The sequence below is a fragment of the Centroberyx affinis genome, unplaced genomic scaffold, assembly GCF_046629955.1.
Source record: "Centroberyx affinis isolate AG114_WGS23_722 - 3 ecotype Tasmania unplaced genomic scaffold, CSIRO-AGI_Caff_v1 ptg001546l_1, whole genome shotgun sequence".
NCBI classification, from domain to species: Eukaryota; Metazoa; Chordata; class Actinopteri; order Beryciformes; family Berycidae; genus Centroberyx; species Centroberyx affinis.
In genome coordinates, this window is record NW_027280001.1 from 254,731 (window position 1) to 543,088 (window position 288,358).

Here is a 288,358-nt window from a genome sequence, read left to right on the forward strand (position 1 = left end):
TTGCTACAATTTTTGGAGGGCTATTTTTATCTATCTATGCACATGGGTGCTTACATGTGTGTGTGAGTGGAGGAAAGCATAGGGTGTTGATGTGGACAGTTTCCAACAACAGCCATATATCCACTTGTCCAGCTCCTCCCGTCTTAGCCTCTCTCCACTCCTTGATGATTAATTAGGAAAGTGAGTGGAATCAGTCTATCAGCAGGCCGAGGGAGAGGATGAAAATATTTACAGAGCTCCCAGGAAGGGATTTCATTAGGAGTTGCCTTGTGATGAGTCGCCTCCTCTCTCGCCGTGCCGACACAGTGTGGGAGTATTCTGAAACTTGACCCTGAATGTTAAGTCATGTGGTAACCATGCTAAATACTCAACATAATAACAAGGACAATGCCGAGAGCAACTTCAAATAAAGTGGCAAAAACAAAAAATATTCACTTGCAGAGTTAATTCCCAAACAGGAGGGGGTCAAACATAGCACACACAGTAATGGGACTCAAACTGCATCAGGATATGAAAGGGAAACTATATGGCATCTACAGTATATATAATATCTTACAATACAAGGAGCAATAGCATAACCCCACTGTGACAATATGATAAAACCCAGAATGAGCACATTAACCATTCTCTCTTCCCCAGAGTAAAAGCAACACCCACACAGTCTTGGGAAATCGGTAAGCATCAGTCTTTTGGTTAATATTTCTCACTTTGCTGCTTGTTGATTGGCACGGGATTCCCTGCTGCTGTGTTATTTCCTCTAGCTCTCCTCCTCCTCCCATCCACTCCGGCTCTCTCTGCAGGGGTTAACTGACCTCAGAAACTCACAGTATGAGCACCCATGGGGCAGCTGAATGTCTCTCTGATCATCAGGGGAAAATAACCAAGTAGAAGTATTTCCACTTTTGGAGATTTTGACTTCACTGCATTTCAAAGCAAATATCCTTTTGTTACTCTATTATGTTAACATAACACCTACAGTTATTAGTTTCCTCTAAGGAAAATAATTTGCACAGATAATGTAACTGTTTCCTGACATGATGTTGACTTCGAGCCAACCAACAGCCAGTCAAAGTATGCATAACTGGACTACTCACTCCTTTAGTTCAAGGTTAATGCCAAATTGAATGCCACAACACTGAAATGCAAGGACTTTTTAAGTTCTTTCACTTTTGATACTTATTTTTATTTGTTAGTTAATTTATTATAAAATACTTAAATTATTCAAATAATTGAATTAAATGAAATGGAGAACATTTACTATAGTACTATTCCATCAATGTCTTCCTACTTCTGGTTCTCATTAATAAATCACTGTGAAATTTGTTGTCATGACATATTCTTCTCTTTCCAAAAGAAGAAAAATGTGCCTGTTGCCATTGCAAACATATTGGGCCACTTCAGCTCCAGTTCAGGAATTCCCTGGCTTCATTCCCACGGCTTCCACCAAGATGTTTCACCAAAAGGAGGGAAATAATTCAATATGCTCAGCAACTAAGGGGACTTTCTTTATGCCACCAACATGTGCATGTGTGAAGTATTTTCCACAATTTTACTCCACTATCTTGTGTTTAAGGTTTATAAAACATTGACTGGTGGGTGTGATACATTTTATTTATTGCAGTTAATACACCAGAAGCCAAACAAGAGAAAATAAATTAGAAAGCAGTAGGAGCTCTTGCTTCTCAGGGACTATATGCTGATTACAAGACCTTGGTGCCATTCGCTAGCTGGCACTCCCTGAAAATAGGGCCGAACTCCCTGAGCGAGGTCACCTCAGCAGAAAATGATGGGAATGGGCGGGGAATGTTTCGTGGAATGTTCCCAGCAAACCATATCCGAGACATATCGACATCGGGACACAGGGAAGTTTGGAGAATCAGGCCAAAAGCGTGAGTAACTGACTCAGCTACAAAAGGTAGGTACACACAGCAGGGAGTTAGGCCACATCAGAGAAACTAACACTGATCATATCATTCAGGACTAGATACATTACTGCAGTTAATGGAGGAAAGGGCAGAGGACTGTGAGTTGTTTGGAACATAGCTCTTGACCTATTGCTCATGTTAGTTCAAGTGAACCCAGAGAGGAAGGCATGAGGGAATCTGATGACGAAGAGGGAGACATCAGGAACAAAGATAGAAGTTAAAGTCACGGAGAGTCTCTGGTTTTCAGGGATAAAGATAAATAAGTTTGATAAATTGTTGTTTGTACTTAATGTTTGAGTAGTGCAGGGCTAAGAAAGAGCATTATGTTCTTGTCTCCATTTACTGAGTCATGGCCCTAGTAACACACAGGGGATAAAGATCGGAGGCAGAATTAAAGGAAAACCGTAACTGTAGCAATTCTACTGAGTCTATCACACATGCAGGAATACGGACAGCAGGGAGAATGCAGTCAAATTGTAGTCTTTATTTTTCCCTTTTTAGGTCACGGTCAGCTTATACCAATCAATGTAATGGCTTCTTGTGTGCAGCGCTTCTCTGGTTTGTCAGCACATCAGTCACTCAGCTTCCCGTCCTCTATTCTCCCAGGTTCCTCTACTCTCCCAGGTTCCTCTACTCACTGACACAAACCCAGGGCTGATTATCGATATGCGCTGTGCATTCTTGTGTCCTCCATAACATGTTTTACGTAATATCTAACTGCTGAAGCACGATTCCTAAACAAAACAATGACAGAACGGAGGACGGATAGAAAACCTGGATGCAAATATGGATGCATCAGATGGTGACTTGACCGACGAGAACAAATTGAAAGCCCCAAGATTCATTGCGACCACGGCACGTCTGAGCAGCGCTGTAGTCTACAATACAGAGCCGGTTAACAGTTGAATTTCCTGATCCAGTCTGATCCATTAACCATTTCAGTTAGCTTAGTTTGGGAATTTGGCAGGGTGGTTAAAGGTGCTATGGGTAGCATTTTTAAACATCAATATAAACATCCATATATCATTGTCAAATCCCCATTTCCCATAAACGCTGTTGCTTTCTGACACTGTTGCCTTTTGCTCATTCCACCATCTGCCATTGCCAGAAACTCTGAATGCTTTAGCTCCATTTGCGCTAGAAGAACAGCGCCCTCTTCCTGTTTTGTGCCATAAAGCAATAAGCCTTTGTGCCGTAAAGCAATCCCGGTGGCACACAAATGTAGTGTAGAGGCTGGCAGAGGCTGCAGTCTTCTCAGCGACGATATTGTTTGTTTATGTTAATAATACTAACTTCTTAAAATTAATGATTGATTTGTTGATGTTAAAATGCAACACGTAGCACCTAAAGAGACTGTCCTTCAACAGGAAGACCTGGGTTCAAGCCCTGTAGCTGCAAACATCCACCCCTCTTAAATGTCCCTGTGTAAATAGGTCCATACCAACTCCAGGAGGGGGGCAAGTGAAAAGAAAATTTCAATAAAGTTTTACATTCTTTCAAGCATAATTCCATGGGGAAGTTCTGCACAGAATTCACCATATTGCATCAAAAGGATTAATCCTTTGAATATCATTAGTATTTTAATAGTAATATTAAAACTTGTGTGATTATTATGTGTCTTAGCATCTGAGTTTGGATTCAATTATCCAAATAGGGCAAGTTAATGTTTAATTGTCACAATCTCCTCTATCTAGAGGAAGTAATAAAGTTTATTATGTTCTGTTGTTTTTTTTGTTAAATGCATAATAAATGGTTCCAATTACAAATCTTGCTCTGACAAAAGAAAGACTGTTTATTTGTTATCCGACGGGGGCCTCGAAGAGTGAAACATCTCCTCCAAACACATCTGTCAGTGACTGATCTGTTTGTTACTAGAGAGATGAGGACATGACAAAACATTGCCAGCATGGCGCGAGTCACCCTCTTCCCAAAGGACGGGTGTGTTTATAAGGTCTGGAAGACCCCAGAGCTGTTGACTCAGCTGAGCCCAAAACCCCAACAGAACCAGAGAGTAAAGGCTTGACCAGAGGGGGTAAAGAGGAAATGGGTACAAGTTGAGATAGATATCCTCTTGGATGGATTCACAAACAGATGCATCTTGAAAGAGAAATGGAGTGGCCAGAAGCTATTGCATAATTGTTTATATTTTTACATTTAATTGGGATTGTTTTTACTCAACAACTCCACATTAATATTTCCCTGCCTGACCACAGCTCTTTGAGAGTTTGGTTGAGCTTTGAGAGTGAGAGGGTCACGGGTGAGAAAGAAAACTCAATGCTCTTTGCATGCTGTTTACATAAGGAAAGTCTGGCTGGGGATAAGAACAGGTTCCAGACCCTTCATACGGCAGTGTGTGCGTGCAAACTCTCTGTCTTACGCACACACACAGTCACACGTGGGCACATGCATACACACATGCACACATGTACACACACACACACACACACACACACACACACTCATATATGTATATACCACACCGATGCACACACAAGCTGAACTCTAATGCGTATGTACCAACAGTGATAGCAGAGAGCCTACTATATGCCCATACCCCCCCCCGCCCCCAAACACACACATATACAAACATCCTTTTACATTGAATTTGTATCCAATTACAACCATTTGATTGCACTGTCCGAATAAGACTATAAGAATGGGAATGAGAGTGAGAATGGGACTAAACACACCCGTACTGACAGAGCTCACTCTCTCTTGTCTGTCAAATGAACTGCTTAGAAAATGAAACGCCATTGGAATGAAAGACACATATTTGTCAACAGAGGCAAATTTATTTGTTTACTCCCTTAAACTTTGTGTCTGAGATGTCGGAATGAAATGACAAATCGGTTTAATAATACAAATCAAACCTCAAGAGCAAACTACTCACATCCTTGCTTGAAGGCAACATTACCTCTTCCTCCATTATCTTAGTCCTTAATGTTCTTTCTGCCGAACAGAGAGCACCTTGAGGAAACCAGCAAAATATGTCTGCGTGACAGCTCACTGTTTTATTGAATTCAGATGTAATCCTGCAGATAAACCTCTCAGGGATGTGTTCAGAGGAAGTTCAGATGTCTTCAATCTTTTTTCCTCCATAGATCAAATAATGCCTAAAATATGCATGGGAGAGGTTACCCTAAAGGAGAAACAGCAAACCTCCCTCAGCAACCCCCTCACTATTTTCCCATCCCTCCCTGTGTGGTTGTAAAAGGCAACCTTGGGGAGCCCAGGCCTAAACAATGTGACTCTTAGTGGCCGGTTACAGGCCTTCCCACCACTTTTCCTCAATCTCTTGGACGCTTCCTGTTTGTGTAATAGATTTGTTGTCTTTGACATATCTGTTCCTTTGGTCCGATTAAGAAGAGTGTGTTGGCTACATGATTTTACATCTTCAGGGTCAACAATTTCCATGACGTTAAGCAGGAATTCAAACCCAGAGGGAAAAGGTCAATCCAAAACCAGTATGCTTACAGGTTTGTACTCATGTCCCTGATTCCCAAAAGATGTTTTTTTTTCTCAGTCACAGTAATCCACTGTAACAACACAATTGTGACAAAACTCACTCTCTCTATGTCTATCTGTGTCCTTCTCTGTCTCTCTCTCTCCCGCACACACACAATTTTTGAGTCCGGCTCAAGCAACAAAGCTAACAAGGCAGGTCCATTCAGTATGAGAGATGCAGTAAATATTTTCAGAGCCTTGACTGCACCAGAGGGATGGTGCTGGAGCTGTCCTTGACACCTACGCAGCACACAGAGAAAATAAAAGCCTTGTTAAAGTCACACTGGACGGGTCCCTTGTGGGCCATCAAAGGGTGATGTATGGACTGCTGGATGTTTAAGACTGTCAAGAGCCAGGAAATTAGTTCTGTACAGATGGATGTTTGTTAAAGGTACTGTATGTCTATACAAAGCATGAGAACACTGGCTGTCCGTTGGATAAAATGAAACATGTGGGAAGGCCTTGGTTTGCATGATGTTAGTCCAACTCACTCTCCTCTCACCTTCCAAACAATCTGTTTTTAAGATTATTTTTATCGCATGTATTTTTTACTGGACAATGTAGAAAGATCGAAAATATATAGATGACATGCAACCAGAGTCCCAGGCCAAATTTGAATGTATGTATGTTTTAAACAAGAGGTACCTAAGCTGCCTAATGTCCTGCCGTATTCACCATGATGTATTAAACATAACCATTATATTATTAATTAAGCTGTTTAATGCAGTAACAAATATTTCCATGTCAACATAGTTGTCTTCACATAGCACATGAGCGGTAGTAACATGAACTCCTTATCTTAAATCATTATGGAGTTATAGATTAGTTTCAAGAAAATCAGGCTTTCTTCATGAATATGCAAATGTATGCAGGAAGCATAAATGTATACTATGGTGTAAATTTAAGTTTCAATCATGTATTGTTCTCGAGTTATTGTGTTCACAACAATGTATCGATACACATACAAAAGACATAATGTCCCACATACCATGTACCTTGATGGCAGGACATACAAATGGTAGATATGGCCAGTAATTTGGAACAGTATACTATAACATTAAATATGTCTGCTCACACTACAGTGTGTGATCTACAGTGTGGTCCATATTACTTGCTCACGTTTTGATGAATGAATCAATCAGTGGAGCAAAAAGCTGTCTAAATTTGAAATTACATTACTGCCATATGAAATACATTCAGACAGGTATAAGAGGCTGAGCTGCCTTTCTTCTTGTCTGACAGTTCTGCTTGGCAGTTTACAGTAAGTGCCCAGTCATCCAACCTAACAGAGTATTGTCTTTCTTCAGCAGGTGGCTGTGCGACAGTTTGGCATTTTAGTGCCCACGTTGTTCCGGTCTAAAATGTCCATCTTTCCCTGCAGTGCTCTGTGCCACCAGTAATTACCTTAGTCACCAATTCATTCTACCACAGCTTAAGTGCTAACACGGCTAATCTTGTTAGAGTGATCTGATTAACAAGAGCTTCGCCCGCTATTGCACCTCCAGGGAATGAGCACTGTGAGATTGAGCCTTGTCCTCTTCTGGCCTTATTCATCCAGCGATGATGTATTACCATGAAGTTGTGAAATGACCTTATTCCTTGGTGCTTTTTATGATGGTTGCATTAGATTCCAAAATATTGCAAAACATGAATTTAGGATTAATCTTGGCACGTTCATTTCTTTCCACTTTTTACAAGCCTCCAAAGAGTACTTTTTAGAGTTCACTTCGAGGACATGGAACTTTATTTTTTGACCGTACCAACCACAACCCGAAATAAACACCACCCATTAATTTGGTTATGATATCTAAAAAGGTAGTCCCACAGGAAATCTAATTTCTCTCCCTAAATCTTCATTTAAATCATCACCATCTGTTTCTGCTTGTTCTTGAAGAGTGTAAATCAATGTCATAGTACGGGGTGTTGCAACAACATCCTGTCCCTACTGTGAAATATTTGTTTTGTGGAAAATACAGTTGGAGATTCAGAGCTCGATACATATTACTCTCTCTTTACTTCCTGAGAGGTCTCCTGGGTTAGATATAGGTTGTTGATTGAATTCCTGTTGCAGAGAGACCAAGACCAATGCTGACTATTTGATACCATACAGATGCTCATTGCAGTGACAGGATACACAACTCTCCAAAAAGATAACACTCTCCTAATGGATGATCCTTATCATTCACAGTAATTGAAGACATAATGGAGGCTGATCACAATCCCCTAGAGGTGTAAATGACTCTGTTGCTGTGTTTCAGAGGTAACGGCAGATACTCTCCTCCTCTCTGCAACCTGCCCTTGCTGAAAGATGAGAGGTATTGAATGGGGTTCTGGTGCATGTCATATACTTTCAAGGACTAGAGCAAGTATTGGAACTCTAAAGCTTTGTACCTGTTGGCCGACAACCCTGCGTGACCCTTCCTCTCTGTCAGCCAGAGAGGAAGGCTTGCTAAATGTGATCATCCTAAACGACCGGGTCACACCTGACTGAGCAAAAGCCACCAAACAGGACCTCCGCTTACCTTAAAGTGTTTGTTTTTCCTTTCTTTCCTCGTTTGTCTTTGGGTGTCAGAGCCCAGGCGATGGGGTTTTTTTTCACTGTGAACACTGCAGACACTGAAACTGAGGGGATTTAGGGGATGACAGCCACGCTGCCCCATCCATCATTATCCATCTCCGAGACAGCTGCGATAGTGGCATTGGACTGCAGCGGGGAGGTGAGGATGTGACCCACTCATCGTCACCTGTCAAGACCTTGACAAAGAAAAGAGTAGTGAGAGACAAATGTGTTTAGAACCAAGCTGTGTTGGAAGGATGTTTGCACTTGCTAATAATAGAAGTGCCCTCTTATTACAGCTGGATTACACAACCTGAAGTTTGCAACGTTCAAATTCTTTAATTTTAGGCCACTATTTTGCCCAAATACTACACATGAAATCGTTCAGTTTCGCCAAACACATTAAGCAAATGTCTCAATCACACTTGAATAGGCACGACAGGTCCGGCTTGACCATGGGGAGTTGTCAGCACAGTCACCATGACACACATACACACACACACACACACTCGAACAACAATACACCCTCCTCTTAAAAAGGATTGACAAATGAGTGACAGCTGAATCACAATGGAAAAGTGAAATGTTCATAGGAAGCCCAGCAGGGCCGGAGGAACAGCAGTAACCCAACTCCCTGGCTCCACCCCACCAACGTCCCCTCTCCTGGCCCCTTATACACCCTGATCCAAGCCAAGGCCAAGCCTGTGGCAGCTATTAATACAGTGTGTGGACAGGTCCAATCACAATCAGAGCCCAGCCATTCCTTTCATGCTGTGGAGAGGAGAACAAGGGACAGGGAATTGTCATGGGATGAGAGATGAGATCGCTAGTGAAGGGAGAGAGACAGAAAAGAGAGAGGGGTGGACAGGGCGAGTGGTTTGAGATATGTGAAGTAAGGGTACCAGGGTTTTGTCTGTGTTAATGTGCAAGTGTGAGCGTAGGTGTGTGCGTGTGTGTGCATGCATGCTTATCTAGTTAATTAAACTGTGATGCTGAATTGAATACACACAAAGGATTGTGTAACAAGCCTAGTTTTGCTGCACTCAGCAGCTCTACTTGTCAAAATATGGTGGAAAAAGGACTTCATGAACTTTATATAACTGAGAAATTAAGCAAATAAAAGTAGAGATAGAGAGAGAGAGAGAGGGAAGAGAGAGGGGGTCAGGGGGTGTAGGGGAGAAGAAGAGAGGAGGAAAAGAAGAGGAGGAGAGGGAGGAGGCGGAGGAGAGGTATTATTGTGTAAGACTGTGTGTGTGTTTGTTTGTGTGTGTGTGTGTGCATGTGTGTGCAAGCTTGTGTGTGTGTGTGTGTGTGTGTTTGTGTGTGCTGTGTAGTGTTGGGCTAACGCTGGAGAGAGATGGGCCAGGACAATACGTAGCTGACTGGCTCCAATATTATTCATTCATCATTGCAGTGTGTGTGTGTGTGTATGTGTGTGTGTGTGTGTGTGAGTGAGTGAGTGAGTGCGTGAGCGAGTGTGTTTGTGTGTCAGGCGGTATTCCTGCTCGTCTCGCTCTTCCAGTTAAGTTAAATCAGAGGCAGTCACTGGCACACTGAGGTGGTCTCTCTCTCTCTCTCTATCTCTCTCTCTCTCCCTCTCCCTCTCTCTCTGTCTCTCCCTGCCTCTCTCTCTCCTGCTCCGAAAGCATCAACAGCCTCCTGGTTCAGCACCACAGGTAAGAGCTCACATTACCTCATTCTCAGGTAGATGTCTTACATATTTTTAATGATCCTTTACCAAGTGTTTCAATTAGATTTTCTGTGATAACTTCTCTTGTTGTATAAGATAATGTTAATTCATTACGATTGACAAAAAAATTGTCTTATTCTTGAGGATTTTATGTGTTCTTTAAATATTGATCTCATAAGTCAGTTGGTTGAAACTCCCTGACTTAACCTTGGAAACCCCTCATGTCTAGATAATGACTGTAAAGAAGAAAACAGCATGTTGGAAGTTTTGTTTCAGTTACTGGTTCTGTGCCACCTGTTGGTACTGTTTGTTTAAGTTGTTCATGTGAAAGTCCTGTGTGTGTGGGCAGTGTGGCTTTTAAAAAAAAATACATCCAGCTGTGCGAGTAAGGATGGGAAAATCCAGCAGTCCAGTATGTGAACCATATACCAAGAGGGATGTAGTCTATGCTAAAGTCGGCAGGTCTCATATCTCCATAGAGAATAGGGTCCACTTCCTGATAAACATTAGCTCTGTGTTCTCTGATAATCCTCACTTATGAAGGATTCAATCCCCAAGACAGAGAGGGAAAAGGGCAGATGGTAAAAAAAAACAAAAAACAAACTGGCTATAGAATACCAGAAAAGGGAAGGATAATTGGAGAGAAGAAGGGGAGAGAGTGATGAAGGGTAAGATAAAGATAACAAGGATGGGAGGATAGGATGAGGGGAAAAAAAGTGAGGGGAGTTATAGCTAGGAAGGTTAAAATTATTTCAAAAATTGTGAATGAGAGAGACAGGTATGAAATGGAGCAATGGAGGGATTTTGAAGAATGCACACAAAGAGGAAGAGAGGAAAGAAACTGTTGAACACAGGGAGACACTGCTGAAGTCATGGCTTCCCTCCTAGGTGGCCGCTGTTTAGAGACTGCTTAATATCAAGCTACCAGAACAAGGCTTCACTTTCATAGCTCCTTATTTGTCCACCTAATCTTTTTACATTGGTGACAAAGGTCTTTGAATGCAATATTTAACATAGTCCCACGTTTTAAAGTGTAACAATAAAAAAAAACATGATAGAAAACAAGTAGGAAACAAAAGGATTTATGGTCTCAATGTTATTGCAGTGAAAGTGCCTGTGGCATATTTCACAATATACAATACAGGAAATGATGGGAGCAACATACGGCCAGAGGTTTGTCCTGTTTAATTGTGACAAGTCACATGAAAGCGCAGTTTTGTAAACAGAAATATGCAGACATGGTTTCTCAAGCCAATATTTCCATTAGCTCCTGCAACCAGAAGTTGAGTCCTCATTTAGCTCAGGGACAGTCTCTCTGTCTCCCTCTCCCACACACACACACACACTCAGTCACGTCCTTCACGTTCTATATATAATTGTGTGTATTTTGGGACAAAAGATATGGTGAATGTACAGTCTTGATTGATTCCATGTATGCTTTTAAAAAATGACACTCAACTTCATTGCATGGCACCACCATTCCTCATGCTTTACAGGGTTTCTTCAGCAGTGAGGTTGCTCTTGGCTAATTTTTCCTGAGGAATTCCATGAGGAAACTAATTTGGAGGAACTCCTCTGCTGAAGTCACCCCCTGTAAGTTGAGACGCTGGAGGAAGTGAGTTGTAGGAGGGCAAGTTTGTGCTTGATGCACCAGCTAAAAGCCAAAACATTTAGTCATCAGTTTATTCCATTTTATTACTCCACAATATAGAAAAGAATGGTAGTGTAGAATTAAGCTGATGCCCACAGAAATGCACTAATTATCAGTTTTGGGACTGGTAGATTTTCTTCAAGAGTCTAGGGGGTTGAGGTGTTGTTGGTGGTGGTTGAGGGGATAAAATGTTATTCCTGTAACATGTTTGAAGAAAAAAAGTTGAGTTTACAACTATGGGAAGCAATTCTGTTGTCGCAATACTTTCTGTTGACTGTATGGAGGGGGAAAAAAACCTAAATGAGGATGATCATTGTTTAATAGTGTGCACAAGGATTCTGCTGAGGTAGTGTGTTCCCAGTAAGATGAAACTGACTTCATAATGGGCTGATATAAATCATTAACTCCATCAACCAGACATTTTAGTGGCTCTCTCTATGAGCAGCCAGATGGTGGTGCTCATGTCAGAGCAGCCTGGTGCTCAGGCCAAGGGCAGCCTCAGATAGCTCTGTTGATGGGAACCATGTTTTTGACCCACGCTCGCTCCAGCCCCCCTCACCTAGACTGTGACTTTTGTGTGACTCTCTTGGTTTTAGGTTGTTAAGAAATTCCCATGATCCCAGGAAGAGGCTGCATTTAAATATCCTGGAATAGGATATTTATTGGAATGTGTCGGTCAGGAGTCAGTCGTCGCTCTATGAAGCTAAAATGTACCTAAAATGTCTCCTAATCCTGATTTTATCATCCAGCATTCTCTGTAAGCAGCACGATATCTGTCAACAGTGCATGGCCTCCTGGTGCTTTATCTTGTCCAAGAGGATGCGGCTTGTTCATGGACCTTGTGAAGTAGTTGTTTACCTTCCTGTCTGTGGTCACCCAGGCTTTATGGCTATCATTCAGTAATGTGCCATCCCATTCTTAGCCACAGCTACACTAAATCACCTGCCTCCGAGTTACCTTCTGCCTGCGCTACCTGACCTTTATTATGGAGCTCACTTACATAGGATAGCTACTATATAGGCAGCAATAACTTTAAGCCACATGATCAGCCCTGTTTAAATTCACTCCCCTGCTCACATTCCCCCTCGCTTTGTGCATCTCCCTCATGGAAAAATACTGAGTTGAAATGCCACCCCTTTCAATAATGGAAGAAGGCATGTGGTGTAGATTTTCTCCAATATTTCCATTTATGGCCATCAGAAATAAGTATTAAGAATTTTTCTTAAACTGTTTTAAATCCTTAAATTGGAAAACTGATATGTGTTTTGCCGCTCTCCACCTTAGAGCTTAAACTTACAGCCACCCACTGTTATAATCATTAACAAAAGAAAACACATGTAAATCTAAGCAATGACATCTGTGTTGGTGCTTTAGCCCACTGCAGCAGGTCTGTGGAGGAAGCTCTCAGAAATATTTCATTATTCTGTTGCCCTTGGCATCCAGACATCTTCCATTCTCGACAATCCCACATCTGCAACCGATATGGTTGTTGCTTTAGAGAAGAAGGCATTTTTGAAGAATGTATCTACCGAAACCTGGTGGAAAATTGGGAGATCTTTGACTGAGAGATAAAATAGTTCTACCGGAGGAGCTCAGACAGTCTTAATGCCAACCAGAGGGTGGTCAGAGTGTGGAGAGTGAACATTTTTTAACAGTGCATTCAGTGAGTAGTTAGCAGTTGCACACAGGACGGAGCAGCTGCAACAGCAGCAGCAACTGGATTTATTGTATAAGCAGTTGTTCAAATGTTTGACAAATATCAGGACTGGTTGACATACGACAAAATGTATCTAATCAAGGTTTCTGTAATGATATCACTGTATTGTATCCGCTGTAATATGGAAACAGGGTAAAATGTTTGAAGCTAGAATGCCATCTTGTGGCAAGAAGCCTGCCTAGTTTAGTGATCTGAAGAAATGGCATTTCTATTTTAGTTGCAAGTAATGGGTTATATATAATAGTCTATATTTCATATTGTAAAAACTGTCCATAAAATTGTGATTTTACTATCCATGTTTATTCAATTTCAAACCACAAATTCAAGCCCCAGCATCTTTTCCATTGTTTGGTTTTACTGTAACCACTGTCATGTTGTCATTTAATGTAATTAGTAACAGAAACAATCTTTGCAGCTATAGTAATAGTATATATCAGGCTTGTGCTAATATTACTACATCAGCAACACTAATGACACCATTAAGCTGTTCTATTAAACATAAAGATCCTCAAGTAAAAGGAGAATAGTTTTTTATTCCCATTTCACATGGTCTGGTCTTACAAATGAAGCAAAAACTAGCCTGAGGCAAATTTTCCGCAGCACACAGGTTTGATTTTCTCACAGAGCAAAGTTTCCACAGTGCTGAATCCCTGCTGTCCTGTTTGTTTAGGTGTGTGCTGATTAGAAGTTCCCATGCTGGGTATCTCAGCACACCAAGGGCTGGAAACGTGACATGTCTTTTACAGTGACTGGAGCCTAAGCTCTCTCTCTGCTCCCGCTCCCTAGTACCTCAGTGTTTAATAGCGTTGTTATCCAAGCACGCACTTTGCCATGCAGTCTTCATTAACACAGGTCGTAACACACAGCATAAATGTTCTCCTTCCGGGTGCTGACAGTCCACCCAGATGGACGGACCATTTGATAAACACTGTACAGTTTTACTGTTGCCATTCATTAGCAAAGAGACGTTTTAAAGGAGAAGGCAGAATGCAGACTGTCTGTATAATGATGTTTCAAAGGGCATTTTTGGAATATTGAATAACATACAACATCTGTTTTTGATGGCCTCTTATTTTACAGAAATAACATAAAGCGTCAGGATGGTTTTAATGTGCAGGTCTTTAATGAGCTGGTGTAGGGTGAGCACTTTCATGGGCGCTCGTGTGGATTAGCGTTTATGGGCCGTGCCAATGGTAATGATGACTCTTACCCTAGACTGTCTGTGACATTTTTGTTGTGTTTCTTTTATAGGACTCGCTGAGGCCCTCGCCCAAGGCCTGTATCAGACACCACAGACGCACCCTGCCGACAGGGCCCCCTGTTTTAAAGTCCCAGGATCTGGCACTAAAAAGGGAAAATGCAGAATATAACGGCAGGAGCGACAGAAGGGATAGATCTGAAGTGCGGCATGTCTGGAAGCCATGAATTCATCTTCACCATGGTACCCGTTGTCTACGGCTGTAACTTTGTCATTGGCATCGTGGGCAACAGCATGGTGGTGGCTGTCATCTATCGCTACATGAAGCTCAAGACAGTTGCCAACATTTTTGTGCTCAATCTCGCTGTTTCTGACCTCACCTTCCTCATCACCCTGCCCATGTGGGCCACCTTCACTGCCACAGGCTACCACTGGCCCTTTGGAGGATTCCTGTGCAAGGCCAGTGCAGGATTGGTCATTTTTAACCTCTACACTAGCATCTTCTTCCTTACAGCGCTAAGCATCGACCGTTACCTGGCCATTGTCCACCCGGTGCGATCTCGCAGGTTCCGCACTGTGGTGTACGCGCGTATCACCTGCGTTCTGATCTGGCTGTTTGCTTTCCTGCTCAGTGTGCCCACAGCATTGACCAGGGATGTCCACAACATAACAAACTCTAACACCACAGTGTGCGGCATTCTGCACACAAAGGATGGAAACACCATGAGGCTGAAACACCTCCTGCTGGCTATCAGCCTGATGAAGAGCCTGCTGGGCTTCCTGGTGCCCTTCCTCATCATCATCACCTGTTACTGCCTTATCGGACGGGCGCTGCTGGGCGCGAGGCACATCCAGAAGAGCTCCCGTTCCCGGGATGACGAGGTGCTGCGCATGCTAGCGGCAGCTGTCCTGGCCTTCTTCCTGTGCTGGGTGCCCCATCAGGTGTTCCACTTCATGCAGGTGCTGACCCAGCTGGCAGTGCTGGAGAACTGTGCCATCCTGGACATCATTGACACTGCCATGCCCTTCACCATCTGCATCGCCTACTTCAACAGCTGTGTTAACCCCATTCTCTACGGCTTTGTGGGGCACAACTTTCGCAAAAACCTCCTACGCCTGTTGCGCTGCTCACCAGGAGGCGCTACTGGTGCTCACCCTAGCATCAGCTCCAAGATGAGCGCCCTCTCCTACCGCGCCTCCGAGGCACTGAGCCTCACAGCCAAAAGCAAGGCCTCCTCTGACGTTAAGTGAGGAAGGATGCAGAGTACAAATTCACTTTCCCTGCTCTTTTTGTTCTGTGGTAAAAGGGCTTGGGATGGAGACATTCCATACTTTTAGAACCCCAACTGTATTACCAAGCACTGAACCATGCAGACATGGCTGTAATGTTGGATGTTGTATTCATATCCTACTATGAGTTAGTCCAAGAGACATTCACTACCTTGCACAATGCTGATTAGCAGAATAATTATTTGTAAAACATCACACGCCACATAATGTCTGTCACACTCACACTGGCAGATGTTTCTCTCTAGGCCTGTGAAATGAACAGTGAACACATCCTTCACTAAATAAAAAAAACAACAAAAATGTTTTTCCAGGACTTTTCCAGGACTATCTGTTAAAAAATAGAGTAGTGCCCTGCAAGAAAAGGCTATACATCATTACTGAGGGCTAATCACATTATATACATAAGATATGCAAATGCTGCAGGATTTTGCCATCTCATTGTACCTTAAGAATACAATGCAGTAATATTCATGTCCAGTGGTAACTATTCTGTGTGTTTAGCAGGTCATTCACCAGTTGGGAGCTCAACAAATTACCAAAGCTAAAACTCAAGAAAATCACAATCTAGCTACAGTATATACCCTCTTATGCTCTGCCAACAACTGTAAACATGGAACAATTCAAAGTGTCTAGCAAATGTGTGATGTAAATTATATCAGCAAATAACCCATATGACTATGATAAGAGGTGCCTGTATGCTATATATGGTATTCAAATTCTGTGCTCCTTGTGATAATGTATAATAAGTGTTTGCATAATAAGATTGAAATGCAGTAGTCAGCGATGTTGCAAAGTCTGGGAGTGACACTGTATAGATAAAAGAGTGCAACACAAACACTCCAGGTAGGGTGATTATTGTCAATATGTGTGGTGGTTGTCTTTGTGGTATTTAAACATGTTGATAGATATTTTTTTCTATTCTGTAAGTGTACAGTTTGTGAATATATGAAAATATGAATAAAATGGAAAAAAAATCCCAAGTTGTATATTTGTAAATTACCTCATTGTTGCAAATCATACTGGTTAGTCATGAAAATGTGCTATCAGTCCTGAATCACTGAAACAAAACAGTGTCAGGAATAACAGTTCATTGCAGTTCTCAATAATCATACTATGAGGAATCAAAATCAAGTGACCTTGGCTCCAGGTTTCACCCATCATGCTCAACCTCTAGTGTCTGTTAATCATTGATTATGCATCTTTTCGGCCCTGTATCTCCACGTAACACCTAAAAATAACAGGTGCACAGTATAGGCCCTTATAGGGAGGAAACATGACATGTTGCTGCATCTCAGATGGGGATTGGTGGACAGGTGGAGGGTCGGGGATATAAGTGCGGTCCAGAGGTGAGCTCAGCCTCACTGGCAACATGAAGGTCCTTCTGCTTTTTGGATTGGTGGCATTTGCCCTGGCTGACGTCACTCGCTTCGAGGGGTAACTTTCTAATATTTGTTGGAGCAAAAAAACAATTTTTCTTTCAGATGATGTCATTACCTTCCCAGCAATTCAAAGTATCAAAGTATCAAATTTGCATTTGTTAGAAACATTTTAATGGGCAGAAAGACAGAATGATAGAATTACATTAAACTAAGAGGTTGTCATATGGACCAGGTGTATTTTCAACATTTGTTTTTAGAAGAGGATGATGTAGGCTACATTAAATAAGGGATTGACCCAGCAACCCTGCGACTGCTGGGAGGCCTCACTAAGAAAAACCTAGATCTATTAGATCTATTAGATCAATTAGATCTATACCAATTATAGTTAAGAGTTTTTGATACGAGTAAAAACAAAATAAAACTTCCATAGGGCTATATATTCTATATATATATTATAGATTATTGTTAGACTACACATATAAAAGGTAACTTGAAAATCACATCTGCAGCTACAGAGACTGAAAGTACAGATTCATAAATCTCTCCAAATGTTTTTTATATGCCACAACTCTGGAGGCATATATAGCTGATATTGATGGACACAGTCATAGAATAACTGACTGGCCATTGCTACATGTTCCATTATGCAATCATGTCGATTCCCTTTTGTGTCCCTGAGTAACAGAATGAACCATTCATGCTCCTACATCATCACAACCTCTGTGGTGAAATGCATAGTACTTGTGCAACTTCCACTTACTGCATGTGTGTGTCTCTCTCTAAATAAATTATTATACTGTGTACTATAATGAATGAGTGCTCAAAAATGTGGACAACAAAACGGTGGCTATTGTTTTTTAATCTCTTTCGTTTGAACAGAGAGAAAGTCTTCCGTCTGAAGCCTGTGGTTGACGAGCATGTGACCCTCATTAAGGACCTGGCTAACAGCATGGAGGTACCGGTCCGCCTTCACACACACCCCCACTCAAGTGTGCTATTCTCACTCACTGCAGGGGTTAAATTGGTTTGCTAAAGGTGATATAGGCTAAATTGGACCTACTTTCTCAGGTCACTCTGATCATCCATTCAATGCTTGTTCAGATGGTCAAATCATTTCTAAATATACTTTTTTTTTCTTTCCTGAATGTTCAAATTAAAAACCTGTAGCATTTGGACATATCATATTCACTTCACAATAAGAATGCAACTCCCTACAATTTGCCAAATGAGTGGTTGAAAAACTCAGTGCTGTCTGACTTCCATCTCTGAACGTCTCGTGTTCAAGTGTTTGTCTGTGGCGCCATCTGCAGGTCGACTTCTGGAGCCCCGAGAGCGCTGAGCTGGTGACCATCGACATTGATGTGGACATCCGTGTGCCTGCTGCCTACATTGATATGGTGTTCACCATGCTGCAGCAGAACGACATGGAGCATGAGTAGGTCCCAGTACACATTTACACTTCCTCACTGAACATGACATGGATGCATGTCCAACCCTAATTTGTATTCTTGATGTTTGGATGCTTGTTTAATTAACCCCTTTTCCAAATTTGAGAATATCATAGTTTTATTATCATTGCTGAAGAACTCAGTTGCTCAATTATCAATTGCTGAGAGATAACAAAAGTGCTTGTGTGAAAGAGAATATTGTGCCAGGGTTTTCTCAGATTCAAAGACAGAGCAAATAAATAGATTCTCATCTCCAGGGTCCTGATTGAGGATGTGCAGGCCTCTGTTGATGCCGAGGCTGACAATAGGCCTTCCCCCAGGGCTCACAGCTACTCCAAATACAACTCTTGGGACAAAGTAAGAGGCAAAAAATATCATCCCATTCATAATTTCTATCCCCATTAGTCTTTTACTCCCTCTCCCCTGATCTCACTCGGTGATCTCATTCGTTCTGTTCTTTTGATTTCAGGTCCAGGCCTGGATCTCCTCCATTTCCTCCTCCAATCCTCAACTGATCAGCAAGCAGGTGATTGGAAACACCTACGAGGGACGCCCCATGACCGTCCTCAAGGTATGCCATTATTTATTTGTAATCAAAATAATATGAATATTGATCCATCATGTTATACAATGTATAATGATATATAAGAATAACTTATTGTACCATTCCATCTAACAAGCATATTATGATTACAATCCTTCTTATGTTTTCCTCTAATCATAGCTCGGTAAGAAGTCTAGCTCCACCAAGCCTGCCATCTTCCTGGACTGTGGCATCCACGCCAGAGAGTGGATCTCTCCTGCCTTCTGCCAGTGGTTTGTCAAGGAGGTAAGGAAGACATCCTGATGGGCACGGCTAGTATTTGGAAAGAGGTTTCTGTGAATTATAGTACCTAAACCTCTTCTGATCTCCCGCAGGCTCTGTCCACCTATGGCAGCGATTCTCAGATGACCAGCCTGCTCGACCAGATGGATGTCTTCGTTCTGCCCGTCTTCAACATTGATGGCTATGACTACACCCACAAGAGTGTATGTTACATATTCACTTCTAAATCTATAGCACAACCTAATGGAGACCATGCTGTACTGGTAATCTTACAGAATTTGTTGATACATTAACTGTGTACTTGAGTGTGCATTTTGTGCATTTTGGGGACTTTAGAACAGGATGTGGAGGAAAACTCGCTCCAGGAAGTCTGGATCCAGCTGCATCGGAGCTGACCCCAACAGGAACTTCAACGCTGGCTGGTGCAGTAAGTGGAACATGGACAAAGATTGCTCATGTCTTAAGCGTAGCCATGACTCATTTCGAAAGTAAGAAATTCAACTCATGTATCTAGAAAAGGTTTTATTATTGTAGCCATTTGAGGACTAACCTGCTGTCACCATTATTTACTTCTGTCTGTTTCCCTAAAAGCTTTACAACTCTCCTCAATGTGATTTTACTATAGCCATCGGAGCCTCCAGCAACCCCTGCAGCGACACCTTCTGTGGGCACAAACCCGAGTCTGAGATTGAGGTCAAGAATGTTGCCGACTTCATCCGCAGGAACAAGTCCGTCATCAAGGCCTACCTCACCATCCACTCCTACTCCCAGCTGCTGCTCTTCCCCTACTCCTACACCTATGAGCTGGCTGCTGACCACAGCGAGCTGGTCAGTCACCATCACCTGCCACAAATAACTTATTGTACATTATTCAGATGAATCAGTGCAATGACTGGGTTAACAGATGCATCTTAGAGCATAGAGATAGAGATTTTAAACACAGTGACAATATATTAATTGCATCTGAGATATGTTATATTGGGCAGCACATTTAAGGATTTTTGTCAGACTGATAGTAGTGTCACCATGTTTATTGTATTGACAGATTAGAAAATCACTTACGCCAAATATGTCTAATTTACTATAGGAGAAAATTCTTCAATCATATTATGTAGGCATCTTATTCATTTCAACACGTTTGAAATCAAATTCAAATACTATCTTTGACTTAAAAATAGCATGAAAAATTTATTTTTAGTGGTTGAGCATCTCCATTCAGAGAATATCAACATATCACAATTGTCAAAAAAGAAAAGATCTTGGAACACATAGTTACTCATGTCCCTTTCTCTAAAATTATTTCCAAAACTTAACCCTTGCACAGTGACTCCACCCAGTCCCATTATCACTCTTAAGTCTATACTCAGCTGCTGCAAATCATTTACTCCCTGACTCCGGCTCATGTGGCTAATTCTCATAGGAAGCAAGCAGCTCTTTTACCTCTCACTGGGGTGTCCTAGTGCTGTGGTTAACACTCACACCCCTGGATCACACATCTCTGCCTCTCTATTCTCTCTATTCACTCACTTGCAATTTTCCTGCTCTTCCAGCACTTTATAGAACAAAAGAACTCCGGGAATCCGTCATACCTGATCTTTTTGTCCAGAAATATAGTTTCCTGCTTGTGCATTATTCTGGGGGTTTCATTTCCTGGAGACACACACACTGGTGCTTTTCACTATTATAATATCAGTAAAAAATGTTTTTGTTTTGACCAGTGTAACGGATGCTGGATGCTGCAGGGCTAATCACATATATTCAGCATTCTTACTACTTACTGTTTGTAATTACAGTTGTTTGGCACAACATGCACTTCAGTGTGCTTGCACTGTTATGTTTGCTCCTGTACAGTGTTTTTGCTTCAACTAAGCTGACTGTTTCTCCTCCGTGTTGCAGATGAAGGTGGCTGAGGGAGCTTCTGCTGCTCTGCGTAGTCTGTATGGCACCCGCTACACCAGTGGACCTGGTGCTGCGACCATCTGTAAGTGCAATTGATGTTGCAGCCAAATTGGTCTCCATAGTGGAGATAGGGCATAGAGAGGAAGCTTGAGAGTCTATTTTCCACTCCTAATAGTATGTATTATAATGTGTTCACAATGCACAAAGCTCTATACATATGGCCACTAGAGGCTACAAAAGGTCATGACTTATCATGAACCACATTAGATAACAAAGACAAGACCCAACCCAGTATTTGTTTCAAAGCCCAATTATTACTATATCTATTCTTAATTACGCTCTTCTCCTCCTCTCCCCTCAGACCCTGCTGCCGGAGGCTCCGACGACTGGGCCTACGACCTGGGAGTGAAGTATTCCTTCACCTTCGAGTTGCGTGACACCGGTCGTTATGGCTTCCTGCTGCCCGAGTCTCAGATCAAGCCCACATGCGAGGAGACCATGCTGGCCGTCAAGTACATCGCCGCCTACGTGCAGAAGAACCTCTATTAAGAGAGCGGAACTGCCAGGACCCCTGCCAACTCAACTCCTCTCTACCAACCCCCAACCCCCTTCACCCCGCAACCTCTCAGCCATCTCTAGCCCGTATCCATGGATACGGGCACCACCCGCCATGTTTTCTCACTGTTCTTGACAGAATGTCAAGATGAGTGCAAACAATAAAATCAATGATCCATCCCCACACGCTGAATCAATTTTTTATGTGTGTATATGATAATATAGCATTTAACGGACTAAGAATTTGTCATTTGTATGTAAAAATATAGATGAAAACAATGATGTATGGTGAAAAAAATAATGTTGAAACTTTACTGCCCATATCACTAATAGGCCAGACAGACCTGTCAACTGCATTTATTGCAACAAAATAGAACTCATTTGAATAGTTATTTTGTATCAATTTTATGGCTTAGAAAATTCCCCTTAGCACAACAAAAGACAGTGAGCCATTACATTTTATTCCTGCCAACATTTCAGAATATTAGCTTGGACATTTTGGTGGCTCGGCTCTTGCCAAGACAATGCTTTTGAATCATAAAAGAACAGGAGGAACAAAAAGAGCCATGGATTCACTGTATCGGCCCCTTTGAGACTTGGTGATCCCTCTTGTGCACTGGCACTGGTCCAGTAGTGGTGGTGGGGTGTGTGTGTGGGGGGGGGGGGGTCCGGCAGCACAGTACGTGACAACTATACAGTACTGGCTCCTTGGCAGCGCCTCCACTCTGCCAAGCATGTGCCCGACTGCAGAAAATAAAGGGGCCAAAGATCAGCGTTGAATCTCACTGCACTGGCATAAATTTCAAAAGCAGAAAGTAGAGGCAAATTTGGATGACTGAGTAACATTATGATAAATGCACTTTTGTAATATGTAATACTTTTAGAAATATTTAGTATTGTGGAGACAAGTGCCATTTTTCTTGATATTTTGTCATAGCTTTTCAACCAGTCTTCACATTTTATTGCGAATCAGTAGTGTAGTCTAGGGTATGGAATATATGCTGTATGCCATATGCAATATACCCACTTCTTTTTCCGTGCATTTAAAGTACACTCACCTATTACCCTTAATGCCATTTAAATATACATAGGGTACAGTGTAGTAGGCTATAGGCTACTCATCTCCTGAAGTACCACATCACCACTTATGCTGAGATATAATTGATGGAGACTCCTGAGACCACTAATGTGTAATCTGAGGACCAGTGACCTCCACTGCTGACTTGTCAGCCCTGTAACTGTCTTGTTGTACGGTCTCTCTTCCACTAGATGGCGACAAAACAGCAAATGTTCAACAAGGAACATCATGTTCTTGGTCTCAGCACCTCATTACAGCATCATCTCTCCACCTTGTATTGAGCAAAGCTGACACCAGCCAGGGGAGCTGCACGACAGTTGTTTGAAAGGTCAAGACTGCAGAATGAGGTCTTGGACATGTAAAATAATGTCTGACTCAAGATGTGTGTGTATTACAATGGCATCAAACAATATTTCCTTGTTGTGACTCAGTAACCTTGCAGAGTGGCAGGGAGCTTCACAAAACGAGAACAAGCAAAACAGATACGGCGTCTGTTTTTTCACAAATAACAAATAGATGACAAATAGATACCTCGCCTCTGTACATTTATATTGTATACAAATTCCTTGTATAACTGTGAGTTGAACCCCCTGAACTGCAGGGGGGCGGTGTCCCATGTTAGTAGTAGCCTAGGTGGGTGTGTAGACAGCGTCACATGACGCTGGGTCTAGCTACTGTCATGCTGGTATAAATCAACCTCCATATATTTCGTCAGTCCTTTCTCCACGCAAAGCTGCTGTGTCTTTAAGTCCAGGCTACAAAGTAGCTTCGACTTACTCTTCAGTCATGGCTGGTATGTAAAATTACGATGTTATGCTTCGATACTTTGTAGACGTTTTGACGAGAGAGTAGCGGTCAGATATTCAGTGTAGTTATCTGCATGCGCAAAACTGTTGATTCATTCTGTGTACTATGCAAGCATCAGCTTTGATAGTTTCCAAGTGACTGTAGCAGAAGTCTGAGTAAGCGAGTTCAAATATAACGTTACAAACATTAAGCCTACGGCTGTTTTAAAGAGCAGGACGTAAGAATGAAAAAATAACAATGTGTCATTATTTATTTATCGGTAGCCAGCTGTATTATGGAATGATACAACCTGCAGTGCATATCTGTGAGTCGGTGTCCTGTTCTGAATCTCTGTCAGTTTCTGGGTTTAGTAATATCGGTACTGCAGCAGCCTCCTTGACTGAGAAAGCAGGGGTTTCTGGACAGGACTGGCAGTAATCTGTAACCATTCCTCTGTCTTGTGTTTAGCTGTCTTTGACACTTCCCCTAATGCCTTTTTGTACACGAAGCAAACAGTCCACAAGTTTACACCGTTGCAAGTGCTGAGGCTAATGGCGACAACATGGAGTAGCCAGCCATGTCAGCAACATGATCACTATATCTGACAGCCAGACAAGAGAGATGAGAGATTGTGTAACTTGCTTGTCATTTGACTGCCGAGTTTCCAATCTTTTTCATATTAAGGAAAAGCAAATGGATAAGTATTAGTCCAAAGACCCCCCAGGTGATATGATATTGTCCTATGAACCCCCATCTAAGAAGATTTTGGTTGGTCTATGCTGTAGCTGGGCAGATCAGAAGTCAGTCTTACATTCTCTCCTGGTGTTAACCTATAATGAATGAAATAACACTATCCCTCATTTTGTTGGGGACCCTTTGAAACCCCTGGGGTTCCTGGACCCTGTTCCTGTGAGCTGGTCTATGTCATGATTCCCCACTACTTCATTTCCACTTTTACTTGTGGTGTAAGTTGTTGGGACCAGTGAGAAATCCTCATAGCTGAGGTGGAAGGGGGCGTGTACAGCCTGGTTATGCAATTAGAGCGAACTGTGAATTCACTGAGCCTGGGCTGTGGCTGAAATAATAACCCTCTGTTTCCAACTTTATTTACCATGCATCTGATGCACGAATATTACAGCGTTGTTTCTAGCAGCCAATTGAAATGGGGGCGTGAGAGCGAAAAGAGGGTGGGGTGTTGTGTGTACAGTTGGAGAGTGTAAAGACGGAGAGACACAGGACAACTTTTCCTGGCAGCAACAGTGCCCTCGGAGTTGACCCAGCATTATTGCTCGAAACACGTAGGAACTTGATGCCCGTAAACATTTTAATAGAAATTTCACCCAGTGTCTTGCTTTCTTTGCAGTAGCTGGGAGCATTGCCTATTTACACTGCACCAAGAAACTGTCAAGTATATTATCACCCTGTAAAGCTTCAGTCCTTGCTTACTTACTAATGGTTTGGTTTGTAGGGATAATTATCTAGCTGCTTGGAAATGTGCTGTGTACTGCTGATATTGATAGTACAGTACTAAGGGGAGTATTATACAACCCAAATGGGATTAATATTGGCCCATAGGCTGTGGTCACACAACCTCCCCAGCTGCCATGCTGACTTCATCATCTCGATTTATATGTCTTCTCACAAGCAAGTCATTGTTCTGAGACAAGACTTGGCAGGTACCTGACAGATTTTCCTCTCTGGCATGAGAGGTGGTGGTACAGAGTAGGCACCACACTGCAAATAAAAAAAAAAACATCTCAACAAGACATTTCAGACTTTTACTGGGTACTAGAAGACTCTTAAAACAAGTGAAAAGTCTTCCAGTCGGGTCGGATTATATCACTGAAGAAATGTGTCTTCTTAAAAAAATTTGAAATGACAATATCTTGGTGTGATCTGCCTTGAGATGTTGCCACTTATGGAAAAATTCTCACCCCATTGTCAGATGTTTTCACTTGTTTCTGACAGCTTATTAAAGGAAAGACTCACCCTAAACACATAAACACTGTTTAAAAAAAAATAATAAAAAACTGCTATTGGTGTTGTTTTTTGGTACTTTTTGTACTTTTATTATTCCTGCAGATAACTGGCCAAATGTAGACTCAAGATATTTCCAGCAGCTACAATGGAGTTTAATAGCAGAAAATTATTCAACTATATAAAAACTATACTAACTATACTAAGTATTGCTATTGTTCTCTCCATCTACACATACTTAATGCAACAAGTTGAGGCACGTTCTATGGGAATTGTTGAAAGGCTTTTTGTGAAATGCCTGAAATCATGAAATAAAGTGGAAGTAGGCGAGGCAGGTTGAGGGAGATTTGTACACCAAAAAGTAAATTGCAACACTTTATCACAAAATAATTATGGAACGCACTGAATCATCGCAAATTGATGAGCTATATAACAGTGAAAGAGTATCCAAGGGTGTAATATGTTTCTAAACTAAATCATCAATGTGTTTCTTTCCTCCACAGACCAGGCTTTTGTGACATTGGCTACCAACGACAACTATGCTAGGGGAGCCATGGTTTTGGGCAAGTCCCTGCGCAACCACAATACATCCAGGAAGCTGGTGGCACTCATTGGTCCCCATGTGTCCGATCCCTGCCAGTAAGAAACCTTACCTCCCAACAGCAGCACAACACTTCTGAATCACACCCAATGGCATTCCTGTCTTGCCTTGTTTCCAAATAAGACTATTCATGGCTATTCATGCCTGAGTGTTGTGAACCATCAGGTCTGTGCTGAAGAGGATCTATGACGAGGTGAGGGTGGTGGATGTGCTGGACAGCGGTGACACGGCTCACCTGGCTATGATGAAGAGGCCTGACTTGGGCGTCACCTTCACCAAACTCCACTGCTGGACCCTCACACATTACTCCAAATGTGTCTTCATGGATGCAGACACACTGGTGAGAAGATGGGATGGTTTTACAGTTATTTCTCTTCATTTGACTGAGCATGCTACCAGAAAATACTCAAGAGGCTGTACCTTTTGTTGCACTGTGCCTTCACCAGTTACATAATGCATATTGATCACCGTGGGTGTGTGTGTGTGTGTGTCTGTGTGTTTGTCTGTTTTGTATTTGTTGGTGTCTGCATCCTAGGTGGTTTCAAATATAGATGAGCTGTTTGACAGAGAAGAATTGTCAGCTGCTCCGGACCCTGGCTGGCCTGACTGCTTCAACTCCGGTGTGTTTGTATTTCGTCCTTCTTTGGAGACTTATGGCAAACTTCTTCAGTTTTGCACAGAACACGGCAGCTTTGATGGTAAGCCAAGAGAGATATATTTCACAGATTTTTCTCATATTCTGTCAGTGCCTGTTATTGATGCTTCACTCAACTCTATGTACCCATTACAAACTGTACCTTACCATTGCTATCGTATGAAAATCCTATGTCAACTGCAAGTTTAGGTTGTATCAAAATACAATTTTCACAGCTCACTGCTACAAGAATGAGGATTTAATATGTCTAGCTTTGCAAATACTTGTGGTGTTTACCATTTGGTTGAGTTTGGATGCTAGCAGTCCTTTTCAGTCATATTCAAACATGTAGAGTTTGACCATGACCTTTGAGTTCTTGGTAAAATGATTTAAAACCATGCTTGTTTATCCTCCCTCCTAAGTAAGGCCTTTATCGACCTCAGTGCCCGGACACAAGGCTCTCCTGTCAGACCATCCAGCCCTACTGAGTTATTCTCAGGGGCTGGATGGGGTGGGGTGGAGGTTAAATTTGAGAGGCCTCGTTTTGCACAGGCTACTGGTTGACATTCAACAACTCTTCCCCCTGAGACACAAGTGAATTGTGGTCTTCATTTTGGCTCCTTGTACAGAACAACTCTACTCAAAGTGGCTGCTGGGAGAATCGGTAGTGTGTACTTGGGTGGGGTGCTGTGGTTTTGAATGTACGTGCTCCACCTGACAGCTGCTTTGTTTTTGTTTTTTTTTAGCATTGCGTAAAACAGCTGGAATCCTAACACTCCAATCAACCACTACCATTTTTTTCAAATGTTCCTAAGGTGTCTGGTAAACATTTTACCATGACAAAAAGCTCATTCATGGAAAGCTTTCTCCATATCCTTTTAAACACTTGGACACCCTAAAGTATACAGTTACATCACTCGAGTTGAGCTTCACATAACTTTTGGAATAACTATGTACACTGTTGTACAATGTTACATTTGACTAGCATTCAGCTAGCAGCTTTCAGCTAATAGCAAAGGTAAAACAAGCCAGAATTTGAAATTGAGATTTGCTCTCTTGTGAATGATTGGCATGTATTTTGACAGTACATTCTACGTTACATTTATTGATAGGATTCACAGTCTTATCTCTATTATCTGTCTGTCATTGTCCTGCTTACTCCAAACTGTACATTAACAGCAGGGCCACTCTCTGAAAGAGAGTAAGTGGCATATGTAACCAATAGTGGGCTCCAGATTGAGGTGCTGGAGAAAACCAGTTCATGTAAAATTTGTGATTCTTTATATCCGATCTCTGTAAACTTCCCATTTCATTTTAAGCTGCACTGAAGCTCCTAACAATTGCCTTCTTGTATCCCCTCAACTATTTTCACCTCTACTTCTAAATCATAGTCTTTGTCAGGGTGCTGCAACCTCAAGCAATGTTGCAGTAAACAAAGAAAACAACTGTTGGGTTAAAAAAAAATCTTACTTAGGGCCCCCAAAAGCTGGGGCTTCTCCTTGTTAGTGGCAGTGAACCCTTTAACAGGAAATTACAATAGAGCTGTCCTCCTTTCTGATATGGTAAAAGAGATTCCACCATGGAAAGTTCAGTGGAAAAACCAATTAGTCCGCTTAATAGTGGCTCATGCTTTGAAGTGCAGACTCATTCTGGCTGCCACAAGTGCCTGTTGGCAACAATTTGGTGTGTCTGCCATCACAATAGCTGGAGCACAGACAAAAGACAGTACTGTCTTTTCGTTTTTTCAGTAAAGAATACTCTTTGTCAATGAAAATGCATCTAATTAGTGATTTTGAGATATATTTTTACATCCAGTATTTTAATGTGATGCCAGCTTCTGTATCCCCCCAGAATTACTGTATGTTTGAATGACACATTGATTGCCTGGTGGTATGCTAATGGGTAAAGCCGTCTTATTTATAGCCATGGATGGTCTTTTCATGTGCACTAGGGTATGAGTTGAAGTCCCTTTGACCTTTTAGCAGTTCTGTTCTGCTCTACCATGAGGAATACATGATGTACGCGTGCTAACTAATGTACACCTAGCTTTCTCTCTGCAGACCACGGACAATATCAATAAAATTGTTGAAAGAAAGAGAATTATTTGTGTGTGTGGACCCAGAGGCTGTATCTCCGGTTCTGAGGCTCCAGTGTTGTCTGCTGCCAAAACAAACTGGCACGGTTAGATGCACATTCTTGCTGAGCTATGCTCATCCCCTCAAAATGAAGATGCTCGGTCCCATATTAAGTTTGAAAGCCTCAGGGGAGTTTCTGGGTTCAGACAAACAGCAGTTATGGGCGTTATTTTAAACTGCAGCAGGCTGTGGATTCACAGACTGTACAGTCCTGTGCTTTGTAAGAAGTACATGTGAAAGTTAAAGGCCAAGATCTAATCATCTATTGTGCCAGTGTCATATGACTTTCCATATGGCTACTAGATGAAGTAATTCAGCATGGTCAGTAAATTAACTTGTCATGTTTTGCCTGTCTTCAAAAATCTGTGTTCTGGTTTAAAACGGATTGGATTAAGTTGATTAATTCCTGATTTACAAGAAGTTACAATGAAGATGTCCACTGAAAGAAGACATTCATTTTTGACAAGGCTAGATTCAGATCTGATTAACTGAGTAATTAAGTGTGCGTGTGTGTGTGTGTTTTGTATGAGAGTGACCTGAAGGAGGCAGCAGTTAGTTCTTAGATGGTTCATTATTATATTTGTTGTGAAGTACTGACAGATAAGATCAAAGTCAAAGTCTTGCTTTTGATGTGTAACTATCAACCTGCCACACCCAGACCATGTGCAAGTGAGGAATTGCAATGTAGCTCTATTGACTGATGGGGTGAGACCAAAGTGTGGAAGATGAGAGTAGGCTACACAATAGAGGAATCAAATGTACATTGTCATTTACTAACAGGCTATGATACTGCATCCTCCTAAAAAGTTCATAGTGTTGCTGAGCAGATTTTGGATTTGGGCTGTGCATGTTAGAGTCCAGTGTGCAAACGGCAGGCAATCAGTCTTTGTCAAATATCATCTGAGTGAATCCTCACCGCTGTGGCGGATTAGCCACGATAGCCCAGACTTGCTATTTATACTCCTGGGGCTCGCTACAACACACACGATCTTTGACGTGCCACCAGTGGAACGCAAGGGTCTCCGCACAAATGCAAACAGGCTAGATGTGTTCTGTACATCGTGTCTCCTGCTACAAATGTCTCCGGTGATCCCTTGCCTACCGTGTGCACTTTGCAGAGAGGGGAACTTGCTGTTTAGAGCAGCCAGTGACTTGTAGTGAGATACTTGCATTTCAAATGAGCATAGCCTTTTGTAAAGTAAGCAGATCCGGTTCTCTGTTCAGAATGTGTGAGAACATTGTTGTAATGGCTTGTCTGGGCTGATCTCATCAGATTGCTGACTAATGTAGACCAGTGTCAGCGGAAAGACTAATTAATCTGGCAGTCACAGGTGTAGAGATCAGTTGACTGCCACTCTCACTCAGCTTTTCCTCTTTCAGTAAAGCTATCCACCCAGAAACTAAACCTGTCAAAACATTTTGTGAGTTTAGTGTGTTTTCATGCATACATCTGGTTTCTCACTACTGCTAGATGTGATCTCATAAAACTACAAGCTTCATTTCAGCCCATATGTCTGATTTAACTGATCTAGACTTTGAACACATTAAGTCAGGTGTGCTATCTCTTATGTGGATCATGATTGTAGATCTTCCTGCATAAACGCTGATTGTGGTTTGGGGGGGGGGGGATCAGACTACAGGAAGATGGTTATGCCACTGTACATTTTGTACAGTGGCGTACATTTACCACATAAAATCTGACTTTTGAAGTTTTGAACTAACTTAGTAATGCATACTGATTTTTTTTTTTTTCTTTTCTTTTCTTTTGCAGGGGGAGACCAAGGGGTTTTGAATGGCTTCTTCAGTAACTGGGCAACAGCTGACATATCGAAACACCTCCCCTTCATCTACAACCTCAGCAGCATAGCCATCTATACTTACCTTCCAGCATTCAAGCAGTAAGTACATCTATAAAATATGCATAAAAGAAGCTTCTCTCAACGCCATTTAATTTGGTCTGTTTTTCACTATCTATTATGCTTTATTGTACACCTCAAAGAGACTTTTTACTATAGCACTTGTGATTCTGTCAGTATAGCTGAAATCTTAGGTATGGGATGCAAAGCCAAGGTGTAAGCGGATCCGCGGTCACATGAAAGTCTAGTCATGCCGTGACATGACATCAGGTTACCGGTGAGGTGAGCAGCGAGATCCCAGTAGCTGGAGCGGTGCTCTGCTGGAGCGTCCCCCACCAGGCCTCAGCTTTGGGTTGGATATCCACCCTGGGCTCCCAACAGCTGATACCAAACCCCAAAATAGAACAGTTTATTTAAAGACCTTTATGCTTTCCACCAGGGCCACCGGGACTGGTTATTGTGCACTCAGCCTTAGCCCCCCCCCTCCCCTTCTCTCTCCCCTTCTCTCTCTCTACCTCCACACCCCACCCTTTACAGACCTATCATAAGCTCTTGTGTTTGAGGGTTAAAATCGATTAATGGCATTTCCTTGTCACCATATCAAACTACATACCAGAGATGACATGCATGTATTTACTTGTTTCTATTTGCCAGCTCACAGTTCTGGAATACACAACACACCCCAGAGTGCTAGACACAGACATTTGGTTGATTTGTGTACACATGCAAAATGCCCATACTAAGAAATGCATATCTGTAGGGCTTGGCTGGCTAATTCTCAGCATGATGGCAGTGTAATTGGCGATGGCCTGATGACAATGTAAATCCTTAATTGTATTCAAAGCTGTTTTGATGTCATTAGCCCATTGTAGAATGAAAGCCATCTTGAGCAGAGGGCCTATTCACACTTCTTCCTATACAGATTTAGTCTCAGATTTGGTTCTCAGTTATGTTTTTTTGAAGGCTGATTACCAATATTGTGTGCCAATATTCAGTTTCTTTAAATTTGACCATTCTTATTTCTGTTTCCCACATAATTTGATAGTTGTCAGGGTGGAAACGCCCCTGACACTGAAGCAGGATGACCCACCTTACCTATTACCCTGATATATCAGTCTAGCACTAGGCTCAGTACGTGTTGCCTCCAATAAATCACATGAATAACAATATAGAATTTGTTGGAGCAGTACATACCAAATAGGAGACTAATATCAATTCAAAAAGTGATCCTGATAAAGCATCCAAAACCAGTTTACTTGTTTAAATTCTAACCTGCATTCACTTTGTTACTCTTTTCAGATATGGTAGCAATGCCAAGGTGGTCCATTTCCTGGGGAAGACCAAGCCATGGAGCTACACATTTGACCCCAAAGCCAAACAGATCAGAGGAGATGTGCAGGAGGCAGCCACACATCCCACCTTCCTCCTGGACTGGTGGACCCTGTACTCCAGCACTGTGGTGCCCATGCTGCAGGAGCACTACGGAGACCAGCCTTTCCACTCTGGATGTGTGGAGGTGAATAAACAACACATTTGTTTTCTCGGACCTGTAACCCTGCGTTCACTGTGCGAGCAACCTTATTGATTGGTCGCCCTATTCTGACGGATTGTGGGCAGTGCGAGAGGCTCCTATTGCATCCATGTAGTCTGGTGCAGCTACAAAATTTTGAACAGTCAAATTGTGTATTTTTTGCTCCCATTTAATTCCAAATGGCATAGAACTGTGGAGACGTATTCAGTCGGTAAAGCTAATCCATCACAGTGAATGAGAAGCCAGCAATCGCATTTTGAAAAGTTGCATCACAACGCTAATATCAGGCAGTAGGCCTAAACTTTGTCATTTTGAAAGAAGTTCCATTCAACATAAAACATTGAACTAGTAGCTAACCCTTTAACCCAGGACGTCTCGTTTACATGGTACGTGCCTTAGGCCACTGAGCCACCAGGACGCCCCTGAAAGCTAACTATTGTTGAAATCATATGAAACTAAATCTCACTGGTAGGGAAACAAGGAAACGCAGAAATCTGATTGGGTGTTGACAGTCGATGCTGTCAACAAGCTTGTTGACAGTCCACAGAGTTTCTCTGGTGCCTCAGCTCCATAGGAAATGAATTTCTGTGACTTGTTGATCGTGTTGCTCGCAGTGTGAACGTGGGTAAGATGCGAGGAATTGTGCTGTTTCCTTGTAGGCACATCTACTCTCTTGTCACTTAAGTGTTTTTTGTGTTTTGAGTCTTGATGATGTACCTTGTCTAATTGTCTTCCTATTCGTCTTATAATGTTCCAGTTCAGTGACATGGTCTTTTTTGAGACTGGACAGGTATGGATTAGAGGATTTCGTTGTAATAGGCTTAATAACAGTTTGTCAGCGCCTTGTTTACCACTGTTGCTGCTCTTAGTTGAATTCCATCAGAGCTTTTTGCCATGGCTCTGTGTTGGCTGGTGGTAAATAGTTTGGAGTAGCATCAGTGTGTTAATGCTGCCTTAGGATCATTGCTTCAAATGGCAATGATCGTTTTCTAAACAGTCCATGTCTCCTGTCACATTTCCTTCATTGGCTTTTTTTCCTGCTCTTTGTTTTACTATTGTGCATCTTTTTTCTTTTCTGTTCAGGAGGGAATCTACTCTTCACATGCACAAGCGGCCATGCCCCACTTGTCTTCAGAAGAACGGAAGCAGAAATGGGAGCAAGGACAGGCAGACTACATGGGAATGGACTCATTTGAAAATATCCAGAGAAAGCTTGATTCTTTTCTCAAATAAATATGGAATGAAGCGGAACATCAAAAGACCAATTGCAGTTTAACAAACTAGCTGCACAGGTCTTTCAAAAACATACTGTAATACAAGTTTAGTCTTTCCTTCCCACCTATTTCTCAACTACAAACTGGTTGAGCCTCTCCCTTCACCACCACTACCCACTCCTAACTCCAAAGACAAGGCTGTTTAAATGGGAAATGTAGCCACAATACTGTAAACAGCTTCAATCATCTATGCAAGTCTGTCACCATCCAGTTAAGCCTGTCACTAGCACCTGTTGTGCTACAGTGAAGAAGGCCAGGCCAAACATGATTATAACATGAAAATAATATTATTTTTGTACTCTCATTAAACACTGTGCCAAATTCATTTATTTTTTGCACGTCAATGCCCTTTTTGTAAATGGAATGGAAACATATCCAAGAGTTCTTTGAACCGGGCCTCCTACGTCTGAGTGAGTGTTGCATAGCACTTACATGTGTATTGTCTTTTTCCTTTTTTTTACTTTTCAGTCAGTAGAGAATAAAGTAGCATTTTAACAATATTTTGAATTTAAACATTTTCATTCAGTTCTCAGAACTTGATTTCTTTTTCTTTTGAAATGAAACTAAAAGCCTCTGTTTACAACACCTTTGTTTAGATTGAAGGCCACTTAATATGGTTCCTGTTTCTTTTAACCAGGATGGGTCTTCAGTCGGCCTTATACACTAGCCACCTCAGTGCCTGTTAGACTCTTTAAAGTCTCCTGCTCTCTGTCATCCTGTCCTATCTATTCTTGACTAGCACTTCTTTCTACTGTCCTTGCAATAAGGTGATTAGCTGTTTAGCTCACCGCTGTTGTACTTGACCCAGATGTTGCCTGTACCACAGAACCTTTCACCTGGAAAAAATAAAACATTAAAATTATTGGATTGACTGATGTGTTTTTCTTGAACATTTACAAGTCCTTAGTAGTGCTGATAATACTGGAGTAAGCTATATCTCCATTTGTTGTTTGTGTGTAAGATTGGGGTGTAATGACTTTAGGGTGTAAATTTGCTTGTAACAGCATAAATCATCTAGGCTGCTTGACTAGAGGCATTATGAAGTGCATTGATACATTTGGCACAGGCCTATCTCAGCATAGCCAGGAATTAATTTCACAACAGTTTGTAATTCTTTGCTAAGATGGTTGGCAACAGATGCTGTCATTGGAGGAGATAGATCTGCTCTCTTATATCTTGACAAAATAATGTGTCCAAACACCCAGTGGGGGTTATCCGTAACCTAATACAGACTTGCATGATGCTGTTGCATGCAGTATTGCTTTATATTAGTTTTCCCTCATCATAATGCATTCAACCCAGTAGGAATTTCTAGAGCAGTATTTTCTTGGGAAAGCTGTGGAAGTGGTGTGCCACTGCCATCCTGTGGTCACAGCCTGTGGAGCTGAATCATTGTTACTGGTTGTAACTGCACCCTAAATAAACGACTCCAAACGACGTACCACGCTGTTTTCCTCTTCGCACTCGGGCCATTGCAGTAGAATTATTGTGTATTGCTGTACTATAAGACACTGTTTATTTACCTTACCTGTCTTCCTCGCAAAATAAGGTATTCATGTTTAAAGATGAAGTTAATCAGCTTCAAGCCGACATGCCGAAAGTAACCCAGATGATCCCCAAAATACAGTGCATACAGAAAGTGTACAGGCGAAGCAGGAGGTGTCACACAATGAGGCTTTATATTAACCCCCACTCCCTGTGCGCTTGCTTACACAGCTGCATCAAGTTTGCTAGGGTTAGCTACAGCAGGACAGGAAGTAAATCGATTTTGCCTTCAGAAAGTGTAAACTTTGTTACATATTTATGAGACACTATCCCATAATTATGACTTAGCATCTCATAATTATGAAATAGTATCTCAAAAATATGACTTAGCATCTCATAATTATGACTTAGCATCTCATAATTATGAGATAGTAAGTCATACTATTGAGAAACAATTCTCACTTGATGAACAGGTGGCGGAAATGGGCTTCCATAGCATCACGGTGGGAACCCTGCAAAATATTCAGTAGAAACATGAAACTCTAGCCATTACATGTTTTTTGCAAAATCCTTTTAAGCGCATACTGCATACAGTAATAGCCATATAGCCATGCAAGATGCTAGATACCCAAGGCTGATAAAAATATAGAAATTCTCGAAAACCCTACTTGGAAGGGTGTGTACTGTCTGCAGTCTAGTTATCTGGTTAGAGTTTGACAATTGCTTTTTAGATTTGTGATAGGTATTCTATGAAAAGGGCAATTGCCAACAACAGCATTTTTATTTTAATTTATGAAAGATTCCTTCTTAAATGCATTCTTTATTTTCGCTTCTGTATGTTCAAAACAATGATGAAACACGTTCAATTATTAAAAAAAAAAAAAAAAAAAAAAAAAAAAGGTTTTATTTTGAAGTTGTGACCGGAAGCCAATAAAACTAATTCTAGAGTGCTTGACACTGGTGGTTTAAACCGTTGAAACGGTCCTATGGGTTTACATTGAAGGCAGGGAGAGGGCAAACTACCACTTCAAAAAATAAAATGAAAAAACAAAGAGAATAACAGAATATTCCATTCTCCTGTCCTCCTATTACAGATTTATCAGCATCAAAAAACATTGTCTTCCATTAACTCCATTAACATATTCCTCAAAATCAGGGAGTAGAAAGCTGGCCTTATTATATATTAATTTAATTATTTTTTTATTATATTTTTTTATCATGTTCTATATACATATCTGCCAGAGAAGGGGGTTCTCTGTGCATTATGTGGGTGAAGAGAGCGGTAGCGTAGTAAGAGCAAGAGAGCCGGTTTTGTCTAGTCTAGTCAAGAAAGGGTTGAGAGTTGCACAACATGTCTTGTGGCTGCATTGCATTCTGGTCCATTGAGGCTACCGTCAGTGGAGAAATTGACAGTCTTTCTCACATGCGGTAGGTAGCCTATTGCAAAGTTAATATACCCATCTGTATCAAACTTTGACAATATGTTAAGACTTCTTTAGAGCTGCATTACATTAGTAAATTGTTTTTGACCAAAATGTGTGGAACCATGTGGAGATGAAACAACGAAATAGACACCTGCATAAGAGAGATTGTCTCTGAGGGACGTACTGCTGGCTGAGACACTGAATGCTCAATAAACAACAGGTGAGCCTATAACAGTACCTACAGCCGCCACGGGAAGGTGCTTATACCAAGAAACAAAACCACACAAAACACACCTCTCCACACAAAGTCTGTGCTCTGTCTCCGTCAACTTGCCGCACCGTAAACGCATATTAGCTCACTGCTAACCTAACTTTAGCAGCCTAATCCAGCGGTCATGGCTATATACACGCCACAATATCATGATCGATATACCATTCCCACCTAGAAGTCAAGCGCACTTTCTGCATCACGAAGCAGGCAGACTGGGCAAAATAAATAAACGATATGACTCACCATCAGAAGACTTGCCGCGGTTGATCGCGACATTTCTCCCGGTGGGAATGTCGCGATTCGGGTTAGATAATGCCGGCTGAAAGCAGCTTGGTTTTGTGTTTTGTTTTTGTCTTGGGTTTGTGTCCGTGCACCTCGTTTGAAGAGCCTGAAGAATTTGTTGGAGCCCTTGGTGGAAGTGGACTCCTTCTCCTCCTCCTTCTCTTTCTTTTCCTTCTTCTTCTTTCCCTTGCGGGCCAGTCTCTTCAGCCAGCTGCGCTTCTTTTTCTCACTGACCTTCTCCTCCAGTTCAGCTATCCTGTTCAGCATGCTGCTCTCTCTCTCTCTGCCCACTCTTTTGCTTGTCTTCCAAGGCAAACTGGAGCTTAGTCTGGGCCATCATTACATCAAACTTCTCCTTCAACCACTGTATAGTTTCCCCACCAGCCGATCAGTACGCTTCCGTTCGGTTGCGATCCCGTTGTGTTCATCGCTTTGCTCCTTTTGCTTCCCACAGTCTTTCTGAGAAAGTTCAAGTTGAAGTTCAAGGTACAGAATCTTCTCCTCGTTTTTGTCAGCAGGTAGGGTGTTCAGACTCTTCTGTCTTTGGAGCATTTCATTTAACTCCTCAATTTCAGGAGGAAGACTGCTTAACTTCAAAGGCCTTGATCTTGTTGCCCTGCTGCTCTGAATCAGTTCTGGCTGTCTGCAGCTGCAACTGGAGCTCAGCAATGGTTTTCTCTGCAACCAGGTTCTGTTTGCAGAGGGCTTCCTGCTCCATCTCTAAGGCCTTGAACTTGGAGGCCTGCTCTGCCACATTTTGGGCCGTCTGCAGCTGGAGCTCCAACTGCAGAATCCTGTCCTATCTGGATCTGGGCCTGGACCTGATCTTGGGTCTGGATCTGGGTCTGATCCTGGGTCTGGATCTGGGTCTGATCCTGGGTCTGGATCTGGACCTGATCCTGGGTCTGGATCTGGGTCTGGATCTGGGTCTGGGTCTGGGTCTGGACCTGATACTGGGGCTGGACCCCAGTCTTCCCCAGGTTCTCCAGGTAGCCTCTATGCCCTACTCCTCTGTGGGCGAAGCTTCCCATGGCATCATATTGCCATATCTTCTCCTTAACCCCCCTGCCTTCTCTCCACTCATCTCTTGGTCTTGTATGTAGAGCTGCAACGATTCATCGATTAATCGATTAGTTGTCAACTATTAAATTAATCGCCAACTATTTTGATAATCAATTAATCAGTTTGAGTAATTTTTTAAGAAAAATAAGTCAAAATTCTCTGATTCCAGCTTCTTAAGTGTGAATATTTTCTGGTTTCTTTGCTCCTCTATGACAGTAAACTGAATATCTTTGGGTTGTGGACAAAATTTGAGAACGTCATCTTGGGCTTTGGGAAACACTGATTGCCATTTTTCACCATTTTCTGACATTTTATAGACCAAACAACTAATCGATTATTCAAGAAAATAATCGACAATGAAAATAATCGTTAGTTGCAGCCCTACTTGTATGTGTCGCCTCCATGGTGCCAAGTGCTCACATGCTTCTGTGGGCTGGAGCAAGCATTGGATCCACTTGTAATTCCACCCGGCATACGCCGAAACAGGCCCGGGTAGGCGGAGTCGGCACTATTGGCTGAGATACTGAACGGAGTAAAGGCTCAATTATGCTCAATGTTAAATACGGATACGGATACGGACGGAGCCTTCTTTCCATACTCTGCGTTCATTTCGTCTGTATTTGTGCACGTTTTCTGAAAGCTTACGGATACGGACGAAACGGAGCAGTACCACCACAGTACCACCGGAAATCGTGGGAGCAGTGATGTAGCCAATAGTTCAAGCGAGACCAGCGAGACACGACGAAGACATGTTGTTTGTTGTTCACAACAAACATGGCGACGGTGGACAGAAACTTTTGACTCTCTACTGCCCTCTAGTGGATGTATTGCTTAACATCCATGCCAACGTAAAGGACGCATGGAAGTATGTGGGCAGTGACGGTTACATTGTTTAAAACGGACGTATTTGTTTTCATACGTAAAGGGAGCATAAATGAGCCTTTAGAAGGAGAACCAGACAAAACACAAGCAGACTGAGGATTCACGTTTTCTCCTGCAAGTTGTGATTTAGCTTTTAACGCGTTCCTATCCTTATGCCAACTGTGCAGCTAGCTACTGAAATAATGCTGCATTCCATTGTACTCAGAACTCGAAGAAAAACGACTTCAAACAAGGAAAAGTACAAAGGAACGGTCGTTCAAGTCGGAATTCCCAGTCGGAAACACAGACAAAATTATTTCCGCCCGAGTTGTCCGACACAGCTGACGTCACAGCATCAATCTGTAGTCTGATTTTACTTCATATGTAGTTTTTGTGTTATGAAAACCTGTTGTAACAACTTTTTAGTTTCCATTTGTAACGTAATTCAGTTGACTTGTGCTTCATTAGTAGATAGAAGTCTTTGCTGTATGAACTCGCCTGCTAACATAACTAGAGCTGTCAGATAGCTGCCTTTAACGTTAATGGTTAAAGGCTGTTGCGTCCATGTTTTCCCGAGAAGACGCACTGGAACGCATTTAGATCGGAGGTTGGTAGTTCTGACTTGGAACTACCGACCTCCAAGTCAGAACTACCAACCTCCGACTTCCAGTGGAATGGAACGTGACGCACCGCCGCCGGGTGCGTTTTGCACTTGATTTTACCGGCTAACTCCACCTACGCCGCCTACGTCAGGCCCACATAACAAGTGCAGTCATTTTATTTCATTGAGTTCTGATGTCACAGTGCTTCTTGCACAATGCCGGCTAGGACGATTCCAGAACTACTACACAGTTTAAAAAAAAAACAGATTATTGCTGGGTTATTTTATCTACCCAAACGCTGGTTTCAGCCTGTTGGGTCATTTTTCTGGGTTATTTCCATGGAGTTGGGTAGTTTTGTGGCTGCCTCAGTGACACTTGAAACATTGCAGACAAGACCGCCCCTCCCCCTGTCTTCACGTCTCTACCCAGCTGCAGGTCATTACAACCCAGCTGCTGACTTATCTGCAAAAAAATTGTCAACAAGCGGTCTGTTGGACTCCTCTTCTGCAAGGAAGCAGTCCTCGTCTTCCTTGTGCACATCAGGGGCAAAAGTTAAAGGTTTGTATCCACTTTTTACCCAAGTCACCTACAGCCAAAAGGGGATCATTATAGGGTAATTTTTTCATGACATCGGCATATGTGTGCTAGTATGTTCAATGACACTCACATTTTAAGTGTTATATGAAACTGGGAAAGCAGACTGCTAACTTGCTTTTTAACTTTATCTTTACATTAGGAGAGATGAAGACGTCAGGATGGACAGAGTGCTTAATTGGTCCAGACAATTAGGACCTACTCCCAAAGGCAAGCCAAGCCGCCTGCTGAGAAAGGGATGTCTGACCTCTAGTGGAGGATTTTGTGTGGGATGACAGCTGCAAACAGATAGGCTACAGTATCTGACACAAAGGGATCCTGGCATTGGGGTGGGTCAGTGGGATGAGGACTAGACTGCTTCTTTGGAAAAGTCTGAGTCTGTGAGTGTCTCAATGAATGGGTAGGGAACGATGGCTTCATTTCAACTAAAACAACCAAGATGAATGATTTTCATCATGTAACCACAGCTATGCTGCTGTCTGGATTTTCCGTTTGTGATTGACACGGAAATGTTTGTTTTGCTGTAAAACATTAAACTCAGATGTATCACTTATCGAGTGCATGGAAGACTGATAAATTATCATGAGCAGCCAAAGTTTTCTACAGAAAACTACACCCAGTTCTGTTTTAACATGCACAAGCTTTGTCTTTGTCTTTAAGAATTTCACCATGAAATAGCCATCTGAATAAAGGCTTTTAAACTTTTTGCCAGAAGAGTGCCTTGGACCTTTCTTCTATTTTGAACTTTTCTACAGAAAACCCGAATCATGGCGTTTCAAACGAGTGTGAAAATAAATTTAAAAAAAATCTTTTTTTTTTTTATCAACGAGTTTGTTAATATAATACTTCCATGGTTTGAACGCGTCCAATTTGTTATTTTTATATGACTTGAACGGTATTTTCAAATAGAAGTTCGTATTTACCAATTTCCCAAGTTGCCTGAATGCATCATATCTTTGGTATTGATACAGGGGGCGTGACCCCACGATGATGTAGAGAGCAGCGCCAGGAAAGTAAACACACCATTTCGTCAAGATGGCCCCGCTCTCCTTGTTCCGAGTGGCACTCCTGGTGTCATTTTCAGTATTTCTGACTGTAGTGTTGGGGTTTGGACTACCTGCGTTACTAAACGTCGTGGCGAGGCTTTGTGGGTTTCCGGAGACGAGTGTAACCGAGTGCATAGTTGTGCTGTATTTAGTTTTTGTGGTGTATGTTGCGACGCCTCGGATCCCCAGAGGACTGGTCGAGGTAACGTTACAGTATCGACTAACTGTTATCTGCGTTACGAAAAGAAACTGTTATAATCCTCTTACAAATTTTAGAAGGACACAGCAACATTTTCACAGATACTATGGGTGAAACATTATAGCAGAGAAAATCCTACAATGATGCTATGAGATACAAAGTCCACTAAGGCGACTACTCACTATTGAGTAATATAGGAATATTACAGTGACTCTTCCTTTGGGCTGTCTGTACAGAGGAGTGAGCATGCGCTGTTGTGCAAATTCCTATCTTAATCAATGTAGCCTATGTGTTTACAGTAGGCTACATTGATTAAGATAGGTAGCCTACAACTGTAAACATGATGTGTATACTCTATATAAATAACGGATATAGCCTACTTTATTTAAGGTTTCTGTAATTTATCCTGTGCAATATTTCTTAAGATGCACTTTATTGATCCCCTAGGGGAAAATTCGGCAATAAATTATTATTTCAATGTATGTAGTATTAAATAATACTAGTATTAAATTAAATAATACACTGCATTGCTTGGTGTTAACCTTTTCCATAATCCTCTTGTATTCTCAATATATTTCTGTTAGCAAAATTATATTTGGGAAAAAATAGGCTATACCTACTGTCTTCTCTCCCCCTCTCTAGGTGAAGGGAAAATCTGTATTCATTACAGGTTGTGATAGTGGATTTGGTCATGCACTTGCCAAACATCTGCACAAGCTGGGCTTCACAGTCTTTGCTGGATGTCTTCTGAAGGTACAGATGAAACGTGTCTGCTCATTTAGCTTAACCATGATCAGCAGCTTAGTGGTAGTTGAAGCTTATATGCTAGTTTCTTAAATTCCTAGAAAGAGAGGCTGCTGTACTTTGAAAACATGCAACTACCAATCCAAAATGACACACCTCCAGTCAAATCAAGTCATAACGAGATTTTGACATTCCCAGTAAGCTACATCTAAATAGTGATGCTTTGAGCAATGTATATTTTTGCTATGCATTTTGAAAGTCTTTTTTTTTTTTTTTCATATTGCTTTTGAGCAAAGTTGGGGCATTTCATGTTAATGTGATGACAGTTAATGTGAGTATCACTGATGAGAAGTGTCATCCTCGCAGGATAAAGGCGGAGAGGGTGCAAAGGAGCTGGAGGAATTTCATTCAGATCGCATGAAGGTAGTCCAGCTGGATGTGTGCAGTGAGGAGCAGGTGAACCAGGCTGTGGAATATGTCAAAGACAACATGGAGGATGCAGAGAGAGGTAAATCAGCACCTACCTCCACTAACTTGGCTAAAAACAAATTTTGGGAAATTTGAAATTTTGGAAACTTAAAAACTTCAGTCTAAGGTGAGAGTTTCTGTAAAATGTCTTTGGTTCTTTGAATTCTAACTCCTTTCAGCCGGTGGTGCTTTGAATCACACACTTTATCCGCTGTGACACTCTCCCACTGTTGTCCCAGGTCTTTGGGCTGTGGTGAACAATGCCGGCGTGTCGACGTTTGGAGAAGTGGAGTTCACTTCCATGGACACCTACAAGCAGGTGTCAGAGGTCAATCTGTGGGGCACCATCAGGGTCACCAAAGCCGTCCTGCCCTTAATCCGCAAGGCCAAAGGTCAGCAGCTGGAAAATCACAAACTGCACATTATCACTGTGACATTTAAACATGATTTACTAAATTAAAGCAGAACAGCAGTGCCAAATTGCAAGAAGCTTAAAGGGATACATTTTGGATTTTACTTGGATATTTTTCTTCACCAGACCTGCATCACATTTGTTCCCCAGGTTCTCTAAAACGGCTTATAAGCCTTGTTAGCATTCCTTACTGAAAACAAGGGGTGCAGCTAACCCATTAGTCATGTCCCTTGGTTTCAGTGAGGAAAGTAAACAAGCCATTTCTAGGAAACTGAAGGAAAAATGTAAGGCCTTGTATCCGTGATGTGATAACCGTTTGGTGAAGAAAAATAACTAGGTCAAATTTGAAAAGTCACTTTAACTAAAGGCTCATAATACAGAGCATTAGAAATGAGTTCAGGTCATGATGATAGAATATGTTTTAATGTAGTGCAAAAAATTGGCTTTCTTTGGGGTGCACTACTTTTAGCAAGTTTCTAATGAGTGACTTATCAAGCGACAACAGTGCAGTTAAATCATTCACTTGGCTTAGTGAAGCTCCAGGGAATGTCTCTGTGAACAATGTCTCTAAAGACTGCTTGGACCTACATATGGACCTGCATGCCTAGCAGGCTTGGATTTAGAGGCTTAACCAAAAGCCCTTGCTTGGGCTTGACGTTATTTTTGCATGGTGATGCTGTGTTAAACTGCAAATCATCGTATAGACATCATACAACATGTCTATTTTAGAGAGGGGGATCCTTGCATTATCTGTGGCACCAGAGTATAAAACCCGAGTACATTTCTGATACCTCATGTCTCTATTTGCAGGCCGTGTGGTGAACCTGGCCAGTATGTACGGGAGGATGGGCAACGCCTTGCGCTCACCTTACTGCGTATCCAAATACGGCGTGGAAGCCTTCTCCGACTGCCTGCGCTATGAGATGAAGGCCTGGGGAGTAAAAGTCTCCATCGTCGAGCCGGGGAACTTCATCGTGGCCACGGGCATCCTGACCCGCGACATCGTGGCCAACACGGCCAACAAGCTGTGGAACGAGGCCCCCGCCACCGTGAAGGAGGACTACGGGAAAACCCACTTTGAGCAGCACATGGCTCTAATGCGCTCCTACTGCAACAGCGGACAGAGGGACATGATGCCTGTTTTAGATGACATCACAGACGCCATCGTGTCCAAGCGGCCCTACACGCGATACAACCCCACCGAGCCTCACTGGTGGATCAGAGTGCAGCTGATGACCCACCTGCCCGCCGCCATATCTGACCGCCTCTACTTCTGAAACAGAGCCTGCTCCTGTACTAGCTCCACCCCTCCAATCAAAGACCCCCACTCCCCACAGTTAGCAGCATGTTTTCCAACTATCCTCCACTACACAGATCTACAGACTGCTACATATTCCTCAACACTTGAAATCGCTCACTGATCAAGCCTTAAAACTTAATGTTTTTTTGTAAACTGTTAAGTAAATTATTGCACTTTGCTTGTTGTATGTCTGATGAGAACCGAGAAACTTTTTATCTATTCACAAATATCACATGATAAGTAGTAGATAAGTAGTATAACTACTTTGTGTTGGATATCAGCAGGGCTATGATATGCCTGTAACCACAAACAATGCATAGTTGCAATGGTATAATGTTGAAAAAAAGATCTTCGTCCCCTTTCAGCATCTTGGTGAGATTTTCCCCTCTGATAGAGATATTTAACTGTTGGCCTTATGGGAAACTCGGGGGTCCCACTGGCACCAGGACCAAAGCTGGTAAAGCTCAAGAGAAGGCTCCTGCTGTTCTGTTGTAGCTTATGCCGGAACAAGCCAAGGTCAGCTACTGTAAGACCATGGTGAGATTTGGCTAGACTCGCCCCAAGGTTATGTAATGAAAACACAAGCCCGCTTTGTCTCACATGCTCCATGAGATCCTACGTGCTACTTTTGTAGTGAGGTTGTTTGGTGTGATTCATGGGCATGCTTTTCTTTTCTCCTCTTTGGTGTAAATAAGTCTTTTGTGTGTGTGGAAAGATGTGAATGAATAGACCATTGCTATATTTTGAAAATATTACAATCACAATGGCCTTTTTAAAGGGTGATTTGAAATAAAGTGACGTGATTGTTGTTTTAAAGGCCTCATTTGAGATATCTCAGCTTGGGCGGTGCCATTAAATGTACTGATACAACCGGCCACCAGGTGGTGTACAAGCATCACACAACACTGTTGAAAGAAACCGGTTAACATCCATCACTGCTCTGTTCCTAAGCATTCATTCTCTGCTGTCTACCAGATAAGCTTAATGTCCCAATTTAAGCATTATAATCACATTCAAGTTCAATCAAACCTGCATGCCTAAACTTACACAAAATCACCCAATTTTCAGATATTTAGGACTTGCACACAATCACAAATACATAACCAAAGCATAACTGCAGATACAAATTAAGATCGTTATGTGATTGTATATATGTCACTATGTTGGTATACAATAGAAAATCTAGGCCTAATCTTTATCAAAGATATTTTTTTGCTAATTTATGCATTTTATAATGGCAGTAATATACTGAATTCAAGACAAATAAAATAGTACTGGCATCACAAATGTTCAGTTTGCACTGATTATTCAAGAATAAATGGGATTCTTTTATCTCTTTGACACTAGATAAAAACACAGTACAGGCAGTATCGTTTTTATGTGGTTTATTACTTCCTTTGAACAGTCTAATAAACTCTTCTAAATTATTACACATGAAGATGATTTCCCCTCCATAAAACAGTATTAAGAGCATTACATTAATTTTCACAGCACGGCCTTTATCATTCCACTGTCTGTATCCGCTTTCTTCTCTCTCCCTCGTACAGAAAAAGCTTTGTGAGACAAAGAACACCATAGAAAACATGGAAGCAGCACAAAAGCACCAAGTTAACATGGATCAGTTGTTTTGAATATTATCAAGAAATTAATCTATACTGAAGATGAATTCATGCTCCTTAAGCAGTCAAAGATACTTCTGACTGCATTATAATTTCTGCATGAAAAAGAGTTTGCTCAACAATTTCCTGATAATATTTTCTACAACTGATCTCAATGTCTTTTTTAAGCAGATTTAAAACCATTTCTGTACAGCTGTAAGGCTCTGCTCATGCAGCCTCCATTGGTGTAAAATGAAAAAAGATCCCAGTTTATAACAATATCTATGCAGGGAGATAGTTCTGTATTTGAATATCAATTAAAACATTTAAGTATTGAGGAACTTTTTACATATTTAAGTGGCTAAACTGCAAAAGTGAATGTCTTACACTAGCCTTATATGAAATACATATAGACATAAACAATCTATTTCCTTGGAAACCATGAGCATTTCTTCACAACCAACAATGTGTGATACCGTTACTGAGGTGCTCATACATGAGATTCAGGTCATGATTACATCACACCTGGGGTTATGATCTGAATGAACACCAGCACATATTTTATACATTTAGGCATTCACTGTTCACTTAAGAAGTCATACTTGATGAAATCGACTATAGTAAGGTCACTTGATACTACACACAATGGCATCTAATGGGCATTTTGTGAGAGAGAAAAAGAAAAATTACAGACACTGACATTTTCAGCCAAAGGACTCTACATGGAACCAAACCGAACACTCCATAAGGAAATACTAATCTGAATAAGGATGTTTTCGGAAGCCGGGGTGTGAGGACATCACCCCAACACATCGTTCACTAATCAGACTCAGCTGATGCACATGCAAAGCTTTAACCAAATAGCACACTGCAGTGACAAGAGAAGGGGGAAGCACTACTAACAAGATGAAATAAGGGACACTAAACCTTTGGTTGACAGTAAGCTGTGAAGGCACATTAAAATGTCCTGGTAAATCCAATCCAAACTGGGGCATAATGCGTTGGCGTCTCTCACTCTAATGCTGGAGAATATTGCAGATGCTATAGAATTGGAAGCCAAGGGTGAGCATTTCATAATAGTTGATTTCTACCTGAGTAGTTACTGTAAACTACTGTAGATCCACCCTCTGTCTCACTTATTTGCAAAGTGGCAGCAGCATGACACCCATACTGCAACCAGGGTTGGGGTGTAAAAAACAACAATGTAACAGAATTCCTGTGACCCAATTACAAACAGTAATTAATCTAGTGACTTAAAAAATATAATCAGATGGAAAGAAAATTGGCTATTAGTGGATTACTCAGAATGAGGAAAAAACATTTTCATAGTGAGATTATAGAGAAGCATCTTACACCTCTTGAAATAATGGTTGCGTTCAAATTGGTCTGTAAATTTAAATAAAGCCTCTTAAACTTCCTCTTCTCCTAATTAACTGAAATAATTCAAACCATGATAATGAGTAATCCACTGAATTACATTTGATCACTTTTGAGCAGGTAATCAGAAATCTGTTACATATTAAGTTTTTAAGGTCAGCATTCCCAATCCTGGTTGCAACCTGACGAAAATCTCTTACTGGTGGCTCCGACTAAAAGTCCTCAACTTGGAATGTTGTTTTTCATCAACTATTAGGTATCACATACTTAATTTATGAGTTTGATTTATAGATGTAAAGTTAGGAGTTTGCAGTTTTTAATCGTAAATCAGTTTTTCTGTTTTCATCAAATGCTCCAAAACACAAAAACATATACAGCTGTCACAGTCCTTTCATCTCTGTCAATCAGATGGGGAATGGAGAAAAAAAAACATGTTTTGTGTTCTTTGTGGCAGGTCTAACTTGCTTGGATTACAAACCGGACCTCAAAGTCCCTCCCAAAATACTCCATTTACAAACTATTATTTTCTTCCACCATGATGTATCAGCATTGGCCTCCGTTCCTTTCCCCACCCGTATGATTGGGATTGGTATTCCAGATACTGTAGCCAGTGGAATAGATTCTCCAAGTCTCCTCCCTGGATCTCAACTCGCTGCTTTTGTTTTTTAGGGTCATTTTTCCATTCCTCCTCTCTGCAATCCCTCCTCCTCACTGTGCTCGGGTCCAACTCGCCACAGCTGGAGAACTCATCATTGCGGCGTCATGATCGTCCCCCTGAGCCCACTGGAGCAGCTCTCTGCCACTGCTGCTGCTGCAGCTTGACTGTAGCTGCTGGATGCTAGCTGCCCCTCACATTCAGACTCTAGTTCAAACACTACTTGGTCCATTTTCACTCAACAAATTACCTTCCTTTAGACACATTTTCCGTAACTGAAAATAGAAACTGCTTTCTATTGAAAATATTTTAACGATATGATATTCTAACCGGACGTTGACCATGAACTAAACCTTTACCTACCTCTTGACAAACTAACTGGAACACTTTCTGCACTAAAAATCAAAAGCTTGCATATGGAGATGTTACAGTATTAGTAATACTACATGAGGCACAAATAACATAAACTTGACACATGATGGGCAAGAAAGAAATATCAAAGGCAAATACCAAACCATGAGAGGCATTCCACCAAGTTGCATTTCTTTCACCGGTACTGATCAAAAACACTCTTAGTTGTATGCCAAAAAACACACAAGGAATTGTTTTCTGAAAATCCTTTGTGCCTGCGGGAGGAAGAGGGCGTTTCCTAGCTTGATGTATGCAATCGGACAAACACGACCCCGGGGTGACCCCTTCCTCCTCCATTCCCTCCCATGATCACTAATTCAGCAGCAGTGACATAATCTGTGGACTGCCTGGACAGGCCCCTCCGTCTCCCTGCCCGCTCCTGACACTCGGGTGTCGTGGAGCTGCGCTGCTCTCAGCCCCCCCCCCCTTCCTTATCTCCAGAGAGACGTCCCCTCAGGCAATACTGGGAGGATGCATCAGCTGTCAGTCACACTCCAGCAGGAGACCGAGGAAGGGAAGAGGAGGCGGAGGAGGAGGAGGAGGGGGGGTCGGCACTGAGAAAGTCTCCAGACTCGGAGAACAAAAAAAAAAAAAAAAGGGTTCAGCTCTCTTCGCATAACCTCCAGAGACCTGGGTAAATTCCTATCCACCATTTGGACTGCCAATCTCTCGCTCTGCCATTTCTTGGGAGATACAGTGAGAGTGTGATGATATTGAGCTCTCTGTTCTGTTATCGTACAGACACACACACACACACACACACACATATACGCACGCACAGTCATGGGATTTTTATGAGAGGGGGTGAGCACCGCATTCTGTGCTGCCTCAGCTTTGTAACATTCAAATGATATGGACACAGCGATGTGCGAGACGAGCAGATGTGTTGTACAAAAAGGAGAAATAGTTAAATGTCTGGTTTTAACCATGCACAGGCAGAGGAATCCTCCAAATCTCTCCTGCAGACACTGAATCTTCGAAAAGCAGACACACAGTGTGATATTCCAATCTCCATAACCGTGATAGAAGCCTAACAGAATTGTATCAATAAATATACTTTGGTCACTTAATTATTTTTATTCATGATTAGCAGTTAGCAAAAGCTGTGGATTAGTGTGTCCACAACGTAGCATTCCATGAAGAACGAGTTAAGACAGACAACACAAAAATGAGTTGAAATGTAGAACTCTAGGCTAGATTCTGGATTTGCAAACCATCATCCGAAAATGCCTCATATTGGTGGCTGTTGTGTACTGGATAGAGTTAAAAATCACATTTTAAAAAGAAACTGTTAAAAAGATTATATATTATCAACAAAAAAAAAAAAAAGAAAACTAAATGTAGATCTAATAGATGTCAAGGTGGAAATACATGGCATTGCCTATGACCTAAACACATCTGGATATTTTATAATAGTCGACCAAGAGGTCTACAGTCTACTCTCAGGGGTCAATAGTCTTTTTATCTCCCTCCTCCATTCCTCTGTGTCTCTCCCATACGTTTCCCCTCTCTCCTCTTGGAATGCTCACAAATTGGGCATTTAAGTCCTGATGATGTGTTAAGTCTTCAGGCTTTGAGTTTGAATGTTAGTGTGTGTTCTGGTGTAGCATCATCAGTGAATGTTTGTATGGATGCAGTTAAGAATGTGTGTTTGTCTGCGTGTATGTGTGTGTGTTGTCTGTGTGTGTGTGTGTGTGTGTGTGTGTGTGTGCGTGTGAGTGAGTGAGTGAGATCAGGAGGCGGCCAGGGCCTTGATCAGGTACAGTTTGTCTCCCTGCTCACTGGTGAAGATGGGGGCCTTTTTGTAGTGTTCAACAAGCTCCTCCATAGAGTTGAACTTGCGCTGTCCAATGCAGTAAAGGTTTTCCTTCAGCTGCACTTTGAAATGCTTGTTCTTGCTCTGCGCTTTCAGGGAGATGGAGAAGTCATTTGGCTATGAAAAGAAAGGGAGAGACAGGGTTACCATTAGTATTCAAATAGAGCTTCAAAGTGTTATGTCTGCTGAGCAATCTTTAGAGCGACCGTATGAAATAGACAGCATATCAAATCAATAACTAAGTGGGAGATATATTGATCAGGTGTTGGCTACTGACCGATGACTCGCTGTCTCGGATGAGGAAGTCTCCCTCTGCGCCTCTCTGGTTAAGGGCCACCTCTGCCTGGTGGCGCGTCACCTTCCCATAGTACCACTCCTTCCCTGCGAAACGCCCGCTGCCTGAAGGCGAGATGTAGTCACAGTCAGGTGTGGGTGGCCCGGCGGGCCCGGCCGAGGGATTATGGGAGGTGGAGTCCAGCACAGTGACGTAGTTCTTAGGCACCAAGCCCAGCTGTCCGTCCGCTTTGCGGCACTTCCACCATTCGGGGTCGTTCTCAGGCTTCTCCACCACCTCCATCACCTCGCCCTTCTCAAAGTTCAGCTCCTCGTCGTTGCCCGAGCTGAAAGGATAGAGCGCCTGCACTGTGTGCAGCACCCGGTTTCCATTTGTGGCGCTGCTCACCACGGCCGCCAGCTTTTCTGTTAGAGATCCGGCCGGGTCACCGAGCCCACCCATACCCCCTCCCCCCGCCGTCCCATCCACGTCCTCCGTAACGTAATTGGACGGGAACCAGCCAGACCGTCCGTTGTAGCTCCCACGCCACCAGCCGTCACTGCACTTCTCCATCACCACGACACGCGTGCCCTTCACCAGCGACAGCTCGTCCTCACGCTCTGCTGAGTAGCTGAACTTGACCAGGGCGGGCAGGTTGAGGTCGTACAGCCGCTCGCCATTATCTGCATACATGTCTGTGTCGGCGTTGGAGGCTGTGTCTCTCATCCCTGCCTTTCTGCTCTTCACCTTTCCAATTCCTGGACAGAACAATCAGGGCAAAGTGTAAGGGTTTACAGAGAGAATATCACCATCTACACTGAAATAAAGTCCAGTGAATTAGGTCAGGAGCTTTAGTATGAAACATCTGGCCAACTGAAAAAAACAAAACAAATCCAATCTATATAATCTATTTGATGTAAAGTATCCACTACTAGGTCTATCTACAACAATCTAATGGGTGTCCTTCTAAATAGCTAACTAACATTGTAGTCCTTTAGGCCTTTACATTACATACTTTTTTGTTTACACTAAAACTTAGTCACCCTGTTCCTAAAGCACAAGTCCCAGCATCCTAGTTCTCAAACCATTCCACTGACATGAAACAAGTCTCCACAGAAAAACAAACACCACACAGTATATAAAAAAAAAAAAAAAAAAAAGACGCCTTTGAAAAGTTAAGGGGAAAAAAAAATCCCAGACAAATACCAGGCAGCGATAATAAGCATTAGTGGTTGTGTTGAAATACAGGGAGGGTGGGTGAGTAGGCCTAAATATCAATCCTTTTCCATATTACAGTACCTAGGCCTTAACCCCCACTCCTCCAAATCCAAATGCATTCTTAGGGATTAGGCCTAGGATCTGAAAAAACAAAAAGGCAATGCTGGTCTGACGCAGTCTGAAAAAATGTCTGAATGAGATGCAAACCTTTCCTGGCATGGGCCTATAGGCAATTACAGCAGTTTATCAAAGTAGTAACTATCTCACACTGAAATAAATTACTAGCTTAGCCCGCCTTTAAAAACAAATTCAGTTTGTAAAAAATCTGAGGAATATCTGAGGAATATAATTATCTACACTACATCGCAGCATGCTTAACAAATGCAGACAGATAGACAAAGGTTTGAAAAAGAATGGAGAAACAACAGGAGTTGAGAAGAAAGATGACTGAAGCAAAATAGGACTGATTAGGTCTACTTCTACTAATTTGATTCAATAGGACTACTGCAAAGCATAGACTAATATCTTACCACATTCTCCACCCTACACAGCAAGCGCATGTAATCAACTGTGCCCTCTCAGCTCCTCTGCACTCACTGTTGGCGGTGACTATGCTAGCTGCTCATCTCTGACTCTGCAGGCAAAAAGGCTCAGTCACATTTCATTGCTGCTAATCGCATTGCACTAATCACCTCGGCCGCCCTGACATCTGTGGCCTGACCGAGCCTGGCTCGCACTGCAGCTGGATACCGAACTCTATCCCCCTTTCTGCCAACACTCTCCCCCGCCGCTCCCTTCCCTCTGTCCCTCATCCCTCACACATTCTCCACTCCTCCATCTCTCCCTGCGCCAGTCACTCTGTACTCTGTCAGGCACCGCACTGAGCTGAGCTGATTAGTTGACTTAAGTGTAGTGCAGGGACGGTTAAGAGCATATTTATCAACACTTCCATCAACAGTGGTTTAGCAAAGAACTAGTTTTTCTTTCTGTTTGCAGGCTAAATGTCAGCCAGGGAAAGAGAGGAATAAATAAACAAATAAATTGGCTGGTTCTCCTGTCTTGAGCAGGGCAAAGTGTATGATACTTCATCTTCTGTTGGCCTACTTGGCTTACAACAAGACATATGTTCATTTGGCACCATACAATCACCACAGAGAGGATCATGGATATGGGCTACAACCCCAAGTCCACCCACCAATCCACACTGACTAACACACACTGGCAAACACTTACACACACACACACACACACACACACACACACACCAGTGGCAGTGGGGAAGGGGGTGTGGTTTAGCATGTGTCCTGTCACCCTCTTGGCATACTGTAGGACTGCACTCAGTTACACCATCTCTGAGCAGCCCACAGGGGAACAGGAGGGGGATTACCAGGCCCTTTGGCCTTTCCCTGCGTTATGGAGCCCTGGAGCCGAGCTTTGGCAGGCCTGTGGTCATCGTCTTACTGGACAGGAATTTCCACTTGGCAGCCCGGCACGTTAACGGTTGTATGAAACACATACGTAGCTCGCAGGACGCATAATGGTGAGAACACCCCTGCTGCCCACTTTCCAACAGACCAGCAGACGGCTCAAATATTCACAGCCACAGCCTATCCATACGTTAGTCGGGACGGGACACTTTCTCTTGTAAAAACGGGAACAGCAACATGCCGCCATTTTGCTTGTCATTGCAATGCTAATACGCCATTAGTGCATTGTTATCATTATAGGCCTATGGCTATCATCAAAGATCTATCTGATGATGTAGGCAGACTAGACGAGAGGCAAGACTAAGCAGACTTTGATAGCAGACACAGTGAGCAGACTAAGGCAGTGATTCTATTTTTGATTACGTTCGCAAGGCTGTTGCTTGCATAATCAAAAGTCAGCTGGGTGAAATTATACAGGGAAGCAGGGTGTAGTCCCCGGGACAGTGCTGGGAGGATGGTGTGTGTGTGTCTGTGTGTGTGTGTGTGTGTGTGTGTGTGTGTGTGTGTGTGTGTTTGTTGTCTGAACAGAGAGAACATGACTAATGTGTCACGACGCCACAGTAAATCTGTTTTACCACAGATAAATTGTCGCTGAAAGGTGTCCGTGACTCAACGAGAGCGCAGACAAATTTCATGGTAGCGTTGTGAGTCCAGAGTTAAATTGCTTCCAGGTAGACCCTATCATTAGTCACACAACTGTACATAACTACAGACTCCAGACAGGGTGTTAGAGCTGATGTCTATTGGTTAGGTCTGGTTGTGCCACCTTACCAACTCTAATACCACAAAATAGCAACATCAGACACAAAAAGAAGAACAAAGAATAGCTGAAACAGCAAAAAAAAAATAGTAATATAAAATCAGTTCCACATGAAACAGCCTGGTTAAAGTACGCTTTGGTAACTGAATCTTCCTTCTCTCTCTGATAAATACAAGCGTGTAACAACACAAACAGCTTATTCCTCTCCAACTCCAACCCGAAATGAGGACAAAACTTTGAAATAATACAAAGATTTGACAGAGAATATAGTCAACGAAGAGCTAAACTATCACATGTTGGGGGGGAAAAAAAACAATAAACAACAAGCCAAGATGGTGCAGGTGCAAGCCCCAGGATATGTGCCTTGTGCACAGTTGGAAATGACCTAGTTAGCTGAAAGGTTGGAGGTCAACTCTGCATAAATACAATACCTTTAAGCTCCAGCTGAGAGCCTGTATTTTTGGCTTCCTGGCCAGGTAACAGAGGGTGTCCTTATCACACACACACAATCAGAGGAATTTATTTTCTGCTTCCTGCTTAAGTCACACAAATGCTTTGCATTAAATAAGCAAGGAACCCAAAACTGTAGCATTTGGCTGGCTGCTCAATCTAAGCCAAAGTGATTAAAGGGAACTGGGATTTGCCTATACACAGATAGGTAGATGATACTGGGAGAAGATAAGGAGTTGTTATTGAGGACATCTGTTTCTTCAAGGGCCCGACTGACTTATTTTTATAGGTTCAACAATGAAAATGTATTTCTGTGGTAGTATAAAATATGTGTGTGTGTAAAATATATTATATATTTTAAATATCTGTACTTTCCTTTATAATTACAATTTAGGCATTTAGCTGAGGCTCTTATTCAAATAACTTACAGGGATTGAGCAAGTAGGGGTTCAGTGCCTTGCTCAAGGGCACTTAGACAGGACACATAGCTGCTGTGATGGACATATCATTGGTTGTTATGGGGATTGAAGCTGGGAACCTTTAGTTATGCGACAATCTCTCTTACCAGTAGGCCACCCTGCTGCCCACGACTGGCACCTACACCAAAGCAAGACCACTTGAATTGTAGTCAATGACTGATACAATGTGCCAATTGTGTCCAAACACGTCATCAAAAGTGAAAGGAGCCCGCACACCAGCCAGTCAGGGCATCAACCTTCAAAAAAGCCTAAGCCTTTTCACATTGCACAAAAAACAAGTGAAGACAAATAAAAAAGAAAAGCCATATCTCTTTTTTTTTTTAGCATGGATCACCTCCCGTACATTTTTAGTGCATTTTGTGATGAAAAAGACATTGTGACGAAGTAATCGTGATATTTGGGCCTCAAAAGAATATAGCCCAACCTTGATAAAGCCCTCCTGAAAGGTGGTTCAACACAGATTTGTTGTTTAAGTTCTGACTGAAATCTCTAGAGCCACAAATAATCTGATAACACCCCAATATGTCCAGGGTTTTATCATATTTTTATCCACAACTATAAAGCAAATTCAAATATCTTGAAAATTGTCATCAAATTTGCAGAGATCACAATTTCACGGTGTTAATTATTAGTGGGATATATTCTATTACTATATTACTATTAATAATACTGATAGTATTAATCAATGATAGACTATTAGCTTTTGTTACATTCTTAAACTGCATTACCCATGGGATCTGATCCTGGCATGGGCCCAGGAGTGAACCTGAGTCTCCAAACCAAAATTACCCCAACATCCATACTCCAGAAAAAAAATATTTTACAGGAAATACTGGTATTGGTGCTGTGATCATCTGTCCAGCCACAATGTGTGTGTGCTTGTGCGTTTAAATATGGAATGCTTTTGTGTTTGCGAGGGCAGTGGCATTTTAGTTCCACCTCTAAATGGGGAGTCAAGTCCTGGCCTGGCAGGCTGAGACAGCACATATAAAAAAAAAGTTCAAATTGCTCTAATTTGATGAATTGCACCAAAGTCATTGCAGCAAGAAGCCAAATCGCCAGTGAACTGAGGAAAGCACTCCAGCGACTCTACAGACCACAGTTCTGATGCAGTATTTTGTTGATAGAGGTCCCAACTACAGTAGATTCACAGAAACTACAATGTAACATATCTGACAAGCTATATTTCAGCAACTCGTAGTCATGCTCACAATAGACCGACCAAAGTCACCGAGTCAAATAACAAATTCCATTAAGACTCGCATAAACATATGTGACAGACAACAGATGAATATTCCTGGGTTTAGATACTCATGAGAGTAGTAGGTTAAAAGTGAAACTAAAAATACACACCATTTTGCTTGAAACCCCACTGAAGGTGGTATACTTCCTGTGGCACACTTCCTGTGGCTTACCACTATGTCCACTACCACAAAATCCAAATCGTGTAGATATTGCCTGATAGTGTAGATTTAAACCGTCAATCAAAACATTCAAAAGTTTTCAACTTAATTTATATTAAGTGTCAATGCACAGGAAGTGTAATAGCTGGCCAATACAAAGATGTTAACATTGTGCATTAAGTTATTATGTAGACAGGAGGAACACCTTTGGTCCTACTCCTCCTGCAAAGTCTTCTAACTGCGTGAGAGACAAATCAGCCATCTGGCTCACCTAAGCACAATCCTGTCTCTCATTGCCCATACTTGATCCCTCCACCTGAAGTTAGGCCTAAATACTACCTACTGTATCTATTGTGGGTGCACACACACACACACACACACACACACACACACACACACACACACACACACACACGTACATGGTAGCCTAGTGCTTCCACCAAAATCCACAAACCATCTTGCTACTATGCTGCTACTTGGGAAAGCCATTCAAAATGGAGGAAAACGAAAAGCATTGTGTGCTGGAAATTCTTTCGACGTCAGACGCTGTTTCCTGTGCGTTTCCTGAGAGGAGGATGCTGAGGAAGGAAACCATGTTGCGTCAAACGGCGGTAAATCAGTGAAAACAACGACAATGGCCTAAACACTTATATATTTACCCCTCCAAAAACTTCACTTTTTTGTTACAGATGAGGTGAAGCAGCAGGAGGTGAAGAAAGTGCCGGGCAGTTTATTCAGCCAGCAGTGACAGACAGGAACTAGTTTTGTTTTTAACACTGGCCTCCCTACGCTGGCTGGTTGTCCATTGTCTGCCATGGCCCTCTCGACCCCGCCGCTTCCCTCCATTCCAGGGCTCTTCCTCTGCGGACGACAACACCCCGCGTCAGGCTGTCTGACAGTGCCTGAACATCCCCTGCTTCAACAGAACATGATCATTTGACCAAGTTCAGCAGCAGAGAAATGGCTTGTCAACAAAAAGAAACACTCAATATTTTAGAGCCAAATGTGTGTCATAAATCTGCTGCTGGTAGTCAGCTTGAGGCCAAAGTACAAGTCTAGCTTGCCTAATCAACGCTTGGCCCGAGCAATGTCCTGCACTTGTCACTTTGTCATAACCTAATTGCAATTTTAGCGGAGTTGCCTTAATTATTATGTAGCAACAGTCATGCAGTCACTGGGGAGACAGTAAGTATACCTACTGGACTCTCAAAAAGTTCTAATACGTCAATGGAAATCTGAACTCTGACATGTGTCACACACATAGGACTATAACCAGTTCAGAGCCAACATGGCAACCCTCAGCCATATGGATAAGAATGTGACTTACACACTGAACGCTACCAACAGCCTCTGCTGTGGGAAAGAGAGAGTGGAGAAAAAGAGAAAGGAATCATGAACACAAGAGTGAGTTGGCGCATTCTATAGTTGGGTTGGTGGAGGCTGCCTTTTTAAGACTGCAGCTTCAATCAAGGCAGTGCTGCTAACATGTCTGACTGATGGTTGAGTGCTTTTGATGTCTCAGACGGCTGAAGTTGAAAGAGCGCCGTGCGTTTCCTGCGCAGCTATCAGTCTCTGCGATGGAGACGAGAGGCAGGGGGAGAGGAGCGGGGAGCAAGAAGCAGAGCTCTCCATTTGGTTTTTACTGCCCTGGACGGTACACCATTACCCTCAGAGTCTACGCCAAGTACAACCCTTCCTGAGAGCAAAACAAACACGTGGTCTCATTAATTCCAGCCAATATTAACTTCAGCTCTGAAATCTTACTGCTTTTGAATCAAGCAAGGCTATTAATAGATTCTAAGGGAAAGTCTTTTACAATGAGCTGGACCAACACTCATAAGACAAGCAGAGAAATCACAGGGAATTGTGAGTCTGACATTTTGAGCACATGATCACAGTTACACAGTTGCAGCCACACTGGAATGATATACAGTCACACATCAGCTGTAGCATATCTGCCCAATATGAACTTAAATTTCAGATGATACAGAAAGATACTGGCACACCAGATGCAAATAGGCAAGTACATTAAAGGATTGTTACCTTTATTTAGGCTACATCTTCACAGACCCAACACAAACTAATTCAATAGAGCCTTCAACAGTAAGTAGTAGTAGTAGTATTTTTTTTAATTTCGGTCCTTTTTAACAATTTTCCAAAATGTATGTACATAGAAATAAATAAATAACAATAAGGCAATAAATGAAATGGAAAACAAAAAAAAACTGACCGAAAAGGTGTCGGCTGAAGCTTTAGCTTATTATGCCTACCCTTTTTTTTGTAAGCTATTGCTAACTCTTAGAGAGCTAACCAGAACGTTAATTCTGAAACTCAGACCAAGTTCAACAGACAAAGGGAGCTGTCCTGTTTCCACTCTTCTGTTCTACAAACATGTTTATGGCACTGGCTACTCTTCAACGAGGCCAGCCATCACTCACTTCCTCTTATGCAATTCCTAATGGCAGAAGACACAGGAAAACAAAGACGGGTGGATAGCTTTAGAGGGGAAAAAACAAAACTAACTAAAGTTGAGTGAACTCTCCCGCCAGTCTTCTAATTACAACAGTATTTTGCTTATTTGCTCTGGGAACAGGTTTGGAGCAAGAAAACAAGTTTGAGAAGAGGGAGAGCATGACAAGAAACTCCCAGAAAGACCAACAGACAGACGCTCAACGATGATTCAACTTCCTTCTAACTTCTCACTTCCTCTCTGCTCCACACTCCTCCAAAGCTCTGGGAGAAATGTGGCTCAAATTAGAGTTTCCGCTCACTGGGGAGGCCAAGAGACAGGAAAACAGAGGGAGGGGAGAGAGAGAGAGAGAGCGAGAGAGAGAGCGAAAAGTAGAGAAGGAAGACCAACGGCTCTGAAGTTTACACAAACAAAAGGTTTGTTAGCTCATCACTATTTAAAGAGCCCAGTTTCTCATCCTATACCACTCTCTAGATCCTTTGACTACATACAGTCTTTATGCCAGTCAGCGGGGACACACACACACACACACACACACACAGACAGGTAGGTAGGGGAGATCGACAGAGGCAGAGGACACCACTCAACAGTTACAAGGTGAGATTGCAGCGTGGGTGTGCGCCGGGGCCCTTTGAAAAAGTGTGTCAGTGTGGCTGTAAAGTATCCGCGGACCACGGAACTGCCCGGGTAATGACATTCCTGTGATAACTGAGCGAGGTGCAGGAGATGGGAGCCTAGTCGCCCCATCAATCAGCACAGACCCCTTCCTCCTCTCAACACAATGACTACAGTGTTCTACATGAGCACCCCGCATCCCTTCCACTGTAGCTCATTACTGGGAGTGGGGGGGACCCTCCCAGAACTAGCTAGCCCGCCCTGAGGGTAGCATAAAAGAAAACAGGCTTTGGCTATGTCTTGAGATATTCCTAAACAGGGCGGAGAGGGGGGGTTCTTCAAGCATGATAATGTAATCCAGTGAGTTACGGCCCACTCACTAAGAAGGAGAAAAAAATGGAGTAGGATTACCGTATGTGTGTGTGTGTGTGTGTGTATGTGTGTTTAAAAGAAAGAGACAGAGAGAGAGAATGAGTGCTGAGGCAATTACAGGCTTCGGCTCAGCAGAAGGCTTTTCAAAAGCATATCCACCCAGTCTTTGCAGCCGCTCAGACAGACAGATACTCAAAAGCTGTGAAGACACCCTCTCGCTCTCTGCCAACACAACATGTTAGCACGAAAATTGGCTTTCACACAAACTAAATATGACTCATTTGCATACCCTCAAGCAGAAACCATCTCACAACCAAAGTGAAAAATCAGAAAGGAAGAGAAAAAAAACCTGACAACCAGTCCTTCAAAGCGAGAGGGAGAGAAAAAAAAACAGCACAAACTTAACACAAAAGAACTCTACACCCATTTTTACAACAGCCAAGTTAGAAAAAGTTTCAAAACGAAGAGCTAGAGAAGACTAGGAAAGTTGAAAACTCACGAAAGAAATGTTTGAATAGGTTAGCCATGTCCATTTTGGGCTCGCTCTCTCTCCCTCTCTCTCTGTCTTCCCCGGCCCCTGCTCTCTTCCCACTGCAGCTGTAGAGTTATTCCATGTGAACACCCAGAGAGCTGGGCGGATAGCGGAGCAGGGCAGCCCACCCTAGGACCATGTGGCCTGGCCTAACCAATGGGAGAACAGGAGAGAGAGGCCTCGAGTCCAACTCTGGAAGGCAGAGTACAGAGGCCTCATGGAGAAGGAAAGGGGGGGGCAGGCAGAGAGAGAGAGAGAGAGAGAGAGAGAGAGAGAGAGAGAGACAGAGAGACAGAAACAGAGAAATAGACAAGAGAGTAGAGAGAAACAGAAATGGGAAGGGAAGGAGCCATTTCATCACCACTTAGAGCAGATGGAGAAGTGAAAGAAGGGGCTTTTTCCAAACATTCTAGCATTCTATGGAATCTGTGTGTACAGCCCATGGGTGAGTCAGGGAGTATTTAGTGTCACATGATTGCAGTTGCTTGCAGAGACACACTCACAACTTTACAACAAACCCAGGAAACATGAATCCTCAAAACGCACACACACACACACACACACGCACACACCACCATCTGCAGATAGCTCATACCCTCACACATTCTTTTAAATGATGACACTATTCCACACCCAGCAACCAAGCCAATGTTTAAAAAAAAAAAATAGGCTTCTTCCTCCCACATAAAATATGAACATGTGGTCATCAAGCTGCTTCTCTCATTGTTCTCCCACAAACATTTAGACAATCCCCCCTTCCCTATTTACCAATTAAAATCTAGCCAAAATAACTATGATCAAACAAACACAAAGGTCAATTATTAACAAGCGTTCAATGTTTTGGTATATTAGCACTTTTTAAGAGCTGGATCTCCAACAACCCTGAGCCTGTGTGTGTGTGTGTGTGTGTGTGTGTGTGTGTGTGTGTGTGTGTGTGTGTGTGTGTGCGCGTGTGTGTGTGTGTGTGTGTCATCTGGGCAGCTGCTCACCTGAGGTTATGTGATCTATGGATACAGTGACAGGTGAAGAGGTGGTGGGAGCCTCACAGCCTCACAACACACACACACACACATAACACATTATAGACTGATAGACAAACCTAAACACATCACAACAGACCAGACACAACAGACTGTATAGGCTGAAAGTGCACAGCAGTTATGTTTTAACTTTAACAATGCATGTGCTTAGGCCAAGAAATGACAAATGAGAAAAAATGTGATGAAAAATCCAAGAAAACAAATTAGAGATGAATGATTTGCAAGTTACCACACTTAAACTCCCAGGGACCTTCGTTTGCAGTGCACAGCACAGCCTCAAGAGACCTCTTCCTGTTGTTATAGTGTTCTTAATCATCAGAGCATTTCGGCACAAAGCCCTGCCCTTACTCCACCAGTCACCCCTCACCCCTCACCACAACACACATACACACACAAACTGTGCAGCTAACAGGAAGACTTTACTCATTGTGTCCAGTAGATACTGTTACTGCAAATACCGCAGTGTGTGATACAGTAATATAATTATGACACATTTCAGGTTAGCGGCACCGAAACAAACCCCCTTCCTCCCAGACAGCCTGTGAGTCCTCTATGCTGAACTGTGCAGGGTAGAGCCAATTTGGGGCCAAGGGCTTCCCCCCCTTACAGGTCACCCTATGCAGGAGTAGGTCATCCCCACATCAAAGCCAAGCAGAGAAGAGAAGGCTACCTCTCTCTTCCTCAGCCTGACAAGTGTTGTACAGTGCGGTATGTTCAGTGGGGCCACAAACAGCAAGCACTGGCTTGTGCTCTATAGGAGGAAATCACAATAATTCACAAAAAATACTGAAATCGCAATATTGACTATCATAACTTTAAAACTGTAGGCTGCAATACTTAATTTTCTTTAGCAAAGATGTTTTAGGAAGTTTATCAAACCACTGAAAATGTTTCATTTAATCAAAATGAGCAAATCCTATGCATTACGATGACAAGTATATAAGTCTCCAACACACAATTTTTAACAACATTTTTTAACAACTTAAAAAGAGAATTACTGTATTGGATTAATACCACAACATATGCAAATATATCATTGGTCAACGTTATTATTATTATTATCGTAAATATCATGCAGCCCTATTCTACAGTGTCTTAAAGCTCCCTTTAATACAGTGGCTTACGTTGTTGTCCTTATTCCGTTGTAACATTATTGATCTAATAGGAACTGGGCTAAACAAACATGGCAGAAGTATACCAACAAACAGGACCATGCCATCATGCTCTTAGATGATACCCTGGAGAGCAGAAAAGGTTGGACTAGTATGAAAAGCATTAGAATCTAAAGACACCAACACTGACAGACATCTTATGAAAACACATACGAGACATAGAAAGGTCAAATCACAGGCCAAAAAGGTGCCAGGCTATTTGGCTGGATTCTAGACTGGATGCCAGTGGTCAGTGTGTGCAAACTAAATTATCATGAATGTCTGTCATCAAGAAGAATTAAGCTAAGACAAATGGTAACCTGGGTTCACATATACAGCCACATTTGGCTCGGAGTGTTCCTAGCAGTACAGGCCCCTTGGCAAACGACAGTGCCCAGAAATATTACTGTTGTGTTGACAGTGCAGACAACACCTGTGCCATTTCGATTCTGGTCTTGGTACAAGGACTGGATGAAATCCTCAGTTGTGATCCTTCATGCAAAATGCAGAAACACAAAGTACAAATCTTTGTTTGTTAACACAAAACAGTTATTAACGTCTTGTTAACGTCTTTGTACTGACTAGCCATTACACTTCCTGTGCATTGACACTTAATATAAATTGGGTTGAGTTAAACACCTATTTTTCATTTTGGCACACAGCCTAATTTGCCAAACACAAATTCAAACGTTGTTTATATTTGTACTTAACCTTCAAATGGATATCTGAAATCACAAAGTATATGACTGCCTTACCTGAGCAAGTGTTTCAAGGTAAAACGCACACAGCAGCCTAACCCTTGCACCAGATACTGCACAACAGACACTTTTAAAGCTCTACTGTAAAGACACTGTGAGAATAAATCGCGCTCAGTGGCTTCAACCAATGATACATAACAAGACTGGGGGCCATCTTCCTGTGGTGTATCTCACAGCAATATTGTGGTGAAAAACAAAAGGAGGCATAAAACAATGAGCTGGCCTAGATAAAGGAAGTCCTTTGACGCTGCTCTCTTGAGCTTGAATGTCATCACCCAACTGTTTGAAATACAAAGCAAGTTGGCCTACAGTTATGTTATGAGTGACAGAGGAAATATAAATGTTTATAGTGCAGATATCTACACAGGTTAACTGGAACCTTGCAAGCTCCTACGATAAAAATAAACAAAGAGCTGGAGAGTGTAAACTTAAACATGGTTTCTGCCCATTGCTTATTAAACTATCAAATGTTGAATTAAACATTGATTGGTAAAATGAAAAAACCGTAGCTGTTTTTTACCAAGTGTGTCTTTGAGGTTCTTGACAATAGAGGCTTTCCTAGCGCTGTTTTTCCTTTCCACGTAGTTGGAGGGCACAAAGCCTGTTTTGTTGGTGGCATTTCGAACCCTCCACCAGGACTTGGAGTCGTCAAGGAGCCAGAGGCGCTCATTTTTCTTGATGTCCAGCTCCTGGTCCTGCTGGGCCATGTAGTCAAACTTGGCGATGACAATCACCTCTTCCGTCATCTTGCACTAGTTGCACTGAGGGAGAGAGAGATGGAGAAGATGTAGAACAGATGTCAAGGAATATTGGCTGACCTGTCAGTAGGGCTGAAACAATTATTCAACATTATCAACAATTTCAACAATAATAGATGACCGAATAATATTTCCGTTGTACAGTGCCATCTGCAGCTAATGTTGGCTACAGTGCAGTAGTAGTAGCAATAAAGTTAGTTTCAGTTTCTATCACCTGTCAAGAGCCTGAATGCACATCTTTAGTACTTTAGTGTTAGTATGCAAGGCCGTGTTTGTTGAAGCAATAGTCAAGGAGGCTTATGTTTTTTTTTCCAATATCAAATACTGTTGCCTGTCAAAATATAGAGTCTAGTGTGGCTGGAGTGAGTATAGTTCATTTAGACATGATGCATTTCTTTTTCATTATTTCAGAAGACATGCAATATTTGAATCTGTACTGTAGTCAAACAATAGCATAATAGTGTAGTGTTTAGTGGTGTAGTGTACTGTAGTAAAAGTATAGTGTATAGTAGCTTCTTTCAAAGAAAATAATTGTAATGGGAAAATAAGTGGAAATGTCAGTTCACTTAACCCTCAAACATTATCTGTGATTTTTTTTAAGCATTTGTTTTTAAAAAAGGGAAGAAAGCAAAAACAAGACAAATATTTTTCAAATGTAGTTTCTGAACTAATAATCGTAATAATCATCCAATTAATTGTTTATGACATTAATCGTTTGTTGCCCTACATATCATTAAGCTAAACCTTTCAAAATGGAAAAATACAATTTGTTGGCCATTTCTGGGCAGTAGCTTGTTAGCTTATCACATCAGGATACTGTATAGGCTACAATGAACATATCATTTTGTAGCCTATTTATGATGGCAAACAGTATTCATAGTACAAGTTCTCTTACTGATGAACTAATGTCTTCTAACACCATTCCTCCTCAAACAAACTCAAACTCTCAACTGAGTTTCTAGATTTGTAGTCCAGAGAAACAAATCTGAGGTAAAATGCTGCTGACCAACTTCGATGTGGATAGATGATCAATGACAATTTTGTTTTTTATTTTGCTTTTACAATTGCAGATGAGTCATAAGGCCTTTATGAACACAACTAGGGAATAAGGGGTATATGGACAAAATTCAGGACTCCCTCAGTGCCATCTGTCCATCAGTGCCTTCTGGATTGACATATCTGCCAACCTTCATACACATTTTCATTCTCCAACTGTGTTATTTACTCCAGACAGAATAAATGGCAAGGTAAGAGACAAACCAAAAATACATTTTGAAACTGTGTTTGAAAATAGATGATCACTGTACCTGTACTGCATCAAAGCTGAGAACTTAAGACTCTGATACTCCTCTGATGACCTAGAAAAAGAACAAAAATATGCATGAGCATTACAAAAAAGTAGCTGTTCCCTGAATTTCCCCAGAAATTTGCTGATTCGTTGTCATTCTAAGTAGATCCTGTTTCTGAATCTTGGTTGTTCAACACAACCAAGCTACTGCCAATATAACACCACAAACCATCCAAGTTACACTACAGCTTGACCTGAACCCTGACGACATGCCAACTGCCACTTCCATAGTTTAGTTTCTTCAGACATAATTTTCCCCCCATCAATTGTATTCTTGAAATAACAGATAAAAGTGACTATTCTTTTCAGTCTTCAACACTGACAAATGCCAGAAAGTTTACAGTTAATCTTTCAGTATCCACATTCTTCAGAAATTTACAGAGGGGACGATTTCCTCTCTGGAGCCGTCCAACGATTGTCTATTGTGTTACGCATCAAACACAAACCCAGGAGCCAGGAAGATGGCAAAAGGACAGATTACAGTAACAGGGAAGTAAGGAAGAGAGGCACTCTATGTCAGCAGTGCTGTTATGTCAGTGAGTGGAAGTACTCATTGCAGGCAAATGAGTAGGATATTGTTTTAAATCCAGCATGGGTCTAAAACAAACTGTCCCGTGTAGTCTATGCAAATCAACCGCTGAGAATATGTGGACCACATGACAAGCTTAGCTTCATTGTTTGCAATGCTATTAATCACAAGCACTTTGAGGGGCCCCGGGCATTCTCAAATTATGATATGGGAGTAGGCCTATATCACATATGATCCGGTCTGAAAACTTCTTCATCTTTAACAATGAGTACATTCACATACTCGGTCTTATGATCCAGCTAGCTATCAGCACAACTAAGCTATGTTTAGGTTAACAGATACATGGGTCAACATTGGTGAAAGAGTTAAGCACTATAGAAGGGGCTGCTTAGCTACTCTGATGTCATGGCAGTGGACGGAGTTTCACCTTTCTCCCTCTGACTGACATAGGGGACCTAGACACTGACCTCACAGATTGAGAGCTCTTGGTTTTTATTTGAAGCGGTAGTGTCTGGGTTTCAGCTGCAGCTGGCGTTGAGATGGCCCAGAACCTGATCTTAGGCAAACACAAGGAGCATAGGGAGCTGAGCTATGTTTCAGCATGATTAGCCAACAGGAATACAGGCCAAATAAGCATGACAGGCTAGTGCTGCGAAGATCCTTAGTCAAGCTTTTCTGGAGAAAAATTCACAACATTGAGATGTTGCATCCACATGGAAAAGCCAGTGGGCATGATTGTGCCACATCTCATTTAAGCCTCCTCTTTATCTAATAATTTATGGGAGGGTGGATAAGACCATGAGCAGTCAATGTAGAGTCCAAGGCTGAGGATCCCAAATTGGCCCTCTATTACATATAACTGAGCTCACATTAAAGTTTTAAAGGGGTACACCTGGGGTCTGGCCTGTATTTATCCATGTGTGGCATTGTTGGTTTGTTTTGCAAAAGCACATTAGGGTGTATACTGTGGTTTTATCTCATGGCATGTTATTGCCTGCCTCGATTCCATCTCTAATTAAATTAATGAACACTGGGAGGCAACATAGGGAGCGGCATGCAAAAACAAAGAGCTGATTTACTCTCCTCGAGTGCTGTCTCTCTCTCGCCAAGACAAAGGCAACAATCTCTCCACTCCCTGGGCTGGGCTGGACAACTGTCTGCCAAAGAGGCTGAGGAGTGTGTATGTGTGCTCCTTCTCCATTTACAATATCCCTCCATTTCCATTTCGTTCCTTAATATCTCCACTCTCTCCATTCTTCTTAGTAGTGTACCACAGAATCATCAATGGGCTATCCCTTTCCCAGATAACTCCTATTTTAGGACAGCAGATTGCATCCCAATCCCACCGCCCTTAGCTGCCACCACCCCCCACCCACATCTAGAGTGGCTGAACACTAAGTGCACATTAACACCACAGTGACTTAAGACGGTGCAGATGTGAAGGGGGATCAAAAAGTTGGGCAACAGATGCTCCTGGCTAATCGTGCAGCTGCAGACTGAGCCAAGGGCACTGGCCACTCAGATGCACTAAAAACGAGGTCAGACAGGTCAAACTGCTCAAATGGTGTCACATTCATCCCAGAGATCTTTATTTACCCTGCTGCCTGGCAGAACTAACAGGTACCCCAATCCACCCCCCAGCCTCACAGCACACATTAAATGAGAGCATACTTGGACAAGTCTGGCACATTTCTAAGGATGGTATTCTCTTATCTCATCAGCCACTGCCATAGAAACAGCTTCATGCAACATCTATGAACTGGCAAAATATTTGTTGTGTTTATGTTTGAGTTTCTTCACTTTTTTTCTTATTAGTAACCATAAAACAGGCTTCTCTTCTCTACTGTGATAACACAGTAAGTGTTACAGCCCAACTGTAATTTATTGGAAAGAAAGGAGGGAGGGGGCTAAGATGTCATTTCTACCCATCAATGCTGCAAATAGGGAGCTAGCTTGCAAATAAACAGTTCTGAGCCACTTTGTGAAACCCCCTCCTCTTGTCTGAGCAGGGGTCACACAGCCATTTTAGGCTTGGACAAGTGGTTGTACAATACAGAGACATGTTTAATATCTTATCTACAAAGTGGCCCCATGCTGAAAAGCTTTCAATTCATTGGCAACAACACCAAATTAAATCTATGCGCTTATAATACTGCAGGAAAGAATGGCAAGTCTATTCATGTCAGGCAAAGGTAGACTTACTCATTTCCAAGTTGACAGAGAGTGGGTCAACCTTATCTCCTGCCAAGGCAGTGGTTGTGGGCCAATGACAGGTCATCCAGTGTCATTATCAGTAATCCACTCATGCTCTCAAGAGTGCCAACACTGTCACAACAGTGCCCCTTCAGCACAAGAGCAGTCACCCAATTCTGGCACTGTTATCTTAGCAATATTAAAAGGACAGGGTAGTGCTTTTCCAGTTAGATTTTTTTGAAAATAGCCTACCTTTCTGCTAGACAATAAAACTTTAAGTTAAAAATGGCACTGCAAACTTAAACCACACCAACTGCACGTCGGTGGTAAAAGAAATGCAGTGTGCAACTTTGCGAGTTATCGTATGTTACTATGAGACAATAGAGTGACATGAGTTCACCACATCCTGTAAGTCTTCAGCTGCTGCCACAAGACCTTGTGTCTCCACAGAAAAAAAAAGGAAAAAAAAGTTGAGATCTAGTCAAAGAGCACACCCAGTGGCCTATGAGGCAATGCATTTCAAAAGGAGGGATAGGCTTATATTGAAGAGTGTAATGAAAAGAGAGACGTATCCTTTTCAAAGAACTGTAAGTGTATTAGTCTTCAGCATGGATTTCAGTGCATGGCACCTCCTTTATTTACCAAAGGCTAACATCAGAGATTCTAGGTAAAAATGAAGTCACAAGAAGTGGAGACTACATTACAGTACATTGTGTGGGCTAAAGTGGCCTGAGAGAACATCTATGGATCAATGTCTTTCTTTTTCACTGTGGGAGCTGATAGCAAAACTGTACCACTACTCGGCAGGAGTGTTGAGGCACCGAGACAGCAACAGCATGAGCTCACAGAGGCAGACAGAGTAACCTAATCCCTGTGACAGCCTGCTAAAATCACAGGGCTCTGGTGCCTTCTGGAATGTGCTCTGTATGCTCACTGCTCACTCAGCCCCTCCGGCACTGCTGTACTTCCTCTAACTTACACCAAAACTTAGCCTACATTTTAGCCGCAGGGCAGGTCAGCAGCCTGAACAGTCTGCCCCATGAATGGACAGAGCAGGACAGTATAGGACCGATGGATAGATGCTTGCGCTCTTTTCATATCGGACCACAGCAACTAAAACCCAGGAGACTGCATCTCATCCCAGCTGTCCTAAATCCTCTCAAAACAAAACTGCAGCAGAGCAGCAAAGGGTCATGGGAGACTTGACAGGCCAGCTGTGAGACAGGAAGTGGGGACACAGGAGTGAACGGAGGGTGGGAAAGTGATGCAATCTGACAGAGTGCAGGCTTGACCTATGAGTTCAGACAAGTTCAGATATCTCATCTTTGCTTTGCATTGATGCATGTAATACACAGTATTTGCCTCAATGTATGAGATAAGAGAGATCAAGTTCAGAGCAAACTTACACTTGCAAATGCCACACCAGTGTTGCAGGAGGAAGACCTGATCTTTCCGCATTTGAAAACAGCATTGTTCCATCATCCAACATTTTTCACATTAAAATTTCGATTAAGGACAGAGAGGCCTCTAGTATTAAGAGCCGAGTTGGTTATCCACCCCTTGGGATCATGCTCTGCAGTTGGGAATGGCCTTAAATAGACCATGGCTCATGTCCTTTGAGAATAGCCAGAGATTTACTCTCACAGCAAAATGATGTGAAGTTTTTTTTACTTCACATCAAAAGGCTCATCTTATGCTCATAACAAATCTCTAAGTGTACTGGACACCAACTGCCAGCGTTTGAATTTAAGTCTCATACCAACTATTTGGGAGCTAGCTTGCAAAGGTATGGTATATCCAAGTTTGGATATACCAAAGATTTTGCATGAGATTTTGCATTTTAAATTGAAATCATGCAAACTGATTTTGCATCTTAAAATTTGTGTCTATACAGTAAGTGAGACTGTTTACAGTCTCACTTACTGTATAGACACAAATTTTAGAAGGAGATAAGAGCAATATTTATGAATCTTTGGGCATATCACATCCAAATAGCCATGTATATGGATTTTACAAGAATATATTTGTAGCGGTACTTTTGTAATTCTCACAGCCTATTCCTTATTCTAATCTGCTGTATCATACATACACCACTGCAAATTACATAATCAAAGTGCTTGCTAATGTGACAGGAAAGCCTACAGTTGGAGAACAGTCTAAATGTGGAAGTAAGACCACTATATTACTGTGTATGCAAAAGAAAAAGACATGAAATTTAGGCCACACCCAAACGTTTGCTAACCAGCACCTTTCAGTATTTTAACTGAAAGTCTACAACTGGTCTTAGCAGTATACCTGGGCTTATTCCTCTGAGATATGCACCAGTACTACCTATGTATGAAGGAATCCATTTCCCCAGACCCCACCTGCATCAGTGGAGCCTGCACATCCGCATCCACGCCCTGCTATTTGCCTCAGTTGCCGGTTCTTGGTCTGGGTGGCCTAACTGCTATCACTCTCAAGTCCAACAATGGCCACATCCAAACCATATGGGATCATTAAATTAAACCTCCATGTAATCTCACTGACACTGAATGCTACAGGGGATTTCCCAATCACTAATGTAAGTTTACAAAGCAAAAGGATTCATGATATCAAGTGTTACAGTACAATAAACCTGTTTGCGGTTTCAGCTTGTGTGGTACCAGGCTACTTCAGGCTACTAGTGGCATTCACAGGAGTCAGTGGAAGATATGATCCACACAAAACAATCAAACCATGTGCATGCAATGTACTGTAGCTCTTGTATACCTCTTCGCAATAGCACTCTTCTAGAAAAAGCCTTTGTTGCAGTCAAAATAACAGATCATTTGTAAACCACAAGAGATAATAATCCCAGACAGCTTGTGTGAGAGAGCTGAAATGGATACATTGGCTTCCTCTTAGTCTTCGTGCATCCTGACAGGTATAAGCCGTAGGGTGCTGTCACAATAGGACTAGAACAAGCCACTTGGGACAAAACTCTGGGTGAGGCACGTGTTGGAACTTGTGTATGAGCGTCTTGAGCAGGAGGCATTCCAGATTGCATGGTGATGCCACAAAAATCTGGTGCCTGAGCAAAGAAGATCAACGAGACGTTTGATAGGAGAGAAACCAGGAAGTAAACATTTCACACAGTACCTGCACCTGCCCTGGTTGAGGTGCACACTCGCACACTTTAAAACACTCCCTGGGGAGACTGTGCTTGATTGACTATGCTTCAAATTGTAAGTTCATTTAGAATATCACTTAATAAGAGAGTGTAATATAGGCTACTTCCTGTTTTTAAAAAAAAATGCATGAATGTTTGTTTTGAAAATCAATTTGCAAGTGATTTTGAAGCCTAAAGCTAGTTCTGTAGTGACGGCTAGTTCTGTGGTGACAAACAGCCAGGTAACATCTTATAATAGAGTTCAAGATCATAGCAGAAAATTAGCCTAGTGTGTCATGTGGAAAACTTTATATTTAGCATTTTTGTTATAATATGCAAATTCAAAACTACCCAACTAAATACAATTATGGTTATTCAGAAGTTTGAATTAGAATATTGCTTTATAAAACACCTCTACTTGAAGGGCCACTTGAACCATCAAATCGTTCTTCACTAATAAGAATAATTGTTGTATACAACCTAGCACCTAGTGGTTCCATGCAGAATCCCATGCAAAAAAAAACAGGAGATCGGAGGGTGGCGAAGGGGGCGGGAGGGTCACTTGAAAAGTGCTCCAGTGTGATGAGACAAGCTTATTTCCATCAATACCAAATGCATGCCTACTCACTGGGGTCCAATTAAGATTAACCTCGCTTTAGGCAGTGACGCCTACTGTATTACTGCACTTACAAGCAAGAAATTCATGAGGAGGGAGGCAAATTTAAATAGTGTGGGGGCCAAACGCAGCCCATAGCCCACCAGTTGCACATCACAGATCCTTGATACCATTTCAGCTAGCTTGGCAATGAAAAATAAATCTTCCTGCTGTAACTTTGTGGTAGAAGCAAGTAGACTAGATGCTGTAGGCCACACGTAGTGTTGATTCAACAACTTCACACAAGATACCTAGAGGTGGGCTGATTTGACCAAGCTTCGCTCTACACAGTGAAAATATATGTTGTTTTTTTAAAAAGTCTATTCATCAGGAAGGAAATTTCAATCTCTAGAGAACACATTTTGGCAATAATAATTTCTTCTATAATAATAGGCCAGATACACAACAATTCTTCTGTCTTGTTGTGACTGTCTTCACGATGATAGTCACAACATCAAATACATACATCCTCATTTTTACTCTGCCAAAACCATGGCAAGAAAACCTCAAACCATGATGAACTAATAAAGAAAAACACCCGATTTTTATTGCAGACCACTTCTCTAAAATGACGAAGCTAGTTCACTCACTCCAAATGAGAAATCTTACCAAATATCTTCCCCACACATAGCCTAGAGTGTAAGAGACTTACTAATTATAGGACTGGGGAGAAATCAGTCATCACACCAAACATCATTAACTGTGCAGTACCTGATGACTTGGCCTATCCATGCATCAGTAGTTGAACAAAGATGATAGGGCATATGAATGTTTTCAAGTGTACTGGCCTCTGATTAAGGTATATGTCATTCTTCCACGTTAGAACCAAGGGCTTGTTTATCCTGCTCTTTGTGCCTTGGCTAAGGCATAAGTTCCTTCTGAGGCAGGTGACCTTGGTTGGGGTCTAGAAAGTATCTTTGCCATTGACTGTTCAAACATGCCTACATGCATGGGCAGTCACACAAAAAATTTTCAGGCAGGAAAAAAAAAGAATTATGAAAGAAAAAGGGGAAATGGAAGAGAGCTTATGCAACAACTGAGATTAGAGAGACAACAAGAGAGAAGAGAGATATGATTAGAAGAGAGAAAGATTTTCTCCTATTTCTCAACTTCAATATAAGCATAAAGCCACTTAATAGGCTAGACTGCCGAGCTTGTTATTTGACCAGGGAGATTTTCAGCCACATTAGTTTTCTGGCTATCGTGAAAACTGCACAGTTGGTATTTTCCCTTAGACTGCGGGGCCAGATTTGGCTGCTGGAGGCCACTGGTAAAACACAGCCAGGCATCGAGAATGAGGCAAGGGTAAGTTCCTTTACAAAAAGAGCTCACCCCATTTATTTAGCCCTGAAGCATATCACTCCATGTCTCTAGGATTATACTACCATAACATTCAAACAAGTATTCTAAGGCTAGGCTGGTTGCTTTTGGAGGGTATCTGAGTCGACAGGAGCTTATGAATAGGAGACAGATGAAGTAAATAAGGCCACGTCACTGCAATGTCAACATATGTACCCAGCCGGATGGTGAGGACTAAAGTGGAGCAGGAGGCCCCGGTCCTGAATGGCAGTTCTGTACTTATCTGAGAGCGAGTTCAGGACCTGGCAGATGATGGGAGAGGACCATAAAGAGGCACATATTCTCTTTTTCATAGAGCTCCTAATGGCCATTTTCGCAAGTCTTGTAAATTGGCCTCAATGGACTGGAGAAATTTAATGTTAGCCTTCAAGGAAATGGTACTTCTGAATGGGCCTCAACCCTCTGTCTCCTTGCAAACTATGGCTATCCTCCTCCCTGTGACTCCCTCACAGCCGAGTTACAGCAGACCAAATGTCTCTATCCCCCTCTCCCCTCCCTTAAACCTTAATGAGAGACTGTGAAGAGGTCTGTCAGTGTGACAATAATTACAGAAACTATAGTATTCACCAGCTGCAAAAGCCCACCCCCCCCTTCCTAGGCATTTAGAAAAAGCACACAGGCCATCTCCTACCCCCTCAATCTTACACACTCAAACAACAACCCAACCACACATCTGAAAATGAATCAATTGTGAGATAAATTACTCAGGCCATATAAATTTGTTTATTATCTCACAGTATGGTTGCAGCACTGTTGTTTTTGTAATGGGCTTCACAAACATATGCCCAAAGTACCTCCCAATAGCCATACAACCATATCACATATTGTGTTACTGAATCATGACATTTAGTCTGGCTTTGGCTGTGTAAGGTAGAACCACTACCAAGATAAGCAGAAGGAGCATTTACCTGAAATCTAACCACTGAAATAAGAGTCAGTTACACTAAATGTGCAAAATGTGACATGATAAGACAGAATGTATATTTCCTATTGGCCTCACTAGGTAGGAAGGTTTACAAACAATACGATTTCCTAGTGGTACAAGGTTATTAGGAGGCCTATTAGTAGGCAAACAACAGGTGACTGACAACAATAACCCATCATTTGATTACAATCAATAGTCTCAGCCAGTGAGCTGTTTTAAACAAGATGAATACATTTTCATAGCAGAGCACCATAACGTAGGGAATGCATCCATCGTGACCATGAACAGTCCCTGGCTGTGTGACTGGATCCTAAAAGCCTGAGTCCAATCAGTGCACAAAACATCACAACTTCATGTTTAACTTGGCACAAAAAGCACAAGTAAATACAACTCCCACATAAAAAAAAATACAATAAGCTAATGCTAAGATCTGAGAATGCAATATAAACTAGAAGATACAATTCACGCCATATATTGCTTACTGTAGCTACAATAGTTTAGGCGTTCTCCTCATTTTCTATCTCAGAAATCAAGTAACGTTAACGTGGTGCACTGCAAGAAAATCGAGTGTACCCCACAAATCTGGGGTCGTACAATAGCTTTATCTTAGCGTTTATTTTATAGCCTAGGCTTGACAACATGTCTTGTTACCTAACTTAATGTTAAGTTGGGTAAGAAAAATACCAATTATGCTTTTAGCCCTTTCAAAGCAATATTCATGGCCCCCACAGCCTGAATTGTATGTAACGGTTAACCCAGTTAGCCAGCTGGGTAACAGAATGTTGGCCATGTTGGCAAGGCAAGAGACTGGTTTAGCTGTCTAGGTTAGCTGTTAGCCGACGTCGGCTATCGGTGAATGCGAGTATAGCAGGAGCTAGCCTGAAGCTAGCGAGAGCTAGGGTCTGATAGCAATAACGTTAGTAGCAGCACAGAGATCCCTACCCTGCTCCTACTGTATCTTACCTGGTTGCTGTTGTTTGTTGGTGGCCACCTTTTCTTATCTTGTGTTGGAAATAGTTACCATGTAGCGTTACGCAAATTGAAATTGATACACACAAATGACCAAATCCTAGCAAGCCGCCAATAATTGTACAACTTCAAGAAGCTGGCCTAGCTAATGATACACTGTGCCCTGTTGGAATAGCATTCCTATATCAAAGCATGTCATTGCTAGGGTCGGGAGCTAGCCAGGCTAGCTAGCTACACAAGCGTCTCAGACTCCAGCTCCTCCCAATCCCACTCGATTGGTTGCAGAAGAAACGTCTCTCTTTTGATTGGACAGTGGCGGTGTCAGTCAATCACACTGCAGCTGCTGATGTTTTGCATTTTCCAAAGCATCTTTCCATGTCCCTTGGCTTGTAAAACTACCACCCTCATCAACACAAAAAAAACGTGTGTGTGTGTGTGTGTGTGTGTGTGAGAGAGAGAGAGAGAGAGAGAGAGAGAGAGATTATTACTTACATGCCTGTTATAGCTCAGAACCAGTTTGTCAAAGCAAAGTCATACAGCTGATTAGTTTTTCCAGGTCTCTAATGCATTGAGTAGGGCTATAGTTCATGCCTGGTATAATCAAGATGCTATTGCAGTCTAGTTAAATTAATTCATTCTTAATGGACAAACAGATAAACAAAAGCGTAAAGTAGAAAATGTGGAAATTCAGCCTACATGAGTATGTGAAATGAGAAAAATAGGAGTTGCAGAAATGCACTTTCTTTTCATCAGTTTTGATAATTTTTTGTCTTGCAACCGACAATATGTTATGCCATGTTTTCAATTCCATAGCAATTAATTCCTTATATGAAAAATAATAATATTAATTTATCAGCACTGCTATTGTTTAGTTTTGTGCGAGTATGATAGAAAAAAATATGCAATATGCATTATGCTCTCTGTGAACACCAATACTCAAATTATGAGTAATCAGCTTGAAGCAAATTTTTGGTTAAAATGTTTACAGTTTGAAGTAAGGCTATTTCTGTAATGGGAAATGATGCTACTTCTAATAAACATGTCTGTGGTGAAGACTTGCAGGGTAATTTGGAGGGTTGTACAGCACACTGCAGGATGCAATCTGTTTCCTGCACAAACAGATGGGCCTACTCTACATGCATTCTACTTTATGCACCCATAACCCAATCTCAAACCAAGAGCCCTCACATTTTTACACACTTTTAAATGGCTTTATCATAGCTATAATAAGGTATCGAGCTGACAGGGATGTATAGTGGCAGGTAAACCGGCCTGAACTCAGTTTATTCGCCTTTTTGTTTGAGAAATTAAGCTTACCCATCTTTTCAAGCTTATAAAAATCTTGAAATTAATATCATTAGAGCAGGAAGTAGAGACTGATATATGTCACGTGACAGAAGGTGTTTTTAGGAAAATAAAAGCTAATTTTAGATAGATAGTTTGTACTGGTGGTTGTTTATCTTTTGGTGATAACCGACCAGAGTTCACAGATTACTCACCTCTTTTATTTGCTGTGACATCACTGATAGCAGATTGTCATTACACAGACTAATTTGACATTAGCTACAACTCTCCACTGAGTGTGGTTGTAACCACAAGGCTTACACTCATTATTTTGAATCTCATCTGAAGTAAGAGAAACATTCAGTGGCATATCAGAAATATATAACAATCTATCTAATAACATATGTATAGAAGAATAGCTTACACATTTTTACAATAACTTTACTGATTCTGCAGACTGAATTAAAATGAATTTTGAACCATGCATGAAAACTGTGTTGACACAATAAATCCTATCAGCAAACTGACTATTGATAAGCACTGGATTTATCAGTACCTTAACATGGTATAATCTTACTTCTACTAGCCCTGCCCTCGGTCTGAGTGACAAAGTGGATTGTGAATGCCACCTGGTGGGCTCCTAGTGAAACATCCTCGCTGTGTCAGCTTCTGACCACAGCATACAAGTCTTCTTTCATCCACTCTGTATTGCCATTATGTCCTTATTTCATTCCATCACTGTTGGTTTGCCTGAGGGAGAATGCAGAGACTGATTGCCTCAGCTGGGTTTTCTACACAGAGAAAGGAAACCTTGCTGGCGAGCCACTGAATTTTCTTCTACAGAAAAGGGAAAGCACATGGATTCATGTTGTCAAAGGGGAGTTAAATTCAGTACTGTGCACCCGCCTCTGGCCATTAGGATGATAGGCGTCTGAAAGTAAACAGGAGCCGCGCACAGAGATGTAATCACTAGTGTTAAATATCAACCAGCTGCTGGGGCCAGAGCAAGAGGCGAAAACATGGAAAGGTATGTACATAATGTATTGCTGAAAGAAAGTACACAGTACTGTGTTTCCTATTCACAAAATAATAGACAGTTTTCTTCAGAGTCCAAATAAACAATAAATCTAACTATTCTCATCCAAATAAAAGCAACCATGTCCTCCTCCATTCACGTTGCTGTCTTCTCTATTGATTCCATGGCATTTTGTTAAAATGAATTACACTGATTGTCTTGGCAAGCAACAGATTAAGGCTAAGAAAATCAATACCAGTTAATTTATGAATGGTGGGTGGTATTTTTTTTATTCTTTCACTCTGTATGAATATGAATGATTCCTGGGCTGACAATTAATGAAACAAGTGTGGCAGTGTGACAACACAGGGATACACCACACCTTGTCAATGTTATAACCATAGGTTGCAAATCATTAAAATGATCTTCTTACACTGCTACTCACAAAACCAGATTCAACATGTTTTCATATGTTGCAGTAAAATATATCACAAAAATGAAATAGATTCTTGTTTTTTGCTGACACTTTGGTCTTAGACACCATTTGACATTAAAGCAATACTATCAGGGGAAAAAAATCACCATAGTACATTTCTCTTTTATTTCACAGACAAATATAAGACATTACATAACTGGCACTCTTCCAACAACACAACAATACAAAATCATTAAATGATGATCCAGACATTCTTGAAATTGCACATGAACCAAGCAACATTGTAAACAAATAGACTGACACGTCTAAACTCATTTGATGGGTGAGTCTAGGATCTCTTGATAATCCTGCCGAATGGCCCTGCTCACCCGGTAAAGCTTGACTCCTGTCAGGGTGAATACACTGACCATGATGACCAGGCCTCCGATGACGTCGTAGATGGACGGGATCATCCTCAGCACAATGAGCTGGAGGAACATGGCCACCACGATCTCCAGGTGCTGCACGGTGCTAACTAAGGCCGGATGAAACTTGTTTAGAGCATAGTAGACTCCGAGGAATGCCACGGTGGAGCAGATACAGATCCCAATTAGATAGCCCCAGGTCTCGCCATCCAGGGGAATGATGGGCTCCTGCATGATAAACATGGTGGAGGCACCCCACACCGTGCCCGTCCAGCCGAAGGTAAAGAGTGCCGTCCACATGCTGACTCGCTCCTTAATGGCTCTGTAGACGATCATGGAGAGGGCAGCGGTCAAGCCGGCCATCACTGTCATGGTGTAGCCGAAGGCCTCCTTCCAGAAGCTCAGCCTGGACTTCTCCTCATCTGCCACGTTCGGTACCATGACCAGACACAGGCCGAAGACGCTGCCCACCACTGTGACCACATCTGTGTAGCCCAGCCTCTCATCCAGCAGCAGGAAGGCCAGCACAGCACTAAAGACCGTGGTGGAGGCGCGCCACATGATGGTGCCGTTACTGGGTGGCACGATGGCAAACGAGGTGTAGGCGCAGGTGATTGAGATTACATTGCACACCCCATAGAAGAAGAGACGCAGCCGGTAGCCCTTAGGACCAAAGGGGGCCTCGTGGTAGTAGAAGACCACCAGGATAGACAGCACTTGGATCACGGAGCGGATGAAGAGCAGCTCGAGCGAGGGAACTTTAGAGCGGTCAGCCGCCAGACGGGTGATCAGTGCAACACACCCATGGGCCACCGCTGCCCCAAACAAGGCCATCCAGGTCACCCTAGAGGCTAACACGTTCGCCTCGCCAAAGCTGGCCAGCTGGCCCCCGACCCCCTTGTCCTTCGGCACACCTGGCTGCTTAGGCTGGGTGTCCATGGTTCCGAAGAAAGTCCTGCCACCTTTGCTGTCCGACACCAGTCTCTTTCCCACATTTGCTTCTGCGAAGGCGCCAAAGTCCTCAAAAGAAGGTGCATCATCATAGCCTTCATCACCAGGCTGGGGAAAGTGAGTGGCGTATTTCACTGTCACTGTGTTTGGGTGGATCTTAACCCTCTTTTTGGATCCATACTGCAGCTTGGATGGAGATGTATCCATGTTTCTTTAGGAGTCAAAGGGGAAATCTGAAAAATAAAATAAAAAGTCATTACTGTGTAATATTACTAAAATGGCATCCAAATATTGTCACCATGGTCTGATTTTTTTTTTTGCATACTCAGTCAAGAAAGAGGTTTTCTGAAACAGAAAGAAAAATGTTTGCATAATTCATCACTCATTGTCTCAGCATCCCTCCCTCGCCCCTTCACACACATACACACGTGCTTTCACACACACACACACACACACACACACACACACACACCCCACATACACACACACACACACACACAACACACAACACACACACACTTCTCAGCACCCTCTCACTTACCTTTTTACCCTGTCTATCCTTACACTCATGTGTTGTGCTATTTCTATATATATATCCAGCACGAGCTCATATAAGCCAAGCAGCAAAGCTTGTGAGGCTGATGCAGGCTGATGGGGATGAAATTACATAACAGGAAACCACAGAGTGAGGATAGATGAATGTGCTCCACTTATAAGACTATAGGAGAGACACACTATAAATTCGCAAATTCTGTAAAAGGGACTGTGTGAAAGGGTTAATACCTTGGGGTCCTTCAAAAAGAGTGCTTCCTGATGCTTGCTTTTAACACTACACTGTAACACTGTGCGACTGGGTTGACTGATGCACGCACTGCAATTATTGTTGCAAGAGGGATTCATTACATTGCAATAATTGCATTGTAAAGAAATTGCATGTGGATTATTTAAAGAATGAAAAATGCAGCCACAAATATGGGTCACAAAGAAAGAAATTAAATCTTACATGTCTGATATCATTGTGATTAAAGAGACTACAGGCAATAATTCCTGTATTTCAAGATGATCATTAGCATCACATTCAGTCTGTCAATTCCACACAACATTAATATCTCAAAACCACAAGGGGGCAGAAACATATCCATATTTGCCCTCCCCCTCATCGTGCTCTCTCGCTCGCTCTCGCTCTCGCTCTCTCTCTCTCTCTCTCTCTCTCTCTCTCTCTCTCTCTCTCTCTCTCTTCATATTCCTGAAATATTCAGAAATATGAATTTATATCTAATACAACGTCTAACAATGTCAACAATAATAATGAGTTGGGAAAAATGCTGAGTTGGGGGAAAAAAACGACAAAGAAACAATTCTCTCCATTTGAAACATTTCTCTCCATTTGATAATGAAAAGACAGCCTGAAGCAAAGCTGTGAGCGTTTACATCCAATAGAACGACGTCTTGTTATTTTCAGATCGCAAAATCGGACAAAAAGCTCATTTTTGGGAGAATGGGCAAACATTTTCAAGTCAGAAAATGGACCGACTAAAACCCGACTAATGCATTCCTTTGAGTAATAATTCTTTCTGTATAAATGCAAGGATTCTGTCATGTGAATTAATAAAAATCAGTTTTAACTTAGGTTGAGAGAATGCATGTGCATTTACGTAAGTCTGCATTGCTAGATATTGTATATCTGCTATTTTCTTCACAGCCCATATCACTAAATTCATGCCGGCCTATATGTTTATAGCTATATCAGTAGTCATGAATTTTTAAAAGGACGGTCTAATGAGGCTTTTGCCTAATAACATTAATTAACAGAAACATATAAGCAACGTTAAATATCTTACCTTTTGTTATTTAATGAGTTCCTACCGATGAATAAGCCAGGTTTGTGTCATAAATGGAAATATTGTTTGATTTCTCGACCCTTACATTTGGTGAACTGCAACTGCCATTTCCCCATCTTCCCCTCCGAGTGGAGCGCCTCTTGAAGATGCGAGGTGCTTGTTTGTTCTCCACACTGTCGATGGTCGGTGCTGCTGCTGCTGCTGCTGCTGGAGCGGGGAAAAGGCAGAGGAGGGAAGGATGGGAACTGAACTTAGTCACAGCCAGCGCTCTCTCCTCCTCCCCAAGATTATTTTTTTCCCCCACACCTAGACCCTCTCAAAATGTTATTTCTTTTTCGTCATCTCTCAAAAGGGAAAAAGATGTGCGTCGGTCCATCATCATCATCATCATCATCATCATCACCATCACCATCATCATCATCATCATCATCATCATCATCATCATCATCACCATCACCATCATCATCATCATCAGCACATGAAAATGAGTCAAACCCATTCACTTTAATGAGAGCATTTGATTTGCCGCTCTGCAATAATCCTGCTGTAGGCAGTGATGAAGGAAAAAGGCTGGATCACCATCAGGCAAACAACCACCAATACAAACAAAAATCAAAGCTTTATGTTTTGATTTTTTGCCTTAAAAGACTCTATCATATCTTATAGTATGCTATGTCATTAAGATTTATGTATGTACGATTTATGTATATACAGTACATTCCTGGTTTTAGACATATTGCCACATCCTCGTTTAGCCTGTACCAAATGATATTGGATGAGCTTGCCAAGGTATTTCTTACTGTTTCTTTTATCTGGTATCACAGCCTGCAACCACTGGGATTTCCACAATCCTCTCTGGGATCTTCCCATTTGACACAAGGAGAATCTCATGGGATCAGTCGGTTCTCTCTTGTGTGCAAGGCAGTCACTTCCTAGCCAGGCTCTTTCCAAAGAACAATGGATTTCTATCTTGCTTCAGGCAAATCACTTTGACCACCGTTTTCATAGGCACAAATACACTGATTCATCTTGCAAAAATACCACTGGGTCTTTTGCTGGGAGGCCAGTTTATGGATGAGCCTGTGGATGTTAAATGATGACATCCTTGGGACAAAAATCAAGGAGAGCCAGATGTTGGGTGCAGGCAGAAATTTATAGTCATTTCAAGATGGGGAAGTTGAAAGCACTGAAATTAGATTCACTGTGTAGTTTAGCCCCCAGGCAATGCAACAGGAGCCTCAGCTGGTAGATCATACTGTTACTAGCTGTTACTACCCTCTGCCTCGGTTACATGCCTCTGATTTTAACCATGATAGAGCACCAGGTGACATTTATTCCTGATGCTATGGCCATTAACTGTGTCTCAACATTTACATTTAGCTATTTACAATTGCCATAAATGGCTGTCATTCTGGTTCATCAGCTAATGAAAGGTTATAATCAGTCATGGCAGAAAAAAGAAAACATATCAAATTGGTATCATTGCAGGAGCTGTATGAAGTGTTCTTTATACAAGTGTTCTTTAAACAAAGTTATCTTAATGTCACATTTTATTGAACATTTAAAATGGCTGTGTGAACTGTAATTTTAGGTTGCATTTTAAAGCCAGCTTAGTTGGGAGTACAACATATTTAAGTCAAGGAGGATTGTAGGAAATATGGACTTAAAGGGGTGATATTATAATAATATTTAGACCTATTAGTGACACACACATCTGTGGGTCTGATGAATGTTAAGCAAGTCAACCTTTCAGATGATGAACTGATGATGGACCTAAAGCATAAATAATACAATAATAATAATATAATACAATGGTTTTTGGAGACACTCTGGTTGTCTGACATCACAACACTCATACAAACTTAGGTCTGATGATAATATCATTGGTAACATACAATAAACTTAACCCAAATTATGACCAGAGTATATCAGGAAATATCATGTCATATACTCAGAGAAAATACTTAAGTATACTCAATTTACAGTACTTGTTTTGAATTTCATTCTCATTTCTTTGAACATGAGGAAGGATGTTTTCTTTTAGGATTTTTAATAGATACTTATCTGGGCTTACAATATTGATGTGTTATCATGAAAAAAAGAAATTACTACTGCTTGAATATTCTTGCTTGTAAGCAACACATAATCTATGTTTACCAACCTCATAAAATGTGTTACACTGTTTGAGATGCAGTAGAATCATTGCAGATCTTCTGTATTAAATCTCAATTTAATAATTATGAGTTTCTACAATCATTCCCTTGATCTTAGTTGGGTGTAAATAGTGTTCAAATGCAAATAGCTCTTCATAGCAAAATGTTTTGTAACACTTTGATACATGACATCGAAGTTTCCCTTGAGCAGACATTTATTTCTGAAAAGAATGGAGGAACACCTCAATTTTTCAAAACAAGTGACTTTAAGAGGGAGCGTAGGAGTGTGTGTGATGCTGTAATTGCTTAAGCATTCAGTGCTTCTGCTACACGAATAAGTGAAGGAATAAAAAGCCCTGGTAAATGTTGAACTGCCTCACAGCTCATTGAACCACGATGAAGCTGTGAAGCAGCGGTGCAGTTTTTCCTTGTACCATTCAGGTTGAACGTACAGGATGGGAATTCAATTAAGGAGGCTTGTCATGATTTACTTGAGAGGTGAAAAGTTCAAGATGCTGCAGTGCTGAAAATGGAGATTTTACATTATTTCACTAAACAGAGGAACAGATTTTCTTCCTGTATCTGGTCTGGAAGATAACTCAGGGGAGATGTAACATGTTAAGCTGCCTGAATGCTAAAGATGCTTTTCTTACTTAGAAATAAACACTTGTTGATTTCACTGTATATCAGTTATTTTGACTCTTTAACTCTGTCCTGTTCCATTTTGGCTTTGGTTTTTAACATTTAATCCTCATCTAAATGGCTTCCATCATTCATAATGTCTGAACGCGGTCCATTAAAATCAATAGGTGTCAAGAAACAATTGACATGCGCAGACAAGGAGATTTTTAAATAGGTATGAGCCCACATAATGAAGACTAATTACTCAATATATTATGTCAATAAATTTCTATCATTCCCTGCAATACACACAGCTGTAGCACAGCTTCTTTGCGTCACACCATTGACCTGACTCACTTTACCCTGGAGCTTCATTACATGGCTGTGTTCAGGTTATCAACTGATTATTGACATGGGCAAAACAAATCAACACAGAATTTCAAGCCAATGAACTGCATTCATAATTGATAATGTAAGTGTTTATCCTCACTTATGCACAGGAGGATGCACAGGAACAACACTTGTTTTGCTTATGATTAAACAGCGATTATGCGTAAAGTTTCTTTTTTTTTTCTGTGAGGAATCTACACTAATGTATTTTGTGCACTGTTCAGCAAACAGCAAGAGCTATTTTGTATCTGGGAGTGAAAAGACAGGAGCTGCTCGGATCGCTGATTAAATCTGTGTCACAGCATGCCATGTTTGATAACAGAAGGTATATTGGGCATCACATTGATCTCCTGATTTGCAGGGATTTCACATAGAAACTCAAACATTATGTGCAGTTTCATGTCATGAAATTTTACTAGACTGATATGAAATTCAATATTTTGCTCTGTACCTAGAAGCTTTTTTGCTTTCACACATTTCAGTGGTGGTGGAAGTTTAACAGCCTGTTTGCTCAAAGGAATAAAAGTTATGAGTCATCTCACATTTCTCTCACTGTGTCTCTGGATGGCTTATTTTCTACTGAAAAGCTGGAATTCGGTGTTATCTTTCTTTTGGCCATTTGGTGAGCATATTGGAGGGGAAAAAATGAGAGGTTTGAAATCTCTGTTTTGTATTCAACACCTGTGGTTTAGATTTTTAGACTTGTCTGGCCCCTCTAATGGGCTTTCACAATAGACATGAGGCTCATTCATCTTCTGTCTGGAGGCCAGGCCATCTGTCATTGATTAAGTAGATATATCTCCATTTTATTGGGGTGGAGAGTAGAAAACGACAACCCACTATCCATTCTATTGGTAGAATGACTGACAGGCTTATACAGCAATATAAGGAATTGGGGAGTGGAGAATGTGAGAAGCGGCTTGTCACTGACATGGAACAAATCATGTGGAATGAATGGAAGGTGGTGACTTTGATGGACAATATATGTGGATGGGTGGTGGGGTTATAGTGAGTGAATGGATGTGTGTGTGTGTGTGTGTGTGTGTTTATCTTACCAATCAGTAAGAATAATGCTAAATATCTACATGCATAATTGAATACAGGGTATTTATTGAATCATAAACATATTCCCAAGAGCCCAAATAATTTTAGTTTGGGTATCTATTACAAGAAAGAAAGCAGCGAAGGCGTCCTGGACAGATAATTTACCCAAACTTTGTGTACAAAATTGAATTCCTGTGGATTGCCATTGAATGAACTAAGGAGAATTCAGATAAAATTAGGCTTTTAGAGATTTTCATTCTGTCTGGTGGGACACAAACACTGTCATGTTCAGCCAACTATTAAGGACCATGCCTAACTTTCTTCAGTATGGCGATACCTGCAATGGTGAGATGGCCCTTTCCCTTTCAATTAGTGCCTCATATTTCCATGAATCATAAAAGGGCTGACTCAGCAGTTTGTCCTAAACAGAGTCTTTTTAATTATGTATGAACGAAGGTAAAGGCATTCCTAGAGAGGACCTTCTTGCGTGGTATTGTTTTGTTGTTGTTTTTTTTCCACTAAAAAAACAAGCACAGATCCTTTACAGACCCACAGCGCTTGTGTTCAATTCTATGCATTGAAGCAATGCGGTAGGTTAAATTACCTAATTCCACTAACGTTATTTAAATATCACAAGATGACATCACCTACTGTTAAAGTTTGTAGGGCAGCGAAGACAAGTTACTGTCTGCAAATCCCTGTTACTGACTGTGGAATGTTATGTTTCACTGTTGTTTTCACACCGGGAGACTGTGTGGATTGAGTTCAATGCTGCTGGTCTGCTGTCTGTACATCTCCAAATTACAGACATGTAATGTCCATCCAATCTGCTCAAGACGCAAAAAAAACAAGTGTAAATGTGATGTGCATATCAGGCACATTAGAGATCGATTTAGATCCATTTCTCACTGACTGACTGACTGACTGACTGACCTGAATTTGCCGCATGATTCCCTTGGATGTGCCGTGGGAAAAAGCTAAACAAAGATGGGACTGAAGTGTTTACTTCATTTCTTTTTTATCAACTCAAAAGGTCTCAAAAAGTATCTGGTCAGAGAGATTAAATATGAAAATGTATCATCATAGATCATACAACTTCATACATATCATTACTTTTCTTTTCCTGACTCTTTTGCCCAAACAGGGAAACCTGATTTACAACATATTATAAGAAGGTGAAACAAAGTCATGCATTATGTCACTAGTAGACATTCAGAAACAACTTCAAAATCAACACATTCACATGTCTATTTCAGTCAGGAAGCACAACAGTCAGTGTGGGTCAAATTGCCATTAACAAAGCATGCTTTATTATTTTATTAAGTTATTTAATTAAAACCTGTAAAGGAAGGAAGTGAAAGCAGATAGACAGTGGCACCTCAGCAAGGGAACAAACCAGCAAACAGTAACCAATGCAATGGGGATTCTCTCGGAAATCGGAACAGAAATCAAAATAACCCACCAAGCCCCAATACAGACACCCACTCTGCTTAACAAAACACAAGTATTTAACCCATGTGAACCCATTTGAATTTGACAAGACAATCATCAGGGTGAACAACACCTCTGAAGCTGAGGGTTAATGCTCTGCGTCCTACCATACCTATACACACAGAAAACATTTGTTCCAATCAAAGCACATTAAAACCAATCAGTGGATCAAAGATCATTTGAGCGTTGCTCACTGAGAGATAAATCAATAACCCTAACACGACCATATTCTCATAAAGTCTTATACAATACAGTCCATGTGAAAACACAAATAAGTTGATAACTTAAACAGGAACGTTTATCTTGTGGTATGTGAAATTTTATAGGTGCTATACTGTTACACAACAAGTATTTAGTGATCCATGGGCCCATAAATGTCTTCCAGTTAATTAATGGAGCTCATCCCACCTCAGCCCATCCTGCCTCTGATTTCAACCCCATCTGCTGAGTGATGAAAGGAGAAACTGTGGGACCTAAAATCATATACATCCAACTAGATGCAGATTACGGAAAGGGGAGCAGTTTCCCTGAGGATGGACAGTTTTGAAGTCCCCTCCCTCCTCTCCATCAAACTTGCACTTTCACTGTAGCAGATAACAAGCTTCAACACATTGTCACTCTCTCTCTCTCTCTCTCTCCCTCTCTCTCTCACTCTGATAATATCAGCGCAGCCAAGCATAATTGGAAGCTCCAGCAGTTGCGAAATTATTTTTTTTAGTTTTTGCTGATTTGCCGTGACATCTTGTGTGTGCCTGTGAAAACTCCATACAAGTCTGAGCAGAATACTATTCCTTTCTGTGAGTATATGTTTGAATTACGGCCCCACTTGGGTGTGGACTGTAAGGAAGCAGTGTTCATTTCAGATGCCTCACAGGCTTGTGGCAGTACCTTGAGACTTGAAGCTTCATTAGCATGATTTACCATGGGCAGCCAATGGCTCACTGTAATATGATGCCATGATTTGCCTCATTTACTTTCCTTGGGTAATTGGCATGAGGAAATGCATGGAGCTGAAGGTGTATATGTTTGTTCATACATGCACAAAACACACACACACCTGTATGCATATATGTGAGTCCGTGCATGTATGAATGGATTCATATGTGCATTTATATGTCTGTATGTGTATACGTCTCCGTCTAAGAGAGGCAATTCACCAGTGATCCACAGTAAGCCACACACACATTCTCAGAGCTTTTAATGGCATCATGTCCATGTTTTTCCAGCAGAAAAGTGATATTGCTTTGACCCTGGCTGTATGGCCACCATTCATCAAACTGGCACTGGGTTTCATCATCAGTTGACAGAGGTGGTGCGATATCAGTCCACTTGCCATTGGACAGTGAAAAAAATGGTAGAACTAAGAAAAAGTATTGTGGAGATTTTTTTCCACCTGTTGGTAAGTCTATACATTGAGATACATATATTGCTATATATTGAGATAAACACAAGACAAGAAAGACTTAGTTATTTGGATCAATAAAGAAAATTCTTTTTTTTTCTCTTGCCTTTCAGGGCTTACTCAATGCACAATAAGTGAGAGAAATATGTTTTCCCACCACAAAGGATCATGTGAAGGACAGTCGACTACAACCAGTTTGGCACTGAAGTGGTAAAAACAACAGTGAGGGGACTGTGGTCAGGGTGGTGGATGGTTATTAATACATTTTCCTTCAGCTTTGACAACTCAGGTTCAATTCTCAACTCATGCCAAGATGTTTTCTACTGTGGGTGAAGCTTTCATTTTCAGTGAAAGTCTTTGTTTTAGTTGCCTAACCAACCCTAACCTTAACCTGAAGTTGTTTTACTTGCCTAAAATTAATTGTTATTAGCTAACATTTTCACATGACGAACAGGTGGCAATAGTTGGTCTAATTTGTGGTATTGTCACATAATGTTGACATTAATTTGTGTCCATAACATGTAATGAGTTCATGCTCATTTCAAACATTTTTAGGAGACTGGAATTTGGCCTGTTTTCTTGGCTAATGTGTTAGAGAGGCTAGTTCGCTTATATGTATGTATGGAAATGGCTTGCAGTCCCACAGTGTGTGAGTAGTGTGGTGTTGTATGGGAAAGGGATTCTGGCTCTATTCTTTTTTTTAGCGTAACAGAGGAGTTCAATGTGCAAAAGTAAAATTGGAGATGGATTGTTCAAAGTCGTAACAGGAGTGCAGCTCCTACTGTATCTGTGGGCCGAAAATGGACCCCTAGAGAAACAGTTCAGAAGGCACAGTCAGCATTTAGACATGAGGATATGAAAGAAAGGTAGTCAAGCTAGTTTCCCCCTGCTGTGGGGAGACGGATCTGACAGGGGGCATTTTGTATGAGCTGCCGCGGCACACTGCCTTTACCTCCCTGCTGTGGGACTCAGCTGAAAGGGGCCTGCCCAGTCTTCAGCTCAGTGACATTGTGAGCTGAGGTAGGGAGGCCAGGGTTGACAGTAAGCTGTGTGGTTTGCTGTTGTGAGAGTGCTTGACAAACCAATCTCTACAGCTTGAAAAGAGGACCGTGTAAGAGTGTACAAGTGGATGACACGTCTGCAGTGCCTTCACAATAGACAGACACGTAGGCCGAGTCCCCTGAGTGAGTCAGCATGGGAACTTATGTGCCTGTTCAACAGAGCGGATATTTCTTTTTTGTTAAGTTGGAGACCTCTCCTCACTACAGGCTGTATCAAAAGAAATCTATTCTACTACTGGGTACCATTCAACATCACGGTATAACCATTACATCTGAAAGATTATGCATAATTTTGCCTTCCATATACCTGACAAAACAAACTGCTCTTCTTCTTCTGTTTCTTAAAAGTAACATCAGAAAGACCATCTGGCACAGAAACATCCAGTTTTGCCCCAGGTGGTTTAACCTTGCGTCAGAGTCTGTGATTAAGACATGGCCATATCTGGTTTTGATTAGCCTATGCCTCAACCCCTTCAGACTACTGCCACTGACTGGCCTGGGAGGCCCAGGGAGAATTAATACAGCAGCCTGTGTGTGTGTGTGTGTGTGTATGTTTGTGTGTGTGTGTTGTGTGTGTGTGTGTACAAGTGTGCTGATCCATAATGCATGTGATCCTTTTGACTAGACGCCTTCTCTCCTCTCATGAGAATGACCTTTTCTTGCATCCATCCGCCCGTTTAACCATCACATCTCCTCTTATCACAATTCACCAACAAATCTTCTGCTTAGTTTATTAGATTTACAATTATGCAAATGTCTTAATGGATCATCATGCTGTTGTGGATGTTATTTTGTTGAAGGTCTTGTCTGGTCTATTTATTCTAGATTTATTTGATGTAGAGTTAAAGCTAGACAGCCAGAGAGAGAGAGAGAGAGGGGGGACGATAGACTGTAGAGATGTGCAAACATAAGAGAAAGCTGTGTTATGTTTATTGTTATCACAGCGCAGCAGCTACATTATGTTTTATAAGTGGGGATGGATGGTGGCATTGCCTTGTCTCAGCAGCCTCACTCATCCATCATGCGTTTATGGAGAGCATGAGGGATGCTTCAGTCAATTATGAGGTGCAGAATGTACAAAACTGTGGACAGCATAAATTACACTCTCTGTGCGAGCACTGCAGGCTGTAGTTGCTGTAGAAACACAGAACAATAATAACACTGATTTAAGTCTTTTACGCCAGCTGGTGCTGCAAAGGCTGGAGTGTGATGTGGTGTATCAGCAGCCCACACCAGCAGTTCAAAGTAGAGATGCATCTACATCAATACTGCTATTGATTATCAGTGTCAGGCCAACACATGGCTAAAGCAGGGTATTCGTTTCAGAGTATATTTCCAGTACTAAAGTCTGATGTGATAGAAACTAACTGTCCAAAATCAAACATGATTTTTGAGATCTAATTCTAAACATTGCATTTCATGAGATCAAATTGTCCACACTGAAAATGAATATGTGTGGACATGAAAATGGTTATACACCGTCTGTGGCTGTATTTGTTTGAATCTGTGTCTGCACAACTTTTTCTGCTCTCCCTCTCTCTCTCTCTCTCCCTCTCCATCTCTGGACTGCATCCAGATTAGGCCAAATGCTGATCCTCATGCAAACCTGACCAGTTCCATATTTGGTTTTGAAGATCCAATCACACTTGTCACTTAAGGTGTCCTGGCTGGATCAGATGATGAAAGCAGCAGTGCAACTGTAGCCAAAGCAAGCAAGCAACTTGTTACTTGTCCTCCTACGCATACAAGGATATTAGATCTCTCTAATTAAAAAAAAGTGTTATATCTCAATTAATTTTGTCCAAACTCATTGTCTAGACCTACGTTCAGACAGGAAGCTTTCCTCGCATGAGTTTGAACGCTTGACTTGAAGAATAAGCAGCGAAATTGACGTGATGATATGCAAGCATGTTTAATGACACCACAGTCACAGCTATTATGATTAGTGGCTTTGGTTGACATATTTCTGCTTGATGGCTTTTTTTTAACGGTGAGGAATGATGAGACAATGTAGATTGCTTGAAATTATGCTTCAGCATGATATTTTTTGACTCTATCATGCTTGCATTTTCCTTTTGCACCAGGCTTGGCAGCCAGAATGACCAATGTCTTCTGCAAGGAATCTAACTTTTATAAACTTTTTGTGCAGATTTTCACTGGTGAGTGTTATTGGTCACAAATACCCAATGAACATTTGTACTGCTGTAAATATTAGGTGGTGGGAAAAAATGTACAGGCACCTGGATAAAGCCCTGCTGGAAGCTGATTGGCTTATGTCAGGCAAATTTCTCACTCATGTTGAAAAAGGTAAACTCGAGTGAACACCTCTTTGCCTAAATCTGCAGTTGCCTAGAGTCAAAATTCATCCAGTTCACCTCCTTCCACTGACTTTGGATGCATTCATGCTGCCTCTAATTTGAGTTTTGTGTTCTGTCTGAATTATAGAGTTAGTCTATTCAGTTCAGTGGAAGCAATCAGATCAGTAATCTGATCAGATAATTAAAATCTCCTACTTTGAATAACTTTGATTTTAGCAATGAAACATTAGTATCACTGTATCCTTTGATGAGACAAGACATGACAGAAAAAGGGATCAATAGGATATTCTGTTTTACACCTCGGCTGACTGAAAGTAGGTCTACTGAGGTGAACACCACCACCGAGGGCCTGAATAAAATCAATCTCAAACAACAGCAAATGGAAATCAGATTGACTGCAGCACAGGAGAATAAATGCGTCCTTCAAAGTCCGTTGTGGAGTCGCCATGTGCAACAAAACAAGCAGTCAAGGTATTGGACTCATTTATCACATTTTATACCTGATGTGTTTGCTACTCTGACAGCATCTGTAGCAGGAAAAGATGGAGGATGTTATGACGTGTGATTACTCCCTTCCCTAACCAGCCTATCACACAGTAGAAGCTGTGATAAACACCAGTAATTACAGTTTAATGTGAGACCAGATTATTAGAGGAGGATGATCCATTATGTGATAGAAAATTAATCATCAGTGTCATTTAAAGATCGAGTAGCGGGAGTTAAGAAGGTCAGAGAGTAAGTTGATTTATTGGAGGGAGATTATAGATTCACTGAAGCCCCCATGTGAAACAGAGACCTAAATCAAAACCCTCCTATTCATAATTGCTTTGTACTCCTACTGATATTGCCATTCCATAAAATGAGAATATATATTGATGTATTACAGACTTTAAAGACAAGCTGTTTTTATGGGCTCAGTTTGAGGGAAGGGCCAGGCCAGTATAACCAACTAGACATCTTCTATCATCCAATGAAAGTTGTCAGTTTAGTGAGAACAATTTGATTCCCACATGTGCAAAATCAAAATCTAACCTGCAATTTCTTAATTCAAACCTGGGGCTGCTGCAACCAGAGCAAGTCCATCTCCTTCAGTAGTTACTCCAAAGTGTTCGCTACATCAAAGAGATTTCCCAGACTATTCTTCTTTCAGGAAATAGTCTAGAGCAGGCCACAGCGTGCCATTTCATCATTGTCCCTGAGAACACTTTGATGTTTTTAAATGTAGTAAGACAACCTTCATTTGCCATTTCGCCCTCAACACAGCCCGCTGCGCCCCTTGAAATACACATCACCATGTTCTCTCAGTGAATTAGATCAAGGTGGTTTGTTTTGATTTGGCTGAAGGGAACATTTTCTTCTAAGACTCATTGTCGTCAGATACCACAGGATATTGATTTGAATGGACAGGTCACCCTATTACACTTATCTCCGCAAACACAACCCACCAGCACACGAAATCTGTTGCTCCACTAATTTTTGCGTTTGTGTTAGAAAGGTTGGCAAGCATCAGATAATGAGAGTGAGAAGGGAAAGGGATGTGACAAGACTGATAACAGGGCCAGAGTAAACAACAATTTTTCAGCCAGGCATGGCATGGACATGTGACAACTGATGCTTATAACAGTATATACTGAAATATGGCCCACTGCCATCAGTATGTCAGACTCAAACTGGCTCTAATAGATTTGTGCACTGATGCATCTTAATCCATGTATAATGTTATGAGAGGATGGATATAAATCATACTGTGTGAATGTTAGTAGGCTAATGAAGAGCTAGATAATAGAGATTTTTCATGCACATAGCACTAGGACATTTGGTTTCGCCATCCAGGAGAATGTTTCAGCACGTTATGTAAAGCTCAGGGGAGAGCATATTTGCCAATACATTTTAATAGGACTAAAAATAGTGGAGTTTTGGATAGTCTCCGTTTTCCCATGCCTAAGTGATTCACCCCAGGTTGTCTTGGGAATCATTTGAATTTCAAGCTGCAGTTTGAAATAAATAAGGCACAGAAAAAAAAACTTCAAACAATATCCGTACCCTACACTGAGTCTGAATAATGGTTAGGTCTATAGCATACTTCAGTCGTGACACATTTATAAGGAACTTGCTATAAGCACAAAGTAAGTCTATATGTTACTGCTGGTGTGGCTGGTTGCAGTCTTGAGGCCTTATACACCTTGAAAGTAATATTTGAGCAATCTGTATGGTAGCACCTATTTGCAGTGACTCACACAGTATGAATTCAGACGCACAGAACAGAACAAGTAAAGATGGATGAATTCTTATGGGAGTTGAGTACCTTTAATGGCTTTAGTTGGAGCTCTCCAAGAATGCCTTTTATTTATTTATTTTTCCTATAGATTCTTCGCTTTATTACCTCTGCTCCAATCACCAAGGAGCCACCACAGCCAGTTTGTCATTGTTCCCATGGTCTCTTCCTTAGAGCTGGCTGGAACTCTGATCGACCCGGGGAACATGCTAAAGTCCTTATTGATTGGCTGGCTCTCTCGGTGGCCATTATCTTTACTGCCTTTTTACCAGATGGAGGGAGTCAGCAGTGGCAAAAAACAACCCCATGCACCTCCTTTGTGTGAACAGATGGACCATGAAGAGATGGGTGATGTCACATAGAGCGAGGATGCACAAATTACAGACAGGCTCACTGACCATGTACAACAAGGCAGTACAATGATGGCAGCAGAGAACAGACACAGGGCAATTATCTATTCAGAATAGGACCAATATGACAAGGCTACATCCTGCAGCAGGTACTCATCCAAAATAACACAGAAACACTGACCCGTCATCATCCCTCTTTCAGTGCCAGTGACCAATACGCTCCCCCTCTGTGCCATTGTTTGTGTTTTCTGCCTCTCTTCAATTCATTTTCCAATCGTTCACAGGCTGATGCTTCGGCCCTGATCACCATGGGATGCTCTTTGATTCTGGATGAGTTAGTTCCTCCCCCCTCAGCCACCTCAAAATCTTTATCTGACACCGATTGAAAAGATTACTCAAAGGGTGTCATGGCTGGAGGAGTACTTGCCTCAACATTGTTATCACTAGGAATGTGATACTTAAATATGCAAGGATGTGAGATTGCTCTTTTTTTAGTAAGTCCCTCATTCTGAAAAAAAAAAATCCTACCAGGGACACTATTACTAAAGTTGTTAGAGCCAGAATGTCAGAGTCTGCTGTTTGTGGAAGAATGTGCTGATTTATCTGCCGCTGCATCCCGTCATGGGCTCATTAGGGAGGATACTTCCTTGGCAGAGTCTTTTGTCCTCATACCGACTCACAGCACAATGAAGTGTTATGCTTTACTGAAGATGTTTTTGAAGTGCTGCCTTCATTTCTGGCACACGGTCTTCTGATATCATGACGCTACTTATACGCACGTTAAGTTGTGACAGATCTCCACCCCTCCAACTGTTCTACCCCTGTCTCTCTGCCTCTGTCTCTCACTCTTTTCTCTGTGTGGGTTTGACCTGAGGGATCCTATTTATACGGCCAGGCAGCTGTCAACGGGGCACCCTGGCAGACTGCAGAGTAGCTTGAAATGTGAAATGCTATTTCTAGAACTCAACAGAATACAAAAATGAGGCTCGGTATACAGAATAGGCCACGCCACATACTGAACAGCATAGATGCACAGTGAATGTGCAATCAGGTCACGCTGCTTTATTCTGCTCTCCCAAACAGGCCACCTTGTCCCTCTGAAATTATTGTTGTCACATGTTTACTTCAGCACATTTTGCATTTGATCTTTTCCCGTTCAGTTCATTCATAATGAAAGAGCAGGCAGTGGGAGAAGGAGTGTGTCTGTGGTGCGCGTTAATGTGTTTGTGTGTCCGTGAGAAAGACAGGGACACGGCGAGGAGAGAAAAGGGAGAGAGAGAGTGTGAAAGGGAGAGAGAGAGATAGTGAGCGTGTGACAGAGAGAATTGATGGACAGTCACGACAAAGGGAGGTATGAGTCATGTTGAGCGGTTTCCGTGCTGACGTAGCCAGGGCTTGATGCCAGGTTAGGTGAGCGGCACCTTTGTCGTAGGATCATCGACCGCCTCACCTTATAGATCCTCCCGACAGCTTTTGAGCCATTAGGAAATGTTCCACGTTATCAGACCAATAAAAAGAGCCAAGAATCATGGATCGATAACTCTTTCATAACACTGTCATGGCATTTTTTATAGTACAGTTAGATGGGTGTATGATGTGACATTATTTCACTTAACAGGAATTTTATTTGAACTCCCAAGGTATTTATATTTACTGTCTGCAAGAGAGTTCAAATAAAATTCCTGTTAAGTGAAATGTCACATCATACACCTATCTAACTAAGTAAATGTAAAATTTTGTGTTTGTAGATATGACGGGTGGAAGAAACACAGATTAAATTATGGTAGAAGGCTAATAAGTAAGCCCAAAAACAAATAGGTTGATCCTCTAAATGCCATTCCTCTTCTCAAATGTGTAGACTAGTGTTGGTTGTGCCTTGTGTGACACTGCAGCATTTTTTATTCAAGTCAATGCACCAAAATAGCATCTCAAACTTTTTTACAGCCCTCATTTAAAACACCAGGTTGTTAAGAACACAATCTCATTTGTAGAAATGATCCCGGAAAGGATTTTTTTCATACACACTCAGCTTTCTGTAAACCGCTGTATTACCAGTATCACCACCACTCAGTTGCCATCTTTTTTGTGTATTTCAATACACTTTTGTTTATCCGTGGCTGATATCTTTAAGGATTAAGGGAGCAAAAAAGAAGTGGAGAGGTAGAATGAGGGGAAAAAGAGACCAGATAAGGGATTTTGAGTGCAGCTGACTCATCCATTGGGTTTAATGTCTTGAATTGTGGGGTACGAGCTAAGAAGCTTATAATTGCATATTCCTCGGTGGATTCATTTCTGTTGTGTTCAAATTGTCCACAGGATGTTGGCTTTTATAGATCAAACATTGATGGATCAGCTTTGCCTTTAAATGTGCAAGGATGCAAACACTTGCTTCAACAGTTTTGTCGTTGCTTTTTAGGCAATGATCCAGGTGTAAAACATCTGAGATAACACAGCAAAAGACACAACATAACACATTTATAAACTAATATGTTCCTTATCCTTTGTATACAGCCCAAATGTCAGCATTTTGTAATCATTTCAGTGTTGATATGTTATAGATGATACAGTCGATATGACATACATGACAACTATGATTGGAAAATGTGGGAATGGATTAATGGATTTGTCACACCGACAAAATACAAGCTTCATGATGTGGTTTGAGTGTGATTTCAAATGGCAGCAAATGGCAGGGTGTGTGGAAAACGCATCACCTTTGACACCATCTCTAGAATGAGCATGTTCACATGGTTTATCTTTTGATGCTGGAGATAGACCAAGCCGTTCCCATCAGAGAGGATGAGGGATGGGGAATAAACTGGGGCAATAAAAATGAACTCAAAGAAGACTGTGCCATCCCTTTCTTTTGGGTTATCTACCGTATATTATTTTTATATTATTTTTTTATTATTAGCAAAACGCAAGTAATTATTTGGGCTACATATATACTGTGTTTACTCTGTGTGTGTGTGTGTGTGTGCATCTAGGTGTGGGGAGGGGGGAAGGGGGAAGGGGGGAAGGGGGAAGAAGGGAAGGGGGAGTGGGGGGGTAGCTGACATTAATGGTCGTCAGTCTTTTTATTATTAAATCAACAGGCAAGATAAAAGGCCCCTTTGTACACATTGAATAGAGGAGATAAAAGCTCCTGACAGCAGTCTGAGAGCAACATTATCAGTGAAAGCCTGAGACAAGTCCAACCATACAGCCGATCAGCATAAGGGAGCTATTTTATAGATCATAACCACCAGACTGCCATGGACATTAGAATTTAATATTGCTGTTTGGTTGCTGTGTGTAGACATGAGACATCAAAGGCACTGTTATCCAGAGTAAATTACGAATGCCTGCAACATTTATCCTGTTCCTGTTTGGTATATATTAAATTTCTTGTATAAACAGGCACAATATCATATTCGAATGAAAACAAACTTTAGTTTTGATTGTCTCTTGGAAAAGTCTATTTGCATCCTCCAAAGGAAACAGAATGAGCAGGGATAAGCATCATCTGCCCACATGCTTTCCACCCTATTGTGTGTGTGTGTGTGTGTGTGTGTGTGGGTGTGTGAGTGTGTGTGTGTGCGTGTGTGTGGGTGGGTGTGTGAGTGTGAGTGTGTGCGTGTGCGTGTGTGTGTGTGTGATTATGATTGTGAAGGGGTGGAGTACTTCAATGAACTGATTTGTTATGGGTTATGATTGCCTGTTGTATAAATGTATGATGCTAATAATTATGTTCTCTTCTTGATGCCTATTTGCCAGTATTTGGTTTAAGAAGGATTGAACATTAATTAAATATGATACTTGCACAATTGCTACATTTGTGTATTATTATTATTATTATCATTATTATTATTAATAATAATAATAATAATAATAATAATAATAATAATAATAATAATGATAATAATAATAATAATAATAATAATAATAAAAACATCATAAATCATCCACCCCAGAGGTATCACTTCAAAAAATTTTCCCCACTGTGAATCAGTACGTATTCAGAAAACACAAAAAGGGTTTCAAGCACATCATTTTGAAAGCTTTAGAGACCTCTGCGCCTGGATCCAGCTGCTCATGCTTCATTTAAAACCACATTTTCAACCACAAGGTTGGATGCAGATTCATGGTCACTTATGTTTGTCCAAAAGCATCTTACCAGAAAGGAACATGTAAGACCCTGGACCCTGCCTGAAGCCATTACTCAGATGCAAATGGATTCTACTACTTAGCCTTTTTCGATCAATTGATTGTTTTTGACTAAAGCACAGTAAGTTCTCAGAGAGGTTATCAGTGGGTCAGCGCAGAGCGGGTGGAGAGAGGTGACCACAGTGCTATGGGAATGTAGAAAAGGATTACATTAGACATGTACTACAGGCTACTTTTAATAGGGCAGCATATACTGTACTGAAGGTTACACTTATACACTATTCCTTCATTTTGAATGGGTAGGGTTTAAAAACAGTACATTTTGAAGATACACTGTGTTAACTTTGGGTTAGGGTCAGAAACAGAGGTGTTATTTTTTAGCGCCGAAGAAAAGGATTGTCCGTAGTTCTGCCAACTCCCATGCCAGATAACGGAAAGCTGATTTTTGTTAATCCACTCTTTTATTAGGCATCTCACTGGGGAGCAGGATTTGCATCACAGCTGTGTGTAAGCATACTACACAATGGTGTGTGAATGCATATGTGCTACATCAGATAAATTAAAAATTCTGAAATTGTGTCTGACAGCCGCGAACATCTCATGGTATGTAATTGCTACAGAAGGTTGTAATAACCAAACTGTCTGAGTGACTGAACATGTTATTTCTCCTTGGTCTTTACATGACTTACTGGAATTGCATGTAGCCTGGCATGTCATGGTGGTGAATCCAGGGCTGTAGTGACTGGGTGGGGAATAGAAATGGAAAGAAAGGGAAGGCACAGCAGCTGCCAGCTGGCTAACTCCAGGGCAGACTGCTGTGGAAACACCTAAATATTAACCTACAGCTCTTGCTATAATGGTCCTGCTGCAAAGGAGGCTCATCGTACCTCACTGCACATCATGAAAACCTATAGGTTAAATCATTCCCCTTTCCCAGTGAAGGCATTTGACAAAGCCAGGCAAAATAAATAAAAAAGAACCATATGTAGATAGGGAAGATGGCAAGATTTTATAACTATAACATATAGTATGACTGGCCCTTGGTAAATCAGTTTGAACATGAAATGAGTAGAAAATAAAGGGAGGAAACACGAAAAACGAGAAGTTAAAAAAAGACAGCTTCTTAGACATCTTGCAGCACCCTATAATTATGTCCCTCATGGTAATCTTAAATTGCCATAGGGACAGAATAATTGCAATCAATTTAGGCAGCCATGATGGCCTGCTGGGGAAAGACATGTTTACGCAAAAGTTTAACTATTGAATTCTGAAAGAGCAACCCATTGGCTCATTTATTTTTCCACTCAGATCACATAATTGATGGTGTCAAAAAAATGATTCACTCATGAGAGAGCTGTTAGTGTTTTCACTGAATATGATTTATATAACCTAAGCAGTCTGCGTATATGGAGAGATGAAAGCATGACCAACAGACATACACTGATTCATTTAACTGAAGAAGAGTGCTTCAGTTAAAGGAAAGGGTTTAATTAACCTCTTCACCTTTATTGCAGCGGTGCAGCCCTCCGTGTGTGATGGAGAATTGTCCTCTGATGTGAGGTGAAGGCAGAGAACACACCGTGCTGCAGGAAATGAACAGCTCCAATCTCAAGATCAGTGATCTGCTCCTTCCCACGCATTGTCTCTTCATGTTTTCATGGCAGATGTGTCTCCAGGCTTTGCTGGAAGACTGGAGAGACCACGGGCGGCACAGTCACTGTGTGTGTGTGTGGCAGCAGACACTAGAGGACCCCACTGCAACTTTGCCATCAGCGCTTGAAAGCCTCCCACTCACACACACATGTACACACACACACACACATCCAGATGCATGCACATACAAACACACACACATAATACTCCATCGTCCATCTTGTGTCTGAAGGGCTAGGGTTGACAATAGGCGTCACAGATGACTCACCAGCAGATAAGTGATCAGCCAGGTCTCTCTGAGTCACCTCAGCATTTTGTTCTCCATTTATCACACTGATCACTCTCACAGGTGGAGGCAGCAGGCAGGACCCACCTGCCAGTCTCTGTTTACCCCTCGCTAGGCAAATAAAGTCTTCAATTCATGTCACGGCAATGTTGGCTTTGCAATAAAACACTGACATCTCCACACTCTCTTTTCCCCCTGGACTCAGGCCAGCTCTGTGTGAATGCAGATTCTGGCCATTCATCCAATCACCGTAATTATGATGGATCATTAATGGCATCAACTGATTGCTGTTCACGTAAACTCTAATAGCGATTTAATGACTTGCATAACAAATAGCCTCTGATTCGAAGCCTCATTCAAGGGCACATTAGTAATATGGATGAAGGCGGAATAAGAAAGCCCTTGACAGAGGCCAGGCCATTTGGAGCAGGAGAACGGTAAAGTGCAGTCCCATCTCTTTCCCCTCTGGAAGGTAATTACAAAAAAGGGATTCGTCTGGGGAGGCCGAACGCTTGTGCAGCTCAGCCGTTGTTGGAGAATGTGGCTCTGGCCTAACCTGATAACAGTGGTGCAGCACATTTCCACTTTAGCACATACACATACACACAAACATACACACAGAATATTCCACTGTATTACTCTTATTCTGGCCATTGTTTTCATTGCCACTCTATTTGTCCCCCTCTCTTTTCATTCCCTCCTCCCTGCCTGAATATTTTTCCCTCTCCATGTCTAGGGGCTAAGGCTTTGTCATAACAATGTTTACACTGAGCCACAGCAACAAGGTGAAACAGCACAGGGACTCAGCAGCAGAAACTTTCTCTGTCAGCCCGCAGGTGTGTACACAGACATCACAGTCTGATAGTTACTCCGTTATTGCTCATGTATGAATCACAATTAGGTTTTGGATTATTTTGTTTTTGGATGTTTTGAACTTGATCTGTTGACTGGGCAGAGCATAAAATTTACACTGCCCGGGGTTAGAGGTTTGACTCCAACTAGGAATTATATATGGTTTATATGTTGTGCTCTGTTGTGTCTATCATGTTTTGCATTGGAAGTTCAACCTCATACCACAATTAAAGCTGTGGCTTCATTTCAGTTGCTCAAAACAGCCACTGGATCATCTAAGATTGAATACAAGTGTCCACCAAACAACAAGTCTTTTTCCTATACATCATTACATTAATTGAAATATTTTATGAGTACATGAAAATAATATTCTGAATTTGTTGTAAGATCCCTGCCATTTTTATGTCTTAAAATAATAAAGATTAGCAAAAGATGAGGCAATAAAAGCCATTTTCACATCCTCCCTCCCTCTGCTGCTCTTGTGCCTCTGAGAGCTGTATTCTGGATAATTCTTCTACATTTTATCTGTCTGCACCACTGTTCCCTCTAATCCCTCTCTCCCTGTCGCCATGAGGCGGTGCCTCCACTTTGCTGTGAAAACCTGACACTGTTCATTCCCCCACCGCTATATTGGCAGCGCCACCCTGTAAAAATTCACCTCTCCGGTTATCAGGTAAATCGGTGCCTTCTTGCTTGATGCAAAAGCGAGCCGACACACAGGCTGCGTTGTCGCATTGAGGCCATCGTCTGTTCATCCACACTCACACACACACACACACACACACAGCAGCACCAAAGCTGATTGAAGGAGCTACAATTGGAAATAAGTACTGTAGCTATCTCTGTAAAGGCAGATGATTAATGATGTGATTCAGGATTTTATTGAACAACAGGGGAAAATTGGTGCACTCCTGTTCAGGCTTTTCTCTAAACAGGTATGGCTTAAAATTACCATGTGATCCTCATTTGCTCACCCTGGACAAGCAAAAATAGATTTTGTTCCCTTCTGTTTAGATGTGTTGTGGAACACTGGTAGCACAACTATGATTTATGCAAACTACCAAATATCTCTGGCCACGTTTTGGGAATTTTAGACCACCAACAATGACACCTTGTCTTGTTACAGTTTTGCAGCTTTACCTAACAATAGTGATGATGACATTTTCTCGATGACAAAAATATTAGACCAGTGGTTGTGACATTTAGGCTAATCCTACAGCATTCAGTCTAGCTTTTCATGCTTTGTGCATCCTTTAGTGCATAGCATGCCACTATCATGTGCATGTGCATGTTCATATATGTTGAGAGAGGAGGGCATGGCCACGCATGCATTGCCCTGTGGGCCGCTGGTTAACTGAAAATGAGGTTAGCTCTAAGAGACGGCTCCCTATCGAGTCGAAGCTAAGCCTGGGTAGTGACGGAGATGTCACAGCAAATATGTCACAGACACAGGCAAACAGCAGGAGCCATGCTGAGTTGTGTTTCTCCATCCACTCATATTCATTCTGAGAGGCTGAGCCAAACCTTTATCCTTCTGTCTCATCTGCTGTTTCTCACTAGAACAAGAGACCTTCACGATCAGAGTCAGGCAAAAAATAAAGTGAGTAAAATGAGAGCAAAAAATGCTGCTCACTTTGTTGAGTTGTGGTAGCTTGATATTTTTTGATCATTCTGTAAATGCACAATATATAGAAAAATGCTGGCAAAATCTAGTCATTTTAAAGATGAAAGCAGGCACTGTGGCAATGATTCAGAGCCTAGCAACAATGATGTAGTAACACAGTTTCCTTTCATCATGACTATAGAGTCTCAAAGGGATGTCTCAGGACACAATGGACAACAAATTCTTGCTCCCAAATCATATTGCAAAGAAACTGTAATGAGGAACCATCAGAAAACAGCCCATGGCCACCTATCAGTTCCATGAAACTATTGCTACATGAACAAATTATTGAAAGAACCAGAGGGACTGAAATATATTGGATAACAATTAAAGAAGCAATCTGATTTTGCCAAATTACATGCCTCAGTTTGATGTTTGGGAAGGAGTGAAAAAGGGTGGCATTTTAATGGATGTGATGTTCAAGTAAAATCACATCCTTTTCGCTTTTCAGGTTAGTGCGAGTGGGAGCCACAATAACAGATGGGTGGAGGCTGGACATCAGCAGGGACATCCTGACAGTAGAACAATGTGTGCTGCCTTGTGTGTCTAGCTCCTCGCCCCTGCAGAATGGCAATTAGTATTGAGAATAGAGCAGGGCAGCCTCACTTAACCTCCTTATTGGCCACTGTGACCTATTTGCATGCTTTCTCATTAAGAAATCAACACAAAATCGCACAATGTCTGTAGTTTTTGGCATTTTAGCTTTTTTTGACAGCAGAGAAAGAAAGGAGCAAAGGTCCCAGGTTGGGTTTGTAACAAGGACATCACAGGTACAGGTTATGCACCGCAGGCTAACTGAGGAAGTAGGATAGACTACTTATTCATATGGACTACAGCATGTGCTGAGCTGCAATTTGAGAGCTGAGAGCAAAACAGCAGCAAAAAAATGTTATATATCCTGACTGTCTCCCATACAAATGGAAGAAAGCATATAGTTAGCTGGAAATGAAAGCAGGAGATGAAAACAGCTTCCCAATGAATTCAGGCCCCTTAGTGCTATAGTGCTGTTGTTTGAATGAATGTAACTATGATCTGTACAGTGGTGGTCTAATACAGGCAGGCACTTACTGAGATTATTTCCTGGCTCTGGCATGCACACTGTGAAGAACACTGCGTGACGCTTGTATGCAAATGCAGCTCTGACACCTCCAACTATACATGGTGCCAAGGTATCTGCGATTGGGGTGGAAAGGTGACAAAAAGGCAGAAAATAGACTAGGACTGTGTAGGTATGTGTACTTATGGATTTACGACCACACATATGCACAGAAAATTGGCTGTTTTCATGTTTTGCATTGGAAGTTCAAGCTTATACCATAATTAAAGCTGTAGCTTTTTTTTTTTTTTTTTTAGCTATCTCACTCATAACGGTGCATGGATATACCAGTGTGAGTCAATTGCTCAGAACAGCTCTCTTTAAGTCACTGGAGCATCTACAAATGACAATGTAACCCTGTGCCAGCAGTGACATACAGTAGAGCCCTGCACATACACACCAGCCAGAGGATAAAGAGAGAAAAGAAAGACAACTTCAGCAGTTCTGCTTGGAGAGTTAACACATGTGACCGTTACGGCTGGAGCAATTACTAATTCATTTTTCAATGTCCTCTTCATCCTTATTTCTATTTCATCCTCTCCCCATGTCTCTGCCCCTCTCTCTTTCTCTGTAGTTAGTCTATTTCACAATTTGACATGCTGCAAAGCCAGGCTAAGGCAGCGGGCACTATGCTGATGCCTGTGAGCCTGGCCTCTCACTGGTTGAGGAAAAGCTAAGCTGACAAGTGGGTTCAGCTGCGTCACAGTGTCCTTTGAGACTGTAAGAAGGAAGAAAATGAAAGCAATTAAGGCATGTTCTTCCAGAGGTGGCCTCCTTTACACTTCACCTCTTGGCTCCTCCTGGCACCCAGCTGCTGGCTTTTGCCTCAGGCCGCATCTTCAAACAATGTCGTCCTCACATTCCAAATGCATGACTTCATGGAGGAGCAAAGGAAATGGCTCACGCACCCTGAGGTCATCCAAGTCTCTACTGTATAGATGTCGATTTAACTGGTGTGAGGAAAATATTATACACACATATGAATGATTGTCACTACCATCATGGTCATGTATAGATGTATACTCAGCTACTACTTACAGCTTAGAATCATATAATCCCTTAAATACAGATGTGCCAGAGGAAAGCTGTCAAAATCTGTGCATCCCTAAGAAAACCACACGCTCATTTCCAACATTTCCATCTCCCTCCCGTCTTTCTTCCCCCACAGTGGCTTTTCTCTCCCTCACTGCCCATCCCCCCCTTCAACAGAGGAGTGCCCTGGTAAATAATTGAGGCATATTGCTCCTCTGCTTCATCTCCATACTGTAGCTGCCCTGCTTATGACGCTTTCTACTAGCTGAGCCTCAATATTTGGTCATTTATTGGTACAATCCGATTAAAGTGTGTCATCATCAACCGCTGACGCTGCATGCTGCTCATATCTTAGCCCACAAGGCTCCTCAATGACTGTATGTGAGACGTAGGATCAAATAGCATAAGGAGAGATGCAAGCATTGGTCCTAACCTCAAGAGAGCTGCCATCTGACAGATCAATTTACCTCTATGATTTAATGTTTTCACTTCCCCTCTTCATGGTTTCAAATTCAGCTCCTTATTTCATTTTGAGGGGGGCTTTTCCAGCCACAAATATGCTGGGTTAGATGATATGAATGGTGCAAATGATGTATCATCTAACTGGGACTTGGAGGCTTTAGTACTGTTAAGTTGCCCCTTTACCCACACCTCTCCAAAGCAGGCTGCCCCTATTCTGCTGGTGTGAACCAAGGAGGTCACTAAGAAAGCAATCAATCCCGTTTTGTATTTTGACAATTCTTAGAAGAAATGTGACTTTGTTTAAACACATTCTGTGTCATTACACTTTAAAATGTTTGCATTCAGCAATGAAAATATGACGCTGGAGACTGAGAACATTTTGGACGGACGCTGCAATGGCAGAAAAACTGTGAAGCGTTTGGAGTATGTGGCTCTATGGTGAGGTGTTTGCTGACACCTGCTGTCTCAAAGCATGAACTTACCCTACTATGAGTCACTGATTTTGACATAAACAGAAAACATTTATTGTGTTTGGTATTTTAATTCAAAACTGGTATATATGCGCTCTCAACACAGTATTATCACTCTGTGTCTCCTTCATCGGATAAAATACAGAAAACATTACAATTTTGCATTGTAACTATGTAAACAATCAAAATAAAAGAATCAAGTAGAATATGCTGTGGATTTGTTTATCCTCAGTAGCCTCTTTTATATAAATGATAAATTATTAATCTTCATTTAATTTCATAAGGAATCGGGTATATAATTTAAATAAAATCTAAGTGAAGCTAAGAAGCAGAAAATTAAAACAGTTAGAGAGCTGCATCAAACAAGGTGTAGACAAATGAATTTATCCAGTGTTCACAACCTGCTGCCTATTTTTTACCAATCAAAAAGTCCAAACTTGTTATAAGAAAGTAGGATAATCAAAATGAGTGTTATTTCAATGAGATATAAGGCAAAAGACATCTAGCTGAAAATTAAAGGCTTGAATGGTGATTTAGATCAAACATTCTCCGTACATAGTTCAGTGTCTCAAACTCAACCCATTGGCAAATCACTGAGAATTATTAAAGGGACAATCCACACTCAAGCAAAATTCATGTAATTCCTGTGATCTTGTGCAGTTAAATTCCAGTTTTTTATCCTTTTTTTCATCCAGGGAAAGTCATCTGAGAAGGCATGTTCTATTTCACCCATGCTGACACTCACATTTTCCCAGCTAGTCCAGGTATTCAAACTGGTGGCCTTCTGGTGACAAGCCCACTTCTTTAGGATCTAGGCTTCCACCATGTAAACAGAGACAGCTCTCTCCCTAAACTACTGCAGAAACAAGAGAGCTGTGACACTTATCTGTGATGACATCCAGAAGCACTTTCTGGAGCCTCCTCATCAATAAATTGGAGACCGACTTTATGGACTTGAGCAATGTTTGAGCTTTTACACCCAAATTATTGCACTGCCCACAGTTTGGAACCAGAACATGCACTTATATCCCTGGAAAATGTCCCTGGGTACTATGACAGTTTCTACAAAGTCAGTCTAACTCATCATAAATGAAGTGGTCTCTCTATGGCGTCACAAATTATAGCATTAACAGTCGTACTTTTAGCTTAGAGAGAGCAACAACAAAAGTGAATTCTGTTTTAGGGTGGATTTTCCCTTTATCGTGCAATAAACATAGTAGGCTAAGGCTTTTACAAGCAAGTAAGATAACAGGGCCTGCATGAATAAATCTTCCAACAATAGCAGTATTAATCTAGTATCACTGGTGAGGTCAAATCTACTCATGAATATAGAGGGTAAGTTGGTCTCATCAGCAATTCTATTCTAGGATGATTTACACATATAGGCCCTGGGTAACGTCACAATAAATATGGCTACTGTATTATGTAGTGCTAGGTCTTCCAAAAAGAGAAAAACAGACTTTATCCAACATTATGTCAACTGATCAGAAAGGAACATCCTATAAAAACATAAACCCTCCATAACAAAACATAAAAAATCAAATTACATGTTGAACTGTATAGTTCAAACAATACAGTTAGTATTAAAATGGTGGTGATGATGGTAAGAGCAACAAATGCTTATTTAGCTTTGGCTTTTTTGGTGCAAACTCAGATGAAATGTTAATTTTAACAGCAACTAAGGCTCAGAATATGGAGACAATAGGCTTCCCTCCTGTTTGATGTGGAAACGTACTGTATGCCTCAAGTTAATTATAGAGTACATTCGTATTTGTACTAATCATCTGACTAGCACTCATTAGTCAAAATAATATTTTACTGAGATGTGCAAATTAGCATGCAGCAATGGCAACCCTTTATAAATAAAACTCTTGGAAATCCAAAAGAATCCCAGTGATGTAACTTACAATAATAAGTGAAGCTTTCTGCAGTATACTGTAGCTCTATATCTCCTCTAATGCAGGTCAGCTTTAACAAGTAATGTTTCTGAGTTAAGAGAATTACTCCTACTCTTATACAGCCGTCATCTTATTTGTCTAACGCAGTTGTCTCCTGCATCTCTTCTTCCATGTGGCCAGGGCTTGAGGGTTTAAGATCCATACCTTGCACCGTTGGGGTACTACTGTCACCCAGGTTTTCTTTGGTGACATCAGGGCCAACAATGTCAACCGTGCCCTCACTGCTGGGAATAGTATCGGTGATCAGGTCTATTAGATGCCCCTTCTCCGCTTCCTGGACACCTGATTCTTCCTCCTCCTCTGGTGGTGAAGGCACTCTTTGGCCAACAGATGAGTTATCTGGAAGAAATATGTGCAGTTAAAGGAAGATTCCACTCTAGGAAACCACAATATGTGATGTTCAATGCATTCCAGGAGTTATTTTCTGATGAAAAGTTGTAATTTACTTTTTTGGTATACAAACTTTCCCTCAATCTGCCTCATCTACTTGTACTTCAGTTAATGATTTCCAACATTTCCCAAAATGCCTTTCAACAACCCCCAGAGAACAGGCCTGAACTTCTTATATGCAGTATGTGTAAGTGGAGAGATTAATAGTGATATTGATAGTGATGACATAGTAATAGCAAGAGAGCGAGTTTTTCTAGGTGAGAAAAAGCAACAGTCGCGCCCCTTACTCAAAATGCAATATGTCTTGTGGCTGCATTGCATTCTGGTCTATTGAAGCTACTGTTGGTGGAGAAATTGGTATCTCTTCCTCTTCCATGATGATTTTTTCCAGTATGATTGTTGAACGTCGGTGCAAAATGGTGAGTCTAGAAAGAAGCTCTTGCTTTTTTATTCTGAGGGACTGACACCAAAACCTGACATTAACCATTGATGTTTTAGGTTGTTGAATATTTTTCTGCTATTAAACTCAATAGTAGCTGCGCTGCAAATATTCCGACATGACCAGTTATCAATTCGAAAAATATGTCGAACAACAAAATGGGCCCATACATGCAAGGTACATCACCAATAACTGTTATTTAACAGTGTTCAAGTGTTTTAGGGTAGATTTTTCCTTTAAAGTGGGGTTGCATTAAAAACATGGAATTGTTCACATCATCTGTAGAATTAAATCAATTCTACTTACCCAAGCTAAACTGATCACAAGAGTCATCTCCATAGTTAACAAACATGGAGCTGTTGCCCATGTCATTGGTAGAGACCATATCTGACAGGTCTGGGGTCATTGCCTCAGATATGTTGGAGATATCTGACATTCACAAAGAACAAATGTCCATAAGTTATTTGTCTTCTGAAACATATTTAAACTAAATCAGACACTTAAAAATATTCTTGCACCTCAAAATTAGTTCTGGTTACCTTGGTCTGTAACAGTCTGTGTGGATGAGGTTAGACACATGTCCTGCACAGCTTGTTCCATTTGATTCAGACCCAGTTCACTTGCACCACAAGGGCTTGATGCATCTACTGAAGGAACCTAAGGAGAGAGAACTTGTGTTTCAGACTAATCACACCCACAATCATAACAGAAATATCTGACAAAAAATATTAAAAAGGTGTACATCTCTGGTTGAACAAATAGTCATCTTAATGTGAAGAATGATCTGACAACCTGTACCTCAGGAAGCTCTTGATTAGTGTCAACTTGAGTCACAGTGGATTGAAGATTGCTTTCACTCTGGGTGTTTGGCTGAAGTGGACGAGTTGGGATCCTGTGCAAGTAGCCATAGCCAATACCGCAGCCTAAGCTAAAATAAAACACAAACAGGACAAGCTGATCCCATACGTATGTTTGTTGTGTCTGTACACATATATAGGGCTTGCACTGAGAATTTAATATGTTTAGGTTTCAGCAATATAAAACAGGTCTTTTTCAATTAATAGACAAATCAATCTGTATTAACAATATATGGTCTGTTGGAGAATAGGGCTGGGCAATATATCGATATTATATCGATATCGTGATATGAGACTAGATATCGGCTTAGATTTTGGATATCGTAATATCGTGATATGGCATAAGTGTTGTCTTTTCCTGGTTTTAAAGGCTGCATTACAGTAAAGTGATGTAATTTTCTGAACTTACCAGACTGTTATAGCTGTTCTATTATCTGCCTTTACCCACTTAGTCATTATATCCACATTACTGATGATTATTTATCAAAAATCTCATTGTGTAAATATTTTGTGAAAGCACCAATAGTCATCCCTACAATATTGTCGCAATATCGATATCGAGGTATTTGGTCAAAAATATTGTGATATTTGATTTTGTCCATATCGCCCAGCCCTATTGGAGAATCCCTACCTTCCCTCCCCTCCCCATGCTCCATTTGGAGTCACCACCACCTCTCTGCATTGGTCACTCTGTGTGTTGTACACCAGGAGCTTCAGAGGTTTCCCCTCATTGGCTTCAATCAAAGAAAAGAAATCCTCTGACTGCATGGGTTACACAGAAAGAAAGAATAAAAAAAAATACAGTATGTTGCACTTACGTATGCTTATATTTGATCCATTTATAATGGAAGAAAAAAAACAAATGGAAACTTACATCTTGCATCACCTGGTCAGCTCCCACAATGAAGTCATGGTGTGCCTGCAGGCCGGCCAATGCTGCAGGAGAATGTGCTTCTACATCCTAACAGGGAAAGGAGGGTTATTGAAACATTTTATACTGAAAACCACTGCCTAAACCGAATTATCATATAACAGCCCTATACACTGCAGCCACATGACATATAGTAAGTGGTAGCTTGACTTAGCCTTGACACATTCTGTTCTTTCTTGTATGGGAATGTATGTATGAGAATAACACACCAAACTCCTTACAAAAATGGCAGTGTATGTTGCAATGCATATTGGCACACATACATACCTAGTAGTATATGACTCAACTCGGTAGGATCTACTAGTCAATTCGGCACAAAAGTGATCCACCAAACAGCTCCAACTTTTGGAACTGGTTCACCTTGTATTCCTTCATTTCATTGAATTTTCCATCTTACAACACAATAAAATAAACTGTGCTCACTACAACCTCCCAGAATCAACAATAAAATCCTTATTTGAAGGCTAGATCAACAAGATGTTACCAGGTGAGATTGTCTTTCAAGGCTTCCAACCTTATGAAATAGGAATAACAGGTGAACCAGTTAAAAAGTTGAGTATTTACCAATACACAGGATTTGATGTTGCAATCCTTTGTGCCATAAACCAAGGTGAGCATAAATCTGCAGGATGGTTACTAGGGAATTACCAGTGGATCTTAATGATTTGGAAAAGGTCTTGAGTCATATTATATGAGATATGTATGTTTGCTGATAAGCAAGGCAACATTCAACTGAGTATTTTGTATGGAGTTTGGTGCAAGGTTCTCTCCCATACAAGCGGGAATGACACATATCGGGGTGAGGCTTGACTTACCAAGACATGCCAGATGTTCTCATTGGCTCCTTCGAAGCTGCAGAAGCGGACACTAGCACCCAGCAGGCCCTGACCACCCCACATGTTACTGGGTGTGACCTCCAATTCCCTCACCCGCTGGGTTTTGGTGTTGTACACCTCGAGTTTGACTGGTTTCTCCACATTGGCTTTTAGAAGGTCTTTCAGCAGGTCACTCTCTTTATTCTGGAGAAAGAGAGAAATATGAACTATCCCAATTGCGACAGCTCTAGTGTGGATAACCAGTTTTCATTTAAAAGAATATTACATTTTACATTAAAAACACTACAACAGCCTTCCTGTATATACACTGTTGCTTCTAACCCCTAAACTAAGGGGAGCCTTAAGATTCTCCATTAGTGTCACACAAAAAACCTCTTGAGGGGCCTGAAGATGATGGTACTACAGGAGACTGACTAAAAATAGTATGGCATCCTCCACACATCTCCCTGTCCTACCTGCAAAAGGATAGAGATCTAGAGACAGCTCTTTAGAACTTCCTTTGTGATTATATTTTCAAATGTTTTCAGCACAAGTGTGTAACGCCGGTATGAAGCCCAGAGGCTTCATACCTTCTGCAGGTGAAGTAATTGCATAAAAATAGAATTGCATAAAAATAGAGTGGAAAATGATGCATGATGCATACATTATTCAAAGCCTTATTCCTTTTACATACAAGTCTTTCCAATGCTTTGGAAAGCCAAGGTTTGTTATTTGGGAATATCTTTACTTTCTGAAGTGGGGATATGTCAAAGTCATTCTTGACTAACCCCATGAGAGTTTACTCACAAGTCTGGTATTTCCTATTGAGAGAATGAAGTCAAAGAAGGGTTCCAAACAAGCCTTCTGAGCAGGTGAGTTTTCTTGAACCTGAAATGTGGAAAACACACACACAAACACCTCTGAGTTTTGCTGATCTGACAGACAGGCTACAGTGCCACAGTCGCCGCCGTGTGTCAACTCAAAGCATTGCAGTGGGCAAAGTTTGGGTATCCTCATCGCCTCTGTGCATTGCATAACTAACGTTATAGAGGATGTCACTCACATGGTAATAAGTTAACGCGTTACGTAAAGTACGAGTAACTTACTAGCTCAGTAGGTGCTAAACGTGCTAAACGTGTGTAGGCATTCATGGACTGTAGCTAAGCTAGTTAGTTTGGATACGTGCCAAATGCCACCTCATCATAGGACACCAGTGATTATGAAGTTGACCACAGTTAAGAGTTGCATTTACAAGGATAACCTGAGTAACCAGTTATTGTGTTTCTTCACAACTTTATGTTAGCGACAACAATGTCTTTTCTTTCTGTTCAGGACTACCATAGCTAGGTAGTGAGCTACAGTGGGTAACTTAGCTTCCTACAGTTAGCAGCAGTAAGCAACCGTGGGTTCCATGCAACCTTGCCCTTCCCAACGTACCCCATGGACATGGTATCCACTATTGGCTCCCCCGTCTGACAAAAACGAACTCTGCGGTAACCCCATTGCCTTCGACTGTTACTATTGACTAACACTGACTAAATGTCACTGAGGTAGAATAAAAGTCATTACTAAGCAGCTGATTTTAGCTAGCTAGTGCTAACAGCTGAGGTAGGTTGACAGGCGCTAGTGCTAAATCCAGTCAAAGCTAATAAATAAAGATGGCAGAAACATCGATTCTCTCTCTCTCTCTCTCTCTCTCTCTCTCACACACACACACACACACACACACACCACACACCGGCTTTTAGCAAACCTACACAGTTCAAGAATAAAAGAAACGACATGAGAATATCAATCAAACTCATTTCGATTAGCCGTCCTTGATGGGCGTCTCAGCGGTTGCTTAGCAACTAGCAACGCTTGTTTTAGGGTTAACGTTAAATCAATCTGGCGGTTCACTCACCGACGCTGTCGTTGGATGTTCTCATAAATGTTAATGTTTAAAAACACTACAACAGCCAAATTGATGTGATACTTGGTAAAAGGAACATGTCTGAGGCAGATCCAACATGTCTGGTAAGATTTTCATATTTACTTTCCTCACTAGCGTTAGGTAACAAAAGAGGTATCAATTATCTAGCCTGCTAAGAAACATGTTCCAAAGGATACTGAGAGAATAATGGACCCATAAAGTTAGTTTATATAATTTTACATATTTTAAAATAATTGTTGTTAATGTTTTTAACACAATTGGGTCAAATTATTATTCATATGCCGTGGATTTTAGAGGCAAAGTAGCATAATTCAAATTAATCATTTTACATAAGGCTACGGAATATGTGTAGGCTAATCCAAGGGATAGTGAGTATTGGACAGTCCACTCACTTTAGTATTTTTATTTGGAAAATAGAGAGGCCAACAGAGTGTGGGAGACTCAGGAGAGATGGCTCTGAGGGAGATCAGTCCTGAGGGCACAATAGTTTTGCCTTGATTATCAGCAAACATGCAAGATCCACTCTTCAATTCAGCATGATTCCAATACACCAAGCACTTGAAGTTTTATAAAATAGATGTCATGCTTCTTGGTGGATCAGATGTATTCTGAATTTACCAGTACCCGCTAATGATTCAGAGAAGACCTCAGGTTATGTTCTACAAAGTGTGTTTGTTTGCCGATAAGCAAGGCAATATTAAATTGCCAGACTTTTAAATGAGGTCTCTGGACAGTTTATCAAGCCTCATTGTATAGGCTAGCTGTAATCAATATGGTTGCATGCCAATATCACCAATTATTACGAGTTGTGCTAATCCTTTTTTTTTTGTAGTGTTGCCTTACCTTCTTTATAAAGGAGAGATTCTTCAGGAAAGCCATACATACAGCTGAGGAATACTTGAAACTGTATAAGAATGATCCCCTCCTGCTATTTTTCAAAGCACATGCAAAAGTGATGGAAGGTAAGCTATGTAAGAGAATACATGGCTAGTGGCCTGGAATTTAAATTCTAACTTTAAATTTAACTTAACCGTTTTTTTGAGGGGGGTGTGATGACCATTGTTTTTTCCCATGACAGGCAGAACCCAGGAGGCCATAAGGGAGCTAGAACGACTCAAAGATAGCAGTAGCATGGAAATATGTTCTGCCCAGGCTATCATCTTTGCACACCTCCAATGTGAAACAGTTGGCAAGTGAAAATTCATTGTGGTGTCTGATTTAAAATGTTTTACCTCTTTAAATAAAAGGCATTGGGACCTCTTTTCATATCAAACATTCATGTTTACAGGTTTAAACCACAGATACACCTTGTTGCTCTGGGAAGAATATGAAGTAGACACTAGTAGGACAAGGAGTTTTGGCACAAAACTAAATTAGAACTGTATGCTTGTACGATTAATAGAGCCTTTGGTGTTCTTTGTTTTCTGTAGATCGAGAGTCTGTGAAAGAGCTAGAGTCCCATGTGAAGACTATTCGTACAGAAGCAGGGGAAAGCGCATTGTACTATGGAGGCCTGTTCTATTGGCTTATCGGCCGCGCAGACAAGGCCAAAAACTACATCGACAAAGTACTGAAGATGTCCAAGATGTCTTCAAAAAAGGTGTCAAGCTGATACTTATCAATAAACTCACAAAACGACAGTAGATAGTATAGTTTCAAACCAAAACAATGTATTACTAGGAGTTCATTGCTCAAAAATTCAAAATGCAGATGAATATTATGCAAATGTATTGCGATAGATAATGTCAAATTATCTAACCCTAGAGCAAAACTCTTTTGATTGGCATACAGATGCTAGTTCAGCCACATCACAAATCTCCTCCATGACAGTTGTAACACAATGCTACAAGCTAAACCAAAATGTTGACCAAAACCATTTGTCCAAAAATGTTATGGTTGTGTAATAACCACATTCCTGTAAGCAGGGTCTCATTCTGAAGGGCTGGTTGGACATGAGTTCAAAGGATGAATTCCAAAGAAACAATGCTATCAATTACCTGGATAGTGGAGTTCAAGGCTCCATGGATGTGTTTGGTTTGATGGCAAAGGTATACAACAGTCCATCGCTCTCATTCACAAACAGTGGTGGTGATGAGGTCAACTGTTGAATGGTGTGATTGTATCCATTTTTCAGGTGAAGTACTTTATGGATAAACAGAACTTCTCTGGATCCCTTGAAATTGTCAATCAAATCATTATCTCACACCCAACCTTCCTCCCTGGTCTGCTGATGAAAATGAAGCTTTTTCTGGCTCTCCAAGACTGGGAGCAAGCTGTGGAAAGTGCTCACAAGTATGCTGCAATTGTAAATGGATGAGCAGAAAGCAAAATTTAAATTGTGTCAATTTGTTTGGAGGCATATGGTTGACATGCTTCTCTGTTACATAGAATTTTACAACATGATGGGCGAAACCTGAATGCAATCCAAGTTCTAGCCCTCTGTGCTATAGTGAGAGAAGGCGATCAGGTGAAAGTAAGAATAACACAACTCTCTACCAACATGCTAAGTATTACAGCGGAGAAACCATAGCTTCTCCATAACATAATTGGTTAAATAATAGTAAAACTATTTTGAATCACAGTTAAGAGGAAAGCCATACAATATATTGAGTAAAGCGGGATGTAACTGTGTCTTTAGGCAAAGGAGCATCTGACGTCACTCCTAAGTGCAGCAGAGACCTCAGAGCCTGCATCACCAAGTCTTCAAATTCAGATCACACAGCCCATCAGCAGATTGGCAAGTATTTTACACATAAAAATGTATATTTTTGTTTAAGTTAACTTTTATTAATGCAGAAAAAACACAAGGAAAAGGTGATATATACAAACGTGCTAGTTTTTTTTTAAACCTTTTTCATACCACTTGGATCCTGAATTCCAAGTTAATTACATTGTAAGCTTGACCTTACATAGACTCTTTTGACAACCCAGGCCAAACAAAAGTTGTTGTTGTTCTTACCAGGAGAGTCTCTTGGTTCCTGTTTCCATGGATCCCAAACAGTACATCACTATTTCAGGGTATTTGTTTATCAGGAAACCTATTCCCAATGACAATAAGCGATACACAGTGACACAAATTCACACACACTAGCTTGTGAGTGTACTGAATGTTGGACTTCTCAAGACAATGACTACTTTTACATGGGCAGCAATAATCCAATATTAACCAGATTAAGACAATAGTCTGAATAAGAAATTAGCATTTAAACAGCTTAATCGTAATATTGTTTTATTTAGAATAAGGCCAATAGTCCGATTATTGCTGTCCATGTAAACATAGTTGGTGTCAAGGTAAAGAAATTAGACCAGAAAAATTGTGTCTGGCAGTTTTGCATGGTGAAATAAAACAGAGTCCCCTCTCTCTTACTGCCTACCTGTCTTTCTCTGTAGTGTGGAGACAACCCAGAGATCCTGGAATTGTTAACTCAATTTGCAGAGAGGTTGTTTGCTAAGAAGCCTGCCAATGCTGAAATAGCCAATGAGATTGGCTACCTGATGGCCCTTCAGCAGAAATCTAAAAAGGCACATCATTGGTACACTACTGCGCTCAATGCTGGCACTAGCTTTGTGACAGCAATGGCAGGTAATTTGCCCCAGTATTAATACCATATAGGCAGAGCAGTGCTTATGTCGTGGTCAGGAGAGGACACAGTAGCTGTTGTTGGTCTACTACTGTAAACTACCATTGATTCAATTTGAATAAAAAATTTTAACACATAGTTTGCTCCTGCCATATATAGCAACTGCATGTTGATAGTGGTTTTGTTTCCACAGGTCTTATCAGGAGCCTGTTGATTGATGGCCAGCTGCAAGAGGCAGAAAGCCACCTTGAGTTCCACAAAGAGACTCAGAAATCCACTGGACAGTCAGCGGTATTCAACCATAATAACAGTATAGAGACCTCTACTTATGATTGCAGTGTGCCAAGTCAATGTCAGAATCCCATTTATGTGTGAATTATATTACAGTCACAAGGTCTTTGTGTTTTGTGCACTGCACAACAATTACGGTGATAATAAGAAAATTGTCCAGTTTTTTAATAACAATGAATAAGTGGTAATTTCCCGTGCATTTGACAAAATAGCATCCTCTTCTGTCCCGGCCTGTGCAGGAGCTGACCCTTGTCCAGGCCATGCTTGCCCATAAGAAAGGGGCAGGACTGGAAGTTGTGTCTCCTTTACTGAAGGAAGCCACAGAGATCCACTTTCTGGGCCTGCAAGGTTGCCCCCTGGGCCCTGAGTACTTCCGCCTGCTCCACCCAAACTTCATCTTCCAGGTGGTCAGCCTGCACCTCTCCTATGTTCAGGTAAGTCATGCTGTATTCAACTTGTGTTCTTTTTATTGTTTTTGGCTAGCTTTATTTGTGTGTTTATTCAGATACAGTACATAAAGACTGCATGTTCCCTATGACAGGACATATCCATTACTGTGGGCCAGCCTCTGCCCTTTGCACTAAGTCACTCCATGATGATCTTAGAACCTGTGCTCAAAACAGCCCCAGGCCTCCAAGCTAGTGCCTTCCACATGGCTCATGCAAAGTTCCTAGCAGGTAATAGACCAAATGAGGATAAAGGAACTCTACTTAAATTAGACACAAATAATCTCTACCACTTTTACATGGTTTTTCTGAGAAAAGTTGTGCATATGTACAATGTATATGTATGACTCTTTTCCTTTGAAAGGTGACTGTGCATCTGCTCAGAAGTACATAGGTTCCTGCCTGGGGTATGACCCTGCTATAGCAGAGGTTCATCTGCTGCAGGCCAAGATCTATCTTCATGAGAAGGAATATACCAAGTGCTTCCAAGCCCTGGAGACTGCAGTTAGCCATGACTTCAAGGTGAAGAACAGTTCTTGCTTGCTGAGGAATACTTGAAACTGTATACCGATGACCCATATACCATGCTTTGGAAATGGCATTTCTTGAGTCCCATCTCCTCTTTTCTTTGCCAGGTGCGAGAGCTCCCCCGTTACCACCTGATCAAGTCCCATGCTTTGCGGGCTGCCAAAGACTTGAAGGCGGCTATCCAGTGTCTGAAGATGGGCATGAGCCTGCCAGGTGTGAGAAGAAACGCAAAGAACAAAGACACCAACATTAGCAACCACGAACGTGTCTCTGTCTTCCTGCATCTGGCTGAGGCCCTCAGACTCAATGGGGAACAAGTAAGAAACCAGACCACTGAAGGATAAAATTGATCTATGTCCAGCATTTATCAGTATTCTGAGGTGGATGGTAATAGAATTTGATTATTTTCATTAAAAAAATATCAATGAATAATGTCATTGAATTTAGATATCCTTGATTTTCCTCCGATGTATTTACTTGCCCTATGAACATCACCCACTCACAGCATGAGGCCACCATGGTGATGCAAGAGGCCATCGAGAACTTCAGAGGGACTGCCGTGGAGACTCGTGTGACGTTTGCCAACGTGGATCTGGCCCTAGCTAAATGCAACAAGGACACAGCGCTCAGCATCCTGATGGCCATCACACCCGACCAGCCGCACTACATCGAAGCTAGGCAGAAGATGGCTGACATCTACCTGCTCCAGGGGAGAGATAAGAAGCTCTACATTGCATGCTACAGGTGAGGGTTCCTCTGTGTTAATTCTACTATGTATGGTTCATGTATAATATAATGTATAATGTCTATACTGTACTGATGATCAGGACATACACAACTTTCATTATTGTTTTTATACTGTATTTTATTGAATTTACTGAGTCGAGTCAGAATGTCAGTGTTTTATTTTAGTTAGTATTTATGCTTAATTCTTCTCATGACAGGGAAATCAGAACAGTTCTGCCTGGGTTGCAGTCCAGTATTCTACTGGGGGATGCCTACATGAAAATACAAGAGGTATCCATGCAAAGGTGTCTTACAGATGTCTGGCCTCCTGTTTGGAGTTTTTTTTTAATTACATTTTCCTTTCATTACTGGACATGTTTTATATAGCCTGAGAGAGCCATTGAGGTCTATCGGGACTGCAAAACAAGAGATGCAACATTGGCCAGGAAGATGGGCCAGGCGTATGTGAAGACTCATCAGTACAGCCAGGTGTGTACCAACACAGGCTTCCATAATGATAAGGAAACAGGAAACTTTTAGAAAACAAGCCATTTCTCCAGTTGACTTGATGATGTTTTACTGCTTCACTTCACTATATACAGGCTCTTGCTCACTATGAGAATGGGCTGTTGGGTGGGCAGCAGTCTCTGTTTGAGGATTTTGCTGAGCTCCTTGTCAAACTGAGACAGTACACCAAAGCCCAGGAGGTCCTGACAAGATCCCTGCAGTGTGAAGATGGTAATTTTTTATCAACATGAGCAAGGAAAATGCTTGACAACATGTGACCACTGTTAATTTGTCCAGTACATTTTTCGATCAGTTTTTAAACTCTCCTCTGGCAAAGTATGATATTCAGGTATTGAAAATCTAATGTATGTATGTATTTAATGTTCTGTACCAGGGGCCAGTGTGTCTGCTCTAATTAGTAACGTAAAGTGTCTGCTGTTGCTGGTGAAAACTTATTGTGCTGAAGAGGGTCCAGTCCAGGACAATCTGGAAAAGGTCTGATAATCCACACATCAACATATAAGCAGAGCAACATCTTTTTATAGCAGGCCTGCTCAATACATTGTGTTTAAATGTTTGGTTGGTATATCACTATTAGTTTGTACAGTACTGCTGTTTTTTTTTTTTTTTTTGTGCCTCCTCCCAGGCCTACAAAATCCAGGAGAAGATCCTTAAGCGTGTAAATCTGCAGCAGCCGGAGATTTTGCCCCAGCAGACAGAGATGATGGCCTCCATCTGCTGTCGCCTGGCCCGCTTCTATCGCCACAAGAGGAACATTCAGAAGGCAAAGACTTTCTACGTGGAAACACTGGCTTACAACAGAGGTTGTGACAAGGTTAGTCGGGATCAACAGAAAAAAATGATAAATCAAATGAAGGCTGAGCATTATACCATACTCAGTGGCGATACACCCTTGTTTTGTGTGAGATACAATAGGGGTTCCCAGATTTTTTCATGGCAGAACAGTTATTTTGCTTGGAAACCCACAAAACTTTCAAAGGAGGGAGTAAAATGTTAATACCCTTAAGTTTCAGTCTGTACGGAGCCCCTAAGGGGACATGGGCAAAAAAAAAAACTAAAAAAAAAACTATCCCGTGGACACGAGAAAGTTTCCCGTGCGCACAAGAAAGTATTGCGTGCACACGGGATAGTTTCTGGTGCACACCAGATAGTTTTCCGTGCGCACCAGAAACTTAAAGATTTTTTTTTCTGAAAGAGTTTCTCGTGAGCACGGGAAACTATCTGGTGCGCACCAGAAACTCTTTCAGAAAAAAAAGAAAAAACTTAAAGATTTATTTTTTTTGCCCATGTCCCCTTAGGGGCTCCGTAAGTCTGTGACTACTGTGGAGCCTGGTTTAGAAAACATCAGCTAAATCTGGTTAACATCCTGTATTCTTCCCAGATCACTTTGGAGTTTGCCCAGTTTTACCTGGAGAATGGCAAGCTGGCTGAAGCTGAAGATCAGTGTAACTTAGTGCTGCAAAAGGATGAGAAGCATGGAGATGCTAGAATGGTACAAGTTTGTTTTCTATAAATAGCATCTCTTTAACTAACAATGACCGAATGTATATTGAATTAGTTTCTCAGCAATGTGAATATGTGTGTCTAGTGTAGGTGTTGAATGAACCAAAATATAATGATTATTTATGCCAATACTTCACTGGTGGTCTTTATATGATACTGTGTATGAATTTTGTGTAGGTGATGGGAGATATTAAATTCAGGCAGGAAATGTTGGATGAGTCCCTTAAAATATACAACAATCTGATGATTGACTATCCAGGTACTGCCTCTGAAAAATGCTCTTATCACATTACAAACCGATCTGCCATTGATTTAGCACATTGACAGCACATTTTGAAGAAAACTTTACCACATTTCTGTCTCTGAACTAACATACCGTATACATAATCACTGTAAGTTGGAACTCCCTAAACATACCGCCTCTAATTGTCCAGATAACTATGTGTACATGGTGGGATGCATCCAGAAGCACCGACGGTTGGGGAAACTCCCTAATGTCCCACAGATCTTTAAGATGATTGAGAAGTTTAACCACAGAGCCACCTCTGATCCTGGCTACCACTACTGCAAGGGCCTCTATTATTGGTGAGAACTGCCTCAGGTCCTTCAATATTCTATCAAATAGGAAGTATTCACACTAGTACATATTTGTATTAGAGATTTGCCCCAATTGTTGAATGGACCAGTGTACTTTCCTAAGACGGCATTTATGTACTATGACTCCAAAGGTACATTTAGGTTATATTGCTTTTTATGATACTATATTGATCAGTGAAGGGAAATTATCTATATATTAATCTAAAAAGTTAAACAGGATTGTGATCCTCCACCAGAACCAATCTGGATTTAGTGCTCTGATTTAAGGGTCTGAAGGGGGATACTCATCCTGGATCTAACACCAATCAAATGACTGTACTGAAAGTGAGTGTCTTTGTCTTTATCTTTGTCCAGGCATGTCTGCAATGTTAACGAGGCCCTGTTCCATTTAAAGAAGGCATACAGAGACACAGTGTGGGGTGAGCGGGCCTTGGAGCTTATGATCCGCATCTGTCTGAACCCAGACAATGAGACCATCGGAGGAAAGTTGTATAAGGACCCACAGAAGAAACTGAGGTTTGATACTTCTGGGTCACCATACACACAAGTTTATAAAATGTGCATCTATATATATAAACACACACATACTGTATATGATCATTGTCGTCCTTCATTATTCTTCATCACAACATTCTCTTCTTCTTATTCCAATATGGCCAGCTTGCAGCAGGCTCAAGGTGGTGAGTGCTGGGACCAGACGGGGGTGGCCACCGCTCAGAAGCTGATCAGCGAGCTCAGGTTGTTTTCTGTCCAGGAAGAGAAACAGAAGAGTAGAAACGACAAGATCCATCTGTTGACCAACCTCTGCCTAATGGCCACAAGAGACCCCAAACAAGTGGAGAAGGCTCTGCAGTTTTTCACTGACATGGCAGCCTCCAGGGTACATCAGACTTAAACTTAGACGGCCACACATTCACTTTGAATATTCAACATTATTGTGTTAAGAATGTTGCTGCTGCTTGTTCCTGAGGAGTTAGGATGTTGGTGTGGTTTCCCCGTGAGTGATCTGCACAGTTTACTATATAGAATGATAAGCATTTTTTAAGCATTTTTTAGCACATTCACTCACATTCAGTTCACTCTTGCTTGGATCTTACTTGGATTGGGACTTACTCATGCTTTTAATATTTCAGTATGGTAGAAGTGACTCTATTTTGGCCTTGATCTGTTGTTTATCTGAGTTATTTGTTGGTTTTAAGGTCATTTATTTATGTGAGGTCTTTACTACATGTTGTTTTATGTGTTGTTATGAGTATTTTAAACCCTGGCCGCTAACCAAATTTCCCTCGGGATAAGAAAGTTGAAGTTGCTATCTGTGTCTCAGGCAAACAACACGGCCTACCTGCTGGCCATGGCCCAGGCCTGCATGCTGTTGAAGCAGACTCCAAAGGCCAGGAATCAGCTGAAGAGGCTTTCCAAGGTGGAGTGGAGCGAGGAGCAGGCTGATGACCTGGAGATGGCCTGGCTGCTGCTCGCTGACATCTACATCAAGACAGGTTACAAATACGAGCTAGCCATCAATCAGCTCAAACGCTGCCTCAAACACAACAAGGTACACTGAGAGCAGCTGGGCTGATGGGAGTCTATGGTGTTTTTTTTTGGTCAAACCATATAGGTATTCTCAGTATACTCTAATAGTCATAGTTTGCATGTAGTAATTTTTGTATCAAGTCTGGTTCTTATTTCATGGGTGAACAGAGCAATTGGATGATGATTTCATGTATTTTCTTTGTATTTTAGTCGTGTAGTCATGCATATGAGTATCAGGGCTACATCTATGAGAAGGAGCAGTCCTATATTGATGCCCTAGAGCAGTACAAGCAGGCTTGGGAATACACCAACAAATTTAACCCAGCCATTGGTGAGTATCTGTAGGCAGGATCTCAGCTATTGGGTATATGCCAACTGTCTATATGTATATAGCTTGTAGAGGATTTCCTTAAAGTATATCAGGAAGTTGTCCTTGGTGTCATCCTTTTATATACAATATTTTCTCTCAAAGGCTTCCGACTGGCTTTCAACTACCTGAAAATCAAGAGATACACAAAGGCAGTTGATGTCTGTCGCAAGGTTTGTACTGATTATACAGCTACCACTGAACATGATACATATGCTAATGTAGAACGGATGTGGTTAGAAGGTTTTGAAAGAAGTAGCACTGATGTTAGGGGTACCACTGTTTTTTTTTTCCTAGGTCCTGGAAGAGCACCCTGACTTCCCCCTCATCCGGACAGAGGTTTTACGGCGCGCTGTGGCAGCCCTTAAACCATAGGTATAAGCTGGAGTCACTATCATCAACCACTAAAGTCGACTGTTGTCCTGTATCCAACATTATCTATATTCCTGCAAATGTTGCCTACTAGAAGTTACTGTGCCTTCCAGATATTTCTATACACAATTTGGCCTTTTATATTGTTATCTACTGTATATATTTTGTTACAGTGGGGTTTTATATACCACTATGTGCACATTTTTATCTTGCACTGAAAAAATAATCTGTTTGGTGTTCATGATATGGAGCTGAATAAAGTCACATTCTGGAACATTTTCTTCTTTTCATGTGGAGATAGACACCTGTTGAGTATCTGTAGGGAAATTTGTTTTTGAGTCACGCTCTTCACAGCCAGTATCTGTTTAGCTGACTTCACTTTATGGAGAATGCACCTGTTCTTTTCCCACCAACCAATGATAAAAAAGAGAACTGGAAAAAAACAAGAAGTCTTGTTTTTAAAGTTTTTAAATGAATGAAAATGAATATATATTCAGAGTGAGGGGAGATGTAAAAAATGACTATCTATGGAAAACCCCATACTTTACAACCAATTGCTCTCCACTCTTCAATGGTTGTTTTCTGCTTCCAAATCATTTTTTGTTTCAGCATGACAAAAAGATACAGTATGTGATATGTTATTTTCCAGTTTCCAGAAACATGTTGATATTGGCAGGTAACTTGGTAGTTGCATAATTCCCTGTGAAGGTTTCCCAGTCCCAAGCTGGTATAAATGGTTAAGAGCCAGCTGCATCTGGTCACTTCAGTTCTCCAAGATGATCCGGTTTGTGGCTCTCATGTCTTGCATTGGTAAGCTTGCAGTAGATTTTGTGGGTACTTTGATTATGTGAATATTAACACAGTACGTTACCATTGTTCTGTAAGGGCCATACTACTGCTACAAATGACGGTGGTTTTATCTGTGTGTCTGAGGGTTGATTTGTGCTGAGGCACCCTTCAACCCTAATGTGCAGAATGAGAGGGTGGTAGGAGGCCATGAAGCTCAACGCAACACCTGGAAATGGCAGGTAAAACCGATACACATTACTCTCAAGATCTTTTGGGATTCTCAACTAGTGTGGCAAGACACACTGATGTATCCTGCAGTGAAATAAGAAATTTGCTCAATTTAGAAAAATATATATAATCAGCATAATGACGTTTGCTTCATTAAAATTCTATTCAACCTTTTCCTACTTCTTTGGCGAGATTGTTGTGCCCCATGATGCTATGATACAGTGCTTCATAATTGGATGTGCCTTTGAATTTTCTTGTTTATGTGTGCCTTGACTAGCCTGGTATCCAGCCCCTATGAATCGCAGTTTTCAGCACTCTTCGAATTTGCATGGTGATTCATAAGAAATCATATGAATCGGCATGCAAATTCAAAGAGTGCTGAAAACTGCGATTCATAGGGGCTGGATACCAGGCTATGCCTTGACAGCAAAATGGTTGAAAATCACTGATATATCAGTCTCCATTGTAGTGAATGATCCCTCTCTGAAAGGACACAGTACCCTAATCTTATCTGTAACTGCATTTGGTCTTGTGTTTTCTCCCAGGTTTCTCTCCAGCATAACGCATATGATGACGGTTTATTCTACCACCTCTGTGGAGGAACCATCATTGGTGGTTTCCACATTATGACTGCAGCCCACTGTATCATCAGGTTGGACTCTCACTGGCCCTTTTTTGTGTGCTTTCATTTAGAAGCCTACTGTATCTTGATGTCAAACTAAACATATTATACAATCTTGATCCACATTTGTACAATCACTCTGGTCTGGTTTATTGGATAAATAACTTTAAGTAAGCCTAGTGTGTTTTGTTCCCTGTGTCCTTGTCAGCATGGATGCTAGTCTGTACCGTGTGGTGCTGGGTGAGCACAACCTCTATGAGTATGATGGCAGCGAGCAGTTCAGCGCTGTGGAGAAAATTGTCGTCCATCCTGGCTGGACTGGAGATCTTGGCAAGGGGTAAAGTGATGGCAAGCCAGGCCACTTCTCTTAATCTAACCTCTATTTAAGTAGGCAAGTTGTTTAGGAACACACGCTTATTTACTGCAATGCCCCCAGGGAGCAGTTGCAGGGGAGAAAGCACACATGCATACACCCATTTACACCTGGAGGTTGCCCAGTATTACCTCATTCCTTTACTGTTAGCCCCCAAACCACTTGGGAGTAAAGTGCCTTGCTCAAGTGTGCCTTGGCAGTAGCTGTAGAGGGGAGGAGTGCTAGCTGTTTACTTCCCTGGCCTAAATTTTCCAGCCGCTCCAGCAATTTGGTCACAAGGCTTCCAGCCATAAGTTTGCTTCTCCAACCATTAGCCTACCACCGCACAGTAAGTAAATAAGTTGTTTTTACACTGTTTCCCCCACTGATTATTCTTAAAGGAGATGATGAGGGTTTGATATTATTTGATACTGTTCTACATTTCCATCAGAAATGATATTGCTGTGTTGAGACTGGTTAACCCTGTGTATGACAACGGCTTTGTGGCTATCGCCAACCTGCCCGCCCCTGGCCAAATGCTGCCTCACGGTTTCACCTGTTACATCACCGGCTGGGGGATTATGGGCAGTGAGTAAACACACACATACATACACATGTATACATCCAAAACCATGTACACATTTACAGATATTCTATTGCAAATTCTCACACTCCCTTTTCCTCACTCCCACACTCCCCTCTCTCACAAATCTGCTCCTTTCTTAGCTGGAGGGAGCATTCCTGCCATCCTGCAGGTGGCTCCAATCACTGTGGTGGAGCACTCTGTCTGCTCCCAGCCCGGCTGGTGGGGCAGCATCGCTCTGAGGACCATGGTTTGTGCTGGAGGGGATGGAATCACATCAGGCTGCCAGGTATGGGCGCAGAATCAGAATCAGAAATACTTTATTGATCCCTGAGGGGAAATTGGGTTACATTGCAGTTGCTCACATTTTAGAAGAGAATATATATAAGCATAGAGAAATTATAAGAAATTATAAGAAAATAGAAATAAGAAAGTAAGAAATATGTAAAATATGTGCATTATACTACAATATATAACAATGATAAAGAAAAAGAGAAGATAAATGGGCTCTCCAGCAAAGAACTGTGACCAGTTTGCCTCAACCCTAAAACAGAATATATTTGTATTGGATTTTGTTTGAAACTTACAAGATTTTCCCTTTAAGCGATACTGTAGCTCATATACCAGTAGTCGAATGGTATGGCTAGTGATCATATCGCTCCTATTGAATCTTTTTGGATATTGTTCTGACATCACCTCTCATGTTAGTGATCTGTTTATAACTTATCATTACTCTGACAATGATGCCAGATATATTAGGAACTAACCTTACCACCCATCCTCAGCTAGTGAAAAGCTTAATGAATTCTTAATGAACTCTTCTTCTTGACTCTTTTTTCTTGCCTCTACCTGTGCCAGGGCGACTCTGGAGGCCCCCTGAGCTGCTTCACTGACGGAGCCTGGAGGGTCCATGGTGTGGTCAGCTACGGTCCAGCTGGAGATTGCAACCAGGTCTCTAAACCCACCGTCTTCACCAGAGTCTCTTCCTTCCAAGACTGGATATACTCGGTAAGCCTTCTGTTACCTCTGTATGACACTCCTGTCTCTCCAATGTAATCCTTAAATGATTGATTGATTATAGTATTGTAATATTGTTTGCTTTAGTATATTCATTGATTGAATAATAGATGATATGCAGCTCTATCGTTGTATTTTTCAACCTGCTTACTTTTCATTTATTTCAGAAAATGTCACTATATTTTAGTTGCCTGATTTTTACTTCATTGGATGTCTTTCAGGTTATACCGAAGCAGCATTAGTGCCGTTTTCCCAGAAAGAAAGGAAGTATCTACAGATGGCACTGTGTTTTATCTACTCTGTCAAGTGGAACCTGTGAAATAAAATCAACGTGCGTCTCAGCGATTCATGCTCAAAACAAGTGTGACTTTAAGTATCTGCTTGTAGTTCTTAATTTAGCCAAAGGGTGGCGAAATTGCCTCATGTTTGGACTTCACACCATGCTGGTGCCAATTGCATTTCTTGGCATTCCTCTACTTCCTCATAGAATCTCAGAAATGTAATGCTCACTAGATTGATGACAGAGATCTGTGTTGCTGTTCTTTGGTTGCATCCAGCAAGTCTACAAAGGGTCAGGGAGACCAGAGACCAGGCGAGCGCCAACAAAAGTAGAGATGGTTACAGTCCCTGATCTTCTGACCTCTCAAGCTGCAACCCCTGAGGATGGAAAATTCCAAAGGTAGTTTTATTGTCATGGTAACCATACGTGACACCAAAGAGTCTGGGCCTCTATTTAGCAAAAAGTTTTTAATAGGCTGAAGTTGCCATGTGGCAGGGAGGGTATAACATTTCTTGATGTAGTAGCAATTGAAGAAAACAAAACACTTCCCTCTATACATTCTTGCAAAATCTACCAGAACAAGTCATAAAGAGTAAGACTAAGAGTGTAAGAGTTTGTCTTAACAAAGACAAAAATATGGGTTATATGCAGTCACATGCAGGCCCAGTGTCATAACTTTTCATTCTTGTCTGGATTCTCTTGGCCATATGCTTGTGGTGGTAGTCAAGAGACTTTGGCATGACATCACATAAAGTAAATGTTTCTCTCCTAACCATGGAAACAAGAAACCAGAGATGAATTCCAGTGGTTTACACAAAAAATTAAGCAAACACAAAGCAATTTCAATGTATCCCCTGTGAATGTGAATTGCACATTACATTTTTAATACTATAGAAAATGTAAGAATGGTTTTAGTATGGTTACAACACAAAACCAATTCACCCTGAGCTAGAGAGGCTAAGACCATATACAGTACAATATAAATGATATAATGAATGAATTAACAGAAAACAATTGCATATTTACAAAATGTTTATCCTGTGCCTCTGTGAAGCTATGCTACACAATGCAGGGTAATCATCACTCAGAAGAGGTATGTTACAGTGCAATAATTAATAGTGCTAGTGGCATTCAGAGACTTTGAGAGGGGCAGGGGAAATACTCTCTAAAAGGGAAGATTCTGGTGTGTCCTGGTGGCTCAGTTGGCTAAAGCACCTTCCATGTAACGTTTTGAGTTCGACATCGGCCTGGAACCTTTGTTGCTTTGTTACATCCCCTCTCTCATCCTTACTGTCTCTTTTCACTGTGAACTGTGTAATATAGCAGAAATGCCATAAAAATAATCTTTAAAACGGCACTTCCCCAAAAATGCTAGGAGGGCTCCGGACGCTCCCTGAGGAAGAAAACTTTGAGAATCTGCTTTAAAAACTAAATTGGTGAGTTTTGTACAGTGGTATGCACACACTCTTTCAGAGAAGAAGATGCAGTATAATAGCATTTCTGACCTCTCACTGAGATTAATAAGTAATCCAATCTAAAAATGACTAGTATAAAATGAAATGCAATATGAAACTGAACAACTTTGAAATTTCAAATAGCACACAACCAAAGCAGTTTCTTTGTTTAGAAAGATATTTTCCATTTCCGTCTTTCAGGAACTACGGAAATAAGTTTTCATACAAGATAAGAAAGCACTCAACCAGTATTAGTATTTCTAGATTACATCACTCGGTTTATACAAAATAGCGAGTGTTGGTATTGAGTAATTGAAATTTTCACTTTCATCCACAAGTTGCACTATTATATCTATCTATCAACTCTTTTTGGGTTTTGTTGGCCCTTTTCCAGGTGAAACTGCACTAGGCTGCTGAAAGTGAAGAGGCATTTTGAGAATCACTTCATTGATTGTTCAGAGTGCTATTTTAAAAATCCAGACCAAAAGTAATCATTCAGTTAATGGTCTAGAAAATTAGAGTGAAATAGTTGTAGGCCTAGGTTCAAAATTGTGTTTCCAGGCCCAAATTGTTGTCTCTGAATTTAGTTTTAGTTTTGATTTTTGGGTCATATGATGTTATGGAGAGGATGAAAACATTAATGTGGCATGAAATGGTCACTGCTGACCAATGTAAGCTGTTGAAGAGAAGGAAGGCATGTGCCCAGGTTTGAAAAGCCTACATATAGTGGGAAATCCTGAGGTATAAATGTCCTTCAGACTGGTTATAACCCTCTTTCAGCTCATAGCTCCTCAGCTGATCTGTGTTAGTGATGACTGTTTAGAAACTCTGTCTCAGTGTTTCAATCTGAAAAGGGCACCTCGGACAAAAGGGCAGGCGCATTCGCTCCCCCTGCATGCGCCTATGAATAGTACATTCTGACAGGTCAGCATATCACAAACAACACAGAGTCAAGCATTTAAGAAAATGTTTTTTTTTTATTATTTGGAGGGACAAGCTGTCAAAATGGCTTGGATGAAAGAAACAGTTTTTGAACGGCAGGTTAAAGTGTGAATATGTAAAAAATAAAGCAGCTTTGTTTGCTCTGCAGTACCATTCAAGCAGAAATATGTACAACACAAAAGGCAAAAAGTAAGACACGTTCTTTGAAAATAAAAAAAAAAGCTGTACTGTAATACATTACATTGATAAATACTCACTGTTGCCATTTCTTCATGAGAATTGATGTTTTATACAAGAGAAACAAATGTTTACTTGCAAAAATCAGTGCCCTCTTCATGGCATAAGAACATACATCGGATGGATTTCAAAGTAATCAAAAAGGCAAAAAGCGAGTAATACATTTCCAATGTGCACTCTGCACTTTTCAAAGTATACAATAAATCGGAACAAGTTTTAACAAACGGGACCTGCATGCATAACTCCTAAAGGGTCCAGAATGGCTGTAGAAACAGCTGTAGAAAGGGTGAGATATGTACATCAACTCTCTTGTGTCCCTCAACTGTTCACACTGGCGACAGAATCACCTTTGAAAGGTCTTGTTTTATACTTAATGAGGCAACTCTTTCAACTTTCAGGTTTTTTGTAAGTGATAAAAATTGTATAATATATGCAGTTTTTATCCACAAAAACCCTTTACATGGTTAATTTACAACATAATGTGACCCAAGTCACAGTCTTCCCAAAAATTCTGAGTACAATCAAATTGATCTTTGCAATTTACTTAGTTTTAGTGGCATTTTATCTAACCATATCTAACCATAAGACTGCCTATGAAAAATACTTCAGAATGCTAGAGAGCAATAACCTTCATAAGTATACATTTCTCTATAATTCATATATTACAAAGGTTTTCAGAGATTGAAAATTACTCATTTTGCTTTCTTAATAAAATAATCAATTTGTCAGTGATTAGAATTCTTTTTTCAACCTACATAAATTAGTTACAAAATATTAGTGTAATTTTCTATGGTTACATTAGGCAGCGATATAACAGACCCATAATTTAGTTTCAGTAATTAGGGAGATTCCACAGTTTTCAGTCCCAAAGCTTAAATGGAAGCACTGTGCACATACCACTGGCAGGCATGGCTCCCCTGATAAGCAGGCACATCCAGTAAACTTCACAAACAGCCCATTTTATTGCCAAAATGTCTTAAATTAAATAACTAATGAAATAATGACATAATAAGTTACCAAAAATGTTAAATGTATAAGAGAATAGATATTAAATACTTTTTGATGGACTTGTGGTCCCATTTCCCATAACAATGCCTTGAAGCGATTATGGAAAAAGGAAGGAAAGATTGCACTTTCAGGTGAAAAATATCAAACCACAGTGCTGCTTGAGTGAAAGTAGGCTTTATCTGAAATAAATAAAAATAAAATCATAAAGGAAATAATTTAAAACAAAAGTAATAAAGACAATACAGCTACAGCCTTTATGTTATGAGCATTACTTCTCAGAAATATTTCTGGTAACCCAACTCATAAATAAGAAGCTCCATAATTTAGCGTTTAACTGTTGAATCAACCCCATATAACCAAAACACTGCCTATTTATACATAACTATTTTCACAGATAAAGTGCTGATCGAGGAGCTTTTAGAGGGTTTTTTTTTTTTTTGTACCATACAAGACCCTTGGGAAAAATCTTGAGGAGAAAGAGTCCTCTAGCTTCAGGATTCAACACAGGGAGGACCCCACTAACTCAAGTCATCTGGGACTAAGTATTGAGCCCACAGGGAGGTCATGAATAGGACTATGTTGTGATTTGACCGGGGTTTCATATAAAGGCAAAACCATACCCATCACAGCAATGGTCACCATACATTGCCTCCAAAAGCTAGAAAGCTAGAAAAAAGTCCCTGAGGTGCACATTCAGCTGTGTTAAGATTCCCAACCTTGCCCCAGTAAGGTTGATGCCTGTTTAGCATAATTTGGATGGTGATCTTAGTTTGGTTAACAGAGCTTTCTTAGGAATTGAGAGCCACCATTGGTTTGTATGGGCCTAACATCAGATGGTCAAATTGATCATAATTTTTGTCTTACTCTTTTCACTTTAACACTAGCTGCCATTCCACACAGCAATATTCCCAAACTGCTTTGCTAACATTTTGAAGGCAAGTCTGGAATCTAAACATTATTTAGGCAAGAGGGAAATCACAGCTTCCTCCAACATCAAATATGTTTACATTGACATCTTATGTGCATGTACAGTCCCCCAAACCCCATTTATTTCTTACACTGTCCGCAATATTTTCACGTTTTGTTAAACTTTCACAGACTCCATCACAGACAATTTCATGGCTTCCTCCAACAGCTGATTGTCTGTAAAAGTGGCAGGGGGTTCTGGGACGGATTCTGAGAGGCCAATCAGAGACTCCAGAAGGCAGGTCCCGGGGTCACTAGCCTGAGGGAGGCTGGGATAACTAGGCAACTGAAACTGAAAGAAGTTGTCCATGTGTTCGTACTCCTTGAGGGAGTTGTAGAGCGAGCTGGGCCCCAGGCAGGGGAAACCATCAAAGAACTCCAGGTCTGACTCTGAGGAGAGGCTCAGATCCATGTTATAGCTCGCTGAGCGATCGATGGAGGGGGAGGGTGTGTGTGGCACACTACTGCTATGGAACAGGGCATTACCCTGGTTGGCATTCTCATCCAAAAGTTCTGAGATGGCTGTGGCTCGATTGTCTGTGTGATCATCTACTGAATCTAACAGTGCAGCGTCTATATTGTCGTTCTCATCAGGGAAGTCCACCATGCTAAAGCTACCAAATGCCGGTATCGATGGCTGCTGTTGCTCTTGCCGTTGCTCTGGGCAGCAGACGCTATTGTTGACGTCGTTCTTGTCCCCGCACCCCCTGCTACTTCTTGAGCAGTTCTCTGTGTCACTGAAGCTGAGGATGCGGCTCAGGCCTTTCTCATCCACATCCAGCTGGGTGCGATCCTCACATTGGCCCTCCCCTGCCTCAGAGTCCTCACTCTGACCTGAGGAGTCTGATAAGTCTGTCATATCGCTGCTGCAACTGTTCTCTCCGACTGTAGCCAGCTCTGCACTAAAGGGGAAGGAGGGCCCCACAGGTATGGAGGGGTGCTCTGCCTGAGATGGTAAGCCCAGGGGCCCATGGGTGTGGCTGGTCTGGGCTTGGCTGTTCTCGGTCGTGTCCTCCTCCTCCTCTGTGCTGGAGTGCTCCTCCAGCCTTTTCTCCAGCTCCAGCTTCATAATGGTGTGGATGTAATGCGTCTGTACCCGGGTGGAGTTGAACTCGATGCGACCCTCGGTGTTCCCACAGCCATCCTTGGTACAGCCACATGGGAAAGAGGAATGGTCCATCTGTGAGAAACAGAAGGAAGCAGTTAAATTATTTGTGAAATGAATACAGCAGAAGCATCCTAATTGTATTGTGATATGGTGCATCCAAATCCAATTGATCATGTTACTCTACAGCAAAAGTATACTTCTTTATCACTATTAGTGGTAACATTAATCAAAGCCTGTAGTGTTACGGGGTTGCAGCTCATACCTGACATTTGATGCCGGCCAGGCTGCAGCTACAGGTCTCTGGCTCACAGAAGCCCTGGCAGTCACAGCCACAGTTCTCCCTGGAGAGCCTCAGCTCATGCAGCTGCCTCTTCTCCTCCTTGTCGATCTTCTTCACACCAGCTGCTTTGAGCAGTGTGTGACGCCGCTTAGACGGGTATGGGTGGAGGAAGGAGCCCTCGTCCAAGTTGGCCCCACTGATGTCGATGTCCTCCTCGGGGATGTCATCCACCGTTAGCCGCTCCGCCTCCTCACACTCCTGGGTTCCGTTCTTAGTCAGCTGGAGAGAACAAACGGTGTCATGCTCTAATTGTTGTATTGTGTTTATGTGTGTGTATCTGAGAGTGGTTGGAGTTTACAGATTAAATCCTTATCCAACACTTTGTGCAAATCTGCTCACCTTCAGTTTGAGAGCCTCCAACTTCTCTTCCCTGAGTCTGTTGAGGAGTTTTTCCCGGCGCAGGAGCCGCTGCTCCACAGCAAACTCAGCCAGCGTATAGGTGCGGAGAGCGCTGTGGCGCTGAACCATGCCCAGGGTGCAGCCTCCTCGGCCGGGAACGCTGGTGAAGCCCTGGCATCTTGGGAAGAAGAACACTGTCACCTGGTCAAAGGTCACATTGCCTCGCCGTGCCCTTTTGGCTTTCTTCAGGATGGATGTGGCTGTGGATGGAGAAAGAGAGGGTTTAGAATACACCAGACTAGTTTAATCAAAAGCTGACTGATGCATTCTGTTGAATAGTCATCCTTACTATTTTGTATCACTAGGGGGCACAGTGCATCACCAAACACTGAAGAGAAATTCTTGTGATGTGTGCAAAGGCTGCTGAACAGACTGAAAAGGGACACCTCTCTGATTCACTGGCCTCTGTCCTCAACCAAGTCTTATCATGTACCCAATTAAAAGACACCATAAACAGGACTCCAACACACCTGCATCGTGCAGAGTGAAACCTAAACTGCAAGAATCCATTCAGCCTTGTTTCTTGTTTCTTCCATGTCCTCCTGTGTGACAAAACCACCCAGCACAGGAATTTCCCCTTGGTGGCCAACAGAGTAGAGGAAGCAGATCCGCCAGGATCACAAACTAGCGAGTAAATGTTTGAGGCTTCCGGAAGGGGAGGGGGGGTTGGGGACAGCAGGCCAAGACAGCATAGTTCTCAGGACAGGGATAAAAGCTGCCCACCACAATCTCTCCGCTTGCTGACAGGCCCCACAACAGCCCAGACCACCAGTAACTGGCAGGAGTCAAAGGTCCTTCCTCTGCTAAGAACATTCAGGGTCCACAGAGACGAGCCATTTTTCTATACACAGACAAATACAATAAAACCATATGGGGATCAAAGTAGAACCATATGTGGGAACAAGCCCAACAATTCAGTTTTTATTATAAATTCCATTTCCTCCACCCAGGAATATTCAACATGACTTTTGAGCCTTGCTTAAAAGACCAGCAACTTTTTCCTCTGCTCAAGCTTCCAGCTCACCAATGCTTATTTTGTGTGAACAGAGAAAGGATGACAATATTCCACATATGTAGGGCATTAACTAACACCAGTATCTGGTGGGAAAACTCTCCTTGTAGATTGCTTATTCCTCAGTCACTGAGCTATCCTGTGACACACCCTGCACCACCGCCCTCCAAAGTCACAGGAGTCAAAAGGGAGAACAACTAGCTCTCAGCAGCTTGGTGTGATAACTGAAGCTCAGAGGGAGACAAGGCTAAGAACAGCACAGACCTTTAGGCCCAATACAGGTGCCGGGCAGGGTTGATGTGGTCGCTTCTGCCCCCGATATTCCTCAGACATGAGATATTTGTCTTGTTATGTCTTGTATCTGCTGCTAGGGCTAATACAGATGAAACAAACTTTGCCAGTTTCAGCCTCACATCCATCAAATCCAGTCAGGCTTATGACACCTGCAGGAGACAAATGACACCCTCTCCACTGCCTCTTAATGGGATAGCTTTGCTGGCTGTTTTTTCCCCTCACTTCACAATGGCAAACACAACGACTTTCTCTCCAACACAAACACCAGATTATAATGGTCCACACAATCTGTTCTCCTTGATGTGCCTGCATGCCTTCTTTTTTTTAATCTTTCTACCCTTTTTTATCCCCTCCCTAGCCCAGCCTCTTTCAGCACCTGTGCTGGGTGCTTGCCCAGGCCCCAGACAAGGCTCTGTGTGTTCCTAGCTTTGGCAACCTGCCACTCTTCTCTGCCTGGCTCCCTGCCCCACCGTCCTGGGAACCTCACAACTGTTTGCCCTTCTCCCCTACAAACCCTCCCCAACCCCACAATCCCCTAAAGGGCAGCAGAGGGACCGAGGCCCAGACAGAAACACCCCGAAGCCGCTCAACCCACATCTCTCAAGGAAAGGTGAAGCTCTGTCTCCAAGGCTCTGGGAAGAAGGTGGAGACAGAGCCAAGGTGAGCTCTCTCTGCATAATGAGATTAGCCATTTCACAGCTTTAGGGCATGAAATCAAAAGGGGTATTCATTGCACAAGTCTGAAATCATTTCCGTGAAGTGTTTCATGGGCTGCCAGCTGCCTAGATTCCTTAACCTCTGCCTATTTTATAGGTTTGTTATCAGAGCCTCAATGGAGCAGTAAAGACAAGGCAAAAGAACAGATTAAAAGCATGTACCCTAAGCTCTTACTATGATTTAATGCAGGTGGTATAGGACACTCACCGTTGAAATTTGTGGCTGGGGAGCTGGGGTTGCTGGGAGTGGAATCCAGGGTGTCAGAATAGCAGCTCTCATCCTCCGAGTCCCAGCCTGAGTAGGCAGAGGAGGAGAGGGAGGAGGGTGAGGGTGAGGAGTAGCATGGGTCCTCGTCCACCTCCTCAAACTTCCTCTTGAGAAGACCACTCATGGTGGTAGACAATCTGCAGAACACATAGGAGGAGGGAGGGAGGACAGGGAGGGTTTATTAGCATGTACAATATTAGCACATTTTTGCATATCATTCCCCCTTTACTTATTTCAACAGCCTTGGTCATTGAAACATTAAAACTGTGGAATAAAGAAGGCCTCAGGTTTTCATGCTATTAACACATATGGTAAAATAGAAATAGAATATAATAGAATAGAATAGAATAGAATAGAATAGAATAGAATAGAATAGAATAGAATAGAATAGAATAGAATAGAAATAGAAATAGAAATAGAATAGAATATACATAAAACCAATAAAATAAACAATATCTATGTATTGCATGGAAGCTATTGTACACCTCCAGATTTTTATAGCCAAAGACAACGGTCTGCCTGAAATGGAAGGGGATATTGGCCGAGTACAAGCAGGTCCTGTGTTCAGCCATGTGAGACCGTACGCAGCCCATCTCGTGCTGCACTCAGCTGAGAGAGGGAGGCATGGCACAGGAAGCAATCAATCAGGCCTATTCGCATAAGTCAACAATTACTGGACCCTTCACCCACTTCCAAATCCCATCAGCTCAGCAAATGCATTGATCAGAGAGAGGACAGGGCAGAGAGAAGAGGGGACCAAATCATCTAGCCATAGACATTCAATTTCAATCATTCCCTCTTGGCAGCCTCCACAAATCAAGACTATGATCCAAAGCCATGGCAAATTGCTACTGGTCCTACTTATGTTTACGTCGCTCTCATAGTAAACATGTACAGCTTGACATAGTCAAGACATTTTGTTATGCAACTCCTGAACACATTCTTTCAGAGGTCCCGAGAGGGGCTGCTGGTTCAGCGATAAAAACAATCAATCCTTTGAGAGAGAGAGAGAGAGAAAGAGAGAGAGAGAGAGAGAGAGAGACTCGATGTTTCTGCCATCTTTATTTATTAGAGAGAAGAGATAGAAAAGGAAGAAGGTCACCAGTCATAACCCTGCTTATGCTCTTGAGCAGAAATGCCATTTGCCCTCTTTTCCTCCAAGACACTGTTAGACTTCAAGCCAATATCTGCTCAACTCCTTCCACACACAGGCTTTGCTTGTAGCTTTATATCTTGTTTTAATCAATTAATAATAAGCTCAAAACACAATTAATTCAACCTCTTGTCATCTCAACTTATACCAGGGAAGAAAGGCCAGAAATCTATCTTTAACATGAAAAATTAACATGTTGAATGAGAAGAAAGGAAGGTTACTGCTGCTGTCTTTTATGATTATGGTACATAGACACATCATGTAGCTCTGACTAACTAACAGACAGTCATCTTTACAACTTCTGGGAAGTGAGTGGCAATCGTGAGTGTGAGACGAGACAGGTCATCATCACAGTCTGGGGCTGAGCTCCTGCTAACTGTTAAACAACCTAGGAGGGACGGAGGGGTGGAGGGAGGGAGGGAAGGAAGGGAGGGAGAAGGAAGACATGACTGGGCTCAGCTCCAGTGCAGACACTCCCTACAATGATGGGAAAGGAGGAAGGCTTACTTTACCATTAAAGAGATCATTTCACGGCCAAACTGTTGACTATCTTTTGTATCGCAGCCAAATCATTAACAGCTGGTGAAAATAGCACAGCTTTAACAGGTAATGTAAGCACTTTAATATTTGGTTATTTGTTGTTGTCCTTGCTCATAAAATTAATTAATAATTAATACCTACAATTTGGAGACAAATGTTGATAAGGAGTTGTCACAGCAGCCAAAGTTGTTTTCACATGCCCGCAGTAACACTTATGCAAGCTCGTATTTTGGCTAGATGGATGGATTTTGTATGGCACTGGAGTAGTGTAGGGATCATTCGATTTAGATTCTACACCTAGTAAACATTAAATCCTCTCCATGTACATTGCTAGACAGACAGAACGTGTCACAGACACACAAACACCAAGCTGTCCTGCCAACAGGCTACATTGTCACCACCTCCCCAGCAGACAGCTGAAGGTGCCAATGGCAAGACGCGCCATGCCCGGAGATCCTCCAATGACATTAAAGGAACTTTAACTCCATGTGTGACCTGCATGCCTGGCTTGCCTTATCAGACTGTTATGCAAGTGTCAGCACTCAAAGGGAAAAAAAAAAACAGCCTAAGCGGGTATGCAAGCAAGGGGTCATTTTCAACATGCAACAAGGAGCAATTATGCAAAACAAGTCCTCTCTTTGACAAGTATAGAGGAGAGAGGAGAGTTGGAACAGAGAAGTCCAAGTCAAGGGCAAGAGGCTGACACCTTTGTATGAGCAGTAGGGGCAGCCTTGGAGCTGAATAGGGAGGGGGGGGTGTTGTTATTGTTGCAGTCAGATATTCTTGTCCCCAGTGCACATATGATAAATGAATCACCTTGCAATAGGTCAAGCTGACCTATACTGTATCTGTACCTTGTAGCAAAAGAGTACTTGAACACTCACTGGTTCAGCAGAAGGGCTCTACATTCATTTGCGTTACCAATGGCCTCGTCACCATCCATCAACTCACTTGACCAAGAAAAATAATCTCCTAATGCTGCTCACAGCCACTCCTATTCTCAAATCAAGCACGTGGGTGCAGCATCTGTTGCTTGTCTAGTCCACTTATCAAAAAACACTTGTGCTACAAACACCACACCACACCACTGTGCACATCTCTACACAGAAAGAGGGGAGCGCACATGGGTTCACCTTACATTTTCGCCATCACCCCCACCCCCAATTCCCCTTCAAAAAAAATGAAAACAAAGCTGTGAGGCGTTCCCAAGGGAGCGCATAGCGCCAGCTAAGCAAAGTCTTTTTAATTAAAAGCTGCAGTGAGGCAGAAGGGGAGGAGAGGGAGAGAGAGGAGAGAGAGAGAGAAGGGGAGGGCATTGGTGTCAGAAGTGGGTCATTGTCTCTTGACTGCAGTCTACCTGACACATTGATTTGTTAATCCTGTTCAACGGGCAGAAACAATGGCGAGAGGTTAATCCTGGCAAGGGGACGGCTTGTAGTCAATCTGGAGCTTCTCAGGCTGCTCGGCCACTGCACCCATAGAACAAGGCCAGGAGAGCAGGGAGAGCGGATGGGACAAGGGACTGGGGGAGTAAAGCCAATGATCATGCAGTGACTCATTTGCAAAGGAGCAGGAGTTAAAAAAGAAAGAAGATAGAGACAAAGAAAGAGAGAGGATTTCAGAGCTAGCTCCTAAAGAAAGAGCAGTGCCTGTGGATGTCTCTTCTAAATGGAGAATGGATGTGATCGGACAGCCGAGCCAGAGAGGGAGCACAGCATGTTTTCAACGCGCACTAAATTATGCATCACTGTCATTCCATCAACCGCACACAGGCAGGCAGATAAAGGACGCATCCACTGAGGTGCTCCCCAGCCAGTTGTCACCGAGTTGGGAAGATAAATCTCCAGCGAGGAGATTTGTCACCAGAAGCACTACACAGCTCAAGTCAGATGCATGACTATGTCAGTCGAATAAGAAAAGATTATCTTGATACATGCAGCTACAGGCTGTTAATATGACTTCAGAATCCCAATTCATTCCTGGTTTATCTACAGACAACTCCCTGGGTCAGAGTCAACAGAACTTATTAAGGAATATGGAATTATTCTAACAGGGAAAAAACAGAAGGATATACTCAATCACTCACAGGGAGATGCTTCTTAAAATACTCAAAATATCAAACCACAGGAAAAGGAAATAGCAATAAGTAATACTTTAACATTGCTCCAACTCTCAGCTTCAGGTAACCGTTCCCAAAGGAGTCATTACAGATTAGGGCTGCTAGCTGGATCAGTCCCTACCTGCAGCTCTAGTTTTTCCCCCAATTCTCAATTGCTGTTTCAGCGAGTCGAGTCGACACAAGGCACTTGGTTTATACAATGATGTGATCGGGAACACAAAATCAGGAAAACAGTAACCTATTAGGAAAAGTGAAAAAAATCTGAAATCCTAAAAACCTGAAAAAACCCACGTCCTTGCTTATACAGACATCACCCAGCAGCCTGTCCAAACTGCCCCTGTCTGCCCCAGAGCCACGCACACAGGAGGACAAGTCACAGTTGACTTTGCCCCCTTACACTGCCTGTCCAGCCCCTCTGCAGCTGATAACACTGTGGGTGGGTGCGTCAAGTCGCACTAATCTCAGCCAGCCCGAGAGCATTTACATAGCACGGTGACTGCCCTGCACTGACTGAATGACTGAGTGACTGAGTTGAGTGCTCATAAAATGTGATAATGATGAGCCTGAGAGTCTTCCCGTGTGTGGATGCATGTCTAGGCAAGCAGTCCCTCTAGGCAGCAGGTAATGCACTTCTCACTTCCAGCTCTGACACCCAGAAGAGAAGGTAATTGATCAGACCCATCAAGGTGATGGTGGCCCGAAATCCAGCCCCCACACAGCTGGGAGAGCCAGGTTTATTCCTTAACCTCAGCCGTGACTGAGAAGCACTCCACCTGCTGGCACAATGAAGAGAGAGCTCCCATACTGTCCTCTATGAGCCTGTTGTTCTCACTCAAGCCCAATGCTTGCTGTGACTGTGCCACGGAAACATTCTGTTCCTCTGCCTCAACCCGTGCACACACTGATTCCAAAAAGGAGAGGTAGTGGGAAGGGAGGAGGGAGAATCGTACAAAACAAATAAATAATGTCATGTCTCCAAGCCACAGGAATTCCATTTTGGCAGCGCCACTCTCGCTGTAATAGTGGGAGAAGAACACAGGCTCTATCTAACCCAGATGTGTTTTCTACTGCTAACCACTGGAAAGTACTACTCCCATAAGGCAGCCGAGCAAGCAAAAGCTACCTTCCTAACCACACCTGACAGGGTATTAACTTGCACGTGGACCTCACATGCTCTCAGTTGTCTTTAATCAGCTATGCAGGCCAAACTTGAATGGCCAGGTGATGCTTGGAGGAGTGAGTGTGTGTGTGCTGTAATTGATTTGGGTTTGTTACTCATACTGTAGGGATTTCACTCCACCCAAAACAGAGGGCTTCAAACACACAGTGACATTTTGCTAATTGTCTCATTTTTTTAAATACTAGGGAAATTCTAGCAGCCACTATGTAGCACTGTTGTGCATCTATTATCTTTTTTTTTTTTTTTTTTTTTTAAAGATAATATTTATAGAAGCAGAGTTAGTATCTGTAGCTGTGCAGTGGTTATTTTTTGCACCCTGACAGATTTGCATGGAACTGAAACTGTGCAGGGAGTAAAAAAGCAGAGTCAAAATATATTTAAAAAAAATGCCTTTGCATAACTGTAAAGCGTAACTTGTTTGTGGTACAGCAGTTAACAAATTGGTGTAGTAGCACGAGTCACACAGTCAGATAGGTGTGCACATGTGTGTGAATGAAGGGAGAGTGGAGGAGGGGGGTGCGGGGTTCAGGGGTCACGCTCCAGTCTGGGACACTTGCTGGTAGCTCACAAGCAGTATGGAATGCTGGGAAAGGACAAAGCAGATGGGAGCCTTCCACTGCTGCAGAGAGACAGTCAGCAAACTCCCCCACGTCCCCCACGTCCCCCAGCCCCCTCGTCTCCAGGCACAAAAGCTGGAGCCATCCTGCGTGACCAAAATGAAGCAGGCTCAGACAACCTCGCCTGAACCCAGCGCTGCTCAGCCTCTCCCTGCTGAGGACACACAACCTGCTCGGTCCACTGCAAGTGTGTGTGTGTGTGTGTGTGTGTGTGTGTGAGGAAGACAGCGCGCTTCCTGAGGTTGTGAAACATACACTGCAGTGCACAGGAAGTGGCCATTCAGATTATCTATACTGTGTCTGACATCTGCGGGCTCAGGCACCACAAGGTTAGCTGGGTGCAGGATCTTATATGCTGGAGATGAGGGAGTCAGGAGGCATGGACATTTCTCATGGCTGGAACTGCTCCAAAATAAATAGCTTTGCACAGAGCTCTGCTACCACAAAAATGTGTTGCCTTTAAATCATTATATTAAGTTATTGGCTAACATATTACTGAATATTTAATAAAATTGTAACAAACTGATGAATGTAACCAGTGGTTTTATTATTCAATGAGAACTCAGAATTTAAAATGCGAGCTAGTATTATCTCAATAAGTACAGATGATGACTAAATTCACATCAGTAACTATTATTGTGGAATGCATAATGCATGAAAGGGACTGCATCAATTAATATAGGCCCTTCCTGTAAACAAAGGATCATTCAGCTCTCCGTAGCCTAATTCCAGAAAACATGATTCCAAAAATGATCCGAGTGAGGTCGCGCTAGAGACGATTAAATTGACTCAGTCGCTTATCAAAAACAGATACAGTCTTGGTCTACAGAATGTAGCTCCTAGACTACCTGCAAAATTCACAACAATAGCTTATTGATCAAATTAACCCTAAACCTATAAATAAACAACAAGCACTCTAACACATTAGCGTCTTTTAAAGAAAACAATTGACGAATTCAACAACAGAAAAACAAACTTTAAACGTTTATGAATCAAATGCAATATGACAAGGAACTGCCGTGAGGACAGAATACTATGTCGTTATGGAAACATTAGAATGTTTGTTCCAGTAAGGAGGCAACAATGAATGCGCTCAACATTCCATAGCCTAACCCGGCTGATAAATTGTATCTGCACGAGGTGAATTGTTCATATCCCAGTCTATCATTAAATCTTGCAGTATATTGGCCGAACGTGTCATCGGCGATGCCTTTTTTCCCGTTGACCTGATCATTCCTCATGATTAATGCTAATTATAATGACAGCACTCCCATCAGCTGTGTTCAGATGTAGTGCCTTCAGGAGTCGCTCTAGTTACAAGAGGCGCACCACCACCGCTTTGCACTGAGGTGAACAAGAACTCAATGGGCTGAATACACAAAAGCCAACCTCAGCCAACCTCATCAACAGTTCAATATAATGAATCGACAGTCTACCAAACTGTAAAGCATTTCATCCTTAATCTGATTCCACCCGTGAAGTTTGTGAAAATTAGAACCCTCAGTGACCCAATGACATACTCATCAATCAATAAGCCATAAGCGAGTGAACCGGATTGTTGGATTCTTGCCTAAATCAACAAATTATTTTTGCCTGTGTTAAGAAATTCTCATCACCTGTGTCATAAACCAACCATACCGCTTTCTCAAAAACTGAGTTCAGCGAGCAGTGAACCATGCGAATAATCACAATAAAATGGCAAGTTAAATGCGACCATTAAACAGTCCACATCTCAATGTAAAGTGTGTTTAAGAAGTGGCCACAAGGATCTAGTCAATATATCTAACAGACTCAGCCAAACAACACATTTTTCACAGATACAATTCAGCGACATAAATAGTTTCTTTCCATTACTCTGACATAAGGAAAAGAGCATTCAAACTATTTGGCTTCTCTCCACCCGGAGGTAAAACACATAAATTACGGTGTTCAATAACCAACAGCGAACTCCATTATGTCTGTATACTCACCACGAATTCAAGTATCCGATCACCATTAGTAAAAAAAAAAAATAATAATAATAATGCTGGAAAATCAACCGATGGGATAACAGTGGTAATCCAAATGACACAATTTGCGCTTATCCTCGCATAGACCGCTTTTGCTTTTGTCTGTCTTGTTGTACGAGGCTCCGTACCAGCTGAAGCGCTTCCCTTGTCTGTAGCAGACTGCCGAGAAGCGCAGCCTTTTTCGTCAGTGGAAAACTCCCTCCTGGCGTCTGGTCTGACGCAGGCGGTGACACAGGGAGGCTGCCCACGCCGCTTCCTGCCTTCCTCCCGGTTTACTGTACCCGTACTATCTGTTTTTTTTATTATTTGTTTGTTGCACTAGAGTTAATCCATCAACATGCTTGGGAACATGGTCGGAGAAAGAAAAAAAAAAGATCACTCCTGATGCCTCTTGAAAGGATGAGATCAGTCGTGAGTGTGACAAGTGTAATGTAATACAGGGGTTCCCAAATATTTAAAAGCCACCAAAACACTATATATAGGTCACAATAACCATAATAACCCCATTTGATAAGATTTTTTAAATATATATATATATATATATATATATATATATATTTTTTTTTTTTTTTTTTTTTTTTTTTTTCTAAGGACCCCCATCTGAGAAGATTTTTCCTGTTGGATATGACTTGGTACAGAATCAGTCAACAGTGACATCTCTGATCAGTCATTCCCATAACATTCCCAAAACATTTTCTCACTCTCTTATCTTCAAATGAAATGATACTATTCCTTGTTATGTTGGGAACCCCCTGAACCACTTGAAGATGCCCTGGGGATCCCCCACAGCCAATATGTTGGGAACCACTGATATAGTAGACCAGTGTGATTATCATCACTATAATCTCTAATAATGCTGCAAGACGTGCCATGATGCATGTGGTGTGGCTGATTTCCAGTTAAAGGAAAACACTGACGAAGCTGAATGTGAAATTATGACTCACTCTTTACCATAGAGCAGGAAAGTGAAAAGTGTAAATTCAAAGCAATGGCTTTTTACCATAACAAAAAAATCACTATGACTATAATATTTTAAAAGGGACCTATAGCGGTGCTGGTGCATAGCATTCTTCTGAAATTTTGAATTCTTCTGAATTAATATAGTTCCTTTTGATAAGAGTGAAACTAGCCATTTAAGGGGATCATCTGTTGGTTGATACATGTGACAAGTTATTCATTTTTAGTTTTGTATGGTAATGACAATATATCCGTGATTTCCATAAAAACAATAATTGAGCCATATCGGCACTTCAGTGTTTGAATGTCCACAGGGTCATTATCATTGATCCGACCAATCCAAAACACTATTTTTTCTCCAGAGGCCATGTCAGCAACATCACACACCCTTCCCTTCCCTCCCCCACAGGTATTTACAACTGTAGCTGGCCATGAGGAATGCACTGAGATGCTTTCATTCTCAGCTGGACCTGAACACTGAAGCGAAGTGTGCTGCCAATGTCAATACAGGTGCTGTACTCAGCAGAGATTTGGGGAGTGGTCTCCTAAAGCTGTGTACATAGAGCTATGCTAATTGTCCACCGCTAATGGAGGACCCTTTTCTCACTAGCTTGCGGGCCTTAGGGCCCCATTTAGGGCGTTACCCAAAGAGGCAAAACAAGTACATCCAGCTGAATGACAGCAGAAATAGTCCCATTAATCTAAAGTATGGCTGGGCCCACAATGTGTCTGTTGTCAAATTAAGTTATGTTTCTCTAGTTTACAAGTGATAAAATAACGAAACATACAATGCACAAGAGTGTGCCTTTACTTGATTCCAGTCATTTGCTTCGGAGGTAGTGGTTTCACTGGAGCCGTAAATTAGCGTTTACCCAGAGTGAATGCATGGTAATGGTGATCAGAGAAATGCTGGCAGCATGATAATGCACATGTAAGATCACATTAATTATGGATGGCCATGCAATTTATTTACGAACCCAAAGGAGCAATTTGAAATGATGGTGAAAGAATTTAGATTGGCAACAGAGAGAACTGTTTGGGTTTTTATGCAGTAGAAACATGTTCCACTTGTAAAGCATGAGCTTTGTCCTGAACATTGGTAAAGTTCAAGCACTGTTGACAATAATTAAGTAAGTAAAAATAGTGACACTTTAAATTACAGCTTCTTCATTTCAATAATTATGGTGTGATTAAACAGTAACAAAACATAGCTATGGTGATTATGAAATGTTATACAGAAACCACTAAGAAAGAGAGAGAGTGGGAAGTGTTTTTCTCTATATTTGCAGCGGTTTAAACATATCCAGCAATTTCCCCAGTAAATATTCAAGATCAAGGTAAATGATAGATGTACATGTAGCAACAGACTCAGCAGTGTCCAATTGTATCACATATTGTTACAGTCTAATTACACTGTAATTAAGGTGGAGGAAAGGGACTTGTAATTTAAAATGTTACTGTAGCCTTACAATGTTATATTTCCAGCTGGAAGAAGTGGAAGCAGGTATACAGACACAATGACCAAAATAACAAAAAAAACAACAACCTCATAGCGAATCACATGCACAGGGAAGTTGTTGATGTGTCTGATCAGACAGTCTATGTTGTAATAGTGATGCTGTCTGGATGATTGTTTCTGTTTTCATGCGTACAAGGTGTGTATAGTAGGCGAGGGTGTGTGACACAATAATGCTGGAGTGAGAGACAGGGAGTCTGTGGGTGCAGACAGGCTCCACCCAATTAGCTGCACTGTCGCCCTGCAACTCTAAAGACACAATTAGCCATCCAAAAAGCCTTGAGGAAAAAGCCCGCAGTCACATGAGCAACAGCCATTACTGAGGAATTCTGGCCTCTTCACAATATATACGTAATAATCACCAACATCAACAACTAGCCCTCTGTTCGAGAAGTCCTTGAGAGCCTCAAGACATCCTGCCCCTGCTGCTGCTACGGTTTGGTTCAGCCTAATGCCTAATTATGGGTGCTGCATTGGCTAACACCAGATCACTGACACAGGTTCACTTCGCTGTCATGGTTACATAAACAATGTTCTTTCAACACACACCCATTATGTAACAGGCAAATGGGGGTGTCATAAAAACTTGAAGCTTTCATATTCTTCATAGACCTGCTTTGTTTTTTTTGTCACTTATTTTGATGAACTGTCCTTTTCCACGAAGGTCTCTGAGATAAACAGGAAATGTCTTGGCCGTGGCACTCATGCTTTTAATGTTGGCCTTTGAAGTCCTCCGTCAGGCCCATCAATTCCTCTTCTTGATAAACAAGGAAAAGTTCCAGGGAACAGTGCGACTCACACATGTTTACCCTCTCTTCTAAGAAAAAGAGCTGTGTGTGTAGGATGGGGGGATGGTAGCCCTGGTGCCAAAGCCACTGAATAAGGCCTGAATACATTAAGGCCACTCTCTTTAAAAGTGTGCCAAAGAGTTCATGGTGGAAGACGCCCCTCCAAGAGCACAATAATGGGCTTCAATGCTTTCCATCTGCGGAGGGAAAAAGGCCTGTGACTGCACGTGCTGTGTGGAGTGGCTCAACAATGTATCAATTTATGGCCATCAGAGGCGTCATAAAACCACTCCTAAGGTGAAGACTGGAGCTGTTGTTGACTGAAATGCCAATGCCATCAATAAACAGAGTTGATTCAAAATAACATCCACCGGTTTCACGCTGAGCCTGATGTCAGCTGAGATTTAGAACCTTTGAAAAGCTACTAAAGTGAACGAACAGCCGCCATTACCCAGAAGCAAGCGCTTTATTCTCTCTCAGTATTTAGCAAATCCACAACAACAGCGGTGTTAGTAGTGGTAGAAAACTGTGTCCCCTGGAGGAGTGACAGAGCGGATCAGACAGTCCGGTGTTGTTGTGGTCAGAGCTGGCTGACGGAGGCGGCGGGGCTCAGGGGGAGCTGATTGATGGCTCCAGCTGTCCCAGAGGAGAGGAACACAGGCAGACAGCTGGTCACCTGTAGCCCCAGACATGACTGCGATAGAGGCGTAAGGCATTGTGTTTCACTGCAGAGGGCAACCAGTGCAGTGAGGGGCATGCACAGAGTTCAGGCCACTGTTCATCACAACCCAACCAAAACAATTGCACAGCTACAGGCGGTGAGACTTGTAGAGGAAGACATGGGGAAATAGATTAGACTGGGGAATGCATGCATAAGAAAGTATGGGACTGAGGCTGCTAATGTTTATTGGATTTTGAGAAGAAACAGAAGTTTGACACCTAAATGTTTAGTCAATAATATTATAACCACTTGAGCCTGAATAGAAGGCATCTGCTAATGTTTTATACTTCATCCTGACAGTACAGTGCTCTAGATATTGTGTGAGATTGCTTGAGCAAGACTTGGAGAGAATGAATTGTTATTTTGACACGAGTTACAGGAGAGAAAAGACAAGGGCTGAGCTCACTCAGGCACAGGGATTAATCCACAGGCAAGAGGGAAAAAACACCCTCCCCCTCTCGCAGCTGGTCGGCCAATCAGCACGCAGAAGAGCTGGTTTACTTGGAGACCAAAGAATCTGTGTAGTGATATGACATCATCAGCTGCCCATTAAAGGAGAGGTCATTTCTCTTTTCTGCGTCTTTTTTTCTCCACCTTTAAGGATGAGTGAAGAAATGTGATGCTGTTTTCCTAGAACTAGTGAGGGCTTCTGCAACAAAGACCTGTTTGTTTTCAAGTGTCTACCTTTCCAGCTTTTCCTTGTAGAGACTGTTTGCATTGTATACTCAGAAGAACTGTAGTAGTCTATTCCCTTTTTATCTTCCAAGGTATAGCCTTGTCTCAAGCGGTATCTTTTTTGAGTTTTGAGCTGAGTTCCAGTCCTGTCCTAATGAATATTCACCAGATATCGTTGTTCAGCTGTGAGGCAGGCACGATTCATAAAAGATGTCAGTTCAACAACTTGGGCTGCTGTTTTCCTTTGTCGCATTCACACTGAGACAAGAAATGTTCAGTTTTCAATGGCTCCATTCATTTGCTAACAAACAAGTATTATGTTTGGGTTGCCCTCCCTGTGTATGTGTGTTTTCTCTTACTGTTTCTCTGTACATGTATTTAGCTTTAGGGCAGAAAAGCTGCCAGTTTGTGCTTTGTTTACTTGGCAACGTCACAAGGCTGTCTGACTAATGCATTCTGGATTGTCTCTCCCAGGACCTTTGTTCAATGTTTTATTCATTGGTGTGATGTGCTATAGACTTCCCCCTGACATAATATTATTGATTGCTTAATAGACTATCAAAAGAATGACCTCACTCAAGGCATCAGGAGTTTAAGGTGCCTTTCCTTTCAAATAGGATTAGATAAATAAACATGGTCGGCATTGAAGTCTAGTTAAATGGTATCTATTTTTGCTACTTTTTTTTTTTATATGAGATCTATTTTTTGAATCCAGGTAATCCTCCAATTTCAAAACCCTGACAAGAGACAGACGGCAATGGCACCTTAGAATACTAATAGGGTGAATCTATTGTTGTGTGAGACTGTGATCAGGTTAGTGATCAAGAAACAGGATTCCCTCACTGCACCAGTGAGGCCGAGGATGTGTGCGCAGCATGCCATGATATGATGGAAAGTGAAACAGGGTCTGTAAATCTGGCGCTGAAAGGGTTAATGATGAGTGACAGGGGTATTAGAGAAGGGGACCAGCCCAGCTCCCGCTTGGAGCATACTGCCCATCCAATCACATCACTCACCGACACTCAGGCCCATTGTTCACATGACTGAGCAAAACCTGATTTCCTCACAGGACTCTGCAATTGGCCTTCATCTCGGCCTCTTCATCACGGCTCATCCAATGACTTTGTGATTATACCGCACATCTAAGCTGCCATCACACTCCTCTCTATTGCCACAAGCCTGCCGTCAATGCGCAGGCAGCGATGTTGTTGGGACACATGTCTAATAGAATTTACAGCTCTTGATGGCGCTCTGCATTGCCCAGAAATCAATACATCGCAAAGTGTGCTTTATGGCTACATAAAAGTTGAAAAGGTGTAGTCAGAACTGCACACAGAGATATTAGCTGGGTTGAGTGCCAGCCGACATAACTGAAGACCTATCATCAGCTTATTTTCTTTTGACTGCAGCACTTCCTCATTGAAATGTTTACATGCAGGACACGTGCTTTCACAGAAAAGGCAGAGGGTTCTGAGGCACAGGAAGCGCTCTGCTGCAAGTGACTCCTCTGATATAGAGCTGATAAGACTGACTACGATGTGACATGTGTACTTCCAAGCATCCAAGACGGATGCAAACCTCCACATCAAAACCACTGTTGTTTGTTCCTTGTGGAACTAAGTGCATTTATGATGCTTTATTAAATCAGATTATGGGGCAAATGAAACTTTATAACTGCCTCATGTTTTGGTCATATAACTTTATAATCATTGCAATATTGATCAAAACAATTATAAGTATGCGTGACCAGTAACAATTATTCCTTATTCCTGCTCCATATCCTCATACCATCACTATTCATATTTTTCTCTCCTTTATGTTACTTATTGGTGTTATTAGCAAACCTGCTTCACAGAAACTGGCTATCACCAGAATGACTATTACCGAAAATCGCATAGTTGAGACAGAGGTGAGAAGCCGCCTGAATGTGATGGAAGTCCCTTGCAACGTCACACTCTCACTGACACAGGGAGAAGGAAATCACACACTGCCAAGTTTCCCGTCACACACTGAGCACTTCCTCCTTTTTTCTGTTCTCATTGTCTGTGTAACATTTTCAAAGCGTAGTGTACAGCATATTATGGCCTGAAAATAGGTCATGGGAAAGCAAGCTGGCACTGAGGGCAGCAGCCACTGAAAATTCCAGCAATGGCAGAGCACTAATCATATTGTCTTGACTCTCCGTCACTCTCTCACTTTCTTAAACATGCACTTGAATTGTTGCTGACAGATACTATCTTGTAAAACTGGATGAGTTATAATGAGTTATTAAACAATTAAATGACACAACAGAAACATGACAGGAGGCACAGGCTCACTTCGCTCACAGTGAGGCTACGGGACACATTGAGTTATGTGTGCATCCAATACATCAAAATGGGTCTGTAGTTAGTTAACTAAACTTCAGCTTTGAGCACTGCAGTAGTTGGTTGTCGTCAAACAAAATCGCCATGAAAGTCTAATGAGTGGCATTTGACTGGGGGGATGGAAGACAATACGGTGCTAGTAATGGGGGAACGGCAGGGGAGGAGCAGGTGGGGGGGTTGGGGGACGTGGAGTCTCCGAGGCTCAGAGAATCAGTGTCACAGCATGCTGCTGTTACCACAGCTACAGTGACATGCGGGCCAACCGCAGGTGCCAGGCCGACAACAGTGAGGCCCAATTAGAGACCCTGGGAGAGGAGAGATAATGAAATCTAGCCTTGGGCTGAACTGGGTTAACTAAATGGGTCCACAGTCATTTAGAGTTAACAAAAAAGACGACCGGGCGGATGTCAGGGCAGGCCGGGGGAAAAGTGGCTGAAGACCCCCACTCAGTCATTCAAGTCTATATAGACTGAGTGGACTGAGTGGTCTAACTTATGGGACACTCCTACGTTTGAGCTGTGGCATCTAACTCTATCTAAGGACATCAGTTGCACATGCTTGGCCTTTTACTATCCTTGCTTCACCATACTTTACTATCCCCGCGTTCAAACAAACAGTTAACATTTTTTCCCACAGTCTCTGTCTTTCTGTTTCTGTCTCACTCACCCCTATGTTTCTCTGTCTGTCTCTCTCACACACGCACTCTCCACCCAATACACAGACACACACAAACCACAGCGTCCACCGTCCAGCCTAGCCGGTTCAGAATGGTCTCCGAATGTGAGAAAGGGACAAGTAGCAGTGTTTACCGAGTACTACTGTCCACACATCCGTTCCCACAAAGGCCCCATTGAGGGTGGGCCCAGGTTAAAGCCTGTTTAAAAAGCTTGTTTAACACTGAGAAGAGGGGCCGCATACCCGAACCACAGGGGGGAGGGGGAAGGGAGAGGGATTCACAGCGGGCTCCTCGCTCTCTACCCCAGCTTTTCTGCTACAGGCTCTCAGCCCCAACACTGCTGGTGTTGTGCCGACACTTCTCCAGTTATCTCTGTGTCTCACTATGCTTCTGTTTTTTCTGTCTTCCTGGCCAGCATTGTGTGTGTGTGTGTGCGTGTGCGTGTGCATGTGCATGTGCGCGTGCGTGTGTACATGTGGATGTTCCACAGTTTTGGCGTGAGCAGCAGTGACTTGAACAGTGGAAGGGAGCCAATGGAAAGAGAGAGAGCAATAGCGGGAGGGAGAAAGTGTGGGAGTAGTTGTAAAAGTAGATTGTTGGGAGGGAAAAGAAGGATGGATGGGCAGACTGGAAGGAAAGAGAGGGTAAAGGACAGGGAGAGAATATTTTCCCCTCCACCCTCCCTCCTTCCCGCCATTCTCTTCTCCCCGTGTGAAGGACAAGCCTGGCGGGGCTGTGGTCTGGGCCAGTGATTGTGTACGGCGCCTTGCAGTGCCTCACACAGGAACCCCATTAATCACTGGAGCAGGTCTCTCTCTCCTGGACACAAAGACCCCACACGCTGACTCCACAGCACACACTTGAACATGCACACACACACACACACAGAATACTTGTATATCAGTGTGTATGCATGTGCAACAGAGAGAGAGAGAGAGAGAGAGAGAGAGAGAGAGAGAGAGAGGGAGGGAGATTCCTAAGCGTATTCACACAAGTACATGTAATTATTTCTAAAATGTTTTGGCAGGGCCGAGCAGAGAGAACTGAGAAAGGAATGCCAAATAGTTTGGAGTCACACCAAGAAAGCAGCCTTGAATTGGTTTAGCATTTACTCATGGAGAAAATTTGTTCCTACAACAGAGCGCAGTCCTGATATTTCATATATTTTGGGTCAAAGTTCCATGATCTCATGATCCTAACAGTAAGCCAGAATGCTAATTTCATTTTCTTCCTTTTCAGAACCAAACATCAGAATAAACATTATTTGATTTTGAGAAGCAATGAAGCAAATGGCTACAGATGACTTGCGTGTCCTGAGCAATTAGATATCAGCGGAAAGACGTGCGGGAGATACACATACTATACCACAAGCCAAGCAGGCAATGTTTTCCAGGTCATTTGGTGGAGAAATCCCTACAGCAATTCTATTTCCATCAGCTGCCTTGAGCGTGAGTCCATGTGTGCACAGCCCGTCTATAGTAGGAGCCGAGGAGAGGACACCGCTGAGGTCATCCCCTATATTAAGACTACAGGCTCCTCTTACCCTCGATGTGCACTGCAACAAATATCCATCGGAACAAGTCCTTCAGTCTCATATCCAGTCTTAAAATATAATTTTTCCTTTACCAAAAAAAAAAAGTAAAAAATTCTGAGATAGTTCCAGTTTCCACAGTTTGTGTCAGGAAAGTGTCAGTATCTTGAAACAAGGCAGAATAAAGCAGATTGTTCCACCAGTATCAAGAAAATTAAACATTATTCAAGAAGATTCTTGAGGTAATTTGCATTGGAAACAAGTGGAATCATCTCATACCACTGGCAGACATTTTTTCACTTGTTTTTAAGATGCAACACTAGATTAAATGACTTAAAAAGATGTACATTTTTAGTAATGTCGGGTACCACTCTCCAAGATCTGAACCTGGTGGTAATGATAAAACGCATCATAAGCACATCAATAATCCCTTGCATTTTATTCTTAATCAATGAATACAAGCAACATCTTGGTTCATTGCAGCATTAAAATGTGTTGTGTGGTGGATGTGTACAGGAAATGTGTGCATTTGTAAAAAGTAAAAAAGTGAATAAAAAATTGGATTGATTGATAGTGCAATCTGCAGGTGGAAGAGTAGGAGGAGGAGGAGGAGGATGAGCAGTAAAATGAGGAGTTGTCTGGCATACGAAGAGACAATCATTTGTGTGTGTGCATGTGCGTGTGTGTGTGTCCTCCTCCACTCTGCCTCTCAGACATCCCCCTCTCATACCTAATCCCACCCCAGCCACTATAATTTACTGCCCCGTCGGTAACTAGTCATCGACAGGGAGGCGATGAGGAAGGGAGGCAGAGGCAGAGGGAAAGGAAGGAGCCAGAGGCAGGCTGAGGGTCAATAGCTATATCGAGCACATAAACCCCCATGTAATGAGCAATATTTGTGTACCAGGAGGAAGGTCATGGGGGTGAAATGGAGAGGGAGTCACACGTCACACGCAGACACAGGAATCCATTAGTGAAGAGCTATAGAGCTCATGTATAATGTGCATGTGTATATCTCTGTGTGTCTGCGTATGTCTCTGCAAGCAAATAAAAGGTAAAGGTAAAAATAAAGTGCACAGGACTTTATACAGTCCAACAAGAACCATAGAAACTAAAGAACAGATTCAAATTTCCCTTCTTCCCTTTCTCTCACTTTTAATGATTATGTGTCAGTTATTCTCAAATGATTTTATTGTTTTTCTGTCTGAAGCTAAATGTGCTGTTGCTGTCTTGGCCAGTTCTCCCTTGCAAAACAGATCTTTGATCTTAATGAGACTAATCTAGATAAGTAAAGATAAAATAAACAAAAGCCATAACACTAATGGAGCATTTGTTTCTGTTTGTGCGCAGTCATAAGCGTCATGTGCAGCAGGGTGAATCATTATCCTAATTATGTGTTATTGCATAATCAATGTATTTATCAGGATAATACAGATTCGTTTTTACTAAAATCATCCCTTTACATTCGTAGCGAAGTCAATAGTGCAAATACATGCTGATACTTCTGAGCTAACTGTCAATAAGTGCAGTAAATACTTTAGCATGCCATAGATCTAACCATATTACATTATATACACAAAACTATGTGGATTCAATCAGCGCTGAGTGAGTTTACTCCTCAGCCGACCCCAGTCTGTGTAAACATGTTGTATGTTTTTGAGGAAGGGGGGGGGGGGGGGCGGAGTGCTTGTTTTTCATCTATGAAAAGGACGAGCGTTTGTGGAGAGATTAAGGGAGTGGATGCCATTATGTGTTTGAGATTTGATGGCCATTGTGGCTACTTTAATCATCTTAGTCCCTGCATGACATCACAATGTACCAATATACCGCAGATATAAAGAAAGCAAAACATCCAAAGACATTCAGCAGCCTTTAGGCCTATTTCACCTGATATTTATCCTTCATGGTGAAAGCCCCAGTGGGACTGGCACAGCATAAGCCCCTTTTTAACTAATGGGGCTGAGGGACATGGAGTGACAGCATGTGTTTCATGATGATTAAAAGCTGACGGAGGAGCCCATCAGTGACCAGGCATCAGCTCGCTCACACCTCCAGGTGCCGTTAATCATCTAAACAATACACTGCCTCCATCTCGCACACAATGGATCCATATGCACAGGCAATCGGCCATGAATCTATCAGCCGTGATATCAGCAGCGAAGGGTCATTTATGGTAATGACTGTGATACCACTGATGACAAGTGTTTGTTGCATGAGATTAGGTGTAATGGCTGGCAAATTGAAGGCTGACTGATCTACGTCAACGTGCTAATGGCACCCTGATACTCCAATTAATAAAACTTGTAAAAGCAAATATTATCTATTTATTTCTAGCCTCTGTGACTCCACAGTGGAGTTGATTCTTTAGTCCATTAGGACGGTGTTTGCAGGTGGTGATTAGAAAGCATCACAAGATGCTGATTGAATCTGACACTGTTAAGCCCTCATGAGCAGATATGTGTTTGTTACATGTGTTTGTTTTTTTTAACACAAGCAAATATGTGTCTAGTTTTTCTCCAGCAGTAATACCATTGTGTTAATGGTGCAACAAATTTACACTGATAGATGAAGTGAATTTAGTAAGAGCCCTATAAGAGGACAAGAGCATGAAATATGCAGCCTGTAAATCTTTCATAATCTAATTACTAACTGCTCTGAAATCCTTTACAAACCATTTATAAACGTACCCTTAATTCAAAGTGTTGTTATAACCGCATTCAGCTAAATACTCTCAGCCACCTTAATCTATTAAAATCCAGCTAAAAGAGGTGAAATTGGTTCACAAGCATTTTGGAAAAAGGAGACTGTTTTACTGTTTCTAGAAGAAAGAGACTTGTGACCCATGTCCTGTACAATTCAACAATAATGGCCGTAGATAAGAGGCGACATTGCAGAATAACATGTTTCCTTTTCGTCTGATTAATGCATCAGCGACAGATGCTGAGGGGATTAGGTCTAGATTAGTATCCTTTCGACCGACTCTGTTTTCCTCTGTTTGCCACATTGCCTTTCCAGTGGCCCTTTTTAAGAAACAAACAGGATCAGCTTTCCCTGTTTTGTTCATTCAACCAGTATTGTTTTTATGTTTTATGTATTGTTTTTTTATGTGTTGTTTTCAAAGATACCTTGCAGAGAGTATTTTTTTTTTCATCCTTTCACATATTGACCACTGGATCTCAGCTGTACATATTGAAATTTCATACTGTATCACGTTTTTTATATTGTAGTTGATATATTGGTGTTTTGATAGGTATTGTCAGGATGGTAAATTAAACAAAAGACTTTCCTATGTCTGTGATAAGTTCCACTGAACTGAGTTAGCACTCTGTGTGCTCTTGTTTCCAAGCATGACTCATCATTTATCCTTTGTTAACCTGACTCATCTTTCTTGCAAACCACAGCACAGCTGGATACAGGAAGTTTTGTTTTTCTGCTGAAGCTGGCAGTGGACTGGACTGGGCCACCTCGAGGCTGATTCTGGCTGCATGTCTAGCCACCCAGAGATAAAGCCAGGCGCAAACAGGGCCTGTTTTCCATTGTAGAAAAGAACACCCATACCCTAATGTAGTGTATAGGAAGTATAAAGGGACCAGGGTGTGTCTCTCCCCCTCTAACCTAAGTAACAGCTTTCTCAGTGTTCCCTGGAACCACATTCACAAGCAGATGTCTGCTGGCAGGGCCTGCCAGATAATGACAAAGGATTAAATCGCCTGATTCCCACACCACCAGCCCACTGTGTTTGTCTACCCTCTTTAGCCGCAATTTATGGGCTCTGCAGAGCCGAGATAGATTGACTATAGGAGTATAAGCCTCAGAGGAATAAAGAGGGGTGCTAATCGGTGAGAAATAATTCCAATTCAGGGCAGTGATTTGGGATTAATAAAAATGCAAATTTACTGAGATGTGATGGAATGATTTTTTCTGTTGATGCCATGTTGAGGTAAAGAGATGGCATGTTCACTTTGGACTCCATGTGGGTGGTTTGGTCTCTGGTTGCTTTGTTGCTACAACCTATGTAAATTGTGGTTCTTTCATCATTCATTAGTAAGGCAGTATATTTTGTTAGGACTGCTTCTTTTGCATCTTTTATATAATTTTTCTAGGGGCATGCAAATATTTCTACCTAATTATATCTAATGTAAATGTGTGCAAATGAGAAATGTGAAACTCATTGTATTAGAATTTTTGATATATTGTTTTTCATTTTAACTGACCTATACTGCAATAGCCTGACTTGCGTGCCATGTATTTTCTTTACACCTGGTGCTGTGTCCTGGCAGTGGTCCAAGCGGTATAATGTTTCACTCGCATCACAAAAGCAACATGATATTTGGCTGTGGACATTTGTCAGTCAAATGGAGAAAGAGTAAGCTTTGATCTGATATTCTATGCAGAGGAATCCCCCTTTCCAAGTATACTTCCTGTTTCAAATGACTATTGACCTTTTAAAGCGCTTCAGTCAAATGACCCTCTGCGGAAGTTTTGTTCTGGGAGTCCCCAAGTATTAAAATATTAAAAGATAATTCTGGTTATTTTCAACCTGGGTCTTATTTTCCAAGTTTTTCCCATCATGCCGATCGATTCTGATCAAAATCTTCTCAATTACTTCACTGTAATACCTGGGGTTAGGGTTAGCCACATACCTCTCAGTTTGTGTTAAAAATGACTTGTTTTGGTGTTTTTTGGTGCTACTGAGAAACTCAGTAGCACCAAAAAACACCAAAACAACATTGGATTGTATTCAAGAGCAGCACTCCCTGCAAATAGTTGATGAACTTTTGATCACAATCAATGGCAAAATTATGGCAAAAACTAGGAAAATAAGACCCAGGTTGAAAACAGCTGAATTATCGTTTTAAATCCAACATAAAAGAAAGTGAACACTAAACAGTGAACAAAACTGCTCAAGCCAAATAGCCTACTATTTAAAATCAAAACAGATTTCAAGCTTTCATTAAGAGACTGCAGAGACATTTTTGTCCGAACACAAGGACTCTTTGGATACACACTGCTCATTTCTAGTGGATGATTTGTGTACCAAACCTGGCAGACTATGATTTGAGTGTGTTTTAATGCAGAGTCCTACTGACTCCTGCAGTTTTGCGGATCACCCAAAATAACACAGTGTGTGTGTCATTTAGGGATAATGTAGCTGGCTGGCAACAGAGTGCAGAGCAGCAAAGCAACAATTAGAGAACTGTTCTCTGCAGCTCATGAATGGCCTGTGACAGGAGACGAGAGGAGGTCACTGTTTTCATTTGCTCAGGTTTTCTTAGCCACAGCATAATAATCAAGTAGCAAACTGTGTTACTGTAAATGAGCTTCCACCAGAGTTGAAAGGAGGACAAGCATTCTCACTTCACCTCAGCTTGTTGATTCAGTGCTGACAAATGTAGTGTGAAATGAAAGATTCTCATTTTTTTTTTAGCTGTTTACAATCTTCACTCTGTTGATGTACATTTCTATTCATAACCACCCCATGCATGAATTTTTCCTTTTGCTTACACATACACAAGAGGCAACATTGTCTACCGCAGTGTATATGCGATGAGGAAAGAACAAACTCCAGGACAAACCCTTTCTTTGTTTGCAGTAAACTGCAGCGCTCACCTGTGACTGCGGCGGCATTGGCAGCTATTCTAGTGATATATGTGTCTGTGCATGTGTGAGTATGAGTGTGTGTGCGTGTGTCTGCATGTGTGTGTGTGTGTGTGTGTGTGTGTGTGTGTGTGTTTAAAAGACAGAGAAAGGGCCAGTCAGGCGCCTGTGCAGTGGGCTGCCTGTTTCCACACAGTCTGGGCCCCAGAGGAGGATTTGCAGGCCAGATAGGATTAGACGCCCTCTCTTTACACAACAGTGATGGGGATAAGGAGTCCGCAGAGCTCAGGAGCACTCCAAAGCCCCATTAATACACAGCAGCAGAAACCACACAGATGAGTACCTTACACAGCTGAGCCCACTTGGCCCATGTTTGGTTATCAATGTTCCGCTGCTGCGCAAATGGTCAATTATGCCCACAGACAGCGATGCCTAGTGATAAAAAAGGAATATATTTGATCAATGTGTGGCAGCATGCACAGAATAAAATGCCTGACAATACCTCATATAATCTCTCTCTCCCTCTCTCTCTCTCTCTCTCTCTCTCACACACACACACACACACACTCTGACACACACATCACACAAGTGCCATTTTCATTTAGGAATTTAATCCTGCATGATGATTCCTAATAAAGTTTAAAGAAAACGTGGTAATACTGAAAATAAATAGTTCTTAGTAATGGCTGATTGAATAGAACCTCATAGTCCCTGATTATCTGACAAATCAGCCCCAAAATGTTTATAATGGTCCCTGTCCCAGTGCGTCCTCCAGACTTACTGGAGGCTTACTGGAGCAGGTTACATAAGTGAGGGGTGCTCCGTGCCCGTGAGGGTTCAAAGAGCCCTAATCACATTAAGAGAAGCCACTTGTGGCAGAGTTCAGTCTACCTCCTAACTCTCCCTGAGCTCAGATCAGGCCTCCCGAGCCGTTTAAGACAGTTGCACTCCCTCGTCAGACAGGCTGTTTGCCTGGCTTTGATCCCCTTGCGTCCCTTTGATCAAGCCACTCTAGTGGGAAGCATACAACACTTATTTCACCATTACTTCTGGGCAGCGCCTCTGTCTTTTTCCAGGTGGACTTAGTTGGACTTAGGTGGGTAGTTAGGGAGGCGGGTCAAGGCAATATCTCCTCATTTCTCCTCTTGTCCTGCCTGTCTTCTTTGCTTCTCCATCATCTTTGCCACCTCAGTCTCTTCTTCTTATCTCCTTCATTTGCTCCCCCCCTGCAGAGCATACTGATCTCCCCAAAGACCCCCACAATCTGCCAGCTACATGTCCCACAGAGCCTGCTGGGCCTACTGTATTGTCAGGACAAACCGGGCTGCTACAGACACAGCTGTATTTAATAATTTGATCATAGCCATCTCAGAATGAATATGAAATGAGATCATCACTATCTTGGGATGTGCAGGAATTATGATGTTCTTTTATAGACTGGGGTATTATGGGATGGGGTGTGAGCGGAGCACACATTAGTATTGTTCACATCAGTTATGTTGCTATTGTGAATACATCAATTAATGCTTTTACATAACAACCTGACACTCTGAAAGTAGATTCATAGCCTTCTTCTGGGCTAAAATACCAAGCTGCAGTACATACATCTCCGATAAAGAAGTCATCAAACTGTAGATAGTAAATCCCTCGAGAACTTCAGCGCTGAAGTCAGTCAGCCCCTCCTGGTGTTAAAGTCACAGTTACCTGGATTAAACTGTAAACATTTTGCACTGTACCCTTCAATAATCTGTAATTATTGCTAACAGGTCCCTGAAAAGCCTGGAATCAGCCAAAAATGTCCCATTTGTCCAATGCTAAATCCAAAATTTCATGCCACCAAATTACTTGGTGGTTGCAGAGTGCTGATGCACACTATTCTCATTGATTCAAAGGAAAGGAGATTGACATGCAGCCAGTTAGAGAGCACTCTGCTGAGATTACTGCTACTTCCCCAGTCTGTTCTGGTGTTTAAGATTAGAAAAATAACCCGCTGTGGACAGTCACCATAAGAACACTATTAACCAAGGTGCAGGTACAGTGCTGTGCTGGGGGCTTAATTTCAGCAGCTCCCGAGTCCCTATCTCCGTGGTAAAAGCTGATTAGCGGGGCAACAAGCTTGGCTCGGGATCCAAATAGGCAAAGAAAGGGTGTAACTGCGATGGCAACCAATGAAAGAATTTGGGAGGTCGTAAAGAACGCTATTTCCGACACCGCCACAAACCATGTCTCCCTTTTTACAGGATTTCTGCCACAGGGGGTTGGAGGGTCTCAAGTGTGTCTGTGTCTCTGTGTCCTGTATGATTATTGAGCAGTAAGGCAGTGGGGTCGGACCACGGTCATGAACGCTTAGATTAGCGATAGAAATAAATTATCTTAAACAAGGAGTCGCAACAAAGTGCAAAGCTGTGAGAGCTCATTAAAACACACATCAACCGCAGCTGTGGAGGGATGGAAGAATGGTAGAGAGACAAGGGGATGGGAAATTGGGGGAAGGGAGGAAGAGGAGGCTACTTTCACTGTCTGCTCTGCTCTGTTCTGCTCTCAGTGTGCAGACCTGTGGAGGGGGGCAGCTGTATTTAGCAGGAGAAGCTTCCTGTGCGTGGGCCTCATGGCGCCGAGCGGGGGACGGGATCCACAATCCAACTTGCTGTCTCCACAAAACACCCCAGCTCCAAACACACACACCCTCTGGCACCGACTCTGTTCTCAATTTCCTGCCTGTAATCCTGGCCGTTGGTCAGAGAAAAGCCACTTCCTAACATTGAAGAAGCCCTGACAATCATTTGCTGCTTAGATCACGTGTAAATAAACAAGCTCCATGGTACAAGAGAGATGTTATGTAACAGTTGAGGGAAAAATCTCATAGAAGCAATTAATGATACTGACTGATGGAAAACTGTGTCAGCAATTTCCCTGAAATTAAAGTGGTCAATTAAAAATAATATACTGCAATAATCAACTTGTCAACAAGCAAATAATAGCTTGTAACTAAGTATTACTCCAGAAATAAAGATAAGTGAATTAAAGATTCCTGAGTTGAGTTTTCATCACTACTCAACCTCAAGTACTTTCAAAAGGTTTTAAGATGTAGATGGAGTTACAGCAATAGAAAGATAAAAACAATAATTGTACAGCGTTTTTCAAGCAATTTGTGTGCAGTCATGATTATTGACTTTTCCCCTGCATTATATGATCCATATCCAATCAATAAAAGGAATTCCCTGAAGGTGCATGAGGCATTTAAGCGCTGGACCCTGGCAGAGCTCAGAGAGCACAAAGGCCTGTGGGAGTTTTTGCAAATGAGGAGGAAAAGCAACCACTCCTGGGGCACAATTTAAAAGTATTCAAATGGCCTCTCAGTTATAAACACATCGCAGAGCTTATCAGGTGCTGAAAGGGACTGGGGGAAAAAAACACTATAACTATTTCCCTTCTTCCCACTAGAAAAAAATTCTACAGAGTGAACAATTCAGAAATGTGACCAAGGCAGCACTAGTTTCAAGAATTATGTCGCTAACAATTTGGATTGTTGCTTTTTAATTGCTTAATTAAGAGAGCTGTTAGTGCAGCCACAGATGTGTAAAGTGCCACTTTAATTTCCTTAAGGACAAGCACAAGAGTGCCTGTGATAATGTGTTTACATCAGCAATCTGGTAAAATTTAATACCTCACACAGTTCATGCCAACAAGACAGAACAGGACATTCTCTTATAGACAGACACAAGGTGCCGAACCTCTAATTAGCCCGACCTTTAGTTCTCACCCATGATAGACAAACAACTTTAATGGGGACAGCCTTTGTAATTATCAACCCAAAGGAACCCTGTGTCCACATACTGTAACACAAACCTCTTCTCCAACAACTTCAGTGACTTTATATGGTATTGAGCTGCTGCTGGTCATCTCCTCACAAAATAATACCTAATTCATGGACATTACAAGACCCAGAGGATGTTCCTAATTACAGGGCGCGTGTAAGCCAAACCAAGCCTGGATACCCCTGGAGGGGTAAGAACACAGGAACATCAGGCCGGAGCCAGTTTTATTGTTGTTGCCAGGGCCGAGGAGAAGAGCGTGGAGGAAGCCCTAAATCAATCCCTCTCACTGAGGCCTCACAGTAGGAAAGAGCCTGTCAGCAACAGGAGGCGGATCTGTCACGATCAATTACAAAACCACAGGGAATAGTCCTGATGAATTTTCATAAGAGCCTTTGTCTCTCTTTGTATTAAGTTTAGATGTATCTGTGCTGATGAACTGTATAAATGTGCTAAAGTTGTAATAAGTAAAAAAAAATAATAATAATTGGCACGTCTTTTTATAAAAAATTGCTTCAGCAAACCCATTTAGGAGATTTGGCTAATATGAGTTCTGTACCTATTTGAGTATGGAGAAATATTTATGTAAACCCTATTAGCCTCCAATAACAGATCAACCACTTAATTGCTATGCAAATATATGTTAATACAATTTATTTTACTAATGCAATACAACCCTCATTGCACAGATAAACAAAAATTAATTACAAGTGCAATACAAAATAATTCTAAAGGTCAAATCTGTTTGGTCATTTGTTTCCCTTTTTCCTTTCACTTTTAAGCATGCTAATTAAAATACTTTGTTGTTTAGACGCAGACACTCCATTAGTTGGTCCATTTTGCCTCTGTCGCCATTCCTGTTGTCAGTCATCAGTGGTATCTGCAGGCATATTAGATGCTATCTTTCACTCTGTCCTTTTCTGTGAGATGTTATCTGTACAGAGTCATCTTCATTCTCCTCCATGCACGGCTCAAAAGAAGGGCAGGGCTACAGACACAGGATCCTCAGTGTTTAAACCACAAAAGTCTGGGACATTGTGACTACTGTAGCACAAGTGATACACATAGCAGAACCACAAGTATGGTAAAAGGCTAAATAGGTCAAAAGTGAGAGGCTTCTCTCCCTGTTTCGAAACAGCTTGTTTCTTTGTATAGTAAGTATAGTTGAAACTGTCATCCAAACAAACAATCTGTGACTGATACCTCTCTACTGAAGTTCAGTTTGCAGTACCATGAACACAAACAAATACAATACATTCTCCTCTGAAAATCAATAAAAAGCAAAGAAAATGTTCCATTTTCCCAAAAAAAAATATCACAGCGCTACTCAACTGTTAAATGGTTGACTTGCTTCACAGCTGGCCAACAGGTTGGAAACAAAACCTCGACAGCCTATTTTTAAACTTGTGTATCACTGCATGCAGAATCAAAATTGTTAGCTTCCCACAACAATAATAATAAAATCCAATCCATTCATTAAGGACAACCCCAGTTCCAAGCACAAGGACACTGTGTTGTATTGATTTTCTGCAAAGCTTTACCAATGTTCTCCTCATATGTAGGTCAATGAGGCTGCAGACTCGCTCAAGTGCAGCTTCAGTCAGATATTTAGGTCACACCCCAATTACAGAGAGGCAGAGAGATGAGCTCTGCAGGGGAAATATCTTTATGGAATACAGCCATTTCTTTGAATATTATTTTGTAGTTATTTTGAGACTGAGCCCTGGCAGGGGCTTGAAGCAACAGGCAGCAGTAGCTGAAAGATGAGAGCTTGGGTGATTGGGTTTGAAAATGGACCTGTCTAGCCTCTATGCAAATGCTCTGGCTCCTAGACAGTCTTCTTTGGCGAGGCTCGCCGACCCTTTTCTTTTGGATGACATCACCATTCATAGAAACATGTTGACATCATTGGGAGAGCATGTTTGACAGCAATATCTAATATAACAAACAGAGCTGGCAATTTACACCTTGCACTACTAAGACATGAAGCTGGTTTGTGTGCAACTTTGTTTAGAGCTTGTGCATGAACAGAGGTGGTAAATAAATCAGCTGCAGTATCATACAATTTCACCATCATGTCTGCATATAGTCACCACTGATCACATTTGATTCACTTCTCGGAAAAAACATAAATCCATCCTGCATGCCTGCGCTTGCTGTGAGGCTGTATGTGAAGCACAAGAATGTTACCAACTCTATTTTGCCTCTCCAAGGGAAGTCTTGGGGGAGTAAGCAGACTGAATGTAAAGTCAATACCGTCATACACAAGCTCTGCATGTGGTCTGCATCAGATCAGCCTGAGAGCAACTCTCAGGGGGGATGGGCAGGGCTCATTTGAAATCCTTTGAATACACCAAGAACTGAGGCAGATATGTTGGAATCTGGAATGAGAATGGTAAACCTGCTAGGTGCCGGCAACAGACTGTATAGGTTTTGAAAGAGAAAGGAACGAATGATAGAGACAGACAGTTGTCAAGGGGAAGGAGGCAGGAGCACAAGTGTTCTTAATTCACAAACTTGTGATTAGCGTGACAGATTTAGTGCATGGTGACAAGAGGGCCTTGCTCTCTAATTGGGGTTTTCAGCTCTGTGTGTTATTTTAAACTTGCTTATGATGATTATGGCAAAGTGACACTAACTCAACTCCCACATATGCTGCTGGCAAGATTCTGGTGGCTGAAGAAGTACTTACTGTATGTTCCAGAGACAAAAAAAGAAAAAAAGCATACTTGCAGTATGTGCACTGCAGCAAAAATGGCAATTTTATGTAGCCTGATTGTCCACCTAAATTCAACAAATTACCCACGAAATGACCACATCCAAATTGTACTGTTATTATTAGAAAACACTCATATACATTTCATTAGAAATATTCCTTACACAGAATAAATCCAATGTCTCTGAGTACACTGCTCAAAGAGGCTGGCGTTGGTAAGTGGCGTTTAAAACACAATCTTGTGAATGTGAAACACCAAATAAGCATCATTTGAATCCGTTTAAGTTTAGCAGTAGTAATAGTATAATTTACAATATTACGCATTCGTTTGGAAACATATACGTAATTAGTGTAACTTGGGTTACACTAAAGATGTGATTTAGTCAGAAAGATGAACAATAAGTTCCCACAGTGGGTAAATTGTTGAGTGACTTTCCTACGGGATTTTCCATCCACTGCACCTGCGTAGGCTGAATTTGACTCATGCCATGCTGTGACATCTCTCTCTCTCTCTCTCGCCTTCATGTCCGTCTTCTGAATGAGGCTGAGTTTAGAAAGAAGCTAAAAATCAACTGTATGTCCTGACAAGTAATAGGTAATACCAGTTCTGTTTCCACTTGCTTCTGTGCACAAATATCGGTTTGTTGACAAATATTGACATGAAGGATTCAGAGTTTCCACCCTGAGAATGAGAGTTTGTGGGTTTATTGTGGGTTTTCCAGTCGGTTCATTGCCTGGCACAGTGGCACTCTACATCATATAAACGTGCCCAGCTGCAGGGTTAAGCCTTCCAGCAGATTAGTTCCCAGTCTGGTGGTGCGCAAATACACATTAATAAATGTAATGACTAACATCCCACTAACATATAGACACCTCAAAAGGAAAACTCTACTTTTATAGACCACAGTTCTTATTCTCTGACATGTCTTTCAAAGCACCCAGTCTAGTGTTTGGCAGCATTTTTATCTGCCGGTGCTAATGGAACACCAAGCCATTGTATTTCATTGGAAATTCATGCACCATTTATAGGTCTCAAAACGCCAAGCCATGATCCAGGAAAGTCCCTATGATTTGAAAACAACAGAAGCAGAAGAGTTTTCTCTACGTTCAGTTGATGTCAGAGTTCTGTTGCCACCACATTTTGGGTTTTTAAAATAGTCTTTTTAAAAAAAGCAGGAGAGTGGGCAATAATCCACTCACCTTTGGCATTTAAAGTTTTTGCAGGGAGGGGACAGAGTTTGGGAAGCAGAGGAACTGAAAATTCTAGCATGATTCCTTATCTTTAAATCACTTGCTATGACAGAGAATGGGAGAAATGCAAACAAAACCCATAATTAGATGTATCAGATGAGGAAATGATTCAACCACTATTTGCAGAGTTTGGGTTATGAAAGAAAGAAACTCCCTTTTTGACATTTGAGAAATGTTTAGTGATGTATTTCAGTAATCTGGGGGAAGTTATAAAGGGGGGGACCTCTAGCCACAGTAATTTTCGTAAAGCTCTACATTTCATTTCATTTCACTCTACTATAACTTACTTAGGCACAGAAAATTCCCTGCTTTCATCCCTCAGAAACGCAATATAAATAAAGATCATATTACAATGGGCAAAAGCCTATACTGTCACTCATCCTCTTTGTAAATATCTCCCTCTTACTCATCACCATCAGCCACATTGAATATTTTGATTTCTTTCCCACTGAAAATTCTTGTGAGCTGTGCTAACAGTGAGTGAAAGCAGAAAATATTTCCTCCTTAATCTTAAGCCTGTTATTCTAGGGCTCTTTCCCTCTGGCAAAAAAGACACACTGGATGGCTTTCCCAGTGTTATCCCTTAAATCTTCCCCAAGTTATTGCTGGGATCAGCCTGGCTATTTCAGATGTGATATCAAAGCAATACAATGAACGCATCTGAACACAATGTCCTATCAGAATGGATGAGGGGGAACTAGAAAATCCGTAACAGATACATTATCAATTCTTGCAACAGTGCTAGGCGAAAAAGGCTCCCAGAAACCTCGATTAAACGTAAATGTTGATGTGATGAGCGATGGGGACCAGGACTTCTAACAAGCAGACCTCTGTCTCATATACCTGTCTAGAGCAGATGATTACATGGTTTACACTACATCACACACATACAAGCATGTATGTCTGCTTCAGGAGGTGATTTGCACAAATGGAATGTATGATGTCAGCGGGTAAACGAAGGGTAAAACCATAGACTGGAAAATACGAGACCAACCCTTTAAATTAGCTCGGAGTCAACAACACGACAAGGGGAGGGTGGGGTTTCCCGACGAACACTCCCGTGGTTTTCTCCACCCCCCCCTTCTTTTTCCCCCCAATTCTGCTGATGCTGTGGAAACTTCAAAGAAGTCAGAAACTGAGGAGAGGGAAAAGGAATCTGTTTTGTTTTCCCTCTGCCTGCTACTAGGTAACTTGGCAGACGGCCAGGGGAAACGAAACTTATAGAGCCAGAGCCTTACAGTGCAGGCGGCAGCACCTCATCAACAATAACTGATGTCATGATTCTGTCTTTTGACACCCGGTCAATCAGCAGCCCAGGCCCTATAGCAGATGACTGGGCCAGTAGGGAGACAGGCTTATAGATCAAATTTCCAGTCTGAGGATCCAAGCAGTGTCACTACAGTACAAAAATGGCATTAGTGTGTCTGTACAATGTATGCTAAAATGAAATGGAATAATATGTGCTGTACTGTAACTATAAACAACTCAATAACCAAAGAACAGCTCAGTTATCCACTGTTGACGTTCCATTAAGTCAGAGAATATGACATTTCTGGGATATCATGCGTTCAAATGCCAGTTGTGAAGAGACTTAGTTCTGAGAAGTTCCTTACTGCTCAGATATTGGAAACCAGTGGTGGAAAAAGTACTCAAATCAAATGTACTTCTCTTGTTCTGAAGAACGTTTCTTTTCAAAGTGTTAAATTATTGATACATTAACATGTAAGAAGTATTTTAATGTTGTAGGTGGTCTATGTGGCACTAGGTCTAACTAATCCATATATTGTTGTGTAGTTTTAACTCTAAATATGCATCATATTTTATGAGCTTATCATATGTTTTGCATGTAAAACCTTATTCTGCAAAGTAACTAGTAACTATAGCTGTCAGGTAAATGTAGTGTAGTAAAAAGTACAATATTTCTCTTTCAAATGTAGTTGAGTAAAAGTATAAAGTCTCACAAAATGGGAATACAAATCAAGTAAAGTGTACTTTGTTACTTTCCACCTCTGTAGGAAATGATACTATGACTCCGTAATCTTAAAAAAGTAAATAATGACATGGAGAGTACTGAGAAATTACAGACAAGGAAATGGGAATGTCAGTGAAAACCAGGGCAGCTACACTCACACCGACAGTGTGCGAGGAAAGCACCGGCAGCCTTGTTCAATCATATCCTATTTCAGCGCCCTATGAACGCAGCGCTCAAATAGTGTGACATTCAAGATAAGTTGTAATGGCTACCTTAACGAAAATAACTGGTCATTATTGAAATGTAGCAATTCGCGCAGAGGGTGGCTGATCCATCAGCCCCATCAGGCTGTAGAACCATTGTATGTTAAACAATTTCTTTACGACTAGATTATTCCCCATCCCATTTACACACACTCCCCCCCCCCCCCTCTCTCTCTCTCTCTCACTCATACACCTCAGCACCCTCTGCTTCCTTTGATGCCTCCCCATTCACACAGATTAAAGGGAGGAGAACCCTTCAGCATCCATACATTAGGACAAAACAAGCACCTCCGCAGACTGCCTCTCTGATATATTGTCTCTGGAATGAATGCATAACCAGCTTTGCTATTTTAATGAACTCCTGAGGACCATCACCTTTCACCTGCTTTCAATATGCCACTCAATCAAAAGAAGTCATGATCTACTGAGCAGCTATTCTGCCATCTGAGTTATCAAGATTTTGTAGTTCGCAATATTTGGTTAAATGTGTTGCAATGTTGTGGCCTGGGTTGAAAATGTATGCACCACACAGACAGACAAAAGACAAATGTGCAGTAATCGAGGCAAAGTGATTATTTTGTCCTTTCTCCATGCTACGTATCTACATTAGGCCTCTGTTATCTCTGTGTCAGTAAAGACAGCTGATAGTACCAGCTGAACAGGAACAGTATGTAAAAGACCACAGGGAAAGCTTGCCTTAAATGGTGAGTCGGCAGCCTGTGCCAGGTGCGCTGAGTGTCCAGACGACACAATCGGCCAAAGGTCACTGGCAGTGTTGCAGTGTGTAAAATTACACAACCAAACACTGTTCCAGGACTTATGACATTTCTCAGAGTGATCCTCCAGCATGTGCCACTCACTGAAAAAAAAAAGAAAAAAGATTATGTCATCACTCCAATAAATGATTCAATTCATTCAATTTTAAGCTGTCCCCTTCTGTTGGAGACACTTGTCAGATCAGATAGTGGATCTCATTTGCTAGGCCATCCAAAGTGTCAAATATAAACTCAGCTGTAGCCAGGTGGTGTATTGTCTTGTCAAGCATAACAAGCTGTTAGCACCCAACTTATTAAAAGTTTGCATTGCAAAAGAATTCAGTTCATCTTCTTGGCGCTGTTACAGACTCGCACTATCGCAGGTTACAGTTGGATTTAAATAGACGTAACATAGTCACTTCCCTTCCCACAGTTGCAGTCTGCAGCTTTTCCTGGGACTGCAGTGGCTGGCATCTTTGTCAGCGCTCCAGCTTTGGGTGGTCCCGCTCTCCCGCCACTTCTCCAACAGTCTGACACTCCTGTGACATTCCTCAGAGGGGTTACCACAGGGTCTTTCCTTTCTCATTGATGTTTGGGAATATTTAGGAATTTTCATTACGCTTTGTTGGTCTTCCTGTCCTTAGGACAATAGTCTCTCTGTGGAATGCATGAGGCATTAGAAGATGAATTGTTGAGGTCAAGTGTGCTCACAACCCCTTTGTGAAGAAAAGACATCAGTGCCTACTAAGAGCTATAGTTTGGTTAAGTGGTTGGATTTTATGACGACTCCAAGTCTATAAACCTTATATGAGCTACACCTACATTGATTTTTTTAAAATTGCCATGTGCATCACACAGAAGTTGATTTAAAAATGGGAGAGTTCTTCCACATGAAAGATAATCACTACAGTAGACACTATGAGAAGTAAACTAGAAATCATTATAATAGTCCAGCTCAATCACTCAATCTTTTTTTAAACCTAGACTCAGTGCCCACAACTATTTTCTAGCTTCAAAAGAGGAATATAGCCTCACTAAATAATGACCCACTGATGTTGAATAGAAGAGTTCTCCTGATGCTTTATAGTTTTCACACTCCTACTAGATAAGATGTAGTCCTTTGTCTGCCTGGCACAGACATGTGCTCAGCTTCTCATCTGATGCCAATGACTGCAATACCCTCAAGGACATAAAACATTCCTCCAAAATGAATCTAGTTAGACTCCCAGATTCCTAAACCCTCCATGCTTCTAATATCAGATGGGAGTGATTCTTTGAAGGCTGACACTCACTGGCACTCCCGACCACTCTCCCTTTGTCTTGCTGCCTCCTCAGGCTTTTGGCGCACAGCGCGAGGCGCAAGGGCAGAAGAAGCCCCACTTGGCACGAGGGAAGGATGATTCCCGAGCAGCCTGTCGACTTGACTCCCTAATGTTCTTTCGCCTGCCCCACTGACTGAGTTTTTAATAAATGATGAGATGTGGTATAAATAAACCACAAGGCTCTGCAACTGCCAAAAGGCAGAGAGAGATACCAAGGTAACGCACAAGAGGTGATAAATAAGTCATCAAAGACTCATTTGCACTAGTTGGTTTCTATCATTGTCATTGTGGCACCAGCTTCAATTGGAGTTGAGAGGTTGCAAGTGTGCCACCACCACATGCATAAATTCCTTTTGGAACAAAAATACAGCCACAGCAGTTTTCTCAAGTGCACCACTTTCTATCGGATTGTTTAATTTTAATTCAAGTGACAACACCATAGTTTTTCAGTTTTGGGCTTTTTTCATCTATGCTATCTGTTTAAAATTTGAATGGCTTTATTGGTATAATTTGAGACAAGCCTCCTTATGTCACATCATTTGAAAGGTCATGTGACGCTTGATAACATGAGAGTGTAACAACCTAGGAAATGTAGGCTAGTAGAGCAGGTTTTAGTTAATACAAAACGTGAAATAAAGGTTACAAGTGCCAATCCTAACATCCTGCTGAGTGCATTGACTCTATTGACACAGTTTTTCCTAGACTTGCTTCCAGTCATCAAGATTATTATTTGAAACAAGGAACAAGGAAACAAGGAAAATACAACTGTAAGTGAAATGGTCACTGCTCAGTTTGCACTGATGGATTGGATCAACAAGGATGTATGTCACTGGCATTTGCATGTAAAGGCACATAATAAAAAATGTAGCTTCCACATAAGGATACTTAATCAATAAATAGAGAGAATATTGCTATACATATTCATTATATCAGTATTACAGGTAGGCTCTGTATCACCCAACCTTGGTATTATAAATCAAATTCGTTGCATTAAATGTGCAACATTTCAACAGTAACACTCCCAGCCCAGTTGACCACCCCAGTTTGATGTTCAACAGAACAGATTTATGTGTCGAGGCAATGTTTATGCTGGTGAGACAAGATGTGGAGAAATCATAACAACAGTGTTGACCTCTTTATCTTTGGCCAACCATCGGGAAAACAGTATTATTTTGCAACAGAACATCAGCCTATATTCCAACTCTGTCAGTGCCACTTGTGCTCCAGTTATGGTCTGCGGATAAAGAGAAACCTTGTCCTAGATTCTGCAAGAGCTCAAGCTTGTGCAAAGCAAACTTTTAAACTAGGTGAATTTATACTTTGTTGATTGTTACTTTTTTCATGGGACAGTCAAATGGCTGTGTGACCTGAAGTAGTCTGTGGTCCAGGTAAAAACAGAATCCATGGTCTGGCTCTTTGGTAATCAGCATAAAAATATCCATAAATATTAGCCAGTGCTAAAAGAATTTGAGTCGAAGGAGTAAGAGCAGCATTTCAGAGTCCATGGCCAAATCACCTTGAATCAACTTAAATAAACATAAACATGTTTTATAGCAAATTAAAGCTGCATTATGTAGGTTTTATAAGTTGACATTTTGTTTGAATTCAGCAAAAGTAATCCTCATGTTGAGCAAACATAAATGAGTAAGATAGCATTACTGCTCTGCTGTTTGCTTTCAAAGTAAATTTTGTGGTTCAAGCATCTGAGCAGCTGAGGTAAACTTTAGATCAGGAGGGCTTCGCTCCAAGTTGTCAATCAGCTGAGCGGCGATTGCTATTGCCTCGGTGAGTTGGGGAGATAGGGGAGAGGGGGGTAAGTTCGTCTGATGATGTTGTCCAAAATTAGTGACATGATGTGATTGCTGCTGACTCCTATTCATTTCATTCATTCATTTCCGTTTGAATGGATATTGTCAGGGAGCCAAACTATCCACTCTATCTAGGTATCACATAAAAAAAAAATATTTCAAGTACAGAGGTGCAAACAAGATCTCTCAAGCTAAAAACCTTAAAGACTGGTCACTTTGAATTGAAAAGGTAGACAAAGCCAAAGGCAGAGATGAATTGAGATGGAGTTAAAAAAGACTGAAAGGTTGTAAATTACATGGCATATCAGGATCCAGCATGGAGCAGGAATGATGAAAGAATGATGAAAGGAAGGGGTGAAAAGCTGAAATGGGGGGGGGGGCTATTTAAAATGTCCTCCATTTCATCAAAGTGATTATTGGGGGTACTTAGCAGCTTTCATATTAAAATGATTAAGGTTTCTTTGAAAAACCAAGAGCTGGTGTGGCAGTAGTCTGTGGGAGGCCAAGAATAAAAGGTTCCTGTGGCAAGGGAAGAATGAGCCTTAAATATCTTACAGAAGACAGACTGCGTGGCAGATTCTGGTCTCCTGTTACTGCTTCTGTTCACTTTCAGGTAGCCTCTGTCCTAATGTTTCTGCAACAAGGAGAATCAAACACTAAAATATGCTGCAGGATTGATTCCAGTACCTTAAAATTCTAATTGAATCCTAATTTTGATTTACTCACAGGTGCTTGCTTCAGTTGATAAGTGACAATGATTTGAAATTACTAAGATTTAACAATTTACAATGGTACAGTATCTGAGCACAGGGTATTAAGGTGTGCAATATAATCAGTTGCATTGTGAAAGTTTTTAATTTTAATGTTATTCAAGATAGTAGTTGGCTATAGGGAGATACTGTAAACGATAAGTGCAAAAAAACATAGTTTTGTAGAGTCTATAATTGTGAAATGGACAAAAGAAATATTGACCTATTGGCACAGTTTTTTTTTATTTTGTCCCAGTGTTAGCCAATAGGTTTCAATCTCAGCCACTCAGTCTATGGCTGTCAGCAACAGATTCGCAACACTAATCCTGCTATCACAAGCTAGTATTGTAAAGCTCGTCTTTCTAACAGATGGTCAACACAAAGCAAACAGGTGAGGACTGTCTGTTCTGGCCTGCTCCCTTGTCATCCTCAGGCACACAGCTCACATAATCTGTGACTGGAACATGAGAACCTGTTCTGCATCTCGTCCAAGTCCCAACCTAAAAAGGCCCATTAAACAAAGGGAAGAACAGACATTATTCATTTCTGAGTTATGGTCAGACCTTTGAGGACAAATGGTACATATCAGCAAACACAGCAGTCAGCTACATTATAAATTGTTAGACTCACTTTGCAGTAAATGCAACAGAGGAACAAATATTGATCAATTGATTAGCGTCTGAATGTGACTTTGCTCAGTTGAATGTTAATGGCGGTAAACAGATGCCTGGAGTGGCACTGGGTGCAAAGTGCAACATCCCTCCATTTTGTCTGGATTAAGGGTCTGTGTCACAAAATCACTGACTTAAGTGAACAGGAGAGGGGTCATGACCCCTGGAGGGGCCATTCCAGTTTGGACTTGAGGGTGCAACTGGACAACACATTTGCCCCCCAGGCATCTTAAATAGGGTTGTAGTACTTGACACGCTTTCTATGCCACCTAAAAAGGGGAGCCTGGTCTCGAAATTTTGTGAAATGGCAAGGCTCCATTACATTCTAACGGAAATCTATGACCACTAAGGTTAGAGTAACCTCCCACAGCAAACCATGTTATTCTAATCTATTATACCTATAACACAAAATAGCTTTAGCCAATGATTTGTTATTGTCTCGGGTGTTTTCAGGCAGAGACTTTGTATTGAAACTGTAATAACGTGATTGTCGTGACTCAGACTAATGATAATATTTTCCCCAAACATTCCCATGAACCCACAAGCTCCACAGCCACCCACATACACATAGCTGGGGGATATGATGTTGCTAACAGGGAGGTTACACATTTGCCACCCAGTCGCCAGATCACAGGAAGCCGGACCGTGGCTGCTGCAGCTCGAGGGCCAATGTGCAGCATGTCATAAAGCTCTGGGAACCGGAGAGCTGTGTGTTGTCCTCACTTCACACACACATATACTCTCTCAGGGGGAGACAGAGACAGTCAATCACTCCTAGCAACTAGGGCATCTTATCCTCGGCTCACCCCTTTCTGGTTGGACGTTGGCTCATCTGGCTTAGCATCACAGGAGTGGAAAGATGGGGAGGGGTCCTGTCCTCAAATCACACCGACTCATGTCTGCACTGGGCGTGATAGAGTATACTGTGTCTGACTCTGATATTACTCAGTGCTGCTAAACAAACAGCCTGTTATTTCATTCTTTTACGAATCTCATTCTCTATACTTTAAATATGGATAGCATAATCATACATCTATTCCTGCATTATTTTATTTTTCTGCTCCTGCTGTTCCCATATTTCATAGTAATGATAGAAATACTGGAAAACAAAGATGTAGACTCTGTTTGATGACTAATGTTGCTGCTGTCTGGCTCTGCTTTACCAGAGAGTTATTACTGTCTTTAGCTTGATGATCATACAACTTAATCTTTAACTTAACCCTCTAACCCCTTTCAACAAAATGTGAACCACACAAGACTGCTCCCAGGGCGTATCAATAAATCAGATGTTCACTTCAGAATTTCAAGAAGGGTCTGAGACAGAAATACATTTCCAACTCAAATGGAACCATTTTTGCTCCACCAGAAATCAATTCATTTTCAGCTTGTGGAAAAGCAGAGAAAGAAATGAAAAAAAAGGCTCTTACCATCTCATCTCTGCTGCTTTTCCACAGAGAGCCTCAGCATTGTCTAGAGACGGTGCAGAGATCTTCTACCAAGGCTTATTAATTCACTACTCTCATCTCCCCGAGCTGGCTATCATTACAGCCCTATATATAGAGTCGCAGAGGGAATAGAGAGGGATGCACACACACATTAACATTAATGACTTTAGGCTCTGCTCATGAGCTGTGTGTGAGCAGAGACACACTCACACATGCAACTGTGTAAAGCGCTAAACCATGAACCAACTGTGCTCGTACCCCATGAAATAAACATTCCTTTGTTTACAAACAATAGAAAGACCGGTTTCCTTTCACTGCCATATCTCTGCATCACATTGATGCAGTATCTCCGGTTTCACTATCAAATGTGAGTCAGGATAGACTGAGACTGCTCCAGGCAAGAGCAGAGTCTAATCCGAGATCTTCGGTAGGTTGGTCGAGTGCAAGCTCCTACTGAGTTTGCTAATGAACAATCATCAGGGCCTCCCCGGTGGCTATTGTAAAGGACCGGAGCGCGGCTGTATTGTGAAAGCAGGATTACATTGTGTTGGCCCTTCCTTAGTAATTCTATCCTGATCTCAGCAGGAGTCTACACAGCCCATTACATTTTCCACATTGTGTTAATCAGGATCCAATGTCTGCTCGTCCCGCTTTTATCCCAAGCTGTTCGATGTATCGCTACCACACACTCTGGTCTGTGTGCAGAGGTCCGAGCTCATCTTGTTTAACAGAGAACCCTCCTGCCTCCTGGATGCATGAGGGGAAGAGCCAGTGCTAAGGCTACTTTAAGTCATTTTCCTTGCTTATTTCACCCCCTCCAGCACCCCCAGCTCCCCCCTCCGCAGGCCCCATCCTGGGTGGCTCGGCAGTGGGGTAGCAGATGGTGCTTGGGGGGGGGGGGGGAGCGTGCACACAGACCCCTGTCCCCCTGCCTGGGCCTTAGGGGTATTTGCAGCACGGCAGGGGCAATCCAGTGGGCGTCCACCCAGCAGCAGCAGAATGTGACCCCACTCTCCCTCACTGCCCTTAGGCCTGAACATGGTCAGCCATGCATAAACCAAAGACAAGGCCAATGCTATTCTCCTCCACACGCGTATAAACACTCACGGACAGACAAACACACACACACACACACACCCCTCCCACACACACAAGGACTGCTGGGATGGGTCGATTCCCAGCTATTTCCCCCCATCGAGGATCCATTAAGTGTCTTGTGCATGCATGTTGTTCACACGTTACATTAACTGACAGCAGGGTGAATGATTTATTCGGGGGGCTTTTCAATTGTCAGAGATGGATGGCATCAATAGGGGTTTTGTCCTTGCTGATGAATCAGGCAATTTACCACTTTAAACAAATCTATCGCCATGTTGTTGTACAAGCATGCTGTATGTTTCAGTTCTGGGTGGGGAACTGAAACCAAAGCCAGTCACTTTGTTTCAAACCTCAAAAAGAATTCAAGGGACTGAACAGAAAATGAAGGTAGGAAGGAGACACAGGTGAAATTGTTAAGCAGGCAGAGATTAGAAGCACATTGCACTGTATATACCTTAAGCCCTGCACTGCTCCCCTTCAGTCTCTTTGATATCTTTATGCAAATATGAGCCGGCTGATTTGGGAGTATGGAGAGGATTAATAGCTCTCTCTGTGGACCCTGTGTAGCACAGTATCAGAGGATTGTGGGTCAGGGCGCTGAGACCCCTGGGCACTGCAGGCATCAGCTGCCATTCTCCAGGTACGAAGGCGTGGGGAAAGCTGCAAACAGACTGACACCTGGATTCAAGCGCACAGTCCTTCGATAAGCTCTCAAGCCACACAAAAACCCCTCTGTTGTAATTATCCTATAATTTAACAAGTAATGACATTTTTATTTTATATATCTTTTACTGCAAAGTGATGTTTATCAATCAAAATTGCTCTATAAATAATTTATTTGGGCTTTTATGATATCAGGGATATCAGTTGGGCATATTTGTCGCGCTCTGCAATTAGCTGATAAATTGGCCTGGAAGCACTATTTGCATTTGAATAAGCATCCATTTAGATTATTTGGTCATGGGAATACTAAAATAACACACAATGGTAAACAATTAATGAGGGGACAAAATACAAATTAATCAAATGAACAAGGGAGGAGGAAAATGGCATATCACTTGAGTAGTAATATGATTTAAGCGTGCAGGTTTTGATTTAATCTGCATTATTCTGGAGTGAGCCAGCCGCATATTAGACAGTGGGATATTGCAGGGGGGGGGAATGAGTGCTGTAAAATAGGCACAATAGGCTGAGCTTGTGTTTTCCTGGAGGCATACTGCATGCTCTCGTGTCAGTCTCGCTCACTGCTGGCAATGACCAAATCCATCATGACATGTGGACAACAAAGAGCTACAAGAATGCCTGCCTTAGTGCACACACACACCACACTGCGTCTTAGAAGGCAGCGCGCGCTACACTATCTCCCCAGAACACAAGCCTATCCCCACGCACAGGGAGCATTACATGTCACAGAACACAGTGAAATCTTTAAGCACCGTATCCAAATGAAAGCCCTGTCAAATAGCTCTACTCGACATGAAATACAGTAGAGCGGTTGACGGTGCCAGAGCGGAACTAGTCAGTGCAGGGAATTTTCCAGATAAAGCTTTCTGGTAGAAAATTGGGAGAGTCCAGTCATCAGTATGTTCCAGGCAATTCTTTAAATTAGCACGAGATTAGGGAGTGCATGGTGATTAAGCTCATTTGAAGTATTGAGGATCCGTCTGGGCATTGGCAAGAGCCACACTTTAATTAATCTGGTAATGGATGAGAAAAATAAGCACTCTTACACACATATCAGCATTTTGCTGAAGAGGAGGAAGTAGAGGAGATGGAGGAGGGGGCGGGGGGGGGGAGGGGGGGAGGTTGGCTTTTTAAAGGCAGACACAGAGAGTGAAATGGAGCACGTTGCCTACAGGGAAATTAGCACTGAGTGTAGCCTGATGAATGCACCATTGTATCTATGTTATAATGGAAAAAAGGAGAATGTATGAAGTTTTTTTTTGTTTTTTTTTGCCTTTTATCACTCCCCTGCCCTTGTCCGGGAGTTTTCCCTGGAAACAAGGGATGTGAGAGGATTTCAGATGGTGCAGAGAGGGGCTGCAGTTCCACATTAGACAGCTAGATCCAGGCTGTGAGAGAGTAGTGAGAGTATGACTGTTTTTACTCCCCTCCCTGCATTGTTCTGTGGGCTGTAAATGACCTCAGTTAGAGGGACAGCGCCTGACCCACACATGACAGACGCAAACTCATTTACTCATTTACCCTGTTCCACCAGTTTGAAAAGTGACACTTTGGTGACAAATGTCTGTACCCGCTAGTTGACTCATGCTCTATATAGGGCTCTACTAACTGACCGTGTGTGTGTGTGTGTGTGTGTGTGTTTGTGTGTGTGAGTGTGTACTGCAGGAGGAAGCAACAAAAGTAACATTCAGATACGTGGTCCTTAAAACAAGCTGGTGCTTGTTAAATAATTGAACCCTGGGAAAGCAGCCCTGGAACAGGTTAAGAGGGCCGGAGTTAAGCGGGAGCCGCTGAGCTCTTGCTTGGTGGTCGGCATATGCCAGTGGGACGGCTCCTCACCCAGGAGTGGACCCCTTCGCCTAATTAGGCTTACACCCCTTAACATTTAATAACGGCCAGTTGGATCTTCAGCTGAATACGCTTAATCCCAGTCGATACTGAGGGATTTTACGAAGATTACCAGGATTATGAAACAAAAGACTGTCCCCTTCTTGTTTGAAATTGCCTTCAATATTTTACAAATATTTGAATGACAAATTCAATTTCACAAGTCCCACTGCACAGTCAGTTGATATACGAGGAACATTATATTAGGAACATCCTTCAGTTTTCCTTTGTTGCGGTATAGGCGCTCGGTTTTCTCAGTCATGCACTACAGAACAGATGCGTGCACTGCGTCATGCAGCAGGAAGAATCTGTGCCAACGCCTATCACTCTAATACACTGAGCCTTGGATGGTATAATAAGCAGTAAATGAGAGATCTCCTCAAAGCCTCCACTAAAAAGCCTAATCACATATGGGGAGGTCAGTGGACCATCTGTTGACTGATTGTTATCTTGGACAGCTCTCTCCATACCTGAACATCAGCATACTGAAGACATTCCCCGGCTGCACCGATTCAAAATGAATTCACTCCAGATAAAGCAAAATTAAGAAGCTTATGAAGAGCTAATGCCTGTCGGAATTTTCCAAAACTAATGGCAAATATAAACCCCAAAGGATTGCAATACATATATGAAGCTTATGTGATGTTTTTGTATTAAGTGAAGTATTCAAAGGCCGTCCCGCTTGTGTACAGTAGGACCTTCGAGTGTCATTCCTCAGCTCAGTGTACATTAAGACATGTCATTGCCTATTTACCACCTCTGACATCCCCCACTGGACATGCAGTCCTTGTCGGCTTTGCTCCAACCCAACTTCACGGCATGAAAAACAGATAATGCTAGCGTGGCCTACTTATTTTCCCCTGCCTTTCCCTGTGTGTGTAATAAGTAGTGATGGCATGTCCTCTTAAGGGAATGTAACTCTGAATGAGGCCCTGCAGAGGAAGGGTCAGTGTGGGGGGGGACGAGGGCTAGAGGCGGGAAGCTTGGCTCTCATCAGAGAAGCTAGGAGTCCTTCTCCCAAAGCAAAACAGATGCTCAGTGATAAATACATAGGCTGATTGTCAGTGAGTAACATGGACGCAAAGGCCTGATTTAGTGTTTGGGGAGTCACAGGCAGAGTACAGCACAAATGAAGGTATAAAAACAACAGTGAAAAGTACAACCATTTTGAAGCTCGTACAATAGAAAGTAAGCTAAGTCGGAGCTACATGGCTACAGCGATGGGGTCACCTCCGTAAATGACTTCTGTTAAGTCAATCAAATGGCTCTGGATAAGACAGGCATTCTAAACTCAGGATTAGAAATGCTGACCCACAGTGGCTGGGCCTCTTATATAAACACACGATAACAGTCTGTTCTGTAAAACATGCAGACAACAGCATCTAACCTAGCTGTCATCAATTAGGTTTCTGTTACAGCGTGCATCTGAACTGTCTTTGAAACCCACCCAGCCTGCCTCCTTCCTGTGACCCTGAATTATAAGCAGTATTTTGATCTCGCTAAGGAGATGCATGTCTAACGGTTGCATTTAGCAGCTCTGGATGTCATCCCTCCCCTGCTGGGACCAAGGCATCTTAATTCAGGATGTGGATCTCAGTCAGCAGGTGAATACGAGCCTAATCAGCCAGCCATATGTCCTCCTATCCCCCGGCTGATTAAGGTTTCCTCTCTCCCCCTCACTGATTGCTGTATGGTTTGATAAATCATATCCCTTCCCCTGTGAAAAATGCTAATGATATGGTAATACAGGTTCCAAACTGCTGTCCAGCCAGATAAAAGCTTCCAGCTCATCTGACCCTCATGCAAAATTCCTGCCTAGTATGAAAAGAAAGGGAAATAAAACGGAAGTTGTCAGTTCTGAATAAACCCAATCTCTGTTTTTCTTTTTATTTCGTTTTTTTTTTTTTTCTGTTTTGTTTTCCAGAAATCTGTTGCCCTTGTCCTCCCACACGGTCCATCTGTGTGGCCGGGTTAGTCATAGTAACTCCATGCGGCTCCTCAATCCCCCTCAGCCTCTTTGTGGGTCACAGGAGCACTTCCACTGCGCGAGTCAGGAGCAAGGGGAGGGTCAGTTCACCAGATCTCGGTCAAACCGCAGACACACACGTAAAACACTGTAGCTGTAGCCTGGTGCTAAACCCTGGCCCTTTGCCCCCTAACTCCTCCCCTCCCCCTCCTGAGTCTGTTTTAGAATTTGTGTCATATGTAAAAAACGCCCCCACCGTGGAACCAGGCATCAAATTTAGGTCACGACCGTTTACCTTGTTATCCTGTGATTTTATACCACAGCGAGCGTATAAACTGGAGTGAAAGCCTTAATGCAGCTAAAACCCCAATGAAACCAGCCACCATGCGGGAAGAGTTCATCCCATTTCAGCAGCTGATGAACATCTGTTCAGCATTAGTGGTTACTGTTTCATGGTCCGTGGTCCTGTGGGTGCAGTGCAGGCTCAGCTGATAATGTTGAATCCTCAGGTGCAGCCTGCCTCTGTGCAGGGGAAAAATAAAAAGACATGCAAAGAAATAAGAATGACTTTCCTGTTTGCCTCATATTATAAATCTATATTATAGCTCCAGTCCTCAGATTTGATTAGGCGAGTCACATTTTAAACTGCTGCAGAATATCTGATTAACGCACACCTGTGACCGCATAACAGTTAATTTAAAAATTATATATATATGCTATGTCCCTTAGCAACCATGTTCTTGAACTGTATTGCTTGGTGGAAGAAAAACATGAATCATTATTAATTATCACTGATTAAAAACAAAAGATGTATTGAACATTTGCTGTCATTCTTATTCTTATTTAATACAATGGCGTGTCAACATTTTATAAAAACAATAAGCCACTCGACACAATGCTTTACAGTCAATATGCATTATGCCTCTCAGCTGTTCTAAAATCATTATAGAGCCTCTGGCTGATTGCTTAAACATATCCACACACACACACACATTTACACAAACATACACAAAATGATTAAATAAAAATGTCCCTTTTGTGGGACTAAACAGCAGCGTTGTCACTGGTCACAGTATGTTGTGTGTGTGTGTGTGTGTGTGTGTGTGTGTGTGTGTGTGTGTGTGTGTGTGTGTGTGTTTCTGTGTGTGTGCATGTTTAAGTGTATGTATGTGTGTACATATTTGAGTGTGTTTGTGTGATTCACACATTCCACAGGCTTAGGGACAGGTCATGATGAGCATATTTCCCCAGTCGTTTACATACCAGACATGCTCCTAGGAGACAGAAGAACTGGCACAATAATCTTGGTAAGGCTGTCTGTACATCACAGCATGTCTCTACCATATCACAAGTTATCAACAAGGTCCCAGGTAGAGAGAGGCTGATGGTCTTTCTGGTAAGCTGTGGTTTGAATGTAACAATGCTTTTAGGTCCAAAGCAATTAATCAATGTGTGGAGCCATCATCAATACAGCTGATAAATCTCAAAGCTGGTGATTTGTATTGAGAACCTGTAGAAAAAACATCTTTACATTTTGTCGTGTTCTGTTGTGACTCAACCCAACTTCTGTATTCAGTAATTCACAAAATTCACCACTCAATGCTCAGTATCTGTATGGTCTGTACATCTAATAGGAGCCACTTGTCCTTCATCAAATAATCATCTTAGGAAACTAACCTCTTTCCCACATGATAGGGGTTATTGAAAAGGTGGAATGGCCCTGGGTGGAGATGGGTGACCTTTCCCCTGGAGCCTGACCCCTGACCTGCCTCTCTCTGATCAGCTAATTGGGAGAGAGAGTGTGGAGGAGCCTAAAAGCTCTTTGGGAGGAGTCAGCAGGCGACTGGGACCAGGAAAAGCCCGCTGGGGGAACGAGCTGGTCTAGTTAAGGGAAGGGGATTGAATAATGTCATTGTGTGGAGGCAAGCCTGTCTGTGTCCATGGGAATAAGAAGTCATGGGAGCACCAGTCATTATAGACATACAAACTCTAAAGGAACAGACATTAGAAAACCCCAGGTAGGCGTATTGCCACACACTGCGCACGATGAGTCAATAAACACACAGCCGATAGAGTTTTAACAGAGCCGTCATTAGCATTCAGACGGTCTGCGCAGATTTATGAACCACAAGATTGCAATACCTTTCACAAGCAGTTATGTTATGAATAATACACATAGACCATATTTGATGAGCCCATCTACAGGCAATCATAAAGTTATTTTATTTGCGACACCGGGGTTGGTCTGTAGCGGCTGCTCTTCATAAAAATGGCTTCTGCACTTCTCATGCTTCATTGAGGTAACAGCACCATTTGGTTAATGGCACACTAATATTTTATTTCGGCTCAGGGAGATCTGATTTAATGCAGTGATGCTGGGAAAAAATCTTCCGCAATCAAAGCATTGTTTCACCTCCCACAGTGTTACTTGAAGGCTGATTATGAAATCAGGGCTCATAGTAGGAGCCATAATACTCTGTTAATTTGGTGGCTCTGTATCTTGGAGCCGGCTTTTGATCAGAGCATTTAGTGAGAATCGAGTAAATGCTGCAAAACTGTTTTCATTGGTTATTTCATTTCTATGGCACTATGATTAGAGCTGTGACTCCATTTGCTTATTGGATAGTAGAAGCTCTAACTGATCTGTAATCTTTTAGTGCCTAAACATGAGTCTTTATGATTTTCCTGTGACTTTTAGCCCCGTGTTTATATCAATTTCACAAGTATGTCATAGTAGATTAATGACTGAAGTGCTAGCATTTGTATTTTGTTGGCCTTGTAAGCTGGAGGAAGAGGGAGCAGGTTTGTCATGAGAAGACATACTAGCAAATAAAGAGACAATCTGACAAAGGATGGTATCTGCTCAGGCATACTTTTATGGCTACTGTACACTGATAGAGGGATCTGATGTTTTAGATTGTAATAGTAGCATACTACTTACGAGTTACTCAATGACAAAGGCCTATGATGCGAGATGTGCGTCAGTGTCTAATTTCAGTGGAAAAGCAATCCCGTCTCTTCTATTGCATCATATTCAGCAGCATGCAAATGTGCCAGATCTGTCTCTTTTGCTTCCATCAGCAAACACAGCTATCTGATAGTAATGGGGCCTTGAGAACATGCACACATCAGTAGATACACACACACACACACACACACACACTCACAGACATGCTGTGATGAACTATGTGTGTGTTCAAGATAAAGTAGCCATGCTCTGAATTGTGAGTAAGTAAAACAGTGAGAGGGCTGTTACAGGTTGATTTTTCATTAACCAGATGACCCTGGCCTCAGTGTATATAGTGTAGTGCAGTGTATGAGCGTGCATGTGTGTGTGTGTGTGTGTGTGTGTGTGTGTGTGTGTGTGTGTGTGTGTGTGTGCGCTTTGTGTGTCAATTTTCCTCCCCCTTGATGGAGCACCCAGCTGCAGCCTGACACAGTCGCCTGACCGACCTCTGACCTCTGAGCTCCAGCCACGTAACAACCTGCCTGCCCCACCGCCAGCATGGCCCGCCTCAGGGTCACGCAACCATGTTTAGCCCGCTCCAGGTCGCAGGCTCTGCTTTAATGCTTGTTCATGCTGTTTGTGTCTAGGATGTTGTTTTGACTGCTTGTATCTAAGGAGGCTGATAGTGAAGTGAATTACCAAATCATTACGGTTTCATGTGAAATGAAAGAGAAACTGAAATTTAAGTCTTTATGTCAGCACTATTATGAATATTTTCTCAGTCCTTTGAGCAAAAGTGAAGCTGTTTTGTTAGTTGCTACGTAGTGGTTAGGAAAACATAATGACCGAAGCCGTTCTTAGCAATGAATCACTCAACCATGAACCGCCCACCTGGAAAAAGTTGCACACCAATTGGTCGAACAACTGATCAACAACTCCCCAAATTTCTTGTCTGTTCACACAAACACAAACACACACATACATAAATACACAGAAATAGCTGCAAAGGTAGACACAAATATACATACACACATACACATATTGTATACACACACACACACACACACACATATGCACACACAGAGAATTGATGACAAAAGCAGAGAGGTGGCCAGTACAAAGGACTTGCTGAGCCTACGCCACTACGGAGGAGGCATGTGCTGAGGCTGACTCACAGCATAGCCAGAAATCATCAAGTCATGAATCCGAGGGTGTTTGGGCGTAAAGAGGCACATATGAGTCATGAGAGAGAGACAGGGAGAGTGAGAGAGACCAGAGACAGATAGCTGCAGAGACAAAGACAGAGGACAAGAGATGCTGGGTCAGGGATAAATTAGTTCCACATAGTCGGTTGCGGCATCAGTCGTCAGTAGTGAAGTCTGAAGTCGGCATAAACTTGAAATAAACCCTGAGCTGAGCAACAGCGCCAGGGTGACACACTTTTACTGTCCTTCTAGTTAAACACAGATTCCTCCCACCCTCCTCCTCTTGCGCCCTCATGCACTGTTACACTCTATTTTTCACCGAACATGTTTTCCTAAGATGCTGCAGATAATGTCCCGCATCAGACTGAACGACTCGGCTCAGACACCGAGCCATTCTCTGACTTCTGACCTCAGAAAACCTAGTTGATCCCTGCCCTATATTTGGCGAGACTTGGACACTTTCCCCGGTCAATCTGTGCCAAAGCTTTTCCCTAGATTTAGCCACTACGAGTGCGCCGAAAACCTTGAACAATCCCCCAAAAATATTTGTCAGTGCATATCCTATCACCATGGTGACTGACACACTCTAGCCAGGCAGTGTTGCGCAACCGTCTGCTGATAGGGTGAAGGGGGAGGCTACTGTAGGTGAGGGGGAGGTGACCATGGGAGAGAGGTTGCAACATTTGGTCAGGAGCAGATGAGGCTTTTGTGTGTTATTATAGGTAAAAGACCTGCACCTTATGGTCCCACCTGGTGTCCTCATGAATGAAAGGGAGTGGGGGTGGGGGGGGGGGGGGGGGGGGGGGGGGCAGCTCTCTATAAGACTAAACTCACTTAGTCAAAAACTATCCTTTCAGTTAGCTTGCAAAGATGTGCGCAAACGTTTAGATTAGTATTTACATTTGATTTGACTGAATATGATTTCCCAAGGTTCATGTGCCCCGAACCATCGACTGGATATTGAGGATGTGTTTTTGAGTTGGAGCGATGTTTTGGTTCCAGGAGTTTTCCCCACGCTGTCATGGTAACCAGCAGGCAGGGCAGTTGGCAGGACGGTAGTAAGACAGAGAGGGCGACATGCTGTTTGTTCTGCAGATGCAGTCCTCTGTTCCTGAGAAGTCCCTAGGTGGTGAGGACTGAGCAGCGTATCCCAAGGGGATATCTTGTTTCAGAGTAAAAACAAACCGACCGGGCTCTGGCAAACACAATCAGTCATTGCAAAACCTTTCATTTGCAAAGGGCTCCGTACCCTGAGGCTTGTTTTCTGAGAACTCTTCTGAGAAGTCGTAGGAAGCCTAACAATATTTTTAAGAATTGTTTTGGGGGAATATGAATCCAGTTTCCTGCTTCTGAAGAAAAAAAAAAACAGAAAAAAAACAGTCAAAACCTAATTCTCATAAACAAATACCTGTTTTTGCTCTCCTGCTTTCCTCGTCTTTTCACTTATTCATGGAATTCAAGCAAACAATGAAAAAAATAAACACAAGATGGAATAAATTATTGATATTTGTGGATGCTCTGTATTAATTAATACTCGTCGGTTGAAAAAAGTGTCCTTTCCAGCCCTCATTCTACTCAGTTCTATGTCGGGTTGTGTTTTTGTCCTCAACCACAGCGCATGCATGTGAGTCATTATATTCCGACAGCATCAGTCAGTAACTAATGCTATGCCGTCTGTAGGGGATAAAAAGGCACTGTTGTTAGCGTTGATATAAAAGGCAACACTTCCTATAAATAGGTTCACCCGAGGCCATAGGGATGACATAAGTACCTCAATCTACCACACTGGCGGAGCTTGTTTCCTTTTTTAACTTCTCTCTGTTTACGCATTACCACATATGGGGAAAAGCACATGATCCCAGGTTCCATTTTGATCCCAATACAAATAGCCTGGTACCTAATATCACAGCTCAAGGTCAGGATGGTGATTTGAAGCTAAGGAGAACTTTTGGAAGGTGTCATTTGTATTGTATTAATGGTGTGAGGTCAGAAAAATACAGTTGACAGCTGTTGCTATATTGGATGCATGTTATATATAACGATTTGGAGCTCTAGTTCTGATCATTTTCCACTGTTTAACACCTCATACTGAAGCACCTGTCTGAATGAGCTTGTTTTATTTAATTTTTTCCTAACCAGAGTTCACTGGGTGTCTTTTGATTGCTATGACTAACACTTTCATCTTCACAAGAGTCGACAGTGTCATCATCCGAGACTTTGTGAATGTGTGCATGATTCCCTTTCTAATTAGGTTCATAATGGCGAGGGGCTCTGACAGGCTTCATTCATAATGGCACACATTTCCTGTAGACTATGACTCATGTACTCTACCAGAGAGAGACAGAAGGGGAATGAGAGAGGGAGAGAGAGAGAGAGAGAGAGAGAGAGAGAGAGGGAGAGAGAGAGAGAGAAGAGAGAGAGAGAGAAATAGAGGGAGTACCCCATCCATTGTAAGCGTGATCTCATCCTGAGTCATAATATTAGTGCCTTGACTCTTTAAAGCACATCCACAGGTAGTTGTCATAAATCCCACTCTCTGCCTCCTCTCTCCACTGTGCGTGTGTGTGTGTGTGTGTGTGTGTCTGTATCTGTTATCTGTATCTGTATCTGTATCTGGTTCTGTGTGAGATCTAACGTAACTTTTAACTGATTAATTGGATTTAATTTATATGTTAAACAGCCAGTGAGTGAGTTATAGACTTCACATCACAGGCACACATTTACAATATATTCAGACCTTTTTTTTTTTTTTTTTTTTGAACAATCAAAATTCATAAACAAAAGCTGTAGGTGGGCTCGTGTGGTACTGTTCTCAAGCTCCAGCGGGGGCTGAAAGCAAGAGAGAAATATAACTTGGGTCATTAGACAGCTTTTTAGCATGTACATGATATAGCAAGCCTGACTAATCGGATAAACTTAATAACTTGAAATAAATTACAGTGAATTCAGGTCAAACGGTGTCTGTTGTGTGGTGGTGGTAGTGGTAGTCATGTCCTGAATTAACACTGCTATTACGTCAACAGCAGCTGTTTCAACCTTGTGATGTAGATTAGAATTGAGCAGACATATTATAAGATAAAACTTGCGTCTCTCAAACTGGTTGACAGATGACTTCATGTGTGTTTTGACAGCAGACAATGAGCAAACAAATAGAAATAGATAAAGTGTCAGGATGTGTTTTCTCTCCCAGCCTAATAAGAGAGCAGCACATTAAAATTGGAGGGGAAAATAATCCCACCATTCCACAGTCAAGCCCCCAGTTCACAAGACTTTGGCCGTCTGCCCCATGACTTCCCTGAGTTCAGGTCGCCTAGCAACCAGTCCCCTGCTATTAGAATTTTCATGCATCACTATGTCTGTATTGATGTCACGGTTGCCGCGGCAACCATATGACCAAGTTACCATGAGTCTTCCTCACTGTTTACAATCTACTGTATGAGCCTGGTTTTCAGTAATAGGCTGTAGTGGTGATGCTGTGCCATGTCATTTACTGCCTGTCTTCTTCTTCTTCTTCTTCTTCTTCTTCTTCTTCTTCTTCTGCTTCTTCTTCTGCTTCTTCTCCAAGGAAGCACCCTATAAAGTACAACAGCATCAACTTCAACATTGTACAGGACTAATAAAAAAAAGGTTAAAATATGGGTCTAACTGGCACCAATAATATGGTTGCATGGCTGTAACCTTTTCAAATAGGGCTTGTCTCTAGAAGTCCACAGAGCGGCTCCTCAATGGACTTGCGATGTCAACAATCAGAGGATAATCCGCCAATGAAAAAGCAGATCATTAATACCCCTGACATAAATCTACTGTACATTACAACTGCCAAAACCCAGGAATGGTGGTAATCTCACCAGCCGTTGCCCCTGCCAAATCAGCCATAAAGCCGTGGGATAGTGCTATATTTAGATTAGGTCAGAGTCACTGGAGCAGGCTACAGCTCTGCGGGGTCCCATTCATTTTAACGATATTGGGACAGCGTCATAGCGTATTCAATTGTTTTCCTTCCCGTTTGGTTGGACCCCTCCGCATGACCGTGACCTATTACATTCATAAGCATGAGCAGCAGTTAGGCCTGTGAAAGAGCGCAGGAAAGGCACAACGCTGCTGTGAACACAAACAAACACAGTCACGAGACAAGAACAGCCCTCACACTCTGTCAGCACGCTGCCCTCATGGTGAGCCTAAAGGAGTCATGACCTCTGAACTCCCCCCCCCCCCCCCCCCCCCGGCCTGTCAGCAGTAGCCAGCCTCCTCCTGAAGAGCAACTGCAAACACATGCCAATAATCACAGCCACAATGGATGTGTGTGTTTTCCCTTGGAGACGGATGTGATAATGTATGTAAGCAAGCAGCAAAATGTTGACAGTGTTAAAATCTATAACAATGCCAACACTGATGAGAGCAGAAAGTCTACACACATGCACAGATTGTTTTCTGAGTCAGACAGAATGTTGATGCTTTAATTTACACCTCCTCATTAACTATTCATAGGTTTGTCCCGTTCCAGCAATTTATGTCTGACAACCACAAATTAGATTATCATTGTGATATGTCTTAAATTCATCAAAGAGATCTCAGTGGCTGATCTTTGGCGTACAACTTCTAAATAGGATGCATAGGATAAACCCTTTTGTCGAAGCCCTCTCCTAAGAGCATCCAAATGAACTAACCAGCATATTGTGCTGATAATCATCTGTATAAGTCAGAGACTTTTGTTGGGTTCCCTGGAGGGGGAGAAATACTGATGGTGAGGACTGTTATGCGATAATCTGTCTCGATCTCTTCCCTCGACAAAGATAATCCGTCTAGTTCACTGTGTACTGTGCCTGTTTGCCTGGGAGCCTCAGTCTGCAGGCCGGCAGTGGCACGCTGGCGCGGAGCTGCAGGGAAGTAGGTAAAGGACGGGGAGGAATCAGCGCTCACTATGTCTGGCAGTGCCAAGGGCGTTCTGCCGACTGGGAAGCAAGCCCAGAATATGTGTACAGATAGAAAACAGTCTGAGGGATCTTTTCCTCACAGTCACACAGCAAGACGAAAATGAGGGTGATAGTCAGAGCGGTGTCTCTGCAGGTGACAGGAGGCAATGCAGCTGCTTTATTCATAGAGTGGAGGATTAATTCAGTCTGGACTGTGCTATTCCTAATGCTTCTGGAGGTTCATCCTAAAGGCAGCAACACTGGACTGCCAAGTGAACCCATGGCAGGTTGCCAAAGTCCTTCCATGACTAGCATGTGGATTCCAACTCTGCTGAAAGAAATTGTAGGACACAGTGTAAAAGTGTCTTTGTTTCATGAGAGAACACAAATAACTACTAATTTATGTAATTTTTTACTGCTGTTTATAATCCCTCAAAATCCCTTCTTCCCTTAAAACTGCTACATACAGCTGTGTGTAACATCCCAAACAGGGCTGCATTCCAGAGAGTTATTTGTGAATGTTTATCTGCGGCCATGCTGCTTACGCCACAACAAGGCAGCATGGCAGTCTGACACAGACACAGTGCTGTGAGCTGGAACTGTGACCGTGACGTCATGTGGGTGGCCGTTCTTACGTAGTCAGCACTTTTCTCTCCTCCTCCTCCCCCTCCTCCTCTCCCTACAGCTGCACATCGCACACTGACCTCTGGCCATCCTGCATGAGGCCCGGGGAGGGGGCACCTCCGGGAGCCGGTAGACAGGTCAGGGGAGGCAGACACAAAAGCATGCCAAAGTAGGGGCCGAAGTTTTGGAGGGGGAAGGGCGGTGAGGTCGGTTAACCTTTCTCCCTGCATGGTGGCTGATCAAAGTGCAGCGAGCGCGCGGTGATAAATTTCTAGGTGTCTGTCTAGATGCCTGTGTGCGATAGCCTCACTGTGGAGTCCAGAGAGAGACAAAGGGGAGGGGAAGAGCGAGAGCGAGAGCGGCAGCAGCAGCGGAGATCGAGTGCCTGTCTCACATGCTCCACCATGTGAGAGTGTGCCGAGCGAGAACGGGAACTGCTTTATGTAAGTGTCTCCCTGCCAGTTGGGACTGCTGGAGTGCCTCACATGTTTGTGTTGTGGTCATCTCTTACGGTGCCACTCAGCTCATCCCAGACGGGGAGACGAGGACGGCTGGGCCAGACCGGCTGGGCCAGACCGGCTGGGCCAGATCGGCAGAGCGTCCCGTCTCCAGCCCATCCACCGGCTAATCTGCAGTATCTCACTCTGTCTCTGTCAGAGTTTCTGCTGTTCTGTTTGTGTGTCTCATTTCATTGTCTGTCTGTCTGTCTCTGCCGTCTATCTGTCTGCCTGTCTCCTCCACCCCTCCCACCTTCCTCCCGTTCCTCCTCCACCCCCTGCTCCCCTCCATTCCTGCTGCTGCTCCCAGGTTCACCCCTGGCTGCAAGGGCTTGCAGCTGGGACAGGGAGGAGTAGGTGGAGGCAAGGGCAGGGAGGGTGAGGAAAGGCGGGACAGGAGGGGGGGAAGGTGGGGGGGGGGGATCAGAGGTGCCGACTCTGTTTCCCTCCAGACATAGTGGAGATGGTGAGAGATCAGAACCGAGCCCAAAACACAAACAGCGGCCGAAATCTACTCCATCGCACAAAGACACACATATCAGCCCCGGGTACCGTAGCAAACACTACTGGTGTGCTGTAGCAAATACCTCACGTAAAAATAACTCACATAATAAAAATACCCTTTAACATGCACACTAACATCGACCAGATGCACACACACACACACACATACACTACACACATGCAGCCTCCCAGCCACCCCTCTCCCTTTGCCCCCCCTCTCTTCTCCCAGGGCAGCTGGCAAAACACAAAGGAGAGAAGTGTGCAACTGGTGCGATAAAGCTGGGAACATCTTGCTATGCAAGCGTCAGCATAATAAACTGGAGGCACAATTAAAAAAAAAAATCCCCTAACCACAGAAATGAGTGTTCAGTGCTGCGTGTTGCTGCAGCAGTGTTTGGTGTTTCGAACTCACAGCGCCTCAGTCCGGCTCCGGGTTTGTCTTTAAGACACAGGAAAAGGACAACAGAGCTTTTTTTGTTCCCCCTCTTGGGAATGCAAATGATCAGACAGTGACATGCAGAGACACTACAAAGCTTGTGTGTTTTAACCTCTAAATGTGCTGTTGCTCTGCCATGATACAATAAGGAGGTCAGATATATCAGCGTGCAAACATTACTCCCTTTGTCTAAATTAGCCAAAAGCTTAAATTCCTCAGCACACAGTAGGATATTCATATAAAGTCTGTTCGATTGTTAAATGGTGTTTTAAAAACTTTATGGCTCAACAAAAGAGAACAAAGAGTCCCTTTTAAAGCCTCAATCAGAAAAAGGTGCTGAAATCTTCAAAAACACACATTAAATCCCTTAGAACAAACGCTCATGAAATGCATAACTAGCCATAGACAGCCACTGGGCGGTTGTTCCCTAAAGCTTTTTTAGAAACCCAGAGAGATTCCTTGCCCTAAAACCTCTTCTCTGTTCCCACAATCCCCTGAAGAGGCTGGTGCAAAGTCTGCCGCTGTCTGGCTGTTCCCATGGCAACCACCAGGTGAGCAGACTGGCTTGGAAAGCACGGCGCGAACATGTGACTCCCTCCACATGCTCAGGCAGAACACACACACTCAGATAAAAAGGAGGCAAACTCCCTCCTTTATTCAAACTTGCAAGAACACAGCGGATTGTATACTCACAAAAAGACAACGCTTTGTAGTCTCAAGCATACAAGCAGATGACCACACCCCCACTCTAATCTGCCAGTCTCTCTCTCTCTCTCTCTCTCTCTCTCTCTCTCGCTCTCTCTGTCTTTCTGACACATGCACACACACACACAGAAAACACACACTGTATTGTGGAGTGCGGAGGGAGCTTGAGGAGGAGGCTGCCCTGGAGGGGGCAACTGAGATGTGTCATAACCAGTGAACATCAAGTCCAGTTCTGCTACAGCAGCAAAAGGAGGAGGAGATGGTAGAGCAGCAGGGGGAGTTCAGGATGAAAGAGTCACAGAGAGGAGGGAGGGAAGGAAGGAGGGAGGGAGGGAAGGGGGTAGAGGAAAGGGAGGAGGAAGGTCGGGAAGGGACAGGGTGGGAAGGGAAGGTGGTAGAGGAAAGGGAGGAGAAAGGTGGGAAAGGGACGGGACAGCATGGCATGGGACAGGGCGGGACAGGAGGGGACAGGGTGGGACGGGACAGGAAGGGTAGGGAAGGGCAGGGATGGGAAGTTGTCTGAGAGAATAAACTTAAAAGAAAAAGGGATGCCAGTGTGTGTAATTGTCATAATCAAGGGCATATTTAATGTATTTCCTCATACAGTGACTGACAGAAAAAAAAAAAAAACCCATTAATGGAAATGGAAAGAATTTGGAAGGACCATACAAAACACAGCATCTAATTAGGCTGTTTGCTGCGACAGGAATACATCATTGCAGCATCAATCATAATTCATTCGGTCAGCAAAAGTGTCCAGGTGAGAGCGACTCCTGTTGTCGCTGTGAGACTTAGTCATTATGAATGACTGATTAAAAGCACAAATCTTCCCATGTGATTTATTCATACGCCAAATTTCTGCTTGTGTTTGCAGGCATAACTAGAACCGGACCAGTCTACTTATCAGCGGTTAGGTCAAGGATATGCTCAGCTACAGGCATTGAGGAAGGGTAGAGATGACGAGATTCTCTCCTGGCTTCAGTTTCCAAGGCACATGCGTCTCGAAGAATCCCAGAAGAGCCCACCAGAGTCACACTCCCTCTGTTCTCAGGTTCCATGTTGGCCAGCATGTTGGATCGGCCCCTAGCATGTGATCTGACGTACGCAGAGAAAAACAGAGGCAAACCACTTTCTAGAAAAAGCTTGGTGTTGTATGGTGGCACATACACAGAGATAACCAGATAAGTTACTGGAAGGTAAATTTGAATAATGTTATACTGTCCATTGCTGATTCTGTTCATTGATAAGATACTGCCTGTATGATGTGAGTAATTTGTGCCATGTCTCATATTTCTTATTGCCATATACATGACACACGCTGAGTGATCATTTGTATAGAGTGACAGGGATTCGGCCATCCATCTCTGGTTCATATCCAACATTGCAAATTATCGTCAGGTATAATGCTCCTAAAAAGACACAGGCTGCCAAAACACTTATCCTATTAAAATGTATGTACTCTCTGGTTACCATATGTGTCTGCTCTGTGATTAGGACAGGCATGTTTGCATATGGAGGGATTCCCGATGCACAGAATCAAATTGCTTTATGAGGCAGCAACGAGCCTCGTGCCCGTCACAAGCACCTCTTATTAAAATGTCACTGGTGATGAATGGGGCCAAATGAGCCTTGGGTCTCCACTATAGATCTGAGATACTGTACCTCTCCTCGGAGCTTGTCCTCGTGTCCCTGATCTCTCCCTGGGATTCAGCAAGGTGACGGGGGTCATAGTCCAACCTGCTTGCTAATCATAATTCATCTCTCCCTGCCTCTGTTTCCAAATTCTCTAATGCCGGTCAAATAAAGGTTAATCCACCCAACATCCTATAGCCGCATACTGTACATGAGCCAGCTAGCCTGCTTCTGACACTGTACATTTAAGCTCTTATGCTGCTGGCATGTGATTCATCTCTTATTCATCTCCTGTAAGCCTGAACTCTAAATGTGGAGCTGATTAGGCTACACCATGACCACATAACATGAACAGGAACACACACATTCCTCACTGTTTCATCACTGTTTTAGCAAGCATTGCACACCCTCGCCCAGGTTGTGTATGAGTGTGCATGCGTGCGTGCGTGCGTGCGTGTGTAAAAAAAGAGTGCAGGAAAATGACACAGGGGCAAGCAGAAGTGCACACCTGCATGAATAATACATTACATGTGCTTTTACTTTAGCGGTTGTACACATGTGTCACTTTCAACTGTATAACCTACAATAGCATTCTCCACCCATAATTGCCACCGGTGTTCTATAAAAAACTCTTCCGTAGCACGGCCAAGTTGTGTTCCTGGTCCCTCGGCTTTGCAGTTCCTTCCGCTGAGGCATTTTCTGTGGAACACGACTCCAGAATAGGCTGGATCGTGTTGCCGTGGATCCCGCCTGTCCGCCTGCAGGGTCTATAAATAGTGCCTGTCAGATATTTTCACTCCTGTGCTGAGCACACTCAGTGGCAGAGCAGTGTATTAATATCCACGGCGACCGGAGTCGTGCTTCAGGAGAGAGAGAGCATGGTATGAAGGTGTGTATGTGTGGGAGGGAGGCGGAGGGACGTACAGCCAGAGCTCAGCGGGACTCTGCTGCCAAACACACGACCGGCCGTCTTTCATCCTCCCTCCAGCCTCCCTCTCAGGCTCAACCTCCGACAAGGGATCTCTTTATGTACCTACATCTTTCCACAATGTGTACGCATAGTTGACTTCAGCGTAAGGTGGACGTGATCTGAGTCACATTACCTTTTCACCCTGATTACCTTATGCTGTATCTGTCCCCCAGAGCCACAGCACTGTCGACAAAGTCTCTATTATAGAATGAGAGGCCATAAACCGTACAAGTCAGGAATGGCCTTTCGGCTTGCTCACAATGCCAAGTGTAAACAACAAGTCATGGAATGTAGCTGAATTCTGCAGCACAGGAATTACATTATGGAAAGCTAATCTCCCAGGTGCACATTGCTAATCAACCTTGAGAAAGTGCAGAGTCTCCAGTTAACTTGCCCCTGAGAGCTTCAGCTGTGTGAGATCGGTGATTTAAGCACAAGACTGGGATTGAAAAAAAAAGCAAGACAGCAGCCATAGAGGTTAAGGAGAGGCAATCGTGCCACGGTGAAAATAAATTAGATGTTCTAAAATTAAATGGGTTGATGAGTACAGTATATAGAGAGGATTTTTACCAGCTTGTGCTGCTGAAGGTAAGCACACACAGATGCATAAATATACTCCCTATTCTATCCAAGTGTCTTTTCAGGCTAGAGTAATTCATCATACCTGCACTGGCCGTGTGCACACTCCCCTACCCTCACAGCCCACCCCCATCCCATCCTGCCCAACACACACACACACACACATGCACATGCACGCGCACGCACACGCGCACGCGCACACACACACGCAAATCTAGTGTTTGTCTTGTGCAATAAGGGAGGATTCTGCATGCGCAATTGCAAAGTGTCACATGTGCAACTCCTCACCCTGAGGTCAGATACAATATTCATACCAGCAAAAATACAATTGAATCGTCAAAGTCTCCACATGAATATTCATCACAAATCTTTTTGGCAATTAAGAAAATATGTTAATTTGGTCAATTTACATGTGTTCTGCTTCCACTGTTCCACTCTGTGCTGCACTACAAAAATAGAAACAGGCACTCTCCTTCAAGTCAAAGATTATTATGCCCTTGTCCATTAGAAGCATGCACAACAAATGCATAGCAAAGGGGAATGAATGCTGCAACAGTGTGACTATATTCAACATGATTGCATCATGTGCTTACTGTAGCATCATATCCTTCAGCAGCAAGGATTATGCACCAAGCTTCTGCAGAACACTGCCTCCAGTGGAGAGGGTCAGTATAACAGAATAGATTCCAATGACAGTGCTGTGCTTCAGCTATGTGAGGCTGTAAACAATATTATAATGAGTTTATACTAACTGTATAAATGAGCAATATTTGAGCTGGAAATATTACTGAATGACATCTTCACAAGATCACATGTATCGTGTGTCAACAGATGCTGAACATTTTTCTGAACAATGTGTGTTGAACATTCTCTCCAGCTAGGAAATGTCAATAGTACAGCTTATCTCAGACAAATGTTGCAGATATGTGCCTATTTGACAGTATTGCAGTACAAATCGTCACAGCCAGAGATAAGAGATTACAGTTGGCCTTTAGTTACAGTAAGTTTGTTCTGTTTCTATGCAGGACGTTTCAGGAGCTGCCCTCTGTGACGTCTCACATGCAGGATCACATTTCAAAAGGCACGGCTGCATTGGCTCACAGTCAAACCACAGACTTCTTTCCTGGTGCAGCTGACTACTTATACGTATTTTACAGCTTCAGGACTCACTTGTTGGATAAATGCAAGCTTAATCACAGAAGCAATTCCTTGGTAAATAAAAAGAAAGGGAACATATTCACCCTCTTCTCCTCTGGTGTTGCATGTGTCTGTGCACCACCAGAATACAGGCAACAACATTAGGTGCTTGTCTTTTTTCATATAGCTCATGAATTTAATATCTTCATATACTTCATACAATACTCTCTCTATGCCCTACTCCTCTTTCCTCCTCCTTTTCCTCCTCCTCCTCTTCCTCCTCTATAGTACCCTGCCCCTACTGGCGCCACAGCAGGGTCATCTGGGGTTCCGCAGCAGAGAGGAATGTGTAGAAACAACAATCCTACATTTTTACAGAATGAAACCATGAATGAACCACACACAAAGCAGAAATACCCTGGCCAGCAAAGTCGGGCACTGACCAAAAAATCTCATTATACACTTTTAGGGTGCATTGTTATTCATATGCTACCAATTATCCAAATGCATACAAAGGCTATTTTAGCTCCCGATGATAATTATCTCCTGGCAACAGGAGTTAGCCTGGCTCCACTGGCGACTGAGAGTTTGCCAGTGGTTTGGTTTCTAGCAGACGCTCCTCAGAGAGCAGCAGAGAGTGCCCTGATGCAGTGCTGCTGTCTGCTGACAGAGGAGGAACAAAGGGGAAGCTGTGAGTACACACTGTGCACACAGACAGGAAACCTGATATTCCAGCTCTCAACATGGACTGAATCTAGAGGGAGGGAGAGTGTGCTTGTGTGTGATATCAACAGCACTGAACACAAAGTCCAAGACACACTCCTCACAGGCCTTGTGTGCATGCATGTGCGTGTGTGTGTGTGTGTGTGTGTGTGTGTGTGTGTGTGCGTGTGTGTGTGTGAGAGTGCTTTTTTTTATACACATCTGCATGACAATTAATCATCCGCGACTAAAGTAAGTTGTGAAACCGTGCCACTGCAGAGTTTAACCTGCTTTCCCATGCACTAGTTTCGCTTTATCAGATCTGGGCACAAAATACAACAAAAGCAACATTTAAATATATGCAAATGGACAAAATGTATCAAATTAATTGCATCCACTAACAAAGAATATTCTTCATCAATGACATGCAGCACTTTCTTGGTTAATCAGGCAAGGGAGGATAAATACTGTCAGTTTCATTGACTGTTGAACAAGAGCAGTGTTTGTGACCATGTACAGTTCAGTGCTGTGCCTCTGTGGGCAGCCCCTGACCCAGCATTGTTATGTGAAACCCTGGGCACCATGCTCCAGTGCTCAGCTATGCCGTCACCCCCTCTAGGCATTTAGCAAACACAACCCTTTGAGTAGCCAGCGAGCGGCTGCCCTCCTAAGCCCCGCAAAGCGGCTTAGAGCTCCGGCTGCCTCCACGGTGGTCACACGTGTGAAACGTGCACTCACACTGACACACAAACACATGCAGTTAGGCTTGCCCCAAGCGCTCCCTGCCTGTGCAAGGCTACAATGAGGTGGGAGGAGCTTGGGGCCGGGTCTCTCTGCTTCACATTGACAGAAAGGGGAGGGGCTACGTTATAGCCCCTCCCTCTCAGCTGTACCAGAGCACGTTCCTCAGGCACTACACACAGCACACACACACACCTGCAGAAAAACAGGCAGGACACAGGGAGAGAGAATACAGATGCACAATGTATTCCTAACCACTACCCGTGTTCTCCTTAGGAAGAAGGGAGGGACAACTGTTCCCACAAATCATAGCCATGTGTTGGAATAAGCTGAGAGTGTGTCTCTGAACGTTTTGGAAATAATATACTTTCCTAATGACACATAGATTCCTTCTGAGTTCCTCGACTGAGCGCAAATGGTCTCTGAGAAACACTTTGATCAAACACAACTTCACTTTTGTTCCGTTTCCTTCGCTGTTGTTAAAAACATGATGTACACTGAAACAGCCTGGGTGAACTGCTACGCCTTCAAGGCTCATTCTGATGTTACATACTCTAGAGCACATGTAATGTATGGATGCAATCTGCCAGAATACATTACAGCCTAATTAGCATCCATCTCCACCTCAAAGTCAATAGATTATTACAGTGGGTCTGGAAAAACAGCCATCAAACAATTTAGTTTCCTTGACAACAGAGCAGAAACTTCTATCTCTCTATTTCTATCTCTTATTTCCCTAGCACTTCTCTCTTACATGTTCACTCCATTGTCACAGGAGTACTATCAAAGCACTGTACACATTTACTATTGGTTGCTGGTAATTTTGGTGATCTAGAAATTCATGCTTTTTTCTTTCTTTTATCCAGAATGATATTGTTAGCAACTCTGGATAAGAGCATCAACTAAATACCTAAATTTATGTAAATGTAAAATATAAGCTCAGGAACCATGGATCAGCAACCATGGGGCTTCTTTTTGGATCAAGTGGGCTCGGTGATCCTTTCAAAACCTTGGTCTCTTGCCAAGCCTTTACTACAAATTTTGACTCAGCTTCATAAAAACATACACCTTTCTCTTCTTCCTTTTATTCCCCTTCCTCTTCCTCCCTCTCTTCTTCCACCACCACCTCCTCCTCCTCCTCCTCCTCCTCCTCCTCCTCCTCCTCCTCCTCCTCACTTTTCTCTAGGGACAGGAAGAGTGAAGAGCTAGCCAGTAGCAATCAGGAGCAGATGGATTTAAAGAGTGGCAGTGGGGACAAGACACAGGAAGGTCTGCAGGATATCCTCAAATGTATGAAACAATAGAAAACGTGTAGGCTACCTAACCTATGGTGTAATGTGCAACGTTAATGCTGTTAATCTGATCTGTAATAACAATATCACTATAGTATGAAATGCTGTTTAAATACAAAAAGCAAAATTTAATTTTTTTCAATATCAAGACTGATATCGCTGTCTTCACTGCTGACAGAAATGATTTTAATACAACAAAATTGTCATCATTATCAATGTCCTTATCATTGCCATTAACATCATTATCATCATTGTCATCATCATTATCATTTGCATCATCATCACTGTAATCCTCAGACATTTTGATAGCCTTTTCTTGCTTTTGGCATTATCATTACAAGGCTCAAATGCACTAGACATGACAAGACATGACATGCCTCGTTTGATGCTTCTGTACAGCTAGAAGTGGTTCTGGAAGAGTTTTTTTTTTTTCCATGTTAACCAACTGTTCAACGTTATTCTATTGGTGATGTTTGTCAAAGGGTATCAAGTAGGCCAAGCGTCTCTGAGCCCTTCACATGCAGCACCTGCAGTGAATCAATATCATTATCATATCATTAGCAATACCATGTTGATACTTGTGTCCTTGTGCAGAATGTTCTTTAAGTTTTCTTGAACATAATAAACTTTTCAAGGACGCACAGAGCACAGAGAACATCTTCACAGTTTGAGATTGTTTGTGTACTTGAGATCGCACAATCAATTAAAACCCACAGATGTTCATTTTCCCAGCTGTTCCAATCATCAATTGATTGCCAGCTCTGTGCTATAGACTACCGCAGTTTATTTGTGCCAGCTAGTTTGGATGTGATGTGTCTTTCTAGCAATGAATCTTGGGGCTTCCCATTCGTTCTTGCCAGCCAAGTTACCATCTCATGCATCCTCAATATTTTGCAATTGGCAATCTGCCACCCGCTGTGTTCTTTTGTTTTGGACTCATACTTTGGCCATTAGATTACGTCTAACGTGCTATCAGGACACAATAACAGAAAATAATGCACTTACTTCATGGATGATGAAATGTCTTAAGACTTAGCAGAGCTGAAAATCATCATGCTATATTATAAGCCATAGAGGCTAGACGATGAACTCAGATTTCTTAAATTTATTAAGAAGTGGTGGTGAGTAGGCTATTTCTTAAAAAGAAGCATCTTACAAGAAAATAATAAAATGATGGTTTAAAATCATATTTAGGCAGTGGTGGTAACAGGGCTGAGGAAAGCATAACGCATTTCGGTTAACACATCTCAGAAAGACTATGGTTGTTATAGCCTGAGATCAGAAAATACATTTCTCTCTAGGTTAAACTAGCTTGTTAGTTGTTTGTGCTTTAGCTTGGCATCAAAGCAAGCTAACCAAGAAATTACTGATAACAAATAAATAAGACAGTCACATATATGCTACAAATTATGTGCAGTGTGTGTCTTTCCAGTGGTGTTACACAGGGTTAGTTTGCTGACTAACACATAGTTTGTTTAAAGGTAGCATGCTAAGCTGGCTAACACAGTTGCTTGCCTTGGGAAAAGCCTGGTGACTTGTGATTGGCTGAACGATGAGGGCCATCCAGATAGATAGATGAGGGCAAAATAAAAACATTTATTTAAAAAAAATCTTAACCCTAACCATAAAAAAATAAAAAAAATAAATAAACAAGCTTTATCATTAGCATTATCTGATAGCAACAAAATTAAGCAAGTTAATGATCAACTTAACACTTTTTCACATATAGCCTGTTTGGATTTAAAATATCAGGTTAATGGCAAAAGGTTTCCTCCCACATTCAGAAATGACAAGTCTGCTTTTCCCACAAGGCTCTGAATGAACGCCGACTACCTCAATTACATATTGGGCAGCATCACTAGTAGGAGCAGCATGAATCACACACACCACTGTTGACTCACACGCTCTGCGCTAGCCATGTGTCACGCAGAATGCATATCGCCCAGACAACCTCATGACCAATGGCCTTCTGTCTGTGTGACACTCACACCTAACAGTGTGCATATATCACACATGGGGAAATGTACCGCAGAACCCACATTGGTCTGTATGTCATGTGGACGAGCCGCGTGGAAGCAAGGCATTTGGAGAAAAGAGTCCAAGTCATTTAATGCAGAAAGAGTAAGACAACTTATGGAAATTTGATGTATTATGATATAGAAAGATATGATTAGACAGATTTGTCCTACATCATTTGATGTTATTGTCTTTGATTTATGCCTATATCTGTCACTAACCCAAGATGATTAGTCTATACTTACCTTATCTTTCTAAACTCTTTAATCATCAAACTATCTAGACTGCAGTCTGTCTGTTTCACTTTCTGGGTCATTTTGGTGCACAGAAGTAACCCAGTTTGGCCTTGAATAGCCCCCCTGCTCCCAAATAACCCTCCTGTGGCGACAGCCTTGAGCTGTCATGGTCTTTATCGCCCCCTTCTGGACGTCTTTAGTTGTTGATGTTTTCCATGAACAATGTGAAAGGCCAATCCCACAGTTGTTGCTACTCAATTCTAGAAAGGCATGTTCACATAGAAAACGCATTCACAGACAAGGAGATAGACAGTTAGTCTTGTGTCGGTGCCTTTGTCTTCCCGGCCCTTAGTCAGTCATGCGTGAGTCATGGAGTGGGACTATTTCAACCCTTCCAATCAGCCACAGATCCTCCCTCTAAACAGCCGGCTAGTGTGAGCAAGTGTGTTTAAGAGGCAGACAAGGACCAGTAAATTCCCCCTAATAACACTGCAGAGTTCACAGTCAAAGGCTGTGCATCGCGTATTCCCTTTCATCTCCCCGATGCCTCTGAGACAGAGACACGAGTGGTTTTTGAAGGGAGGGATGGGGGTAGTAGTCAGAGGAGGGGTGGAGGAGGGAGACAGGGAGGGAGGCACAATCTCTCATTTTGCCCCAGGGATGTGTGCTGCTGCTGTTGCTCTCTCTTTGTCTGAGGACTGATTAACAGAAAGGAAGTAAAGAGAGTGAATATGAATCGTGTGTGCCGCTGACTAAAGGTTCCACTGCCTCAACGCTCTACTGTATTTTACAACTGTGTAAAATAGAGGGAGTCTTCAGTAAAGAACACACTGCAAAGATTAAGTACATTCCTGGGGGATTTATACAGGTTGTGGTGATTTCAAAGCTTAGCTCGTGGTATGTCAAACTGGTTTACACAGTAACTTATAAAATAGCCCATGCTTGTCAAATTCAGATTTTTTTTTTAGCTCTTTATCTGCTGTGGCAATGTACTGTTCCTCCACCAGGCCTCTCTGTGGTTTTAATGTAGGAGATATATTTAACCACAAGGTGGCAATATTAACAAACCCTCCTCACATTCCCTAATAGGAAGAAGCACATTCACTGTAGTTGTACACAGTAGCAACCTGAAAAAATAATGAAGGCACCATTATTTCTTGAGACTCTCCTGGCTTGCGAGGCTAACTGTTATGTGTCTGATACAGCAATGTCCTGGGACATCAGAACCATCTCTCATGCCATGCTTAGTACTGTATATTCACTTCATGGTAACATTTTAACTTTGAGAATGCACTGTTCAGTAGATCAATGGTTCTCAACGTGGGTCCGGGGACCACCAGTGGTCCTTGAGGGGGTTCCAGGGGGTCCCCAGCAAATTGATGTTGAACTTCATCATTATTTCATTTACAAGAAGTTAAGTTAGAGAATGTAGAAGAATGACTGTTTTGATCAAAGTTTCACTGTTATCTCTGTACCTACAATACAGTTAGTCATGGAATTCTGTACAAAATCATATCTTAGGGGTCCTTGATATGAAAAAGGTTGGGCATCACAGCAGTAGAGCATAAATTATACCACTTGATGCAGTTTTGCTACAGCATGTGTCAGGGGGTATCTGGCTGGGGTCAGTGTTGGTGTCAATGTTGTCAACGAGGTCAAGAGATTCCCCCTGCTCCTATGATCCCGGGGGTCAGAAGGGCTTGGAATTCCTGGGTGGAGACAGACTTCCGCAACACTTGCTCCTCGCTGTCTGGGACCATTGAATCTCAGCCAGTTGTATTCTAATTAAAGAACATTCAAAGAGTTTTGCCTGGGTTCCACTCCAGAAACCATGTAGAGAAGCTGTAAAAAGGAATAGCTTCACTCCAGAATTAAATATACAATTTAAAGGTGCTACGTGTTTTACACATCATATCATTTTCATCATCATCATATCATATTTTCACATCATTGTCAAATTAATTGCAGTACCCAGACAAGGCAAGGCAAGTTTATGTATATAGCACATTTCATACACAACGGCAATTCAAAGTGCTTTACATAAATAAAATAAAAATAAAGACATAGATAAAAAAGACAGTGCAAGAAGATTAGAAAAGTGAAAAGTGCATTAAAATCACATTTAAAAGAAAATATAAAAGATATAAATAAATAAATATTGCAGTGCAGATGAGTGTTGCCCTAGATTTCTTAGCCTGGCGACCAGAAATGTTTTACGTTCTGATTTAAAAGATTCTAAAGTGGAGGCAGACCTCAGATTTTCTGGAAGTTTGTTCCAGGTATAATTACTGTAAACAAATCAGACCATGGTGGAAAAGATTGGTGGAAAAGATTGGTAGTCTCTATCTCATGCTGGTTTTGTGTGTGCTAATGTTTCTCAAAAGTAAGACCATATTTCCCATAAGCCCCATCGCTTCCTGTTACAAAGAGGATGTTACTTGTCCCCCTCTCTCTCCCTGGTGTTGCTCCGCATACGTTTGTTTTCTCTTTTGATTTACAATAAAGGATGAACGTGTTGGAAGTGACCTTTCCAGGCCTTTTATTCATTCCACCATCTGACATTGTGAGAAGCTCTGAAAGCTTTAGGTCTGTTTGCGCTGAAAGAACAGCGGCCATCTTCCTGTTTTGTGCTATAAAGCAATATCTCTTTGTGCTGTAAAGCAATGCAGCAGATTTCCTGCGAAATCCACCCTGGTGGCACACAATGAAATATGCAGTATGGAGGCCAGGAGACGCTGTCACTGTACTTAACAATGGTCTTGTTTGTTTATGGTAGTGTCTCAAATTAATGTGCTAATGATTTATTGATGTTAAATTAATGTGCTAATGATTTATTGATATTAAATTAATGTGTTAATGATTCATTGATGTTAAAATGCTATATGTACCACCTTTTAAAAAAGTGACACCTACCCTTACAAAATGATTGGGAGCACAAAACTGAAACAAATGACAAACGACAAACAAACTTTTTAAAGGAATAGGTAATCGGTGGCATTTAAAGCAGCAGGATGGTCTAGTGGCTAGTGAGACTGCCCTTCAACCCGGCTCAAGCCTCTGTGCCAGCGAGCATCCACCCTGCTGAAGTGTCCTTGAGAAAGACACTGAATCTATGCCACCTGTAGGGTCTCTGCAGCTGACCCTCCAATAGCACACAAAAAGAGAATTTACTACATAAAACACACTGTAAACTACACTCTGTACCACAATTTGATATGCATATGGACATAACCTGTACATTTTTCTATACTGTCCATGTGTATATGAGCCGGTATACGTTTCTGGACATATTTCTGTACATATGTTAATTCCATCCGTAAATCTGATAATGTAAATAGCTAGTAATGCACACTTGCACATCTGTAAATCTAATCATGTGGATAGGCAACAATGTACTTGATGTGCATGATCTGCTTAGAAGCTTTTGCACTGGACTGTAAGTTTGTAAATCAGTAAATCTGTCAATAGTCAGTGTGTCAATGTAAAACGGTATCTTTAATTTTCAACATGTTCTCTTTGTTGTACTTTTATCCAGGCTATAATTTAATGGCCCAGTTTCCCCTCAGGATTATTAAATCATCTTATCTCAACATATCTTACTGTAGATGGTTTGTTACTGCTCAGAGATCAGCTAATTACATCTGAGCTTTGGAGGCTAACTTGACATCAAACACCACCAAGGATTTCCATAAGATAAGGACAACGGATGCTTGATATACAGTAGGGGGGGGGGGGGGGGTGGAGGCAAAATGTTTTCTGACTTTATATAATCACTGTATTTTAGAAGAATGCAGGTTATGATAGGCTGAATATTATGTAATCCCAACAGAAGCGGTCACGGTGACTTTTATTGACCAGTATTAAAGATTTATGTCCTGATGTTTGCCATGTTTGCCTTTCGTCGGCATTCCCATAGATCACTTTCACACAGTCAGCTTTAATGAGGAAGGTAAAAAAGGACTTTGATCCCAAATGCTTCACAACTTGTGCAAGTCTTGTGATCAGAAGCGGAAATGCTTCTGATTGTCACAGGGAAAAGACACTGACAGACATCTGTACGGTAACAATTCTATTTAAAAATAGTTGGATGAAATCAAATGCCTTGCTTACCCAACACATGGGCTTTTATTCGTTTTTATCTCTAGATGTAGTACTTATTTCATCGTTTTGTGTTGCTGTTTAAGATGCATATTATCTCTTCAAATCGTTGTACATTGCAGTCCGGGCTCTGCTTTCAGAGCTCATTGTGCGACTTACAGAGTACATGAGCTCTTGTTCCCGTTGTTCCTCTGACTAGAAGATGTTCTGTAATGAGCCCTAGGACCATCTCATTGATTATACTCTCCATACACACTAGGTGATATTGGGTCAACCACATATTGAGTACTGCTGTGAATTGATTGGCCATGGAATGGAAGAGTAACCTGAGGCGCACCCAGTCTCTGAGGAGTGTCCCCTCATCATGTGACAAGCCCATCTGGACGGAGGGAGGGCTTAGGGACAGGAAAGCATCAGTGTCCCAGCTTGTTGCTAGGTGAGAAAAACATTATTGTCTGTAGATGTAAAACAACAACTAATCATCACAGACCAACTTTTATATCTATCTATCTATCTAACTATCTATCTATCTTAATTAGCATGTTTGTAGATTATTAATGCTATTAATATGACTTTTGCACATGTAACAGATATCAAACCACAATGGAAGTAAGCACATCCATTGAAGTTATTGCAACAAACTATGGTGAACCAAAGCTAAACCAGGTGCAACAAGAGGTAACCTCTAACTCTACAATATGACATTTTTAGCTACTGGCACAATCCAGACACAGGGCATTTTTGGTGTGGAAAAAACAATCAATGCAGTTGCAGGGTTTCTTTGTGTCATTGTTAGCTAATCCTGCACTCTACAACCACCATGCCATCTCTGCATGTGAGTGGCCAGTTGGAGAGTAAACCAGAAAGTAAACTGGAGTCTCTGTTGAGGAGAAATGATGAGAAGGAACGGTCTCAGGCCAAGACCAATTTGAGCCGCAGTAAGTCCATGGGCAGCTTACAAGGCAACGCTGGGGCCATAGGGACCCTGAAGGCTCTGTTTGAGTCAAAGGTTGGCACACCGCAAGAGCTGAAGAGCAGTTTCAGAGCTGCAAGCCACACTCCCCCTTCCAAGGCAGCTGACATAATGCCTGGAGTGAATGGAGAGGTTGAGGAGAGAAAGTCCCCTGCAGAGGAGCAGAAGGCCCAAACACCTGCTGCTGCTGCTCCGGCTAGTAATGCTAAAGCTGATGCAGAAGAAGATGAGGTGACTCTAAAGGTAAATGGCCACCACTGGAACTGCTTAAAGGAGAATAGCACAAAATTCAAATAACAATAATAATAATAATAATAATAATAATAACGTATGTTGTAATGGCCACCAATAGCCACAAAACCTGAATTTAACACTGAGAAGTTACTTCCAAAGCTAGAAACGAGACTCAAGACTATATATTGTCAATGAATGGGTGATTATGTTTGTCATTGGTTTTAAATGCCTATTGTGTTAATTCAACTTCTACCTCTTAGTAGCAGTGACATTTTTTCAATCCAAGAGTATTGTCTCTCTCTAGGTGGTGAATCAGACCTGGATAGAGAGGAGAAAAACAATAGGCGGTATTGATTTTGAAAAAATTGCAACCGCCCAAACTGGTGAGTACCCAACAACACTGTCTCTCTTCTAGATCAAATGCATTAGTTATATTTTAGGAGCTGGTGTTCAAAATGTACCACATGATGGAGTGGTAACCTGTCCAGGGTATTGCTCTGTCCTCTGCCCAGTGCATGCTGGGATGCACTCTAGCCCCCTGTGACCCTGAAAAGGAATATGCGGGTAAAGGAAATGAATGAATGAAGGTTCAAAGTCTGTGTAATGGCTTGGCAAGTGGTGGTGGTGGGCACATCCATCAGACACACCTCAGTCATTTCAGAGTAATTCCACATGGTACGAGTGAGGTCCTTCGTTTCTAAGGTCATAGGACGCGTCTCTCACTGGAGCAGCTGGAAATGTTTGGTCTCAGGCATAGTGGAACTGACCGCAGCTCATTTGGTTCAAAATCTTTAGTGTCCTGTGAGGGTGATTTGATTGGCAGACAGGGTTTACAATAAGTTCATACCGGACTGTGAATGCAGCCTGCAGGGAACATTGTCTGTCAGGAACTGAAGCATTTGACCCATGACTTTCTGTCAATAAATGTTACCAGACCTTCTTTTCATGTAGGTTCCACAAGATAGGCCTACTTCCTCCCTATTGCAAGTCAATGAGACATAAGGCAACATTTTCAGACTCAATGCTCTGTGCCCTAAAACAGCCGCTGTGGCAGAAAAAGGGGCATGGAAAATGGATTGGAGGGCTCTGAATCTACACATATAGTAGACTCAGTGCAAATAATTTCAATAGGATTAATTAACATTAGAGATCGATTTAGATCAACTTCTATACTAACTTTTTGTTTTGTGGCAGCCATGCCGATATTGTGGTGGCGCGCCACAGATTACCTATGTATGGGAAGTCGCGGATGTGTGTTTCAACAATGGAGAGTCAGTCAGTCAGTCATATAGGGACAAATACTATCGTTGCAAAAACACAATAAAAACATAATAAAGAAACTCCTTATGATAAGACAATGTAATAAAACATTTGACATAACAACACAATGAATACCACAGGGACAAATATCAGATGATAAGACCAGCCAGGCAGTTAGATATAGTGCAAAGAAACAGTGTCACTCAAGTTCAAGACGTCAGAATGACAGCTGCATAAAAAAAAAAAAGAGTAAGAGATCCACCACCCTGCTCAGAGCTGTGAGGCTCTAGTGAACCATAATAGCCCTCCACTCAGCAGAGGGGCAAACTTCAGGTTGAGGCTGGCACCTGCACCCAGACACAGTTCTCCAGATTTGGGTACTATTTTGGAACAGCATTTTGCTTCTTATTGAGAATAACATTTTCCTGATGCTAAAAACAAGGTTCACACTCTCTATAGACCAATGGATGTGGGATTGTTGGAGTGGAGACAACGATAACAGTATCAAAATCCCCTGATACACATTTTTATTGCTTTTTTTGTTTGTTTTTGATCCACCACAATGGAAATTGAGAAGCAGGGTAAACATTTTTGGTTTCTCATGTCAAACAAATTGAGTGTCTGAATTCTCATGCCACTGAAAAATGCCAGACAAGAGGCCGGCTCCACTGGTAAACATTCCCTGATATATCATAGTGGGGGGAAGCCCTGACCTGCGGAGGGTAGATGGATGAAAGGGAAGAGGTGGAAGGCGAGAAGAAGAGGAAGTTATTAAGACAGTGACTGCGCACAGAGCTGTGATTGACTCAACCTGATGTGGGCATAGTAGGCCACTCCAGAATAGGACAGAAATAGCCAGCATGCTCCAAGTCCTGCATGAGTGCGGGGGTGAAAGGGTCAGCTGTCACTAGAGCAGGAATGACTGGAAAGGCAGTGGCAGAATGACTGGAAAGGCAGCGGCAGACAGAGAGAGGGAGCAAGGAAGAGCGACAGAGGCTTCTACAATATAGAGCTTAATATCCAGATACAGACCCACAGTTAATTCGACCCAGATACATTCACACAGCTTTGCGTCAAGATAAGAAGACAGACAAGACACAAGGGATTGGGAGCTGTTAACCTCTGTGAGTACAGATTTGTATTTCATCTGTCTTTAGGTTGTAACCAAAAAGGGCAACTTAGAGAATCATTTACGTGTCTGTTGTCTACATACAGGCTTACCTGCATGTGTATATGGCTTGCTGTTACACTTGAAGTCTTGCACTGCTGACTCATAGTTATATTACATCTTAATAATTGATGTATCTAATGTTATATATTATGGGTAAATAGTTTGCGAAAATCAAATTAAGTATAACATTTATGTGAGTCTTGAAATATTGGGCTTTTGTACGAACGAGGCTTGGCAATCACTTGGTGGCGGCCTAAATGACGCAGCCAAAATTCACCAAATCCCCTTCCTAGACAGTTCCTAGAAGGTTTACACTCGGTTTACACTGCACATTGTCTGTTTTGCCAAGTCTTTCTGATACACACGTTGACGGTGATCTGTTAAGTTACTACTTCTATAAACAATTAAAAGGCATATGTGTGTTTACCTTTGCTATCTGTGCTTAGTCGACCGTAGCTGAATGACTTGCATATCCTCTTAAATCTATGTGTGTCAATGGAGTCAGGTGTCAGTCACGCTCCTCCCCAAGTGGTACATTTATAGATTGCCCTCCTGGCAGCTGTTAAAGATCAGCTTAGAAAGTGTTATGACAATTGACAGGAAATTTGTAACAATTACCAGACCTTTTACTGATGTGAATGTGCACACAGTAGCCTAATTAGCCTAGTCTAGTATTATAGTTTTTTAAATGCTGTTTTCATGTTCTGCTTAGATGGAACCGTTCATTTGGTCAAGCTCAGTGCTGCTTCTCCGTCACAGTCTCCTAAAATACTGTTTAAATACTGCTAAAATACTGTAATTGTTTTTTGACGTGAGGCAGCTGCCTTTTGTGTGTGGTGTGAACTACACAAAATTTTATGGCAGTTAATATAGACCAGTCAGCAAAGTGGGACTAAATTATGGAGTGCACTGTGTGTCTTTACCTTATATCCCATGTGGGAGAATGTGACGGCGCATTTATTTTACAACCTTGCACTGAAATATAGTTCATTATCATCATCAACTTTGATCTCATGGAGTTTTGATCGTAGTCAATTCAGCAGTAAGCAGTACACAGTACACCTTGTGTCATAAAGCATTAGAGATTCAAAACCCTACTCTAACATCTTACAACTGCTCTGTCTGATATCTCTGCAGATGATAAGAGGAGGTCGATCGCAGACTTCAGAGACAGCTCCTTCATCCAAGCCAAGGAGAAACTGCCTGTCTCGGTCAAAGCTATGTCTGCTCTCTATCTGTCAAAGGTGGCACCTGCAGAACCAACAGGCAGCCTTTTGAAACCAGTAAACATCTGTCTCTTCATCACCTTATGTTATGTATTGTCTAGTGCTGGGTCCTGGTAGATTAGGGAATCAGGCTGGCACAATGTGAAGGTCCGACTATATATGATGAAGGTTGTCAAACACTTATCAATATGTTAATTTATACCCTTCTTATCAGCAGTAGATCAGGCATTTTCTGTCATAATAGATGAACAGTAAAAAAAAATATGCATATATACTCTGTATATATAGTCTGAATTCCAGGGTGTCAATTTATTTGGACATTTGATTGGAGTGCAATAATGTTGTATTCTATGTTGTCCATAAATACCAACTAACTCATAATATCTTATTTTCAAGTTATCTTCCAGCCAACCAAACAAAATGATTTGTATTTAACTATACTGTTCATACAGTGGATGTGCAGCTGCACTGTACTGCAGTTAATGATCTATGGAATGTGAAGTATTAAGTGGCTATTACAAATGTATGGTTACTGATAAAACAAAAATCAGGCTAGAGGTTTCTAACTTATGCCAAGTTCAGGATGACATTGTTTGTTTATGATTTCCATGTTACCTGAGGTAATGATTGTGTCCTTCCAGGCACAAGATCAATCATCTGAATCGGGGAAAAGAGTAAAACTGACGAAGGTATGGTAGAATTTAACCAGATTTTTTGCACAATAAGATGTGTGATTAGCATTATTCTTAGGTGTGTTTTTGATTCATGTTATCACAATAACATAAATGTCATACGTATAACATAGTTCAAGAATAAAAATATGATAACCAGTTTTCTTTGAAGTGTTGCGATAACATGTCAGTGAAAATGGATGCCATTCAATGTACAGTACGTGCTTTGTCTGAAATGTTATTTATCATTGTGGTTGCTTTGGATTTGAGTACATTTGCTGGTTGTTTTGGAGTTCAGCTAACCCAATGACACTTGGCATGTGGAGTGCTTGCTGGCCTGATTCAGAAGGTAACATGTGGCTCTGATTCCTGTAAGCATGATTGCTCGTTTTGAGCCCGATTTTCATTGGATAGCTAATTTCCATTACAAAGAGCACAATGATGAGAATATTACTTTGTTCTTCACCTAAGATGGCAGAAGACTCCCAACAAATGAAAGATGATCTCCTTCCACCTCCTTCAGCCAGACATCACCCAGGAACAGGAAACATCTCTGGGGCGCACTCCCAGCCCTCCATGCCATCACAACCTTCCAAAGAAATGCTATACCAACAGCGGCAAAAATGTGAGCTGAGAAGGCTTCTCAAGCATACTCACCCAGAGCTGAAGATGCTGGATGAAGCTGTGGATGAGGAGCTTGCTGAAGTTCTGAGCTCAGAGAGTGGGCTGACAGCTGCCGAAACTGGATATGAGGGAGAGGTCCTCTCCAGGCGCTGGATATTTGAGAACTGTGCACTGAGCAACAAAGTTGATCCCCACACCCCAAAGATGCACATGGCAGAGGGAACAGTGGAAAGAGGGGATGTTAATAGAACATCAGCTTTGTTTGAGCAGCCATGGGAGAGCGTTAAAGGGATCACAGAGGCTGTCGAAAGGCTCAATTCCAGTCCGGATCTTAATGCAGAGCGTGAGGAGGAGATGGTTAGAATAGATGTTCAGTCTACAAGGAGGATGTTTGAAAGTCAGTCTGTGGATACCTCTAGGTCATGTCCAGATATTAAGTTCCAGGGCAAAGTTGCTATTTCTGAGGATGAGACAGGGGCAGTCCAAAAACGAAAACAGGAGTTTGAGATGTGCAGCGAACAGAATCTACACAGTGAAAACAAAAGCAGTGCATGTATCAAAAGTTTTGATTTGATAGAACAGTCCCATAAACAAGAGCCATGTGTTAATGCTGTTGGTTCAAGCACTGAACATGGGTTTTCTGAAAATCAGGAATATAGGAGAGGGGTTTCTACTGGTAAAGCAGTCTTTCAGAATCAGGCTACAAGCCTTCCTAATTCAGAAGGTGTTGGGGAAATAATCAAAACGAGTACAGCTCTTTTCCAGAACAACCCTTTTATCTCAACAAACATAGAGAGAGATGGCGTGCATAGAGAAAAGGCCCAAAACAATACCTCACCCTATGGCGGCCCAGCAGTAGACGGCGGGGCGGTTGAGGACATTCTGATAGCTAATGTCAAAAACAGAGCGCAGCTGTTTGAATCAATGCCATTTGATAAAATCAGGCACCAGAACAAGGAAGAAATGGAGACTATGGTGGAGACCATAAATGAAACATTGAATTCTCTCTATCACTTTAGCGCCATACATTCAGACGGATCAATCATTGAGGTGAATGAGACAATGATTGCTAAAAAGGCTAAATACATCCTATCCCAGAGTGGGCCGAAGATAAATTATGATGAGGTGGCTGAAGGCGGTGCACAGAACTTCATACTTCAGTTGCTACCACGAGCAAACCTAAAGCCTCAGGTCATTTACCTAAAGGAGGATAATCAAGGAAATGTGGAGGCCACTGTGGTGAATGTAGGCCTATCTGTCCACCAGCATCATTTCTCTCCCAACCAAGATGCAGAGTTTAAAACTGCCAATGTACTTCAGCTCATTGAGGATATTCTCACTCAAGACAACTCTCTGAGGAAAGGAGTGATAATTCAGGAAGATGTGAATAGATGTGCTGAAGTTATTGTTTACTCTCTCTACAAGTATGCTGAAGGAGATGTGAAAAGTTACTGTCCCCCACAAGGCCATGATGTGGAGCCTGATGAACCAGAATGTGAAATAGGTGTTAATAAAACAGAAAATCAAGAACTAAGAAAGGGGGATGTTAAGTCAACCATAAGCTGCCTTCTGGCAACAACTCAAGACCAAACTTGCCCAGGATCAATCAGACCCGAAGTCACAGTAAAGGGGAATGTGAAACTGTTTAGGAGTTGCATTGAAAAGGGAGATTTGGAGTATTTGAAAACTCTTCAGGCTGAGCCCACAGTGCAAGAACAAGAATTATCTCCTAACCTCACTCAAACTGTGGCTGGAGGCAGCATGGAGACACATCATGAACAAGAAGGTCATCAGGCAGAGGAGAGTACTTCAGAGTGGGCCCCAGTGGATGTGAAGAGACTGAAAAGCATTTTCTCTGCAGATCAAAGCCAAGTCCAACCAGAGCAAATGATTCATGATGACCATGTCCATTCTGCCAAGATTTCTCCTTCATTCAGATGTCAAAGTATGCCACTTGGAAAGAGGGAGTCTTCTAAAGAACGTGACAGCAGGGTTTTCCCACGTGGGCAGGTAAAGAACAACTTCAGTGAGTGTGGCAGTCAAGCACAAGAAAAAGCATGTGATGTTAAAGTTGCTCCACAGGGGTCATATCTATATCTTGAGACACAGGACGATGACATGGTCCACCAGGCTGAGTTAGTTGAGGCGGTAGATGACGAACATGAAATCTCTAACCTCCAAGCTGCAATCCATAGCCTCCAACAGGCCACAACGGAGGCCAAAACTTTTCATCATGCATCACAAGAAAAACAGCAGTTACCTAGTCAAGGATTTACAAAGGAACAAATAGCCTCTGTAATAGAAAGTGATGTTAAGACTGTGAAAAACCCTAAAGCAGAAGCAGGATTACCTAAAGAAAACATGCAAAAAGAAAAGACATGCACCGAACAAATGTTGAAAGCACCCCCTTCAGCCTCCTCCATCACCTCAGAACATAAATCAGAAAGCCAACACGAGAACACAGCGACATGCCGTGCGAACATTGATTCAGAAGAAAAACAAACTACTGAGGCCTGTGGTGCAGAGGGTCAACTGGGCACAGAGGTTGTCCAGAAACAACTCGTAAAAGCTGCTATGATGTCTTTACAGAGTTCTGTAACAAAACCACAGCAAGATAAGGAAGATAAGGAAGATGTTGTACAGGGTAATCTCCAAGCAGCCTTGGATTCCCTGGAGAGATCCAAGATTAATGTCACTAGAGGGGATTTCAGAGCAGCTATGATATACAGGAACTCTTCCAAATCTCACAAACAAAGATCTAAAATTGTGGATGCAGAGTCTGTTCAAAAGCCCGCTGAGGAGCAGTTTTGCCCTGTGACTGAATCTAAATCAGCTCCCCATGTAACTTTCAGACAAGAGGGACAGGTGGCCGCTGAAGAGCTGAGTGCAGCAAATGCAGATTCACCCAGCCCAGGTCAAACCCCAAATAAACCAGCCACAAGCGTTTCCTCAGAGAAAGGCAGAAGGCCTGTTGGTCCAAAACCAGCCATCCCTCCTAAACCTGAGTATTTGAAGGTGAAACATGCAGATAACCAATCAACCAACACAGAGAATCTTGAGACAACCCAAACTAATACTATGACAACTGAAATAAAAAAACAATTGAAAGAAGAGAAACCCACTCAGCCGTTACCAACAACATCAATGTCATATGAAGATGTGCATAAGAAAGGCCTGTCCAAAACAGACAGTGCTCCAGAGTCAAGGCCAAGTTTACTGGATCCTGAAAAACATGAAACAAATGAGCTAGTTGGTGAAGCCATCCAGATGTCTCAGAAAATTCAAGGAAACCATCAAGCACAGGGTTCAAAGGTCACCCCGGGCAGAGGAACAAGTGATATTTCCACCTTTGTGGATGAGAATATTGTTAATCAGCCAGAGGAGATGAATGCCACAGCAGGAGAGAAATATCCCCAGAATGACTCAGTCAAGGAGAATGGGAATGAGACCGATGAGAGCCATGTAGATTTTCATGAAGCATGTCAGAAGTTTGGAGGTAAAAAGGTTTCAGTAAAGAATGCCCCTGTGAAGCCAAAAAGAGTAAGAATTGCCCAGAATGGCAACAAAAACCTCAAACACACATCTGGAGATAATAATTCAACTACTCTCACATGTGTGGATGCGGAACCACAACAAATTCTCACTGGTCCATCATACAATAAACCAAACAACCATGGACAAACTATTGAAAACAATAAACACAAAGAAGACCTGAAACAAGAAAGCAAAGTTGTAATGAGGGAAAAGAAAGTAAAAATTGAGACAGAAGATGAACGCAGACAGAGGCTGTCTGTTCACATGGATGAGATCATGAGAGGGAACATAACAGCAGCCATGGAAATTTTTGACAATTTGCGAAAACAAGAGGAACTGCAGAACATTCTCACTACAGTTGAAGAAATTGAACAGGACACAAGCACGGTTGATGTAAGGTCCCTGAGGACAATATTTGAGACTGTCCCAGGCTGGGTTGTCAACCCTAAAGAAAAGAAACAAAAACAGGCAAAGGTGGAACACAGAGTTGAGAAGTCACCGTTATGCAAAGATGACACTGAAAGCACGTCCTCAATGGCACATGTTTTTGGAGATCTTGAGAGAGCCAGTGAGGAAATCATGAACCTAAAAGAGCAGACCTTAGCCAGACTTATGGACATAGAGGAAGCCATAAAGAAGGCTCTTTACTCTGTCTCTACTTTGAAATCCGACTCGGATATCACTGGTCTGTCTGGCCTGTTCAAAGAGTCCTTAGGGACAGTGCAAGGATCCCCATCCTCTGCTAATATTAGGAAAATTAGCATTGGGTCAAGCAGAACTAAAACACCACAGGCACAGGAAAGCCCTAACACACAGAGAGACACAGGTCTGCCAGTTGGCCAGAGTGCAGGATTTGAAGTACCTTCTGGAAAACCGCGAGCAAGTCCTCCATCCTCACCTGCCTTTATCTCCATCCAATCAGGTGCTAGAAAGAAAGATAAAACACAGTCGCTGCCACCAGAGACCACAGCATGCTCCACCTGTCAACGCAGCCCAAAGGCAGAGGAGAAATTTCGGACAACAAAGACGATGAAATGCAACAGCGCTGCTCAAAGCAAAAAGAGAGACCCCAGAAAAGGAGGTCAAAAGCAATCGTCTTACTCTCCGAATAGCCCACTTAATCCCAAACGTGAGCTCAGTGTGCTTGAGGTGCAGACTGACCCCGAGGGGAACGGCATGATCGGCACCAAAACAGTCACAGAGAACTATGAGAGGACAGATAACTTTGGCAACCGGTTTTACTCCTCCAAAACCTCCACTGTTGTCACTACTCAGCCAGAAAACATGACATCATCTACAGGTCAGGTAGTGACCAGTCCGGCCACATATCAGGTCACCACATATCCAGAAGTCCAGCTGCCCATCAATCAGAAACCCTAATTTTGAACATAGTGTACAGGGAGACAAACTATTTTTTACTGAGAAATCTTACAATAATAGTGATTTAATAGCTATGTGCTGGCAATGTTTTTGATGTACTAAGAAGTTTATGTTTAAGTGTATTCAATTTGCCTAGAATTAAATATTTTGGTTATTATTTGCTTTCAGTTTATCCTGATGATGTGTGAAATTCTGTTGGGTTTTTTTTAGGTTGTGTTGTACTTTTTGACTGGATTTGAAATTAAATACAGATTATTGGTTTTCCTTTTGGCCTTTATGTTTGTTGTTATTTTGTTATTGTTGTCATTGTTTTACACGAAACTAAGCCCTCACTCTCACTCTTCCCATCAGTTTCAACCATCTTGTCAAGATAAGTGTTCAGCTTGCTTGAAGCCAGTTTATCCAATGGAGAAAATTACTGCAGACAAATACATTTTTCACAAAACTTGTTTCTGCTGTAAGCAGTGCAAGAAAAAGTTAAGGTGAGATATTAGAATATTCTACATAAAAATCACCTGCAATTATTGATCTTTCTTTGTTCTGATAAATTTTCTTGCCGATGCAAAAATCTCAATTCAAGAAACAAAATAATACATTTTGAATAAAATTCATAGTAAACTGATCGATTTTGTAGATTTACTGAATAGATAATGACACAATGACTGCTGTAGACCTAGTGTTTACCAAAGATCCATACTTATTTGTTAATATTGTTAGGATTGATTGATTGATTGATTGATTGATTGATTGCTTGATTGATTGATTGATTGATTGATTGAAAAACAATTTAAACAATTTCCATTGTGGTCCTTTTTAAGTCTGAGATGTGCTTCTAATTTTTGAATAATGCAACATGAAAAAAATAATAAATTAGTAAACTAAAGAAAAGAATAGCATTTTGTCTATGTAGATCCTGAAGTCATTTGGTACTGTAACTGACAAAGTGTGCTCTATTGTAGCATGTACAGTTACGCACCTCTCTATGGGGAGTTCTACTGCATATTTCACTACCAACAGCTGTTCAGAAGGAAAGGGAACTACGATGAGGGCTTTGGGCATGCTCAACACAAGGACCGATGGCTTCTGAAGAACACTGCTGATGTGGGGCCGGATGAATCTGAGGCATAGATACTCCTTCAGTGGTAATACCAATGGTAAGATGTCCACAATCTACTATATTCTGTATATTTTTATTGTCATACACATGGTGATTTAGTACAGTGGCTTCCCTCCCAATGACAATGTGGTCTTTTTCTGTTTGTAGCTGGCATCATGGTGACTGTGACAGTGTGGATTGAAGGACTCCTAGAATCTGAATGCAATGATCAATTGCTATCCAAATTTTGTAGTGTGTTGATCTACTGATTGGTTATGAATGATAATGTGTTGACAGGTATGTCCAGATCTAAAGTGTAACCAGGGCTAGATCAGTGTAGGAATCTATGCTAAAGTATGACAGATATTAAAGACACAAGTAATTATCCTCTTGTTATTCAGTTATTCAGTAAATGTACATTTGTTTGACTTAGTGAATAATTATTACAACTTATAATAATGACATACATTTTTTGTGCTTTCTCGTGGACTCAAAGTGATTGAAAATACACATCTGTAGGAAAAGACAAACAATCTGAAATGAGATATGAGACCACAAAAAAAAATTCAACATGATTTTGCTGCAAACATTCCAGTTATAAATGAAGTTGTTATAGAAGGAAAAAATCCACTGACTGATTGTAACAAAAAAGAAATAAATGAAACCTTTGTTCAATTGTTGTGTATATAGTTAACTGAATGCTGCTGAACTCCTACTGAATACTGTAGTTTGCAGCATTTCTATCTGATACTGAAGAAATACACTAATATGCATCTGTTGTTGTAACAGATTTTTTATGGATTTCTATGATGGTTTATATGGTTTTACAGCATTTCTGCCTGATACTGAAGAACCGTGCAAACTGTATTGATGTACAGAAAATTTGGGCTGAAAATCACAAATTCTGAAATGAAATTATGATTTCAGCCTAAATTATAAATGTGTGCTCTTCACTGGTTTGTCTTCTTCACCATAGAATCCCTTTTCAATACTCCCATTGTCTGGTTTTCTGAAATGACAAAATTATTATATAGAATTACTTTCAGTTCCTTATGTTATCTATACACTACGGTGAAAAGGCTAGTCAACTCACATGGCTTCAGTGTGGTCCTGAAGTTCAACATTGAGGGTCTCAGGCAGCAGCAGGCTGAGCAACCCACCAGCCACAGGGAGGATGCCATATATCAGCATGGGGATGGTGTGATGGTAGACCTCCAGGAGCCTGATTAGAGGGGCGAGGATGCCTGCCCCACGAGCGCACATGGAGTTTAGACCCAAACCATTCTGCCTGCAAGGGACAATATGCACAACGGGCTCATCAGGAATCTCATATCACATTTAATAACAGGAAAAATGGCATTTTCTACCAGTATTACCTCTAATAACAGAGAAGTTGTTTTTATGTAATCATCAGGTAATAACAGAGAAAAAAATGTATTATATGTTTTAATGTTGGGACATTACCTTAGAACAGTAGGATACAGTTCTGCAGTATAAACGTAGACTATGGTGAAAGAAGCAGTGGCAGCAAACTTCCCCAGTACAGCGACGACTGTTACCACTTCAGGAAGGTCTGATGGGCAAATACATCAGATACGCATGCATTTATCAGATAAACATGGGCAAATTGAGACTTCTAATGTGTTTCAGAATGCAAAAGATGTCTTAGGTTAGACGTTACCCTTTGGAATAACAAGGATCAAAAGGCAAGTACAGCCCGCTAAAAACAGGGTCACTGCTTGACATATTCTCCTCCCAAAGTGTTGAATAACAAATAAACTGCCCAGGCATGCAGGAACCTCAGCAATGCCAAAGATGAACTGTGTGAGGTAGATATCCAGGCCAAAATTGCCAACATTCAGGCTCAGTCCATAGTATACCAAGCTTGTTGCAAACCTAACAGAGTGGGAGAGAGAAAGAAGCTATACTGTTTTGACAAATATTACCATGAATACATGGAATTTACTGTAGCTATTACATGTCAGTATTAAACATGATTTATGTATTAATGTAATTCATAGGTTGAGAAGGACAATGGCATGAAACATTCAATTAATCTTAACAGTTAATGTAGAAATTATAAAGACTCACCAGACATAGCTCATCACGAGAGTGCGTTTTCTCAAGTATGAGATCCTGAAGATGTCCAACATGTTTCCTCTTTTGGATGCAGCCTCGAACTCCAGCTAAACAAATAAAATGTCATCAATTTTTTGTATCATTTTTAGGTGATATGTGTTTAATTCAGAGCTTTGCTGGTGTTTGATTTTGGTTGAAGTCAAAATGAGGTTGATGCAGCTCACCTTGTCCAGCAGAGCTTCTGGGACCTTCCTCCCATTCACCCTGGCTGCCTTCCGGACCTCCTTTTGCACTTCCTCCTTCCTGCCCTGGGTCATAAGCCAGCGAGCTGACTCTGGGAGAATCCTAACAGGCACATAGGTCCAGAATCACAAAATATCATTAAAATGTGAAATTAATGATTTTTCTGGCAACACTGCTGGAGACTATAGTACCTAAACTATTTGTCTAAGTATTCTGGCCTCAGGGGCCACTGACCAGTAGAAGACTCCCAGGATCAGGAGAACAGGGCTGAAGAGCACCAGCTGCAGGATCCTCCAGTTACGGATCAAATAGGCCATGCCTGACAACACCATCAGTCCAGTAGAGAAGACAACGAGGGGCAGAACGGTGAAGAGTGCAACCCTAGAGGCATCAGTCCACTCTGCACCTTCAAAACAATAAGACATACATACATTCTCACATATTAACCTCTGAGGGCAGAAAATGTACACTCTTCATGTGAAGCCACTTGTAAGGTGTGAAATTAGAAAGAGCTCAATTAATGCTTGGGTTTATAGATTTATTTTTTAAAAAGTCAAGAAAATTCTTTAAAGTAAACATTATAACATACCAAAAACTGCCACTTGCCCTTGTGTTTTTGAGTTTACTTTGAGTTGCTGTAAATATTGCATATATCAGTGGCTGCAGGTAGCACTTTTAAAAAAATAATAATAATTTGCATATACAACTTGCAAATACTTTGCAAATACAACAATGCAATCAATAGTATTGTTTAGTAATAGTAGTAATTTATAAACATCTATAATTTCGATGTAGTTTATTTAAAGTAATAATGTTCCTCTAATGGCATAATGGCATCCTCCGAAAGAAGAGAATGTATGTAAAAAAATATTATCAAAGTAAAGGTGAACAGTATACCTACCTATCACAAATGCAGTCAATGAAAGGCCAGAAATAGAGGAGCCACCTACAAATCTGACAATCATGTAAACATAGATGTTGGGTGAAAAAGCAGCTGCCACACCAAACAACAGTAGGACAAGGAATGAAAGCAGGACCACAAAGCGTCGACCAAACCTATAAAGACAAGAGAAGAGGATTACAGCCATTGTTTCCTAATTCTTTTAAGGGACACAGGGGTTTAGGTTTGAGATAACTCATTTGTTCTTTGGGAAAGTCAACCTCTATATATATATCTATTCATATATTTTGTTTTGTTTGTTTTTGATGTAGCAGATATTAGGGGACAATTTATGAACAAAGCATGTGGCACCAATAATAATCTACATCCCTGAATTGTCTTGTCCATTTTATTATTTTATATTTTTTAATGATGCTCCATTGCTTTAATAGCACAAAAGATAATAAATATCAAGTACATGGGAGTAGAGGTGGGAATGGATGACTCTATTGGGGGTCCATACCTGTCAGCCATTGCCCCAAACACCAGCGCTCCAACCAGGGGACCTGCCATGTAGATGGACTGTGAAACCTCAAGCAAACTGCTCCTGTCACACACTAGATTAAACTGAGAACGGAGAGGAGGAAATGAAGAGAAGGGAAAGGAATGGATGAAAGGAGGATCTGAGAAATACTACCACTTCAAAGCACTAGATTTTCAAACCAAAGAAGACACCATACGCAATTTTGGATGTTCTCCGCCCTTTTTGCCATTTTGAAAGATGGAAAATCACAGTATGTCAGTTAGAAACAAAAAGGGGAGGGGGGAACAGGGGCCTTGTTAGAGTAGAGGGTGGTGACTCCCATATCTGATATAATCTTTTACATAAAGTATACACTTGCATAAAAATTCCAAAGGGAGATTTGAACCAATAAAGGTTCAAATCTGTTCAAAAGGTTCAAAAACAGGTTCAAAAACACAAGAGCAAAACTTTCAAATCTTGCTTGTATTAAGATCACACAAGGTAAACAAATTGAGATAGTCTCCTGTAGCTAACTGACTGACTGACTGACTGACTACCCATTGTTAAAGTCACGCGAGAAGTGCCGTCAAGACCTACACAGTCATGGTGGTATACCTGATACCGTGTTTTAAGGCCCATTCACACCTAGAGCGACAACTATAAATATAACTACAAACTATAACGTGTTGCTCAAGCATTCATACTACAACGATATCGTCGGCGCTGAATATTAAGAGAAAATATGGAGCATGATTACTTTATCAACGTGCTTTTATTTTACTCGCTCTCGAACGTAAATAACGACATAGCCGAAGGCTTTGGGTTCACGAATTGCAGCAAAAGAGAGAGGAGATGGAGACTGTGTTTTGTTTATATGAGAGCTAGTGGTAGTCACCAAGTGAAGCTGTTTCATGTCTTTACCAGTAGGTGACTCTGAACCAAGGAGGTTCTGAATGCCACATCTACTGTGGATCAAAGAGGCTAGTCTCCATGTTGACAGAAACACCTGTAACTTAAACGTAAACAGGTTTCCAGTATTCGTTACCTTCTGGTCATAGCCATTTAAAAGATAGGATGATAACGCATTTGCCCTCGGCAGATCAGATTGGCCAAGACATGATGCTATTTTGTTAGTTAGCAAGATAACTAGCAAATACTCTAGTTAGCGAGTAGGCTATATTCAAGTCAGTTAACACGTTTTGCCGCTAATCTCTTCTAATCCTGACCGGTTTTGGATGTTTTTATAGTGTGAACACAGACATTCTATTTACTTAGGACGATTTAAATCTTGTTATAGTTACAGTTATCTTTATAGTTATCTTTATAGTTATCTAGATGTGAATGGGTCTTTAAATTGTACAAAGTGCCACTTGTATAGTATATCACTACAATGCAGAGGGCAGTACAGAATGTATTATACTAGGGTGCGAAAGCCAAGAGGGCCCGGCTTGCACTCGGTCAACCTACTCTTGTTTTCACCAAGTAACCAAGAGCATATTTTGTCCTACAATTACAGCATATTTTATAACTTCTAAAAACAAAGATTTTCATGTTTCAGCTATATTTTAGAACACAAATCAGACAAATGCATCAGTCAAATCTACTCCAAATCAGTAGTAAATGCTAATTTACCATAACATAAATGCTGTAATTAATGCAATATTGTCTAGTGGTGACAAGTTTTGTTTTAAGTAAGTCCAATCACTTCAACAACATATTTGTTTCTTATGTGTTATAAACTAACCCTTTTCATCAAAAGAGGATGCATTTTGTTGTTACAATTACAGCATATTTTGTAATTAATTTGGACTGAAAACAACAAAAACATTTTTGTTAATCATTAATAAATATGCTTGCTATCACATTGAAACTATTCAAAGAAGATCTAAATTAGCATTTACAGATGTACTTTTAATTAGGGTTGATGATATTCCTGCTGAGTGTTTTATCATGGTATCTCCCTGTACTCAGTTCAGTGCACACAGTCTGAACCAAGCTGTGTACTGGCTAATGCCAGTAAAGTGCAAGTTCAAAGTTCAATAGGCTACATGTCAAACTTCATTATATAAATATCAAAGTTCGATGTATTATATCAAAGTTTGATGTATATATCAAAGATCAATACATATTTCCTGTTTGCCCTCCCATAACTAGATCAGTTTGATTGGTCTGCCTGCTCAAAAATCACACATAGTGGAATTTTGTTTTTGACTGAGGGTCATTTGACCCTTAAGAATATGCCTTTACCTAAAGTCCAAATTAAGGCAGAAACCAGAGGCAATGTTTATTGGGGACAAGTTGATTGACAAAGTCAAGAAATTTTAGAGGGATCATATAAATTAACTTAAAGTAATAATAAATTGACATGCCTGGGGTCGGGTCTGACCCCTGTTGGTCGCTTGAGGGTTAAACCACGTAGACCTACATATTGAAAACCTGGTTAAACATCTTTAGTTGAAACTAGGATTCTATTTTAGGAGAAACCATGCGTCTCTCTTGAATCCAGAAGAAAAGATTAGTTAGGCTACTTCATTGTGCTGATCTACTGTACATGAATGCTTCTGCTCAATGTTTGTCTATATGCTTGAGACAGTTTATCGTAATGCCTTAAGACTTGTTACAAACTGCAAAGCCCTTACTCATCATTGTATGCTAGGGTTGGATGGGCATCCTTGTCCATACATAGGATTGGTCATTGGCATACCTTTATCTACAAGACTATTCTAGGAAAACGTGCCCCTCATTTATGTGCTTATATCTGCTTATGTTTTAGTAAGTATTAAAGCCCAAAATGACATGATTTTTTTTTTTTTTTTTTGTAGAATAACCCTAAAGCTCGCACCGAGGTTGTAAGCTTTTATGTTTGCTGCTCCATCTGCCTGGAATTCCTAATTCCATTAATTAGGTTGTTTTTTTAGGTTATTTTTCTACTTAAACTTATAACCTTTATCCTAATATTTGTCTGCTTTCATTGTTTTTGTAATTATTTGCTGCTTCTTGGCCAGGTCTCCTAAAGAGATTCCATAGGGCTATTTTAACAGGGCGAACCTGATTAAATAAAGGTTAAATAAAATAAATAAAATATATACATATACATATATATATATATATATATATATATATATATAAATCAATCACCTACCTCTGTTACTATGCTGGAGGCGCCCTTGGGTGCCTCATAATCCCATCCATCTATGCACTTTGTGGTACTATTAATCCCATATGCTTCGATGGTTTCCAAATCCAAATCCACAGGTGTGAACATTTCACAGCTTTCAAACCCCCCATCCGTGTTCACAGGAAGGGTGAGATTTTTCTGTGTCTCAAATGTCAAGTTGGGGCCACGGGCCAAGATCCAGTCAGTGTTACAGTGATGTGGGAAGCTCATGCCCGTGAACACCTGAATCATAATGTCGAAGGCTGCAAACATGTAAGGGATGCATACTGCAATTAATAAACGCTTCTGAAATAAACCGAACTCCCCAATCTCCTTTAGGACCTGCCCGAAGTTGCTCATATTGATCTCTAGCAGAATGTGCAGCGGTTCCTCTCCGAGTGAGAGAAGTGTCCAGTCAGAGTGCCGTCCGTCCAATATGAGGCCTGTTAATTAATGTTTAAACCACCGCCGGGATCGTGGTGGTTTATTGGTTTATTGATTGGTTTATTGATTTATCCAGATATTCTCAATAGCCTATGCAGGACAAAACAGACAGGCGTCCTACACATTGTCACTTGGATATGGCAATGTGTGGCACTTACCATCCCTTGCCATACCCAAGTTTTCATCTTGTATTACTTTTCATTAAAATGAAAAGCAAAGATCAAGCAAGAAAATTGAAACCAGAAATTTGGACCATTCAGGAATAATGTTCCCTAAAGCTGTGTGTGACTGTGTAAAATAGTTTGGTTAACTATGCCTGGTAATTTATTTAAATGATATTAGATGAAATGATTTTTTTTTACTTTAGTGAATTGACATGGCTTTGTCCCTGCAGCAAAATTAGGAATATTAAGCCTATAATTTTATTATTTAAGATTTAAACAGTGGGGAATGTTATTGGACTACTCTAATCAGAGATTTCACTCTCACCACTCATCTGTAGAATAGACAGTTGAACTTCTGTAACCTACTAGATTATATACTACTGTAACAAAAAAAGTAACAGATCTTAACAGATGGGGATTCATGGCTTAATGCTTATGTAAGGGGCTTGATATGAAAATGGTTGGGAATTCTTGTCCAGCTCGCACATGGACAAGAGGCGGAGGCGGAGTCCTCTAACCACCCTACTGCTCCATGAGTTGCTGAAGACTGGATACAGAGAAGAGGTTCACTCGGAGCGGGTTGAGTAGGTAAACCTGTTCAATACAAATCCTGCTTGTAGAAAAAAATTAGGAAGGAAGATGAACTAACTTGTTCGAGCTTTCAGCTCAGAATAGGAAGGTAAAGTTTTTCCAGACATGATGTCGGATTAGATTAATAAAATGGTCTTTGGACATGTTTTCCATCAGAAAAGTTTACTATTATTATTGTGCCAGCACCATTATAGCTCCTGCATCACATCGCTAGTTTGCCTGGGAAGCTAAGCAGGTTTGTAGTTAGTCCTTGGATGGGAGACCACATGGTGCTGGAAGTGGTGTTGGAGGACCAGTAGGAGGTGCTCTTCCCTCTGGTCTCATGCATAATATCCCCAATGCCCCAGGGCAGAGACAGGGACTCTGTACTGCGGGTGAGCACCGTCCTTCGGATGAGACGTTAAACCAAGCTCCTGACTCTGTGGTCAATAAAGATCCCATCGGCACTCATCGCAAGATTAGGGGTGTAACCCTAGTGCCCTGGCAAAATTCCCCAAAACAGGCCTTCCTTCCATCATGGCCACCTAATCATCCCTTGTTACCTAATTGGCTCTTTCAGTCCTCTACTCTCCACTGAGATAGCTGATGTGTGGTGACTCAAACATATTAAAAAATTATAATTACATTAAACCCTTGTTCAGTGTGGGGGGGTTTTCTTCTGCACATGATGTCAGCAGAAATTACAACTTTGTGCTCATCATCATTTTCAGTTCTCCCAAAGGTTTTGTAGGATTACACGTAATCTGATTTAGGAATGCAGATTCAATACTTTAATCAACATTTTTGGCTCTGAAAACATTTTGTTGCTTAAAACATATGAAAATATCTGTCTTTTGAATTTGATAACTTTTGTGTAAACTAATTGGACTTGTTGATCATAAAAAACATTGAGATCTGAGAACTCCATAAATTTTTGTTGAGCCAGAGATGCGCTCATCAGTTTTCAGTAAATATTTCAACATAATGCAACATGAAAAAAAACACACTAATAGATTAAAATGCCTTTGTAAAATGAGAATTTAGCAGTTTGTTATTCTACAGATTTTCAGATTTTTATATATGATTTGTTAATGTATGCCCAAACCAAGGATGATAAATATCAAAGTGAGATATACATGTCCTTGTTATTTTGTTGCAGATACGTATTACTTTATTAGTTTAATAATAATAATACAATTTAATTGTATAGCAATTGACTCAAAGCATAGCATAATATATGTGGGAAAAGAATAACACTTGAATTCATTTGAGTTCAGATAACAGAAATACATTTGTGTCTACATCAGTTTTTTGCAAATGTTCCAGTTATCAAACACAACTTTTGTAGAAACGAATCTTTGACAAATTGTGATTACAAAAAATACATTTTTTATTCAATAATTTACACATAAAAAATTATTCTGTTGAAGCTTTGCATACACTGTAAGTAACTGCATGCTGATATTTCTGCATGCTGTCAAGATACTGTAGTCAACATCATTTCTATCTGATACTGAAGAACTGTGAAAACTGTATTTATGTAAAGAAAATCTGGGCATAAAAATCGGAAACTCTATCACTATGATTTCAGTATACATTATACATTTGTGCTCTTCTCTGGCTTTTCCTCTTTATCACAGAATCCATTTTCAGCACTCCCATGCTCTGGTTTCCTGAAATTAAAAACAGAGATTTGAGTTCCTTGTCTTAATAATAGACAGTAAGTAGCTTATACCCTTAAAATCATACTGCAATTAATTGTTTCATTCACCCATCCATTCAATCTATTTTCTACACTACGGTGAAAAGGCTAATCAACTCACATGGCTTCAGTGTGGTCCTGAAGTTCAACATTGAGGGTCTCAGGCAGCAGCAGGCTGAGCAACCCACCAGCCACAGGGAGGATGCCATATATCAGCATGGGGATGGTGTGATGGTAGACCTCCAGGAGCCTGATCAGAGGGGCGAGGATGCCTGCCACACGAGCGCACATGGAGTTTAGACCTAAACCATTCTGCCTGCAAGGGACAATATGCACAACGGGCTCATCAGGAATCTCATATCACATTTAATAATATGAAAAATAGCATTTTCTACCAGTATTACCTCTAATAACAGAGAAGTTACCTTAGAACAGTAGGATACAGTTCTGCAGTATAAACGTAGACTATGGAGAAAGAGGCAGTGGCAGCAAACTTCCCCAGTACTGCTATGACTGTTACCACTACAGGAAGGTCTGATGGGCAAATAATAAGATATATATATATAATGATCAGATACATTTATTAGATAAACATGGGAAAAGCCAATGTGTTTCAAAATGAAAAAGATGTCTAAGGTTAGAAGTTACCCAGGGCAAGTAAATCCCTGCTTGACATATTCTCCTCCCTGATTAGATTTCTTAACATGGTATTTTTTTATTTATTTTATTTATGTATTTAATTTCGAAATTAAGAACTGGTTTGTTCCAGTTCTCAAGACTAAATAAACAAGCAGACTGACATCACATAAACACTGGTTAATGGATACCTATAAGACAAACTTGTGTATCTCAGATTACAAAGGATGTCTAATGTTTTAGGTCACCTTTTGGAATAGCAAGGATCACAAGGCAAGCAGAACCTCCAAAGAATAGGACCGCTGCTAGGCATATTCTCCTCCCAAAGTGCTGAATAACAAACAAACTGCCCAGGCGTGCAGGAAGCTCTACAATGCCAAAGATGAACTGTGTGAGGTAGATATCCAGGCCAAAATTGCCAACATTCAGGCTCAGTCCATAGTATACCAAGCTTGTTGCAAACCTAGTAACACAGTGGGAGAGATATCTCAATTGTCACCACAAAAATATTATTGTGTTATAATACTGTCTGTCCGCATGTATACATGCAGTTTACTGTATGTATTACATGTCAGGATTAAACATGATTGATGTATTAATGTTATTCATAGGTTGAGAAGGACAATGGCATGAAACATTCAATTAATCTAAACGGTTAATGGAGAAATTTCAAAGACCCACCAGGCATAGCTCATCATGAGAGCGCGTTTTCTCAAGTATGAGATCCTGAAGATGTCCAACATGTTTCCTCTTTTAGATGCAGTCCCGACCTCCAGCTAAACAAATAAAATTTAATTTTTAGATGATGTACATTTAATTCAGAGCTTTGCTGGTGTTTGATTTTGGCTGAAGTCAAAATGAGATTGATGCAGCTCACCTTGTCCAGCAGAGCTTCTGGGAACTTCCTCCCATTCACCCTGGCTGCCCTCCGGACCTCCTTTTGCACTTCCTCCTTCCTGCCCTGGGTCATAAGCCAGCGAGCTGACTCTGGGAGAATCCTAACAAGCATATGATAATAATAATAATAACATTAAGACCTTAACTGGATCAGGTGCGCAAGAGTAGAGCTGGAACCAATACTTGCAGGAAAAGGGGTCCTTGAGGACTGGGTTGGGAAACACTGCTGTAGACAACTGCGATTAAATACCTGTACTACCCAAAACAGGTATGTACCTTTCCTTAGTGGAACCTCAAAGTGGGGTCCAGAGACCCCCAGGGGTCCCTTACCGGGTCCCACATGGGAACCTCCTTTTGCACTTCCTCCTTCCTGCCCTGGGTCATAAGCCAGCGAGCTGACTCTGGGAGAATCCTAACAAGCATATGATAATAATAATAATAATGAGCGTTATTTATATTAAAGTGCTTTACAATTAAAAGGGAAAAAAAGACAAGAATAAAATTAATGTGTCGCAATTTCAAAATGTTTAAAAGATAAAAACACTTTCATTTTAAAGAGCCTTCTGAGCTGGAGGACACATGACTGCACCACTGTTTTTACATGTTTATCTAGGCTTAGACTGGAGTCAAAAATGACGGCAGAGAGGGGGCCAAGACAGTTTTGGATGTCAGCACTAATTGAAGGGGGACCAATAATGAGGATTTCAGATTTATCTGTATTGAGCTGTAAGAAGTTAAGTGACATCCAGCTTTGAATGTCCAGCAGGCAGTTTTGTAAAGTGGTCAGCTCTTCCCAATCGCCTGGTTTAATGGGAAGGTATAACTGAGTATCATCTGCATAAAAGTGGAAATTAATATTGTGTTTTCTAATTACGTGACCCAGTGGAAGCATGCAAATTCAAAACAGGATGGGGCCAAGGATGGAGCCTTGGGGAACCCCACAAGAGATTGTTGCTACTGATGACCTGCTAAAAGCAAGTCTTAACTTTAAGAAGGGCTGATTCCGTACTGTGCAAAGTTCTAAAAGATTGAAATGTTTGAAAAAGGTAATTGCTGCTCATAAAGGTAATTTGTTGGTTAGCCATTATTTTCTCCAGTACTTTGGATAAAAAGGGTCATTTGGAAATTGGTCTGTAATTATTTAAAGAGTAAGGGTCAAGAGAAGGTTCCACAATTGCACTCTTGAAGTATGAAGGAACAATACCAGACATTAAGGATGAATTTATTATTGCCAGAATATATTGGGAGATCAATTCAAGAACTTCATAGTAATCAGGATATCTAATGGACAAGAAGAGGGCTTCATTTTAGCTATGGTCTCACCAGCATCAAAAAATATAATCAGAATGTTTCAATAATGATTTTTCTGGCAACACTGCTGGAGACTATAGCACCTAAGCTATTTGTCTAAGTATTCTGGCCTCAGGGGCCACTGACCAGTAGAGGACTCCCAGGATCAGGAGCATAGGACTGAAGAGCACCAGCTGCAGGATCCTCCAGTTACGGATCCAATAGGCCATGCCTGACAACACCAACAGTCCAATAGGGTAGAAAGTGTGGCACCCAATGGTGAAGAGCGCAACCCTAGAGGCATCAGTCCACTCTGCACCTTCAAAGCAAGACAGACAAACGTTTGTGGTTGTCAGTTTACATCCAGACACATTAAACTGTAAGATATCTTTTGCAAATACACTATTCATAGTTTCATTTTTCTGTTATCAGACGCGTCTCTGGTGGGTTGGTAAAAGTCCAAAATCAAAAACACAGTGACTCCTTGCCCACACTTTATCATCTTCATCTGTATTTTCCTAATCATTACAATCACTGCCAACATAGCTTGAGATCATATTGCCAAACCTTCGGCAGTAAGTGGTTAGAATGAGTAGTAAATAGATAAACTGTAACTCTCTTGAATACTCTCAGTTCCTGGTGGTCACAGTGGGGTTCTGTGCTCTTCACAGTTTATATTAATGTTTTAATAATGTATTAATGTCAAAGCTGTCAAAATGCCTTGTTTTCCTGCACAGCCAACAGTTGGCCATTACAGTGACATTCAAAGCATTATTTCAGGTTGGACTGTAGTAAAGGTGAACAGTGTACCTACCTATCACAAATGTGTTTGCGACAATGCCAGCAGTTGAGGTGCCACTTAAAAATTTGAGAACTATGTAAACATAGACGTTGGGTGAGAAAGCAGCAGCCACACCAAACAACAGTAGCAAAAGGACTGAAAGGAGGACCACAAAGCGTCGACCAAACCTATAAAGACAAGAGGAGAGCATTATGGCCAGCGTTTCCTAATTCTTTTAAGGAACACACAGGATTAACTACTTTGTTCTTTGGTTCTTTGGGAAAGTAAACCTCCATATATATCTCTATTAATATTCTTTTCGTTTTCATTATGGAATGTTACCGAGATGAGATATTAAGTTTTGATGTAGCAAATTATAGGGGAGAATTTCTGAACAAGGCATGTGGCACCAAACAGGACATTAAGATGAAGGTGGGGAAACTATGTCCAGTGTTTTTAAAGATAAATTCAGTAGAGAATATCTTCACTCCAAATTGTTCCTCATTTATAGGATTGCAAAACTGGGGCTATACTGCATTCAAGACAATTTCATCTTCAAGCTTAATCTCATGGAGTTGCGCTATATTGCTGTGTGTTTCAGCCTACTGCTTTCTTCAGAATGCACAGCTCCAAAGATGCATCAAGTTATGCATTTCAATTAAATAAAGTTGACAGATTGATGTGGCAACTGCTCAGAGTCTATTAAGAAGGACATTTGGAGAGGGTGTTCTGATTTTTGTCTGTGGATTTATTCGGCACCAAATGAACAAGCAAAAAAACAACACAAATCATGCACCACTGGTGTTGGGATCAACATTCCTCTTTCGGGGATAACAACAGTCTCTCTATATACAAGTGCACTAGTGCTTGTAGTATTACCGTATAGTGCTGTAGTATGGTGTATGACATGTATATGGTATAGTATGTAAAACCCTTTGAGACATGCTTGTGATGAAGAGCTACATAAATAAACTTGACTTGATACAGTGCTGTCACGTCAAGCACAGTGTTGTAACTAAGATTGGTGAATAAAATATTTAATTTATGTGTTGACTTTGCCACTACAGCGAGAAAATCACTGAGCTACATCCTGGTATGTGGATGTACACAACACCAGCCTCCACTTGATTGATGCGCGTTCTACCGTACTGCCTGGTGTATGAGCGCACACTGTATTCCCCTTATGCAGGGTTTTTAGGGCTCCGCACCACCTGAACCAATCCAGAAGTGCAGGATTTGCCCCTGTGGGGACTCCATGATCACAAGATTATGTCCTTACATGATTTATGGGTTTTGGCACCACTGTGACTGTTCAAAGTCCATTATGAGGGACACTTGGAGAGTTCTCGTCTTTACTAAATGATCATGCAACAAGCTTGCTTGCCTGCCAGCTGTGAGCGTCTTGACAAATAATGTAAGTCTGTCAGTCTCTATATAGAAAAAATGAACAGGCAGCTTCTCTCTCTGTCATGTGTATGGATGGCATGCACATTACAGTCCATAGCCTCCTCTCTCCTGTGTGTCTACTGAAACACACACACTGGAGATCTTAATAGGATGCGCATGTGCCTCATTATCTCCATGGGACACTGTTGGCTCTCTCCGCCTCTTGAGCCATACCCCTTCTACCTGCCACAACTGAACTGTCTTGAGTGCAGTTCATTTAAAAAAATATATTTTTCTTAATGCTCATTTGCTACAAAAGTGAAATCACAGAAAGTCGCACAAACGATAAAAAATATCAAGTACATGGGAGTGGAGGTGGGAATGGATGACTCTAGTGTTGGGGGTCCATACCTGTCAGCCATTGCCCCAAACACCAGTGCTCCAACCAGAAGACCTGCCATGTAGATGGACTGTGAAACCTCAAGCAAACTGCTCCTGTCACACACTAGATTAAACTGAGAAGGGAGAGGAGGAGGAAAGGAGAAGAAAGTAAGGCAATAGATCAAAGGAGGATCTGAGAGACACTATCGCTACATACCACTATATTTTTCAACTAAAGAAAACACCAAACTTAGTTTTGGCTGTTCTCTGCTCCTTTAGCCATTTTGAAAATGCAGTATGTCAGTTAGACACTTCGCTTTAAGCCTTGTTAGAGTAGGATGGTGCCTCCCACATCTGCTATAATCGTTTCCATAAAGAAAATCTTCCTGGGTACTATCACCTTCTCCATTTTTTCCCATTTATTTTCAGGAGCAGTGTGACAACAGAGGACAGACTCTTTTCTCGTATTTTTCACTAAAGATGACAACAAATCTTGACTAATACACACATTATTGGCCTGGGGCATTGAAAAATTATAGGCTAGTCCCAAATCTGAAACTAAACAATATTCTCCTTTAATTGACACATAAATAACATGGGGTGTTAGTGTAATTTAAACTAAATAAAGCACTTAGGTCAGTAAAATTACACCTATCCATTAGCCTATATATTTAATATCATGGGTAGTGGCTATCTACCTGACCAGTGTGCTACCGTCCAGTAACCTAATGTGTTTCCTCATCATATCCAGGCAAGTACACCAGGTCAATGGCCTACCTCTGTTACTATGCTGGAAGCGCCCTTGGGTGCCTCATAATCCCATCCATCTATGCACTTTGTGGTATGATTAATTCCATATGCTTCAATGGTTTCCAAATCCAAATCCACAGGTGTGAACATTTCACAGCTTTCAAACCCCCCATCCGTGTTCACAGGAAGGGTGAGATTTTGCTGTCTCTCATATGTCAAGTTGGGGCCACGGGCCAAGATCCAGTCAGTGTCACAGTGATGTGGGAAGCTCATGCCCATGAACAGCTGGCCAATCAGGTCGAAAGCTGTAAAAAAGGTGGGGATGCATAATGCAATTAATAAGCGCTTTTGAAATAAACCGAACTCCCCAATCTCCTTTAGGACCTGCCCGAAGTTGCTCATATTGATCTCTAGCAGAATGTGCAGCGGTTCCTCTCCGAGTTGTTGTACAGAGAAGTGTCCAGTCAGAGTGCCGTCCGTCCAATATGACTCATCCTGTTAATTAATGTTTAAACCACCATGACCCAGACACTCATGCGCATTCTCCACTGTCACAAAACAAACAGACTGACATTTAATGAGCTCGGGCTGCCCAGCTCTGTGGTTTGTGAAGCTGTCATGCTGCAGTCAGCTCAGCTGGCTAAAGTTTATCTTGACGCTGCAGAGTTGGAGGGACTTTGCTACGCGCGCACATGCCACAGGAGCTGCAGACCTGCGTGGAGAAAGTTGTGTAATGTAAACCAGGAGCACCTGAGATCATTAACCCGTTTAAAACACTTGAAGAGTTGTTGAATAACGGACCTAGGCCTACAGTAGCCTGCATGTCACTCAGGTAGGATGCTGTAGACAACTGCCACACGCTTCTCCTGTCCGCCCTGCTCTTCTCCGCTCCCGCGTCCTAAACTCTTCCACTGCCACTAGGTTTGCAGAAGCCTATAGAGAGGCTTCCACCACTACCAGAATTGAGGCTGCACCATCTCATGTGAGCACAGAGAAACTTGTCTCACTATTCAACAATACTGTTTCGGCCACCCTTGATTCTGTTGCTCCAGTCAAAACTAAAAAACGTAAGCCTTTGGGCTCACCATGGCTTAATAACAGTAATATTAGAGAAATAAGGAGAGCATGCAGAAGGGCAGAGCGGAGGTGGAAGCGAGATAAATTGCAGATCTCATTTCAAATTCTGAAGGATCTCTTGAATGAATACCAGCTGGCTGTCAAAAATGCCAGGGCTCAATACTTTTCCAATCTTATTGACAAAAACTGCCATAACCCCAGGGTACTTTTTAGTGTCTTAAACTCTGTCTCCTCCTCCACTCCCACCGCCTGCTTAGAAGTGTCTGTCTCTAAATGTGAGGATTTTCTAAACTTCTTTAGAGACAAAGTACTAGATATCAGAGCTAGTATTAGTCCATCAGTAAATAGCCTAACCATCCCCTCTGAGAACACTGCAGTCCTAAATTCCCTGAATTCCATCACTTTACCAGAACTTCATCATATTATCTCCTCTATGAAGACCTCCACCTGTTCTCTCGACATTATTCCAACGAAACTCTTCAAAGAAGTTATTGACACCATCGGCCCCAGCATTCTCTCAATTATCAATAGCTCTCTGGAAACCAGCCATGTTCCCCAATCTTTCAAACATGCAGTGGTCCAGCCACTTTTAAAAAAACAGAATCTAGATCCTTTAGTCCTCAATAATTACAGACCAATCTCCAAACTCCCCTTTCTTTCTAAAATCCTTGAGAAAGTAGTATTTAACCAACTGTTGTCCCACCTGGCTCAAAACTGCATTTTTGAAAAATTCCAATCTGGTTTCAGACCTCTTCACATTACTGAATCTGCATTACTGAAAATAACGAATGACCTGCTTCTAGCTGCTGACTCAGGTAACTGCTCTGTCCTCTTGCTCCTAGATCTAACTGCAGCCTTTGATACAGTAGATCATTCCATTCTCATTCACAGATTAAGCCATTGGGTGGGGGTCTCCGGTTCTGCCTTAAACTGGTTTTATTCATACTTATCTAACAGATCTTTCAGTGTCTCTATTAGCGACTCATCTTCTTCCTCTGCCCCCATGTCCTGTGGTGTCCCCCAAGGTTCCATACTTGGTCCAATCCTGTTCTCCATCTATTTGCTACCGCTAGGCCACATTATTCAGAAACACAACGTTTCCTTTCACTGTTATGCAGATGATACACAGATCTACCTCCCCCTAGAGCCTAATAACTACAACAAATTAACTGACCTCAATAACTGTCTTCATGACATCAAAACCTGGATGGCTGCAAACTTTCTTCAGCTCAATGAGAATAAAACTGAAGTTATCTTATTTGGACCACAGCATTTGACCAGCAGTATTTCTCCTCATCTTGGCCCATTGGCCCCCTCTGTTAAACCGCATGCAAAAAATCTTGGAGTCGTATTTGACTCAGGTTTAAAGTTTGACAAACAAATCAATCAGGTAGTAAAAACAAGCTTCATGCAGCTCCGCATCATCTCCAAACTCAGATCAATTCTCTCTACTTCTGACCTGGAGAAAGTCATCCATGCTTTCATATCATCCCGCCTTGATTATTGCAACTCATTATATTTTGGTATCACTCAGTCTTGTTTATCCCGTCTTCAATTAGTCCAAAATGCAGCAGCAAGAGTCTTGACAAGGTCAAAAAAGAGGGAGCACATTACTCCTATTCTTGCCTCCCTACACTGGCTGCCTGTTAGCTACAGAATTAATTTTAAAATCCTGTTGTTTGTTTACAAGGTGTTAAATGGTCTCGCCCCCTCTTACATTACAGAACTCCTGTCCCCATATCACACTGTCAGAGTACTGAGATCGTCTGACCAAAGACTTCTGTCTGTCCCGAGATCCAGGACTAAGTGTTATGGGGACAGGGCCTTCTCTATTGCTGCCCCTAAACTTTGGAATTCTCTTCCTCCCACCATCCGATTCTCCCCCACTATTGAGATCTTCAAGAGTCAACTTAAAACACACTTCTACTCACTAGCTTTTAACTGTGCCTAACTTGGCTTAACTACCTCGGGTATTCCCCCTTAAGTCTCTATTGCCACTTTGGGCTCTGTGTGTGACCATGTGCCTTTACTGTTATTATTATTATTATTATTATTATTATTATTTATCATCACTCTGATTTTTCTCCTCTATTATTGTGTTTGTTCTTCTTTTGTTTTTTTCCTCTGTGTGTGTTGTAAAGCACTTTGGATCAACTGTGTTGTGTGTAAAGTGCTATATAAATAAAGTTGAATTGAATTGAATTGAATTGAATTTCAGATGTATCTGTATTGAGCTGTAAGAAGTTAAGTGACATCCAGCTTTGAATGTCCAGCAGGCAGTTTTGTAAAGTGGTCAGCTCTTCCCAATTGCCTGGTTTAATGGGAAGGTATAACTGAGTATCATCTGCATAAAAGTGGAAATTAATATTGTATTTTCTAATTACGTGACCCAGTGGAAGCATGCAAATTCAAAACAGGATGGGGCCAAGGATGGAGCCTTGGGGAACCCCACAAGAGATTGTTGCTACTGATGACCTGGCCTCTCCAATGGCAACAGAGAAAGTTCTATTTGTTAAATATAAGGAAAGCCAGGCCGCATCCATGCCCAAGATGCTAACCCAGTGTTTGAGCCGATTCAGAAGGATGGAATGATCAGCTGTATCGAAAGCTGCACTCAGGTCAAGAAGAACTAAAACAGAAGACTTTCCAGAGTCAGCTGCTAAAAGCAAGTCTTAACTTTAAGAAGGGCTGATTCAGTACTGTGCAAAGTTCTAAAACCAGATTGAAATGTTTGAAAAAGGTAATTGCTGCTCATAAAGGTAATTTGTTGGTTAGCCACTATTTTCTCCAGTGCTTTGGATAAAAAGGGTAGTTTGGAAATTGGTCTGTAATTATTTAAAGAGTAAGGGTCAAGAGAAGGTTCCACAATGCACTCTTGAAGTATGAAGGAGCAATGCCAGATCAATTCAAGAACTTCCTAGTAGTCATGATATCTAATGGACAAGAAGAGGGCTTCATTTTAGCTATGGTCTCACTTATAGGTCCAGCATCAAAAAAAATAATCACAATGTTTCAATAATGATTTTTCTGGCAACACTGCTGGAGACTATAGCACCTAAGCTATTTGTAATAAAGGTGAACAGTGTACCTACCTATCACAAATGTATTTGCGACAATGCCAGCAGTTGAGGTGCCACCTATAAATTTGAGAACCATGTAAACATAGATGTTGGGTGAGAAAGCAGCAGCCACACCAAACAACAGTAGCACAAGGACTGAAAGGAGGACCACAAAGCGTCGACCAAACCTATTGTTACAAACCTGGCTCAGGACTTGTAACAAAGGAGAGAGTCCACACACTAATATAAGATGCAAAATATATTTATTAAACTAAATGTAACAACTCATAATGAAATATGAAGATGTTAGGTATCAGTGGTGTATAGTGTGTGTGGATGAGTGAAGTGTTGGTTGCAGATATAAAGGAAAATAATGCCAAAAGCAAACTTAATCTAACGTGCAGGCCATGTGGAGGGCACCCAGGCTGTTCAGCAACAACAAGGCCAACTCCTAGGCCACAGCCCTTTTAAAGCCTGCTGCCACTCCCTCCTCAGGTGCCGCCGATTAGCTGACGGACCTCTAACAGGAGAGAACGAGAGGGTAAATAAGAGGAAGATAGAGAGATGAAGAGAGGGCCGTCACACTATAAAGACAAGAGGAGAGCATTATGGCCAGCGTTTCCTAATTCTTTTAAGGAACACACAGGATTAACTACTTTGTTCTTTGGTTCTTTGGGAAAGTAAACCTCCATATATATCTCTATTAATATTCTTTTCGTTTTCATTATGGAATGTTACCGAGATGAGATATTAAGTTTTGATGTAGCAAATTATAGGGGAGAATTTCTGAACAAGGCATGTGGCACCAAACAGGACATTAAGATGAAGGTGGGGAAACTATGTCCAGTGTTTTTAAAGATAAATTCAGTAGAGAATATCTTCACTCCAAATTGTTCTTCATTTATAGGATTGCAAAACTGGGGCTATACTGCATTCAAGACAATTTCATCTTCAAGCTTAATCTCATGGAGTTGCGCTATATTGCTGTGTGTTTCAGCCTACTGCTTTCTTCAGAATGCACAGCTCCAAAGATACATCAAGTTATGCATCTCAATTAAATAAAGTTGACAGATTGATGTGACAACTGCTCAGAGTCTATTAAGAAGGACATTTGGAGAGGGCTGATTTTTGTCTGTGGATTTATTCGGCACCAAATGAACAAGCAAAAAAACAACACAAATCATGCACCACTGGTGTTGGGATCAACATTCCTCTTTCGGGGATAACAACAGTCTCTCTATATACAAGTGCACTAGTGCTTGTAGTATTACCGTATAGTGCTGTAGTATGGTGTATGACATGTATATGGTATAGTATGTAAAACCCTTTGAGACATGCTTGTGATGAAGAGCTACATAAATAAACTTGACTTGATACAGTGCTGTCACGTCAAGCACAGTGTTGTAACTAAGATTGGTGAATAAAATATTTAATTTATGTGTTGACTTTGCCACTACAGCGAGAAAATCACTGAGCTACATCCTGGTATGTGGATGTACACAACACCAGCCTCCAGTTGATTGATGCGTGTTCTACCGTACTGCCTGGTGTATGAGCGCACACTGTATTCCCCTTATGCAGGGTTTTTAGGGCTCCGCACCACCTGAACCAATCCAGAAGTGCAGGATTTGCCCCTGTGGGGACTCCATGATCACAAGATTATGTCCTTACATGATTTATGGGTTTTGGCACCACTGTGACTGTTCAAAGTCTATTATGAGGGACACTTGGAGAGTTCTCGTCTTTACTAAATGATCATGCAACAAGCTTGCTTGCCTGCCAGCTGTGAGCGTCTTGACAAGTACATGGGAGTGGAGGTGGGAATGGATGACTCTAGTGTTGGGGGTCCATACCTGTCAGCCATTGCCCCAAACACCAGTGCTCCAACCAGAAGACCTGCCATGTAGATGGACTGTAAAACCTCAAGCAAACTGCTCCTGTCACACACTAGATTAAACTGAGAAGGGAGAGGAGGAGGAAAGGAGGAGAAAGTAAGGCAATAGATCAAAGGAGGATCTGAGAGACACTACCGCTACATACCACTATATTTTTCAACTAAAGAAAACACCAAACTTAGTTTTGGCTGTTCTCTGCTCCTTTAGCCATTTTGAAAATGCAGTATGTCAGTTAGACACTTCGCTCTAAGCCTTGTTAGAGTAGGATGGTGCCTCCCACATCTGCTATAATCGTTTCCATAAAGAAAATCTTCCTGGGTACTATCACCTTCTCCATTTTTTCCATTTATTTTCTGGAGCAGTGTGACAACAGAGGATGACAGACTCTTTTCTTGTATTTTTCACTAAAGATGACAACAAATCTTGACTAATACACACATTATTGGCCTGGGGCATTGAAAAATTATAGGCTAGTCCCAAATCTGAAACTAAACAATATTCTCCTTTAATTGACACATAAATAACATGGGGTGTTAGTGTAATTTAAACTAAACAAAGCACTTAGGTCAGTAAAATTACACCTATCCATTAGCCTATATATTTAATATCATGGGTAGTGGCTATCTACCTGACCAGTGTGCTACCGTCCAGTAACCTAATGTGTTTCCTCATCATATGCAGGCAAGTACACCAGGTCAATGGCCTACCTCTGTTACTATGCTGGAACTTTGTGGTATGATTAATCCCATATGCTTCAATGGTTTCCAAATCCACAAGTGTGAACATTTCACAGCTTTCAAACCCCCCATTCGTGTTCACAGGAAGGGTGAGATTTTTCTGTCTCTCATATGTCAAGTTGGGGCCACGGGCCAAGATCCAGTCAGTGTCACAGTGATGTGCAAAGCTCATGCCAGTGAACACCTGAGTCATAATGTCGAAGGCTGCAAACATGTAAGGTCAGCATACTGCAATCAATAAGCTTCTTCTTCAGCTTCTTCTGAAATAAACCGAACTCCCCAATCTCCTTTAGAACCTGCCCGAAGTTGCTCATATTGATCTCTAGCAGAATGTGCAGCGGTTCCTCTCCGAGTTGTTGGACAGAGAAGTGTCCGGTCGAGACCTATATGAGACCTGTTAATTAATGTTTAAACCACCACGGCCCAGACACTCACACGCATTCTCCACTGTCACAAAACAAACAGACTGACATTTAATGAGCTCGGCCTGCCCAGCTCTGTGGTTTGTGAAGCTGTCATGCTGCAGTCAGCTCAGCTGACGTGCCGCAGGAGCTGCAGACCTGTGTGGAGAAAGTTAATGTAAACCAAGAGCGCCTGAGATCATTAACCTGTTTAAAACACTTGAAGCGTTGTTGAATAATGGACCTAGGCCTACAGTAGCCTACAGTAGCCTACATGTCACTCAGGTAGGATGCTGTAGACAACTGCGATTAAATACCTGTACTACCCAAAACAGGCAGTATGTAGGCCTACCTTACCTTAGTGGATCCTCAAAGTGGGGTCCGGAGACCCCCAGGGGTCCCTTACCGGGTCCCACATGGGCATTAGTTGGGTATGGCGAGGTGTGGTACTAATGCCATGGTCCAAGTGAATCTCGATCTCGTTAAATCACTTTATTGAAAAGCAAAGCTCAAGCAACATTTTGACATGAAAATGGTTGGGCTTCTAGAATGTTGAAAAACAAACATCTATTGTGGCATTTTCTCTTTTTTCTATTTCTTCTGATCTTTCATCATTATAAATCATTAATCCTAACAGCCCGTGCAGCCCTTAAGTCTGGCACATTTTACATGCATGCCTTCTGGTTCAGTTAATGTGTATGGTCATTAGGCTGTTGGGCAAGTTACAAAGTTAAGAAGTTCTCCATCTACAAGATTAATCTGTAACAAACAGCCGACCTTGCCATTAATAGATGTGAAACAAATGTAAATACATATGTAAACAATAATTAATAACAGACTCATTGCTTCATTGTTACAAACACAATAGCTTTTCTCTCTGTTTTAATGAGGTGATGGTCGTGATTTTGAAAATGTTTAACTTGGTATAAAACTATCTGGTTTTTTTCTCTTTTTTTCCCACCAGCCTCCTGTTAGCATTTAAGAATGGTATTGTAATTCAGTGGCAAATCAAACCCTCTAGATCAACACCATATGCAGGTCATTTCATTTACTTCCATAAGGTGTATTAATGTTGATGATATGTAATAGAATTATTTGAAAGGTCCTGTGCAATTTTGAGAGGAATGGTTTCCTTCCCCGTTGTTTCACACTTTTATTCCTACAAATCCAGGAAACCAGTCATCTGTACATTTCCCAGTCACTGGTGTAAGAACTTTTGACCAGGGTTTGACTAGCAATCAATGTAGGCTTCTAAAAACCTTAACGTTTGCTTTCAGGTACTCCAGTGACATAGGGAGACCACAGTCCTGGGATTCAACAGTAGCCAATTGAGTGAAATGGTGGTGGAATGATAATAAAGTGGTAATGAAGCAAAACTAAGGTAGCCTACTTAACTGTACTTTGATAAATAAAAACAAATATTGCAGAGCAGCTGAGAGCAAATTGGAGCAATAAATCTTCCCCTCAGGTGTGTGTCCCTCACTGTGCAATCGCTTCAGGGATATCTGCGCCTGAGACCTCTGTTGACACTGACGGTACACATACAGTCCAACCAACTAATGGAAACAACTTATTCAGAATCACGGCACACAATGTAAAAAAAAATGCAAAGAAAGTGCTAAGAGGAGGCTGATATGCTCATTCTTTATTGATTAAAAATAATCAAGAGAAACATGCTTTGAACTCCAAAACCATCAAAAATAGAGCAAATGAAAGAATGAAAAACTGAAAACAAGTGGAAAATTCAAATATATTACAGCTTTGAGTTATTGCCTCGACAAAATTGTTTTTGAGGGTCATCTGTTCAACTGCTACAGCATTGTTAAACTATGATACACTTAAGCAAGACAGAAGAGATTGGTGGAGAAGGGATGAGAATACAGCCATTAGATCTTCAACTGTTGGAAGCAGGGCTCAATCTAGGCAACACATGCACACACACACACACGCATGCACACACGCACGCACACGTCCTCTCAGCTCATCATACTCACACCTATCCTGTCCTTGTCTACAGTTGCAGACTATATCAGGAGAATGGCACCAAATACTGCAATTTTTAAAGTTGTAGTAACATTGGGGTTGATGACTTTGTCGCTCCCCTTTGAGGAGAACACAGGGTCAACGCCTGTTTGTTTTTATTTCAGATATCCTCACATGTAACACAGAACTACATTTCAAAGACACTGAGAATCTTAATCAAAACCTCAACGTTGTCTCAACAGAAGGACTTGGTCATTTTCAATTTAAGGCTAGCGTAAAATGTAACATGTTTGAAGTATGTCAAAATACAAAGATTTCCCCTCCTTTACATGTTATCTGCAAGCAACAAAATGCATTCTTTTCCCAATAGGCATCTGGAAGGATATGACATTTTCACATCACAACACCAAATTAAACAGTAAAACCTGCTGGCATTTTAGGTCTAAGTATTATAGCAGAGTATTAAATTAACCTCCCACTGAGGTCAATGCCAACTACAAGATGAACATTCATCATTTAATCATGTCATTAATGCACATTTGCAAAAATATCCAGAGTGTGATTGAAAGGATGGCGCATAGAATGTGACATCTGTGTTCATACAGCCTTCTCCATCCTAAAGAAAACACATTTCTGCTCACTCAAAATGTCTAGCGTCATAGCTGAACATTTCAAATCTGAAGGACATAAAATCTTCCTTTCAAATGCGGCAAATGGAAAAGAAGTGACACAGCAGCTGTATGACTTGAGAAGTGGGTTGAAATAACTACTATAAGTAGCCTCCATTTGGTATTATTAAGAGTGGGAGACAAAGGCTGTATTCATTTCATGTTGACTCTGCTCAAAACATTTAAGGTGGACAGGCCTTGGACAGTTGTGGCTCCCACTGTAAAATATATTCAAACTTTTCAAGGCAAAAAGTAAAAAGCTGAAATTTTTTATGAGCGGCGTGTAAATAAGCCACACACTGCACATGACAGTATGTCCTGCAAAACAAGGGAATTCAAAAGCCAAACTTGCAATGCTGTCCTTCGCCAGCCTCTTCCTTCACACAGCGCTACAATCCACAATCGTGTCATAGGACAGAAAAAGGCCAAGAGTGAAACACCCAGTATAAAAACAAATCAAAGCCAAATGTCATTATTTACAGACTAGAAGTTAAATCAAGTACTTATTCATCCACATAAGCAAATATGCACTTAAGTCTTTTTTTAAGAATTTGAGAAACTGATTCCAAACAAAGACACGGCCTAATATACCAACAGACAGACACACACTTGCTCATACAACACTTGTGGCTTCAGTTACGTTGTTGTAAAACTTTTTAATTTACTAACTTTTAAATGTATAATTATGTTATGTACGTTTCCTAAAAACAGAAAGAGTGCAGGGAGGCAAATGTGATTTTCTATGTAGACCTTCAGAGTACAGGTTACATTAATTTTGAGTTTTCCCCAGTACTACTAAGGGCATCGCAATCAGACAACTTAGCTCCCATTACAAGGGTAAAATTAAATAAAACATCAAAATGATCTTGCACTCATCTTCTCTAATGATTTAATTTTCAGTTGAAATTTATAACTCTGCTTGGTACCTTGGTACTTGGTCTACTGGAGGCAGATAAAATGACAAAGAAGATCTTTAAGTGTGCAATTTACTTATGTAATTATCTAAAGCAGCTACACCTGATTTTATTAAGTTGTTCAATAATGTCCGCTGGAGACATTCCATGCTAATATTGCTGCTGGTGTTAATACTTAAGATTCTTACTGTTGGGAGTGTTTAGACCGCTGTGAAAGTTTAATTTACATTTCATCTGAGAGGTGGGCTGGATCATTTCATGCTTGTTTTAAGGTGTCTAACATTCTGATAGGTTCACTTAGGAAGCTGCCCATTACCCCCTTCCAAAGTAAAAAGTTTAACATTAGTAATTGAAACCACATTTGTACATTTCAGACAACATATGCTCCATATCGTAACTGGGGACCTCCCCAAAACGTGCATTCAGTAGTTCTGATGAATATAAGGCATTGTTACACTTATCAGGATTCAAGGGCGTTAGTCCAGATTGTGCAAATGCATCACATATTACAGAAAAAAATAACAGAAGAAGAGAGAACATAATGGTAAAGGAAAACTGTTTCTTGTAGATACTTGCATCCTTCTACATATACACTGTAAACTTTTTTTTGAGTGATTCTTATACTGTACGTTCTGATATTTCAGCTGACCACCTGACTCAACGAGGTGGTGTTGTGTAATCCTATGGGTGACAAAACGGTACTGTTTTCTTTGGCAGTAGTGGTTTCTTTACAGCCATAGAAAGAAAAAAATGCATTTAAACTATGTTTTTTTTTTTTTGTTATTTTCACATTTTTTAGGCAAGTCACGGTCCCAGGTAGAACAACAGTTTAACTAATGCTGAGTTGAGCAAAGCCCATCAATTTGACGTCATCTGGTATTTCAGATCCCTCAACTCCAGAAGCCTGCAAACACAACAGGGAACAGAAAGTGAGCCCCAAACATATTTGAACAGTGGCACAATTTTTTTTGCTCTGTAATATGTCCAATGTCCATATTCATCCATATTAGGTGAAGACTTGGAAAAAAACATGACAGCAGGTTTAGATTGACACTCCATTTCAGGAAAGATTTTCAGACAACTTACGATAATATTTAACAAAATAATGCTTTTTAGTATTATTGTTAAATTGCAAGGACAAGTCCGCAATCCTGAAATATCACGAAACTTTTGATGTCTTCTATCTGTTAAGGTGTCTCTATTCCTAATTCAGAGTGCAATGGAAACTGGTAAGGAACTGAATGTAAACAAGGATATGAGAAAAACTGAAAAATCAAACCATTTTTACCACCTTGACTGGTGGTAAAGTGGTTCATATGTATTACTAACAGTCTGGGGTGGACTTAATACCTAGGACACTTGAGACAGTTGTTAAACTAACTGTTTTCCATACTAAATTTGAGTGAGTGTGCAGACAACAGCTAAATTCTAATAGGAAATCATTTCTGAACTGAGGACATTCATAATATACGTAAAAATAAATTATGTATGTTGATGTTTGTTAAACTTCTTTAAAATGACTACCGCGGTTTACATAGACAAAGGTGCAGCTAACATCGTTACATATATTATGTCAATATGTTGACTAGAAAAGAAGAATGTTACACTCACCAGTTTGAAAGTGACATTTTTATTGGCTTGAGGCTCATCAACTATTTTCTGCAAATTAGCAGCAACTGAGAAGAGAGAGAACAATGTTTCATTCCAGTGGAAACAATATATCACACAAGTACTATCACACAAAACCTAAAAATAGACCAGGTGCATACAGATAGTGGCCTCCTGGATCATCCTATTTTTTCTTTTAAGTCAATACAAATCATCAAAACCATCCAAATATCAACATCTATTGCTGCATGTTCAGAAAGACAGGAATATGTGAAACAAATGGTTGTGTGTATTGTACTGTGATATATGCTCTTTAAGCATGAGGTCCACAGACAAAATCTGTACCTTCAGCTGATTGTTCAGACCAAAAAGAGAATAATGTGGTGTGTGGACAGTTGAATGTGACTCACTGACCTATAACCAAGTCCCTCCCGTCCACCAGGCCTGCAGACACTAGTTCCTGGGAAACGCCATCTGCTGTGTCTGAAGAGAGAGAACACAAGAGACAGACCGAGAAGTGGGTCAAGATGGCGTATTTTCAGTCAGCACAATAAAGGTTATATAAAAAAACAAAATATTAACAGGATGCAACTATGGCTTAATCATTTCCAGAACACCCTGATCTTTTTCTCTTACAGATTAACAAAGACATAATATCCCAAGACAAGAGATCTTATCTTTAGGGCATCTTCTACACTACAGGTAACACCAACATATAGAGCAGTCATCCTCAAAGTCCGGACTCCGGTCCGGATCCGGACCGAACCACAACTGTCTCCGGACTCTGAGCAAATTATACTTTTCATATGTATTATTTATATTATCTGCGAGACTTCGCCGCAACGCAACGAGTCAAAATTATCCGCTTTCTCCACTGCAAGCAGCGCTCTGAATGCCCGACTGCTCCACTGTCTGTGTGAGGACGTCTACTCTGCTTTGGTTTGGTCCAATCACATTCAGCGTCCCGTCATCTCCATGACAGCGGTGAGTCGCGGACGCGATGTCATACTGTAGAGCCGCACTTTTTTTTTCAAACTTTATTTTTACAAGAGAAGAGAACAAAGACCGGTGTAATCAAGTTGACAGCGCAGCTCGTTTCGTCAGCTGTTAGCTACTAGCCTAGATTTGGAACGTGAATCAATCTAAAATGGCGTGTTCAAAGCTGGCCAGCCTGCAGTGAGTCTGCATTCTCAACAATGAACACGGTGAAGAACAAGTACCGCAGCCGACTCACCAATGAACACTTGCATCAGTGTCTCTGCCTGGCCATCACACCTTTTGTGCCAAAGTTCAAAGTCTTGGCAGCAGACCAAAGGTGCCACTTCTCTCATTAAGCAACAGTGTTTGACACAATGTACAATAGTTCTGGACTTATTTGGACTTTGATTCTTAGGATGGTTTGATTCACCTTTGGTGGCTGGGTGTGTGAACCGGGTTTGGGGGATGGGGATAATGGGGAAATGGTGATTTGTAGCTTTAATTTAATTTAATTTTATATGTAATTTTATGTTTTATTTAATTTTATTTTATATATTTTATATAATTTAATTTTATATTATATATATTTTATACTTAATTTTATATTATTAATTTAATAATTTAATTATAATTCGTTAAAAGCTTGACTGACCTTAATAAACGGACCTTTGTCTAATTGAAAATTTTCTTTGTGGACCTTTAAGATTTGTATTTGAGTACCCCTGATATAGAGGTTGTGTTTTGATTGTTAAAGACAATCTTTGAGAAGAAATGTTAGATGCCACTTACCTCTCCCTGGCATGAATTCGAAGCGGATGTCATTTAGCTCCTTCTTTAAATTTCTGAAGAGCAGAAGGAGAGTGAAACCAGGTTAGCGGCAGACAATTGATCATTAGTCAGATCACTTACTCTATGATCTTACTCTGTGCAGAAAAGGGAAGGTGTGATGTGTAAAAGGCTTATCCCTCTCAACTGGAATTGCAATAAACTACAAATAAAAATATAATTAGAAACCAGACCATGTTGTAAAGATATCAGCTGCACAGAGATACTGGTCTCCTTGACTGATAACTCACCATCCTTTACAATACAAAACATGCCTGGTGCTTACTTTTCCTCTCTGTTTGAACTGGCAAGAATTAATGCTGTCACTTTGCAAACAATGACAGAGTAATTACAAACAAACAGAAGGCTGCCATCTTTATGTACCTGGTCTACTGATTTTTATGTGGTAATGGGGAACTCACCTTAACCTTAATACCAAACTGATGGGAGCCTTAACAGGATCACCTGCAGCAACTGGGGCCTATCAAAATACAGATAAACACTATGAATTTAAACAGAATGAATCCTCTAGAAAACAATAATCTAAAGGAGCCTAGCAAAGCCGCCAGAAGGAATTAAGTGCAGAAAAATGTGTGTTTGGTGTCTTAGAGATGTGAAACAACTCTGTAGCCTAAATAGCATATTGTTTAAAACATGAACTCGGGCTGCTGTGGCCAAGCTGGAGGCAGACTGACCTGTGCAGGAGCAGCAGCAGCAGCAGCGGGTGCGCCTGGCGTGGGAGCTGCAGCCTGGGCAGCGGATTGAGTGTTGACTGGCGTGGGCTGCAGTGGAGCCTGGCCTGCAGCCTGAGGTAGTTCTGCCTGACCTGTGGCCACGGGCTGGAGTTGACTACTTAAAGGCTCTGTCGTCTGGAAAACCTAAAGGGGAAATTCCATCAAATCCGTATTCTGCTCTGATAGCCCTTCACATATCAGTACATCTGTATAAAGTACCACAAAGTATCACCACTAAGAGTGGAATGGTATATATTGTATTATATATTATAGTATATATTATCATATTATATGTCTGCTATGCCTTGGGGGGTTTATTGCACTCCCCGCAGAATCTCTTGCATGCTGCTTGGATTCATTTTGGGAGCATCCTCAAGAGCAGAGCCTTTTCTGCCAAAAACAACTGTATAACCATTAGTGCTATAATGGTCCAAACTCCTTTGACACAAGTGTCTCTGACTGAACTGGGTTATGATAAGATTCCCTCCTCCTTGGGTATATAAAATATGTAGAAAAGTCACTGAAAAGCTTGATTCTGGTCTCAAAATCAACGCAGTAAGTCATGAACTGCAACATTTTTAAGTCGAGCATTGACCCCCATTAAGCTTCTCAGGACATTGTTTTTTATTTACTCAGGGACAAAAGCAATGTATCAAAACCTGTTTTTCACCCACCGCCTTTTGCCGCTAGGTTTAATAATTAACTGCATTCAGTAAATACAAATAAATAACAGTGACATCTTATGGCTTCTGATTTGAAAATCAAGCTAACAGCTAAACCTCCTACTGGCTGTTATTTTCATAATTAACTGGGGAGATTGTTATGTAAAGTGGACTCTGATCATTAGGCATACTGTCTGACAATTGATGTAAACGATTAAGCATTTACACTAATGGCTAGCTGTGTCTATTCTTTTTACACCGGCAGAAGTACAGTATATCTTTGTGTTCTGGCTCAAAGTACTAGGGAAGTGAAAACTCCTGGTATGCTACAGATACGTTTGATGTTAATACTAGGGTTGTGAATCAATAAAAAAAAAGGAAAAAAAAAGAAAAACAAATTAATTGCACAATTTGCTGTGATTAATCGTTTTTTTCCCCTTAAGACTGAAGCTTGTAATCAAATATATTGAAACGTGGAATGACCAAATGAATCACTAAATCACCAAACTAATGTAGAATCAACACAAAGGAAGTATCTTTTCCATCAAATGTTGTTTAATTGCATCTTTTTAATTGAAAACACAGACTCTCCCCTGTGAACTACAGATAAGTAATTTCCATCAAAACCATCAAAGTTCAGCTTGAAAGGCATATTTCTTTAAAAGGAAAAGTAAAAATGCTTAACTTTGTTGACTGTTAACGTGTTTTATGAATTTCGTAAAAAAGCTAGTTTAGATCGTAATGACATTTACCACAGTTTGATACATTTCACCAAAATTGTATCAAACCGTGACCCCAAGGCTGAGGTACACACCAAACTGTGCTGGTACCACCAAAACTACTGTACAGAAAATACATCACAGCTACTGTAAATAAACAATTTTTGACACCCACCTCTGAATTCTGTGATCCCTCCTTCACTCTTGGTGACTACGAAAAACAGATGAAAGAAGATTAACACTCAGAAAAGAATGTCCCTGTGATGCCTAAAGCAAGGCAAAAACTGCAAGTACGGATGCATAGGACACACAGAATGCCTGAGAAATATGACGGTCTAAGAAGGCTCACTCGTTTACTTTCCTCATTTATCTGTCCACCTGATTTATCATTATCTCCATTCAAGTGAATATTATAACCAATACGGTGGGGACAAAAATATCAAATGCTAATAATCCTCAAATTAAGCGGACTGCAGGTAAAATTTGTGCTAAATTTGTGCTAAATGGTGTTGATAATTGAGTTGTAAACGAGTGAAAACATATAGAATGGCAATTTTCTTTTTAGATTTGAAAAGCTGAGAAGCAGAATCAGTGAAGACAAAATCAAAAGGCATTCACACTGTTACATGGTCAAATCCTTAGATTGCTTGGCTGCAAAGAAAAGTCCAAACTGACTCCCAGCAATGTAGAGTCAGACAGAAGCCTAGCGGGGCCCAAATGAAGACAAACTGACATGACTGAGAGGACATGTGGCGTCTGGGCTGATGTCAGACATCACATCAGCCCAGGAATATGGTGTCTGATTCAGACAGGACTACTGGGAGGTCAGACTGTTACTAAGGAGACTGTATTAGTCTGTCCAGCACAGAGAGACATTACACAGGTATACTGAATAAAAGGTTCAGCTAGGGCCCATTGTTCATTGTCTAATAATGCAGTTATTTTCTGGGTAAAAGACTTAGAATTTCATCTGAATGTCAAAAACCAAATTGCATTGCCTGAGAAATGAGTCACTGAATTATTGTGAATCAGTTCCTGAGGAGTTTTGGGGAAATGCATCCCATACAGTCTCTGAAAGTGTCTGAAGTTCAGTTTGCCATTTAAAAGTAGCCAATAACAAAGCAGCATGATAGCAGTTGAGATAAAAATTTGAGTTCCTCGCTGGGCATTAGTGCTCTAACTGAAGATCATTTACAGGGTTGATAAGTAATCTGCCTTGTATTGATTAAATTTGATTTGGTCAGTACAAATAAAAATAGTGATTTAGAAATAGAAATGGAAATACAGATGGCTTCCAGGAAAGGTAACTCTCACTTATCTACAATCCTTTGCTCTCCCCAAGCAAAAGTGGCATCTCAATATTTTGCCTTATGCAAAGAGCTGAAGTCCTCTACACTAGATTTCTCCTAAATTACAAACCTTTGAACAGTCATAAAAAATTGGGTGGTATCTGCTGTTCTCCAAATTTTGTAAAAGAAATCAACGACAGAATGAATCCAAACGTTTTGGAAAATACAGCTATATACAGTATATTAAATATAATAACATGTTCACTAGGTAGATTTGTTTGCTAGGACCAATCTACCATACAATCTGTGCAACATTCAGTGAAAAGCACACACACGCTCTCTTCCCATGTTGCGTGAAATATCTCACTGCTTAGAAAAGCCAGCTACTGGGTACAATGATTGATGAGTTCCTGACGAGGTTAACTCTTGGGCCAAATTACTTGCACATGATCTACAGTATGCACAGAAGTCTGCTAGGAAACAATAAGGTGAACCTTTTCCTTCAATAAATCCATTGCATAACTGGTGACGCATCTTCTGATAAGTTACACTAAAGTTATGTCACTCGAGAACAAAGTCACTACTATCAGCTCTGGAGGATAAGGCTGCTATCTTTTGATCATTTGAGTGCCAAACAATTTTCAAAGAGTTGTATAAGCTAATAAGCTGGGTATTAGCCAGTATCCACAAAGTGTATAGTCTAAATACAAGGTCGTCACTATGTCACTGGAGGCTATCTAACTAAAACCCAAGGAGGTTTCAGTTACGCCCTGCCCTGTTCTCCACCGTCTTCTCTCCTTATGAGACCTTTCCTGCTCAAGCTTGCACATGCTCCCTAGCTATCTGTGGGCAGAGAGAGTCCTTCCTTGTTAGGGGAGAGCCATCTGTATTGTGTTGGCAAAAGGACAACCCTGGACGCAGGCAGCTCGAGGGGGTAGGAGAAGCGCACTTGTCGCCTGGGGGCGCTAACAGGCTTCAGCTGCTGCTCCTTCGCCATCAGACAGAACATACACACACAGGGAGACTCAGTGGAGAAAAAAAGGACAAACATAGTCTACTGCATAGACATGAGAATTACACTTCAACAGGTACAGCGATTAAAAGACAAGACATTGCTAATGACGTGTAACAAAAGTGTCTGTGCATTTATGTGTGCTTGTGTGAGGGAAAAAGAACTCGCTGGTTCATCTCACCCTTAAGGCGGCAACAGCTGCTTTGCCCTCTTCACTTTCCTCGTCCAGCTCATCGTCACTCCATTCCCATTCGCCATCCTCCGTTTTATGCAGTCGGCCACTGGAACCTGGCACTCGACGCACCTGACACACACATGCGCGTCCAGTTAATCATATCAGCAATTAACAAAAAAGTAGTTTTATGTTTACATAACCAAAACCATGCAATAACATAAATATTAAAACTTTTCTTTCTCACCTTTTTCGACCTCTCTGTTATTGTGGGCGCTCTTTGAAGTAACTTCTCTTGTAAATACTCGTTGTTCTGTCATAAGAAGGAAGACATTAAGGACTTAACTCCAAAATGATGCATATGTTTTGAGAATTTATGGTACCTGAAATTAAGCCAGTATTCCACAAAAACAGATGATTTTTTCCCCTAATAAACACTTGTGATTTTTTTCTTCAAATGCTGGATCTTATTTTGGAATAAAACTTCAAATACATAACAACAATAGTTATAACAAAAGTTCCCAATAGATTAAACACACTTTCCAGAACAGTATATCAATTTGGTAATCATTTGTTTGGGATAGTCCCAAATTACCCTTGGCCATAGGCTGGAAGATCATTCATTCATGCCAAACAGTGGCGGCCTGAAATGCCTCCTGTTCTAAAATAATGGCAAAGCTGGCCCTCTGCTGTACATGCACAGTACTGCAGTTCTCGCTGCTGACCAGGGTCATGTACAGCAAACCAAGTTGGATTTGGGCTGTGTGACGCGCTGAGCCAGCACTCTAGTTGTTCCAGTTGCTAGTGTACTGGGCAGCCGGAAGCTGGCGTTAGACTGCTTATCCCTGCCTTTGTTAGAAACAGCACTGTATGGCCAGTAATGAGAGGAATTCTGCCATGACCTCAGCTTAGGTCGGACATACTGACCAGTTGAGCCAAGTGGGAACAAGCTTGACAAACACAAACACCTCAGGGTTGTGTTCAACAATCACAAGTTAGAGATAATATCTTTAATTTCCATCTCTTGCTGCATTCTATTTTCGCTCCATTCCCCTTCCACTAAACACTTAGAGCTGAATGAAAATTCTATCCACGGCTGCACATTCGTAAGGTGCGTTTAGCTTATTTTTAGATAGAGGCGGGCGCAAAACCAGACCCATTCAGATTTGATCACTGTCGGAGACACAGACCTTGACTCATCAACTAGCTCTACTGTGTAAGGTGCCTGAGACAGAGACGGTGCTGACTCACTGTGCAACTGATTCAGTCTCAGGGCCAGAGGGAGAACAACCACTTACTTTTGCTTTCTGAAAGAATTTATGCTTCAACAACTCTGATGACGTTGGCCTGAAAAACAATAGCATGACATTGAATCACTTCTCATTCACCAGGCAGTCATTGCTTTTGATATTGTCACTGACAGAAAAACTGGGGAATGACATGTGCAACACAAGTTTAATTAAACTAGTGAAGCATGGTGGAACAAAATTATTGCTACAGTGTGTGGCCAAGACAATAAAAGCAGTTACATCCTGTTGTACTTGGCAGGTGCTAAGCAGAGGGAATCAGTTAATAGGAAAAAAAAGAAAAGAAATAAGCCCACAAACTGCTTTACGCCTGCTCACAATAGATACATTTATCATATCACATCATACATAGATCATATCACGTTTCTTAAATCTTCTTCTGTGTACATTATTAGGAATGCCAATAGAGCCAAAACATTGTTGTGATAGATTAAATATATCTGTTGGGAGCCATCCTAATACAATGTGTGTTGTAAGAGACTGGCACCTTTTCTCAGGGTCCTTCTGTAGACACAGGGAGATCATCTTCCTGAAGGATTTGCCATATTTCTTCACCATCTCTTTGTCTGTGATGCCAGTCTCCAGGCCTGGGGGGTCGTTCTGCAGGGTCAGCATCAACACCTGAACACACAACACCACAAACACATTTACTCAAATGTCAAGAGGGCACAAAACTATCAAACCCTAACTTAGGACCAGTTGCATCATGTGCAAGTCAGAGGGATCATCTCTATCTTTGCATGTATTCAAAGTGTCACTGAATAAGCATTTCTAGTGAAGTTAGATCCTTCCACAGTGTTCTCACCTTCATGGGGGGGTATTTGTGATAAGGCGCAGCCCCCGTGGCAAGCTCGATGGCCGTGATCCCAAAACTCCAGATATCTGCTTTGAAATCATAACCCCTCACCTGCAGAGACAGAAACCGTCCTCATCTTATACAGATCAGCTCCCCATTCATGTCTAATTGAGATGAGGTTGACAAGTTCACATATCTAAAACATGAAGCGTATTCTCAGCAAAATTAGGTTTGTTCTTGCAATAGGAGTGCAAGACAGTTCTTAGGTTGGAAATGGGCTCATTTGTGAATTAGCACAGTCTATTTCTAATGCATAAGCCGTTTCTCCTGACAGAGCTTTTTCATCATTTTAAAGCATACATAATCTGCGAGTACAGATCCCAGAGTATTACTGTATGGTGGCTGAGTGCTTAGTCATAATGGAGACGATAAGCTATAGCTGCAGGGCTCAGACTTCTAAAAACAGTGTCAGTATTCAATAAAATAGACATTAGCATAACACAGAAAAACGTTAAAAGAGAAATGGCTGCTCTGTGACCATGATTGGCAATTGACATGGAACGTCTGTTTTGCCTGCTATGTACTGGTGAGATGAGGTTGTGTCTTTTCTGTTGTCATGGTTACTCCTTGGTTCTGTGCCAAGAAGACCGACCTGCTCCATGACTTCTGGGGCCATCCAGCATGGCGTTCCCACAAACGTCTTCCGCACTTTATTTCGAGTGATGTCACCACCTGTAGCTAGAAAGGCACTGACGCCAAAGTCTGCAGGAAGGGAAAAGAGAGAAACATGAAAAAACACACACACACACATTTTTAAAAAGCATTGCTTTTTAACCGCCAAAGAACCAAGGCATTATGTGTATGGTCAACAAAGCTAATTATGCTTCATAGACTAGGCCAATTGTGCATAAATATACTAAGATGGTTTAACAAAGAGTCAATGGTCTACCAGGTGAAAATAAGGTTGTAGCACAGGTGAGGGAGAATGTCAAAAAACTACTTCTTCACACCTAATCTGGGGCACTAGTGACAGGTGCTGAAAGGTGCTATTGCATCGTGGCCAAATACCTGCAATTTGCACTGAACCATCTTCCCCGAGGAGAATGTTTCCAGCCTTCAGATCTCTGTCAAAGACAACACAAGGAGTTTTACAATATACATGGAGCTACCAAAGAGAGAGAAGTGTTTGAAAGGACCGTAATTTTTCATGTTTGGCTCAAGCAGAGTAATTTTTTACATTCAAATTTTAGGCATTTACGTGATGATCTTATCAGTGTGTAACTTTGAATCAACAGATCACGATTTAGTCTCTCAGACATATTACATTCACATTTCACATTTGAGGCATTTAGCTGATACTTGTGTCCAGATTAAAATGCAATGAGTGAGCAGGCAGGGGTCTTACTCAAAGACATTTCGACAGGACATGCTGCTATCTATGGACACCTTGGCTTGAGGGAATCAAACCTGGGACCCCTTAATGGGACAGAAGACATCATTTGGTGGATGCTTTTATCCGAGGTGCCTTACAGTACCATGTGCAAACATTTTAAGCATGGGTGGCCCCAGCAGGACTTGAACCTCTAACCCCAGAAGTGTAAGTGTTGTCCTCATTGAGCTATACATGGCAGTTGCAGGGTACAACCCTGTGACCTTTCGGATACAGGACGGTTTCTCTAACCACTACTCTACACTACCACCAATGCAATGATGCCAATGATTCAATGCAAGTTAAGGCCCTCTTTTTACTTGATTGCTTACCTCAGTTGGATATAGCTGTTCTAAAGAGGCTGACGGACATCTATTTAAGGTCTTAAAACTGGAAATGCACTGTCAGTTTTTTCATACTGCAGGGCTTCAAATCTTTCACCTTTCCAGCACATTATGTTTTTTTAGGCTTTATTAGCAACGTGTGCACTCTCCAGTTAATTTGCTCATCCCTGCTCAGACTCCCCCGGTGGTGATAAGAGGATTCAGCAGGGACAGCTGTCTGACTGCCTGTCTGCACACACATACACGTGCGCGCACCCATGCACACCCACATGCACTCACACAGACTCAGACACACACTGAGACACAGAATGAACACTGCCACCTCACTAGCCAGACAGAGTTGTCATGGCAACAGACTCGCCAGAGATAAAGTCTGCCGAAGGGTCAAGTGAAAGGCGAGGAAATAAAAAGTAGGGATAGAAGCAGTGTTACATCTCACAGGACAGCGGTCAGCTCTCTCTCTCTGCTGTCCAGAGAGGTTAGGAAGTGAATGTTCATTTTAAATGGCAGAATGGGAGAAATAATTTGACAGGATATAGTGAAATGATCAGCCAGCCAAAATGATCAGCCAGTATATTGCCTTGAAAAAGCTCCAACAGATTTCATTATCAGAAATTACCCTGCTACTGATCCTAAAAGTTTAATGACTGGCAGACAATTTTAATAGAATTGATCAAACAGGGTTGCTGCCTCAACCACTGAGCAGTTCACCTTGGTGCCAGATGGGGGCACTAGAGTAAAATGCTTGTAGCATTCGCTGAAAGAAAAATGCTTTTGGATCATTCCAGTAAACAAATGGGTCTCAATGAATGTAAAAATAGACTAGTCTTTGCAGTACTGGTATGGGGATGAGATAGAACCAGCTTCCAGCTTCCAAGCAACAAAGACTTGCTTGTTTCTCCAACACTATGCTGGTCCATATAGGCCTAATGACTACAAACATGCACAGAGACACAAACACACCCATACGTACACACACAGATGTACACCCAAACACCGGGTGGTGCGGGTGGAGGGGGCACATACTGCAGAGATGATCATGGTGGTTGGAAACATTCCTGTGCTAGTAAGACATACTTTATAATTGCAAACATATTGCTGAAGCAGGGGGGTCTTCCATGTGTACAGCATAAAAGGCCTGCTGAAACTTTCCTTGGTGCTCTTTCTTGTCAAGTCACTGAGCCAGGTTCCTGGACTGTCCCTGAGGACCATGTCTGCCTCAAGAAGTGAAGGGGGTAGAGTAGGCAGTGTGGCTTTAATACCCCCACTACTCTGCCATGGGGTGGATGTACAATCTTTACAGGCAAGCTACTTAGAGAGCCTGCGTGCTAAAGGCACTATGGAGTTCAGCAGGTCACCAGTTATGGTCTTTGTTGAAATGCTGCTGAATACTTGAGTGTAGAGGCTCCTTTCACTCACAGTGCTCCAGCAAAAATACCACACAATCAATGGATCTCATAGCGACAGAGTGGGGAGTGGTAGACATGGAGCCACATAGGGAGGAATGCAGCATATGTGACATATTAGGACCATGGGCTGAAACCAAAGATGGGGATTCCCACAGCCGAGCAAACGGACCGCTGGGACAATGAAACACCCGCAGAATCAAAGTGGACTCAACAGGACAGGCCATTAGCCGACCATATCAGTGCCTTCAAGTTGTCTCAACTGTGTGATTCTGGTAAGCAGTTCTGACAGAAAGAGCTGTCTATGTATGGGCGGCAAAACTTTCATGTGCACTCGTGCCTGGACAAGTTCAGTTACATAACTGTCACACTAGGGAGGATGAGGAGGAGGGGAAGGGGAAGGGGTGGATGAAGAATGGACGCGACAGCCTCAGCTAGTGGCTTCAAGACACCACAGACAGGCGACCTATTAGAAATGTCTTCAACGGTACAGACGCCTGTCACCGTGGCACTCTGGCTTGTCCCACCGTCACTTAGCAAGCCAGTACAATAACCTTCTCAGCTGCTCTGACATAACAGCTAGGCGACATCAGGTCATGATATCTCCCAGTTTTTTGCACACACTTACGTTACTTAAAATGACTCAATCGAACTTTGAAAGCATACTCACCTCATTTTAGCTTGGGCATTAGTACATACAACAGGGGTGATTTATGGCTGGTAATTTGAGATGTTGCTTTTTAAGGATTAGAGGGGAGGTGTAGAGCGGACCACCTGAGGCTGAAAAGCAAGCCTGGGAGTATCCCAAAATACTTCATCTCCCTCGTTTACCCAACCAGTTTGTCTTTCTCAGTGGGCCTTGTCATGGCTTCTACCCCTTGTGATTCAGGGTTTAGCCTAGGCCAACGATGTATCTTGGGTTTGAGCGATCCAAGGTTTAGCCTATGCCAAAGAAGCATTCTGGCCCTGTCACAAGACCTGCTAACTTGTCACGTTAAGAATACAGGCACATTTTTCCACTTAAAAGGAGTCACGATGAGAATGTATTCTGCCTCTGGATCTGGAAATGTGCCACAGAAAAAGTACACAAATATCTTTCTTTCTTTGCTCACTCTTTCTTTCTTTCTATCAAAATGCTCCACTCAGATAAAAGAGAGGACAATAAAGATGCTTGATTAATAGGGAGTGATAAAGGACATCTGATTGCTTTCCTCCTGCACTCATGCAAGTGAGCCCAAAGGAGAAGAGTGGTAAAGAACCATGGACGCTATGGTTCACTGCAGCAGCAGCAGCAGCAGCTTGTAACACCCTGAGAAAAAGGCTGCAGACAGTCATTAACATTCACTGGAGAGGAAGAGGAGGAGGGAGGAGGTGGAGAGAAGAGAAGGTGGTGACACAATGCACCATGGAGGTTCAAAGAAATACTGTAAAAAAAAAAAAAAACTGCAGTCAAAGTCCCCACTCCTACCAGTCACACAATATACCATACAATATACCTAAAGATGCTATAGTAGGTGGGCCTAATCTTCAAGAGGATTCAAATTCTAAACCCCACGTTTTGCTCATTTCTATACCTTTAAAGCACATTACAGCTTATCAACCATGGCACTTCTAAACAGTAGGTGTTATACAACCACAACGATTGAAGACTGAACAAGATATACAAGCACTGTTCATATTTATGACCTGTTGAAAAGTTAGCCAGGCAGTAGCCAGGTGGGAACAGCCACGGTATGAAACTGTCCAGAAGATTTATTATTCTCATCTGGCAATCCTCACACCTTGTGGTTCCACAGGGTCACCTCCTGTGACATCACATCCTGGTGCCAGGCTCACAGTGCCCCTAACAGGGCCGTAAAAGAGGGTTTATGAGACTTCACCTTGGGTCTTCTGTGGATATACCTTCTCCATCCTCCCTCTCCCTGCATTTCTAACAGTGCCCTTTTCAGCCACAGCAGATCATCTTCCCTCTCCTCCTCCATTTTGATTGCCGTCTCTATACTGCTGGATTTTCGTTCCAATCTTTGTCCTTTCAATTATTTTTCCATATTTCTTCTCCTTTGCTGTGCTACTTAGCAGGAGACATTCTGCTCCCAGAGGTGGCATAACCACAGCCGTTACTGGATCATTACTACAACACATACCAAATAATTTGCAGGCTAAAACCCTCCCAAGTACTCTCAGGAGACTTGTGGGGTTCCAGGAACGAGCAGGGTTCATCTAGGCAAAGAGCTCACCACAATATTAAGATCACCACTGCCTTATGGGTCTCCCAATAACTATCTAGCATTCAAAGTTTATAGAATTTCACTGACGAATAAATAGAAGCAATAGAGTGGAGGGGTATGTATGGTAAATGCTAACAAGCTCTTATCAAGGCTTAGTGGTATTCTTCTCTTTCTTGTGATGTATACGGAGCCTACCTGGTGGATGGGTGGAAAGCTCATGTTAAAGGACAAGTGTTGTCTTTGAATCTCTTCATCAAGACCTTCTCGGCCTGCTGTGAATGGAGAGGTGGAGAAGCTCACTGGCTTGTGGTAAATGTCTCTGGGTGAGCCCACAGCCCAGGCCCCGAGACTCTAATTGCATTCTGCTGTCCTGGGCTAGATGGAACGTATCATGTGACACTTTCTCCCTCTCTCGCCCCCTCTTCATCCAGCCTCACCCTTCACTCTCTCCATCACCCCTGCCCTGAGGCTCCAGCTCATATGATCCAGCTTACACAGGGAAAACACGCACAGCCATGCACACACGGTTACATCACCATAGACACTGATCAACTGATCATGCTTTTCTACCACGCACACTGAACATGAGCTGAGGCCTCTCCCCTCCCAGCATGTCAACCATTTTCAGTGCTGTGAGGCTGCCTCACATATTCCTCTTCAGAAGCCACACCTCAGAGCCTGGGGTCGGACAGATGTGGTCACTGAATGATCTTTTAGTCATTCCTTTACTGTTTTGTTCCTTTAGTGTTTCCTTAAGACAGGAACACAGAGATGGCAGCAGGTTTCACTGAGGAAAAACATTTTCTCATCTTTGGCGCTGATCAATAAACCAGTCACACTATGCTGGAATTTGATACTCCAATGTTGCTCCATACTGCAATGGACATTCCTTTTCATTAAGCCACAGTGAGGTTATTTAAATCATGTTTACCCTGATTAATCTTTTACATGTTTATCCATAGGGTACAAGGATTTTCCTCTCGCAAGGTTAATGAGCTGATGATAACCTTGTGTGTTCGGTCCATCTACACGGACACAGACGCTGAGCACAATATACCCCTCGTCCAAGCCCCTGGCCAGCGTTTTCCACTTCAATCAAGCCCCTTTCTCTTTCTGTTTCCCATTGGCATGCTACACTGAAAACTGCTGAGCACTTAACCAGGCTAAAAAGCCATGCATTATTTACACATGTAGCCTGCCCAGGCTATGTGTGTAACAGTCAGGAAAACAGGAGACACATGAAAAAGAGTAATTAATATTAAAAAGGTGGAGGCAGTGTGATGGTTTCTACGGCCCATGTATCGATTGGGTTCAATTAACAGCTTGAGTGCAGGGACTTGGGTCTTGAACTGGCTAATGGGAGAGCTTTTTAGATGCAGTTTACTAAGGCACGCAAATCTGTCGCCAGTGGTGGAAGAAGTATTCAGATCTTTGACTTAAGTAAAAGTAGCAATACCACAATACTTTGTTACAAGTAAAAGCCTTGCATTCAAAATCTTGCTTAAGTCAAAGTACAAAAGTATTAGCATCAAAATATAATTAAAGTAGCAAAAGTAAAAGTAGTTATTATGCAGAATGGCCCATTTCAGAATCATTGATGCATTAATGTGTTCATCACTTTAATGTTGCAGCTGGTAAAGGTGGAGCTAATTTTAATTACTTTATATACTGCTGGGTAACTTAACCTATAAAAATATATCATAATTTATTAGTTGATTTATAATTTGTATTAATATCTATATTTTTTAAATTAATTAATCTAAATCTGCAAAGTAGTAATGGTAATACTCAAGTAAAGTACAAGTACCTCTAAATTGTACTTAAGTATAGTACTTGAGTAAATGCACTTAGTTACATTCCACCACTGTCTGTCGCTGACATATTCCACTCCTGACTCCTAATGCATATTCATACAGTAACTCTTAAATATCATCAGACCTGAACGGGCCATCTACTTGAGGATTTGTTTTTGTTTTTTTCATGGACTCTCAGTTGTTGCCATTTCATTACAATTACATGAGCCGCCAAGGCTTGTGCCATATAGGCTTGGCTAAGCGGATATTGTGTGCACATCTTCAAATTGATGGGTCGAACAAAAGTGAGTGGATTGATGGATTGCTTCATACAGGCATTCTTTAGAGGTAAGGCACAGGCATTATAATCTCCCTCTTCTTTTGTATCACTTTTCACAGTCCCATTGAGCTAGTATATTACCCCATCCCTACACAGATCCCAATGACGCCCATGACATTTAGGAGTCAAAGAGGCTCTCTGCAAATACCCTTGGTACAGTCATCAGTCTGGCCTGATGAAGAATGCCAATCACTTCCACATATAGTACTTTGTATGAAGCAATCCATGAATCAAGCTGAGAGGATGCCAGAGATTTTATTTTTTTTGACTGAGACGAAAAAGAAGAAATACCTGACAAGGTACTCTGATAAATAGAGGAGTATGAAGGCAATAGCAGTTTTCCTCTGTATTCATTTAGCACCACAGCAAGGCCATTACCACCACTGATAGAGAAAATGTGAAATAAAAATTAGCATTGTAATGTAGTCTTTATTATCATCTAAAACTAAAATATGTATAGTCCAAATGTTTTAGAATTAATGATTTTATTATGATAAAAAACATTTTTAGCACTACAATCTGAACTTGAAACAACTTAGACCCAAACAGAGATAGATATGGGATTTTCTATCATGTATTGGGGAAGTTTCTATCATGTATTGTTCTTGTGTTATTGTGTTCACAAGAATGTGTTGATACGCAGAGAGACAAACACACAGACTCCACCGTGACAACACATCCCGCATACCATGAACCATGATGGCAAGACATAATGACAGTGTAACATTTATTAGAGGAGCAACAAAGAGGAGAAACTGAGAGGTGGAGTAGGTATTTCGTAGAAACCTCAAGGTGAAGCCTTATAAACCCTCTGTACTTAAAAGTAATGGGAGTTCATTTCAAGGAGACTTTATTTCCTGGAAAACAGTATCTTTCATGGTGACCTCATGCTGCACTAGTAGGTGTAAATTTCTAACCAATAAAACCCCTCCACACCCATCCCATCAAATAAAATTGCCTTTCTCTCCCTGACTCATGTTCCATTGGTTTAGACTTTTGAATGATCCCTCACTGCATTATGTCCCGCCCCAGCATCCGGTTTCAACAGGAAATGCATCAAATCAAGGCAGTACAGATGTCACTTCATGGGGTCTTTAATGGTGATAAAAAGTCCTGCGTCAGGTTTATTACAGTGCCAATGTGGAAGGCCATGAGTCTTATTACCTGTGGATCTGTCCGTTCTTGTGTAGGTACTCCAGGCCCTCAAGCACCTCCTTCAGCATGGTGGCTATACTAGCCTCGTCCAGGACACCCGACTTGTGCTCTCCTCGTGAGATGATATGCTTGATCACGTCCAGCACTGAGCCTGGCAAGCAAACAAAGGACAATGTCAGGCCAACGACAAATTGCAGTTGTTGATAGAGGCTAGACCTGTAATGCCACGCCTGTCATTGCCTGGCTTTTGCTTTGGGGAAAACTAAATGATTGTGACTGTCAATGTCAATGAGACATTGACAATCTGCAGTTGCAGCACACCTCTTTGAGTATGGCTGAGGAATTGTGTATATCATAAATGCCTTGTTTGTGTCTGGTCTTTAGTGAGGTGACCCATCATAAGCTCCCGCATCAATGAGAAAGTCACCTCAGGCTATAAGCTAAGCCTACTCTATACCAAGACTAATTTATAAAAACACATACTTCCTTGTGAGTTGGCAGACATTCAGTCAAAATAATTATTGTATAATCTTATATTGCTTACATAAATTAGATTATGAGTACAGATCAAGATCTTTTTGCCAGTGCAATGGATTTTATTGAGGGGAAAGAGAAATGAGTGAGCCGTTTTAAGAAAGGGGCCTTTAAATCTAAACATCCTCCAGGGTTTCCTTTAGACAGTTTTTTTTGCCAGCCAATATCACTGGTAAGATTTCAGGATTCCAGACAAGTAGAGCATTTGCAGGACATGTTTTAAATAGGCTAGAACACATTTAAATAGCAATAAACAATACAAACCAAATGCAACGATCCAACAAATGAATTTTTGAGTCGACAGAAAGGAAACTTGCGGACCTTTTGGCTGTCAGTGATATGTTGGAAGAGTGTTGCTGCCTTCATGCCCTCCTCGTAAGCTCGTACTTCTGAGTTTGACAGTTGTAAATGCAACTCGTTGTGTATGCAAGTACTTGTTGGTCAGAAATAACAAAATGGACCATGTAGCAAAAGTAGCTTTTTGATGACTACTTGAGAAACCAAGAGGTACAGAGCAACTTTGTGCTGCAACTTTGTGTTGAGAAGTGTTGCGTGAACACAACCACAAAAGCATTTTGAGCTGTACCACTAGTGGGCGCTACAAAAGCAAAAAGTTCATATCTCATAATTGACGGCATAGATTTTTATGAAAATTTTTACACATGTTCTAGGATGATGTCCAAGTCGATCCATGAAATTTGGTCATTATTGATGAAAATGGGCGTGGCTTATTGCATAATAACCAAATCTTCATTGGTATTAAAGTCACAACTTCAAAAATTCATTAAGAATCAGCCGTATGTCCTAGAGAGCTGACATTTTCAGGACATGACGGCTGAAGTGAGATAAATCTTTCGTACACTGGTACCTACCCCCCATTCTGTCGCCCCCCTTTGTTTATCGCAAAAACTGACTGTGATCCCACAGTGTTGTCCTCCTAAACCGTACGTTACAGGAAAAAAACAACATGATTTTTTAAATCACCATACCTTAATTAGTAAACAGCCCAAAAATTACAATATCTTGAAAACTGAGCGCACAGTAGATGGAAATGTCCAGCTGCAAATAGTTTGATAAATTGACAATGTCATATGTTCAAGATAGTTTGATCTGTCTTCATCAAACCAAATACAAATGATGTCTGGACTCTCAAGATGATGTCTGTAAAGCCATGTGTAAATTGATTAATGTGGCGCGCTAGTACAGTTATAATATTCTTATAATATTCTTTCTGAGGCTTTCAATATGGTCTGGACTAGCGCCTGTGACCTATCACTTGTCCCTTTGTTTTGTTTCCCCACTGTGGCACACACCAGAGTGGAAGTTGGCAGAGTGGTAAAGCGCAGGTCTTTAGACCACAAGGTTGTGAGTTCAAGCGCCTGACTGTGACCATTTTGAAGTTTCATAAAAAGTACATCACACAGTGCAGAAAACTCAAAGCAGGTGTTTGACATCATCTGTCAATGGCAAAATACCTGAATGGCATCACTGATTGGGGTGTGGCCAGACCTTTCAACCGATTTTCTGGCCCATGTGACTTACTATTGTTTTATTTGTTAATGGAGAGCACTACAATGTTCTATAAAGTGATTAGTACTGTCAGTCTGTCAATCATAGGCTGCAGTATCACACTACTTCTCCCATTTCTCCTCACTAAACCTATAACAGCCGTTTGGCTCAGTAGGTAAAGCATCAGCCTTTTATGTGGAAGGTTGTGGGATCAAATCCAGACTTGTCCTTTCCAAAGTCATTAGTCATCAATGACAAGTAATAGAAAGTTTGACTTGACAGAAGTCACGGGCCAACACAAAAGCCGGTGTTAGACTGCATGTTCGATCTTCACAACATGTCAGTTTTTGTGTGTGTCTTTGTACCTTCTGTAATGTTTTGTCTATCTGTCTTATCCAATTGTGCTTGGACCCCGCAATCGCCACTTGCGGCTATATTTTGTCATATTTTCCACCGGACATTTTTGGCCAACAATATTTTTTTTTTTTTCAGACAACTGCACATTTTACCAGCCAAAACCCGGCATATACCAGCTACCGGAAACCCTGACATCCCCATGTCATTTTAATTTGGGCATGAGATAACAAACCAATTACAGAGTACAGGTGAGAGAAATCATTATGTTTATTTACTGTGTATCATCCTTTAATGGCTTTGGCATGAGATCTGCATGGGAGAGATGTGTGGAGGTTATAAATCATGTTTGAGGTTACAAGGTCAAGTTGTTCCCCTCGATTGCCCAGGGTGAACGGGGAACTAGTCTAGCTCTGCTCATTGCCCTGGCCTGGTTAAGGCCCAAAAGGCAGGACATCATGTCTCCCTCCGCCTGGCTACTGCTGAATAAAAGGAGCGCTCTGGAAGAAAAGTCAGACGACTGACTGTTTATGATTTCCATCTTTGTGAGAGTTTCCCCGAACAGACTTAGAGGACATCTCTCTGAAAAGAGGTTAAGTCTTGGCGTTCTGTATTACAGAAAATTAGAAAAGACTGGTGAATAGGGACAAAGCAGATGAAAGCAGACAAAAAGAATGCCACTTGCATGATAAGCATTAGTGTAGCATTTGCGCTGCAGTCATATGCAAACACAAACATTACACTGGCACATAGTCTGTCTCTGTCTCTCTCTCTCTCTCATACACACCCTCACCCCCACACACACACCGACAGAGCAGCGCTTGAAAACAAAAGCAGGAAAAGGCCTTTTCAAGGTCCTGAAACACTGTCCACCACACTGGCCTGGTACCAAATTGAGTGGGCTGGAGCAACTGAGGGAGTGTGCCAGGCCAGGGGTACGAGGCTATTTATTCGCTCAATCACTTCAGGATGTTCTCCCCTCCAGCGCTCAGTAGAGCACTCATTGCATTGCCCAGTGGGGCCAGCGATGACGGGCCACCAGAGACTAGACAGTGTTACTGCAGAGTGAAAGAGTGAGATAGAGCGAGGGAGAGAGAGAGAAAGTGAAAGAGAGAGAGAGAGTCAAAGAGAGAGTGACAGAAAGAGAGAGAGTTGGTGAAGGAGAGAGGATGAGGTTGGGGTTCAACGGGTTCCTGGTACAGTGACTGTGCACTTAGACAGCAGAGAATGCAATTCAGCCGTGAAAAAGGCAGGGAAAGAGAAAAAACCCATCTGAGGAGAGGATGGATGAGGAAAGGAAGGAAAAGCAGCCTAGGTGTGTGTCTGAGTGTGTGTGTGTGAGAGAGAGTGTGTGTATATGAGCATGTGAGTGAGTTAGCGAGAATCGAGAGAGTGTAAGAGGAGTGGAGCCGAGCTTCTCTGATGTGACAGCCCTTTGAAACCCGTTGAGAAAAGGCAGCCTGTTTGCTTTATCTCTGTTCTCTACACACTGTTCCCTCCATTCTCAATGCTGCTGTGCTCAGTCTGATCTTCATCTCCTTGTCTGAAACGGCTGGAAGGAGGGCAGGAAGTGACAAGAAGTGACAGGTAGAATGAACGAGTGAGCCCCGGGGAAATGAGGGCGCAAGTGAATAAGCCGCAACCAAGTGAGGGGGAGACGGAGGCCTAATGAGCCAACAAGTGAAGGAGTTAGTGAAGGAATGATCAAATGAGCAAGTGACCAAGTGTCAAATGTGCTGGACTTGGTCCTTGGTCACCCAACCGGATATGAAGGGCTATGGCCATGATGGAAGATAGGATGCTTTTCACTTTCAACACACAGTTGACAGATAGTGATGATGTTGTGGCCAGGAGCAGTAAGGAGCTGGCAAAGATGAAGAGGTATCCTGTGAACATCAGGAGAAGGAGAAAGAGTGCATGGTGAACTTTTCCAGGTTATGGGTAGACAAGACCCCTTTGAGTGGAGGTGTCACTGAGGAGAGAAGATTCCCAAGTGCAGACAGACACATAGACACACACACAGTGTGTGATGCAGGCTCTGGAGGATCTGCAAATGCCAGCGATGTCAGCTCCCTTCAAATTCATCTAATGAACTCTTCATGCCTCATTAGTTTGTTCCAACATGCTGCACACTGACTGACAGCTTCACCATTCAAAGGTTCATTTTGCATGGGAAAGACTTCTGCTTCCATGGCAAATGATACCTGCTGGCCTGGTTTGAACAGTGCATGTCCAAGCCCCCAGAGGAAGGGTTTATACAAATCACACAGAGATTATATAAACCCTTGACACTGGATTGCACTGCAGAACATGCAAATGTTCAGGAAAACGTCAAATCATCATTTCAGTTACATGCTGGATTAGCCAAATCTCATGGCTGTATTGCATAGTTGAGTTTCAACACAATTGAGTTTAATTCAGGATAGCACACAAAAATTGTGCAAGTAGTCTTAAAATCCTTTGTTTTAACATTAGTCTACTTCATCCAGCAACATCATCTTTACAGTCCTCCCCTTTCTCCTGGACCCTTGGTCAAAGTAGGCGGTTTGAGACCGAGGGAGAGGATGAGAGAGTAACACAGGGACAGAGAGGGGGAGTAGAGGAGTGGATGGAGGAGATGAGAGCAGGTGCCAACTGTGCCAAAGGCCAACGGGGAATGCCAAGCGAGGTTGCAAGGCGGGGAGAGGGAGGGCAGGGGCAAGGCATGGCAGGGGCTGTGGCAAGGGGTGGGTGGCGTAGGGACGAGGACTGGAGGAGAGGGGTGTTGGGTGAGACTGAAGGCTATCTCCATCAAAACTTTTAATTGGTTACAAGACTTGAGGGGGAAAGGGCATGAAACTGGTTAACAAAAATGAAATAAGGTAATTTGCCACGTTAGAATACATTGTCTTAACCTCTGTGAACGAACCAGCCTGGAGTCACCATCAAAGCTCCCTGTGAACAATCTGGCGAAAGCTGAGGGCCACAAGACGTGACAAATCCATTGGCTCCAAACTTGACAAAGTCTTTTCATATGTAAAATTCAAACAGTCAATAACAATCTGCCCTGAGCTGGATTCCATTTTGAGTGGCATTCAATTGAGCTCAGCAGCAGTGATTGTAGGTCGGCACGGCTGTGCATTAATCTCCTAGGAACACATTCCTCTGCTTGCTTTGGCATGACTCATATTCTGTCCCTGTGGGTTTCAGTGGATGTCTCTCCAGTGTGAATTCAGTCAGTGACAGGTTATGCAGTGCTCTAATGAAACACTTGTTCACACTGCACGTTCAGAACAGGATTTTCCTGAACAGCCCTGCCCCTACCTAGCTCAGAGCTCAGCTGTACAGGTTTGGCCTTGGTTGTGTTAGCAAGAGGGAAGGGTGCCCACTGAGCAATTTTACGTTGATTACACGTTTAAAACACGTCTAAATGGCCCATAGCCGTCTAGGCTAAATTAAGTTTAAATGGGGTTGAAAAGTGAAAGTTTATTAGATGTCTACGTCTTAGCTTGGATTTACAGATGTTTATTCATTGTAATAATGTATTCACTGCTTGGTCTAAAATAGGTCTATACATAGCCGTAATGATCCTGGGCTATATGAGAGCTAAAGCATAGACGCGACGTTGAAATCACGTCTTTTGCTCAGTGGGTGAGCTTGACAGAGCGAAGGCCTTTTAGATTTTGATTGTTCTGGGCGGACATCATGTGTCCTTCAGTCTAGATGCTGTACTGAGCACTGGGATATAGCCTGGGAGCGTTACTTTACTATCAACAATTGACAATTGACAAAACAATTGACAAAAACAATTGACTTCAGTACTGAGTCAGTGCGGAAGGTCACACTCTCAGAGCACCTGTGCCTTCCACAGGTGCTCTGACATTGGTGTCAAGCGATATGTGTAACAGTGTGGCCTCCTTTCATGTATGAGTATAGATGCATGTAGCCTTGTGGCCTGAGGAAAAAAAACAGGCTATCCCGTTACATTACTGCTCAATGATGACTACTAAAGATTCAGCTCCAGGTGCTTTTGGAAGTGGGCAGATTGTACAGCAATTAGTCCTAACAAATAGTATCCCAGGGCTCTATATACTGTAGTAACTCTTGGGCGAGTCTATCTGATGTGCATCTGGAGCTAGAATGTGAAAATGTTGCTGAGCAGCTGAGTAGTATGCAGTCTGACAACATTTTCATTCTACTGAGGAATGAGACCTGTAGGAATGCACTCTGCTGCCTCATCATATAGCACTTAAACAATAACTCTCAAGAAAAAAAAAATGTCAAGGCTTTGGTAGATCAACTCCTGGACTGTCAGCAATCTTTCAATAGCAGAAAGCACAAGGCTGGATGGAGTCAAAGGATGGAAACCCTCCTTTCTTATACTCCGTCAAGCCAGAAGAGCAGACAGGAGTTGGCCTCCCTTGGGGTTGGTATGCTCTGCCCCGTGGAGTGATGGTCTATAAACCAGAGCTCATTTGAGCTCTGTCTCCATGGCAGACGTCGCCACGGCCATCACATAATTACTCTGCACAATAAAACTCAACATCAAGGGCCTCTGTTTTACTAGGGCAAGGGGAATGAGAGAGGCCATCTTGAGTGGTGTCTGATCCCGCTGTGAGGCTGGCCGCCTGCTTGAGCGTGGCTTGGTGGGCACTGTGCCCTGGGCCCAGCTGCAAGGCAGCTGCCAAGCGGCTCGTGACTCGAGTGTTTCTGAGGGAGCCAGGCATGCCACCTGGGCACTATCCGTTACAGTGGGACGCTGTGTACACAGGGGGCCGGAGAGGGGCGGTTGGGGGAGATATGTTTAGTGTATATGTTTATCTGTGTGCACGTATGTGCATGTGTGTGTGTGTTTGTGTGTCTGAGAGACAGCAAGCAAGAGGAAGAAAGAGGGATGGCAATCACTCACCACTTTGTAAATTAATGCCCACTGCCCCCACCAGGCTGTCTTCATCTCTGAGTTAGGGGAGCACGCTGCCTCCTGCTTGTCAAACTCTTGGCACTGGAGGCCTTAATCTCCAGACTCTCTGCTTCTAAGAGCCCTGGCAAATCTACTAGCACATCTTCCTATAGAGCTCTAAGGCACATTCACAGGCTGAGCCAGAGCCACAAAAACCTTGCTATCAGCAACTTGTGTAAGATGCTAATGACTGATCTTTGATATTTTGCTGGTGAAAATAAAATTAAACATTGTTATCTTTAATGCCCAGCTAATGCTGCAGATGCAATGGGTACATTTTGAGGGCCTTTTCTCCATGGTGGCCTGACTCTAGACGCCTCCTCTTCGCTCTCCTTCACCTCTCACTAGTTAATTGCAGCGCTGCCACAGGGGTGCCATGACGCCGGCCTGCAGGCTGTTATTACCTTTGCCCTGTCATTAGCCTCTGCACTGCACTGAGTTAGGGCCCGGAAAGAGCTGCAGCTCATACAGGACACAATGAGGATCAGTGCTGCCACATTCCCCACAATCACACTGTTAACATCCCCAAACCCTTAGCCAGCAGCAAGCAGTCCTGCACTCCCTACTGCCTCTCTCTCATCACCAGGCTAGAAATTGAGAGCCCCCTGAAAAGATTTGACACTGGGTCCCCGAGTCTAACACAGGCCACCTCCTCTATCCATCCCACAGCTCTTTGTAAGCCATCTCCAAGACGCATCTGAGTATGGGGGGATGTAACTATTCCTAATTTGCTTTCCATCTCCAGTTGATCAATAAGAGATACAATCCTTCATGTGGCAAGTAGAGAGTGATTTATTTGTTTGTCCAGGACATTCAGGTTGACAGCTTGAAGTGGTGTGCAGAGTAATGGGAGATTAGGGGCGCATTTTAAGAGACAAGGCATCTCTGTGTGCATGCGAGGGGAAGAGAGGGATGATGCACTTACCACCACTGAGCAGCTTCATGACCAGCCACAGCTCATCCTTTACCACGAACGAGGTGTAGTAGGACACGATATTGGGGTGGTGGCACTGGCTCATCGCCTGGATCTCTTTCTATCAGAGGAGAGAGATAGAGAGAGACAGAGAGAGAGAGAGAGAAAATCCAATCAGTATTGTATAAAACATTTAGCAGTTTTACAACAGAGATACCTGCTTGTGCTATTTATTTACCATTAATTGGATAAAGCTGGTGTACATAATTTGGTAACAATTTGCCACATCATCAGTTGGTGGAGATGGATTGTTTTTTTTGTATCAGAGCAAATGTAATTTAATTATTCATTATTCATTAGGCCTAATCCTATTGCTAAAGCAGCAAATAACTGGCCATTATTACAGCTGGTTAGAGCTGTGGTGGTAGTAAGGTGACTAAGGTAATAAAATAAGGTCAACTCCTACTTCTGTTAAGCGAGAATCAGTAGATAAATGCCATTTTATTCTGATGAAAATGTGGTAATGCTACATTCCCATCAAGGTTTGGCCTTTTAGGTTAACTATGGCTTACTAAGAAACATACAGTATGTCTGCCTTATCGCATTCTCGTTCCCAGAAAACTACGCTTCAGTGCAACCATTCCCATCTGGCCCTGACTAGAAGGTATGCGAAAGCCCGGAGGAAATAAATTGAACCCAGTCACACTGTCGACAATGGGTTTCTATGCCTTTGATGCCGCAGTCATTCTTAAAATTTAGTGTGGCACTTAGGATCTTGATGACGTCAGTAGTCAGAAGAAAAATAAGCTAGGTCCATATAATGCATATCTTCAGTATGTAGAAGTAAAAAAAAGCCAGTACTTTCGGCCCTCCATCCAGCTGTGGAGCTCTGTGTGTGTGTGTGTGTGTGTGTGTGTGTGTGTGTGTGTGTGTCTGTGTGCGCACACCCATATTAGACCTCAGTAGCCGGGGAAGTAGGGGAGCTGAGGTAATGTTGGCACAGAAGTCTAATCCATCACTTCAGCACCAGTCTCACAGTCATTTGAGGATAGATAGGCTTCCAAAGAAAAGACTAGCTGACCTTAAAGGTGGGACCATTGATTCTGATTGATTGATTTTTTTTTATTGCAACCGTCACTGCAGCTTTTGAATGTCCCTCCCCCGTTAACATGCCTATTTTCACCTAAATCACAACATCTCTCTACTCAAAGTGACCTCTAGGCATATCACTGCCAAAAAACCTAACTGAACTGATTATGAGACCTAAGGCTATTAGTCAGGGTAAAAATACAACCAGTCCTGGATTTATTGTGGAGGTTTGTGGTCAACTTAAAGTCCCCCAATATAATATTGTCAATCATGTGTTTTAAAATTTTCAATGAATACTAATAATAATTGCTGTAATGATTTTGCTCTAGAGGGACAGTAATCAAATGTGCTGCAGTCAAATAAGAAAAACTCTCATTTATCTAATTGAAAATCACAATGTGTTTGAGAACTGCAATGAAGTCAAATCATGAACACAAGAATCTGCCAAGTCTCCCCCTTGGGTGACGTAAGTTATCACACAAAATATTTTTCACATTACTTTCTATGAATTAGGCTATGTCATTAAAAAGAAATCTGTAAAAAAAACAACTTAAATGGTTAATTCAGCTTAATATGCCTTGGTCTACTTCATTCATACACAATTCTTTTCAACTTAGACAGCTATAGAACAGATTCATTACAGGTAAACCACGAGCCATGACAAATGAGAAATCTTTACACTCAAGCTGAAAACATTGTTAAAAGCAAAGTGATCAATCAATAGATGCTTGCGGGTCAAACAGTAAGCAATCGAAGCCTGCTGTTCCATCAGCATAAATGCTTAGCTTACACAAGGTGCATTACCAGCAGTATGCCTCTGCTGCAGAGTCATCACTACTAAGCCTGCTGTGGCCTGTAGGAAAAGGGCCTCCGCCAAGAGAACAAGGGATGAGACCACACCTTGGCCAGAGCAGCAGGTGACATCATGATGCCATTAGAAAGCATTTGACAAAGTGGGAGGAAAGCACCTGCACTGAATCATAATAAGGGTGGGTATAGATTGTGTATGAAACAAAACCTATTACACCATGACAAGTACAGACAAGTATAAAAAGACACAAAACGAGTAAAGTACTCGGGACAATAGTACTGTAGAGTGTCAGTCAAGAAAAGGACACTTACACCCCCATTTGCAGTGCATTCACACTCATGAACTGATCACCGGGAACTTGCCCAGAAAAAAAAAAGCATTCATTCCCCTGAGACATTAAGTGGGATATTGTGTGCCTGAGGAACTCAAAATCCATTTTTCCTCTGTGGAGGTCAGCTGACAATGTCTGCTCAAGTGGCAATCCCACAACCTACAAAATGTTCAATAAACACGTGTGTGTGCAGTAAAAAAAAACCCAGCAAATCTGTCTACCTTATAGCTTGATCAGCAATTTATTTTCTACCAACTATCTTTTTGACCCACAGGTGAGCCCACATGCCATTCCCCTTTCGAACTGAAGCTGGTTTCGATTATCCAGCAGTCAAATAACTTCCAGTCTGTCGGGCCAGACAGCTAGCTCTGCGGGCCGTCTCCCCATCTTTCCCTCTCTGGATATTACAGTCTAGGGGAGAACAATAATGATTTAGGCTGTTGGCTGCTAACTAGCTTCAGTTGTGCCTGACCCCCTTCTGTTCTCAGCCCTGTGGAAGAGGTGGGTCACCGCAGCTCTGTGGGCCAGGGTCAACCCCAGAGTAGAAAAACAATGGGTTGACAGGGAGGATATCGTGCTCCGGCAGTTGGCAGTTCTTCCCTTCTCCTCCAACGGACAATGTGTGCATCAGAGAGACTCTTTGTTGTCGGGATTAGGTCACTGTAAACCTATGCCCAGACAAAGATACTGGAAATGTTCTCATCACACAAAACCATTCATACTAACTCTAATTTGTGTGTGTGTGTGTGTGTGCGTGCGCGGATGTGCATAAAAGGTGTCGTTTCCTTTTTCCCTCTGCTGCTGAGGCAAAAAAAATGCAAGTAAAAAAAGATATTGGAAATGTCTTTTCACTGTGCTCATCACCATCACTCACCAGCCAGTCAGCGAATGTCATTGCTTTACTGACTTCTTGCAAGTTTGACGTTCTCATCCGGCCGGGGGGGGGGGCAATATGCAACTTTTGATGAGATTTTTCAAGACGACAAACACGTCTCCTAGTATTTCTGCATGACATAGGCTGGTGCTGTATAGACACTTTGACTGGTCCATACGTGTTACAGGGCATATGCTGACACTGCACTTTATGCACCTTCTCTTGCATGAACTCAAGCTTCACTTGTCCTATAAATTTTACAGTGGCCAATGTCGCAGCCATGTGAAACAGATGGCAGAAATACTTCCCCAGTCTTATATAACATGAGAAATATAGGGATCTTTATCAAGTGGCTATTAACTCATGTACATTTTTTCCTTCCTCAATTTATCCACCCAATCCATGAAACCATTAACGATGACACTTATTTAATCAGGGATGTGATTTGTCAGTTTTTTTTGTCAGGATTTCATTGTTTTCGGACACATAACTAATTTCTAATACATTATCATCTCTTCAATGAAGAATCCTTCCTTTCATTCTCCCAGCCCTTGTAATTCAAATAGCATAAGCCCAGGCTACAATGGCATATCCATACATGGATCTAATTACGGAAAGCTACAGGGAAAAACTTTTCCCAGCAGTCTTTCTTGTGCCCAAAATGGCCTTTGTGTGTGGCTGTGGGTGTTGAAATGACCTCATCCTAAAACACAGGTAATCCACGCATCTGATGCATACAAAGTTGCTAACCACAACAGACACACCTCTCTGCCGTATCATGACACACAGCCGCCACCACAACCACAACCAAACATCTTTTGTTATCCCAGGCCTCTATCAGATCAAAGGCACAAAGCATCATGCTGGACTTACAATACTGGACTCATCCACATGTTTAAGCTTTGGGTTTAACATCGGCATAGGCTTTGTTACCTGTGTAGGATATCATTACCAAGTGAATTGTGATAATGACCATCTGTGTTACATTCGTGAGCTGCTTTCTATTAGCGTAATACATTTATCCCTTTCTGGTTTTGCATAGGTTAGCAGTTTACCGTGTATCAGAAGGGATTTTAAATTATAACATTTTAATTTATTTTAATTAATGAGAAAACACATTTTTTAAGTCACAAAAAAAATAACTTCACCTTGATAGTAAATTTTCCATGTCAAAGCCTCTAGAATATTTATCGATATATGATTCTCAAATTCATTTTGATTTTCTTCAAGTTATTAGGCTAATCAAATTCTCTCCCCAATGGATATCCCATTGGTTTACACAGTCTGCCAGTTTTGATCCCTCCCCACATTATGTCCTGCCCCAACATCCTGTTTCAACCAGATCAAATTACAGAATCAAGATGCTCTCAAAAGGATGTTCCACTGAATTTAAAGAGTGATGTGACATTTAATAAGGAGAAATAACATTAACCTATTCTACCTTGTGAGGGGCCTACCAATTTATATCTCCACGACATAGGCCAGCTTAGCCCAGTTGCATTTTTCTATATTAGGCCTGCTCTTTTCAGTAGTTAGTGTTTCTGAGGACCTTCAAACAAAGCAAAAAATAAATGACCTATTGTCACAAGCTGAAATATCAGCCGACAGTTTGACATCACAGTGCTGGGTGATGCGGGTCACAAACTGGTGCCACAGAAGCACACTGATGGCAGACACACAGAGAGGCTACTATAGAAGCAATGTTACATCACTGTCAGTTACTCAGAGCCTAACACGCACTCACCATGACCCAATCTCACGACAACACACACACACACACTAATGCACAACCTCTCCAGTTCCCTTGCCATTGAACAACAGAGGCACTGCCAATTTGCAAGAGATGGGAGTCAATGGAGTCCCTCAAAGTGCCTGCCCATCAGACCTGGTGTACCAAGAATAGCTATTTTCATCTGAAATCACAACATCGTTCTCAGGTCACTGTGACCTCTAGACATTTTACAGCCATAAAACTGACTGTGACTGTAACCGTAACTGGGTATTCATCAGGGAACAGTAAACCAGTTATCAACTTGTTGGGAACGTTTGTGGGTAGGCCTAACTTTAATTCCCTGAGGGAATATTGTTTATCAACTTTTTCTCACATTTTTAATAGATAATTACACGCAACAGCTACAACAATGGTGTAATTATGCTCTAGGAGGTATTCAACTCTGCTGCAGTCAAATGGTAAACAAACCTCCTCATCATTTGATCTAGCTTGAGTCACTCAAAAGCGCCTGTCCATCAAACCTGCTGTGCCAGGAATAACTAGTACATACCACGGCAAATGGAGACGGGAGAAATGAGAGGTTGTGCCTGTTCTATGCACTAAAGAATTTCTCGGTTATGGTTAAGGAAGAGAACTGCAGGCTTCTTTAAAATTGGCGGCCTCCTCTTTTAAACCTACTTCTTTGGAGGGGGGAGGCAATCTGGGTTCAATTTAATGCTTCCTCACCATTTAACCGGGCACCCAGCAGGCTGTGGAACCAGGGGGGAAACCACAGACAGGAAACCTGACCTCGCTATATTCCATGTGACCACTTGCTCCAAGAATCTGGGAGCAACATTCCCCTAATTCATCCTCCAGGACTGGGGGGTGGGGAGGGGTGCCGCCTCAGCTCAGTAGTGGTGTTGCAGTAGTGAGAAAGCCACCAGTAATCTCCAGCCATAATCTTCTATACACACACACATAGGCTTACACAATACTTATTTCCCACAGGTTACTTTAACAGACTTTGGATGGGAACAAACAGAAAGGAGTGGAGAAGCCATCAATCATGCTTCTAGTCTAAGTTAATGACTGCTCATTTCCTGGAGTCAGACCAAACCCTGAGATCTGGTGTCACAGGGTCACTGGGATCAAAAGGGCAGCTGACAGTTAAAGATCCCCATTGCCGACAGTAACACACTAGCCCTCGGTTGTGCCAAAGCCACCCGGTGGGACATCCTACCCCATTTACAGCTATAACACAGCCTGGTTCCTACTGACACAACTGTCAAACCATTTGCACTTCAACCATGAGAACATTTATTTAAAAAATGCTCAATCATTATGAAGCCTAATGGATAAACATCAAAATAATAATCAGATAAATGTGTAGGCTATCCATCATGCAAATACATTATTCAGCACAGCTATGCACTACTGTCAAGAAACCCAAAAATAAGCAAGATGATTTGACAAATGATTGTGAGACCGCTTAAGCCTGATATGGCCATCTTACTGTATGTGAGAGAGAAAAAGGCCTAGTTCAAGCATAAAATCAGATCACAAGCCACAAATGAGCATCTGATCACATCTAGCTGCAGGGAAGATATAACGATATAATGCCTCCACTGTCACCTCTTGAGCTAAATCATACATGCTATAAATGATGTGCAGAGCAGCAGTGCAAGAGAGTTGAAGGCATGAAGAAACAATGCAGCCTTCAGGAGGATGTCCCACGGTGGTCTAATAGTTTCCTGGCAAGAAGTGGACTCTCCTTCTTCAGAGAACAGCAAGAACAGTGTTTGAAGTGATGGGGATGATTGGAGGAGGGCTAGGAGAAATCTAGTAATCAGAAGCAGAGGTGGAACTAACTCCATCCATACTCACGGAGGAGGAGACACAAGGAGACTACGAGCTATGAAGGCCCAAATGCAATCACATGCGGTAAGGGAGTAGTTCCTTCTCATCTGATCACAAGTTAGTGGTAACAAGAGGATAAAACACTAGGTAACTACAGTGTAAAACAGTGTTTATTTTACTATGGAGGGAGGGAGGGAGAGAGAGAGAGAGGGGGAGAGAGAGAGAGAGAGAGAGAGAGAGAGAGAGAGAGAGAGAGAGATGTTCGTGTGTCTTACCAGGAGCTCGTCCATACTGGTCTGGCACTTCTCCAGGTTGATGCGTTTGATGGCCACCTTCTCCTTGCGTGGTAAACAGTAGGCTGCTTGAACCACTGCTGTGGCCCCACTCCCTAGAACAGAACAGCAATACAAATTTGGCTTTTTAGCGATTAGGACAACATTTTAGCACCTTGAAAATTGATCAATTCAGTATTAGCCCGGTTTTTACTCAAGACAAGTCATGCATTTGAAGCATTTTCAGATTAAATTTCAAGAAACCACAAGGCAGAGATTTTCAGTGGCACCCACCTTTGGGGTACAACAGAACACAAAGTCTAGTTTATATTCACACCCTTGGGCTTCCCCTGGCTCTTTCCATCTGTCTGCCTTACGCCTGACTGTCTAGGTGATATCTATGCCCTGTCTGTACCCACTCCAAACTCATAGTTACTGTGGGATGCTAAACTAAACTTTTATCCATTATCCGCCATGTCGAAACCCTCCTGAGGTCAAGAAGGCTAAACAACACTCTGCTTTGGCAGTTGGTACAATTTCTCTTTGGTACAGCTTTATACTGTCTCCTCATCAATTATGAATCAGCTTTCCCAAATCCAGTCTGATGAAGCGTGTCTGCCTGGGGCCGATGCCTAGCTAAGCCAGGCCCATCCCCTGAAGGCTGACCCAGCAATGGAGCCCCAAGACTTCAGTTGGAGGCTCATGCCAAAGAGGACCAAAGAGGTCCCGGTGGGCCATCACCTGGATAGGCCACAGGCACAACAAATATAGCCAACAGACATTACTGCTAAAAATATATATTGCTGTATAGGCATCTGTAGCTTATCTAAAACAATTTCCCCATCCATTCAGGGTTCCTACACATTTGAAGTTTCATTTTTTTCCCAGACCTTATATTCTTGGCTCCATTTAAAAATTTTGGTCATGTAATGTGGTCGAGTAATATGACTCCATAACTGAATATTATGCCTCACAACACCAAATATCACAATATGCAAGATGACAGTGGTTCTATAACTAATCAAATGTGTAATCATATATGTATTGGATCTGAACAATAATACTGTTTCTAAGTTTTCCATACTTTTTGAGCAATTTCCAAACTTTTCAAGACCTGGAAATTATCAACTTAATTTTCCTTTTTTCCCCCACGACTTTTAAGAACAGTTCAAGAACCCTGTTCATGATTTGGATCACAGCAACAGTGGGAAATCTGCTCTTCTAGTTTATACTACCACTACTATTTTAATTCACTAGCCTACAATACATTGATCAAAGCCTAAATTGTGCAACAGCGGGCTAATCTTTATTTTGGAGAATGCATGATAGTGTGAGTAAGAGCTAGTAAAATCCTCCCCAGGAGTGGTGCAGAGGGACCTTTAGAGGTTGGAAGCAGTAGGAAAACCTTCTGTTCTCACATGGGCATGTGTGAGGTCATCTCAGTGCCCCCTCAATGTTGAGAACCAGATGCTTATGGATAAAAGCTCTTATTTAACGGCATGCACGTTCACACATGGCTGTTTCCACAAGATCTCTGGTGTATACGTGACACTGAGCAGCACTAGGAGCACATTCCCCTTTGGCAGGAGGCTTTGTGTGTTACAGTAAGTGAGAGTGAGCTACGGGGCGGTGGGTGAGTTGATCCAACCTACAGTAAGCTTTTCCCAACCTCCCATGCCCTCATCTGTACGCTTTGCCCAGATATTAACAAAGTACCCATTGTTTAGAGTTTTCATTGAGCCAGCAGTGTACTGTGGTTAAGAAAAAAAATAAGGGACTATATATATTAAAAAAAAAAAAAAGTTCCCTGATTTTTAATTAAAAACTAAAGCTGTCCCCAAAGACGTGACCGCATTTTATTCAGCTGTTTTCACTCATGAAGATTATGACTTACGGCTATATCAGAGAAGCAGAGAATAATCCAGCATAAACCTATTCAATATAATTGAGATCTAGATTAATTACAAACTCTTGCTCTCCATGTTAATCCAATAAATTTGCAATTTCCTAGGGGCTTGGGAGAGATAGGACAAACATTAAAATTGACATGGAGTTCGGGTCATTTTAATATATAATGATAATGAATATATTTGAAAACCTACTTTTTATAACTGCAGCGGGTGCCACCTATTGACTGGTAACCTTCGAAGGTGTCTGGTTGGTGCTGGCCAACCCTGTATGCCACCTCTTCTCAGTGAGGGTGCAGTATAGCATCCAAGAAATCATGGATCACTCTCCATCGCTCAAAACCAAGGGGCTGAACAGTGCTATAAATATATACCCCCACCCCACCCCCACCCCCACCAATACCACACAACACTCTGGAGGTGGGGCAGAGATGGAGAGCTCAGTGCTGGCTGGACCACAGGGAGCCAGTTGCCCAGTACACACTGGAGTGTAAATTCCCACACACAAACAAACAGGCAGTCGTCAGGGGCGGCTGGTCAAGTTTGCGTGTGTGTGTGTGTGTGTGTTGTGTGTGTGGGGCAAGGTCAAGGGCCACATTCAACATTCATACCAAGGCTCTCCAAGCCATTCAGACTATAGAAGACTCTAATAGTTAATATGGACCTGATGCTCTTTGATATTTTAATGCTTCCAAACTTAGCACAACGTTATTTTGCTCCTACTATTCATGTCTCTACTATTCTTACCTTCTTGAATATGAGGCATTAATGAAAGAGAAACACAAGCTGATGTCACAAAAACTTAGTCTGACTTTATAAATCTGTGAATTTAGGACATAACGGGGCTTCTGGATGAAGTGTCTAAAAAAGATAAGCCACACTCTCACATCCCCGCTGGCTCCCTTCGACACCAACGTCATCACTACCCCTCTCCATCAGAATAGGAGGAAGCACACAAAAGCAGCATCGTCACAAAGGGAAGCATTGCAGCAGCTCCGGGGGCTTTGAAAAAACTGAGACCGACATCTAATCTGCTAACCAGTCTGATGACACAGACACAAAGGCTGAATATCAAGCAGGCAGGACCCAGCGTACGCTGCCTCACAGAGCTGTGTTGGCTCACTGCTACAGTGTGCCGCCTCGTTGGCACAGTGCTGCTGTATTACAGCATCTCCCACTGCCAGAGTAAAAGGGGGAAAACAGGGCGTGGACGGTGCCCTATACAGTACGGATTAGATACGGTGGGGTCTCTAGGTCATCTGAGCCAATGGTTGGCCAGATAGCTGAATCTTGTTTTTGTAAATTAATTAATAAATGAACACATTATAACAGCATTAGGCCTATTTACTGCCAAAGAATGCACATACAAAAGCAACAAAGTACTTCAGATTCAATGGTACAAATACTGGCTTTAGCTTGTTTTGAAAGTGGATGTCTAAATCAAATCAATATATTAAGTTAAAACATTAGGCAAAATCAAATGAAGAAGACTCAGCTGCCAGCTGGAAATGGGGGGTGTTCACATGGCAATCACAGTTACAAAAAACCTCAGATTAAAGTCTTAAATCTGAATCTGAAATTATAAATTCTAATCTTTGATGAGTTTCTGAAGAAAAAGATCCAAGTTTCACTTCAATAAAATTTTGTCAACGCAATTAATGCACAGCAATGTTATGTAGCTGGATGTTCTTATAGGCCTATTTTACAACTGAGCAATGAATAGTGAATAGAATTGCCTTCTGTGTGAAACAACTTCACTTGATCACATTTGTGGGCGAAGCATTGACAAAATAATCATGCTCTTTGCCAAAGGAGTCAATGTTTCCTGTAAGCATAGAGAGCTTATGTTTCCTCTAAACAAGTCAAGCCAGGCATGGGCAGTCTTCACCGCCTTATGATCATGAAGCTATAACCTGGCAATGTGTGAATGGGACATGCAAGGGTAAACCTTCTCTTCACAATGAACTTCTTAACTGCCTAGACCTCGGAAGTCCAGTGAGGGCTTTCCATTTGCCTATAAGCTACAATGTTTGCTCTGTTAGGAGTTGACATCTCAGCATGGAATGCTTGCATTCAGGAACAGGCCCACTCCTCCTCTTATGGTGCATCTATTTGAAGTCTATGATTAAATAAGATAGATAGCAAACCACATAGGAATCATAAATAGAATAATAGGCTTACTTAGGACAAGGACAAAGCAATTGAACTGTTCTATATTAATAACACTTAATGAAACGAGTACAGTGGTTCATATACTAGTCAATACAGCCTGAAAATACCCAAGAGTCAATTTAAATCTCAAAGTTTGGGTAGTGTTTCATTTAACAGCTGTTACTCATGAGATGTACAGACTCTCAATATGTGAATATTAAATGTGGCCTCACATTACTTGAGCAAACTCTCTGATGAAAAGGTGACAGTCTTGGTCACAAAAAACACCAATGAAGCAAGATCGCTCATTTGTTGGTCAATACAAGAAAAATAGTGCCCCAAAAGTAATCTTATCAGATTAGCTAAGACTGGAATTAGCTGCTTAATGGAGCAGGTCTCTCTGTGGGAGCCGTGTCAATGCCCTCCTTCATGAGCTGTGACCAGCGGCGTGGCAGCGGCTCTGTGTTTGTCTTTCCTGCCCTCACCAGGCCAGTTCGCCGCGTGACGTCAGCCGCCCTTTATTACATTTCCTCTGCATACCTTGCTGACATTCCACACATTATTCCAAGGTACAATGAGAAATCTCACACATGACTAGCAATCGCACCAGCAGCCACTGCCTCCCTGCGTCTTACTTCCCCACATCCCAGGATGCAGCATTCTAACACAGTCCCAATTAGTGTAGGCATAAACCTTGAAGTTGATAATATGTGAGAGAAAGGGGGCCACAATGTGATGCTGGGGCTTGCTTGCCATCATGGTAAGTGCACTATAACTTGATCACACTGAAGATTTCTAAACCAACTGAGGAAAGGACAAGCAACAAGGAGGAAACATGGTTGCTGGTGGATACAAACAGTACAAAGTTTCCAGTCCAGTTTGGCCAACAAGAATGATCCAGAGTCTGGTCCAGAGAGTGAGAGCTGTACTTTCTTTCTACAGCTCTGGCTCTGTCCAATATGATCCAACGCTCGTTGAGGTGGAAAGAGTGGGCGTGAACCATGTAATAACAAGTCCTCTTTCCCTGGGGAAGTTACCAAAACAATAGCTCTGCTGAGCATGCTGGGAATCCAGGGCCATCCTCGGAACACCGACTTTCCAGCTGAGAAACGGCTTAAATACAGTATCTCCCCAAGAGTTTTTGCAATAGTGGGGAGCAAGGAGCCAGGCTTGCTCTTGTTCTCATCGCCATGTTAACTCAAGGAGTGACTAACGGTTGAGGTTTGACTGCAATCAGCCAAAACTCTAAATTAAAAAGCCTATTTATGTCAACTTCTAAATTCTAATTTGTAGTACTCCATGCTGCAATTGTATTTACCCACCCCCTCCCCACATACACACACAAACACACCACTACCACAACCCACCCCTAATTAATTGTGCAACCCTGAGCTAGTGATGCACAGATATATCGGCTGAATATCGGAAATGGCCGATTTTTGCATTGTTGACTACAATCGGCTCATCGGCCGATAAGATTAAATCCGCCGATGGCAGAGGCCGATACTCATTAATATATATTGCGTCACTAATCTGTTCCAAAGACGTTCAAGTTTGAATGGAAGGACAGCCTATAAGCGTGAGGTAACAATTTGTTTATTTTAATTAAAAAAGGCATTTTTGGTTATGTGAAAGAATGCTACAATAAAAGATGTTCCTTAAATCTATATGTTCATTTGCTTTCTATTTACTTAGTTCAATTTCAAAAAGGGCATTTCTGGTTATGTGAAAGTTGTTACAATAAAAGCTGATCCTTAAATCTATATTCATTGCAATTATTATTAATTAATTAATTAATTAATTATTATTTTGGCAGGGCACAAATGGGTCAATATGAAACAAAATATCGGCAGGATATCGGTATCGGCCGATTGTGGTGTTTGAAAAATCGGCTATCGGTATCGGCCCAAAATGTCCATATCGGTGCATCCCTACCCTGAGCATATGCCATCAAACATGAACCCACACATGAATCCACAACCCACAAACATGACACTTTCAGGCTTAAGCAATTTCCTTGGTAATGCGAATTTCAAACTAAAATGTGAGGCCTCTGTCTGCCTCATACGTTGCCCACACAGAGTAAGTTATGTTCCCTACTTTGTTTTGAGACTGGGCAATATGTTGAGGGACGGTAACCTGAGCAAAAACAGTTTCAAAGTAGTGAGCTGACTTCAATGTAATCCCCAGTCTAGGTTGGGAGAAGAGGACGAGCTCTTCAGTGTCTTCATTCAAAGCCTAAATGCCTATCCCCTGCTATTTCCTCAACTTCAGCTGAACGAGTTAAGAAATACTAGAGGTATAAGGAATGCAAACTTGAAACAGATTTTAAAGAAGTAGCCCATTGATCTAGTAGCAGGGCTGTAAGAGGAAATTGCAGCAACTCAGACCATAAGTTCAGCCCTAAAAAAAGCTGTGTTGGTAAGATGGTACGCAAGCAAAGATTGTCTGAAAGGGCAGAGAGAGGGAAGAGTGAGAGAAGGGCTCAGCAGGACTGTTGGCAGGTTTTCATATGAACAGGGAGCAGATGCCAATATAGTGACAGGAGGAGTTCACTTGTTTAACTTGTGTTCACAAGGAGCCTGTGGGACAGAGCGTCACAGGGTTTTGCCAATTCGGGTGGCACACAGGGTAGACTTTAACTCCTCGAGATTTGGAGGAAAAAATTTGGTAATCAGCTTTAAGTAATTGGTAAAGGTATCTGGCGTGTGAAAAAAAATCTAGGCTAACTGCACAATTCTTTCATAGAACCAAAACTATGTTGATAATCATGATCCCACCCCAAGTAAACTAAGCATGCTGCAGTCAGACCTTGAAATAGCCTGACCAGTTTAAAACCTATGTTGACAATTTGGCTCTCAATCCATCACACTGTGTAGGAAAATGCCACAAAACTGGTTTCTATACAAGAGGAGCTTTATCTCTGTCTGAATGCTAAAAAGCAGGGCGTTATCTTGCGGGGTGCCCCCAGTTCAACCTTTCCAAGAAATGGAGGGGAAATGTGTAGAGCAGGTAAGCTAAATACAAGTCTAAGAAAAATACACAAAATGGTTAATTTGAAGCCAGCAGAATGGACCCACTATAAACACATAGATTCCCTGTAGGGAAAGGCACCCACCACTTGGGTAAAGTAAACCAGGACCTGTGCAATTGCAAGCACATTTACGGACTTCCGCAAATTTGATGATGTGAGAGGACAACACATTACCTATGCCTCAGGACTTCTCCTTACTCTCCTTCTCATCTGTACTAAGTAAGCCAAAGGTAGGCTAAGGCCAGCTATTGGTGGGACATTACAGAACGACTCAAGCAAAATCTGTATTTCCTCGGGCTGTATAACCTTCAGCCATCCCCAAATCTCACCATGGCTTGATATTGCACAGGAAAGGTGGCAGGGTATCCTAGATATTCAACATGTCTTCTGTCATGTTGAAGAGTTTAAAGGGACATGTGGGCAGTCATTAAGTAATTAATGTGTTGTATAAAAAAAAAACTTTCTGGAGAGACTTTCTCTCAGTATACTAACACAAGCCTATTCTGCACATCATTAAGCATGCATGAAGCCCTAAATTGCAAAATCTTAACAATTTAATGAGGTTCATGCCCAGAGCAGGTCAACAAAGGTGCTGTTGATGATGTTACCCAGAAAATGATCAAGTGACTTTTACAATCGACTGTGAGGGACGTGGTAGAAGTCCTATAATACTGATTAATCCTCCATAAAGAGCTCCCACATAACTGGATTAATTCAGGCAGTAAATTACCCAAAACAATACCCTGCTCCGGGGAAGGACTGTCCATATAGCCAATACTGAGTGTTTTGGAAAGAGTCTGTTGCTTTATCGTATATCTTATTTGGCATTAACGTTAGGTGTGAAGACAACATTCTGAAATATAACTTTGTGAAAATATGTGATATCCCATTTTTGTCCAAAACCTCTGCAGTTTGGGTTCAGGTTAAACTACAGTACTTAACGCGTACAAATCTAAATGCCACGTACTATTCTAATCATTTCATAGATGTGAAATGCTCTCGTCAGAGCAGATCAAAAAAGTATTAGTTTTGCACATGAGTAACGGCTGTTCAATGAAATCGGTCTATTCCAGCAAATAGTCACAGCCTGGGTTGACTGTAACGTTATACCGCTCGTTTACTACCAACGTATAGCCCGTGTGGACGGAGTCTTCCCTTTCACTGGAAACGTTCCACTGACTCTCAGTCAAAACACCGCCCAGCTGGGATTGCCAAGTTACAAAACATGCGGAACTTTACCCAGCTCACGAGAAAGATGCTTTCTGCTAGCACATACAATACGTTATGGTTTCTGTTTTGTTAGCTTGTTAGTAAACTAATGGCAGACATTCACATACTGTTAGTTAGCAAATATATGTAAGCTAACAAGCTAGGATCACATACCAATCACCTCCTGTAGCTCATAGTCATCTTTGTTGATGGACCAGGGTTGGGAGCTCAGGTCCTCCGACATGGCTGAGGAGTTTGTTGAGGCCGTGCTATCTGTAAAAACGATGTTGAATCCAAAGATTGGGTGTAAAAAGAATTCAAAGTAATCCCAACAGGACCAACAAGGGCGACACTTCCCCTTCTTTGCGAATCCTGCAGCACTCCTGTCATTCCCAAAGTTTGACACTAGCCCAACAGCCCCGCCTACCGCATTCCTGTTGAGCAAATGTGGACCTTCCCAGCGGACATATTGAGTGTGGGACGGTTAACCGTATTATGCTACTGTAGCCGGTAATGTGGAAATTATTGGCACTGGTCAGGGCTTAATTAGACTGAATTTTACAGCTGAGCAGGCAAGCCTGTTCCACGAGGAATTGGGAAAAGACGTATTCAGACAGCAGCCACAATGGTGTAAAACATTAACCCGAACACTTATATCTGAGAATTTTTAAATCAAGCATACTTGTATTATCTTTCTGGATTTGTTTTTTACGCTACACTAACATAAGCCAATATAAAGTGTGTGCTGAGAAAGGCTCACAAAACGAAAGCAGCTGTTCGGTTCCGCCACACTTTCAATGGCGGGTTGTGGGTGTCGGAAAAGAGGCGTGTTGCTCCAGCAACGTCCTGCGCTGTGATTGGACAGTATCGTTTACTTTGCTTTATGATTGGATGTTCAACTGTTAGTTGTGAAGTGGACCCCGCCCTAGTTCCGCTTTGCAACATTCTGTTAGCGACACCTCTGGCGGTACATTTTATAACATGCAGCTTTTGCAAAATCACGACACATGCTGGAGACATGCTGTGCTTTCATGGGATAGTGTATTCGCTTAGCTACAGTCCATTAACAAATGAATATTGCCCTTGAAAACAGTAGTAG

At 41.9% G+C, this 288,358-nt stretch overlaps 17 protein-coding genes across 27 annotated transcripts in view; 9 read left to right on the plus strand and 8 right to left on the minus strand.

Annotated features, from left to right (window-relative positions):
- The first annotated feature begins 9,549 nt into the window (after window positions 1-9,549).
- Window positions 9,550-16,468, plus strand: agtr1b (angiotensin II receptor, type 1b). The gene is made up of 2 exons (XM_071527558.1): window positions 9,550-9,662; window positions 14,296-16,468. Exon 2 carries the CDS (start codon window positions 14,402-14,404, stop codon window positions 15,491-15,493), a length of 1,092 nt encoding a protein of 363 aa, XP_071383659.1. The 5' UTR covers window positions 9,550-9,662; window positions 14,296-14,401; the 3' UTR covers window positions 15,494-16,468.
- On the plus strand, window positions 13,112-21,633 carry cpb1 (carboxypeptidase B1 (tissue)). Of its 2 annotated transcripts, XM_071527559.1 has the most exons (11): window positions 16,902-16,966; window positions 17,791-17,866; window positions 18,222-18,346; window positions 18,617-18,716; window positions 18,829-18,930; window positions 19,084-19,188; window positions 19,278-19,388; window positions 19,522-19,612; window positions 19,811-20,013; window positions 21,082-21,166; window positions 21,446-21,633. In XM_071527559.1, exons 1-11 carry the CDS (start codon window positions 16,902-16,904, stop codon window positions 21,631-21,633), a joined length of 1,251 nt encoding a protein of 416 aa, XP_071383660.1. The 2 variants fall into 2 exon arrangements, with proteins under 2 accessions (XP_071383661.1, XP_071383660.1); XM_071527560.1 differs by lacking the exons at window positions 16,902-16,966; window positions 17,791-17,866; window positions 18,222-18,346; window positions 18,617-18,716; window positions 18,829-18,930 and adding an exon at window positions 13,112-13,126.
- A 1,813-nt stretch (window positions 21,634-23,446) lies between these two features.
- On the plus strand, window positions 23,447-34,389 carry gyg1b (glycogenin 1b). The gene is made up of 7 exons (XM_071527562.1): window positions 23,447-23,510; window positions 25,984-26,119; window positions 26,247-26,421; window positions 26,617-26,779; window positions 30,622-30,748; window positions 32,006-32,222; window positions 33,321-34,389. Exons 1-7 carry the CDS (start codon window positions 23,504-23,506, stop codon window positions 33,468-33,470), a joined length of 975 nt encoding a protein of 324 aa, XP_071383663.1. The 5' UTR covers window positions 23,447-23,503; the 3' UTR covers window positions 33,471-34,389.
- Window positions 34,390-41,127: 6,738 nt separating this feature from the next.
- On the plus strand, window positions 41,128-45,365 carry bdh1 (3-hydroxybutyrate dehydrogenase, type 1). Its single transcript, XM_071527598.1, has 5 exons — window positions 41,128-41,340; window positions 41,980-42,090; window positions 42,448-42,589; window positions 42,789-42,941; window positions 43,772-45,365. The coding sequence occupies exons 1-5, from the start codon at window positions 41,128-41,130 to the stop codon at window positions 44,236-44,238; spliced, it is 1,086 nt and encodes a 361-aa protein (XP_071383699.1). The 3' UTR covers window positions 44,239-45,365.
- A 272-nt stretch (window positions 45,366-45,637) lies between these two features.
- Window positions 45,638-75,169, minus strand: nck1b (NCK adaptor protein 1b). Of its 3 annotated transcripts, none has more exons than XM_071527600.1 (5): window positions 74,988-75,169; window positions 65,193-65,243; window positions 63,648-63,888; window positions 50,396-51,150; window positions 45,638-50,235 (listed from the first exon to the last, which is right to left on the minus strand). In XM_071527600.1, exons 3-5 carry the CDS (start codon window positions 63,871-63,873, stop codon window positions 50,035-50,037), a joined length of 1,182 nt encoding a protein of 393 aa, XP_071383701.1. In that variant the 5' UTR covers window positions 63,874-63,888; window positions 65,193-65,243; window positions 74,988-75,169; the 3' UTR covers window positions 45,638-50,034. The 3 variants fall into 3 exon arrangements, with proteins under 3 accessions (XP_071383701.1, XP_071383702.1, XP_071383703.1); XM_071527601.1 differs by lacking the exon at window positions 74,988-75,169 and adding an exon at window positions 67,965-67,981; XM_071527602.1 differs by lacking the exons at window positions 63,648-63,888; window positions 65,193-65,243; window positions 74,988-75,169 and adding an exon at window positions 60,146-60,232.
- A 2,870-nt stretch (window positions 75,170-78,039) lies between these two features.
- Window positions 78,040-79,290, minus strand: slc35g2b (solute carrier family 35 member G2b). Its single transcript, XM_071527605.1, has one exon. It carries the CDS (start codon window positions 79,288-79,290, stop codon window positions 78,040-78,042), a length of 1,251 nt encoding a protein of 416 aa, XP_071383706.1.
- A 6-nt stretch (window positions 79,291-79,296) lies between these two features.
- LOC139650811 (Golgi reassembly-stacking protein 2-like) lies at window positions 79,297-112,688 on the minus strand. Its single transcript, XM_071527581.1, has 11 exons — window positions 112,517-112,688; window positions 111,887-111,967; window positions 111,080-111,283; window positions 110,208-110,294; window positions 109,965-110,095; window positions 109,275-109,404; window positions 109,016-109,133; window positions 108,783-108,905; window positions 107,792-107,986; window positions 81,021-81,128; window positions 79,297-79,316 (listed from the first exon to the last, which is right to left on the minus strand). Exons 1-11 carry the CDS (start codon window positions 112,580-112,582, stop codon window positions 79,297-79,299), a joined length of 1,263 nt encoding a protein of 420 aa, XP_071383682.1. The 5' UTR covers window positions 112,583-112,688.
- A 380-nt stretch (window positions 112,689-113,068) lies between these two features.
- Window positions 113,069-123,484, plus strand: LOC139650812 (tetratricopeptide repeat protein 21B-like). Its single transcript, XM_071527582.1, has 28 exons — window positions 113,069-113,095; window positions 113,845-113,974; window positions 114,091-114,201; window positions 114,443-114,612; window positions 114,935-115,060; window positions 115,147-115,304; window positions 115,401-115,485; window positions 116,403-116,595; window positions 116,787-116,884; window positions 117,124-117,318; window positions 117,426-117,561; window positions 117,695-117,852; window positions 117,966-118,175; window positions 118,364-118,602; window positions 118,803-118,875; window positions 118,972-119,073; window positions 119,187-119,322; window positions 119,486-119,586; window positions 119,738-119,926; window positions 120,494-120,604; window positions 120,793-120,874; window positions 121,050-121,200; window positions 121,567-121,728; window positions 121,873-122,092; window positions 122,537-122,764; window positions 122,953-123,073; window positions 123,215-123,282; window positions 123,407-123,484. The coding sequence occupies exons 1-28, from the start codon at window positions 113,069-113,071 to the stop codon at window positions 123,482-123,484; spliced, it is 3,858 nt and encodes a 1,285-aa protein (XP_071383683.1).
- Window positions 123,485-124,257: 773 nt separating this feature from the next.
- LOC139650813 (chymotrypsin-like elastase family member 1) lies at window positions 124,258-127,408 on the plus strand. Its single transcript, XM_071527584.1, has 8 exons — window positions 124,258-124,291; window positions 124,415-124,509; window positions 125,044-125,150; window positions 125,329-125,457; window positions 125,924-126,060; window positions 126,199-126,344; window positions 126,914-127,063; window positions 127,294-127,408. The coding sequence occupies exons 1-8, from the start codon at window positions 124,258-124,260 to the stop codon at window positions 127,312-127,314; spliced, it is 819 nt and encodes a 272-aa protein (XP_071383685.1). The 3' UTR covers window positions 127,315-127,408.
- Window positions 127,409-129,792: 2,384 nt separating this feature from the next.
- On the minus strand, window positions 129,793-143,855 carry csrnp1b (cysteine-serine-rich nuclear protein 1b). The gene is made up of 5 exons (XM_071527604.1): window positions 143,676-143,855; window positions 136,037-136,233; window positions 133,747-134,006; window positions 133,330-133,626; window positions 129,793-133,139 (listed from the first exon to the last, which is right to left on the minus strand). Exons 2-5 carry the CDS (start codon window positions 136,218-136,220, stop codon window positions 132,078-132,080), a joined length of 1,803 nt encoding a protein of 600 aa, XP_071383705.1. The 5' UTR covers window positions 136,221-136,233; window positions 143,676-143,855; the 3' UTR covers window positions 129,793-132,077.
- A 62,631-nt stretch (window positions 143,856-206,486) lies between these two features.
- On the plus strand, window positions 206,487-218,379 carry LOC139650814 (F-actin-monooxygenase mical2b). The gene is made up of 8 exons (XM_071527585.1): window positions 206,487-206,614; window positions 206,769-206,787; window positions 206,975-207,394; window positions 207,690-207,768; window positions 210,954-211,099; window positions 211,684-211,731; window positions 217,603-217,733; window positions 218,211-218,379. The coding sequence occupies exons 1-8, from the start codon at window positions 206,487-206,489 to the stop codon at window positions 218,377-218,379; spliced, it is 1,140 nt and encodes a 379-aa protein (XP_071383686.1).
- LOC139650802 (xin actin-binding repeat-containing protein 1-like) lies at window positions 212,185-215,221 on the plus strand. The gene is made up of 4 exons (XM_071527565.1): window positions 212,185-212,680; window positions 213,191-213,784; window positions 213,857-214,141; window positions 215,190-215,221. Exons 1-4 carry the CDS (start codon window positions 212,185-212,187, stop codon window positions 215,219-215,221), a joined length of 1,407 nt encoding a protein of 468 aa, XP_071383666.1.
- LOC139650810 (xin actin-binding repeat-containing protein 1-like) lies at window positions 215,605-217,251 on the plus strand. Its single transcript, XM_071527580.1, has one exon. The coding sequence runs from the start codon at window positions 215,605-215,607 to the stop codon at window positions 217,249-217,251; it is 1,647 nt and encodes a 548-aa protein (XP_071383681.1).
- Window positions 218,380-219,436: 1,057 nt separating the features above from the next.
- LOC139650815 (solute carrier family 22 member 13-like) lies at window positions 219,437-225,589 on the minus strand. The gene is made up of 9 exons (XM_071527586.1): window positions 225,215-225,589; window positions 222,073-222,176; window positions 221,571-221,725; window positions 220,904-221,075; window positions 220,651-220,771; window positions 220,439-220,533; window positions 220,029-220,243; window positions 219,812-219,920; window positions 219,437-219,635 (listed from the first exon to the last, which is right to left on the minus strand). The coding sequence occupies exons 1-9, from the start codon at window positions 225,587-225,589 to the stop codon at window positions 219,437-219,439; spliced, it is 1,545 nt and encodes a 514-aa protein (XP_071383687.1).
- Window positions 225,590-228,004: 2,415 nt separating this feature from the next.
- LOC139650816 (solute carrier family 22 member 13-like) lies at window positions 228,005-234,632 on the minus strand. The gene is made up of 10 exons (XM_071527587.1): window positions 234,258-234,632; window positions 233,511-233,614; window positions 231,747-231,901; window positions 231,080-231,251; window positions 229,623-229,743; window positions 229,427-229,521; window positions 228,994-229,208; window positions 228,535-228,643; window positions 228,231-228,425; window positions 228,005-228,080 (listed from the first exon to the last, which is right to left on the minus strand). The coding sequence occupies exons 1-10, from the start codon at window positions 234,630-234,632 to the stop codon at window positions 228,005-228,007; spliced, it is 1,617 nt and encodes a 538-aa protein (XP_071383688.1).
- An 8,399-nt stretch (window positions 234,633-243,031) lies between these two features.
- On the minus strand, window positions 243,032-287,639 carry oxsr1b (oxidative stress responsive kinase 1b). Of its 5 annotated transcripts, none has more exons than XM_071527577.1 (19): window positions 287,434-287,639; window positions 278,962-279,074; window positions 272,023-272,131; window positions 263,771-263,912; window positions 256,135-256,190; window positions 255,719-255,828; window positions 255,076-255,177; window positions 254,758-254,891; window positions 254,262-254,310; window positions 253,211-253,276; window positions 252,973-253,095; window positions 250,666-250,701; window positions 249,179-249,253; window positions 249,067-249,124; window positions 248,798-248,849; window positions 248,340-248,392; window positions 246,987-247,055; window positions 246,576-246,640; window positions 243,032-245,868 (listed from the first exon to the last, which is right to left on the minus strand). In XM_071527577.1, exons 1-19 carry the CDS (start codon window positions 287,501-287,503, stop codon window positions 245,794-245,796), a joined length of 1,557 nt encoding a protein of 518 aa, XP_071383678.1. In that variant the 5' UTR covers window positions 287,504-287,639; the 3' UTR covers window positions 243,032-245,793. The 5 variants fall into 5 exon arrangements, with proteins under 5 accessions (XP_071383678.1, XP_071383673.1, XP_071383677.1 ...); XM_071527572.1 differs by adding an exon at window positions 252,690-252,767 and having other exon boundaries at window positions 248,798-248,856; window positions 249,071-249,253; XM_071527576.1 differs by lacking the exon at window positions 249,067-249,124 and having other exon boundaries at window positions 248,798-248,856; window positions 249,125-249,253.
- A 709-nt stretch (window positions 287,640-288,348) lies between these two features.
- myd88 (MYD88 innate immune signal transduction adaptor) overlaps window positions 288,349-288,358 on the minus strand; it is a 4,334-nt gene continuing 4,324 nt past the window's right edge. The window contains exon 5 of one of the 4 annotated variants that reach the window (XM_071527568.1): window positions 288,349-288,358. This exon is cut by the window's right edge and continues 820 nt beyond it. The gene's annotated coding sequence lies outside the window, so the exon portion shown is untranslated. The other 3 variants (XM_071527570.1, XM_071527569.1, XM_071527567.1) reach the window with 3 other exon arrangements.

Coding starts and splice junctions, on each gene's coding strand:
- nck1b (XM_071527600.1), bottom strand. CDS start 63,873: ATGACGGAAGAGGTGATTGTCATCGCCAAGTTTGACTACATGGCCCAG. Junction 51,151..63,647: donor GAACCTCAAAGACACACTTG/GTAAAAAACAGC, acceptor TGTTCTGTCCAG/GAATTGGAAAGGTGAAGAGC. Junction 50,236..50,395: donor TCCGAGACAGCGAGTCATCG/GTCAGTAGCCAA, acceptor TTCTTTTCATAG/CCAAATGACTTCTCCATCTC.
- bdh1 (XM_071527598.1), top strand. CDS start 41,128: ATGGCCCCGCTCTCCTTGTTCCGAGTGGCACTCCTGGTGTCATTTTCA. Junction 41,341..41,979: donor TCCCCAGAGGACTGGTCGAG/GTAACGTTACAG, acceptor CCCCCTCTCTAG/GTGAAGGGAAAATCTGTATT. Junction 42,590..42,788: donor CATGGAGGATGCAGAGAGAG/GTAAATCAGCAC, acceptor CTGTTGTCCCAG/GTCTTTGGGCTGTGGTGAAC.
- cpb1 (XM_071527559.1), top strand. CDS start 16,902: ATGAAGGTCCTTCTGCTTTTTGGATTGGTGGCATTTGCCCTGGCTGAC. Junction 18,347..18,616: donor CAGAACGACATGGAGCATGA/GTAGGTCCCAGT, acceptor TCTCATCTCCAG/GGTCCTGATTGAGGATGTGC. Junction 18,931..19,083: donor GCCCCATGACCGTCCTCAAG/GTATGCCATTAT, acceptor CTCTAATCATAG/CTCGGTAAGAAGTCTAGCTC.
- LOC139650811 (XM_071527581.1), bottom strand. CDS start 112,582: ATGGGGTTACCGCAGAGTTCGTTTTTGTCAGACGGGGGAGCCAATAGT. Junction 111,284..111,886: donor CAATAGGAAATACCAGACTT/GTGAGTAAACTC, acceptor CTCTTTCTCCAG/AATAAAGAGAGTGACCTGCT. Junction 110,295..111,079: donor AGAACATCTGGCATGTCTTG/GTAAGTCAAGCC, acceptor TTTCCCTGTTAG/GATGTAGAAGCACATTCTCC.
- slc35g2b (XM_071527605.1), bottom strand. CDS start 79,290: ATGGATACATCTCCATCCAAGCTGCAGTATGGATCCAAAAAGAGGGTT.
- oxsr1b (XM_071527572.1), bottom strand. CDS start 287,503: ATGTCGGAGGACCTGAGCTCCCAACCCTGGTCCATCAACAAAGATGAC. Junction 272,132..278,961: donor CCAGTATGGACGAGCTCCTG/GTAAGACACACG, acceptor CTCCTCTGATAG/AAAGAGATCCAGGCGATGAG. Junction 245,869..246,575: donor AAAATGTCACTTTCAAACTG/GTGAGTGTAACA, acceptor TTGTGTTTGCAG/GCTTCTGGAGTTGAGGGATC.
- csrnp1b (XM_071527604.1), bottom strand. CDS start 136,220: ATGAGTGGTCTTCTCAAGAGGAAGTTTGAGGAGGTGGACGAGGACCCA. Junction 133,627..133,746: donor TGGAGGCTCTCAAACTGAAG/GTGAGCAGATTT, acceptor TGTTCTCTCCAG/CTGACTAAGAACGGAACCCA. Junction 133,140..133,329: donor TGGCCGGCATCAAATGTCAG/GTATGAGCTGCA, acceptor TGTTTCTCACAG/ATGGACCATTCCTCTTTCCC.
- LOC139650814 (XM_071527585.1), top strand. CDS start 206,487: ATGGAATGGAAGAGTAACCTGAGGCGCACCCAGTCTCTGAGGAGTGTC. Junction 211,100..211,683: donor CAGGCAGCCTTTTGAAACCA/GTAAACATCTGT, acceptor GTGTCCTTCCAG/GCACAAGATCAATCATCTGA. Junction 217,734..218,210: donor CAGTGCAAGAAAAAGTTAAG/GTGAGATATTAG, acceptor GCTCTATTGTAG/CATGTACAGTTACGCACCTC.
- LOC139650813 (XM_071527584.1), top strand. CDS start 124,258: ATGATCCGGTTTGTGGCTCTCATGTCTTGCATTG. Junction 124,292..124,414: donor GGCTCTCATGTCTTGCATTG/GTAAGCTTGCAG, acceptor TGTGTGTCTGAG/GGTTGATTTGTGCTGAGGCA. Junction 124,510..125,043: donor GCAACACCTGGAAATGGCAG/GTAAAACCGATA, acceptor GTTTTCTCCCAG/GTTTCTCTCCAGCATAACGC.
- LOC139650816 (XM_071527587.1), bottom strand. CDS start 234,632: ATGAGCAACTTCGGGCAGGTCCTAAAGGAGATTGGGGAGTTCGGTTTA. Junction 228,426..228,534: donor CTGTATCCTACTGTTCTAAG/GTAACTTCTCTG, acceptor TGTCCCTTGCAG/GCAGAATGGTTTAGGTCTAA. Junction 228,081..228,230: donor CAGGACCACACTGAAGCCAT/GTGAGTTGATTA, acceptor TTTTAATTTCAG/GAAACCAGAGCATGGGAGTG.
- LOC139650815 (XM_071527586.1), bottom strand. CDS start 225,589: ATGAGCAACTTCGGGCAGGTCCTAAAGGAGATTGGGGAGTTCGGTTTA. Junction 220,244..220,438: donor CTCGTGATGAGCTATGTCTG/GTGAGTCTTTAT, acceptor CCACTCTGTTAG/GTTTGCAACAAGCTTGGTAT. Junction 219,921..220,028: donor GATCCTTGTTATTCCAAAGG/GTAACGTCTAAC, acceptor TTTGCCCATCAG/ACCTTCCTGAAGTGGTAACA.
- LOC139650802 (XM_071527565.1), top strand. CDS start 212,185: ATGGCAGAAGACTCCCAACAAATGAAAGATGATCTCCTTCCACCTCCT. Junction 212,681..213,190: donor TCCGGATCTTAATGCAGAGC/GTGAGGAGGAGA, acceptor ATGGCGGCCCAG/CAGTAGACGGCGGGGCGGTT. Junction 213,785..213,856: donor TGCTGAAGGAGATGTGAAAA/GTTACTGTCCCC, acceptor TTAATAAAACAG/AAAATCAAGAACTAAGAAAG.
- LOC139650810 (XM_071527580.1), top strand. CDS start 215,605: ATGTCTCAGAAAATTCAAGGAAACCATCAAGCACAGGGTTCAAAGGTC.
- gyg1b (XM_071527562.1), top strand. Junction 26,780..30,621: donor AGAACACGGCAGCTTTGATG/GTAAGCCAAGAG, acceptor TTTCTTTTGCAG/GGGGAGACCAAGGGGTTTTG. Junction 30,749..32,005: donor TACCTTCCAGCATTCAAGCA/GTAAGTACATCT, acceptor TACTCTTTTCAG/ATATGGTAGCAATGCCAAGG.
- LOC139650812 (XM_071527582.1), top strand. CDS start 113,069: ATGTCTGAGGCAGATCCAACATGTCTG. Junction 117,562..117,694: donor TCATGCAAAGTTCCTAGCAG/GTAATAGACCAA, acceptor TTCCTTTGAAAG/GTGACTGTGCATCTGCTCAG. Junction 123,283..123,406: donor CAGTTGATGTCTGTCGCAAG/GTTTGTACTGAT, acceptor TTTTTTTCCTAG/GTCCTGGAAGAGCACCCTGA.
- agtr1b (XM_071527558.1), top strand. CDS start 14,402: ATGCAGAATATAACGGCAGGAGCGACAGAAGGGATAGATCTGAAGTGC.